Raw genomic sequence first — 244,044 nt, 5'->3', positions numbered from 1 at the left:
ATATCAAGCAGCATAACGGATTGTTTGTTTGCAGCTAAAATAACTGGTAGCGGATGACACCGGAAGCCAATAAATGGCTCCACATGTTCCATTAAAATTAAGGTGCATACAGTAATGTAACACAATCAATGTTATGGTGGATGAGGTCGATAATGTACAAACATTTTTTTTTTTTTAATTAAAATGTTATAAACTAAAAGGATTGTATATTATGTATTTGTTATTTATTATATTAGAGTATTTAGAATTACCCAAATAAAAAATCAATTGTACTTTGTTGGGTCTGCAGTAATGCCTAATACAAAATCTGGCTTCTTAAATGAAACCTGTAGAGAACCACTGATTTAGAGCACTGTTAGAGCAGTCGACTTCTGTCAGATCTTTCATATTCTATTCAGTGAACAACAGACTGAAATCATGCATGTCCATGCTCTATCACTTCAGACCAGGTGGCTTTGTGGAACTGCAGACTAATTAGAATTATGTAAATAAAATAATCCACTGAGTCAAATTCTGAGCCACTTGTTAATCACTATTATTCTTTATGTGTTTTCCCTCAGGAAAATGGCATGTAGCAAAATGGAAACATTTAGATCTGAATGTAATGATTATAATATTTTGTAGAACTAGGTATAATGAGACCATTGTATTTGTAGTTTTAGATTGTTTTAATATCATATTTGTATGCAGATGCATTAATGTAGAACATTTATCATGCCAATAGAGCACACTAAAACTAAAATTGTGAAAAAATAGACACATTGCGCCAAGACCCAAAGTCTGTATTTTCAAGCTTAAAAATACTGACCACTATGCCGCAGCTTTTTGTTACTGCTAATGAGACTGGAATCTCTCCCGCTGTTTAATGGGGCTAGAAAAATACTGTATTGTGCACGTTCCTAGGCCTAACCCTGGCCACATACTAAATTACAGCTTGGGCTGGTGTGCACATATGAACTTGGCAAGATGATAAACTAGCACAGGCATTTAACTCACCAGCTGGAAATGAGAAGAGCATGTAAAATATGTAAATACCACTTATTTCTAACATATCGCTTCTACATTATTCCAAACCATCAGCCATGTTGGGTATACGGTCATGAAATTTTCATATGAAACAGTCGAAATGCAAAGCATGTAGCTCATCTATTCCAGTTTCTGTGCTCTGCAGGCATCGGCAACAGCAGGAGGAGAAACTGCGGGCTGTGGTGATGCTCCTTTCATCTCCTCTGGCTGTGGATCAAGCAGTGTGTGCTGCATCCACCCGCACTCACTCCTCCTCTTCCCCCTTCCTCCCTTTATCCTCCACCCAACTCCTGTCAGGAGAAGGCACTGATGCAGCATCCCAGTGGATTTCATTCACCATCAACACATACCCGGTTTTTAACCCTCTTTAGTTTTGTTTTGTTGGGATTCTAAAAGAAAATCAGATACATTTAAACAGTATTTAAACACACACACACACACACACACACACACACACACACACGTTGATGCACGTGGGGAGTGACGTAAATAAAAGGTGTCAGAATACACAGTGCATCACAGTTTGTTGTGTTTGGGGCTGCATAGACGCAGACCAGTCAGAGTGCCCCTGCTAACCCTTGTCCACCACCGAAAGCGGCCACAGTGGGCATGTGAGCATCAGAACTGGATTACGGAGCAATGGAAGAAGGTGGCCTGGTCTGATGAATCACGTTTTCTTTTGCATCACATAGATCGACGTGTGTGTGTGCGTCACTTACCTGGGGAACACATGCCACAGAAGGCAAACCGGCAGAGGCAGTTTGATGCTCTGGGCAATGTTCTGCTGGGAAACCTTGGGTCGTGCCATCCATGTGGATGTTACTTTGACCAGTACCACCTACCATGGAAACGGTATTCCCTGGTGGTTGTGGCGTCTTTCAGCAGGATAATGCGCCCTGCCACAAAGCAAAAATGATTCAGGAATGGTTTGAGGAGCATGACAATGAGTTTGAAGTGTTGACTCAATCTCAGTCCAGTTGTGCATCTGTGGTTATATCTGAGGTTATGCCTGATCGCTATATATGTTTTCTTTAGATCACTTTCATTTCTTAATAGATTAAGTAATTTATTATATTGATTATTAATTTATAATATTAATTTATATATGCTTTCAATTTTTTTTAGTCATTGCATTTTTGCATTGCATTTTTCTGAAAGGTGACTGACCATATAAATATGATGATAAACATATAGATGTTTAATCAGTAAAGTAAAGATTATTATTTATTTATTTATTTATTATCAATTATTATATTCATTGTAATTTACATGATGTTTTCAATTTTTAAATGTTCCAAATAACATTGACCCTCTATTGCACTTTTTCAGAAAGTTGCAGGAAAGACAAATACAAAACTGACTGGACTAATATTATCGTCGTTGACACTTGTGTTAATAGGTGAACAGGCAAATGTAATACAAAAATGAATATGATTCCACATCTGGCCAAGCAGCAAATATTCTCAAAACCACATTAGAACAGGAACCATCTCAGCTGATCTCATTCATTATCTCTGTGAGGCACTTCAGCCAATTTACTGAAACTCAATGAAGGCTTGTTACTCTCTATTGGTAACTGGGGGAAATCTTATATTTAGACACATACTTGTCAAGATTAAAGAGGACAGCTTTTAATTTGACTGAACTGAAGGCCTTTTTAGCAATTAAGAGGTTTTTAATTCAGGGCAATTAACCTCAGACTGGGGCATATAATAAATCAATGATACCAAAGGGACAAGAGACAATTGTGAACACATAAAAACAATTTTACAGTTGTGGATTTCTTAAATGACATTTTATTGTGGAATTATTCTTAAATTGTTGTATAAATCTTAATGTAATATTACTTTAAATATCAATGTGGTGACAGCACCCTCCTCAAATTAATGTATACTGTATGTTCTTATAAACATAAGACAAGAGCTGCTCATCACCAGCAAACATTTGGTTCTTTCTTTAAAAAGCATGTCACAAACATGCATCTTTTTTACTCTCTCATTATAATTATTATTATTTTTTTTAATGACACACTACTTGATATTAAATAATACTGCACATAGATTAATTCAATGGAAGACTGCAGTTTAGGACATAACTGTAAAAAGTGTTATTTTGAGAGAACCATACTAAGGAACCAAAGCATCTTCAGTTGCCCAAAATGAATGTCATTTTACAACTGCCTTAAACAACTCCTAACCACAGGTCAGACCACATTATTATGCATCTTAGCTTTAAATTGCATAAAAATATAGTGTTTCACAAGTCCATTACACATAGAAAATCACAGAATGCACAAAACCATTCATTCCCTCACACTTGGAGTCCACCTCAAATTCTCAATATAGGCTCTCTCTTACCACACTGTTCAGATGACATATTTGCCATTACTTATTGGAGGTTCCAGTACTTTTCTGAGGTTGACATGCATATATCGTAATGCCCCCGCACAAACCACACATTTCGCACTGCATTTTGCAGGTTTTGCAATGACATGTAAATTCTGATGCAAGTTCAAGAGATTTAGGCTACATCTTGAATTTGTTAATTCTTGCAGTTTATAGCTCACATGCTTTACATTGAGATATATCAAGCTGATTCTTGACTTTAACTAATTTTATGGTTAAAAACTGCATGGTTACTCTTTATCTGAGGTCTCAAAGACATGGTGTCTTGTGAGTTTCAATTATTCAATTCTTTCTTTCTTTCTTTCTTTCTTTCTTTCTTTCTTTCTTTCTTTCTTTCTTATTATTCAATTATTCAATTCTTTCTTTCTTTCTTTCTTTCTTTCTTTCTTTCTTTCTTTCTTTCTTTCTTTCTTTCTTTCTTTCTTTTCTATTTTTTTAATTCTATATTAAAATAAATAAATAAATAGGTATTGAACCCTGTTTCAAATTTGACTGTGGTGCGTGTAAACCTAAGAATTAGAATATTCTATTCTATTCAAGGCTTAGTAATGTCAACATTGGTGTTTTACCTGTTTATTGTGCTATTTTGTGTACTTCCAGCTACTTTCGTTTTTAAATGATGATTTGGTTTTGTAGGTAAGTTTAGATGTCACAAACATGTCACAAACAATTTATTTGAATATATTTCAAATAAATTATTCAGTTGACATATTTTACTTAGAAATTTTAAAAAAAGTTTCTATAAATGTAAAAAAAACAACAAACAAAAAAACATAGTAAATGGTCCAAATATTACTAACCCTTAATACTCTTGACTCAGAAGATATTTAAAAAAAATATAATATTAAAAAAATAAAAAAAATGTATTCTTGCCATCAGATTGACCCACAAATACAAATGTTAATACTTTTCTACAATCTTCTTTTTATGATTACATAAAAATCACCTTTCAAAGTGCAGGCTTTGTGGTAAAACAGGGTTAAACGCCTCAATAAGATCATTTTAACTAGGTGCACGACACGATTTTAAAGGCAAAATTGGACGTTTTGAATGCTGCAAATACTTCAGAAGAACAAAACAGGGGCCCCTGGGACCCCAGTCTCAACATTACAGGATTAACTCCAAATCCAGCTGCTCTGCAGAATCCATGACGGTGTTTGGATGGCGCGCCTCCTGCTTTTCACTCCTATTGTGATGCTCCGGCTCACACACTCGCTCGCTCGCACACTCACTTTACTCAGCGCCAACAGCCAAAGAAACTAATGCTGCCCGCTTTAACAGCTTTTGAGTTTTTAAAACTATGCCTTGATGCAACTTCGTAACCCTGCTGGAGTTCGGAAAGTGGGAGAAGTGAAAAGGGAAAGTTGGGAAGTAATCAGTGAAGTTTTTTGCTTTCCCCGTGCAGGAGCGCATCGAGCCGTAATGGCGAGTCGTGCGCGGACAGGATCTCGATTCTCTCTCGCGGCGTGGAGCACACACTCCCGATCATACTGGAATAACCTGGAGCTTTCAAAGTGGAGCCTAGTCGCCCTGTGTGTGTTTGTTTGTGGTGGATTTTGTGGTGCGGATAGTGAGTTTTCGATCCTGGAAGAGGCTCAAGTTTTGGCAGTGCAGATGAAGAAGCTGTCTACTCAGGAGCTGGGTGTTCTCACCATGCAGGTAATAACATTTTAAAACTTCAGCTTGTGTCTTTTAATGCACGTTTGCAAATGAATAGCCAGTCTGTAATCTCGGTTTGGTCTAAATCTTGAATAAGTTGTAATATAAAGTGCTCGTTAGAGTTTGCACTTTCTACTATTGTGCATTTCAACACCTTTATGCTTATTTGCATGGTTTGAATTGTTTGTACAATGTAAATGCAGTTCATTTTCAGAGTTTTTCGAACATTTAAAATCATGTTGACAGTTCTCACAATTGCAGTTTATTGATTGACTGTTTTCAGTCTTGTGTGCACTCATCATTTATGATATAAATGCAAAAACAGCATTTAAAAGCATTGTTTACTTTCTCCGTGTACATTTTTCCTCATCAGAAACATCTGCAGTAAGCCCATTTATCCAGTCAATATATGGACATATCTGCATTTTATTAACCGACAATGTGTACATTTATTTCACTGACCTTTATTAATGCGGGGTGTTGTTGTGTGCTTTGGGTAATTTTCATTGGGCAAATATGTTGTATATAAAAATATCTAAACGTGTTATTTTTGTAAAGATAGCTCAATATGCACAACAATGATTTGGCGCCACCAAAATCAGGCAAATTACGTGTACACCACAGTGTGAGAAATTCATGGCAATTTCACACTAATTATGTTTTATGTTCTAACCCTCTACCGTAAAGTTTCAAGCTCGACATAAGGATATTAAAAAGCATAAACATATTAATTTAGCTTTTAGACTATGAATTACGAAAACAATTAAAAAGTGTGTTTTCGCAACAAATGGCAAATTTGTTGTGGCGCTGTGATGTTTTGGTGTAAACGCGCGCGCACAGAGGTGGGCAGTAGGGGGCCAGATCCAAATGGCCTTTCATCTGTGGCATACCATACTGCTGTCATAGCTCCTCCTTTTTTCTTTGTCACACTCAGATGTTAATTCTCTCTCTCTCTCTCTCTCTCTCTCTCTCTCTCTCTCTCTCTCTCTCTCTCTCTCTCTCTCTCTCTCTCTCTCTCTCTCTCTCTCTCTCTCTCTCTCTCTCTCTCTCTCTCTCTCTCTCTCTCTCTCACACACTCACACACTCACACACACACACACACACACACACACACACACACACACACACTTTTTCCCTCTTACTCTCTGCTCCCTTTGGGCTTATAGTTGGTTGTAAATCAAATGAATGAATTACTCATGCAGGCACATTTACAAATTGGCAGCCTCCACCGAATATCTGTTGTTGAGATCAATTTTTCTTCTCTTGCATTGAGCCGTGCATTAAGTTAGTCATTTCCCACAAACTAGCCTATCTGCTTCCAGTTTAAATATTGCAGTGCCCGTAAAAACATATCTGGCCATGTGTATTCTGTCACACCTGCATCGTAGCTTCGATTCAAGTCCCACCCCAGTTTTTGATGATGTATTTTTGTTTATGAATGAGATTCATTTTGTTTGACAAATCAAAATGTCACTATTTAATATGATATGCTATATGATTTTTGTCAGTGTTTATCTTTCATGCTTCACAAGTAATGACCAGTTACATTAAAAAAATGTTTAGGTTGTTGTTTAATATTTTTTATGCCTTAACAAACAGTCTTATTTAAGCTGTCAGTTCCTAATTTAAGATGGGTTGCTCACATAAATACTCAATACCACCTGTTAAGTGTACTGAGTGCTGTAAAAAACATTTCAGCTTGTGTATATTTGCTTTTTTATTCGTCTGAGCTCGCTGTTTGTCCATCAGACTGGTGGCTTTGGTTTAAGTTGAGGCTATTTGAACTGAGGCCTCCTAATTGAGTAATGATGGTACTTCTGAATCAGTGTGTGTAAAAAGTAATAGAGATGGGTTAGAGGATTGATTATCCAGACTTGGCTGGCGCTTGTTATATCCTTTTTTCAGTGTCCTGTCCTCCCAAATCAATGAACATCGTCAGTATAACTAATAGCTGACTGTCGTTCGTGATAAGATTGTAGTGAAAATTGTGCTGTGGTCATAGGAATATCCAAAACCTTTTAGGTATTGGATTGGCTTATACTGCATTCCTGGCATCTTCATATCACAGTGACGTTTGTAGATCTAGATTTCTCCTCTACAGACTGATCTAGAAAGGAACCAGTCTTTGTGCTAGATTCATCAATGGAAATTAGTCCTGGCTTGAAAGATATTTCATAGTCTCTGGGTGGGATGATCTCTGATGAAATAGCCCATTGAGACAGAGTCATTGCAAATAGCCCATCCAGTTAACGACAGTCCATCCATCAGCTCACGGCCACTGGGGCCCCTTCAAAGAGGTCCAATATGATGGGCCACCCCCTCCTCGCTGCCTAACTGGTCACACATCTACAAGTTCTTTAGCTAATTCAGTTACAGTAGATGAGTGTGTAACAGTAGGTTGTTGGTGAGGCCAAGGCTTTTCTGCCATGCTCAATTAGCTCTGGAGTATTTGTTGTGTTGACTGTCCACTACGCTGTGACTGTGACCTTTGGAACTGTTCCCTGCTTAACTGCACATGCTCGTCTGGGGGGAACAGCCACTGGTCTTGGTCAGGAGAACCATGACCTGCCATTAGCTTCTGAGGATTGTGTAGACTTCGTTTTCTTTGAAATTGGTTGAAGATTATCGACGACTCAACGTTGGTCTTATAGTAGTACTTTGGCAGTACCATGGTGCACAGTGGATTATCAGAAGGTATTACTCAGGTAATACCTCATGAAACTAACTTTCATATGGTTTTTGCATGGTACTTTAAATAATACAATGGAATTATTGTATTATACTTCTGTTTTTGGTATCTCTTCTAAAACAACAAAAACATGCTAACCCTATGCTTTAATTGGGATCAGACTTTTTCTGACAAATAAAATGTTCTTTATCAAAAAGGTTCACTGTGTAATATTTAAGTAGATATGTTGACAAAAATTCAATATAATATACATAACTGTTTTCAGTGGTGTATAAAGACCTTACGTAATGAGCCATTTCTACCTGCATACACCGTGGGTCCCCCACAATGAAATCGCCATTTTGTGCCGCCATGTTTTTACAGTAGCCCTAAATGGATAAACTTTTCTACAGAGCTTTAACTACTCTCTGCTGTCTCAGACGACATCTTTGTCCTATGTTGGCCACCGTAGCTTCTCTATGTGCTTTGAAAGGGAGGGGTGGGCGGTTGTAATTAACATTTACACAGTGCACCTTTAAAGCTGCAGTCTGAAACTTTTTGCACTTAAAGGGTTAGTTCACCCAAAAATGAAAATGATTTCATTAAAGGTAGGATAGGTAGGAATTGGTTAAAAAACTTTTTTTTTCCAAACTTGTTTAAACTTTCTTTTAGGGCTGGACAATAATTCAATATCAATATATATCGCGATATAATTTTTTTCAATAACGGTGATATGATTTTTAAACACATTTCCGATATTTCGATATGACTGACGTTCAGGGCGCATGCCATCAGAAAGAGCAGAACACGATTGGCTTCTTGCGTGATGACGTACACCACGGACACGCAGCCAGCCAGTGCTCAGCAGTAGTAGGCTGATAGATCCAACGCGGCACGTTTTAGCTACAAAGAGTTTCCCTGACCGCAACACAAATGTGACTGAACGAGCTTCCACAAGTATAGGAGAAATAAATAGTTGATAAGAGAAGAAAGACTAACTTTCTTTAGTGGCGTGGAAGTGGTTCGTCTATCTAAAGCACTATTCGCACGGGATTAGTATTATCTAGGGACCTCTGTGATTGAGAAATGACTCCTCCACATCTGAGTTTTGCGTGGCGCATTCGCACGGGATAAGCAAAGCCTGTGATTTTACTCGAATTTACTGACTTCTCCCGGATATGATGTCGTCTTCGTTATAGATAGCTGTATGAAATCATAAACAGGCATCGATATCGTTTTGATTATTTTACAGTAGCCTAATAAATAAATATAATTTCGTTCAGTTAGCGAACAGACGCCATGAACTGAGCTCAGACCAGCGGCAGGAATCAGATTTCATTTATCACGAGTAGGAAGCTGACAATATACGGCGGAAGATTCAGTTTCAAAACTAAATGTAAAAGCGCCTATTTAAACAAGATTGTCATTGTACTATACTGTTCTGTTATGTTTTTCATTCAGAACAGTATTGATGTTAATATTAAACACACCATTCAATCAGATTACTCTCAAATTGATACTCATTCTAAAGTGAAAGTATAATCCGTGTGGGCGCGGCTGCACGGGAATTAACGGTGCGCATTATGAATGCAGACTTTGTTCTTCGTGAAAGATAAAGATAGAAATGCTCACAGGGAGAAAAAAAGCTTGCAAAAAGTATATACAATCCGCCTAATCCTGGCCAAATCACAGAGATGTCGATTCGCACGGGACTAATGTTATCACAGGACCTCGGTGTTCGGCGAAATATGGTAGGTAGGCTAATTTGCGGGGGAATTTTTACTTTACAAATTACAGACATGGCCGATTCGCACGGGATTAAGATCACAGACATTCTCTGCAATTATTACAAATCACCAGAGGTCCCCAGATAATACGAATCCCGTGCAAATGGGGCTGATATTAAACTTGTGCCGGAGAGGTGCCGACTAGGGGTGTAACAATACATCGACATAGATGCATCAATCTAATGTCTAATAATACGATGCCAAGCGTTAAAAATAATCCATGTACATATTTGGGTAAGAGGCAAGTGGCACATTTGTTTTAATACTTTCCACATTTGCACACAATGTCATGTATTAACACCAATGCGTTCATTCTCATTTAAATTACCTTTCAAAGCTTGTGAAAGACGGTCAGACATGGCTTCACGAAAATGTATCATTTTCTCCTGTTTAAAGCCTTGCAAAAAGCAGCGTGCACTCATCTCAAACAGGGCACAAATAGGCCACTGAATTGAGTCTTATTTTATTTATTTTTTTGTGCATCAGTAGATAAAGGTATAGTTTTGCATAAAAGGAGAATATAGCGCTATGAATCGTTCTTCAGTGAAATTTAAAACTTAAAAGAAAATGCTCAATAAACTGCGTCTGCGAAGTGAGAGTCTTGTTTATTTGATGGTGATTTCTTGTTCGTATAAAGGCTAAATACAAATAAAAGGTGAACATTAATTTATTTGTACCGTTTTTATTTCTAAAATTTTATATAGTTTTATAGGAGGAGGTTTCATAGACTTGGCAAATTAATTTGTCAGAAGTTTGTAGGTACAGAAATCCTTTGTGGCAGTTCTTGGTAGTTTTTCTAAAGCTTTTATATAGTTCATATCGATATCGAAATTATATCGTATCGACCAAAATTAAGAAATATATCGTGATATAAATTTTGGCCATATCGTCCAGCCCTACTTTCTTTATATATCAATACGTAATTAAAATGTAAGTACTCTGAAAAAGAAAGTATAAAAATTAAGTGTCTGTAGACCTCTCATGACTGTTTTAAAGACAGCTCATTATTTTCATTCACTCCACCTTCTGGGCTCTTTCCAAAGCCACGCCCCCAAAATACATGAACGCGCTACACCGACCGCTCAGCTGGAAGGCGCTTTGTTTACCCGAGACGAGCAGTGTGCATGTAGTGACATCATGTCAGAATCACATGTAATAAAACATCTAACTTTATCAGTATGAATATAAACAAATAATATGTCTTTTAGTACTCACTATCAAGCTAGAATGGTAAAGTTTAAAATATATTTTTGTTTGATTTGGTAACGAGCTAGTTATATTTACAAGGCAAAGAAAACGGGTAGCATCTGTTTTTTTCAATAACATCAGTTATATTGTAATGAAGATGAATTTTGTGTAAGATTCATAACATATACAGTGTTTTGCATGTAAGAGTTTCCATGATGAAAGCTTTGTTGATTAGTAGTAGCTAAAGCTAACTTAGCTCTTAAAAAAAGTTCCTGGATGCGTTGTACTAGCTTTTACACATGCATTTTGTTATCTAAAGTTGAATTTTGCCAAATTCAACACAACAGCAAGCAACTTGAGCTAAGCATATTGAGTATTTATCATCTCTACTAATGGCTAAGTGTATAACATTGTAACTTTATGCTAAGTAATGTTATGTCTATATTAGGCAGCTTCATGTGCTCTTGATATATGCTTCATGAAAACATAAACCAAAAAAATGTATAATCAAAATGAAAGATAGCAGAAATAAAGCCAGCAATGAGTCGTTTTTCAGGTCCCTCAGTTCTCACCATCGTTGAAAAGCCACGCAGATATTTACTCGCGTTTGATTTCTTTGTTTATCCAAAGACTTTTTGTGCATTGCCTTTACTCATATTGTCTTCCTTTTTTTGCATTGTTTGCCTTCGCTGACTGTAAAACCCTGCAATGTGAGTTTTAAATGCTCTTTCTCTGCCATTATTTTGCCTAGGTTTCTTGCCTCCTGAACTGCTCAAATCAAACGAGTGCGCGCATGTGGGGAGATCCTGTAGCGAAAGCGGTGGTCGCCATGGTAGCGAGAGAGTGACAGTCGCCCAAGCCAATCATTTGTTTCGCCCCGAACGAAAATAATGAGCGGTGTTTATTGCAGATTAAAAAGTCTAGAGTCACTCGGTTTTTATACTCTCCTTTTCAGAGTACTTACATTTTAATTATGTATTGACATATAAAGAAAGTTTAAACAAATTTGGACAAAAGTGTTTTAGATCAGTCTGTCCTACCCTACCTTTAATTACTCACCCTAATATGCATGGATCTTGCGGAAGAACACATGCAGCCGGATCTACTTCTCTCTGTTTATGTCTATGGCGAGTCACGCAGGGACTGTGCTCCTCCGCACCACTACTAAACACTTATTATAAGTGCACCATAATGATTCGGGGTAAGACAAAAACACGGTTTGGAAAATGAATGAATGTTGTACATTCTCATTATCTAATTATCTTTAACACCAAAAGTGTTATGAATAGCAGCTTTAATTACATATTATGAAAAAATACTGCCAGTGAAATTTGTTGAATTTAAAAGTTTGTGGTCGCTAATAATTTATAATGTTTTTGAAATAAGTCTCTTATGCTCACCAATGCTGTGTGTTGTTTGTTTTTTTTCAGAAGGACAGTAAAACATTAATTTAGTGAAATTATTTCCATGTAAGATAATTGTTTTAAAAATTTTAATATATGATATTGAAATACATTTTATTCATGTGATGGCAAAGCTGAAATTTCAGCTTATGCTGAATTGTGCTCAAAAACATTTTTATATTATCAATGTTGAAAATGTGCAGCTTAATATTTTTGTGGAAACTATTTCAAATGTTAATCTGTGGTAACATTATTATGATCTTTACTGTCACTTTCTGAATGCAATGCATTCTTGGTGAATAGAAGTGAACCCCAAACCTTTCAATGTGTATATAAATAACAGGAATAAAGGGTAAAAAATCTTCAAAAATATAATTTTAAACACTTGACCATATTCTTAGAAATGTACTTTTTGTATGTAGATTGAATGATTTTTAAAAAACCTTTTTACAATTTTGAAGATAAGTTAAACAATGTGGCGTAAAGTAAAAATAAATGTTTTTCTTGTTAATACATGCAAATGTACACATCAATTATTAATCATAAAATATTCATAAATGTCCTTCATTAGGCTTTTGGGTAGTCACATCTAGGCATGTGCCGATATCAATTTTTCATGTTGCGATTAATTGATGAAGTTTTATCACGATATACGATATTATCACGATATTGAAATAAGTTGCAAAAAAAAAAGTGTTGCCATAGCATAACAGCTTTAAGAACTATTTTTGTAAGAACAAACATAACTGAATGTTTAAATACAATAATGCACCAAAATATATACAGCTCTGGAAAAAATTAAGAGACCCCTCATTGAGAAATCAATGTTATGTGGTCTCTTGATATTTTTCAGAGCTGTAGAAGTACAATTTTCAAACAGATTAAATTGCAAAAAAATTGGGCTATAAAGAGCAACAAGTAGGCTTACAAATTACAATAAGGTCTCATTATTTAATGCATTCACTAAGATTGAGCAAAAGCTACATTTGGTACAGAAAGTATAATGTTTTTGGTAATGTTGGTTAAGAAATACTGATCATTGTTAGTTTTATCTTAGGTCCATTAACAAAGTTATTTTGATTTTAATGTTATTAAACAGTAACTAAGAAATTAACATAGAATGATTCATTCTTTATAAGTATTTTTCATTGTCAGTTTGGTAATAATGAATTAACATGTTAACTAATGAAGTTGTATGTCTCAAAGTTTTACTGAACAATAACAGAACGTTCTAATTATTAGGGCATGTTGTAGTCCAGATTAAAACATAAAAATGTTTAAGTTTGAAAATAAATAGCCTATTAAGTATTTGGTGCTTGATGAACAACATTGAGATTACAAAAACTAATGGATGTTTTAAAAACTACACGCGTTTTTTGTTTGTTTGCGGGGTTCCCGGGGTAACAGCCGCATTCTGCAGTTCATCAGCGCCCTCTGCTGTCACTGAGCGGCACTTCAGCAGCGCGTCTCCTTCACCGGTTCAGTCATGTGCAAACGCACGTTGGGCTTGTTTATATCTGAGCGCATGTCCCTTTGACGCAGAATACAGCGGTGTTGAGCATTTATACGGTTGATTGGCAAAGTATTCTTGAATGCATTATAAAAAAAATTATAAATTGTTAATAAATTATTATTTACGATATTTTAAAGTGCCCACGATAACAATATCGTGCATATTCATTATCGTGATAAATCGCATTATCGAAAATCGGCACATGTCTAGTCACATCACATGACATTTTACAATCTTCATTATGATAGGACAGTTTTAGAGTAATAGTGTGTTGCTTGTGTGTTTAGGTCTTTGAGTTCCCTGTTCACTCTCAGGCACAGAAATTCATAGTCTAATGTCACTTTCTCCAGACTCCTAAAGTGTTTCGCGTTTTTGTAGCACTAGCAGTCATTGCGTTAAAAGTGATTCCTGCTTTCCTCCTCCAGCTGTTTGATTCCAATTAGTGACGACGGCAGCAGAAGAGCCGCTCTCTCGGTTTCTCTGTACACATGTTGCCCTGTTTTTTCCCCATATCTTTTCTGCTTTATGTTTCACTCCATTGTCCCTGTCCTTTTGTCCCCTCACCGATTTTCAGTATCCCGTTGAAACCACTCCCAGACTCAAGTTAACAATTTAAAGGGAGCGTTCCTTGCCGTCCATCGCAGCAAAACATTTGTATGCTTTTAATTGGGCTTTCGGTGAGGAGAAAAAAGGCCACCCCTGCAGTCCTTTCGTCGGGTATCACCATGGTAAAGCAAACCTCGGCGAAGCCATTGTGGCGTAGTTTTCATTCACTCGAAACTTCACTGAGAGGGCTTCTCATTGCACGGCTAGGATGCGCCTGTTGTTGAACGACCTAGTTAGAAAGTCTGCTGTGTGGAAGCTTTTGAGAGGAGGTCTTTCATTCACAATCTCCCAGAGGCAAATCCCCCACCCTTTCTCTTGGAGAAGAGCCTGCCTTCTGTAGGGCCTTTATTTACCAGGAGCTGTAATTAACCGGCCTTATTTAATCAGTTTGGGCTCTTTCTCTCACACACACGTAGGGAAGAATAGAAGCTTCATGGGAACTGGCCTTTGTGCAGCGCTCAAAAGGTTCTTTCAGTAAGTTCCTACAGGGTCGACCTGGGATGGGACATCGGGCCTTATCACAGAGTCTTCAATAGGGAGGTCTTCACACACCCTACCCTATCCCATGGGGGATGGGGATGGGAGACCAGGGGCCCCACTGCGCTCTCAGAAGTGTGTCTGTGTTGGTGTTTGTTGGACGACTATGCAGGGTGGCTTGGTGCTTGTTCTCTCTTCAACCTTTATGTTTTTTGGGACTGTGATCTCCTTCCCCCTCTCCTCTGATACGGCCTCACATTCACTGAGAGAGACGAGAAGGGCCCTTACCGCATTCGCACCAGACGTTTTTTCTTTTTAAACTGACGGCCCCTATCCCCAGGCTCTAGACCATCCCGATAACCTTGTTGTTGTTGTTTGTCTTTTGAATAAACAGAGAAACTTATAGCATTGAAGAGTTGGTTATCATTTAAGGATCTACATTGATATTTAACATTAGATTTTAAACTGTTCAAATAATTTGTGTTGTATTTGTTTGTGCTATGCTTGTAGTTTGCGTTAGTTCTTATTTTATTATTTAAAATAATGTTTGTTAGTCAGGCTAGAAGTTTTTTTATAGAATTGGAATCAAGAATTTCGACATTTAAAATTTTGGTAATAGCATATTCATCATTAGCATACAAAGTTGCATGGGTCAACAACAAAAACAAGACTTTTTTGTGTGTGGCAGGGTCAGTAAAAAATAAATCAGCAAATATCATTCGCATTTATTCAATTAACATATTCTTGCATTTCTTGAGCTAAAAAGCATCCGATTTTGGATTGACGGGAGGGTGAATGTTTCTTTGGGTTTAAGGAATATTTTTATTGCATATTTTAATTGTATTTTGTGTATCTATTTCTTTGTGTTATTCATATTCAGTGTGTTCGAGTACAAATTATAAGTCGGTAAATTCTTTCAGTCCTGAGCAAAAAAAACACATTCAAAACACATTTTGATTCGATTTGTAAAAAAGTTGTTGTAACTCAGTTTTAGTTTTCGTCAGCTTTTATCTTCACTTTTAAAGGCTGTTGATGTAATCTTGGAGTAGTTTTCCCTGGTCCTTATTGATTTTTAAGAGAATGTGCATTATGAATGGATTGCTTTTTTTTCTTTAGGGTTTCCAGAGACTCATGTATTATGTTTATAAGGAGTTATTTTGATAGGCAGTGTCTGAAGCAGGAATGTTTCAGTGTGGGAGGAGTAGGTGGGGGTCTGAACAGCCCTGAAATGACAGGGTGAGGAGGACAATGTCTATGCAGCCAAACCCATTCACTGTGAGTGAGTGAGTAAATGAACTCTACTTCATTAATCCTGAAAACTGATTCCATTCAAACCTGCTATTACCATCCAGCTCTATCTTTTTTTCCCTTTTTTTTCTAAGCTGTTCGGAATATTAAAGTGCTCACCTAACAGACATTGTGGAAATCGATTATTTTACTTCATATGCTTCTGAGAAGTGGCCCTATGCCAGACCTTGTTTTATTAGTTCTAGGAAGCGCCTTTAATATATAAACCGAAATGTTCTGTCTTTTGAGAAATTTTGGCAAAACTAGTTTTTTTTCCATCACAGAGGAAGGAGCTCAGATAAAAGAAGGATGCGTTTAGAGATTAAGGGAGGGAGGATGAGAGAGCACCCACTGTGTTTGATCAGGGGTCACTCCCTGATTTAGAGATTAAAGAGGGTCCATAAATACAGAGGTCAGTAGTTTGCATCCCATCCAGACCCCTTCATCTGATAACCTTTGAGATAAGAGGGTAGGTGTGAATTCCTCTTTGTGTCACTTGGGGCACATTTCCTTTTTATTCATGAGAGGCATAATATGGTTAGACCTGTGTCTCTATTAACGTTTTATGCTTGACCTTTTTTTTCACTTGCGGTTTTGCTTAATATTTAAGTCCTAAATAACAGCACGTTAAGACACATGTCAGCATGCAGAAATTAGTAATACATTAGTAATAAAAGGTACAGCAATATCAGTACCATTATAATAGTTATTTATTTATTTTATAAACATGTTTTATTTTTATTTAATTTTCATGAAAAACGTTTGAGCTTTCTTCTTTCTGAGAATTTGTTTACATTCAGATTAACTTTGCCTTCATCTCATCCTCTTTTACAGTTAATTTGAATAAAGTTTAACCCTTAAGCGCATACCTCGGGTCTTTAGGGACCCGGGAAATCATTCACTACCTTCCTTCTCAATCATTTTTTAAATGTTAGACAATAAGCTTCTTAGTTTTCCATGGTCAGTTCATTATAGACAGTATAACAAGCACAATAGTCCCTGTTTTCTTATCGATCTTTTTTGTGGAAGTTGTTTGCTAAGGACGTGAGGTATGTAAGAGTATATTTTTTCTGCACAACAATAAATTAATCTTTGATGCCTGAATAAGTGCAATTCACCTTTATTCCACAACATGGCAATGTCTGATACACGATGAAGTGACTCAGTTACCGCAGGCAGAAAACAAAAGAATAGGAAGTTTCATCAGCAAAACTTGAAATTTCTCTGTGATTTACTAAAGAGCAAATACTGAACACAATCAAATATTAGTGTCACTTGATTGGTCATGTGGTGAAGAAGCTGTCAGCAATCAAAATATTGATTTTGAAGATGTTGAAAATGTTTGATGTTGTGAATATAAGCCAGACATTCAATATGGGAAATCTGTCATCTGATGATGACATTGATGATGGTATAAAACATCTGCTCAAACTGAACTCTTGCTTTATTTTATTCTTCTGTAATTGTTACTAATATCAGGAGAGTTTTATATTATCACAACAGGTAGAGATCATAGACTGTAAAAAAAAGTTTTCATGTTGTCATGAAAGGCAAAATTAGCTGTGTAGATCAGAACCACAATTTGTACCAGGCTTTAAACATGTTTTTTTTTTTGCTGTAAAGTTGGCTCAATGAGATTCTGCTCCCGTCTGGAGCCTGCCCCTAGTAGCCAGTCGATGAATTGCAGTTAAAGTTGCTTCCGTATTGGCTTTAACAGAAACTTGGGGAGGTTGCCGCTTGGTAGAGATGCATCTGTGTTCGATATAGATCCGAGTCGCTAAAGACCCAAATAAGGTAGTAATGATTGTTCATGCATTTAACAGTATTATTTAATCAGTAATCTTTAGCAGACTGAAAGAAGGCTTCATGAATATCCATCTAAACTGAATTCATGTCCATGTTTCATATTTTGATTCCTTAAAGGTCCCGTTCTTCGCGTGTTTTTGAAGCTTTGATTATGTTTACAGTGTGCAATATAACATGAGTTCATGTTTCGCGTGTAAAAAAACAGTATTTTTCACACAATTTACTTATCTGAACACCGCTGTTTCCTCTGTCCTAAAAACAGCCTGATGATTTCCTTGTTCTATGAAGTCCCTCCTTCAGAAACACGTAACGAGTTCTGATTGGGCCAGCGCTTCCCGTGTTGTGATTGGACAGCAGCTTAGCGCGCTTTGCCCGGAAAGGTCCCGTCTCTTACCATAACAGGGAGATGCAAGCGCTGAATGCGCGCTCTTCTCCACGTGGGAGACCAACAAGACCACGCCCCCTATTTTGCGTGTTCTTGTGGGCGGAGGGTTAGTCAACAAACGGTTCTAGTGACGTCATTCCTGCAAGGAAGTGCAGGGGTGTAGTCCAAACTGTGTAGGCCGTTCACTGTAGGCTTTGAAAGGGAACTTCTGTTAAATAAAATATCTTGCTTGGCATTGAACTTTGAGCTTAATAATTATACAGGTATTTATGCTCTAACAGCAACATTACACACTAACTAAAGTTTGAAAGATGGAATCGCGAATAACGGGACCTTTAATTAACTAGTAGCATTTAAGATTTTTTTATTTTTCTTATTTTAATATTTCATTTTAATTTTATTTTCAGTATTTACCATTTTTTGGCCAAACGATACATCAAAATAACGATCACTGTATTTGTATCAACTAGAATTTTCATTTATCCGAACGTTCCTCGCTCTCTGGTAAGTTGCGATAAGCTCTAATAAGTGCTGTATTAAACGTCCAGCCATCAAAAAAAGTTAAAAATTATCAAGATAAATTAGCAGACCTTACTGACTAGTCACCGATTGACTAGTTGGTTGTCTTTTTTGGTACTTTTAATGTTAGTGTACAGGTAGTTCTAACCTCATTTATTCCATTTTTAAAGATTGGCACCCTATCTCCAAGTCTCACCACCCAAGATGAAGAAGGAAATGACCTAAGATAGTGTCTGAACTTTGAATCTCTCTCTCGGAGTGTGTACTTTGAAAGATAAAAAGAACCTTGACTCTGAGGCAGTGAGGCCACTAATTGGCCGACATAAAGGAGCGTTCCTGCTTTGAATGTGCGATAGGAAAAGGAGGAAAGCTGCTAGAGCAACAAGCAGCAGCTGTGTTTTGCTATGACTGTCTCGAGCTGGGCTGCTGCTTGCCAAGGACAGTTATTTTATCTACTCAGACTGACTGGTAAGGCAACACCTGCGTTAGCACAGCAGATGAACTTGGGTGTTAGGCACGAGAGTACATTTCCCCTCCATGATATGTAAACATGAAAAAGGAATCAAAAATCATTTTTATTGGCCACGACACCCAAGTTGCTGCTTAACGTTTGTGTGCGTGGACTTTATTAAACTGTTTGTGGACTATTTACGAGCACTTCTAAAGTAATTCTTCTGTTTATTGATTCATGTTCCCTTGAGACTCCATAGAGATGTTGCAGTGTGGTCTCAGATAAACTGCCCTTGTTTAGTGATTGCTTTAGCAGTTGGATTTTACTAGGTGTCTGTGCCTGAGAGAGAAAGAAGAGAGAAAGCTTGTGGGAGAGAAAGAGAATATGTTTGTGCTTGATGTATGCATGTGCACTTCTCAAATCGTGCCCAGCAGCGGCCCGCTTGGCACTCGTGATGGTGTGTGTGTGTGTGTGTGTGTGTGTGAACTGGTCCAGTGCCAGCGTCTCTTTTACAGGAGTCTTGGGGACAGCGCTTTAGGCCTCTGGTGTCTGCTGAAAGGAAGACTGTGTGTAATGAACAGTTTGCAGCAGAGCACTGTGGGAATGCAGGTGTCTGGATGGAGGCACTTTTAGTAATGTCCATTGGGCTCTGCATGCACGCTCACTCTGCTGAAAGGCTTTATGTGGAGTTATTTACAGTTTCTGGTTTTTTTTCTTTTTGCAGTAATGTGGTACTGTAGTATTGCAAGTGGTTTTCCTGATATCTATACACACACTACCATTTAAAGGACTGCGGTCAGTTATTTATTTAGACTATTAACTTAGACTTTCATTATAAATGCTGTTCTTTTAAACGTTCAGTTGAGTTCTTAAAAATGTCTCATTTATAACACAAATATTAAGCAGCTGTTAAGCAAGTTAAGGTTTGACAACATTAATATTGAAATGTTACTTAAAAACCAAATCAGCATATTATAATTTGTTTCTGAAGGATCATGTGGCATTGAAGACTGGAGTGATGATTCAGAAAATTCAGGAATAAATTACATTTTACTTAAAACTGAAACAGTTATTTTTGACACTAATATTATTTAGCAACTGATATTTCTACGTTTCCCAACTACACGTGCGATGTGACAAGTAAACAACGCGAGATCACGTGCGTCAGACTGGAGTTCTCGCGCGAGACTTGGAATTGTCATTAAAAGTGATAAACTGCACAAAGTTTGCTTCAAATTGTGTGCGCGCTGATTTTTGGAGAAAAAGAAAAAAAGATTATGGTGGAAGAAATTGTTGGAGAGACAGAGGGAGCCAGGATTGTGTTCTGCAAAGACAGTTTGAGGAAAATAAACAATTTTGTAATGTGCTGCTGCTGTGACTGGATGTGCAAATGTTTGGCCTTTGTTTCTGTTTGATAGAATTGTAAATATATCTATTAAAATACTGATATTCTGCTCTATAGCTCCTCCCTGAACGTCCTGCTGCCCTGTATCTCGCTCTCTCATTGGCTGTCGGTCATCGCCGATGTAATTTTCAGTCAGAATGCAGTTCACACAGCAGGAGTTTCAATCGCCGACAGATCCAGATCTTTAGCATGCCAAATATCTCACCGGCGTTGGCAATTCTGTCTGATCGCATCTTTGATTATTCACACTGAGTGATTGTCACTCGCGTGCACGAGCACCTATTTGATTCACAAAACCTGTCGGCGACTCAAAATCGGGGCAAAAATCGTGCAGGGTGAACTAGGCTTTAGGTTAATCATTGGATTATGGCAGCAAATTCAATATACACTTTTCATAAAGCCAAGGAAAATGGATACATTTCTATATTTGGGTGTTAATCTGATTTTTTAACCTCTTCATATCATGAATTCAGTGAACATCTGCAAACAGCATAATTATTTGACATCTCGTTGGGCCAGTTGTTCAAAAAGTTTTCAAAAACAATGAATTTGGAAACCCTGTTTTGCTACCCAGGATCAGGTAACCCATCTTATTTTTGTGCTGTTTTTTTAAAGCAAAATTGGATTGAATAACCCTGATCCAGATACACACTCACATTGCCAAATCTAGATTACTAGTGCTCTATGGAGGCCCTAAAGGGACATGGTAATGGAAAAAAAATTCCTATCACAGAAAAGTTTTGCTTAGCATTCAGCCAAGAAACGTTGGGGTTGCTTTTATTATTTTGCATGTAGTTTACAAATAGTAGTAAAAAAACACTTAAAATGAAATATAATTTAGTTTGATAAACTATGAGGGGATTATTTTATGGCTATTTTTTATGTTTTTACAGTAGGCTAAAGTCTTAATAGGTAGTCTTCTTACTTTAACAGAAATCAAGTGTGTGTGTGTGTGTGTGTGCTACAAATGTTCTATTTTTGTTACCAACTTTTTTAAACTTCATTAAATTTAGCTGAAACCAACCCTTTTGCTGGGATCTGGGATTTGCAGAAATCTGATCAGATTACCTTTAAACATTTGGCCCCTTGATTACTTTTGCTGCAAGACTGCTTTTGTATTGTTTCGTTTTTGTCCGTCAACTTCAACCTGAGATTGTCTCTGTGGTTAAAATCTGTTAATATCAGTGTTATGTCTTGATTTACTTCCTTCAATGAGTGAGTTTACTACACCGCAAATCGGAATCAGACCATCATCTGTGTTTGAGTGAGGATTTGCCAAATGTTTCATCTGATTTTCATCTCTGTTTGGGTTCCTCAAGGAGGATTAGGTGAGTTTGTTTGTTTGTAATGTCTTCTCTTCATAAACCATTATGGACGGTGGTGCCAAAACCAGGTGTCCTATTCCTGTGTTTTGCTGGAATTTGGAAAAGGCGGCAAGGTTGGCATTTTTATTTTTTTATTTGAATTAGCCCTGGCAGCTTTCTCGGTGGAAATGTCATCATTTAGAAAGCAGTTGCAAAGGAATGCAAGCAATGATTTGACAGCAAATATATCTTTAGTTGCCTGGGGTGTTTACTGTCTTCGCTGTAAGACTTTGTGGATCATGTTTTTCTTTAGTGTGAATTTAAGTTGTGCACAAATGCATATTTGCGCGAAGAAAATTTGTTTATTTGTTGGGCTTTGATCATCCAAACTTTAGCCTTGCGATGGTGTCTCAGTGTATAATCTGACAGAAACCGCATCGATGACATTTCCAGAATGCTGGTTCAAATGCATTTCTGTCTCATTCTCAATGCTCGTCGTTGGCAGAGAATGCAAAGTGAGTGTGTTATTTTTCCATACCCATTTCCCATGAACGTATGCATTCCAAACCTGACTCAAACTAAGGTATTATACAAATGATTGACAGCTAATGAGGTACAGTGTTTCTTACAAGTTGTTTTTCTAGTTATGTTTGTGGCCCAATTTTTTGTCACTGCCACGTTAAGCTTAAAATGTTTCCATAGTCAATGTGCAAATATTCACCCACATCCAAAGGGTTGAGAGTTTTAAAACATAGAATTCAAATTTTAGTGAAATTGCCTGCCTTAACAGGCAACCTAATTGCACACATCATACTTCAAGTGAACTTAATTTAATTCTGAAGTAGAAAAAAGCTGTAATCTTAGAATAATATTATTGTTTTTAACAACATTTAAATCTATTTTTAAAAGCACACAACCAGAAAGGTTTCAGCACTTCTTTTAGCACAGTTCATGATTGACAGGTGAGTAGGCAGTCCTTCACTGTTGTCTAGGACACATCAGGGTGGATTAGTGTTTGCATTGCATAGTACAGTATGGTCACATTTTTGGCTACCTGAGAATGTTGTTTTAAGTAATTGTATCACAAACCCCATTCAATTAAGTTTCATTTATGACTAAATAATATACGCTCACCTAAAGGATTATTAGGAACACCTGTTCAATTTCAAATTAATGCAATTATCTAATCAACCAATCACATGGCAGTTGCTTCAATGAATTTAGGGTTGTGGTCCTGGTCAAGACAATCTCCTGAACTCCAAACTGAATGTTAGAATGAGAAAGAAAGGTGATTTAAGCAATTTTGAGCGTTGCATGGTTGTTGGTGCCAGACGGGCCGGACTGAGTATTTCTATATCTGCTCAGTTACTGGGATTTTCACACACAACCATTTCTAGGGTTTACAAAGAATGGTGTAAAAAGTGAAAAACATCCAGTATGCGGCAGTCCTGTGGTTGAAAATGCCTTGTTCATGCTAGAGGTCAGAGGAGAATGGGCCGACTGATTCAAGCTGATAGAAGAGCAACTTTGACTGAAATAACCACTCGTTACAACCGAGGTATGCAGCAAAGCATTTGTGAAGCCACACCTCCTTTAGGTGAGTGTAAATGTAGATTCCAAGAATAAACAGTGTGCAGGGCTCAAATTTTGGCACAATCTCTCATCGGGACAGTTCACAGAATTGTCACTTGCAAGTCGTGTTGGATCGTCACCAAAGGTTATCATTTGCACAGCTTTTTTTAAGTCTTACCATTTTAAACATTTAAGCGATTTTAAACTATTCAGTACTCGGACGTAGGGGTGTCCATGGTTAACCGATTGACCGATTAACCGTTAAAAATTGCGTAACCGAGTGAAACATTTTGCTCGGTTAAGTGGCGTCAATGACGTGCCTTGAATTTAGTTGTAATATATGTTTGCACCCCTAGAGACCGCCAGAGCGCTCCCAGACATTTGTAATATCCACAAGAAGAAGTCATGACCAGCTTTCTAAGCAGGCAAAGAAAGCGTGGGAGCACTTTAAAAATGAGAGTGACGGGGCAAAATGCAAGTATTGCAATGCAGTGCTTACCGCATTTTTCAGGCTATAAGTTGCTCCGGAGTATGAGTCGCATCAGTCAAAATATGCGTCATGAAGAGGAAAATAACATACGTCGCACTGGACTATAAGTCGCATTAGGTCAGAAGCAGAGTGCGAGCCGCGCGCGCTGTGCATAACGGACCAGAAGAAAGAAAGTTTGAAGTGAGAAACTTGTGAATGACTAGAGAAAAGCAGACGTTACTTTAACTGTAATGAAGTAAACAAAAAAGCTAATCGCGGACTAAAAGCAAGATGGCCAGAGCTGAAGGGACGAGTCCACAGATGCTTGAACTCTCTTCCGGGAGAGGCTCAGCTGCGCGAGTCAAACGCTAGTCTGTGTGAATCATTCTCGGCTGCATATTTTACTAACGTTACATGCTCTAATCGTGCAGGCGCCCTCGCGGCCACTCGCATTGCTCGTGAACTGGAGCGCATCTCATCCTAATTTAACGAAACTCAGCGTACGCCTCGCAGACATGAAATAGATCCTAAGAAACTTGAAATGTCTTTTAACAATTTAAAACGAAAAGAAATAGGCTACTCTCTGATTATGTAATCCATGATGTGCATTTCTCTATATAGGCGCGTTCACTACGGAGATGGTGGTCGTCAAATTAATAAGCTAAAAATAATAACCCTGACGCACACTATGGTTAACCGAGTATTAACCGCTAAGGCCCTCGGTTAACGGTTAATGAAAAACTTAAAAACGTGCAGCCCTACTCGGACGCTCTCTGAGAGATGGTTTTCTCTGCATGCATATTTAGGGTAAAGCCACATCACTAAGTAAAAAAATATTTAGAAAAAAAGTTACCTGGTTGCCTTAAAATTTTGAGTTCATTGAAATTGAAATGTTGAGTTAAATCAATGAACATTTTTTGAGATTCAACAACCTTTATTAAAATATTATTAAAAGATTTTGTAAGCATATTGGGTAATTGTGTGTGTTTTATTTCTGATGACGCAGTGAAACATGCCAAATAGTGCTATTTTCATGATTTATCAAATTTTTTATGTGGTTCAGATACAAAAATATTTTGAGTTTCTATTTATTAAACAAATTTCCTTCATTGTATCAACTCAAATTTTTAATTTCAATAAACTCAAAATTTTAAGGCGACCAGGTTACTTACTTTTTTAAGTTAAACCAACAAAAAACAACCAAACATTTTTACAGTGTAGACATATGTTGAGGTCAAGGTTTGTAGCATAGTACCTTGTGAGATTGTACTAGACTTATATAGGCAGGCCTGTGAGTATCACAGTGAGTCTCTCTCTCTCTCTCTCTCTCTCTCTCTCTCTCTCTCTCTCTCTCTCTCTCTCTCTCTCTCTCTCTCTCTCTCTCTCTCTCTCAAGATTCAAGATTCAAGATTCAAATAGCTTTATTGGCATGGTGAAGGAAATCTTTACATTGCCAAAGCATTCATAACACTATACGAAATAAATAATAATACAAATAAAATAAAATTACATGAAAATAAACGTAGCAATAAAAATGTCCAATCTTCTAATATTTACAAAGTGGTTAGCTCTGTCCTGCTGGAGGCTCTTTTGTCGTGACAGGACTTCACGTATCTGGCAGCCAGGTTTGGGTTCGCTGGGCTTTCTCCGAGCAGGAGTGGGAGTTTGTCCATATTTGATAATTGAAGGAAGTCGTTCTGATGGGTTGTGAAAATGGGATAGAATGTGTCTCTAATGTTTTTATAATTGGGGCAGAATGTCAGGAAATGTAGCTCTGTTTCCAGCTGCTTCTCTGTGCAGTGAGGACACAGTCGCTCTTCCTTCGGCAGCCAGGTCTGTCTGTGTCTGCCTGTCTCTATGCTCAGACTGTGTTCACTGAGTCTGTACATGCTCAGGACTTTCCTCAGCTTAGGGTCGCTCACTTTACTCAGGTATCCTGCCAATTCATATTTTCTGTTTAGGGCCAAATAGCATTCCAATTTACTCTGTTTCTCTGTTGCAACTGTCCAATGTTTGAGGTATTTTTCTTTTTGTGTTTTAATGATTTGGTTTGGTCTGGCTATGTTTTTATTGTCAGTTTGTGACGTCAGCTCTAAGACCAGTCGGCCGAGGGCGTTGTTCTCTGGCTTCAGCTCTCGGTAGGTCAGGGCTTTGTGATGGAGGGTCTGTTCATCGCTACTTTTTAAGTGGGCATGGAATTTAATGGCTCTTTTTTGAATGGTTATTACCAGGGGGTATAGTCCTAATTCTGCTCTACAGGCATTATTTGGGGTTTTGCGCTGAACTCGTAGCAAGATTTTGCACAGCTCGGTCTGCAGAGTCTCTATTGGGTGTTTGTCCCATGTTGAGAACTCTTGGTCTGAGAGCGGACCCCAGACTTCACTCCCGTACAGCGCGATGGGCTCTATTACGGTCTTCATTATTTTTAGCCAGATTCTGATTGGGATGTCAAATTGTATATTTCTCCTAATAGCATAAAAAGCTCTCCGTGCCTTTTCTCTCAAGTCCTTAACAGCTTTTTTAAAATTCCCTGTGTTGCTAATATTTATGCCGAGGTAAGTGTAATCCTGTGTGTGTTCGAGGGGCATGTGGTTTAATTTGAAACTATGATGTTGGTCTTGGCGGTTGGGTCTCTTTTGGAAAATCATTATTTTAGTCTTTTTGGGGTTAACTGATAGAGCCCATGACTGACAGAAGTTGTTTAGGAGGTCTAGATGCTGCTGTAGACCCTCTTTAGTGGGAGACAGCAGCACCAGATCATCAGCAAACAGAAGGCATTTGACTTCAGTGTCCAGTAGAGTAAGGCCAGGTGCCGCAGACTGATCCAGGGCCTGTGCTAGTCCATTTATGTAGATATTGAACAGCGCAGGACTTAAGCTGCAGCCCTGTCTCACTCCACGACTCTGAGGGAGGAATTCTGTGTGTTTGTTTCCAATTTTAACTGCAAATTTGTTGTTGGTGTACATTGATTTGATGATGTCATAGGTTTTTCCTCCGATGCCGCACTGGATTAACTGAAGAAAAAGACCTTCATGCCAAATGGAGTCAAAAGCTTTTTTGAAATCAACAAAACATGAGAAAATTTTACCTTTGTTCTGGTTGATTTGCTTGTCAATTAAGGTATGGAGGGTGTATATATGGTCTGATGTGCGATATTTTGGTTGGAAGCCAATTTGACATTTGCTCAGAACATTTTTGTCTCTGAGAAAATGGCCTAGTCTGCCGTTTAGGATGTTGCAGAAAAGTTTGCCTAGGTTGCTGTTTACACATATACCACGGTAGTTATTAGGGTCAAATCTGTCTCCGTTTTTATGGATTGGGGTTATAAGACCTTTGTTCCAAATGTTGGGGAATATACCTAAACTCAGGATGATGTTAAAGAGCTTGAGAATGGCTAATTTGAATTTGTGGTCAGTGTATCTAATCATTTCATTTAGGATGCCATCGACACCACAGGCTTTTTGCGGTTTCAGGTTTTGTATTTGGTCTAATAGTTCAGCTAGTGTTATTGGAGAGTCTAAGGGGTTCTGGTAGTCTTTGATGGTTGATTCTAAAACCTTTAGTTTGTCACTCAGGGCATTTTGTTCCTGATTTTTGTTTATGTTACTAAAAAGGTTAGAGAAGTGGTTTATCCAAACATCTCCATTCTGAATGGCTAGTTCTTGATGGTAAGATTTGTTTAGTGTATTCCAATGTTTCCAGAAGTGGTTAGATTCTAAGGATTCTTCCATTTCCCTGAGTTGAATTTTTGTGTTCTGTTCTTTTTTCTTTCTTAAAGTATTTCTATATTGTTTAAGTTTTTCGTGATAAAGATGACGGATGTTCTCATTGTCAGCATCTCTGTGTTTCTGGTTGGATAGGATTCTTAATTCTTTCCTAAGTTTTTTGCAGTCATTGTCAAACCACCTCTCAGTGGCATGTGGTCTTTTTGCTTTTCTTTGTGTGGTTTTTAAGTCTCTCTCTCTCTCTCTCTCTCTCTCTCTCTCTCTCTCTCTCTCTCTCTCTCTCTTCTCTCTCTTTCTCTCTCTCTCACTCACTCACTCACTCACTCTCTCACTCTCTCTCACTGATGCTGTCTGTAACCAAGCCCCTGTGTCCATCTGAGCGTGTTCACCACGCACCACGAGTTCACATCCGGCAGACAGCCAACAGAGCCTTTGTCCTCTGGACTGAAGCGAGCAGCAGGATCCTGCTCTGTCTTACTGATCCGAGAATAACCAGAGATAAGCAGTGATCCCAGACTGGAATGATTCTCCCTGATCATTGGAATGTGCTTCCTCTTGTAGGCCTTGTGTTGGGTTTTAATTTTGAAGTTTTATTAAATCAGAATTAAAGATTTGTGGAGTTCTAGTCCGTGTGTGTTAGCTTTGAGGTCATCTGTATGCTGGTGTAAATATGCACATTTAAGTTTTCCTTTGGGCTGTTTTTTCCACCTTAGTGATGAAGAACAGAGCTGTATGTAATGCACCTTTAGAGGTCCCCACTGTTTGGACTGTTCTTGAGAACTGGGAAGTTTACAACACAGAGCACCTGTGTACAGTAATTCTAGGTAGTGTTGGTCAGTGTTCCAGCGAAAGATGGTGCATTCTTAAGTGACAGCCCCCCCCCCCCCCCCCCCCCCCCCCCCCCACAAATGTCCTCCTATGAGCCACTGACGCCCTGTCTGCTGGCCCTGTCACCACCATATGACAAGCGACTCTGGTTCATCAGGATAGAGAACAAATGTTTATTGTCAAACAGTATATGCCAGGAACAACAGATCACAGCAGGATTACGGAAATAGCAGGAAGATCAAAATACTCTTGTGCTAACAAGTGCCTTAAACTGAGCACCTGAGTAAGATTTGGTTCTACAAACCAAGCAAACGTTGAATAACAACTATTGAATATCAAATATAAAAACATAATTTTGTTTCCCAACAGTCTGCTTAAAATCTGTGTTACTCTTGGACATTGCATAGTAGACAATCTAATTTGGCCATGTGATTTTTCAGGAGTTCTTTCCAATTTTGTGTGAACATGAATACGGTCACTAAACATACTGGTGAATTTGTTGACTGTTTTGATTATTGTTTACCATATTTAATGTGGTCTATATGTCTTTTGATCAATGGTTATATGTTGTTAAAAGCCTAAATGTATCACTTCAGAAGATTTGGATTTAACGTCTCAATTCATATGGAATTAATTTACATTCTCTTTATGTACTCTTTGAAGCTTTAAAGTTTTGGTGGAATGAAATTTCAGTGGAGGGACAGAAAGGTTTCATTCAAAATATCATAATTTGTGTTTCAAAGGAAAACAGGGTTTGAATGACATAAACTAACTTTTTAATAATTTTGCTACTGATGTTAAAAAGTGGAGACAACCCTAAGCCCCCTAACAAGTCTAATTTATTACTAATGTTTTGTTTCTTAACAAACTTCTCTTCTTGCACATCAATAGTCTTTCCACTGAAACTAAGGTTATTCAGGTGTTTAAAAAAAAGCAAATCAGATAATGAATTAAACAGGCTTTTCGAAGTATCTTAACAGAAATGTCCTGAAAGAGAGAGCCTGTAGACGTGACCTCACATTTTAATATAATGCAAAAACAGAGAGTGAGAGGACCACCCTTGATCTGCTGTACATGTTCTCGTTCAGTGTGGCTCTCCAGAGTGATGTGGTTGAATTAATGCAATCAAAGCAATGAGAATTACGTTTTCTGCATAAAAAAGCAGATCGCTGGGTTATAAGGAGAGGTCTGTTTGCTTAAGCTTGACGGTGCTAAAATGTTGGCTTTCACAAGCCTGCAGACACAGTTTGATTGCCTTGTTCCCGTAAACTTAATCTGACTCTCTGGGATGTTTGATCTGAATTTCTTATTTTATGTGGAAATAGACATTTGTCCTTCAGCCTAGGCAGAAATCCTGTCTTCTACCATGCTGTTTGTTTAGTCAGTGTTTGCTCTCCAGTCCTCGAGGTTTTCTCACCTCACTTGCTTCATATTTAGCCGTTCCCTGTTCAAAAGCTTCAGATGAAGAACATTACAAGGATGTTATTATGACTACAGGTGCCAGATCTGTTGGTGTGTGTCTGACTGTGTTGGCAGTGTTAAAGGAGAATGGGCACAGAGGGCAGCTAAGCCCGACGTTGCCCAGACCATCTGTGTTCGTTGTGGGTTGAGATGGTTGGAAAGTTGGAAAGTTACACCACCGTGAGTGCCAGGGTAGCCAGCGCATGGTCCAGGACTTGCAACATAAGCCGCATGTAGCATGATAATTGAAAACACAGCACAAAATTCCGTGTTGTTGCAATTTGATCGCACCTGTGTGTGATTTAAATGCCAGAGATGGAGAATTTAATGTGTTGTAGGTCTGCATACATTTATGGGCTAATAGTTCTGAAAGATTTCATATGGGAGTTTTTTGTTTGTTTGGTTCAGGTTTGCTACCAAAAAACTCTTAACTAATCATTTATTACTTTGATGTATTACTTTGATCTACCAATAAAGCAGTTTTATAAGTTATCAAATGGTATTTCTGTTTAACAAGGCCCAGGTTTGAAGTCCTGATGTTGGACTTTCATCTTCTGTGGATTGGAAACGTTGCATTGCACAAGCCAAAAGTTTGGGCAAACCATTTAATTATTTCAGACGGAAAAACTGTTGTTGAATATTCAATAATTCATTTGTTTTTTGGTTTGTGAATGATGAACAGTCTGTGATGCTTAATAATCCTAAATACTATGTATGGTTTGTAGACAGTTTAAAACAATAGCTTTTTAAACAATATCACAGTGTTACTTTACGTGGTGGCCATTTTGGTTATACCCTTTTGCACCAATGTTGTGTTATTTTATTTATTTAAACTTAAAAGATTTAGTTGACCCAAAAATGAAATTTCTGTCATTTAATTACCTCATGCCATTCCAAACCCGCTTTCGATCATCTTCGGAAGAAGGTATTTTTGAATGAAATCTGAGAGTGTTCTTTCCTTCCATTGACAGTTATGCAACTACCACTTTCAAGCCCCAGAAAGCTAGTAAAGATATCATTAAAGTAATCCAGTGGTTTAACCTCGGTGTTAAAAATCGATGCGAGTGCTTTGTTTGCAAAAAATTTAAGTATTTTATCACTTTATTTTCAAATATAGGCTGTCAATCGAGGGACAAAAAAAGCTCTCTGATTTCATTAAAAATATCTTCATGTGTTCCGAAGCTGAACAAACGTTTTACGGGTTTGGAACGACATGAGGGAGAGTATTTATTGACAGAATTATAATTTTTTTTGGGTGAGCTAACCCTTTAATGGAAATGGAATGGAAACTCCATCTGATGGGAATCTGGATGATCTGGTCCTATGCCGACCCTGACAGTGTAGCAGGAAATGAAGCGGTGTCTCCATCGTCCCTCATAGATGGATGAGCTCCGGGAATGTCAGACAGGGATGTGGACTCGAAGACCTCTTTTTTTCCCCCTCAATCTTTTCTCCCTCTTCCTCCCCCTTTTATGTTTTTTTCAGGGAGTTGTGAATTATGCTAAGCTTTTGAAGTTCAGACTTCACCACTCACTTACAAACAGACATCGCTCATCTCCTAAAATGTAACACCCCACGAGAGGAAAGATTACAGACTTGGAGTCTCTCTCATGTTTACCTCCACAGCTTTTAGAAGCAGAAGTGCCTGCTGCTGACCAATTTTAACTCTTTTATAAATGATTCTTAATGTCTTTCTCTTCTCTCTGTAGGTTGCCATGGTGCTAATAAGATTATCAACTACATTTGAAACCTCAAAGTGATAAAGAGACTTGATAATGTGCAAGCACTTTCTTATTTATTTTCTCCTTGTAGCAAAGGGGATGGAATATGTCTGCTGAATGCTGCTCCGCACTAAAGACTTTTGATGTTGGTTTCAGTTTTTCACTTACACCAATTAAGGTCTCAGTTAGTTTGGAGCCTACACTTTTAAAACCTTATTTTCATAAAACAATACTAAACAATAAGCATTTTTTATGCTGTTGTTTAAATGTATACTTTCCCTGACAATATTTTCACTGACCCCACCACAATTGTATAGGTTTTTGATATGCAATAACAGCTGGAATTTATAATAGCGGGCTAAAAATTCATAAACACTTTGATGGAAAACAGTGATATACAGTGATTTATCAATAACATTTTTACTGATGCTTCTACAACTAATCATGTCACTTGCAATTTCGAGCCAACATTTATTTTCATCATAATTTACAACAGCAAATGTTTAGATTTGAAAGTCATTTATGCTATCAACAAATGTAAGACATGGTGACAACACAGCAATTTTTCTTTCTTTTCGATAGTTTATGACTTAAACATTTTATACTAAGTTTACCTTTTTTTTGCTGTGCATATTGGATCTTGTAAGCCTGCAGCAATGGCTGTATGCAGAAATTCAAGGTAATAAAACACTCAGGCTCTCAACTGTTGTCATTGTTATTTGGGCCCCCTTCACATGTGGAAACCATTATATCCTGTCTGCTGGACTGAGAAGAAAAAAAACAGGGCTGCCGCGAGTTAGAGATCTGCGAGAGAATCCGCTCCGTGACCCGGTCTCTCAACGGGCCCCTCAGTGTTTGCACAAAGAGGTTTTGTTATTGTAGGACCCCAGGCTCTGTCGGCCCCTCCACTGACACTCAGTCTCTCTCTCGGTGGAGGGCCGGCCTGAAACACAAGTTCAACCCAAAGCAGATCAAGAACACACAGGCGTAAGGGTGTGTTATCTCTGTAGGTGATTTATCTACACATTGTAAGTTGAGTGAGGCTCGATGTATATCCCCACGTTCTGACTGTATATTGATGCTGGATGTGTTAAGAGATAACGTTTTATTAATACCACACTTTTTTTCCCCTCAAGACATCATCCCAGACGGTCATCAGACTTAGCTGAACTACACATGGTCCAAGACCTTGAAAATGTATGAATGCAATGTTTTGTCTGTGCTAGTAATGCGTAACTGTGGAAACCGAAGTCATTTTTGCTCCAGGTTTACAGTGTCATTACTTCAGTTCTGATGGTCAGATAAGTTTTGGTATTAAAGAACCATTAAAACAACTTATGCTCCATTAACCCGAAAACTATGTGAGATTATAAATGTAGTCCACCCTTATATGCTCGCATGTGGAACTCATTTTACACTCATCCACCCAACCCCCTCACAAACACACGCACACACACACACTTCAGTATATTCACTGCTAATGTGAAACATGTCAGCCACACTTCAGTATCTGTTAAAACCCTTTTTTTCAAAACAAGATTACGGGCTGAAGAAATGTATGCAGCAACATCCTAGATAATACACTTGACACATTGTGCCTTTTACGGGTTAGTTCATCCAAAAATGAAAATTCTGTCATTAATTACTTACCGTCATTTTGCTCGAGACCCGTAAGACCTTTGTTTCTTCTTCGGAACACAAATTAAGATATTTTTGTTGAAATCCAATGGCTCATAGAGGCCTCATTTGGCAGCAATTACATTTTCTCTCTTAAGGCCAGAATAGTTTTTGTGCGCAAAAACAAAAACAAAAAATCAAAATAATGACTCTATTCAGCATTATTCTTGTCTTCCGTCTGTGCCTCTGACATGAACTCACGAAGCACCACGACGCATGCGCGAGAATATGACGTAGAGCTGGCGTGAAACAAGGAACTTTGTTTACAAGCAGAGGAAGATGTGCCGTATCTAAACTGTTGAATTCTACATTGATTGCTCAAAATGGTGCTAAAGTGTGCATTTCCTGGATGCCCGAACGCCAACGTTGTCATATTCTCGCGCATATATCGTGGTGCTTTGTGAGTTCACATCAGAGGCCCAAACGGAAGACAATAACTCATTGAATAACTCATTTTTTTCTTTTTCTTTTGCACACAAAATCTATTCTCGTCGCTTCATAAAATTATTGTAAGAGCCACTGTAGTGAGATGGACTTTGTAATGACGTCTTTAGCGCCTTTTATGGGTCTTGTGAGAGGAAATGACATTGGTGTCAATAAAGGTCTTTCTGAGCCATCGGATTTCAACAAAAATATCTTCATTTGTGTTCTGAAGATGAACAAAAGTCATGAACATGAGGGTAAGTAATTAATGACAGAATGTTCATTTTTGGGGAAGCTAAACCTTTATTTTTAGGCAGCTGCTATTTTCACTTGGTGTAAATAAAATGTTGTTGCTATTACCATAGATGCTATTTACACCAAGGGCCCTATTTTAACGATCTGAAACGCAAGTGTCAAAGTGCAAAGCGCAAGTAACTTTGTGGGCGGGTCTCGGCGCTGTTGCTATTTTCCTGGCGGGATAAATGTCTCTTGCGCCCAGCGGGTTGGTCTGAAGTAGCTTCATTATTCATAGGTGTGGTTTGGGCGTAACGTGAATAATCCAATCAGAGCGTCATCCAACATTCCCTTTTAAAGCCGGTGCGCAAGTTCCATTATGGATTGCTATTATTATGGCGTATTTACCAGGCGCACGCCAGGAGCGGTTCACAGCCGAGGAGACTGATGTTCTTGTAAGAGCAGTGAAAGACAGAGAAGTTGTGTTGTATGGGGATAGGAGAAACCCACCCAAAATAGCGTCGGTTATACAGATGTCGGTTAAACAGTTTTTTCAGTCGATTTTTTTTTTCCTGGTTCTTGACGGACAAACCAATTTGTCAGATGTCCTTATATACATATATGTCTTGCCACTATTGGGCAAACAGGTCTGATCCTTAATCTAAGCCTGAATAATTTGTAAGCTAGATTTATACCTATTTTTTCACATCTTCGTGGCACACCACAATGATTTCCGTCATCTCATGTGTTAATATTTTTTTGTGTAAAAATTTATGATTTGCAAAAATAACTGTTGCATCTGTGTAGATTACATGAGCAAAGTGTATGCTCGTTGTGCACGCTATACATTATGGCCAAGCATGCGCCCTTAAAATAGCATAATGAACAATGCGCAACGCGCCACTGACTTTAGACTAGGTTTTTTCTGGTCAGTGGCGCAATTGTTTAATGGAACAGCAAAATAGCACCAGGGATTGTTTGTGCCGGAACACGCCTCCTTTTTTGCGCTGAACCGCCCAGGGAGCGCAAGTTCATTCTCTAGTTTAGCGACGTGCTTCTGTGTAGGGAAAAGCGTGCTTTGGGCGGGTGCAAAATAGGAATGACATGCACGTGTACAATGTCAACTTGCGCTGGGTGCAAGATAGGGCCCCAAGTGTTAATAGCAACTAGATTCTATTTACACTCAGTGAAAATAACATTTTCTTAGCAATAGATGATATTTACACTAAGTGGAAGTGCTAGTTTCTATTTACTAAGTGAAAAATAGTGATATATTCTGTTTACACCATATACAAGTTGCAATTCTTTGCCATATAAATAATAATTACATGTAATTTATAATTTATTTTGACAGATTTGCACCTCAGTATTGTTGTACATTAACAGGATGCAATAATCAGTATGAATTATTATTTTTATTTAAATTATTAAATGGATGCAGCCTTAAAGGAACTTTAAAAGTCCTCCCTACCCCTAACTCTACCCAATAAATGCTTTTATTATAATTAAACATTTTGTTAGGCACTTTATTTCCGCATTTAGAGCATTTTCTTAATTTGTATTGACAATAAATGCCTTTCCGATGTGATTTGTGGTGAGAAGAGAGAGAAGAGCAAGCTCTGCAAATGTATTCAAAGCCGCATTGATCGCGACAAAACAGTAATCTATTCGCAACGCGTGCGGTTTACTGATTGCGCCACTGATGTTCAACTATTTAAAAAAAAAAAATATATATATATATATATAATATTATATATATATATAATATTATATATATCTTGTTTGGCACAGCCAGCCATTATTAGGCGTAGGCGGAGCTCATGCGGATAGCACTTGCCAACAAGGCACGCTATTTGCACTTAGTGTGAATAGACACTCCGTTCATTTTACTGATAATGCTCAAACCTAGATGTTTCTAAATGAAATGGGCTAACCGTGGTGTTTACAGTATCAGGTCCAACAAACCACTTGTTCGTTAGGGATGATTAAAGTGCCCTTGAATGAAAAATGTAATTAACCTGGCCATAGTGAAATAATAAGAGTTCAGTACATGGACATCACATACTGTGAGTCTCAAACACTATTGCCTCCTCCTTCTTATATAAAACTCATGCATGAAAAACACCACGGAAAAACTTGTGATTCTCAACATAACACCAACCGTGATACAATCGTTGGGGATCATTTAAATGTACGCCCCCAACATTTGCATCCGCCCAAACATGTTCATTGTCATGCGGAATCTGACAGAGCCGAATCATCAGGACTGCAGGTAAACAACCACACCAGCGTCACACCAGGATAGCGAAAACGGCAGCTCTCATGGATAGGGATGGGTACCGAAAACCGGTATTAAACGGGCCCCGGGGTTGAATTTTTAAAGACCGTTGTATCGATAAGCTCGGACGTTATCGGTTCTGCTCTCGGTACTTTTGAAAATACACGTAGAGAGAGAGAGGTAGAGAGAGGTAGAGAGAGAGGTAGAGAGAGAGGTAGAGAGAGAGGTAGAGAGAGAGGTAGAGAGAGAGAGAGAGAGAGAGAGAGAGAGAGAGAGAGAGAGAGAGAGAGAGAGAGAGAGAGAGAGAGAGAGAGAGAGTGAGAGAGAGATATGTAGTACAATTGAAAACACCAATAAACAAGTAGGCTGAGTTATAGCAATCTCCATTTGAGATGCTCTGCTTAAAGTGTCATTCAATCAGTCTGTGTTCTGCCAGGACGGTCAGGACTCACGAGCTGCTTCGCTGAACAGCTGAACTGCAGTGAGCTTTGAGCTGCTGAAATAAGCCAATCAGAGCAGAGCTCAACATTAATATTCATAAGTCTTCCAAATAAGGCAAAAACAGAGCATTACATCCTAGGGTTGTAAATGGACCTGTAAAACTGTATCTGGACAATCTGTGCCCTTGAATAAGCCACATACTCTCTATGTAGATATCAGAGAACAATTTGACATATTGTTTCAACCCATTCTAGGGCACCTTTAATGTCAGAAATGCTATAAGCTGTGGTTCAATGGTGTGTTTCCGTGTATTTACTTACCATGCACAATATGCACAATATCTGCATATTATGCACAATATTTAAGATTTTTGGATTAAAGTATCCAATAAGCATAAACAATGTTATATTTTGTTGACCTGTGTACTTACATTATCACAAACGTTTCCAACAGTGTTTAAATCCAGAGAAATCGGCTATTTTAACCAGTGTTATGTCCTTGCGTCTCCTGTCAATGACGTCATATCTATGCTAACCTTGATTTCCGTAGAAACCTTGGAAACACCAAAGAGGCTAATGTAGTATTTAAGTAGACAGACAAGAAACTATTTGGATATACATAATAGAAAACTAACCATTGTTATATAGTGCAATGCAGTTAGTCTTATTGTTTTGAATCACTGGTTTTCTTGATTCACCGAGAGTAATGTTTTACCATGCCTTAGAGACAACACTATTTTGTCAAGTGGCTAACATAGCATAATCTGAGAGGGTTTTCTTCATCATACAATACATTTTAAAATTAATTGCATGTCATTTAGCAACAGTCATTTAGTCATCTTTTTTTATTAATACGATATTCTAATGTCAATCTAGATTACTGCAAAATGCAACAAGTCTCTTATACAAGCCACCAAGTGATCGCACAGAGTAACGTATGATTATTATGTAAGTATGATTGTTTTAACCATGAATTAACTTACAGCAGAGTTCCGTGCTTGTTTTTACAAATTTTGTTAATCATATTTCACAAGGTAGTCAATCTCCAGTTCTGACCGCATTGTTTGGAAAATGCAAACAACACTTTTGTGTATTGAGGAATCATTCACCCACAGCACGTGTCTGAAAGACAACAATGCAAAGCATAACAGGTAGAGGTGAACAAACCTGAATCTTGACATTTGAATTCTCCTCTGTAATGTGATCTCGCGCATAATCCGGCACAGTTATTGGAGTGTGTTCTCATGAATGTGAGAAAAGCTCAGAAACTGATGACTGATGACCCGAAACAGCCAATCCTCACTCCAAATGAACGCATATAGTACCTCACATTTTGTGACGTTGGTTCAACTTTGCTTTTTAAACCAGAAGAACAAAATGGCTCAAAATAACGAAAAAAAATTCTTCTTACCCCTATTAATAAACATAATGAGTGCTGTTGTTTCCATTTATGTGCAACCTCTGTTAACATCTCAAAGAATGTGTTTTAGGGATTCATGACACTTCAATGTCATATTCAGATTGCTTTAGGTTCATGTCAGCATGTATACTAAGCAGCATATTCTGGCACAGATGCAGAATGCTGCCTTGTCTCTGGCTCGTCCTTAAAAACTGGGAGTGAGTGAGAGGTAGATGGAGAAAAATCACATCAGAGGGCAGGGTAGGATGCCTCACTCTAGAGCAGAAGCCTTTGTAGTGCAATGAGCACATTGCTTCTGAGAGTTTGAGTGGGGGGAGTGGGGTACCTGCGGCAGGAAATCGCTATAGCATCCCAGACTGGCTTCTGTTGTCTGGCCTTTCATCTTCTCTGTTTGTACCCAGTTCCCCCTGTCGCTGCCGCAGCAACTAGGTGTTGTCAGCTGCAGTGAGAAAATATGGGATTTCAAATCAGATTGTCAGTTACTCTCATAAAACACATTTATTTGAAAGAAATGTTCAGTACATGCAGCAAAAGTAGAAATTGTCAAGATGAATAATTGAAAATAAAATGACAAGTGAGATAAATGAAGTTAATAATGAATTTATTGGGATGTTTGGGCATACAAAAATGTTAAATCTTTTTCTGACATATTGCAGTATAAAACATTGGAATTGGGTTGGTGGTGTACCTGTTAAAAGTGCTTGACTTTTATATTTGTCATATGAGGCGACTGCATGAAAACTGCATGTTTTGCTGTTGGAATGTTAATGAAATTTTAATCATGTCTACCTGATTTTTTTGTGCTTCAAAAGATGACATTTGTTATTGATATAGCAGCAATAGTGATGGGGTATGGGGTGGGGGGGGGGTGTATTGTGAACTATTTGGCGGCGTCCCAGGGCATGTTCCCTCATGAGATTTATTTATTAATTTATTAGTTTGCTTGTTTGTTTTTGCTACATGTTCTTTTGTGGTTTCATTCACACATGTATTAATAATAGCTGCAAAAAAGTAATAGCCTAGTTAACAAACTTGTTTACATAGGATATGATTGATGTATTTTATAAGCACCTAAAAACTTACCAGTTTCACAGAATTTTCTAAATTAAAATGGTATCAGATCAAACTAACTGTACTTTAAATTTCCCCATAGGATTTTAAAGCCGCAAATTCTCAATAGAATTCAAATGGATAGCACTTTTATAATCAGCATCGCGATATGAACTTTTATCACACTTTTGGAGCACGCTGGTGAACGTGCGCAGGGGATGTGGTGATTATTAATTGATACTGCAAAATTAAGTAAACCGGACTTCAGTCATATTGCACAGATAGTTGGTCTGTTCAGTTTGTAAAGGAACTTGGTGCTTATATAAGTTCTGAACACGCAGTGTAAAAAATTAATTAATAGCTTGATTCTATGACTATAAATATGGGGGGGGGGGTGTCACAACATATCACAACAGCAGATGCGGCTAAATAGAACTTACAGAATTTTCTTTAATCTCAGAACTAACCACTTCGTCTTATTTCACATCATTTAGGGTATCCTCTCCATCATGACTGAGGAACTATCTTAAAGAGATAATAATGCTAAATAAATGCAGATCATCTTGAAATAAAATGTGACACATTTTGCGCTGGAATTACATTTTTCATCAGATGGCATCGCTTGGATAGTGTTAGCCAATAGCCAAAATATTTGTTTAGGCATTGTTTTTGCAAATTCTCATTCATTGTGAACACCCACTTTTCATTTTCCATTGAGTTGAAGATGAAGTCCTGGCCTATATTTTTGTCATTCATTATCTTGTTTACGGACGTAAAATGGGCTGCAAATGGCAATTTACGTTGACTTCATAGTAAGCGAACATAAGCTAAACACATAGCTACTCTTCAGCCTACATCTTTACTGCATTTGTTTTTGTAGCGTTTAAGGAGGGTCAGTCCAATGATATAGACCTTGTAGGCCTAAAGGGAGGATTAGGGCACCTTTTCTGCTCATTGCGTTGTGTGAGCAAACCCTTTCACTCCCTTGTACGATCCCAAATTAATGAGGATTAGCTGGATAGGCTCTGGCCTTTGAAGATGACTGAATTGCTAATAGGTTTATCCCCCTCCATCGCACCATTTTAATGGAAATGCAGCCGAGCATCAACGCTGCGGCTCCAGTGCTATTCCGCTCCCACACCTTGTCAGCTGTTTCCCTAACTAATGTCTGGAAACTTTACGGAAGACACGCGTGCAGTTAAAATCCAATAAGCTCGTCTGTGCCCATTAGCTTTGTGCGACTACTATGAGGTATGCTGAGAATGATGAAGCAGTTTTCTGTTTGTGTATTGAAATATGGAAGTGGGTTTTGCATTCTTTAGGTGGAAGCAGTAATTCTTAAGTGGCCGCTATTAGGGCAGATGGAGATGGCAATCTTGATATAATAAACCACCCTGCGGAGGGCTTGGTTCTAGTCAATCTCTCGCCGTGCCTCTGTTGAAGGGAGTGCCGGGGCCTTGACAAGCCTGGATCAAAGACAGCATGAGGTTCAGTCATTCCAGACATCTATTCAACTGCAGTCAAGATTAACCCTGGGGTTGACAAGATTAATAACCGCCCTGGACACCAAATTCTGAGCCAAAGCAGCTGCACATAGGCCTCTTTGTCCCCACTCAGTTGAACGCCAGTATGTTATTGCTTACAATCCTATAGCTTGTCATTCATTTTAATGTCAACTTGTCTGTGAGGATTAGATGGTTTATAGTCCAAACTTGGAGAGGGCTTGAAGAGTCCTGTTGATTTGCAAAGTTCAAGCACTGTTTATTGCTGATGGCAGAGCCATCTTTTGGTCTTTCTGTTGTTGCAGGGCTACAGACCAAGACTAAAGTGGTCGCAGATGTGATGCAATGAACAATTCCAACAATAATCAAAATGGTAACGCTTTACAATAAGGTTTCATTTGTTAACATTAGTTAACTGCATTAGTTAATGTCAACTAACAATACAAATATATTTAAGGCATTTATTTAGTTAATGTTCATTTATATATGTACTCATACATTATTAAAACTAAATGTTGATTCTGTTAATATTATTTAATGGACATAAGCTAACAGGAACCAACAATGAACAGTTTTATTTACTAGCATTAAAGCCAAAATATGTAATGGTTCGCCGCTAGAGGTCGCTTATTCAAAACAAAGCTTGATGACACCTAGATTTTGTCAAGCTTTTAATTTATTGTGTCACCGCTTCCGCCTTTTCCTGTAATACGTACGCAGCACTGTTTTTATCATATTAAATGGATTATTTGAGTGTGTTGAAAGTTATGTTATAATACTTCTCTGTGCGTTCACTCCGCAGCTAACATGAGATGTTTGTAACACATTGCAGTAAGCTAGATCGATATTAGGCACAGGATCAGCATATAAAACATGTAAACATATAAAATGAGATTTAAACAATAAGACTAACTATGTTGAGCTATATAACATTGATTAGTTTTCTGTCAATGAATGTATCCAAACAGTTGCTCACCTGTCTAATAAAACAATTCATATATTAAAGCATCTTTGTTGTTTCATGGTTTCTACGGAAATGTCTGGGGTATGATGTCACTGATACCCCTGGTTAAAATGGCTTATTTCTCTGGTTTCAGTTAACAAAATAAAATTGTTATAGTGGTTTTGGATGTTTTAATATATCATACATATTTAACAAAAAATGTATAAATACTATGACAAATGTATTACTCATTCTTAGTTAATGTTTTTTTAATGCATAACTAATGGAACATTGTATAGTGTTAACATTTAAATTCAGCTCATCAGTGGTGACATTTGAGAAGTTTGCTTGCATCCATATCATAAATCTATCTGCCTAAACGAGTTGCCTGTCAATTGTGTAAAATCTGCTTTACCCTCGGTCGCCAGTTTTATTTGGTAGAAACGCTTTACTCTTAGCAGTGTGCAACAAGTGTCACAGCAGCCGCTGAGCGAACGCACAGAGTAACGTCATAACATAATTTTAAACACACTTAAATGTAACTAATATGATAAACAGAGCTGCGTTACCTCATACTCATGACCAGAAAAGCGGAAATGGTGCCGGCGACTGTGTCCTGTCATAATAAATGTCCCGCTGCTCGCAAGGTGTGTGTATTGTGTAACAATTGCTCCAGCGGCCTTGCTCAGCTCCTTCAATATTCTGTCCTGCTCTGCTTCATACTAAAGTAACGTTAATAATCGCATCCATGATTTCTGGCCTAGTCCTATCTTGATTATTTTCCACCGGCTGTGAGGTGAAGACCACATGTCCCAAGATTATGAGCTCAAACGTGATGTCATCAAACTACGCCTTTGTTTTGAATAGGCGTCCTCTAGCGGATGGTAAAGTTACATAGTGTAGCTTTAAAATTACTTGAAATTATTTTAAATACAATTAAAACAATCCAAGACAACAACAAAAATCTAAATAAGTCTTATTTTCGTAGTCTTATATCTTATTTTAATTCACCCCATTAAGAAATATCCAGGATTCCCAGAGTGTTGGAAAAAACTGAACATATGATGTATCCTAATTTTAAAAGTGATTGCTGCTGGACCTGAAAAAGTCTCGTAAATTAATCAAATCTCTATGGGCAATTTTTTTTGAATACATGTTTTTCTAGTTATGCCAAGCTCTAAATATTTTATTAGGTAGAACTTGGAAAAAAAATTTTTCAAATTCTTGATCCTCATCAAGAAAACCACAGACAACTAGAAAGGTCATGGGGCCTTCAATTGGGGGCCTTGGACACAAAAACTTTTGGAATGTTTAGAATTTGCTTGCGAGTTAGCGGTTTGAATCAAACTCACGTGTGAATAATTTAAGAGTCTTTATTGACTCCTTCATTAAACCGCAAATTTAATTTATTCAGGTATGTCGGATAGATTCTAAATTAACCGGGAGCTGTTGCTGTGATGCATCCTTCACTTTATGAGACTTATGTTAGTGTATTTTTTGACTGCTCTTGCATATGACAAGTGCGTAATTTAAGATACATTTTCATAACAGAGTTGTAATATAGGCATATTCATTTACAAAATATAGTAATTGTTTGGTGAATTGACTGCAAGGGATATTTGTTTAGGTAAATGATAACAATAATAATAGCCCTGTGTTTTAAAAAAAAAAATCAGTTTTCTTACCTCAAAGGCCTTCCTCTCAAGAGTTTCACGTTTGTTTTGAGGGTTCTCAAGTTACAAGCCGCGAAATTCCTCTTTAGCCTGGGCAAAGCTGTGAAAGCCATCGGGCGGTTCGAAAAACAAACCCACCACACCGGGGAAAGACCTCTGTTGGTGCCTGGTGTGCTATTTATGTTTGTGCCTGTGTTTATTTTACAAGAAGGGTCTGAAATGACAAGTTTCTTCTTTCACTTAGTTTTCCACAGCTTCTGTGTCTGGTGCTGTATTCACAAAGGTGGGGCTCATCCATACATCACCCACAGTTTGTTTTGCTTTTTATAAACATGCGCTCGTGATGAAATTCCAGGGCTTAGGTGAGTGGGGACATGTGCCGTTTCATCATCTTTAATGTGGGTGACCACCCTGACCTCACACTATTCCTCAGACACGGTACACAGCGACTAAGAGTTTCTTCTCTTATTAAGTGTTTAAAATCATCAGTCCTTCTTTAGGCAAGTGATTTTTGGTTTGAGTGGGAATCAATCACATTGTTTTGACACATTCCACAGAGATATTCCGTGTCAGGATTGCCATGGTAATGAGGCACGCAAAGAGCAAACATCGTCATTGTGAGGAACTTCTGAGCTCGTAGGCTATTTTTGATGGTTTACAATGGTAAGGTGTAGACACAGATTTAATCTTCCATGTCTCATTTAGCTGGGAATTGGGAAGATTACACAAAACATCTGTGGTCCTATTTATGTTTGCTGGGCTTTTGTGCAGTGTGTAATGTAATTTTTGGCTAAAGATGTTTATCTAATGATAAGCATCGATGGGCATCATCTTGGCAAAACAGTCGATGCAATGGTATAATCATTTTTTTGTGCGCAAAAACGGTACAAAAAAAGTACTAATTTAAATTTGAAACGCTTTGAGAAATTCACCCGAAACTTGTGAGTTCTGTAAATATATTCTCTTTTTCTAGGAATTCTGCCACCAAAGGAATGACCGCATATGTAATCTCAGTTTTAAAAAGCCATAATTAGTATAATTTATATACACTATTTAAATTAGTTTGTTTTGGCCAGCACCTCTATAACTGCATCCATCCAGTTCCCATACTGAATCAGTGAATTGTTTTCAATGATTCCCTTCAAATAAACTGATTCACTAGAACTAAACCTTTGAAGAGAATGTTTAAATTTAGCTCACTTTGCTGTAATGTTGTGTTTGCTGTACAATGTAAAGCAGTGTTTTGTTGTGCTGCTTTGCTGCATGTTGAGAAAAAGTACTGGCAAACCTTTTGCTAAATATTTTTTAAATGTGACTGAGCTATTAGCACATTTCTAAAAAATTACTGTAGCATTACTATTTTTAGTTGATTAGTTACTCCTGAATACTGAAATGCAGTTATTTGGATGAATGTAGTTCAGGACCACTTTCGTCAAAGATGATTGATTGACTACTAGCATATAGTTTGGATTGGAGTTATGGTTCTGTTCTGGGCAAGAACTCTAGAAGCCTATGTAACAGAGGCCAGCTAGTAGTAGTTGCTGTGCGAGTAAACCTCACTCCTCTGACCTCAAGAGATGCTCTAGTGACTGACGCTAGAGGTTGCAGCCTTTAGCCTCCTTGTTAGAGTGTCCGACTCTCATGCCGGCGGACCCGGGTTCGAGTCCCGGTCCGAGCAGTAGGGGTTACATTGGTGCCGTGACCCGAATGGGAGTGAGGTTTAGGGGGGTGAGTGTAACAGAGGCCAGCTAGTAGTAGTTGCTGTGCGAGTAAACCTCACTCCTCTGACCTCAAGAAATGCTCTAGTGTCTGACGCTAGAGGTTGCAGCCTTTAGCCTCCTTGTTAGAGTGTCCGACTCTCATGCCGGCGGACCCGGGTTCGAGTCCCGGTCCGAGCAGTAGGGGTTACATTGGTGCCGTGACCCGGATGGGAGTGAGGTTTAGGGGGGTGAGTGTAACAGAGGCCAGCTAGTAGTAGTTGCTGTGCGAGTAAACCTCACTCCTCTGACCTCAAGAGATGCTCTAGTGACTGACGCTAGAGGTTGCAGCCTTTAGCCTCCTTGTTAGAGTGTCCGACTCTCATGCCGACGGACCCGGGTTCAAGTCCCGGTCCGAGCAGTAGGGGTTACACCTAGCATGGATAAGAGCTGGAAAAGCAGCAATAAACCCACTACGGATAAACAGAACAGAACCAACATAATGTATTTGCAGATATCTTTAATGCCTATATTAAAGGAGGGGTAAGTGCTTTCTGGTAACCGTTGTAGTTATTTCAAAGCACCAAAACAAACACCCCCTACCCCCAAAAGGGTCCCCACACATACGCAACCCAGGTAACGACTGGTAGAATCTGTGTGTTACCTGATATAGGTTGAATATTCAATGAAAAAGTCACCCCTTCCATCACAAAAACACAAACCGTTCTCATTAACAACTCGATAGTACACAAGAATGACAGTCCATCTAACGAACATATTACAATTATGACAAGATTAGAGTTATAGCGATCACAAAAACACAAACCGTTCTCATGACAACTCAATAGTTAAAAAGCACGACAGTCCAGCTAACAACATATAATGACTGGATTAGGGTTATATAGATCATAAAAAGAGGAAACAAACATATATTAGGAGAATAGTATCTCACTTGTTAGACACGTTTTGTGAGCTGACGTTTTAAACTGACAATGATGAGATTTAGATGCTCCATACGGTGTGGAAATGAATGGGTCTTAATCATCGCTGAAGTGAGCCACAATAAGGTCGCTAATGGACAAAAAAGCGAACATGACACATGAGGATAATAAAGCATATATTAGTTCTCGGCTAATGTGCGTCATGTTTGTCGTGTGTTTTGAAATTTTGCTGGACGATAAATTAGCCAAGAAATCATTGTGATAAACGATAATATTGTCATTCTGAGACCATTTTCATCTGAAATAATGATAATGGAATAATAATGCAGGTACACCTTTTCAAATATCAATAAACGTTTATTTCTTAAGACTATTTAAAATAAATATTCACAATAAATGAACAAAACAACCAAAAACAATAAAAGCAATGGACTTTCAGTCTGTTAACAAAAAATGTACTTGAATAAAAACCAAAACAATAAATAAAATGGATGAAAGCTGTTTTAGGTGTATATTATGGGTGGCTCGGTTCATAAAACCCACGGTTTGGTTCGTATCACGGTTTTGGGTCACAGTTTTCGGTTCTGAAAACGGTTCTCGTTATTGTTGTTTTTTCTTTTAATCGTTAACACTCCTGAAATGTACTTCAGTATATGATATATAGTTTAATTATCCACAATTTAGGATACTTTATTAAAACAATTGTTATATCATGTAATCATGCACACGTCTCATCACGCCTCAGTCTTCGTGTCGAGTATAAACAGCTCCCCAAACGGTCGAGGCACGTGCTCCGTCAGCGAGAGAGACGAGGAAAACAAACAAGCATTGAAATGGAAATTATCGTGGCCTGAAAAATTATCGAGCTCATATTGTTTTTATTGTGCGATTAATTGATTTATTGACTATCACGACAGGCCTAGGAATTTAGTCTGTAACAGTTTCACGGAATCCCCGAAAATTCTGTGATGGGTCCACGGAAGTGATACCTATAGTGTGGATAGCATAGCATAGCATAGTACAGTACAGTACAGTGTGACAGGAGCGTGTGCATTCACTGAGCGGCGGATTTGATTGTCATTTCATCGATTAAAACTTAGCTGGGGATGGAGGAGGGTAAATGAGCTCTGGAGAAACGCGATAGCAGCTGATAGGACTGAGGAGCTATACCGAACTGACGCTATATGCTTGATTGCCATTTTCTCCCTTGTGTTTCAGTCTAGGTGCTCCTGACTTTTATTGGTCACCTTTCAGCAACTGTTCTCTTTTTTCCCCATATAGAGAATCTTCAACTCCTTTGTGTACACGGAGAAAACTTCAAATGGGGAAACAGAGGTGCAGCAGGTGAGTTACACAACTTCCCTTGATTGTGTGTGTGTGTGTGTGTGTGTGTGTGTGTGTGTGTGTGTGTGTTTGTGTGTGGTCTAGAGGGGCAAAGGACACCCATTAAAATTCTACAGTTGCTGTGTGGTTGTCTTTGAAGCCATTTTTGTGCTTTCGGCTGCTGCAGCACTAATTCCAACCTCTATTGACTGCACCGTGTCCCTCCCTAACAAGCTCTGGAGAAATAAGATGGCTCATCCTTTAGCTCTTCCTAACATCAATGCATTTGGCCCATGATCAAAACACTCCGATTAGAAACCGTTTTAAAAATCTGCGGCAAAAGGAAAAGAACTTGTACAATTACAAATTTGTCTGTCTGTAAATAAATATTGATAATTTAACAGAACAAGACTTAAAAAATGTGCATTTGCATTACACGCATTGCGTAATGTCTGTTTTTACACTGGAATTGTTTAACGCTTGGATTGTCATATTTTGTTAGAGTAAACACTGTAAAATGGTTACATAAAGGAAAGATATAAAAAAAATGATGTTTCCAACTTGTGCAACAATCATTCTCAAAATTAAAGGGTTAGTTTATACAAAAATGAAAATTCTGTCATTAATTTCTTACCCTGATGCCATTCGACACCCGCAATACCTACATTCATCTTCAGAATACAAATGAAGATATTTTTGTTGAAATCCGATGGCTCATAAAGGCTTCTATTGATAACTATGTCATTTCCTCTCTCAAGACCCAAAAGGCACTAAAGACGTCATTACAAAGCCCATCTCACTACAGTAGTTCTACAATAATTTTATGAAGCGACAAGAATAGTTATTGTGTGCAAAAATAAATAAATAACGACTTATATAGTGATGGGCCGATTTCAAAACAAAGCTTTTTAAACCGTTATGAATCAGCGTATCGATTCAGATTCGGATCACGTGTCAAAGCGACCAAACTGCTGATATCACGTGACTTTGGCGATCCGAACCGCTGATTCCATACACTGTTTCATAATGAAAATCGAAGCTTTGTTTCGAAAAGCTTTTGTTCTGAATTTTGAAATGAATTAAAAATTAATTAATCACTCTGAATTAATACTCTTTTGCTTATAAGTTTACACACCCCTGCGCAGAACCTGTAATGTTCATTTGTATATTTTTTGTTATTAATGGAGCTATATTTCACAACACAAAACACATTAATATAATTTGCATGATTTATCCTGTTCAAAAGTGTACATATCCTTGGTTTCTTAATATTGCGTATGTTGCCTCCTAGACCATCAAAAACTTGTTAATTGTCTTTCCAGCTTGTGCAATATATACCTAATATATTTTATGGAGGTTCTCAAACTAAATACCATTATTATCTCTTTTAATTCTTTCTTTCTTTTTTAAATTTAAATTAGTTTAAAATGTATTATTTGGTGAGGTGTATTGACATTTATGAGGATGTGTGCAGCACAGATATCATAAACAAAAGTAAGAATAATTTAGGGCACTAACTTTTCAATCTGAAATTATGGGAATGCATTTCTTTCCTCAGTCAGTTTTAAGACACCAGGCCTGTCATGTGCTCGTGTGATTTATTCTTGCCATGGTTCTCTCCCTCATGTATACTCCAGCTTCTGTTTTTGCTGTAAGGCATAAAGAGCTTTCAATGTTAATACACTGTTCTGACCAGCCTCAAAACATATCAGCATGAGTGGCAGCAACTGCGCGCGTACCCTCCAAATGTGTTTCTCAGCGACACACACACGCCCTGAGCAAGAACGGACAGGTTGTTACTCTTCACTTAGGTTTCCGTGCCAAGAGAATCCCTTTTGTGTGAATTATTCCTGTACTCTCTCTCTCTCTCTCTCTCTCTCTCTCTCTCTCTCTCTCTCTCTCTCTCTCTCTCTCGCTCTCTCTCTCGCTCTCTCTCTCTCTCACACACACACACACACACACACACACACACACACACACACACACACACACACACACACACACACACACACTCACCTGCAGCTATTTACCGGCTGCTGGTGAGAGATTAAGCCGATCGCTGGCAGGTTTTTCTAGTGACACCTCGACAGCTAATTGCCAAACAGGGTTTTTGGGGGTAGACGCTGATAAACCGTTCTGCCTGCTGAGGTAATCGAGACCTGAAAGTGTTTGATTATGAAGTGACTCAGGTTTTGTCATGCTATAATACTGTTTTGTTGTTCCTCATTAACTGGCACAGGTTGTACTCGCATTAAGGAGATGCAGACAAAGAATTAAAATGATTTCTCGTGTTGCCGACTAAGTAGTTTCAGTAGTGTTATTTTTAAGAGGTACATGCGAAACACCTTTTCTACTGATGAAATTCTGTCAAGTCACCCTGGTCTCAATAGTAATACATGGCTATTAATACGTACAATTTTACAGGTACAAAACAATAGTTTGGATAGATGCTGAAACAATACAATATGGCCATATTCACAACATTTAAATGTAAACTGTATTAAGTATTTACAGCTAAAAAAGGTAAATATTTACAATATCATAAAGATATTTGTATTATTGCCCTTTTCGATTTTAGATCCCTTAACCCTTAAACGCGTACCTCAGGTTTTTAGTGACACAGGATGTCATTTACTACCTTCTTCCTCATTCATTTAAAAAAATGTTTTTTTAAATTTATACATCAACCTTCTTAGTATTACTTAATAGATTAGTTATAAACAATATAAGAATAAATGATAAAAAAGTACCTGTTTTTCCATATTTTTTTTGTAAAAATCGTAGTGTGCAACCTGGTTTCACAGAATTCCTTTAAATTTCCCCCTAAATCTGTGGCAGTTTTCACGGAAGCCACGGGTATTTATTGCGAAAACTGACCAAAAACTGTATACAAGTATTAACTCGTGTTGCGTTCCAAGTCTTTTGAAGCCATGCAATATCTTTATGTAAAGAACAGAGTTGATCTTAATGTTTTAATCGATGAAATGACGATCAAATCCGCCGCTCAGTGAATGCACACACTCCTGTCACACTGTACTGTATTGTACTATGCTATGCTATGCTAAGCTATACTCTATACTATACTATACTATACTATACTATACTATACTATACTATACTATACTATACTATACTATACTATACTATACTATACTATACTATACTATACACACTATAGGTATCACTTCTTGGACCCATCACAGAATTTTCGGGGATTCTGTTACAGATTTTGAGTTAAGGGGCCGTGTTAATTTCACAGATTTCTGTGAGACCAGGAGGATAGTGTATGTAACAGTGTAAGCATATTTTTTTTCTGTACAACAATAATTGATACTTTGATGACTAAATAAGTGCACTTCACCTTTATTGCACATTTTCAAGGTGGTGTTGTCTGATACACAAAGATGAAGTGACTCATAGTGAAAACAGGCAGGAAACAAAAGAATAGGAAGTGTCATGAGCAAAACTTGAAATGGCTCAGTGATTTACTACAGAGCAAATACTAAACACAATCAAATACTAGTGTCACTTGATGGTTGATCTGGTAGAAAAGCTGTCAGCAGTAAAAATATTGATTTTGAAGATGTTAAAAATACAAATAGGTTCGAAAACATGAATATGAGCCAGATGTTGAATGTACTGGAAAAGGAGCTCCGACGAGGAGCGTGGTGATATAAACCATCTGAACCCTTCCAAGTTTCATAAAGTGACAAAATATGTTTTTATATTATTGTTCACTAATCGTTAGAGTTTTATATTATCCCGACATAGAGATTCATCTGCGTAAGATATATATCCGGGTCACTAAAGACCCGAATATGTACCAATGATTGGTGAAACATTCATGCATTTAAGGGTTAAACCTAAACATAACCATTTAATAGATCATATAAAAAGAATATTAAACTTAATGTACAGAAATATGTAGTACAATTGATAATTTAAACAACAATATAGCATTAAAAATATATTTTAGCCACTATATCTCACTCATACTTCTAAACCCAAAACCATTACTTACAAAAAAAAGTAAAGAAAAACATAACAGACAGACAAGTGTAATCGCAAATATTTTTTTATTTTATTTGTATAAGTTGATGTGATGATGATGTGTTGCAGTTGCAGTCATCTCTGGCTGTATAAAATAGTTTTGTATGAGATACAGTGCTACTCGAGTAATATTCTAATGAGAGGTTACGTATAGTTGCAAAGTTATTGTTACTAGAATGTCTAAAGTGGACCATTATGTAACCCACGCAAACTAAATTTCCTAGTTTTATATACGTATTTTGTGTTATGGTGATGCAGCCTAAATACAGTCTATTCTTGGCTCTAAAAGCTGCATTGCATTAAACTGACCTAATTTCAGTTTCTGTTTAATAGAGAATTAGCATTTTCAGGCCTTGTGAATTTCTAATGAGTTGATTTGAATAAAATGAAGTCTGGATTGTTCGGTTTGGTTCTGGAATATTAATAAAGTGATATCAAAAATTTCAACTGTTGTGTGGTTACAATGTTTATCCACTTCAAGTATTGTGAAACCATGTCTCTAAAAGGGATTTTAACCACAGACCTTATTTTTCCCATACATTTGAAAACCTTCTTAAGACCCATTAAAAAAATTGCCAAGGAAACCCAAAGCGAATTAGCCTTGCGTGTTAACCAACAAATTCATGTCATGTTTGAACAGCTCCGATTGACACTAATTTGTGAAAAAATGACACTGTCAAGTCCTGGTTGCTTATGTTTCTTTAATACTGCTTTGCTCTATTTATTTATTTTAGTTGCTAGTTCTAGTTTTATTATGCATTGTAAAGGTTATAAAATAACACCTTTAGATCTGTAACTGCAAATCTCATTATTCTGGGTTCCTCTAAAAAATGTGACTTTCATCAGTTGCTCGTTTGGCAATGCTGTCAACATCTGCCAATTCTTTTGTACACACACACACACACACACACACGGTAATGAAGGCCTGGCACTGCCGTTCTTGCAAGTTGAAAAGGCACCCCAGTGGAAAACGGCACCAATTAGGATCATGTCCATGTCTTGTAGAGAAACAAAGACAAAGCAAGCCTGTCTTCTCTTAATGTCACCATTTTAATGAGATCGGACTCAGACCTCGTCAAATCTCCCAGACTAATTTTCACACAGCTTGTCATGAAAAATATTTATGAATGATACAAGCTTAACTGTAGCTTGTATGTTTCATTTTTTTCATTTTAAAAACAAAATGTAGCTGATCTTTTACTAAAATTCAGTGTCTCTGGGAAAGTGAGCGCAATAACATATAAACGTACATTTTCTTCTAGCTCTTTAAACACTTGAAAGCTTTATTAAATTCTCCAAAATTAGATGCACTGCTGTTCTGGATAATAGTGTTATTTTCCAACCTGTCTAAAATAGGGACGTTTCACTTGAATCATGAACTTGAAAGAACAACATTCAAGTTTAGCAGTAATGGCTGAAACAGGCATCTGATTGGATGTTCACGGCCAATATGTCATGGTACATTACTCCAATCCAGGTCTTGGAGAAGGAGGTTTCTCTTTTTTTGCCTTAAAATTCCTACGAAAATTGTTGTTAATGCAAGAATTGTGTTTTTTTGTGTGTGCATGTTTTGGTTTACTAAAACATCTGGTGAGAAGAAAGCAGTTCATGCGTCTGTAATTTATGTCTTGTGTGGGGAAACTCTTAGCTGAGCTGTTGCTCTAGTTAATACCTTTCTCCAGGGAACTCTAGTATGCATTGGGTAAACCAGAATTCACAGAAACATGGTTAATCAGCCGTAACTCTTTCACACAAGTGCAGTATAGACCCTAAGCTAAAACAACATCCTAGTTTTCTGAAACTCATTCTGGTTTATGAACTTAGCTTACCCCCTTCTAGCACCAAACCATTTTCCCAATGCTTGTGGCACTGCAGCAGCTGACAGTGCATGTCTAATGGTGATCGATTACTAGTCTCCAAGGTTAGTTCAAGCTCTCTTTGATGTAGAGTGCAGGCCTAGATTTGGAAAGTGAATTAATCTCAGCTTATTCCACAGGACTAATGGAAAGACTTCTCGAACGATAAGTGTGTGTATATCAAAGTGATATTTGAGCATTTATACAAAATTACATTTTTATAGTCAAGCGGTTAACTAAATGAAAATTCTCACCTTTCAGTCTAGACTTCTCATTTTTTATTTAATTTTGTTTTGTTTTGTTTCTTTATATATATATATATATATATATATATATATATATATAATTTTATTATATTATTTGTATTTATTTTATTTATTTGTTTATTTTATATTTTATTTATTATTAAATTTTTTGTTTAGTTAGTTTATATTTATTTATTTATTTAGTATATTTTTATATTTATTTATTTTCAAATTGTATTCTATTTAATTTATTTAATTTTATTATTTAATTTTTATTATTACATTTTGTATTTAGTTTAATTATTTATTTATTAAATAAATATATATTTATTTTTTATTTTTTTATTTTCTTCATAATTTTATTTTATCTTGCTTTATTTTTCAAAGATCTCGGTTTAATTATGTAAATCAAATGTTTATGCCTGTTTTCTTTTTCCACCAAGAAATGAGAACAGCATATTATGACATTTTTCGAAAACAAAAATCTGTGGGTGGCAAAAATTTGGTCAAATCCCTAAATAGAAATATCAGTGGAACAATTACTGTATTACTGTAACCTACTGATCAGGGAGACAGTATAACAGTTTGACATGCATATTTATGTAGGTATTATGTCTGTTTGTATTGTTTTCAGCTTGCGAAAAAGATCCGTGAGAAGTTTAACCGGTACCTGGATGTGGTGAACAGGAACAAGCAGGTGGTTGAAGCCTCTTACACGGCCCACCTCACGTCCCCTCTCACAGCCATCCAGGACTGCTGCACCATCCCTCCCTCCATGATGGAGTGAGTACCTGTTTATTATACCTTTAATTTTGCTCTAACATTTTTCTCCACAGCATTTACAAAGACATTTTAAACTATTTGTGCACCGCTCAGTGCATTAAGCATGTTGAATCTGTGTGAATGTGATGCGTCATTGTAGTTTATTTGCCTCACTGAATGTACAATCTGTACGTGTAATGGGTGCGACTAAGCTCATATCAGTGTGAGCATGCAGTGTAAATGCCACAAATATTGTTTAAATCATTGAAAGGCAATGATGAGTTAGCCAAGTTGTCAGACTGTGCTTTAGAATATCTCAGAAAATCTCTTTCCCAGTGCAGTTTGCAGAGTTGTTGCTGTTTCTTTTGTCTGCTTTGTGTCTTGACTGTCTCTCCCTTCTGTCTGTCTGACTGACTCTGTCTCACAGTCTCACAGTCACATGTTTAGCTCTGCTCTTCTAAATTTTCATCTTCTCTGCAAACCTTTATCTGTGTTTGACGGATTCTTCTCGGTCATCCATTGACCTTCTCCGCTATGTCCCTTTCATTCAGTAGTTTCATATTTTTTCCTGTCTGCTTTTCCTCACATGCCATCTGACATTTTAAAGGTTCTGCTGTTATTATGAATAAATATTTCTTTGTTTCTTTTCCCCCCTCATTCTCTCAGAATGCATGTGAATGTGTCGAGTATTCCTCCGCCCTGTCAGAGAGAGGAAGAAAGGCCATGTTTCCACATGCTTTGGTAGAAATTAAATCAAATAATAGATTAGATTAGAAAAGAGCTCCCACATTCATGGAAAATGTGCATACATTTAAAACAAAAACAAAAATACCTGTTAAAGTAGTGGAAATGAAAGGGGTCAGGACCTGTGTTGTTTTATTGTTTTATGACGTTTCCTGGGTTGCACGTATAATGTTAGAATGCTTTTTAGATCAAAAACTGTCATAATTTATAATTAAAAGGCATATTTTCTACCCTGATTTTAACCATCTGGTTTGAAAGCTCTGTTTTAAACGTCTTTCCATTTATATAGTATTACTCTCTCTTTTAGTGCGCTTTTATTATTATACTATATTATTATACTCATGGTTAACTAATCGTGAAAAGTGTTGCATTACATTTAGATCTATGGCATTTATATTTAGTTCTATGGTATTATACAGTATTTAGATCTATGGGATTATATTAAGATCGTAGCACGAAAGGTTGCAGAGATGAACATTGTAGGCGATCACACACGACATGTTGAGCGCATGAAAGCAGGATCTCATCATTGCAACTCAGTTTCTGTACACTAATGAATGCTTTCCTCTTCACTAACAGTGCAAACGTGATATAGTTAAGAGATTTATTGAATAAAACGGGAGTCACTGATAAACGCGTCACTGATAAACTCTTGCTGTTTTATTGACAGAGATTGCAAAGGGAGCTTTCTTTGATCGCTTTCTTTATAGAATTTAATCACTGTTAAATAACTATTATTATATTAATTATTTTCATCCTACTAAGAGAAACAACGCGTTTAGTTGACGTTTAGTCACTGGTTTGATTTACTGACACACAGACAAAAAACATTTCAGATCAGGCATTTGAATGAACACAGTTACTTACATGTTGCAGTACTGTGGGCCCCAGGCACTGCACAATATTTTGTAATCCTCAATGCCATGTTTATTGCTCGGTAGCGCGATCCGTTTAGCTCCACGAGTCGGTGGGTGGCGCTACAGAAGCAGACATGCATGTTTATCTGTTGAGGCGGCATTTCAGCATACAATGACGTAAATGGTCGAAATATTCTGAGAGCGAGCGTTTTCTGGGCCTGGTGTCAATAAAATCTTTTCTTTGGCTAACAAGGAAATTTTCGGCTCCGAAACTAACAGGATATTCTTATATTATGATGAGATTTGACCTATATATCAAAGGCTCAAGGAAAAGCAGATTTCTCAATTCGTCACCCCTTTAATAACATAAAAACTTTGATTTTATTGAGCAAGAATGCAATGTTTTCAGCATTGGTAATAAGAAATGTTTCATGTGCATCAAATCAGCATATTAGAATGATTTATGAAGGGTCATGTGATACTAAAGACTGGAGTAAAATTTAAATGACCTAAAAGGGTTGCCTAATGGTTGAAAAGTCGGACTTGATCAAGGCACCTAACCCTCCAATCTCTCCCCTGGCACCGGAGCAAAATGGCTGCCCTCTGCTCCGGATTGTGTGTCCACGGTTTGCACCGTGTATGTGCACTAGCTTGGATGGGTTAAATGCAGAGGACAAATTCTGAGTATTGGTTACCATACTTGGCCTTCACGTCATTTCACTTTCAAAATTCAGCTTTGCATCACAGTAATAATTACATTTTAAAATGTATTAAAATGGAAAACTGCTATGTAAGTTAAAATGTGCAGTTATCAAAAGGCTGTTCTGGAAAATGTCTGCCCCCAAAGCACAGAAACATCTTTTACGATGTGTTGTAGGGAGTCAAATTATATAGATGAGCAATGTTTTTTCATTCAAGACTACAAATAGAAGTTTACTTCATGTTTTCCACCATGTCATCCAGTGTCCAGTATCAAAGTCAAAGGAGTAAATATCACCTGAGGCTTCTTTTTAAAAAAAAAACATAAAAGAGTTGGCTAGGAGCTGTTTTATCCTGCAAGTCAACACTTGGATGTATTTATGAATGACACATCATTAGGCTTACACCTTCACACACCTTCCCAATCAGCTTTTCTATCTTTATCTAAACCGCCTCTTCAAGTTTTCTTAACAATGGAATGTATTATACATCGCCTTGATATTATCATGTTACATCCTGTCTGTGGGTTTTTGAAAACCCTTTGGTGAACAATGTGATGTACATTTTTAAAAACAGAGGAAGTGAATGGTACCTTTCACAGATATGTTTAAAATGGTCTGCACTTACATGATACGAAGAATCCAGACATATCAGTGATCTTTTTTTCTTTTTTTTGCATAAGGGTGGCCTACCCTCATGGTGGCCACCGCATTGAGATCACGTGTCCTATCAAAGGCACTTCAGTTCACTCTATGGCCATCTTAGTAATGCTATTTCAATGCAGATAACAGACATAATAGTATAGTTTCTATGTAGTTGCTTGGGGAAAGACTGACATTTCCAAAAATCTTTTAAGATTTTATTTCTGTAATATATTTTTAAAGGTGCCCTAGACTGAAAAATTTAATTAACCTAGTGAAATAATAAGAGTTCAGTATGGAAATCACATACTGTGAGTCTCAAACACCATTGCCTCCTACTTCTTATGTAAATCTCGTGAATCAAAAACACCACGCTTCTCAACATAAGGCCATCCGTGATGCAAGCTTTGGGGATCATTTATATGCACGTCCCCAACATTTGCATCTGTCCAAACATGTTCATTGTCAGACGGAAATCCAGCCAAATCATCAGGACTGCAGTTAAACAAGACACTTGAAGATAGCAAAAACGGCAACTCTCCTGACACATATGTCATGTTTAGGCTGTGTAGGAGACGTGAGGACTTTTCATATGTCAACTGTCATGGTTGAGGTTTATTATAATTGGATACCACAACAATTTATTTCAAAATCGTTTGTTTGTTCGGCCCATTTCAAGCAAGCTTCGCTCAGCGTCCTAAACTGAAGAAAGTGGCAACTGTATTCATGCAAGCAGTATGTAGGGATTTATCCACTTATTGACTGTTTTAACGATTTCTGATTAAATTGAAAGTTTCTTAGAGAGACCGCATTGTCTAGATAATGCAAGATGCTAGTACAGTAACAATAGGAAACTCCAAGTACCATACAAAACTAAATAGTGTGTCTAATGAGACAGGTTAATATTATTTTGTATTACAAAATACAACCGTAGATACGTTGCTTACAGATCGTTCACTCGATCCTTTTAGCAAATGTCAACTTTTCCACCATATAAGTTAAAACGACAGTCATTTGACAAGGCTATTCATTTTGTAAAAATGTAAGTTATATATTTATATTTTTGAGAACTGAAGTAGGCCTACAATGTTTTTGCATGCTTGTATTAAGAGTACATCACAGTCACTGCGTAGCCTACATTGTGACTAACGTTATGTAAACATGCAATATCGTTGATGAAAAAAGACTAGTCTAAAATGTAGAATGAATGACACTTTAAGCAGAACATCTCAAATGGAGATTGCTGAAATGCAGCCTACTTGTTTATTGGTGTTTTCAGATCATCTGCGTGCGAGAGAGAGCTCGCGTGCAACTGGTTGCCAGATTGGACATGTTTAGGTAAAACACCGGATAGTATACGAATTCTTTTCACAGAAAAGCTGTTGGGGAATTTAAATGACTGAAATCTCTCTCACGCGTGGATGATCTGAAAACACAAACAAACAAGTAGGCTGCATTTTAGCAATCTCCATTTGAGATGCTCTGCTTAAAGTGTCATTCAGTCGGTCTGTGTTCTGTCAGGACGGTCAGGACTCACAAGCCGCTTTGCTGAACAGCTGAACTGCAGTGAGCTGTGAGCGGCTGTAATAAGCCAATCAGAGCAGAGCTCAACATTAATATTCATGACTCTTCCAAATAAGGCAAAAAAAGAGCATTACATCCTAGGGACAATTAATAGGGTTGTAAATGGACCTGCAAAACTGTATCTGGACATTTTTTTTCCCCTTAAATAAGCCACATACCACATATAAGAGAACAATTTAACATATTGTTTCAACCCATTCTAGGGTACCTTTAAAAGCAATCTGAGAAAGATGGTTTCATAAATTTGCTGCTTTTCAAATGAGAACTCTGCTTTACAAATCGCAGTACAAATGAGAATTTTTAGCAAGCATTTTAGGCCAAGGTCACTATGGTATTGGACAATGAAATGTAAGCAAAATACTAAATTGAAGGTGACATCGCACATTTGCCCTCATAAAAGGTCACAAACAAAATGCATATGCTATAATATTGTAAAAATAGCTTGAATAGATTGAAAATTTCATTTTCAGACGAGGTTTATAGAGATTTAAAGCTTCCATATGACATCTGCTCTGGCATTGTGTCCTCTATCAGACTCCAGTTCAGCTGCCCCAGTCACGACTGAAAGATCAAATATTTCACACCATATCGATGTCACATCCCCATCGTATATCCCAGCGGTCTCTGTTCTCCCATGAGCGCTGACCTCTGGCACATGAGAATGCTTTAATCAACACTAACCCCCACTGCCTCCTGCTACACTTAACAAGCGATGAAATCGTCTAGAAATAGCTCCTTACTCAGGACGCATGTGATAGCACTCTCTCTCTCTCTCTCTCTCTCTCTCTCTCTCTCTCTCTCTCTCGCTCTCTCTCTCTCTCTCTCTCTCTCTCTCTCTCTCTCTCTCTCTCTCTCTCTCTCTCTCGCTCTCTCGCTCTCTCGCTCTCTCGCTCTCTCTCTCGCTCTCTTTCTCTCTCTCTCTTTCTCTCTCTCTCTTTCTCTCTCTCTCGCTCTCTTTCTCTCTCTCTCTCTCTCTCTCTCTCTCTTTCTTCTCTCTCTCTCTCTCTCTCTCTCTCTCTCTCTCTCTCTCTCTCTCTCTCTCTCTCTCTCTCTCTCTCTCTCTCTCTTATTCTCTCTCTCTCGCTCTCACTCTCGCGCTTGCTCTCTCGCACTGCTTAGGGGGATTTAAGTATGGGTGGAGTTTTAAGCTATATTTTTGTATTTTGCCCAAAGGATGGACTTCAGAATTAATGATGTTGAAGTGTCTGTTTGCATGTGGAGTCTACACTCATTTGACTAACATCGTTATCACTAAAGGCTCTACCTTTTTTTTATACATGTACCATGGTCATACCATGGTATTTTTTGAAGTATTTTGGCAAACCATCTAAATATCATGGCACACGTATCATGCATTAATCACACATATCATGCAACATTAGGTCGTCTCCAGAGCTGAATGCATTATTACTGTCAATTGATTAGTCATGATTAATTGCATCCAAAATAAAACTTTGTGATTTACATAATATATGTGTGTATTTGTTACCTCTCTTTGAATGCACTTACACATGTAAATATTTAAGAAATATTTGCATGTACAGTGCCTTGCAAAAGTATTCGGCCCCCTTAAACTTTGCGACCTTTTGCCACATTTCAGGCTACAAACATAAAGATATATAAAACTGTAATTTGTTGTGAGGAATCAACAACAAGTGGGACACAATCATGAAGTGGAACGAAATTTATTGGATATTTCAAACGTTTTTAACAAATCAAAAACTGAAAAATCGGGCGTGTAAAATTATTTTGCCCCCTTAAGTTAATACTTTGTTGCGCCACCTTTTGCCACGATTACAGCTGTAAGTCGCTTGGGGTATGTCTATCAGTTTTGCACATTGAGAGACTGAAATTTTTGCCCATTCCTCCTTGCAGAACAGCTCGAGCTCAGTGAGGTTGGATGGAGAGCGTTTGTGAACAGCAGTTTTCAGTTCTTTCCACAGATTCTCGATTGGACTCAGGTCTGGACTTTGACTTGGCCATTCTAACTCCTGGATATGTTTATTTTTGACCATGTTTGATAGTGGGGATGGTGTGTTCAGGTTGATGAGCTGTGTTGCTTTTTACGCCAAACATAGCGTTTTGCATTGTTGCCAAAAGTTCAATTTTGGTTTCATCTGACTATCAGTACCTTCTTCAACATGTTTGGTGTGTCTCCCAGGTGGCTTGTGGCAAACTTTAAACAACACTTTTCATGGATATCTTTAAGAAATGGCTTTCTTCTTGCCACTCTTCCAGAAAGGCCAGATTTGTGCAGTATACGACTGATTGTTTTCCTATGGACAGAGTCTCCCACCTCAGCTGTAGATCTCTGCAGTTCATCCAGAGTGATCATGGGCCTCTTGGCTGCATCTCTGATCAGTCTTCTCCTTGTATGAGCTGAAAGTTTAGAGGGACGGCCAGTTCTTGGTAGATTTGCAGTGGTCTGATACTCCTTCCATTTCAATATTATAGCTTGCACAGTGCTCCTTGGGATGTTTAAAGCTTGGGAAATCTTTTTGTATCCAAATCCGGCTTTAAACTTCTCCACAACAGTATCTCGGACTTGCCTGGTGTGTTCCTTGTTCTTCATGATGCTCTCTGTTCTTTAAACGGACCTCTGAGACTATCACAGTGCAGGTGCATTTATACAGAGACTTGATTACACACAGGTGGATTCTATTTATCATCATTAGTCATTTAGGTCAACATTGGATCATTCAGAGATCCTCACTGAACTTCTGGAGAAAGTTTGCTGCACTGAAAGTAAAGGGGCTAAATTAACAAAAATAAACAATAATTTTGCATGCCAAATTTTTCAGTTTTTGATTTGTTAAAAAAGTTTGAAATATCCAATAAATTTCGTTCCACTTCATAATTGTGTCCCACTTGTTGTTAATTCTTCACAAAAAATTACAGTTTTATATCTTTGTTTGAAGCCTGAAATGTGGCGAAAGGTCGCAAAGTTCAAATGGGCCGAATACTTTCGCAAGGCACTGTATATACTGTATATATATTTATATAATTTATATTGTATATAAATATTTTATATATAAATGTAACAGATTTTAATAAAATATATACATGCATGTGTGTATTTATTATATACATAATAATTATACACAGTACATACACATAGATATTATGTAAACAAACTAATTTTGGATGTGATTAATCGATATGACCACTAATATATATGAAAAATTGTGTGTGTAAAAATTTCTGATGTGTACCGTTTCTAAAATGTAAACATGTTTTATTAGGACACAATCCTGGTATTTGTCAAACAGTAAGGCAATTCATTAAAAAAAAAATCTATGTGGTGGGGGTAAAAAAATTCAGAAATTTTTGTCCTATTGCGGGAATTAAATCAGACTACCACGTGCATAAATTGCATTACACTCCTTTTTAAATTTTTACCACTTGGATTTTTACTTTTCCCAATGCTTACATTTCTTTTAAAAGGGATTCTACCCCCAGAAACAAACTCTCATTGATCTCCTTTCCTCCCTTTTTCACTCTTTTTCTCATTCCCTGTTCACTGTTAATCCGGTCTGTTTCTCCCAATCCTTTTGGAGCCAGGCCGTTTGGACAGGCTCTGAGCCTGAGCTAATAAAGACAGCTTTACTGTGAAGGAGAGAGAGAGAGCGAGAGAACGAGAGAGCGAGAGAACAAGAGAGCGAGAGAACGAGAGAGACGAGAGAACGAGAGAACAAGAGAGCGAGAGAACGAGAGAGCGAGAGAACGAGAGAACGAGAGAACGAGAGAACGAGAGAACGAGAGAGAGAGAGAGAGAGAGAGAGAGAGAGAGAGAGAGAGAGAGAGGAGAGAGAGAGAGAGAGAGAGAGAGAGAGAGAGAGAGAGAGAGAGAGAGAGAGAGAGAGAGAGAGAGAGAGAGAGAGAGAGAGAGAGATGCAGAGAGGGAGGGATGCAGAGAGGGAGCAAGAACAGGGGCTTAAGTCACCATAAAGGGGTCTTAAATGCTGCTCTGCCGGACTGCATGCTTTCCTGAGTCAATGCAGGGTGAAATAGGGAACCTCTTTACCCATAATCCCCCTTGAGCCTCCCTCTTAACTCACGGAGACCGCTGCGCTAATGAAGCCCTGCTCTGATAGACGCAGTGAGAGTCTGAGTGTGTGTGTGTGTGACAGACAGACCTGATACCGCAGTGGTACGTGCATCTTATCTCCGCCACGTGGCGAGACATCACCTATCAGCCAGCACTCTCTTAGCAGTGGAATAGAATCACACGGGCTTGTTCTTGTCACCGTCAAACATGAAGTGCCACTCTATGAGGAGTTCATCTTGGTACATAAGGACAGCTCTCCACTTCATCTGTATTTATAGAAGATAGATATTAATGACTATGCATTGACACTGATTAAACATTAATGAAGAATTACTGTTCAAATGCCAGATCATACATTGAATTGTCCTCTTTCTGAGATGTTTATCCATTTTATTATTAGCACAAAATATTATTTTGGGTGTTTAAGGATAAAGGGTTTGTTTCTTTTGAAAGATCGACTAGGTTGGTTAATTGACCGATATTTTCCCATTTAATTTCACACCATATCGATTTTCTATTTTCTTTTACAATAAGTGGGTGTCTACATGTTAAAAAACCATCATGTGTTTAAAATGCCATATTGTTTTAATATCCTTATTTTGTATGATTTCATTCAGTCTGATTTGATCTAGATGATTTCAAATAATTGTGTTGTATATTTGTTGTAAATTTTGGCTGGTAATGCACATCATGAAGTTATTTTTTTTTATAATAATAAAAAATGTTTTTTATTAAAATTATTTAATTACTATTAATTACAATTACGTTTTTTTAATTAATTAAAATTAATTACAAATTATCATTTATTTAAATAGTCTATTTTTTTAATGGTTAAGATCAGTGGCAATTAGCTTTAATTTTAGGATATGTACAATGTGATTATAATATAGAAATTGAAATATGCAATTAGAAGTGTGCTGCAGATGTGTTTTAAACTAGTGGTTATTTAGGTCAGATGCTGTTTTTCCCACCATGCAAAGCTGAACACAACCCGCGGGCTTGTTTTTCCATTTATTCCTATTTTTTCCTGTTCAGTCTTTCTGAATGTTTTTGCAAAGACCCCAATTTGCATGTTGAACTGCATTCAAAGATATAGAAGGAATAAGTCTTAAGCTTTCTTTCCCCCCTTCCGTCTTTTGCCCACTTGCTCTCCCGTCTTTTTTTTTTTCTGATGTAAAATTCAAAGCAGCTTGCAAATTTATTTTTTATCTAGCGCATTTGCTTTGCCACCACGTGTAAAGTGTGTTGAAGGAGAATTCTAATGACTAAGGCCTAATGGGAATTAAATGTCTGAAGTTCAAAGCGCTCTGCACATCACAGCAGCTGTCAATCAAACCGGCTCCTCTCCAGCTCTGTAAGACGGACGATAATAGGGGGAGAAAAATGAACTTGACGGTGAGAAAGACACTAGTTTAGTAATGGCTGATGGACAAGAACACGCGTAGTTCATGTGGCAAAGGACGAACAGGGTGCATTTAGATGAGAGCAGTGCATTGTGGGTATTGTGTAAAGATGTTGCAGTAACTGCCTTAAGAACACAGCCGGTTGGCAGATGATAAAAAAATGATGGCTAGAGCTGTTAGAGAGATAGTGAGTGTGTGTGTGGCAGTGTGTATATAGAGGGAAGATGAAAGAGTGGCAGTGCAAGATCTCTGGAGACATTGCTTAGATCAGTGCTCGATTAGTGCAGGCAGAGACCTGAAACGGCATAAGGGGATGGCTACAAAATGTCATTCTTTTGCGGCACATTCTGAGTAGATAAGTCATGGTTGTTGATTACAAATTTAGTTGGGTTCCCTGAACACTTACTTACATCCAACGAACCATGTAACTGTGCATAGTTAGCATGTGGGGCAGTAAATATCAGCCAACTAGACAAACAGAAGGAAATGGAATGCCTCCCATATCTTTTGTTGTTGACGTCACAAGGCATTCGTCCAATCTCGTGTTTTATGATTCCTTACATCGAAAATGACTCCATAAGTTACAAGTCACCAATTCCAATAAAACTTGAAAGTCTTAAAGTCTAATAGTCTTTAAGAAAGTCTTAATAGTACTTTACTAATACTTAATATAGGCTCAACAATGCACTATCCTTTAACACCTGAGACGTGCCAGTGAAAATATGAAACAATTGAACTATTTTCTAAAAACAAAAAGTAAAACTGAACACCTCAATATTGCAATAAATCAAGGTCGACACAACAGCCTCTCGTCTACAAACACTTAAGTCTCAGTTAAGCACAAGTGCACAAAAAGGCCGTAAGTAAACCAATATCCTTCAAAAAGGTCTCGTCAATATAGCGCATAAATAAAGTAATGTTAAGTAAAGTTAAATAGTTAAAGCCCCCTTATACTGGTTTTGGCCTCATCATGTCCTCATCTCATAGAATCAAACACTTGCGATTCATCAACTACCTGCTAATGCACTTGCATTTATGTAAAGTAGCCTTGTTGACATGTGTAAGGGAGAAATTAAGGCAAAACGCACAAGATACAGTACCTTTAATGCCCTTAGATGGCGATATCGCTTCTTTAGAACATAAATAAACTTCTGCAGAAAAAGTTAGGTGTAATGCAAAATGTAATGTGTAATTAAAAACTATTTGATAATCAGTACAACTACAAAGTAGCCAAAAAGATACTTTGTGCAGTAACTACTTGCTGTACACTAAAAAGTAGTACTGTACTGTAAAAGTACAGTAACTAATTACATTAAAATACTTTACAACACTGGTCCAATCAAACTCGGTTTTCTTTTTCTTTAGTGTAAACAAAACTGCCAAAATGGAGAGGCAGAATCCTTATTCTCGAGCCATAAACGAAAATATATGCAAGATAAAAAAAATCAGTCTGCATTAAATACGTGTTTATTTGCAGTGAGGATAAACCAATCACAGTGTGTCTTGTGCTTTGCATTAATGGCTTAATAATAATTAATACATTTCAGTCTTTGTCAAGAACCACCCATTCCAACAGGAATGGGTCTTCTGTCTGACATACAATTTGACTACAGTTTAGTCTTACCTACGCAAAACACTACAGATAAACAGATTTTATCTTTAAACTTTACCTTGAAAACGAGTTTTCATCCTTAAATGGAATATTAAAACATGCATTGTTTGTTTTTTTATATTTATATTTATTTATTTTTTTCTGCTTTTATTTTAATCTTTAGTAGTACACTACTGTTTAGAAGTTGTTTATGCTCACCAATGCATTTATTTAATAACAAATACAGTAAAACAGTAATACTTTGAAATATTCCATTTAAAATAAACGTTTTTATATTTTAATATATTTAAAAATGTATTTTTATTCCTGTAATGGTAAAGCTGCCATTTAGCATCATTACTCCAGCAGTGTCCCATGAACTTTCAGAAATCATTCTAATATGCTTATTTTCTGCTCATATTAATTTATATATTCATTATTATAATTTTATGCATCAATTTAATGCATCCTTGCTGAATAAAAGTATTAATATCTCTTTTTTAATTATTATTATTACTGACCTCAGATGTATAAACTATAGTTTTTTTTTTTTTTTTGCGTTTTCTATTGTGATATTTATACTTAAATTTATACTGCATAAATTTGTCTCTTCATGCCTGTCTCAAAGTGTTGAATGTTGTGAATAAAATCAAAAGGATTCTCCCATTTGCTCTCTTCCTCACCCTTCTCTCTCCTCAGAATGCATCACTCCATCTTTCTCTTTCATCTTCAGCAGAAGGGCTGTGCAGCTGGTAGAAATAGATATTGATGCAGTCTTCCTCAGGGGGTTTTACCGCAAAACTGTAAAAGCTGTTATTATAGCACGAGAAGCACTTCAGCTTCATTTTTCTTCATGACTGAGGCATTGAACAAACAGCAGTCAACGATCAAGCGCTGGACTCTTTTCTTCAATGTCACTTTCTAATTATCAGCGGTTAAAATGATCTGTATTGATGTTTTGTCTTCTTCTAATTTCAGATTCGATGGTAATTTTAACGCCAATGTTTCGAAGACCATAAGCTGTGATCGCCTCTCCCCTACTGTCAATAGCCGAGCTTTCAACCCAGGACGAGACCTCAACTCTGGTGTGTAACACACATACACACACACAGTGTCTAAGCTTCAAAAACCCAAAGCCAATTTTCACTTATCCAGCTGCTGCCATGGCAACCATTTGCAAAGAACAATATTGCTTTTCTGACGTCAAATCTTGAAAGATTTTTTAGCCTTTTGAGTGCGACAAAAATGAATGAGGCTGTTTAATACGTGACCTTGTTCGTTTTTGTGTGGAAATACTTTCTCTCATCTCCCTGTTTTTACCCGTCCCCGATTTTTTTCTTTTTCTTCTGACCACAGCTTTGTATCTTCTGTGCTCTTTTCCCTTTATATCTGCTCTACCTCACCAATCAGGAAAGTGCATGTTTTTATCACTTTATACACTGAGCCCAGGGTCAACACTTCCTCTTCATAACAGATACAGCAGTGTTTTGTTTTTGCAGCAGGGAAGCACCCCCCCCCCCCCCCCCAAGCCTCCTATGGTTGATTTTAAATACAACAGAATGTGTATGACAACACTGTCATAAAGATAGTTAATAATTAAATCAGTTAATTCAGAAAATCACTGTAATGAATTCATCCTGTAGTGTGATTCCAACCAAATCTATATAACCAGAAATATAACTGTGTGTTCGCCTGGCAGTTGCTGTGACACTTGCTGCACACTGCTAAGAGTAAAGCATTTCCGCCAAATAAAAACGGAAACCAAGGGTGATTTGACACAACTGACAAGCAGCTCACCTCAGACGTCCCGGCTCCTTGGTTAAAACAGCAATTTTCTCACAATGTACAAATAGTTGGAAACATTTTGGATATTGAAAGAACTCAACTGAACAAAATATATAACACTGGCTTGGTGGTTTTGGATATTTTACTGCAAAAATCCTACATAGTGCACCTTTAATAGCCATGTCTAATATATAGCATTTGCTGTGTGGTTGATGCTCAGTATCGGTAGCTGAGCAGAAATACATAATCCTTTTTTTGCTTGGTCGCCTCAAAGTTGTGTTGGATTTTCTCCTGAGTATAAAGGTTCAGAGGTCCGTCCATCCCTGTTGTTCATGTTAGTTTCTGAAATAAATAAATTTGGTATTATCAGTGTGTGTACACGTTTTATTTCTAAAATGTCAGGTGCTGGTGTTTATGATAAGGTTCCTCCGGTGTGAAAACCCCTATCGATTCATCAAGAAGTCTGATTCCAAACGTGAATCAGATTATTTCACTGGTCCCACTATTATAAAAAGATCTAAAATGCCACATAAGGACTCCGATGAATTAGTGAATTGTTGTTTTTTATTATCCAAATTAACTGATTCATAAAATATGAGAGAGAGTGCATTGTAGAGCACAATAACACCACAGATCATTCTCAGGTTTAGCACAAAACAGTTGCATTTTTTTATTTTCTTCTTTCAGCCACCTTAGTTCAGACTGTACCTCTTTCTTGCCTCATACACTCACTATTATACTCCAGAACAGATTATTCCAATTCATCTTCATAGTGATGCTTGTTTTGGTAAGGCAGTCATCGGGAGTTCATGTTACACCTCTCCCTCCATTTGTCATTGAAAACTGACCCCGCTAACCATGCAGGCAGTCATCAGTCATATTTGATCCCTGTTAGTCTAAACATTGAGAGAGAGAGAGAGAGAGAGAGAGAGAGAGAGAGAGAGAGAGAGAGAGAGGAGAGAGAGAGAGAGAGAGAGAGAGAGAGAGAGGAGAGAGAGAGAGAGAGAGAGAGAGAGAGAGAGAGAGAGAGAGAGAGAGAGAGAGAGAGAGAGAGAGAGAGAGAGAGAGATTTTGTTTTTAGGGTTGATTCCTGTTTCCAACTTTCCCCCATTCTGTTTCTTTTGTTTCACCTTTTACTCCTCTTCACTTCTGTAAAGTTTTTTGTTTTTTTCATTTGCAAAGCTAATCAGCTTAGCCTACTAGCATAGCACTAGCTGGTGAAGGAAAGCACTTTTGCTTTGCCTAGAATGAGATATCGATGATAATGCTACTTTTTTGGTCAGGCGTTGAGGCTAAGATTTAATGGGGAACTGGATCTTGCAGCATACAATGAGTTGGGACACTATCCCTCCCTATGCTGCATACTAAATGCTCATAGACTGCTTGAGACAACCAGGTTTATCAAAGTTGCTGAGGAGATACTCTAAAGCCCATATTTTTGATCATTAGTAAAAAAACAAATGCAAATGCAAAGATTTTTGGATTTAAAAATAAACCAGGAAAGTGACAGCACTGTAGAGGGAGAAGAAATATAACAGTCGGTGGAGATTTAAAGAGGAATGAAAGGATAGAGGAAATGAAGGGGTGTCACGTCATGACTCTGCTTCTCAGCTACTCTAAACACTGGATGGGATTAAGTACTCTGGGGCGGCACATGTGTATGATTTTTAAAGCTGTCAACATGCTGCAAAGTTCCTGTTTATACATTGGGTGCAGATTGATGGCAAATTTAGGGTTGGGATGCCTGTTCGTGCTTAGCATCCATTTTTCTTACTCTGCCGGTTTCTACAGCAATTTGATTAACTATGTTTATTTTGATCTGAATTGGGAAAGGCTGCTCTGTGGGATCTAATGCTAGCATTTACTCTAAAAATATATATTATATTATATTATATTATATTATATTATATTATATTATATTATATTATATTATATTATATTATATTATATTATATTACTGAAATCACTTAAAGATGTTTCTGCATGTTTAAGTGGAATAGATCTTTTTCTTTTGACCTGAGTAAGCCCTCTTAGCGCACATTCATCCTCTTTATATGACTCAAAATCCTTCTTTTTTTTTTTACTTTTACTTTGGGTGTAAAAGATCCAATTAATCTTGCTTAAGCACATTCCTAAACGTATCATACATATAAAGAGACCCTTATCTTGAATGCTTCCACGGCTTCTCTTTCAGTTGTATTCCTTCTTTTCCTGTCTTTTCTTGTTCTTTTCCCCACTTTCCTTCACATCCCGGCTCCTGTTAAGTAAATAAACGTTTGAATTGATGGCTGCAGAGTGGTGATCGCTGTGCTTCACGAATGTTTGGAAAGGATCAGCGTGTCTGGGCTCCGGCCGTCACACAGCTGGGGCCTGTTCAACTGACAAGAACTCTACAGCTGCCTCCTTAAAGTGCACACACCATTCAGCTAGATCCATGTTGCATGGCATATTAAATTAGTTATGGATGATTGTCTTTAGCAGTTTGTGATTTTTAGCTACTAATATTTGATAGAATGCTTGGAATACATCTGCTTTATGATACATGACTTGACAAGTAGTGATTGAGATTGAATTTAATGAAAAATATGCAAGGGAAACATTTATTAGTTTATATGACTTGATTTGATTTGATTTCAGTTTATTTTAGAAGAGGCCACAGACTGAAAAAAAGTGATCTGAAACTTTTCAAACTGTTCTTGTTTTCTCATTGACTGTAGTGCTGGCAGACAACCTCAAGTCCAATCCAGGGATCAAGTGGCAGTACTTCAGCTCAGAGGAGGGCATTTTCACTGTGTTTCCTGCTCACAAGTTTCACTGCAAGGGCACATACGAGCACAGGAGCAGGTACAAAGAGCTCTCTCTCTCTCTTGCTCTCTCACACACTCTCTCACACACTCTCTCTCTCTCACACACACGCAGGAGGACAGACAGACAGACAGAGTCCTTTAATTTTCCACTCTAAATACTGATATACTGATAAATACAGAACCCTTGATAATATACAATGGATATGGGATAATTGACAATGAAAATTATTTTTTGACTTTCCTGTTTAAATAAAATTAAAACACACTTTCATGCACTTCATCCAACTATTTTTCAGCACAGCCTATTTAAAAGAACCTATTTAGGTGGATCAAATGATCAAATATGTTTGTGTAAATCTGCTTTCTGTGTTAATAAGATGCCATCTAATAGTCTACTTAAGAAATGCAGCCAAGAACAACTAAGAACTGAGAGAACCAGTCAAATGTTTTTGGTCTTTATATAAATTGGTATTATATTATTAATTTTTAAAATAAGGATTTGTCTCTCTCCCTAACTCGCACTGTCACGGGCACCTCTGAATTTGCCGTCTTGTGTGGCAGGGAGTAAATTACATTCTAGGGAGGCCTTTTACATCTGTTTAACTTGGTTACAATAGGTCCCAAGCCCCTGACTGGAATGCAGGGTCACCCCTAATAAACCCCAGTGGAATCTGCCACCCAGTGTTGTGGGCACTGTGTGCCTGTGCTGAAAGATGGGCTCATTTCTGTTGCCGTTCCCACAGCTTCTCTCCTGCTGGCGATAGCACAAGAAACTCGAGTACTCGCACTTATAGGATGTATACGAGATTTAGGCATTATAGCTTTCGTTGTAAATGCAGTGCTTGAATTCTGACGGTTAGTGCTGGAGTTGAAAAGGGTTTCCAAAAACAACACAATAGAGTGCAGGATCTCTTGCACAAACACTGTAGTGAAGAGAGTGGGAATCACGCCAGGACTGAGCTTGGCTTCTTGCCGTCAGAGTCCAGGAAAAGTCATTTTGCACTGTTCTTGCGTCCCACAAATAAGGTAACTGTAAATCTTTGTCTCTGTGTGTTGGCAGGCCTGTGTATGTTTCGGCAGTAAGGCCACAGTCAAAGCATATTGTAGTGATCATAGACCATGGTGCCTCTGTCACCGAGACCCAACTCCAGATCGCCCGTGACGCGGCGCTAATCATCCTCAACTCCATCGACGAACATGATAAAGTAAGGAAGTGACATCATTGTCATCATCATACACCCTCCACTGATTTACATTTGTTCTTTTATCACTCAACTTCCATTTTTTCCTCAGATCTCAGTGTTGACAATAGCAGATACTGTTCGTTCCTGCTCTCTGGATCAGTGCTACAAGAGCTTCCTCTCACCTGCTACCAGCGAGACAAAGAGGAAGATGAGCACCTTCATCAACAACATTAAAGCTTCTGACAGCCCTACCCAGCATGCACTGGGTTTCCAGAAAGCCTTTCAGTTGTTGAGGAACACAAGCAACGTCACCAGACAGTTAACCAGTAAGCTTTTGTACAGTATTTTTAATGCATTTTTTAGTGTTATTATATATTATATTTAATTTTATATATAAAATATTGATTGCAAATTAATTTAAAGGGACAGTTCACCCAAAAATGAAAATTGGATGTTTATCTGCTAACCTCCAGGGCATCCAAGATGTAGGTGTGTTTGTTTCTTTAGTAGAACACAAATTAAGATTTTTAACTCCAACCGTTCCTCGTATAATGCATGTCAATAGCGTGGTTTCTATGAGTGCCACTATGAGAGTAAAAAACACATATACATACGAATCCATATTAAAACCTGCGGCATCGTGGCGACACATTGATGTCTTAAGACACCAAACGATCGGCTTCTGCTAGAAACCCAACCGTATTTTTTAAAAATTTTTTTACCTCATATCAGACTAATCTCTTCCAGTATCCCAATGCCATTACTTCCACTGGAGAAGGTAAAAAAAACAGTGCAATCATAGATATGTGTAAATAGATAGATGCCTCATTTGATCGATCCGTGCAGGCACTAATGAGGATTATATATATCCAATATCCGTGTGTGTGTGTGTGTGTGTTCGCGCCAGGTTTTGACCTCCTCTGGCAGAAGTAAATAATAGTTGGGAATATTAGATGAGATTCATCTGCTATGAAGTAAAAAAAAAACATAAAAACTGTTGGGTTTCTTCGCAGAAACCCATAATTTTGAGTCTTAAGGCATCAATGTGTCGCCACGAGCCGCAGGGTTTATTATGGATTCATATGTATATGTGTTTTTTACTCTTTTAGTGGCACTCAAAAACACCCTATTGACATGCATTATTCAAGCAACGGTTTGAGTTAAAAATCTTCATTTGTGTTCTACTGAAGAAACAAACACGCCTACATCTTTGATGCCCTGGGGGTAAGCAGATAAACATCACATTTTCATTTTTGGGTGAACTATCCCTTTAATAAGTAGAAGGAAACTGGGCTGGTTGTCACACAAATAAGTTGTGAGAAGTAAATGCAGAATTTTCAATCCACAGTTAAATTATTGTTTAATTCAGTTCAAAATGTTAAAGACATTTTATATGCCGTGTTTTGAAAAATCGGATTTGTAAATTCCTATTTGATTATACTTAAATGAACACAATAAAATCACATTAGCCTACAATCTGAAAAGAGTCGTAATATAAACAAACCCCAAGCCAAAAATGATAAAATATTTAGTGATCTTTTAATGGTCTCACCCATTTTAATTACAAATAAATTTAGCAAAAATTGCACAAATACTGTAGATAAAGTGACTTAGCATGGAAAAGCCTTCCCCAACTTGCTGAAAGCTTTTTACAGGAAGAAGACTCAATGTTGTTCCACTCAATGTTAATGGCTTCAAACTGTTCATGAGTAGTGTAAAATATATCCCAGTTAATTTGAGTTCACTATAAGGTTCAAATCTGAACCAAAATATGAGCTGATGGACTTGTTTTTAAGTCACGTCTTGAGCTTACCACACAATGACACCTCTCTATCTCCATGTTTCACTTTGGTAGCGATGCATTTATTATTATTATTCTCAACAGATTTTCGAAGACACCTCTCTAATGCATAACCTTTCATCTTATGTTTCATTATGATTCATATGCCAAAATTATTATGCCAAAAACTTAATTCTGTCTTTGATGTTTTTCTGAGACGGCAATTGCTTTTTAAGTTGTGCGTTTGCTTAAAATGTCCTAAATTGTGCCAATTTCCTGACCACTAATTTCTGGTTAAGAGAATTAAAAGATAATTTTGCCATTTTGGGCTTGGCTTGGCCCGTTATGATGTGCCTATGAAGTACTGCCCTGAGAAATATTTACTATAGTAAAAAACCTGAGCCCGGATCTCTTTATTTAGGTGGGGTCTGAAATTCAGCTTTGAAGTCAGTTATTATATTCATTATGATTAACTGATTATTGATCATCTTTCCCCTTCACAGACACTGACATGGTAATAATCTACCTGTCGTCGGGCATCACTTCCCGAGACTCATCTGAGCATGAAAAGAGAGCAACCTTGAGTGTGGTAAAAGATGAGAACCGTCACCTCAACAACTCCGTCATGATCCTCACCTATGCTCTCATGAACGGTGAGATCTCGCAAAGGAGTGCAGCTTTTTTATTGGCTCTTTGTTTCGTAGCCAGCGAGGGCTCATAGCGAACACCTGTGAGCATGTTTGCGCATTTTCAAAACATGTTCAGCTGCACCCCCTTCATCTTTCTTTAGCTCTTTGTGTGTGTGTGTGTCTACCGTAAGAAACCTCTCTCCATTTAAATTGCTCTCCTCAGCTGTTCCTCTCCCCGCATGTATTAGCCTGCCATTAGCATACATTACTTTGGCATCATGAAAATTAAAATAGAGGTCATCGAAAAGAAGAAAGAGAAATGGGACAATACATCAAAGGGCCACTCAGTGACATGAAAGAGTGAGAAAAGCTTTTTTCATGCATTAGATGACTCAGACATATGATTCAGATTGATTAGCTTGGCAGTACAGAAGAGGGTTACGCTACTTTGACTAGGTATTTGCGAGGCTCTGAAGGACACACGCTAGGAATAACTCAAATTTCCTTGTTTATTTGAAGTCTGGTTCATTTATGACAAGTTGTATTATATTCGCATATTTAAACCTGTCACAGTGTCAGATTAATAGACTGAAGTGTTGAAGTTCATGTCCAGTCGAATAACAGAATTGAATGTCACTCCAAAAGTAAAAGACTGACGAGCAAAGACTTCCATTTCTTCTGTTAGGGGTCCAAAACCACCATTCCGTGATTTTTTATTTTTATTTTTAGCTCTGTGGTTAAGTAATCCATGTGGGATATGAATGGCTTTCTATTACTGCACTCTAAATGGGCTGGAAAAGCTAAATCTATACAATAAAACCTCAATATCTGTGATATCTGTACAAATTTGGATAACAGGCAGATTGAGGTTGATATTAGCTTGGTTCCAAAGCCCAGTGAGTGCACAAGACATACATATTGAGTGAAAATGTCCATTTTAATTAGACGTTTTGTATCACCGTCCTCAGAAGGAGTAACAGGACTCAAGGAGCTGGCCTTCTTACGAGACCTGGCCGAACAGAACTCTGTGAAGTACGGTGTTCCTGATCGTTCCGCCCTGCCCGTTGTGAAGGGCAGTATGATGGTTCTGAATCAGCTCAGTAACCTGGAGACCACAGTGGGCCGTTTCTACATCAACCTGCCCAATCGAATGATCGACGTGGCCTCCTTCAGCTTGCCTTATGCGGACCAGATGGGAGACGGTAAGTTAAGATCTTTAACTTGGCTTAGAGCTCAAGTCTGGCACACTAACATTCCCTCTGACAAACCAAATGAACTCAGAAGACCTCAGCAGAAATGGCTCTGCAACAGAAAGTTTCTATGGTAATATATACTGTAAACTTAAACTATAAGTAAAGCCAAAAAACACATAAAGAATCTGCTCTAATGGCGCTGCTAGACAGAAATGCATTCTGATGGAATTATAGCTTGACTGGAAATGATGCACAATATAAATTTGCTGTTTAATTGCTAAATTAAATCTGATTCCTAATTTTTTTATTTTGATTAAACTTTATTAGGCTATCATTTGATTTCACTTGTAAAAAGTTATATTTTTATCAAAAATAGTCTGGTAAAAAAAAAGTTTTTAAATGTTAAAAGGGGTAAAAAAAGTGTGTGTGTGTGTGTGCTATTCATTCATATATATGTGTGCGTGTGTGTGTGTGTGTGTGTGTGTGTGTGTGTGTGTGTGTGTGTGTGTGTGTGTGTGTGTGTGTGTGTGTGTGTGTGTGTGTGTGTGTGTGTGTGTGTGTGTGTGTGTGTGTGTGTGTGTGTGTGTGTGTGTGTGTGTGTGTGACAAAGGGCATTACGTTAAAACAGTGGCTTGTTCATCAGAGTTAATGCTCTTTATGAATTACTGGTTACATAGTTTGACTAATTAGCATGGGGAAAGATTTAAAGGAATTTCTTCTGTTTTTGCGTTTGTAGGTTTCATAATGACCGTCAGCCGGCCATGCTACTTTGGAAACTTGTTGTTGGGTGTAGTTGGAGTGGACGTGAATCTGGCATACATACTGGAGGACGTCACCTACTACCAGGACTCCCTAGCCTCATATACATTCCTCATAGACAATAAAGGTAGGGAGATGCATGTGCTGATGATTGTTTTTAGTGGAGACCCATGTGGTTCCATGATCCAAAATGAGCCAATTCTCATTCTCACTTCCTCCTGAATTGGGAGATCTGACCTTCAATGACTCAAACACTGGACTAAGGGCCATTAACCTTTTATAGTCCATTAGGGGAATCAGCTGTTTTGCATTGGGAGGCTCAGAGCCAGCATGGATGACATCACAACAGTTTTTGGGAGTAGGAACAGCAAAACTCTATGGATTTGAACTTTTTAGTGAGAATAGACTTACAAGGGAGGAATTCTGTAGTACTAGCAGGAGCACTGTGGGGTTTTGTAGATCACTTCTCACCAAAAATTAAATTAAGGATTGTTGGCTTTCATTTGCTCTCCATCCAGCTCCAACAAACAACATATTTTAGTTTTTCCATGACTTCACCCAACAGGATTTTTCTGAATTTAAAAAGCTGTTAACCTCCACTTAATACATATTAAAACAATTAGATAAGCCCACCAGAAATGGCTACTTAGCACTAAAAGGGTGTGTTGTATTACATATGTAATAAAGTCATGGTGATTATCTGTTCCTGAGAGTATATAGTTTGTCCTAATGACTGTGATAATGAAGTGGCACCTGCTGTCTCCAGCTGTTCAGCAAAGAGATGTGTTAGCACTGCCTCTCAGTGCTTTTTAAAATGTAAGCTGCATGCAATTTAAAGGGTATATGTAACCTAGTAGTAGAAAATCTTGACTGATAACTAAAAAGGTTGCAGATTCAAGCCTTACAATGTTAGCACATTGTTCTGAAAACCTGCCACAATTAAATAACTACAGTATATTGGACCAGGCAGCTTGCAAGTTAAAGTTATTCATTTCAAATGCAAATTGGATGTTTACAAAGATGTCTTAAAGGGTTAGTTTACCCAAAAATGAAACATCTGTTATCATTTACTCCCCTCATGTCGTTCCAAACCCGTACTTTGAAACGCAAATTAAGATATTTTAATGAGAGATTTCTGTCCCTCCATTGGCAGTCCATGCAACTTACACTTTGACGCTTCAGAAAGTTCATAAAGAGATTATAAACCGATAGCGTTTTATATACACGTTTGAGCTTCCACAAGAACCAAGGTTTGTTCTTATGCGTTAAGCAGTTATGGTTGAGCTTCTGTTTATATTTGCTGATCAGTGTTTATATCTGCATAAAAGCCTAAATTCAATCTGTTGATCGTATAAAGTGTCTCTCCATAAAATTTGGACTAAAATCTCTCTTTTTTTCTCTATGAATTTTTTAAAGCTTCAAAGTGGTAGTTCCGTGGACTCAATGGAGGGACAGAAATCTCTCACATTTCATTTAAAATATCTTCATCTGTGTTTTGAAGATGAATGAAAATTGTACATGTTTGGTGCAATATGAGGGTCAGTTTTTTTCCATTTTTGGGTGAGCTAACACTTTAAGTGCCCAACAGCAAAAAACAAATACAAAAATGTATTTAGTTTTACTAATTTAATTGTCTAAATTCTAGGGGTGACCCCGAATAGTCGAAGATTCGATGCATCGATATGCGGAGCCTGATTCGACCACCGATCTCACGGTCGAATCTTCGCGGGTGTTATGAAACGAGGATCATACCATTATGGCAATATGGGGGAGCTCAATATTTTAAAAACGTGTCGGGCGCTGAGCTGCAGCGCGCCTTTAAAATTAGAACACGTTCAATGAGTGTCCACACACCGGCGGCAGCATTCAGCGCCTGTCCGCGGCCACTCGGGAAGTTGTTTAAAATCCTGCTGCACCACAGAGCGCTTTCGTGCAGCTCATCTGTCAGTCAATTCAAAATTGAGCTAGCGTGTATATAATGTGCGCGTCAGGTGGCGGTGTGAGATCCTGAGCCGCGGGGCTGAGCTTCGCGTACGTCCTTCACTTCCTTTAGGCACAATCGGCTTCAGAACGTGCATGTAAACGCACTCAAAGTGTTCTTTTCCTCTCTAGGCAGGTATTTTTTTTAGGTTTATTTATCAAAATGTTCTTTTATATATTTGTGTGATGTTCTGTATTTCGATCGCGGCTTTAACATGTTATGAGAACGGTTTATTAATGTTTATCCACCACATTAACTTTTAGGCTATTTAAACCTAAATAAGAAAGCCATTGTCAGTTCGTCTGTCAGTTGGCAGGCAGTTTTGGTCGCTTTATCAAAAGTTGTTGCGTGCAGTGTGTAAAGGAAAATAAAAATAGTTTTACCCTCCTGCTGACAGTGTCGTGCCCCTCCCAACCCATTCACACACACAGATGATTCGACTATCAGTCGACCATAGAGAGATTCGACAATTCTGATTCGATTGTCTAAATCCTTAGTCGAGGACAGCCCTACTAAATTCTAAGGGCCATGCTATTTTTTTCACAATTTTTTTTACATTTTTTAAATAAAATGAAATGCATGTTACTCATTTCTGAATATCTTCCAGGCTACACTCTCATGCATCCGTCACTTACCCGTCCATACCTGATGACTGAAGCTCCTCTCCATACAGACATCATCCACTATGAGAACATCCCAGGGTTTGCTGCTGTGCGTCAAAACATCCTCAGGTGAGGGTTCAAGGGATTTCTAAATCCAAAAATACCTGGGTACCTGTTGTTGCTACAGTTTGCTGTGTTACTCACGTGATTGATAATCTCATGTTGTGTGCTTCCTGTTAGTCTGCCCCTGGGGAGCCAGGTCATTGCTGTGCCTGTCAACTCTTCTCTGTCTTGGCACATGAACCGCCTACGTGATCCCAGTCGAGATGCCTACAATGTCAGCTACGCCTGGAAATTGGTACGCCATCCCTTCATGGTGGCACAAATGTTGGCTTAGAGCAGCCTCCTGAGGCTATACTACTATCTGTGTCAGTGTTATTTTGTATTTATTATTTTATGAATTTAGATTTTGTAGCTGTTTATTAGAGAAAATCTTGGTCACACTTTAGATTAGGGTCTAATTTTCACTATTAACAATGACTTTTGCCTCGGTAAACTCCTAATTACTGTTTATTAATAGTAAGGTAGTTGTTTAGTTTAGGTATTGGGTAGGATTAAGGGATGTAGAATATGGTCGTGCAGAATGAGGCATTAATATGTGCTATATAAGTACTAATAAACAGCCAATATCCTAGTAATATGCATGCTAATAAGAGTGAGAATTTGACTTTTTATTATATATGCTTCTCTCATTTCTCTTATGTTGATCTGTAATTTGCAGGTTCAGGACACTTCGTTTATTTTGTGCATAGTTTATGTTCAGCCGGAGATCCCGGTAAAGCAACTGAAAAATCTGAACACCGCACCCAGCAGCAAACTCCTGTACCACCGCCTTGATCTGCTGGGACAACCCAGCTCCTGCCTCCACTTTAAACAGCTTGCTACAGTCGGTAAGCTCAGACTTTACCTATTGTGCAAAAAATACTTGTGTAGGGTGTTCTCATAGTTTAGTTATTTGGACTTTTCTCAGTAAGTACAGGCATTTCTTTTTCTTAAGTAACTATTATTATTACTAAGAGATGATTAATAATGGGGTTGGTTGGGGGCTAATATAATTAAACTGCAGAACGGATTCATCGCTCTTTTTTTCCTCAGAGAGTCCTACGGTGATGTTGTCTGCTGGTAGTTTCTCCTCTCCATATGAGCACTTGAGTCAGCCGGAGACCAAGCGCATGGTGGAGCACTACACCGCTTACCTAAGTGACAACACCCGGCTCATAGCCAACCCGGGCCTTAAGGTACACACACTTACTGCCCATCTCAGCAATACATGTTTCGTAGCCAACCAGGGAAATGACTCAATCTTTCACAGTCAGTGGTCACATGGTTAGTGTTTCCTCTCCTCTTTAAGTTTGCTTTTTCATTAGGGAAATGTAGTGTGCCACCATGATTCTCAGATAAGTAGAATTATTTAAATCCCCACCTTTGGTCTTCCAGTCTTCGGTGAGGAATGAGGTGATGGCCACCAGTCACGTGACAGATGAATGGATGAGTCTTATGGAGATGAGCAGCCTCAACTGCTACATTGTGAGGCGTTACATAGCAACGCCCAATGGGGTGCTGCGGATTTACCCCGGTTCGCTCATGGACAAAGCCTTCGATCCCACCAGGAGGCGATGGTAAGATTTGAGCCTCAGGACGGAGGTCTTCAAACTCCTAGTGGGACATTGGTGAACAGATCCCACAGTCTAAAGACTATTGACTAAAGTTTAGCAAACTGTCAGATTCCCAAGGAGGTATTTTGAGTTGCATATGCAGCTGTACACGCACCTCAAATGAGGGTGTTTTTTTTAATACAGAGATTGTATGAATAAAAATCATACACATGTACATTTTAAAATGTGGTTTAACCATTGATCCTTTTGTCTTTTAGGTACCTACATGCTGTAGCCAATCCTGGTCTCATCACTTTTACTGGACCCTACTTGGATGTTGGTGGGGCGGGCTATGTGGTCACCATTAGCCACACCATCCATGCCTCAAGGTCAGTTTAAAGGTTTCATGTTTATATCTAATGGTTCTCAACTATATGGGGGTGGGGAAACTGGTGTTGGAGACACAGGGTCTTTCAGTCAAAAAGTTTGAGAGCCACTGGTTTATGTATTAAAGAATTCATTTGTTGAATGGACATCCATTTATTTTTGCTAATTTCATACATTAGCTTTTTTTATTCCTTTATAGATAATATAAATGGAGATTTAATTGAATAGTTCAACTTGGTCATATTTTATTATATATATATATATATATATATATATATATATATATATATATATATATATATATATATATATATATATATATATATATATATATATATATATATATATATATATATTACAACTATAATATAAAACTTTGTCATAATATTTCAATTTTGTCTTCTTTTACTCATTCTTAAGGTGTTTGCTTTTCCCTACAATGAAATGGCTGATGCTTTACACTCAGTTTTGCCACAATTACTTTGAAAAAGTAATCTGATTACTGATGACTCCTTTAAAAAGTAACTTAGTTACTTTACAGATTACTTGATTTTAAAAGCAACTAAGTAAGATTACAAGTGGCGTTATTAGTAACATTCAGCATTTGCCGACAACACCACTGCCGCTCAACATAGAAATGACAACTGTTTTTACCAACACACTTTATTGGAAGTGCACTTTTAACAGTAACATCAACAATGTATCTCCTGAGACACAAGAAGAAAGTATTTTATTTTTTACTAAGGAAAATGACTAAAATAGTAACTCACAGTGACTTAATTAATAACTTAAATCTGACTACTGGTTTGGAAATAGTAACGCGTTAGGGTGCTTTCACATCTCTAGTTCGTTTCATTTGGTCCGAACCAAGGGCAAACAATTATACATTGTTGCATTTTTCAGATTTTTTGGTTCCTTTTCACACCACACTGATTGCTTTGGTCCGAACCAGTTGAAACGAACCAAAACACAGGCACGTGACAACATCCACATCACTCATTGGCCATGGCGTATTTCCTAAACTGCTTTTCGATTGGTCAGAATTTACGTGTGGGAAAATTCCAACAGGAGAGGCAAAGCCAGCAAACTATAACCCTATGGCAAGACGACTGCGCGGGCCAGTTTTGTCCCTCGCCATAATCTACTACACTGTGTGTATTTACCACAGTATGCAAATACCTTTCTATAATGAATTGCGGATGCGACATGAAAACACCGCTCTAATGCACTGCAGACGGCGAGCGCGCATCGCTCGTCACTTCAAGAGGAGGCGTGCATTAATTATTAACTCTTGACATGCTTCCATCTTCCGAAAATATTGCCAACGATCTATCAGGTAATAATATCATGCACACAATGTCAGCGCAGCCGACTACGGCAGCTGGTTCAGTCCAAAAATGATCAGTACTTTTGCAGTTGGTTCTGTTCGAGGTCGGATCACGTTCTCACCACAAACAAACCGCTCCAGAGTTCGTTTGTAATCGTACCGTGACCAGCTCTTCAAGGAGGTCTCGGTACGCTTGTTTGGTCCTCTTTTGGTGCGCACCCGAGTGCGATTGCTGCTTTCAGACCTGACCAAACGAACCGCACCAAAGAGGGAAACGAACTCTAGTACGATTCAACCGAACTAAATGAGGCAGGTGTGAAAGCACCCTTAGATTACTCGTTACTGGAAAAAAGTAGTCCAATTAGAGTAATGCATCACTGGCATCACTGTTTAGACTGTTGAGCTTTAAAAATGGCTAAAAAAGCACCATACTATCATAAAAGTAATCTGCATGACTTGTGTGCTTTGTATCAAATTTTCAAAAAACAGATTTTTGACAATTATCAAAAAGTCATACAAGTCTTTTTTCCAATTTATTCCACATCAAATCTCATTTTATGCACATTCTGACCTGCAAAACATTTTACATCTAACCTAGTATAGTCATTAATATGCTGAGAATGTGAACTGTCCTTTTAATGTAAAATCAGATTTTTTTTTTTAGTTTGCTGTCTAGTTAAAGAACTCATAACACATATAGTACGTCATAGTACCTGTTGCTAATGAAAAACAACTGCCTTATCACGGCTTTGTGCTTGGTACAGTGTGTGTATAGTCGTATGTTTAGAGATAGGATGAAGCTGTTTGAAACTGGCAGTGTTCCAGAATGTCTGGTGTAGATAAAGTATGTTTTCCCTCCCAAGTTTTCCAATCAGTTCTCTCTTAAGAGGAGGAAATGTGACTATGGAGTGTGTGATCTGATCTAAAGCTCCATTGCGGTGACCCGTGATACTGTAGATCTCTTCATCCTTCATATTGTTCAACATGCTTATCTGCCTCCTTTCCCAGTTCCCAAATGGCCTCTGGTTACACTGTAGCGGTTATGGGCATTGACTTCACTCTGCGCTACTTCTACAAAGTTCTGTTGGATCTTCTGCCCATCTGCAACCAAGACAAGGGCAACAAAATCCGGTAAGACCTCCCCCCCCATCTCATTTCTGTTGGGTTCTTCTCAAACTCTCTAGTGCCTGCCAAGACCCCAGTGTGCCGGCTGTGGTGTCCAGCGTAGTGCCTGAAGCTATCGATGCCCCACAGAGGCTCTTTAAAGTTCTTTCAGATGAAACTAATCAGATTTGCTTCTGTTGGAAAAGAGGCATTCACTTAGTCTTCTCTGCATGATTCTAAGCTCACTCTTTTAGGATAGAAGGAGATGGTATGAGAAAGATCTGAGCTAGGGATCAAGAAACGATGAGGGAGGGGTGAACAAAGAGAGAGGGGAGCGATAAGAATGGAAAAGTAGAAAGACTGTAACAATGATACTTGATGTGCTGTCAGGTTGTTGTTATTGTGGTTATAGTGGTTGCTTATTATATTCAGAGAATCAGACTAGCTTAAGTTACTGAAGAAATTAGCAAAAAAGTTAAAACAAACAATTTTGCATTTATTTTTTAAATAACTCTTATATATTTATGGAAGCATCCGACCAGGATTAATAGCTGGGGGGAAATGTCTGACCAAATAAACAGCATTAATTCATTAAAATATAAATTAAAATAAATTAGACATTTTCCAGTTTGTTCCATTTGATTTTTTATTTATTGCCCCCATCTAATCTTAAATTCAGTTTCTGATTAATCTACACCTAATTTCAGTCAAAGGGGGGAGGGGGGGATTATATATCTCGACTATAGCTCATATACACTCACCTAAATGATTATTAGGAACACCTGTTCAATTCCTCATTAATGCAATTATCTAATCAACCAATCACATGGCAGTTGCTTCAATGCATTTAGGGGTGTGGTCCTGGTCAAGACAATCTCCTGATCTCCAAACTGAATGTTAGAATGGGAAAGAAAGGTGATTTAAGCAAGGGTCACAAACCTTGAATCATTTCAAATTGGTTTCTTGAACATGAAAATGCGTTGAACACTGTACTAAAATGGCCCCCACAGTCACCAGATCTCAACCCAATAGAGCTTCTTTGGGATGTGGATGTGCATCCCACAAATCTCCATCAACTGCAAGATGCTATCCTATCAATATGGGCCAACATTTCTAAAGAATGCTTTCAGCACCTTGTTGAATCAATGCCGTGTAGAATTAAAGCAGTTCTGAAGGCGAAAGGGGGTCGACCACAGTATTAGTATGGTGTTCCTAATAATCCTTTAGGTGAGTGTATAGCTATAATTGATTTCATGATTATGTATATTCATATTCAAATGGGAATCTGATTTATGTAGTCACTAAGTCCCTAGTGTGAACATTGTCCATGTTTAAATAAGACATGACAAATGGCTGGTTCAACCATAGATAAATCCATAGATATATCAAAGATAGATAGATAGATATGGACCGATCAAGAATCAGAATGAGCTTCATTGGCAACTGTGCTTGCAAACACAAGAACATTTTCTTGGTACTGAAGCTTCCAGTGCACGTATAAATACAACAAGAAATAAAGTAATACAAATTCTAAGAATAAAATATGAAAATAGTATAAAAGTATAAGGTCAGTTAGGTTTAGTCAAAATTAACATTTACAGTTAATGAACATATTTAAGGATTTTGAATAGAATGAATAAATATAAATATCACCTGAGTTTAGAAGATATTGCACTAAACAGTGGGAGTATTGCACTTACAGACATACACCTTGGGGGGTTATTTAACTGTTCAAAAGGGAAGATGGATAACTTGATGGATGGAATAAATACAATGGTAAATATTTAGAGTGTTACCCACACCACTAATTCTACCCAATGGGTTGACAATACGTATCATAAAAAGTCTGTAAAAAGTCATTTTGGCGTATAAATCGCACAATAAATACAATTTGTGTTATAGATATGCATTTCATGAGAACGTGTCGCGTTATATGAGCACATTCAGCATTAAGAGCTGGACAGACCGCCAGAACTGTGATTCATGGACGTAAGGGCAGAGAAAGTTTAAATATCTTTTCTAGTCTAGATTTCCATCTTGTAATGACGCTGTTTTGGGTATTTTTTTAATATATAAATGATTTGTAATAAAGCAGACATTTCAAGTTTTTAATTAATTTGAATTATAGCCCTGCTTGTTTTTAATTATATCCTTGTTTGTTTTTAATGTTTTTATGAAACATCTGTATTGACTGCATGGTCATTTCACCGTACTATTTACTGCCTTGCGAGTCGCAAATTAAAGCTGAAAAACACTGGGATAGATGGATAGATACCGGTATGTATGTGCTTTTAATGCAAGTGTAAGGGATTTTTGCACACGTTTTTAATTTGCCATGATATAAAAATAAAAATCCCATAAAAGCACACCTCCTCAAGCTGTACAATTTGTAGTATCATTCATGTCCGTAGCACGTTTTTTAACCCTGAGAATTAGCAATAGTAATGCGTTCCTTTGCAAACATGACAAATAAACCCTACTGATGCAATATATAAATGCCATGGACGACATTTTTTCAGGACTGACTTAAAGACACAAAGGGAGATAAGCTGATTAGGGCTGCATTCCAGACACATCCTGTTATGTGAGGTGCCAGTGCCCCCATTTCCCCCCTCTCTCTTCTCTTCTTTTCTGTCTCTTTTACTCTTCCTTCTCATTCCTCTCTTCCCTCCCTCTTTCATTCTTCTTAACTCTATTTCTACCAGTTGGTCTCTCTCTTTGTCCCCCTTCACGCTCTCGCTGTCTCTTTATCTGTCTGTGCTGTGGAGGCCTCAGTGTTCTTTGAGTTTTCAGTGCTATGGTCATTAAACAGGATTAGTGAAGTGGAATGCCTCAGTGTGCCACACAATAACGTTCTGATCTGCAGATGGTACCCTCTGAACATACAGGAAGCCATCTACTGTTTCCTTCCACCTTTCCCCTCTGAATGTCATTTTAGATATTTGTAGAGGCGGCGATTGCTTGATCCTGTTTGTCTTGGTCTTTATATGCGTGTAGGTGTTTTATCATGGAGGACAGAGGCTATCTGGTGGCCCATCCGACCCTGATTGATCCAAAGGGCCACGCTCCAGCAGAACAGCAACATATTACTCATAAGGTAGGGAACTGTGTATCTGAGGCCAAGTGTTACCTCTCTTGAGCAAGAAAATAGGTTTTTCGTGGGTTTTTATTTTTTTGCCCTAAGGAAAATGGGACTGTTTTTCATCTTTAGCCATATTATATTCAAGGACTGGTAATAAAAAAACAAGCCTATTGAGTTCATCAGCTTATTTTCTCCTGTTTTGCTTGACTTTAGGAGCCTCTAGTGGCCAATGACATTCTTAACCACCCCAACTTTGTGAAGAAGAACCTCTGTAACAGTTTCAGTGATCGTACTGTGCAGCGTTTCTACAAGTTCAACACCAGCATTGTGGTGAGTGGAGTCACATAATATTGTCATAATAATGTCATATAAAGCTGCTATGAATTCTGTTTTGAAGGACTATCCTGCCGTTTTTTACAATAACATTAGTCAGTTTTTTATATTAATGATGTTTGGATGCCACCTAGTGGAGGTTATTTTAATATCAGCTGTAGCAGATGTGCTTTATAGTATAACAAAGTTGTGGCTTTCTAAATTCTATTCAGAAACTGTATGCATAGAGTGAAAGACTTTGGAAATCAAATAATTCTTTGATGCCTTTCTGTGTGTTTGTGATTTTTAAGGGTGATCTGACAAACCTTGTGCATGGCAGTCATTGCTCAAAGTACCGGCTCACCCGTATCCCAGGGACCAATGCGTTTGCTGGCATTGTGAATGAGACCTGTGATTCGCTGGCCTTCTGTGCTTGCAGTACTGTAGATCGGCTCTGTCTTAACTGCCACAGGTAAGGTTTATCTTCTGCAGAACTCGTATTAATTTATGTAAATATTAAGGCATAGCTTTTGTTTATTTTTTGTATTAAAAAAAAAAATGTATATGTTTTTGAAAGAAGTCTCTTATGCTCACCAAGGCAGCACTTATTTAATCAAAACATACAGTAAAACAGCAATATTGTGAAATAATATTACAATTTAAAATAACAGTTTTCTTTATTTCAATATATTTTAAAATATAATTTATTTCTGTAACAGAAACACTAAATTTTCAGCATCATTACACCGTCTTCAGTGTCACATGATCCTTCAAAAATCATTTTAATATGCTGAATTGCTGCTCAGGAAACATTTCTTATTATCAATGTAAAAAAAAAAAAGCTGCTTAATGTTTTTGTGGATTTTTTTAATATATTCTTTGCTGAATAGAAAGTTCAAAATAACTATTTAATTGAAATTCTATATACTTACTTATACTTATACTTCATACTTTATTGTCCCATTACTGGGAAATTTGTCTTAGACATCGTGACACGGCCAGTGTACAATAGGACAATACATACATTCATACTTGCATACATAAAAGCCTAAATTTAAATATAAAAAATACAGCATTATATATCAGACATAAGATTCTCTATTTAAGATTTTGACCGCAGTTGGCACAAAATAATTTTTGTAACGGTTTGACTTACACTTCAAAACCCTAAATCGTCTCCCTGATGGTAACAAATTAAAATACATATGCAAAATATGTGTGTCGTCAACAATTTTTTTAGCTTGTTTAAATTGATGCCTCGTACAGCTCTTGTATAATTTGGTTGTCCTTCAACCCTATAATTTTTTAAGCAGTGTGTACTAGTCGTGCTAATTTTGTTTTTAATTGAACAGTCAGGTTTCCATACCAAGAGGTGATTCCATACCTAATTAAACTCTCAAATACAGATTGATAAAACAAAACCAAGATCTTCTGATTTACTCAACACTTTTAACCTTCGCAGAAAGTATAACCTTTGCTGTAATCTAGAGCATAGACTGTTAATGTGAGGAGTCCAGCATAAGTTGTCTACATAATTTATTATGCTGGTCTCCTGCATAATAAAATGGAAACCTCTTGCAACATTTATAAAATAAAACAAGTCTAATCAATGTAATGCATCATGCTGAACAGAAGTATTTGTTTCTTTAACTTTAACTTAACTTACTGAACCCAACTATTTGAATGGCATTTATTTTGTGTGCGTTTCATAATGAAAATACAAGATGTTTGGGTAACACTTTATAATAAGGTTTCATTAGTTAATGAACTTACTAACTAACATGAACTAACAATGAATGAACAAAACATTTGTTACAGTATTTATTCATATTTGTTAATAATGGTTAATAGAAATACAGTTGTTAATTGTTCATGTTAGTTCATAGTGCTTTAACTTATATTAACAATAATGTATTAGTCAAACTGAACATTAATTTAGATGAATAAATGCTGTAGAAGTCTTGTTCAATCTTAATTAATGTTAACAAGAGCAGTTAACTAGTAAAACCTTATTGTGAAGTGTTACTGAAGTTTATAAGAGAAATGTTATAGCCAAGTAAATGAAATACAAAAATATCTCATTACACTTAATGTCTATACTTTAATTTTTCCATTCTCATATTTAAGGACCCAATGAAAAGGTTTGCGTTTTCCAGCCTGTGTTAGTGTATTTCCTAGAAACTGGAAGTTTGGATCGGACACATCAAAGGGTTAATACTTTTTGCCAATAGGCTTTAGTTACAGTCAAGTGTGCCACACAAGTCCTAAAAAGTGAAGCCAAAGCATTTCGATTATTCGGTATTTCTATAGTGGAAGGACGTGGAAACATGCTGTCCATCTTTTTTTACAATCTATGGTTAAAGTCATGCGCCATCAACATTTGATTGCACAATTTTTTTAAATATTTTATTTTTCAGGAAGACTGTAAATTTAAAATGCGTTTAACTGCTAAAAATAATTTTATTAACTTTTAGGAGTACACTAGCATAGAATTTAATTGGACTAAAACCCACACAACTAAATTCTTTGTCCCTTTATATAAATCATAGTGTAGTTAAAAGGTTCAGGTTAAAAGACCTTTAAACAGACATTCTTCTCAGTATATTCCAATCTTCCTCAGAATGGAGCAGAATGAATGTGAGTGCCCCTGTGAATGCCCTCTAGAGGTGAACGAATGTACTGGCAACCTCACCAACGCTGAGAACAGGTAAACCACTGCTGCATTATTTATATAAAGACATGTAAAAGTAGACATTGAGCCTTTTTAAACCGTGTTACATGTTGTACACAATGTGTTTGGATGCGAAGGTTGCCACTTAAGTGCTTGGAGAATTGATTGCAACGATATATGATCCAAAGATTAATCACTGGCCCACATGTCCAGATTCTCATCAGCATGCACTGGAATGAATCACACTTAGACACAGACAGACACACACACACACACACACACACACACACACACACACACACACACACACACACACACACACACAGTCACTTCATCAAGTTCTTGTTTGTCACGATGAATAGATATCCAGCCACCTGTGTCCTCAATTAGCTGTTCAGCTCAGAATTGCACAATAGATATTTAGACACGTTTATGTTTGTTGTATTTTTCCCAGTTGAGAGATCTCAAGGCATTTACCTTTCTGGCACACTGCACCATCTGTTCATTTAGTAAAAAATGGTACACTTGATACTAATAAATCCATACTTTACTACAAAGAGCTGTCTGGTAAAGGAAGTCTGGGTATTATTCATTGTGTAACAATAATAATTGTTCATTATTTGTTGTCTGTTGAATGTCATTTATCTACAAAACAACATTGTTGCCAGACTGTTAGTAATTACAAATAGCTTTGACTTTAATGAGTTCCATGTTGTATTTAGAGCCTAACTGGCTTGCCTTACTTGCGTGTGTGTGTGTGCGCAGAAACCCGAGCTGCGATGTGCACCAGGAGCCTTTGTCTTTGACCGTAATTGAGCCCAGCCTACAGGACACTCTGCCTCAATGTATCAACACCAGATGCAGCCAGCGTTTCACCAGCAGGTACGGCCATATACTGTATCAGTTGGGATCAGTCTGACCTTAACAGAAACACAGCGACTCTGAGAGTAATGATGATTCTCCTTTCACTTAGCAGAGCTAATCTTACATCATTTATTCACAACCTTTGCTGACCAGAACAAAAAGCATGCGCGTTTCTCAAGCTATTATTAGAGATTGACAAATCAAAGACTCAAATATCTCATGAGTTATGTGTTTGACCATTTTAAAGATTTGCTTGCTTTCGTTCATTGTACACTCAAAGAACCAGAACTGTGTTTTGTGTGGCTAGATGTTAAATATACATACAGTGCCTTGTGAAAGTATTCGGCCCCTTTGAACTTTGCAACCTTTTGCCACATTTCAGGCTTCAAACATAAAGATATAAAACTGTAATTTTTTGTGAAGAATCAACAACAAGTGGGACACAATCATGAAGTAGAACGAAATTCATTGGATATTTCAAACGTTTTTAACAAATCAAAAACTAAAAAATTGGGCGTGCAAAATTATTCGGCCCCCTTAAGTTAATACTTTGTTGCGCCACCTTTTGCTGCGATTACAGCTGTAAGTCGCTTGGGGTATGTCTATCAGTTTTGCACATCGAGAGACTGACATTTTTGCCCATTCCAGCTCGAACTCAGTGAGTTCTTCCAGCTAGAGAGCGTTTGTGAACAGCAGTTTTCAGTTCTTTCCACAGATTCTCGATTGGATTCAGGTCTGGACTTTGACTTGGCCATTCTAACTCCTGGAAATGTTTATTTTTGAACCATTCCATTGTAGATTTTGCCTTATGTTTTGGATCATTGTCTTGTTGGAAGACAAATCTCCGTCCCAGTCTCAGGTCTTTTGCAGACTCTATCAGGTTTTCTTCCAGAATGGCTCCATCCATGTTCCCATCAATTTTAACCATCTTCCCTGTCCCTGCTGAAGAAAAGCAGGCCCAAACCATGATGCTGCCACCACCATGTTTGATAGTGGGGATGGTGTGTTTCTGGGTGATGAGCTGTGCATTGTGCGTTTTGCATTGTTGCCAAAAATTCAGTTTTGGTTTCATCTGACCAGAGCATCTTCTTCCACGTTTGGTGTGTCTCCCAGGTGGCTTGTGGCAAACTTTAAACAACACTTTTCATGGATATCTTTAAGAAATGGCTTTCTTCTTGCCACTCTTCCAGAAAGGCCAGATTTGTGCAGTATACGACTGATTGTTGTCCTATGGACAGAGTCTCCCACCTCAGCTGTAGATCTCTGCAGTTCCTCCAGAGTGATCATGGGCCTCTTGGCTGCATCTCTGATCAGTCTTCTCCTTGTATGAGCTGAAAGTTTAGAGAGACGGCCAGTTCTTGGTAGATTTGCAGTGGTCTGATACTCCTTCCATTTCAATATTATCGCTTGCACAGTGCTCCTTGAGATGTTTAAAGCTTGGGAAGCCTTTTTGTATCCAAATCCAGCTTTAAACTTCTCCACAACAGTATCTCAGACCTGCCTGGTGTGTTCCTTGTTCTTCATGATGCTCTCTGCGCTTTAAACGGACCACTGAGACTCACAGTGCAGGTGCATTTATACAGAGACTTGATTACACACAGGTGGATTCTATTTATCATCATTAGTCATTTAGGTCAACATTGGATCATTCAGAGATCCTCAGTGAACTTCTGGAGATAGTTTGCTGCACTGAAAGTAAAGGGGCCGGATAATTTTGCACGCCCAATTTTTCAGTTTTTGATTTGTTAAAAAAATTTGAAATATCCAATAAATTTCATTCCACTTCATCATTGTGTCCCACTTGTTGTTGATTCCTCACAAAAAATTACAGTTTAATATCTTTGTTTGAAGCCTGAAATGTGGCAAAAGGTCGCAAAGTTCAAGGGGGCCGCATACTTTTGCAAGGCACTGTATGTAAAACTTTAGGTAATAAGAAAATATAATTAAATATAATCTACTTTATTAAATGCTTATATGCATTTATATTTCAATGATTTCTGAAGGATTGTGTGACACTCAAGTCTGGAGTAATGGCTGCTGAAAATTCAGCGTTGCCAATCCAGGAATAGATAACATTTTAAAATATATTCCCATAGAGAGCTGTTCATTTTAATGGTACTATTATTTTACAATATTACTGTTTTTTATTAGCTATATATATATATATATATATATATATATATATATATATATATATATATATATATATATATATATATAACACTATATATTATATATTAATGTTCTGGGTTCCAGTGATTGTTTTGGTGTTCTGGACTGTGAGTGGTGTATGGTGGACAGCGACGGAAAGACCCACCTGGATAAGCCTTACTGTGCCCTGCAGAAGGAATGTTTTGGAGGGATAGTGGGTGCCAAGAGTCCATATGTGGATGGACTGGGCATTTTAGGTAAGCTAATAATCTCACATATTGGAGTTTATTAATATACAGTATAGTAATATAGTTATTTATTAATATATTTTTTATAATAGCTTATGCAGGTAAATAGCCAAGGGATTGGTCAACTAGTTACTTGGTTTTCTTTTTCTTTAAAGTTTTACTGTTTTAGAAAGATATGCACAGAAGTTTGAAGTTACACTGACTTAATGAGTCACACATTGCGCCTTGAGGATCTTTTCTAGCGTGTATGCTGTATTTCATTATCTCATTTCATTATATAATTATTTTTTGTATTACTTGACTCTGTGCAGACGAGGAGTTGGCTTCACTGAACATGATCAAGAGTGCGCCCGTGGGGCCAGTAGCAGGAGGGATTATGGGATGCATCATGGTGCTGGTGTTGGCTGTGTATGCCTACAGGCACCAGATCCATCGTCGCAGCCATCAACACATGTCCCCACTGGCTGCACAGGGTGAGTCTGGACACTTTGAGTCTTAAAATTGAAAAATACTTACCAAGGGCTGTTGGGAAATAACGTTTCACTCTATTGTCGTTATTATTTTACTTTAATAGTTTGGACTGTAAAATCCAACGAGTTAAGGTAAACCATTTTGGAAACTGATTGGCTTTAAACCATGCAAGTTTAAAAACTAATATTTATGAGTACTGTCAACTTGTTTCATTTGAGTCCACATAATGTTAAACTTAATTAAAGGGGTACTTAAGCGCTGGGAAGATGAATCTGTATTTAAACTGGGTCATCAATGTAGTAGAAATGTGAAATTATTTTTAAATTTGGTGCCTTCTAGACTGAGAAAAGACAGAAAATATATTTTTGTCTCGTGGGGATGTAAGACTACAATTCCCAGAATGCTTTGCTGCCCTGTGAGGCCATTCCCAAAGCCACCGCTACTGGATTACTGTGACTGAGTTGGAGAAGAACTACAATTAAAAACTGAATGTGTCTGTTCAATATAATGAGTGAGTCACCGCGCGAGTATCACAGCACTGAGCACTAACTGCAGGAGTGAGATAAATGAGCTGATGAGCTCTCGTGATGAGAGCTGAGGTAATCCCGACTACACTCACGGCATACATTCACAACGCGCGTTCAGTCTGGCACGTTTCATTCATGCCTTTGCAAGCTTAACTTTCATAGAAATTAATTTGAGAAGTTAAAAGACTTACATTGCTCACCATAGCTCCGTTTAAATGAGTGCCTGTAGCTGTGAGCTGAGCTCTGAGTGTAATCTCCCATCCCCCATGCGCGGGTTCAAAACATGCGGAAATTGCTCCCTCTGCTGGCTGTAGTCTTTAGCCTTTGGCCAAACATTCCTCCTATGATGCACATATCGTCAATTTGCATCATAGGAGGAATTTTTCCAGAAATAAAATGCATAAATCTCTTGTCTCAAGGGGATATGAGGGGGGAAAGCACAAACATTTGAATATACTCTAGGGTTTCTACTGATACAAAGCCATATGCTAATCGTTGAAGTAACCCTTTAAGTTTCATTAAACCATAAAATCAGAATCTATAAATTCTCTAAACTTTCAGTTAACTGATAATTAGCATTAGCACAAGCACACTTGCATGCTGTGCTGAAGAGTGCACACCCATTGCTTTTAAAGTAAAGCAACATATACGCTCCACTCGAATTCGAATACTTCCCTACTATATATAGTATGCAAAAAACAGTACACCAACAGAGTAGTATGTCTGAATACATAGTATTCGAAAAACATTAGGCGAAAAGAACCTGGATGACCTCCTACTACCTCTGAGTTTCTGAAGTGTGCAATGTATGTACACTTTACTATCCCATGAGTGCACGGGAGAGGATTTATGAATGACACTGATGGGTCAAGTGACAGTTACAATATGGTGGATGTTTACATCCAAATTTAATTCATACTACCTTTATTCTTACTATAGAGAACATACTTTTTTAACGATCGCAAAATAAGTTCAAATTCAAATTCACCTACCTACTAGAAAGTATTTGGCCAATCCTTGACCTAACAGAATACCTTTTAAATCACAACATAACATTAAACTGTGAAAGATCACCCCCTATATTAATCTTGAGTAAAAACATAAATTTAATTTAATTTTCAACAGTATTATTGATCTGACTGTACTGACACTATTGAATGATGGCTGAACTGAGCTGGAAAAATGGCATGTTTTGCAGAACTGCTTTTAGAGATGAAATGAACTACATTACAACGTAACTGAATCAACACTGAACAGCTGAAAAATACATAATTTTCCTTTTATTACTGTTGAATCTGCTTTGAAACAACCTGTATGCACTTTATAAATAAAGGTGACTTGACATTTACTCCCCTTTAACAGTCGGAAGCAAAACATGCTGGGAACTATGAAATATGCTGTTACTAATTCCATTTGATTTGTGCTTAAAGGGTACATAACACCAGTCTATGTTAATCTTGAGTACCTAGAGTTGTATTGCATCCTTAATTTTTTCAAAGAGTCTTTAGTTTTATCAGATGTTTAAAGATAGTTACGCTGTAACGATTCTTTCCAAAAACAGCCAAGCTTGTAGCAGCGTGCAGTGGGTGGAGCTTAAGATTCACGAGCACAATGCTCGTGAATTCACAATGCATTCGTGTTGTTTATATTATATGCGCTGACGGGCCGGTTGCCCACAAAACAGACATTTGATTCAGTTTCACTCAACGCCTGCGGTTTCAACTCATGACCGGGAACAAACAAATACACTTGCAGAACTCTGTTGCTGCTCTGGAAAACAAAATGCATCCACTGTTTCCTTAACGCTGGGTTATTTGTGAAGCTGATCAAGGATATCTTTCCCTCACAACTTCTGTTGTATTAAAAGGGAGAATATTTCTGTTTGTTTCTCTCTAACATTCCTATCCAGGGTAACACTATTGTGCCTGTTAAGATTTTTACAAGCGTTAATACGGGAGCTCTCGTACTATATATATATATATATATATATATATATATATATATATATATATATATATATATATATATATATATATATATATATATATATATAAATATATAGGGACTGTGTGCATATGCTTTGGTTTAAAACTTGTATGACCCCCTAGAAAAGAGAAATTGGCTTCAACAAGCAGTGCCATTTCATCATGCAAATGTAAGAAATCCATTTGGCAAATTAGGCTTAGGTTTAATAGCGTGGAGTACCAGAGTACCAGTTTGTTCTGCAAATACTCCCCCTGAAATTAAAAAAAAAGGTCCATTTGGCTTTTTTGGCAAAAAAAAAAAAAAAAAAAAAAAAATATATATATATATATATATATATATATATATATATATTTCCCTCACAACCAAAAGCACTCTCCTTTAGTGACATTGTTGATTTTGTGGTCTAAGAAAAAGCATTGCCAACATCTTCTGTAACCTGAGCAAAAGTTCTGCCCTTTATGAAGTCATACAGCGCCATACTCAGAAAAAGCTTTCTGAAACTTATTGCTGAAACTAAGCTATTATAAACTTATTGAATCCTGAAGGAGTGTATTTGGCACAGAAATACTCTGGTTTTTTTATTTTTATTGATGAGCATGAGAATCTCTTTAACAGTGTAAATAAGTCAGAATGCATGAAATAGTATTAGACCTCGCCTTTAATATAATCAGGTATTAAGTTCACTTAACTTCATTCTATTAAATACAAGAACTTAAAGTAATATTTTAGTAAAATTAACTTGTTTCATTTGGGACATTTAGGCCAAGATTATTAAATCAAAGTCAACATGACACAGCACTTACAACCATACTTCCATTGTGACACATTCTGAGTGAAACAGGATATCCAGGGATTAAAAGTGTAGGCTGGGACTATAAATCGAGAATAGATTAGAAGGTGACAAGTGATCTCTTGACAAAGACTCTGGTGATGGTGTCATCCTGAAAAGAAAAGTCGTTTTTAGAGGCAGAGCAAGTAAAACTCACTTTAATGAGGGACAATTTATTGAGTGCACTTTTAAAAGTGTGCTACTCCCGTGCTAATGAGATAATAAAGCATAGCTGACCGCTAAAAGGACCTTAGAAGGATATAAAAGTAATTTAAAGAGTTTAATTTCCCTGTTCCCTTGGAGTTGCTCCCTAATGCTCCCAATTCAGCCTCTATGTGCATAAGTTTTTGTCTGATACAAAACAAACCGGTTTGAATCAGTTTGAGAAGTGCTGCTTTTTTTCTGCAGTTACGTGAACTGTCTGATAAAGTTCACTTTATTGTAATTGAATAGACTGTAATGTTATAATGTTTTGTCGAATCTGATGGGCATTCGTGGGCAAATTCATGAGAGAGACTGTGGACCACAAAGATATATTACATCAAATGTGTTCAAGGTTGCTTCATCTTTCTAATGTTTTCCTCATCTCTCTCTCTCTCTCTCTCTCTCTCTCTCTCTCTCTCTCTCTCTCTCTCTCTCTCTCTCTCTCTCTCTCTCTCTCTCTCTCTCTCTCTCTCTCCTCTCTCTCTCTCTCCTCTCTCTCTCTCCTCTCTCTCTCTCTCTCTCTCTCTCTCTCTCTCTCTCTCTCTCTCTCTTTCTCTCTTTCTCTTTCATCAGAGATGTCTGTGCGGATGTCCAACCTGGACAACGAGCGAGATGACCGAGATGAAGACAGTCACGAAGACAGAGGAATAAGTAAGATACCCGCCTGCCTATCTGGCACAGCTTCACACAAATGAGCACAGAAAATATATTCATGCCCATTTTTGCATTAGTATTTTCAAATCTGCAGTATTATACTTTGTACCATTAATGCTGTTTTTTTTAACTGAATCAATGCATCAGACACCAAATGAATAATAATCCTTGAATTCTTTGTGCGTGGTGTGCCGTTTTAGTCTCCTACAGTAAAAAGTGAGCATTCATGCTCACAATGGTTTTTGTTTGATAATTGCCTCAAACAGCCATGTGGGTTAGTCTGATGTCGTATTTGCTCTAATCTTTAGTGACAATATGGTAATGTGTTCCTGATCGACTTTCTTGTTCTGTTCTCTAATCAGAATGTTTTTTTCAATACCATCTGATTTACATCAGAGTTGTTTTAATTAGGCTTTGTGGTAAAACATTATGCTGTACTGTAGTGTTGTTGTACTCAAGACCGGCCTTGGTCTCGAGATCAGTCCTAAGACCATTTTTTTGAGGGTCTTGCCTCGGTCTCGACTGCATTTGTACTCGGTCTTGTCTTGGTCTCAGACTAAGAGGACTGGATTTTATCTCAAGATTGTTCAAGACCACAACTGCTAAAATTGCCGGTGCATTGCCGATGCATTTGTTAAAATCATTACAGTGATTTGATGTAAAATCACTTAAAATACAAACAATAACTTCTTTTTTAATGTGATTTATTTTGTTCCTGTGCTGCAGGGCTCAAAATCAATGCAGAATTGTCTATTTTGTCCAAAATTAATATAAAGGCCTAGCCTAGAAATCTAGATGCACAGCAAATTTAATCTGCCCGCAAGTGTCGTCTAGGAACTCTCAATACCCTTCTGAGCTGTAAACGCCTAACTCTTGCCGGACCAATCACATCGTGTATAGAGTCGGTGGGCGGGGCCATAATGACGACGGCCGAGTTGCGTTTGCGTGCTTATGCAGTTGAAATTGTAGCAATTCAGATAAAACTTCTGTGTAACCTCTGCAACACAAAGATTAATTGTATTTTTAGTGATATGATTGGTAACAGCTCTATAGTGTCGTCTTATTCTACTTGTATTTATTGACTAAATATAAGACCTTTCTCAGACATTAGATACAGATCTTAGATGAACTTGAGGATTGCTGGTCTGGTCTTGGTCTTATCTTGCTCTCTCAACCCCACAAAGTCTTGGTTTGGTCTTGGTCCTGATTTTCAGTGGAAAGAATTGGAAATGAGGAAAAATGTTCACACTTTTGACATGCAAGACATATTGAAGTCTATAGGGCAATCATTGTATGTGCATAAATGTCAGTGCATTTATTTTATTGGATTTTTGTTTTACAAAATGAGGTGGAGGTCAAAATAATTGTCTGTTATAATCAACATTACAGCATAAATGGTGTAGATAGACTGAGCTGAATTTATGCGAATTAAACCTAAAATATTCCCTTAAATTGAAGGGAAAACCTCAATTTGTTTGGCAACAGTTTTCTGAACTCTGACTCAGTGTTTGTGCATATGCAAAATTAGTTAATTAAAACCCAAAACTGCAAAACTGTTCCATTTGTTGAAAATGCATCTTGAACAAACAATCAACAGCTATTTATGGTATTTAATGACCTTGAGTTGGTCATTTATTATAAATATACTGTTGTTCATTGTTAAATTATGTTTGTTGATTTATACATTCATATTATTTTTATACAACTTGAAATGTAACATCAATAAATGTAAAGCACGATCATTCGAATATACTACTGGGTTTCTACTGATATAAAGCTTAATGGTACTTGCTAAAGTAACCAGCCTTTAACGATAATAAAAAACGAATAATTTGTTAGTGTTACCCAAAATATTTATAATGACATAAAATCTATAAAACATGCATGAACTAGGCAGTTTGACTGCTACTTTAACACACTGTACTGTTTATGTAATGGAATTAACATACAGAGCACATCATACCCACACAGTGCTGCATTGTTCATCCTCAGTATAACCTTTTATATGAGAAATATCTACAAGTGTGTTATTGCCTTTTAAATTTCCTGCACTTTTTCTGGTCAGCCTCAGATACAAGTGTTTTATTGTTATATGATCGTTTGGCTCTGTTTCTCTCTCTCTCTCTTTACAGTCAGTAACACTCGTTTTATTGCTGCTGTTATTGAGAGGCACACACACAGTCCAGAACGACGGCGGAGATACTGGGGCCGGTCAGGGACAGAAAGTGACCACGGTAAGCGCGTGCGTGTGTCTGTGAACTCTTCCCGAAAACTCTAAAGGAAAAAAAAAGATATTAATAGGTTTGAAAAGATCCTTTTGAAATAAGGGTCAAAGAAAAATTCAAAGGCATCACCATCAAATTTCTCACCTGAAAATACATTGCGAGTGTTATTATTGAAAAGCAAAGCCTACCCGAGGAGCTCGGTGCATGCTTGTGTTCAGCATCTATTTCATTGGCGGCTCCAGGCTTGGGTTACACGGAGTCTACAGTGCATGCTAAATCTGCCACCCCTCAGGGATGAGGCTTTCTGGAGATCATTGTGTAACCAGCAAGAGGAGAAAGGGCAGCCCTATTCCACAAGGAGAAGTGCAATGAGAGAACCGGAGGAAGAAAGACAGCAAAGTAGGTAGATTGAGAGATGTGAGAACAGTTAGAGGTGGCAAAGACCAAGTACAGAAGTTTCTTCCCTGTATTTTTATTTGGCTGGGTTAAAGGTCGCCTCCCACCGCCTGCTCAGTCATCCAGCTTAAGGGGTCGTTTTAAAGCAATATCGATTTGGCTTTTGAGTGTGTGTATGCGGGAACACAGCGCCAAAGCTTTTTCCTGTGCGCTCTGACTCATTACTGCTCCACCAACACAGAGTTTTTGCCAGGAGCAACGTAGATATATGAGTTCTCGCTGTAGAGCGAGGTTTAAAGAATTCATCTAAACAGAGATGCGCTTACTGCCAGGAAGATGCTTTTTAGTACTTGTTTGAATGCTTGGCTTTTTGATATGTTTAGGGATAGATCTGTTTTATTCTCAATCTCACTGCAGAGTTTTCAAAGCTGATTCCAGATGCACTATGAGGTGGCTCATGCAAACATTGATCAAAGTCAGGATCACAAGAGGCTTTTGACCTTTCTTTTCACCTCCGATCCCGTTTCAAATGTCAATGTGGCTGGTAGTTTGGCCACTTGACAGCAGGACAAGCCTTTTTTTGTGCTCTTTGTACTGTAGTTGAATTTAATTCAGAATGTGCTGTGACATTATTACACAGTTTCCTACACAAGGTTTTGTAGCTATTGCGAGATTCTTTCCCACCATAGTTAGCTGCCGGAAAATGTCTAATCTGTTATTTGCTTCAGCTATTTCATGTTCATCTTTGTGTCCTTTGCATTGTTGTCTGAACATGAACTGTAGCAGTTTGACAGTCAGAGGAAAATGGATTTGGGTAGTTGACAAATAACATTGAGCTTCTTTTTTCAACATCAAGATTTTAAGTCAAAATGAATGGATAAAGGAAAGTGTATGTTTCAGGTGATATACAGCGTCACCATTTTTTCATTAATTAATTTTATTGCTTATTTTTTTGGCAGTTGATGACACATTACATTTTGAAAGTAGAAAGAGTTTATATAGTCTCTCAAGTCTGTATATTTAAAACTGCTTGTATAATAATAGGTTTAGTAGGAAGTAGGCATCAGGATATTGTTCCTCAATGCAAAACTGGTAATAACATCAACACCACTTTGCACTATTGTCATTCCTCAAAAGCACAACTTCATAAATACTATAATAATTACTGCATCAATACATTTATAACAACATATAATTGTTTTATGTTTTTATAATTATAATCTGCATCCCTGATCCAGTACATTTATTGTTCATAGTGTTTACGTGTGGTTACTGTTTTATTCAGTAGTTGCCAAAAGTAATTTCCGGAGGAGATTTTTGTCTTTAATGATCCTACAAGTTTGATTAAACCATCAAAATATGAGGAACATTTTTGTTTTGAATATTTTATAATTGGCAGAAAATGGTAAACAATAGCTACAGGTTTTATTTTACTATGCAAAAACAATGTATAGTACCATGTATGTTTAGCCTCACCGGCACGTCATGCTCAAAAAACCCGTCTCAGGCGCAATAATTCCGATCTTTCATGTATTCATACTCTTGTGTAATCGACGCACCATCCTAAATAAACCCGTCTCTTCCGGGATACCCTGAAATTTTGAATATTCCGATCTAATATGATTTCTGACCTGTAAGGTTGCCAGTATAATAATCATACACGGTGTGTTAATAGGCCAGAGGAGAACTGGCACTCTGACTGAGTCTGGTTTCTCCCAAGGTTTATTTTTCTCCATCATGCCCCGATGGAGTTTTGCTTCCTTGCCACCGTCGCCTTTGGCCTGGCTTGCTCAGTTGGGGACACTAAAATTATGATCAAAGTTATTCAACTAGTTATACAGATAAAATTTATGAAATAGGTTTTATTTAATTCTATAAACTATAATACTGATATGCCAACATTGTCGCTATATGATATATTAAAATCACTGTTTTCTCCAGAAAGAAACAGCCAAATCTAATTTTGTTGCAATATTATCCTGTTTGACACTGTGAAGCTGCTTTGACACAATCATGATTGTAAAAGCGCTATATAAATAAAGTTGATTGATTGATTGATTGATTGATTGATTATAGAAAAAAAAAAGTTTTTTGCACGTGTTCATAATTTCTTTGCATGATAGCAAAAAATGGTCAGAACAATTTGCCAAATATTTTATTACGTTATCACAAATGGAACAGTTTACTCCAAGCTCAACTACAGAAAATTTTGTATAAAGTCTTTTGTAATCTTTTAGCATTTGAATAAAGAGTGCAAATGTCAAATTCCTAGGTCCAAATTCAATTTCCTAGGTCAGGCATCACTTTTGGCCACTACTATACTGACATTCAAAAGTTTGGGGTCAGTAAGATTAAAAAACAAAACAAGAATGCTTTATTTATCAGAGATGCATTAAATTGATGAAGTGACAATAAAGACTGACGTTGTTACAAAAAACTGTGTAACTCTTTCAAATATAATAAGAAATGTTTCATATAACGCTGAAGGGGGGAGTAATGATATCTGACAATTCAGCTTTGCTTTCACAGGAATACATTTTAAAACCGAAACAGTTATTTTAAAGGAACTCTATGTAAGAAATGTATTTTAATTAATCATAAAATGGCCCTGATTAAGAAATCATGTTAATTTCAAATACTTCCATCACTGACAACAGGAGTCTGGCCAGGATATTGTCATTTCAAAGTTGTTGTTGTAGCCCTCAACTGATGTTGATGTTGACATGTTGTTGATGTTGACATGTTGTCATCCGGGTTGCCAGCTCTGCTCTGGTTACCACAGCTGCAGTTACAAACGTTCCTGCTGGATCCTGCAGCCTATCTGGCAACCTCGAGTCAGGGTGGAGGGGGAGAGGGGATACACCGCTCTACAGTCATTTGAAAGTGATTGCAGTACCAGTTTTGGCCACAATCTTGCATACACTTCCTTTAAGTTCTAATAATATTTCACAATATTACTGTTTTTTGCACCAAATTCGGAATTTCTTTCATTCTTAGGGGAAAAATAAGATTGTTAAGTTGAATAAGTAAATAAGTTGTTGTTTTTTTCCGTTGAAGAGTTTGAGATTAGAATAGATTATGATTCATTAAGATGATTAGTTTAATGAGGGACTAAAGTGCTCATGATTTCTATCTGCAGTTCCTCCAAAATTCTCAGTTTTAAATTTCCCTTCTAACTGCTGTTTTAGAGACACAAAACGCTGTTAAATATACTTGTACAACATTTTAGATTCAAAGTTATTCTATACTGTAGCATCCGAAAATATTGATTGTGTGTCCATGTCTAATTATATGTAGGTTATAGTACCATGAGCCCCCAGGAAGACAGCGAGAACCCGCCAGGCAACAACGATCCTCTCTCGGCGGGCGTTGATGTGGGCAATCACGACGAGGACCTCGACCTGGACACGCCTCCGCAGACAGCTGCTCTTCTCAGCCATAAGTTCCATCCCTACCGACACCCCCACATGCACCACCCCCTGCACTTGCACACGCACCATCTCCAGGCGGCGGTCACCGTGCACAGCGTGGATGCCGAGTGCTGATCCCGCCCTCCCTTGACCACAAACAATCCGCCAACCCTGCCTTTTATGCCACTGATATCTTCATCCACCACCCCCAGCATGAGCCAGCCCTCCAGTCAGGCCCTGCATCCTTCAAAAACAAGGGAGAACCTGAACTCTCAGCTCTCCCTGGGCATCCACTGATGGTGGTCAGAGGTGTTTTCTGCTTAGTGACCATGGGGGTGAACATTTGACCTCTGTAGAGGTCATTAGGGAGTGGATTTGGCAGGTGCATACGGTACAAAGCTCCTTTGTTTTTGTTTTTTCTTTCTTTTTTTTCGAGAAACAATGAAGATGAAAGGATTATTTTTCTACTATTTATTTAACAGGAGTGGAGATGGAGATAAATGAATGGAGAAAAAAAGAGAAATTGACTGACTCAAATTGTCAGCTTTCTTCTTGGCCTGTGGAGCCCTGGTTTTGTCCTTCACTAGAATGCGTAGCAGCCTTGAAGGATTCGATTCTTGGCACATTTGAGTCACACACATGCCATGCGAATTTCTTGTGGGGAGAGTAAACAAAGCATTTCAAGGAACAATAGACATGAATGCCTGTGCTGCACATCAAGGAGACGTGAAAAAGTGCTGTATTCTGAGCTGTCACTCTCTGTTTTTTTGTTGTTTTTTTTGACGGTGTGAGATGGTGAATTTCAAGACACTGTGCAATGTGACCAAGGTGTTCTGGGCCACAAACCCAGTGCAGGATATTTTAAAAGATGACTGGGAGAGAGACTATGCTCAGTCCTGCCACTGTGTGTAAAAGCTCTCGTCGTATTTCTGTCTGCCTGATTATTTTACATTCGGTGTATGAGAGAGGGAGAGAGAGAGAATGAGTGTGCATGTGTTGGTGCTTGTGTACGTAATTGTGTGTGAATGCGATGGATGTGTGATGCCACAGATGGATCGTCTCCATTAATGTTGTCGTTTTTTAAGTCATTAGCCAGTATTGATGGAATGCCATGATATTTTTCAGATCCTTCTAAACCCATGTGCACTTTTACTCAACTGCCTGTCTACTGGTATGTAGACATTGTGCTCCTATGCTTTTAGAGGGATTGTGTCTATTGTTTTCAGAATGAAATGATATACCGTGTATATACATCTAAAATTTAACAAAGTAGCTATAAATGTGTCATACACTACAAATCTTTAATCCTCGTCAGAAGTCTTTTATTGTGTTAATGTTTATTGAGTTGGGTTTATAGGAGCTGTAGATTTTTTTTCTGCGTATGCTCTTAAATTACATTGAGATTTGGGTGGGGGAAACGGCTCATGAACAGTTTATGATTTTAATTTATCTGTGGCAAGAAATCATGGCCGTAATCATTAGTCAAGTGATCTTAAATGATCAAGCAACTTTTCACACATTATGATCGAGAAGTCTGGAACATTAGTTCTGTCCAGCCATGTCCCCTTGAAATTTCAAACTCAATCTGTTACAGTGACAGTTTTAAGCAAATATACCTCAGAGACTAAATCATATCTATGAATCATATTGTATGTGTTTAAAGTTCAGTCAGCATGCAGCTATCATTTCTATTTGACGATTTAAAGATGAAATTCAGAAATACTGCAGGGTACATTTGATAAACTGCGACCAGTCTGGTCATTATACGGTATCTTGTGTGATTCCAACATGTGGTCATAATGCAGAATTTGGCATTTGTGTTTGTGCCGTTAGGCATTTAGTGTCAGATGAGAAGATCCTATATTTGCCTTATTAAAATGTTTTACAGAACAAGCATTTTCAATACTTAGATTCCAGTCAGCTCATAATTCAACCACCCCAGGAGGATTGTGGGCTAGTTGTCACACTTTTTACTCCAGTGTGTAGGGTGGGGTTACTGAATAAATCAATTTCTGTGTAGGCACATGCCTCACAGTCTTGGCTACAAAAAAAACCTTTCAAATGTTATTGCCAATAAAAAAATATTCAGTTGATTAAACACATTGATCTATACAAATTATATAGGGTAAGGGGAATTCTGCCTATTAAGAAATCAGACTTTTGAGCTAGTCCCAATTCAACATACACTACTGTCAACGGTTTTGGGATGCCTGCCTTTATATGCACATGAACTCTAATGACATCCCATTCGTAATCTGTTGGGTTTAGTATGAAGTTGGTCCACCCTTTGCAGTTATAACAGATTCAACTCTTCTGGGAAGGTTTTTCTTTGTGCACTGGTGCGCAGTCATGTTGGAACAGGAAGGGGCCATCCCCAAACTGTTCCCACAAAGTTGAAAGCATGAAATTGTCCAAAATGTCTTGATCTGCTGAAGGATTGTGTTCCTTTCACTGGAACCTAAGGGGCCAAGCCCAACCCCTGAAAAACAACCCCACACCATAATCCCCCTCCACCAAACTTTACACTGACTCAGACTCGCCAAACCCAGACTCGTCCATCGGATTGCCAGACAGATAAGCGTCGTTCCTAATTGCTTCCACTTTGTTATAATACCACTAACAGTTGACCGTAGAATATTTAGTAGTGAGGAAATTTTGCGAATGGACTTATTTCACAGGTGGTAACCTATCATGGTACCACGCTTAAATTCACTCAGCTCCTGAGAACGACCCATTCCTTCACAAATGTTTGTAAAAGCAGGCTGAATGCCTTGATTTTTATACACCTATAGCAATGGAAGTTATTGGAACACCTGAATTCAATGATTTGGAGGGGTGTCCCAATACTTTTGGCAATATAGTGTACATTTGTGTATCTGGACTTTTGACCTCAAGTTACAGAGAAGTATCTGAAGTGTCAATACTTCAGCTAGTTTGAAAACTAAAACTAGTGCCCTGTGTCCTCTAAATATTATTGTTCTTAATTATTTTCTAAAATACCACTGCATGTGTATACAGTGAATTATCTGTGTAAATGAAGCAAAATAGTGGGATTTACAGGGCAGGATTAAAATATGAGTCTGCTCCATTGTGACATCATCAGCTTATTTCTGACCTACATTTACAGTTTGCACATAACGGGCAAATAAGGTCATGTGAAGTGCAGGGCATTCCTCAAGTGCTGCTGCTGCCTGGGATTTGCATACAAGGTCATAAAAGTGTTACAGCACCGTTGATTCTTGGTGGATAATTTTAACCCAAACGTGAGTTGCTAGCACAGTGAGGTTGGTATAAAAGTGGAGCACTTCTGTTAAATTGGGGCCATAGGGGACAGCATCATTTTTGAAACCTGTTAGTTTCAAAGCACTTTCAAAGAAAACGATGCATTTATATTTTGAATCCTGCATGTAAAAAAAATGCAAAAGTCATCACGTCCTTCCTTGTTGAATATTTTGCTGCATTCATGCCATGTAGTTATGTTCTAATCAGAGCTGTTTGCATCCTGACTCTGAATTGTTTCCAACAAATGAATCTGCAGCAGTCCGGTAGTACAGCAGTCACGTGTACAAGTCGGAGCTCTCCAAAAATGTGTACATTTGTAATTGAGAGTTCTATCAAGGATGCAAACATTTTTTATAAGCTGTAATCTCATAATTATGAAAATTACGACCAGTGATGGGTGTAATGCATTACTAAATATGTAATTACTTTTCCCTTTAATAAGGGATTACTTTTAATTTTTCTGTAATTTAATTACAGTAACTTCAGATTTTTTTATTGTATTAAATATTATAGACCACAGAACAATTCAACAATAGTGGACACAAAATGTAACGTCTAAAGATAATGTTTGTTTTTAATGTAACCTTCACCCTTTAAATAGGTCAGTTCAAGGATAATTTACACAATTTTAAATTTTTATTGAAATTAGTAGTTTCATGTCTATCCTTATTGTTCAACTGCTCAAGGTTGATATGGATTAAGAAAGAAATTGCGAGTATTTAGTACAGTAATCTAATTGCACTGTTGATGTAATTAGTAGCCAGTAATTATTTACTTTTTTAGAGTAACTTACCCAACACTGATTATGAAATGGCATGTGAACGTTTAAATACCTTAGAAGTGTTTCAATATGCCAGTTTCAAATACATTTTTTATTAACAAGACTGTTTATTGTCATTTGATATGTTCATTTTATTTATTTGAAAAACAAATAAACAAAAAGTATTTAGAACCTCTGTAATTTGCATTTAACAATTGTATTTAGGCCTACAATAATAGATGAAAGGATTTTTTACATGTTAAATAGCCTATATGTTATTTATTAAAACCAACTCAAACCCCAAATCAGTTAAAGGAGTAGTTCACTTTTAAAATGATAAGTATTTTACAGTCTGTGAAATTATCCCATGATTTAGCCTACTCACCCAAGACATGTAGGCCTATAGCCTACGATTTTTTCTTTCTGATGAACATAGAAATATCCTGCTTCTGGAGGTTAATAAAGTTCTTAAGCGAATCAATGGGTTTTTGTAAGAAAAATATCCATATTTAAAACTAGTTATTAAGTAAAATATATAGCTTCCACCGGACCGCATTCCGTATCCAATTTATGCAGAAAGTGTAACACCTCTCGCAGGTTCAAAACGCTTGCTATGTCTGACGTCATAGCCTACGTCACGCCAGTTATGCTTTTTGCGTTAGTTGAAGCAATCTTACATTATAAAGTTTTAAATGTGTATGGCAAAGAATCCGACTCAAAAGAATTCGTTCGTGATTTGGACATCGCTAGTCGACGCTTTAGAGAAAACCGGTATTTGCTCAAGTTTTCAGCAGCTTCTCAAATGTTCTCTGTCACGTGTGTGAGATGTGCAAACTGTTCAGTTTAATTACTTATTGTTCTCTTGCTTTATTGTGTTTACCTCACCAAAAAATAAAAAATAATTTAATCAGTTGTGACAGTAGGGCATAAATGAATAAATCGACCATGGATTCGCGATGCTTGAGACCACACACACACACACACGACTCGGATACCGCCGCCCACGCACACTGCGCACTCAAAACACAGCTCGCGGAGAGGAATTGAAGCCCATCACCCTTTTACATAAACACACGCGCGTCCCAGATGCGCGATCTGCCCGCTCCAACACTCGCTCGAGCGCCCACGCACTACTTTTCTGAGCCATTGAAATATTCTGGTCTTCTCTCTCACTCCCACTCAGAGGCGCGCTGAATCACTGCTTCAGTTCATGCTCAGGTAATTCAGATGAACACATAAATGTGAGGGTCTTTGAAACTTCCCATCCCAAACCTAGTGAAAAGGATGCGATCAGCATGCAATGATGGATTCATAATCCGCGCAATGCAATTTATTGAACTGACGATTGTATTTTTTTCAGCATTATGGGTATCCGTGTGCTTTAAACTTCCAAAATTGTGCAGGTCATTTCATGCTAAATGTAAAAAAAAAAGATGATTATTAGGTCCTCCTGTCGAAAAACAAAACAACAACAAAAACATCCAGACTTAGGCTAGAGAAATAGCCTATGCTATCCTCATTCTTAAAGAGTCGAAATTAAATTGGTCTGTAAGTGTTGTTGATGTGGGATGTGTAGCTGCCGAAACTGAAAGCGTTCATTCAGGGACATTATAAGGACTCCTGTGATGGAGTTTGCCAGGAGATGGCATTTAGCACACCCACGAGATATGGCATAAGTCATTCATTCCACACCAGACCCAGTGTACAACGAGTCAAAAGATTTGTCAGGCATGCATGATTTTCTGCAGGCATGCCTTCAGATGTTTCGCCATACATAATCTCTCCATGCGAACAAAATAAATGGTTTTTGAGCTATAAATGTCATCTTCCATCCTTCCAATGAGATGTTAAACTTAGGTCCTGACTCTCTGTGGTCATTAAATATCCCAGGGTGTCCTTCGGAAAATGAGTATAGGGTGTAACCCCGGCATCCTGGCCAAATTTGCCCAGTGGCTTCTGTCCATCATGGCCTCCTAATCATCCCTTTATTCGGACTGGCAAGTCCATGGGCTGACTCACTGATGATCAGTGCTCTGACCAAAGGTGGACAAAGGACACACTTTTATTACTTGAGTAAAAAAAGTAACTGTACTATTGGTCAAATATTACTCTGTTACAATTAAAAGTTGTAAAAACTTATTTTTACATAAGTAAAAGTACAGACGTGTTTGTTTTCAAAAGTACTTAAGTATTACAAGTACATTTATTTTTTATGTCAACGCATTATTTTATTATTGTTGTATTAATGCTCACTATGCCATCATGGTTTAAGCCAGTCAGTGATGCTCCATCCGACAAACTAGCATATGACTAACTTAAACTCATTTAAATACTTGTATAAAAGTTACAAAGCCCTTTACAAAGCTGCTGTCACTTTAAGGCCGAATGCACAGATCCAATACACTGATACACATCTGATATTCTTCCAACTGTTTACATTCACTTAAGACATAATCAACTTTGTTCATGTCAATACTCGTCAAAATGAGCATTTTGACATCCTTCTTCTTCCATTTCGCTATAAACTATAAATCAATGTTCAAAAAATGTTGGAAATCAATAAACTTCACGTGATCCTACAAGAGTGATTCCTAAAATGCTTTCTGCAAAAAGCAAAACACCTTAACGAAAAAAGAAAAAAAAATCATCCACTGACTTTCAAAGCGGCTACAGAAACGACTTTTGAATTTGTGGACCTTGATCAAATGTAGTGGATAAAAAATTACGATATTTGTCTTTCAAATGTAGTGAAGTTATTTAAAAAAATAATACTCAAGTAAAGTACTCAAAAAGTGTACTTAAGTACAGTAATCAAGTAAATGTACTTAGTTAATGTCCACCTCTGGCCCTGAACTAGGAAGCTGATTGAGACGCACATAAGTCTATGAAATGTAACAAATTATTATTATTATTCTCTTTTCCATACAGTTTATTTTTAATCTTTCATGCAACAGTTAAATAAACAATTAGTTAATACGGAATAACTTACATTTTTAGACGCATTAAAAATGCTTGCTTCAATAAAAAATAGTTCCAAATGAAAATGTTGTATTCTCTTAGCAACACACAGCTGTAGGGTTTCGTTCCTGAATTAATCTGTTATTTTTTAATTAACCGGATGAGTGAATGATTCAGTAATAAGTCACTGTGTCACCATGTACTGGTGTAACGATGTAACAGCCGAAGGGATCGCTGAATAATCGCCACTATTGGACAGAATATTGGGAACATGAAAACAGTGAAGTGGTACAAACACAAGTGAAAAGTTGAACGGCATTTTGACACGGCAATGAATTGTTCTGCCAAAACAAGCTGTTGTACCAATTTATGTCACTGCCAGCTCGTTCTCTGCCGTTACACAAAGAGGATCACACACGCAAAGCAATGATTTGCTTACAAGATTATTTATTAAATAAACAATAATGATCCGGTACAGAAATATAACACAATATCTAGGGGTTTAAAAAATAAAGGGAAAAATAATAATCCTAAAGGTGAGGAATGTGGATAAAGGAGAGATGAATTACAAACAAAGCGGAGCAAAAATGACTCCTCTGGAGGTGATCCCCCCAGATGAATTAGAATAAAGGCGTGGTCACACATTGTTTGGCAAAATACCATTGTTCGAATATGATATTCTCCTGATCCATCCACACGATCAGGAGTGTTGAGTGAAAGCTGCTTGATTTGAATGACTTCTGTGTGAGCTTAGCTTGAAGGTGTGCACGTTGGAATTCACTAACAAAAAAGTTAGTTGTCTATTGGCAATTGTGTAGCGATGTATGAAGCACAGCTCTCACAGAAGTAACTGTCAAACCAAACAGGTGTCTGTTGGTCAACGCAACATTTTTGTGACTTGAACCGTATCAAAATCCGACTGGAAATCTTCAGCACTCACACAAAATTGCCAATTGCTTGGATTACATCTGAAATAACTGGATTTCGGCCATAGAAATGTACAGAACAATGGTAAATGTAACAGTACACAGACTATAGACTGTGACCATGCTTTAAAGGAACTGTATGTAAGAAATGTATTTCAATTAATCATGCAATGGCCCTGATATGTCACTAGACATTAAGAAATCATGTTAATTTCAAATACTTCACTGAAAACAGTAGTCAGGCCAGGATATTGTCATTTAAAAGTTGTTGTTGCAGCCCTCAACTGATGTTGATGTTTTGGCCTGAAGCCCCACCCTTCTACCAATCACAAAGTCAGTAGTGATTCGGCATCTGGGGGGAGGGGGATACACCGCTCTGTAGTCATTGGAAAGTGATTGCAGTACGAGTCTTACATGCACTTCCTTTAAAGGTATGGTAGGCAATTTTGGACATTTTGGAGAGGCTAGCAATAGCAAGCTTTGAAAGCATGAAAACACGCCCTGCCTTCAGAGTGCTCTCCAAAGCCACGCCTCCTTCAAAACACATGAACAAGCACAGCAGGATCTGCAAAAGGCCATGAGACTGCATTGTTACCTCATGTCTCACTGAGGGGGGGCACCACGATCATTTTCTCTCAGCACCCCCTAAACTCTCTGATCAAAAATATACGTGAGCGTAACACCCGCGGGCATCATAAAGTAATGATGCGTAGGGCATCAAGACAGCCAGTGGGCGGTACTGCTCATTCATTGCACATAACATTACAATAATAATAAACAACCAGTGAGGGCTCTGCATAAGCTCACGAGGCAGTATTTTTTCAAAGTTCAAGAACTTTCAGGGCTTGCACTTGTGCGCTGAGCATGCTGATTGGTTGAGTTCATGCAGCATTTTATTTCAACTACTATTTTTAAAAGTCGGTCGCAGTGCGTGCAGTAAGAGTTGTTTGCTATTCGAATCAACAGTGTTAAAAATGCAACCAGTGGGCTGATGACAAGGTTCAAGCTTTATTAGCTACATTTATTGGCAAAGGACGAAATCCAGTGGAAACTGGAAAGTTGATGCACGCAGTCCAACGTCACCAGACTGCTATGGAAAAGCAGACAGCAGCGGGTCTGGGGGAAAAAAGTTACTGGGACAATTTGTTCCGGGTAATTCGGAGCGCCCTTTTGCAACCTAAAATGACATTTAGACACCCTATGGTCTCATGGACTTAATGGACAAGTCCACAAGACTAAAAGTGCATATAAAGTGTGCCATTTGGGTCAGGGCCTAACAAGAAAAAAGTGCAGGATGGGAATTAATTTTTTCCCCCTCAGGAATTGATCGGATCATTGAAATAAATGTGTTTTCATTTGATTGACAGGTTGTTCTACGACGAAAAACACGTCATCAGAGAAGACCTTTTAAATGATAAAAGCAAGGACAAATAATTTATAATGGTGCATTCAAAAAAAAAAAAAAAAAAGAATATTCAATTACGATTATTAGGACTTTAAATGCGCTTATTGTTTTTTTTTTTTTTTTTTTTTTTGCCTAAATACATAAGTATTGCTGATATGTTTTTAATAAATATGTTTTGTTATAACAACAGTATTATCACGGACTGTTACTGTTTTTTTTATAGTGTTACTGTTTATTAGGACTTCTTTATTATTATTATTATTATTATTATTATTATTATTATTATTATTATTATTATTATTATATACTGCCCTGGTACCCATGGAAAAAAGAGACTGATAGTCAGAATGTTTAGTTTTCCATCGGTGGAGGTCGCCAGCCGTACTGTGTCGAAGCTTATCCACGCTTACTTTGTAGAGTGCCGTCGATGGGTTTGACTCAAAGCACAGACGCCCACCTATTCGCTCTCTCCAACTCACTTTCCACCGAGCGCTTCAAAATGGCGGCAGCTTCATCCATCCAGCCGCCGAGCGTGCATGCGATAAAGCGGGAAAACTCACCTCACCCGGAGTCCGACAGCCCCGCGAGCCGACAGGAAGAGGACGCAGCATCCGAGGGGATCACCATCCTTAGAGATCTACCGGAACTTGATCCCGAGGAGATCGAGAAACGGCTGGAGAAAACTCGCAGAGAGCTGAGCAACAGGAGGAAGATCCTTATTAAGAACCTGCCACAGGATACAACTAACCAGGTAAGTTAGAGAGATTTACATACATCAGCCTGACAGGTAAAAGTTTCACTGCTCACTAGTTCACCGGGGGGGAAAAGAAACACACGCCCAAGGGCTTTTCTTTATAGCATGAAGTGTGTTTGTTTGATTGTCAAGATTCATAAACCGCTTTTATTATTTCATGCGTTAAATATAACGTATATAAAAGACCGTTTAGCACAGCACGCATGAACGCTATGATGTAACTTATGTTTCAGCCAAAACAAATAAAATGACAAACACAAGTTCCTAGAAAGTTGAATTAAAACAGGTGTTAGTTTGAAATACGGATAGTGGGCATCAAATTAACGGCTGAGTAAACGCAAACAGTTCAGTAAGTGACCTTGAAAGATGAATGAATAGATAAGTGCTGAAACTTTTACGTTCATCATACTGTGGTAACTTAACGCGTTAACGTTAGCCTATAACTGTTTGCGCGCGACCCTAAACGTTGTCTGCCTTACAGTAAAACAAAAACCCTAAACAATTTATAATGTGAGTCACCACTGAAGTGAACCGAAAACAAATAAGTGGAAAATATGCAGTAAAATAACAGCCCGACGGCACCTTTGGATGTCCGCTCCGTCTGAAAAGCCGAGTTCTGCTGAAAACGACCTGCTCACCGTCTCTCTGTTTTGAATCAATCAACATAACCACAGATACGTCTAAAATGCCCCCTTATCAACTCCAAACTATATATTTCGTGTGACTGTTAATATACTGAACTTCTCTCGGAAATAAATTAACACTCCCTAGAAAAACGCAACGAGTTTCATTTGAATAGAGACTGTTTTCATTTTGTGTGTGTTTTGTCAAATTATTTGTTCTTCCTTATTAAAACGGTTATGATATTTGAATATGACTTATGTACTGAAGGAAGCATGCAGCGTTGTTATTTGCCTGGTTGCGGTTGTCTTGAGGCATGTTTGCTCATGGAGACAGACAGACTGACTGAGATCTGGCTGAGGGCGTTCAGGCAGGGAGAACAGCACAGCGGTGAGCTGAACTCTGAGTGGGAGATTTTCATATTCAGGGAGCTGAGGTAGCTGCTGCCGATGGCATTTCCTACAGAGTTTTCCTCACATTATTAATGTCAGTAAACATGTCGGATACCTGGGTCCTTGAGGGAGGTGTAATGTTTCCCCAGCTTCAGGAGGAGATGAATGCAGTTAATATCCAATTGTTAGTATCTGCTGAACAGACGCCACCGCACTGTACTTTTGCACTTAACATGGCACAAAACTTGCACTTACATGTTAGGTTGTCATGAATATCTCAGATCTCATTGAGCATAAACGCAGATCTTTTTTTTTTTTTTTTTTATATGAGTATTTGTTTTGACATACTAATGTATATTATTTCAGTAGGACATACTGCATGTTGTATTACAAGCGTCTATAACCTTAGACAGCATGAGTAACAGTTTGGAGAAGTGTCAGGTGCACCACCGCTGTGATCAGGTCACAGAGCAGCGGCTTATCACTAAGAACACATGTCAGGCAAAGCAGCTCTCTCTCTCTCTTTCTGTCTGTGTCCCTCATTCACACATACACAATCACTCCGCTCCTTGTACTGAATAATTTAAGAGCAGGCCGGTCACAGTTTGGGGCAGGAGAAATGTCTGAAATGATGTTGATTGGCTCTTAGTCAGGTGACATCTGATGCGCTTCATATTTGGGGGGGTTTGTTGTTGGTTTGGGTGTCAGTAGCAGATGTTCAGCACTGGAGGATTAAGGTGCATGTTCTCTGCTCAACACAGAAGTTAACAAAAAATTTAATTAACATTATGTATGTAGTAATATGTATAATTTTTTTTTTTAAATTCACATTTACATATGGAGTGAGACACACACACACACACACACACACACACATTTATATATATATATATATATATATATATATATATATATATATATATATATATATATATATATATATATATATATATATATATAATTTATACACTTTATATATTTTATAATTTTCACACACATATACACACCGATCAGGCATAACATTATGACAGGTGAAGTGAATAACACTGATTATCTCTTCATTACGGCACCTGTGAGTGGGTGGGATATTTTTTGCAGCAAGAACATTTTGTCCTCAAAGTTGATGTGTTAGAAGCAAGAAAAATGTATTGATTTGTTTTGTTTTTATTCATACCTGACATGATGTCATTATAAGGTATGAGAGGTCTTAAAATCCAGTTTGGGCTGAATCTGAGCCAAATTTTGTGTTTATCTCAAAACAAAAGTTATGACATTTGGAACCATGGTAGCCTTTTCATCAAAAGTCTAAGAAGAAGTCTAAAGTGTTTTACTGAATAGGAACTACTTGCATGGTAAATGCCACATTCCTTTTTCTATTTATTTTTTTCCCCCAACTGTGTTATAACATTAGAACAAAAAATCTATTTTCCTTGAAAATCTAAAGGTTTTCTACCACATAAGACAATGCAGTTGACAATACCTTGTTTGTAGCAATTTTAAGCCAGTACTTTTAAGTATTCCACATGAAATCATTAAAAATGCCTTCAGTGTGTAGGGGGTTAATGGTGACCGTCAACAGAGAGCTTACATATCACTTATTTAAAGATTGAATGATCAGGATTGGTATCGGCTGATCGTGATGACAAAAATGGGAAATTGGTATCAGCTGCAAAAATCCTCATCTGAGCATCTCTACTGTTTACCTTGTGTTGTTAGCTAGAATAAATTCATTGTTTCCCTTCCCCTTCCCTCTTAGGATTAGTCTCTGTCTGACTCTAAATCCTCTCTGTTCTTTCCTGACCTCTCATCACCTTGGCTGTTGACTCTGGTCCCCACAAAGTAAAGCAAGTTATACGTCTAAGAGTTTTCACGTCTCAGTCTCACCCCACTACCTGGCTTTCTTGTGTGCAGGCTGACCAAAACTCAGACTCGTCTAAAATATAGTGAAAGCTGTTAAACTAAAAATGCAATGAAAGTGAAACAATGGAAATCTCAGATAATCCAGTTTGACAGTTGTTCTGCTATACATTTTGAGCAGTTTATTTAATAACATTAAATATAATTTGCATATTAATTAAGGTTAATCATAGTAGATAAAATAACTAAGAGATGTACAGTACCATTTTGAGTATGTCGAATAAATGTTAAATGAAATTATAACTAATATAATCAATAGCACTAAATACAAATGTAAACTATGTTTTTTATAATTCAGGAGGTATTGCGCACTATCCTGTTAGTTTTCCATCCGTGGCATTTGACATTGCCAGGAACCAGGCTAGTATAAAACCTTGTCCTACCTAGCAACCGTAACTAAGGGGGTGGAGCATAGTGAAAGATTATCTCATTGAGTGACGATGACAGATTCACATTTTGTTCTGCACATTGCAGATTAAACATTTAAAACTAGCATATTGAAAAGTGTGTTGTGATATATAGTAGTTAGCAGCTTTCATCAATGTCACAGGCCTGCAACACATTCAAATAACATTACACATCTCATCGTGGCCATGCCTTCTCATTCTCAGCAGTAAAAAATGATTAAGAAGTGAGCATATTTATACTCTCACTGTGATAAATTGCTCTCTTTTAGTTTTAACTTCCCTCTTTTAGTTTTAAATCCTCTTGTTAATGCAGACTGTCTGTAAAGCATTTGATTAAGTCACATGCAGCATGACCTGTGCTTCATCGGAGAACATGTGCAGAGACATTAATCAAGAGCAGTAACCCCCATCCGTTCTGTTAGCTCTCAACCGTCCCAGATGTTTAGTTGAATCATTGTGGGCCGATGCTGTTCCTGACATTGTGATCCATATCTAATGGTATCTGGATGCTCACTCAGACTTTCTGCCCATTTATGGGCCATTACAATGCATGTGTAATGCACTTCGTTAAGAGAGAGCCATAACTGAGGCAGACTTCATTGTGTGGAAAGTGTCTTGTTGTCTCTGAGTAGGAGAGGGAGGGAGTACACTGCTCTTTGAAATGGCAAAGAAAGTGAATTAGACACAATGTACTTCCATTTACCAAAAGATTGTACAGAATTTAAAGCTGAAAAAATAGTTTATGTACCGTATATAGCAGATTAGAATGCATGTCTGTTCTGTCTGTTTAATTTCATTTGGTTTTCAGACATAGGAGATGAATGTATTATGAGGATTCAAGTAAGTTAAAATGCTCATGGTATTCTAATTCTCATTTTTCAATCATTCAATCGTTTACTCACAATCATGTTACTCTCTTTCTTTTGTGGAACACAAAAAAAGAAGTTTTGAAGAATATCCAAGCTGTCAATAGCCCCTTTCACACAAACAGTCTTTACTGGTAAGAGATCATGTGTGAACAGAACCTTTTCAAAAATACTGGCGAATTGGTTCCAGCACTTTGCCAGTAAGGGAAGTTGTTGCATTACCAGTAAATAACCAGTCATTTGTGAATGCGGAATAAAGGTTAGCGGTATGATCACTTATGAGAAGTCTGCTTTGGGTCAGTCATAAATTTCTTATGGAGATGTGATGTGAATATTCAGCACTGTTTACAAAAGTCTTTTTAATAGTTTTTCTTCGTAAATAGACTATGCCACGTCTCGCAGCTTTTTTAACATGTCGCACTCGAGACCCTGCCTTCTTTTCCATTCATCAGTGTTGCATTTCTTCAGTGGAATACTATCATGAGGGTCTCGTATTTTTAAGAGCAAAAACGTGTTCTGTAAACATCCACTTCTGCCTTTCACTCAAACATAATTTTTTTTGGTCAAATTTAACTGATAGGGAAACTAAAGCGCTTCTCATGCGGGTGGAGGAAGACAACAGCGCAACATTTAAAGATCACTTCTGATGACTGGCATCACAGAATTCACTGATATTGTGGCTGATGTGTGAATGGTCTCTTACCAGTAAATAGACTGCCATTGCTTGTGTGAACTTCAAAAAGTCCAAAAGTCTTTCTGTTAATTTACCAGGATTGCTGTGTGAAAGGGGCTGTTGTCTCTCTCTACCAGTGTTTCCCAACCGTTTTTCAGTCATGGCACACTTTTAAAATTTTGTGGAACCCCCTCGCATACGTTATGCTAGGGGGGGTAACGTTACAGATTGCGCACAGTTCGGTTTGTATCGCGGTTTTAGGTTCACTGCAAAACTCCGAACACATCTTACCTTTTTAAGAATGACTTCAGGGCCGTTCTTTGTTCTTTTCTCAGAGAAAAGCTTTACTCCAAGTCTCCCAGAGTCGTGGTCAAAGTTGATTCGAAAGACTGCCATTCGCCAGTTGCGTTTGTGTTTACTAGAAGCACGCAAACGCAACTCGGTCGTCATTATGGACCCTATACACGATGTGATTGGCCCAGCAAGAATTTTGGTGTTTACAGCTCAGAAGGGTTTTGAGAGTTACTAGACGACTCTCGCGGGCAGATTAGATTTGCTGCCGCTAGGGTGCGTCTAGATTTCTAGGCTAGGCTACTGCCCCTTTAAGACCTAATGCACGTATGTGTCGTCATTCTCCACTGTATAAAGTTCACTTAAGGCATATGTCTGCTTGGATACTCATCAAGATGGACATGTTGACATACTTATTGTGTGAGGCGGAAACAACTGGTCATATTCGAACATACGGCAGCACTCGCATGTATTGAACAACGTTTACAAAGAGAAACCGTTTGCCCACGTTTTTCTTCTATTATCACTGTTGGAATGTAGCCTATCACTGAAGAGCCAGCTCATGTATCCATTGACAGAAACTTACATAAAGCATTATTTTCAAGTTACATTTTTAGTCAGGTGCGTCATGAGATGTCAGATGAAACGCGGTTTAAATGCGTGCTGGCACCTTTTATACAACACCCCTGGCGGCATCCCAGTTGGGAAACACTGGTCTATACAGTGAAATGTAGGCTTAGTTCACCCCCCAAAAAGCATTCTGTCATCATACCCACATCATTCCAAACCCACAAGGCATTTGTTTATCTTCGAATGACAATATTTTTAATGAAACCTGAGAGTTCTGAGGGTATTCCTGTGGCCTGTTGGCTGTTGCACAGAGCTGGTTTCAGTTGTTGCCCAGGTAAGTTCAAGATTAGTTTGAGCAAACTCTGTTTTTTCGGGATCAAGAAGGTTGATTGTTTTTTATCAGTGTTTATCACCATGGTAACTGACACTACACAGCTAAGCTGCTATGGAGCAGGTTTTATTCTGGGTTTGAGATCGCAAACCCAAACTGGACCAATCAGCTACAAGTTAAGATGCAATAAAGCCACACTCCCTGTATGTCTCATTCCAAATGAAAGAAGTTTATAATGAAAACTTTTGGAATAAAATTGTGCATCTTTTGGTGCTAATTATTTATTATATTTATATTATATGAATTATAATCACTTTGAATTCATATATGTTTATATAAATATTGTTTAAATTGACAAGTAGCCAAATATTAATATAAATATAATAAATGCATTCATAATTCTTTTAAACAACGTGTATTCATTTGAGCTCCGATTGACGTCAGAGTTCGATTCGTTTGGATAATGTGAACGCGGTCTACCGAACTCAGGTGCGCACCCACGAACCGCACCTAAGTCTGCTTAAAAAGGTGGTCTTGGGGTTCGTTTCAAAAATATAAAAAATAAAAATGATGCGGGCAACGTTATGTATTGCGCTGCCTTCACGCTCGCTGTCGTTACTAAGCAACCGGGTAAACAGCTGCTGCTTTGATGACGCAAACGAACCCCAGTTTGGAACCAAATAATATAATATGAACACAGTCCAGCGGGGGGCAGGGGCGAGCAATCGAACTCTGGTTCGGTCAAGGCAATCGAACCAAATGTGAAAGCATCCAGAGTTCATTTCATTTGGATGATGTGAATGTGGTCTTCATAGTGGCGAGAGAGAACAGTCCCTGTTCTAGAACAGTCCAAATCTTGGTATGCATATTTAGGAGAGAGGACAGAGAGATAGAGAGAGGGAGCTTAATACACACAAAATTCAACTTGATACTTAACTTTTTTTTTTTTTATATATGTTGCACAAGATAAATGATACTGCCTTACAGAAGAATAAGACTATCTGGACCAATAATCTAGTGAGATCAGCAATCACATAGAAGAAGAGGTTGTGTGCCTTTAGAAGAATTTTCACTAGAAAGCAAATTATTGGACTGTTCCAGATACTTGGAGCAGAAATCAAAGGAAGAAAGGAGCAAATTTGGAAATAGTAGAGTTACAAAATTATGGAAGAATAAATATAATTTATATACAGTTCATATACTTTTTTTTTACAAGCATCTTATTTAAAGTGTTTTGTTTCTGCTGAAATATCACCAAACTAATGCTGGCAGAAGCACCTAAAAATTATTAAAAATTATGTTTAGTCTTTTGGCGATATTCAATAAAATGTGCAATATTTTTGTATTTGCTCTGGGTTTAAAAGGACAATCACTGATCAGAGTTTTGAAAAGATCCATCTTGGAAATGGAGAGTTCTTTCTTAAAGGGTTAGCTCTTGATTTACTCATCCTCAAGTCCTCCTAAGTGTATATGACATTTTTCTTTCAGACAAATAAAATCAAAATGCTTACGCTACCAGTTACGCTCGTCAGACGTCGCGTAAGCATTTTGTACTGCAGAGGCACTTTCAACACTTTTTACATTAGTTAAATACGGAAGGCAATTGACTGGATCTTTACTGTATAAAGTTTTAAATATGGATATTTTGCTTACACAAACGCATCGATTCGCTTCAGAAGGCTCTTATTAACCTCCCGGAGCCGTATGGAGCTGTTTTATGTTGGAGAGATGCATTTTTATGGACTTCAAAAACAGAACAACAATCACTGCTATTATAAATCTGGGATTAGCCTGGACTTTTTTAAATATAATTTTATTAGTCTGAAAGAAGAATGTCATATCTAGGATGACTTGTGGGTGAGAAAATCATGGGCTAATTTTTAATTTTTGGGTGAACTAACCCTATTATATTCACACAAGTTGCAAGACTTTTTAGTAAGTGTAAGGGCTAAAAACCTACATTAAAATGAACATGAAATTCACAGTTTTAGCTCCTCAGTAAATTCATTGTGCATGTTCGATAGACAGGCAGCATTGCATGAAAGCGCATTTTGCTGTGAACAGTAACTCTGTGCAGCACACTTTAACTGCCCCACACTGTTTCAGTATGTCTTACCCCCTGCCGAATCCAGAAGTCTCTTTGTCATAATTCAAGTGTGTCCTTATGGATGTAAGGATGTTCCTTATGACCAGCTAGAGTGGGCACCTCTGGTTTATCTCTCTTAACACATGTTCGAGATGTGACAGCAGGGCCTTCTGTGTGCATAAAAGGGAAGAGGAAGAGATTTATGAGACAACGTTTGTGTGTGTTTATCTGATGGATAACAGCAGACACTCTGTTTCTTTGTTTGGCTACCGTTGGGAACCCTATTTTCATGGCCACACCTTAATTGTATCGATTTTCATAAGGATAAAATAACATTAGTTTGTATGGTGCCCTGTGTATCCAGATGATCACTCACTAGATTTATTATTACTGAATCTCTTGAGTTTTTAAATGATATTTCTCTGATGACATTTTTTCCTATGCGTTTCACCAGAAAAACGTTTATGACCTTTATTTGATTTTAGAAAATGAAGAAACCCTTCTGAAAGAGACATTTTATGTTTCAGATTCTCTTAAAATTATGGCTGGAGGCCAAGTGCTCACATAATGTGCCAACAATCTTTCCTCATGAATACACAAATACAATTCTCAGCCCTATACAATATACAGTATATGCATGCAAGTGAAATGATTGCCCTATAAAGTTAACACTAGGGCTGTGTATTGCCAAGACTCTGGCGATACAATACGTATCACGATACAGGGGTTACGATACGATATATTGCAATATATTGCGATATTGTAAGAGAGGCAATATATTGCGATATTTCTTTTTTGTGTGTTTTTGTTTTTTATAATTTAAAAGAATAAAGAACACAACCATAAGCCTAAAACACGAGACAAAGTATTTTATTTAATTAATACAGCCTATAATTTATATCACTAATCATATGCAATGTGCAATCTAAGTTAAGGGAAATGTAAAGTGACTGCAGGATTCTTTATGTGTATATATTTTAAAGGTTCACAGTATAGCAGTGGCTATTTAACAATAGAAAGTGCAGTCCATTTCATGACTGAATGACTGTTTGTGTTATATTTAACACAGCAGCCCCGATCACACAGAACGCGTTTTTGCAGCGAGAGGCGCCTTTGTTGGCAGAGAGCGTTATGCGTGCTGCTTATGCGCCCTGGGCGCCTCGCGTTTTTGAAGGAGCGCTGCGAGCGCATGAAGTTGAAAAAAAGTCAACTGAGCAGAAAAGCGTGCAGCATCATCACGCTGATGTTCTGTTGTCCAAACGAATGAATGGAGAGGCGGGCCTTCCGTTGTGTTGACCGTTACATTGATTTGACTGACAGTACAAGTGATTCGGGGGTTGCCTAGAAACATTAAAGCGCACTGCTCATTTTTGAATGGAAAAACGCCGACCAAAAAAGGGAGTGCAGTGCGCCTCGCGTTTTCGAACCTGAAAAACGCGTTCTGTGTGATCGGGGCCTAAAGCTGTTTTCTATAAAGCAGTCTATTGTATAAAGTGCTATTTCAAGAACTGAACTGCAGAGCTGGTGCATCCATATCCACGTCGCTATTATCTTTCGTTCTCCTGCCACCGCTGTCAGTTTTGGTGTGTGTTTATTTTGTTACTGAGAGGAAAACGTGCAGGACATTCTATCGAAATGCTTCTCAGCAGCGCGGGGTGACGTCAGGATATTAAGCGAGCTCTGTTTCAATGTGTTTCCCGAGTATTAGATTATAACTTGGCCTATTTTGCAAACAAAATGTTTCTTGTCGATTTCCTTAGTGGCTTCTTTTTAGCTGAAGCCAACATGAGTCCACAACATAGACAGTAAAAGAAATGGACCGAGCGATCCCATTGACGTCAACGGCGAAACAATGAAGTCAACCTAGGGGCACTCACTTCCTGATGGCTGAGCGAACTGCGCAGGCTCAGACTGAGCTTGACGACGTAGATGTGACGTGAGCCTCCTGTCTGACAGCTGTGAGTCTTCTAGTAGTTGTGGAAAGTGAAAGCTGAATCACGTTGTTTAAATATTTTCTCCCGTTGCTTTTGGCTCACTATGGGCTTCTCCCCATTCTTTCCCCTTGACTTTATCAGACTTTATGTCTCCACGTACCCCGACTGTCTCGTAGACAGTAAAAGATTGCCTGCGAGCGTCTCCTCAGGTCTATACGGTAATTTCTCAACTGTGCGACAGGGTCGCGTTGGTTATGACGCAATCGTTAGCCTATTTTTACAAAAACAGCTTCTGCGGGGCGATAGTGTAAGATACAAGGTAATGGAGCCTTTTATAAATTGTCGTGTTTCTTTAGAAATAAACAATGGACAAATGGAGTCTTTAAACGTCTCAGATGTAAAGTTATTTACTGTCGAAGTGACTCAAAAATTAATGGGAGTCAATGGGATGCTAACAGCAGGTGATGGCTTGGTTAGCAATGGCCGCCCCTAGGGGTGGAACGCTTTCCGAGCGCTAGATTACCCCCTTGGTCCACACTTCAGCTCTGTATACTGCAGGAGCGGAATAATGCTATCGTCTTGAGAGCTGGGTTTGCTAATGTAAACACTAGTGATGCACGCACTTTTACCTTGTGCTTCTCCGGCTCCGCGTCAGTTATACGTTCTGAGATAACGCTGCCATCTAGCGGTTGGGTGTTATACAGTCTGTGCTTTAAACTGAACACAAAGCCACAAATCTTGGATGTAAATAAATAAATATATAAATATCGATACAGCGTTTTTGAGAATCCATACAGTATCGCCAAACATAATATCGCGTTATTCACGTGTATCGATATTTTCTTACACCCCTAGTTAACACCTTGTTAAACCTGTTATGCATCTCTTCAAATTCCTAGTATGAGGCTTTATGTTTATATATAATTATTTAGGCATATTTTTTTGTTTAAATTTCGGTTCCAAGAGACCGACTTTTTTTTTTTTTTAGAAAGTTTGCTCACTACAGACTATAGTTCAATATTGTAGTTGATTAATATACTATGTAATCAGGGCTTGACATTAACTTTTTTGCTCACCAGCCACCGTGGCTAGTGGTTTTCCAAAGTTACTAGCCACTCAGCATTTTCACCGGCCACAATTTGCAGTTTGGAAATTACATTTTATATGATTAAAGTTGACTTTGGCATGCCTAAATTACTTGATTTTGAGTCATTTTACTTTATTTTGAAGATTTAAAACCCTTTCAAACTTTCACATGCAGAGTGAGATAGCCTACTCTACGTTAAATTAAGCTTCACTACACTGAAGCTACCCCCCTATAGGAAATGTAGCAAGCTAAGCTACAGCAACTTGGCAAAAGTAGTTTACTACATCTAAGCTAGTTTTTATTTATTTAATTTTGCATTGAACCAACTTCATTCCAATCAACGCTATCTCTGTGATCAATAAAATTCAAGCAGATAGACATGGATACTTTTTCAGTTAGGCTATTCAAAAATTGTCGAAATCGATTTGACAAAAAAAAAAACATGTGATCCATAATATTAACAAAACCAGGTGTTGAGAGTGTGTGTATGCTCATCTGTAGCCTATGTGTATGATATGTGTTTGCATTTATGCTCAGCTTAGACTTGGGTCTCAAGACCCAAGTCTTAGACTTAAGACTGAAAGTAAGCTACAGTAGCAAAAGAATTAAGACTTGCTCCAAACAGTACCAACATGGCAAAAAACAAAACGTGCCTATATTTGTGTGTGTGTGTGTGTGTGTGTGTGTGTGTGTGTGTGTGTGTGTGTGTGTGTGTGTGTTTGTGTGTTCTCCATGGAAAAGTTTCATTCGTTCATATCAAGAGGTGGCCAGGCTGAACCCCGATGATTTTAATAAGAGGTGTTTATTCAAGAGACACAATAGATTATTTTAAAACTTGAAGACGATTTCTCGTTTGTCACCGCGCGGATGACTCGCGTGCAACAGCAAACTGAGCACTCTGAAACAAACGTCAACTACTAGATAGTGCGCGTATCCAGTGCACGCAACGAACCCGTCTTTCCCCGCTCACTGCCAAAGGAGTCCTTTGAAAGGCTCGCGCGCATCTGTGCGCGTCTGCGCGAGGCAGAAAGGAACGTAGAAAGTGAAGTATATCCGCGACTTGGCAGTTGGTTTCCAATTTGAGCTTGATCTTCAGAAATGTAGCGATGCTACTGCCCAACACTGACAAGGAGAACTGATTGCGCGTGACAGAGCTTGCACGACAATTTTAATTTTGTGATATGACAGTCTTCGTATTTCATTTGGCTGTAGGCTGAAATTATATTCAACCCGCTAAAGTGGCTAGTGGGAGTGGCTGCCTTACCCGCCACAGCTGAAATCTACCCGCATTTGGCTGGTTGGCGGGTGTTAATGTCAAGCCCTGTATGTAATGTATTTTGGTGACATAATATTGTTTTTTTTATATGCATTTATAGTGTATAAATATAGAGTAGAATAACGGTAGTCTTATCCCTGCCACAATTAATTTATTTACGCTATTGTTGTAGTATATAGCTTATTCACATCTTTCGTTCTTGCTCCATTTACTCACCAGTAAATGACAGGGGAATGAGGCTTAGTAAATTAAATTTGAGGAATTAACTGTATAATATAATTTCTATAATGAAAAACAAACACAGTTTAATTTTCTCACTCTTTATTTATACATAATCTACACAAAGTGCAGTATATAATTAATTTGCTCACCTTGATCTCTCTTTTTCATCTCTCCCCACCCCAGGAGGTCCATGAAATTCTGCGAGAGTACGAGCTCAAATACTGTTTTGTGGACCGGAACAAAGGAACAGGTAATTGTTCAGTCATCCTACTGCTCTCATATTTCTAATGGTCCTCTTCCATCTCAGCCATCAGAATCTAGACCTCTCAACAACAAAAAAACAGACACACATTTTCCTACTTAGCACACCTGATATGTTAATTTTCTGTAGTGGTGGATGAGCACTTACAGAGAATTGTTATCTTGATGGAAGGTCTCAGCTCTCTAATTGCAAAAAGGTTGCCTGTTCCTTTGAAATAAAGTGAAGCTTTGAGGTTATTTGAGTTTTGTACATTCTGTCACATTGCTGATTTGTCCAATTCTATTTCTGTTCCATATTAAATATTGACTCAAATGAGCAGGTGCATTTTAGATTTCATGTTTAATTTTAACCTCATGGGAATTGCCCTATAATTGCCCTAATATAATTTCAGACTTCTATGACATATTGCAATGTGTGTTATTCCAAAATGGATTAACTTTATTCATTTTTTTTCTTAGTTCTAAAAAACATTGCTCCATAATGAAAGCGTGAAATAAGTTTGTTTGAAATCTTCGCAAATTTATTAAAAATAAAAAACAACCACATCAGGCATAGCCTAGGCCTATTTGAAGGCAAAATATAAAAACCCACAACACACTGCTTGAACAATCTTTTGGCTATCCCTGTCTTTCTCCCTTTTGCCATTGTGATCTGAAATACATTTAATTGAATTAATCATTAGATGTCACTTCATTGGTTTTACACACACACACACACACACACACACACACACACACACACACACACACACACACACACACACACACACACACACACACACACACACACACACACAGCAAAAATGTAGGCTAAATCGTGTGTGCGATTTATAAATTGAGGAAACAAGTGAATCATGTGGACGATTTAGCAGTTCGAGAGAAGGAAGTAGTAAATTGTGCACATGATTTATAAATTGATGGAATTAATTAGTAAATCGTGCACACAATTTACCTTTTTTTTTCTTTTACGTCGTGTGCGGGGCTATGTAAAGTTCTTTGTCCAAACTCTGTCATTGAAATTCAGGTAGTCTTTACACAAGGTGCTTCCTGATTGCTCCACCCTCATATATGACTGGACATTTGAGAGGTCATGTGATTATGATCACATAATACCACAGTTTTGGCTTAATCCATAATTGGCTTTAGTTAAGCGAACTTATAGGAACTAACCACAAGGGTGGTTCCCAGAGAAATAAAAGTTCCCCTAAAAACCTTTTCCTGGTTGCATTCACACCCCCTGTATGCCTGTCTCACAGTATCCGTCCTCATCGGTTTACAATCTGTAGTCCTGTCTATTAGATAGAACTATTATACAAAGAATGTAGACAGTATATGAAAACGTATTAGTGTTTGCCATGTGATTAATGCTCCATATCTCTAGCTAAGCAGAAATACATAATCATGTTTCTCTTGTTTCCCTTAAAGTTACGTTGGATTTTCTCTTTAGTGTAAAGGTTGAGAGGTCATCTATTGCTCTTTTCCATGTTCGTAGAGTTAGTTTCTGGAGTAAATATATAGTATATAATCTATGTGTGTTTTTTTAAAGTGCATGCGTTCGGCCAGCGTAATTGCATCACTGGTATTTCCTATTGTGCTGTGTTAGACCGTAAGCTGAAGTAGGAGCTGATTTAGTTCCCTGAAAAGGAGTTCCTAAACTAAAATTGTTGAAATCGTATTTCCTGTGGTGCAAACACACCAAAATCCGAGTACTTCCACAAATAGTTCTAGGAACTATGAAAAGGTTCCTCTGGTGCAAAAAGCCCCTATAGTTTCACTGGCATTCATGTATTTATTGTGGACCTACAAACACTACCCATATCATGCAGTGTCCCACTTAAAGGTCAATTCACCCAGTATAAATAGTACAATTTAATATTTTAACTTCAGTCTATTAATAATGATCTAATAGATCATAAAAGCTGCTATTTTAGACTGGATTTAAGGATTTTTTTGAAAACTCAGGGTGACTTCCAAAACAAACCAAGCTTGTCATTTTCACCTATAAAGAAAAAATAATTTCAAGTCTAACATATGGTAATACATTCTGAATATAAATAAGTTAGGCAAAAGTGTATTTCATTATTTTAGTTTAAGAAATTGGAAGAAACGGCTTAAAAAGAGGAAAGGCTTGTTCACTTGGAACTGATACTGATCGTTCATAGGTTTTAGACTTAGTCATACCAGGAAATGAATGAAAAAATATTAAAAATATTAGCTAACAATGTAACGTTGCAGTTGCTTTTTGACTGTAAAGTAAATTGTTGTAGCATTTGTCCAACCATTTTATATTACGGATCCATTTTAATTGAGTTTACTTTAGCACATTCACTAGTCCATGATCATTGGACTAGTGACTAGTGATCATTGATCATTGAAAATGTTAGCATACGGCAAAGACAAATACATTTTCAGACTACCTAAAGGGTTAAGTATATGTTTAGTCCTGTCCATGGAGTGCAAAAAATGTACCTTTACTTTGGGCATAGATTGAATTGAGATCTGTTGCTCTTCATTGCCCAGGCTAGATGAAGGAGAAGCTCATTTTAGCAGTCAGCAACTGTCCTATAATTTATGATATGTCTCTGTGTACGATATGTCTCTGTGTACATACGGTGGTACTCGCAGTAGTGACTCCAAGCCTGAATGATTTCATGAGCCCAGATAGAATGGCATTTCCCCCTTTTGCTGCAGATTAATACCCGCGATGGCAAAGAACACTCACTGTTTCTCGTTCATCTTTAATATTAGGCATTTTATGTACTGATTCTATTTTATGATCTGATTCTATTCTCCTTTTCATTACAAAATGTTTGTTTGTAGCGGCAAAAAAAAAACCAAACTGATTTGTTGTCTACATGGAGGAACATCCATGAATGTCAATCACAAATGTTATTAGGAAACCAGTAGCAGGAACGCCCACTAATGACCTCAGTGCCGGCAATTGGCGACATGCAACAACAAAGTCGCTGGTTGTGTGAATGCACCTTAACAACAAAGTGTTACTACTACAAGCAACTTGCTTTGAAGTGTTGTTTAAACATCAGCTCTAGTTTCTTGTTTTTTTTATTTTCAAAATTTGGAAGGATAAGTTGAAAATGTTAGCATAATTTGGCTTATCTTTATGTCAGTGTGAAAAACTATCAATGATCAACGCTCTAAATGCTTCAGTTTAATGGGGTTCATAACAGGTGAGATCTATTTTGAGTTGGATAAAGTGATGTAGCCAAGAAAGTTTTCTCTGATGGTCATCCTTCCTTTGAAATTCAAAATGAGTTATTGGTTGATAAGAACATGTTTAAGCCCATGACCCTACAATCTGATTGGTCAATAGGAATGTTTTAATTTTTTCTTATTTTAATGAACAATATATATGTTCTTTTAAATATAGTAATCAAAACATACTGCAATTAAACTTTTTTTTCCATATAATATTTACTAAAATATAAGTAAATAATTGGTAACACTACAATAAAGTCCCATTATTTAACACTGTTAATACATTTACTATACATTAACTAAAAAAGCAATACAGTATTTATTAACATTTTTTAACATTAGTTGATAAAATAAAACTATTGCTAGTTCCTATTAGCTCAGGTCCATTAAATAATATTAACAGGTACAACTTTTGATTTTAATAATGTATTAATAAATGTTGAAATTAACATTAACAGATTAATTAATTATTTAGAAGAATTTTTACTTGTTTGTTAACTACTTAACTAACTTAACTTTATTTGTCAACGAATCAATATGGATCAAATAATTTTAACTGTTCTTAGAGCTGTCCCATTTCCAACTCTTATTTGCAATATATATATGTATGTATGGTATGTATGGTATGTATGTATGTATGTATGTATGTGTATATATATATATATATATATATATATATATATATATATATATATATATATATATATATATATATGTATATATATATATATAATATTTTGATGATTATAACTGACAATCCCAAATTCAGTATCTCAGAAAATTGGAAAATTATGAAAAGGTTCAATATTGAAGAAACCTGGTGCCACACTCTAATCAGCTAATTAAATCAAAACACCTGCAAAGCCTTTAGGTTGGTTTCTCAGTCTATTTCTATAGGCTACGCAGTTGTCCAAAAGATGACCACTGACACATTGCACAAGGAGGGCTAGACACAAAAGGTCAATGCAAAAGAGGCTGGCTGTTGACAGAGCGCTATGTCCAACCACATTAATAGAGTTGAAGGGAGGGAAAAAATATGGTAGAAAAAAAAGTGTTCAAGCAACAGGCATAACTGCACCCTGTAGAAGATTGTGAAACAAAACCCATTCAAAAATGTGAGGGAGATTCACAAAGAATGGACTGCAGCTGGAGTCAGTGCTTCAAGAACCACTACACACAGACGTATGCAAGAGATGGGTTTCAGCTGTCGCATTCCTTGCGTCAAGCCACTCTTGAACAACAGACAGCGTCAGAATCGTGTCGCCTGGGCTAAAGGCAAAAGGGACTGGACTGCTGCGGAGTGGTCCAAACTTATGTTCTCTGATGAGAGTACATTTTGCATTTTCTTTGGAAATCAGGGTCCCAGAGTCTGGAGGAAGAGAGGAGAGGCACACAATCTATGTTGCTTGAGGTCCAGTGTAAAGTTTCCACAGGGGTGCCATGTTATCTGCTGGTGTTGGTCCACTGTGTTTTCTGAGGTCCAAGGTTAATGCAGCCATATACCAGGAAGTTTTAGAGCACTTCATGCTGCTGACCAACTTTATGGAGATGCAGATTTCATTTTCCAATTGGACTTGGCACCTCCACAGAGTGCCAAAGAAACCAGTACCTGGTTTAAAACTACACTGTGTAACTTTTTTAGTTTATTCTTAACTAAAAACACTTAGTTCTTTCAAAAATATATGTGCTCATTAATGTATATTTCTTTCTTTCAAGTAATAAAGTATTCTCGTAAGTTTATAATATGCCATTGAAAATACATACGGGTGAGGGGTTCGAATGCCGGTCGCCATGTTGCCCCTCCATCTTGAAAGTACATTAGCCAAAGAGGGACATACCCGTAAATTCAAGCTTCGCCTTTTGTGTTTTAACACTCGATGGCACCGTGTCGAATGTGAAGAGGGGGATTGCCATGTTAATCTTGGACTAAATCGGCCACTGTAGGAGTTAAAACGAAATCAGAATTGAGAGGAACAGAAACTATTATTCACTGGATTGTCAAATACCTTTTCACCGCTAGATGGGGGAAAATATCACACAGTGTAGCTTTAAGGACCGTGGTATCCCTGTTCTTCATTGGCCAGCAAACTCGCCTGACCTTAAACCCCATAGAAAATCTATGGGGTATTGTGAAGAAGAAGATACGATATGCCAGACCCAGCCATTCAGAAGAGCTGAAGGCCATTATCAGAGCAACCTGGGCTCTCATAAAACCTGAGCAGTGCCACAGGCTGATCGCCAAGATTTCTAAAAATCCTTTCTTTGTATTGGTCTTAAGTAATATTCTAATTTTCAGAGATACTGATTTGGGGATTTTCCTTAGTTGTCAGTTATAATCATCAAAATTAAAAGAAACAAAAATTTGAAATATATCAGTCTGTGTGTAATGAATGAATATAATATACAAGTTTCAAGACTGATATATTTATACATACATACATACATATATACATACATATACATATATACACACACACACACACTTCAGCCGTAGGCAAGCCACGCGTGCCCATTGTTGGTATGAACCTCCGCTGCATGATTACTGTAATTACAGCTGCATATTTTACTCATGGGTATTTTGCACAGTCCAGTGCTAAACCTAAGGCTGATTATCAACCTGCACCTTCATGTAATACCGGGATTCTGGCCTGCTAAATGTCGTCAGTGCCTAAAACCCCTGGCAGCATGGCAAACATTCCCACATGCTCTAATTAGCAGTATCTAGGGATAAAGGTGAAACACCGCGATGATCTCATCCTCCAGCCGTTCAGGGCTTGTCACCTCCTGCCAGCACCCCAGCAGAGGCTCTGATGTCAAGGATCAGAGTCCAGCATGCCTGTAGGAGGTGGAATGCTACTTTTGCTCTTCAATACTGGCCTGAAACCAGTTGAACCATTTAAAAAAGTGTGATTCATGGTATATGACCTGCTCTTTCGATTTGAGTTGAGTTTATGTTGAAGAGCTATGGAGAGTAAAAAAAAGAGAAGGAAATGCCAAGAGAGGGAATGAGGAAAGGCAAGGAAATATTGATGGAGACTGTAGGTAGAGAAAGCAATCAGAAACGGAAGAAAGAATGACAGCTTATAAGATGTTGAAGATGGGGGGGATCCTACTGAAAATAATTTTTGTCTCATTTGGCTTACAGCCCAGAATTGAAATATGCTCTGATATTCCAATGCTGGAGGTTTACAGTAAAGGAATTACACACCTCCCCCTTCTTGCTCATGTTATAGTTGCATCGTACTGCGTTATGAATGTTCCTAGGCTAAATTATCTGAACATATGCTTTTAAGGCCTGCCAGGGAAGAGCAGCCTTCCAAAACAAAAATAGTGACAATAGTGGCAAGCTCTCATTTCAAACGCGCGTTCTTAGAAACACAAGTCTGTATTTGTTACTGATCTCAGAGATGTCATGTCCAACATGGCTAAATCTTTGTTAGGTCTTTTCAATCTACGAAGTAACACAGTGAGGTAACTGTAAAGTGTGTCTTGGGAAGAACATGGAAAATTTTTATCTCTAAAGGGTTAGTTCACCCAAAAAAGAAAATTCTGTTATTTACTCACCCTCGTGTCATTCCAAACCCACAGAATTTTGTAAATCTTTGAAATTCAAAGGAAGGTCTTTTAATGAAATCTAAGAGATTTCTGTCCCTTAAGAAGTGACAATCCATGTAATTTACCACTTTATTGCCTCAAAAAGTTCATAAAGAAATCATAAAACTAATCCATACGAGTGATTAAGTCCACATTTTTTAAAGTCAAACAATTGCTTTATATGAGGAACAGAGTTCACTTAAGTTTTGTTTTAGTTTTATTGAATTAAAATAACAATGATATGGAGGTCATCATATGCTCTGACTCCATGTTATTAACCTACCAAAAAAAAGACATATTACATCACCCTGACAAGCTCAGTTTAATAAAAATCAGCTCAGATTTGCTTTTCACACTCAGTACTTATATTCCTGAAACCTCAGAGAGGTTAAAAGTCACTTGTGTGCACATGAATCTCCCTCATGCCTTTAAATGCCAAACAATGCTGGTGGACAGCTTTCTCCTTTAGCAGCTGCAGGCGCTCCAGCTTTATAAATGTTTGGATTGTCTGGAAAGGGAGGCAGCTCTTCTTCAGTGTGGTATTTTCAGTCTGTGGAATGCTGATTATATAAATTAGGAACTTTTTCCTCTGGAGATAAATGATGGTACACATCTTACAAAGATCTGCAGGTGTGTTGTGTTTAGATTTTTTTCAAGGGATGTAAATAACATCAGGGATGTCGTTAGGCCTATTTTTGGGGGACTGAAGCTACCCCAAAATGTTCCTAAGCCCCGCTAAATAATGATAAGAACAACAACTCGATTTATCAATAACCGTATTCATGTTTAGACGCAACAATCATATATATCCAGCTACCATAAATAGCCGAAAAGAAGTTGGACAGAAGTAGGCAAAGAGTTGTTGTGCTATCAAGTTGATGCACAGTCTCCTTGCATTGGTTTTAACTGTGGCAGCTTTCAGAGTGTTAAGACCGGAGCGCTGCTGCAAGTGACGGCCATTTCACACAAACTCTGTTTGCAGTGCGTATGCTGTGCGTATTTTTTTCGTACCCATGTTAACGGATTACAGCTGTCACAATTCATGTGGACGCGGGCCGGCGAACCGTTCCTGGAGCATTGCGAACAGAGTAGTGCGGTGATCGTTTCCGCAGCCGAGTCTATTTTTTGCTGTGCTGGATGCGCTGAATTAAAGTGACAGCAAAATGTTTGCATTAAAATAAAACATTTAAAATAGCGAACATTTAGTAATTTTACCATAGATGCATATTATTTTAATATTATTTATAATTCTACTCTGTTTCAAAGTCATCATGAGGCTTTTTGCCTCAGGTAGCCTAACGCCCGTTTCAAACATACTCCGTTTGCAGTGTGTATGCTGGGCCTATTTTTTTCCTTGCCCGTGTTAATGGATTACAGCTTTCACACAGCACACGGATGTTGTCCGTCAGTCCGTTCCAGCAGTCCGGTGCGTCTGCAGCAGTTTCAAAGTCAACACATGGCTTTTTTCTCAAGTAAAGCAACGAAATGACACCTTACCTGGCATTTAGGTTAAAAAAAAAGTGCTTTAATGGATAGCTCTTGTCCTTTCTTTGAGGCGGAAAACAAAGTTCTTTATGACCTGCAGGATTTCTTTTAAAAGGGTTTAAAAAACGAAAGAAAAGACGAGAGTCGACTGATTTTGAATAGCCTGTTGTAAGTTTCTAATTTAAAATGTTTGTGATTTTAGGCTATAACCTATGTTTAAATGTTTGCCACTTGTGTGAGCTAAATCTAAAGTACTAGGCTTTATAAATATGAATGAATGAGTTGAATAAAATGCTGTTTAAATGTAGTATGTTAACCTGACTTCTATGAAAGTGTAAACATAGAGAATGGCAATTCTGATGAGCCATGTCCAGTAACAACTTTTGGATTTTAAATAAAAAATAATGAATAAATTCAAGCTTTTAAGTTGCATATGTCAGCCGACTAACTGCCATGCAGAAGAATAGATAACTGATAGCTCTCTCCGGGTATATTAGACATCTTTGGGCGGCTTAAACAAACAGAGCAATGTTTTGATAGCATCACAGAGCCAGTGTGTTTACACTCTTTGGCTAATTCAACATACGAATTACCCAAGTTCTTGGGTTAAATTATATGACTTATACAGTAGAGCTGCATGATTCTGGAAAATATTGAGAATCTGTTTCAAACAGAGATCACAATTCTCCCACAACTTTTTTTTAAAATAAAAAAACAAACAAAAACGTCTGAATGAATAATCAATACTTTTTTATTATTACTGGATAAATCATAATTTTTGAATGAACATTTTTATTTATTTTTTACAATCACAGTCAATATATGCGTTATTTGAAGCGGAAGCCATTTGACAATGTTATTTTTCTCTATTTTGTTAATTCCTTTGGCCTCTGTATTTATGTCCGAACTATAACATTCTTTATGATTTAATATGAATATTTTGTAATACATAATAAATGATGCTCTGTGGTTGATAAGACCACATAAAGCTTTATGAAGCTGTTTCATACATGATTACAGTGCCCGGAGAGGGGACATGTTCAGGTTTGCTGTGGCAATGATACAATCATGAGTGAATAAGGTGTGCCATAGGAGGATTCATTCTCCTGGTGCCTCTAAGGAACCTGATCAGGTTGTGCTTCTCTAAAGATTCAACATCCTCTGAATCATGATGTGATGCTATGGAGGTGACATACACTTTTAGGGTGAAAAGGGGACACCCTCCAAAGCTGTCCTGCAGGAAGGAAAGCACTGACCCGACCGCATATCTGTGGGTCTTCCTTTCAGGAAGCACATCAGTTTGAAACAGACTCCACTTTAAAGCATAGGCCTGTCTCGTAGAGGGTGCTCTAGCCTGAGTGATAGCTCATTCAAGTCTTCCATGTCCTATCCAGGGGCCAGACATGGAAGTTCTAGAGGTCTAGGCGCGGGTGCCAGATTGTGCATCATTCCTCCCAAAGAAGGTCCCTCCTCAGGGGGATTTGCCAGGGAGGGTCTGCCGCAAAAAGCAAGACCTCTGAAAACCAAGTTAGGGTGGGCCAATATGGTACAACCAACAGGACCTGTTCTTCATCGTCCCTGACTTTTCACATTATCAATTTGGGCTGGGTTTCGATTCAAATTTCTTGAATCGATTATCATTATCCGATCCGATCTTTGAGATTTAGATAAGTGTTTTTAAAGAAAGCATTTTTTCCAGCTGTTACCTGAATATTACAGGACTGTAGTTATGCAACATATTGATACTATTATTATAGACATTCAACTGCAAATTAATGGAGTATGATGGTTGTAAAGAACAATCCCCCTTCCAGAGTGCTCTGGTCAGCAAACGCGCACGCGCATGCTGCTGTCATAACAAGGCAGTCATTACAACTTCCTTGGCAGTAAGCACGCACTGCAGTGAGAACGGCTGTGACGTAAGCCACGTTCTTGACATATCCAGCAGCCCGAGTTCACTCTTCTACCTTACTCTAGTATTTTCTGTCCGCCGCGGTAACGAGAGAAGAGGAAGAGTGAGGAAAATTCTGTCTGTCTGCGGCGCTTCTTCAGCACAGCGGCGGCGGTATAGTGACGAGAGCTTCGGCTTGAGTTTGTTTACCTATTCTAGTATTCTCTGTCCGCGGCGGTTCTGGAGTTTTCAAAGCTGCCATGTTCGTTGTTTTAATGTCCTTCCACCTCACGCGCATGCGTGAATTTAATGACGTGGCAAATTAAAATTCACGGGAAAATGTAGGTCTATTATTAAATCGATCCTTTGAGTTACGGATCGATCTATAGAAATTAATATGAAAATCGATTCAGAATTGGTGAATCGATTTTTTTCAACACAGCCCTATTATCAATGCAATCAGGCTCTCAAATGCATTTTTGTGCAGTCCCATGTGTCAGTGCTTCCGTGATGAAGGGGGCCACCTTGTAAGATGGGGGTGAAGAGAGAGTGCACTTTGTCGACTTCCCTCATCTCAGCAAAGTTCAGCCAGAGAATGGCATTCCTATACCATGTCAACGTTGACAATGCCTGTGCCGTAACATTGGTCCCTTTGAGAGCGAAGTAAGTCGCCGAGTGCAGTTCCTGCATCAATCACAGCTCAGAACTATCCTAGTGCAGACAACTATTCTTGGCCTATATGGACCTGCATGATGGCCACGGCATGCAGGTCGGAGGTGGCCTGTCCAGCGGCACTGTAAGCCTTTTGTATCAGAGACGAAGTGAACTTTACATTCCCTAGACAGGAGCCTAGAACAATTCCGCCAGGTGATGCTTTTGTGGGCATAAATGGAATGCACAGCAATTGCACACTGTACCTGGGGAACCTAGTGGCAAAAAAATCAATTGGTTCACTCCTAGTAGAATCAGTATTTTAAAGTTTCTGTTCATGTGTTCCTTCGGTAACATTACAGTTCTGAAAACAGTTTGATTAGAAAAAATACAGGTTTTCTACACAGAGCTAGCCGTTTTCAGCTGCCTAAAAATGCTTGGGTGGACACAGCTTTAAATTATATTGCAAATGATTTTGCCTATAGACAGTTCAAATAAAGTCTGTTATTAGGGGCTTTCGCAGTACAGTAGGAACTACCAGTGATGTAAGTGTACGCTGATTGGCTGAACGAACGTAAAACACCAGCGCTTGCCATTAAAAAAAAAAAAGCTGTGTACACACAGAGATTATAGTCTATATATTTGCGCCAGAATCTAGCTACAAACATGGAAAACAGTGATAGATGGACCTCTCAACCTTTACACTCAGGAGAAAATCCAACACAACTTTTAGGTGACCAAGAGAAACATGAATATGTATTTCTGTTAGGCTAGCACCATTAGGGATCATCAACCACACAGCAAACGCTAAATCTTTTTAATATACTGTCTACTTTGTTTGTAATAGTTCTACCTAATAAGGTATTAGACAGGACCTTTAAAATGAAGATGGAGAATGGGATCAATTATTCCAACTTCATTTGAATGCTGTCACAGGCACAAGCCTATCTATAGATTACTACATTTGGATATGAAAGCAGGTTGTCATTTATTGATGGAAAAGCTGACTTTTCAGCAGCGTAGTCTTCAGTGTCTTACTGATTAAACATTCCTTGCTTAACTTCTGAACGGTAGTGTATAAGAATGTTCCTGCAAGTGCAATTCTTTACAAGTTCTCATTTTTTGTGTTTTAGTTTTCTGTGTTTTAGGAAACTGCAGAGGTTTATTGTTTAGTTTTTTGTATTTCTGTACTGAGAGCTGCTTTCTTTATATTGCACTCAAGAGTGATGTGTAAGGACTGACTTGGAGCAGTTGGAGAAAAGTGCAGAGAAAAAAATAATACAAGAAAACATACACAGGAGTGCATTTAAATGAATTGTCAGTGTCTGGGAAAACTATTAGGGATCACACCTTCCTCTTTCTCTCCCTCACATTTATATGACTGCATAGCTTTTCCAGTAATATAATGCATGTGAAGTCTGATTTGTGTTCTACTTCTAATGGAGGTGGTAAGAGTGGTTTGTGGAGACGTTTTTCCCTGTAATTACAAAACAACAGAAAGTGTGTGTGGAGGTGTACACTCTGGTAAAGGGATTTGCTCCGGGCTGTTGCTTCATCTCTTTAGGTAATGAGGAATATTTATCTTCCATCTCTTATGCAAAGTTTACTCAAGATTCGCATCAGTGAGCGCAACAAATTGGCTCTGCGGTTTGAAAGCAGTTGTTAATGGCTGCGCATTACGAAACAAAGCCTGTTAATTTAACACTTAGAACCCACCGTCAGCCACACTGGATTTTCCCATCCTCTATAGTTATAGAACTAAAAAAGCTCACTTGTTTCAATAGGGGCATCCATTACGTGGTGGAATTCTGGAGGAATCCGGACGGGCAGCAGAATGACAATGGATGCGGTGGGCATGGGAAAAAGTTAAACAATGGGACTTTTGTTTAACTGCACTGTCCTATAATGATGACACATATGGATCAAAAGAGCTTATGCTGATTCGGCTCAACACACACCAGCTCAAAAGGCCTAGTTAACATTGATGCCAAACTACATAAAGAATTGCTATGTTTTGGAATTTGCATGTAACGTATAATTTCAAACAATGTTAACAGTTGGTTTTCTCCAGGTATTATCAACCTCCTCTGCACAAAATACATAGCAATGTTTTGATAGTGCTAAAGAGCCACAGTGTTTATATTTTTCAGGGAAATAACCTAAGAAAGGCTTACTTATAGTTGTCTCTGCGCATTAAGCTTGGGTAGGAAAAACATCTACAAACATCTAAAAAAATTACACGCATTTCCTTTGACATCAGTCATTTGGATGAAATGTTTTTGGAGATCTGCATACTGGTAATCAAGCACAGGCGTTTCTCTCTTGCCATGATGTATTCATTAAAGAAATCATCCTGATTTTAAAAAAGGGCTACTTTTTATATTTTATTTTAATACCACATTACTTTAGGTTTCAGATATATTTATGTGTACAATCAGGCTTTATTCCACAGTATTTTGCATAAGAAGAGGTGGCATGATATGATTAATTCTTTAAATTTTTGTTGAAAGTTTGAGAAGAAAGTGTTTACAACTTTTTTTTCTTTTTTTTATTATTATTTATTAACAGCATCTATAGTTAAATTGTAATCCTATCTGTGCTGAGGTCCTCAGATCTGTCAGTTGAAACTTTTCTTTCGGACTAATGCAGTTGAAATGTCTGTAGTGTAGAGTGCTTTTAAGCTGCCTGAGTGACCACGACGTTGGGAGCCGTCTGATAAAAGCCACTCTTTGCATACATTTTTATCCTCATTCAATCTCATAATATATGAGGGCTCACATACAACCCTGCTGATTTTGCCCAATTATTTTTGATAGGCCATCAATGTTCTGGCCTTTCATGGCCTACTTCACTAGGTGTGATTGAAAGAGGATCATATAGGTCCTTTTGTGAAGTTTTGTGTGTCCTAGCATATTTTTAAAAGTAGCAATTAGGGACGGATATGTCAAGGTGTCTAATTAAATGATTAGTCCCTTTTGCTTTTTGTTATAGCATTGACTTCGTTTACAAGGTGAAGAAAAGCTGGTCACGACTGATATGACAATGGCAGAGAAGCTTAATAGCATATAATATTATATTATACAGAACAACAGCTTGAGCCTGTATTAAGCTTTCTGCCAGTTTGAAGCTAGCCAAACTCTCACCCTGCAAACTTCTTAAAAGGCAAGATGGGTAGCAGGGGCGGGAATCTTTAGGCACCTCACGATCCGATCTATATTTCGATTCTAGGAGTCATGATCCGATTCCAAAATGATTCTTGATCTGCTTTTTTTCTTATTAAAGGGATACTTCACCGCTTTTTCATATTAAACTATGTTATTCCCTTAACTAAAACGAGTTGATACGTACCTCTCTCATCTCAGTGCGTGCACTTAATCTCTCTGACGCACGGTGACATTCTGATTCATTCACTATGGTACCAAACAGAGATCAAGTTAGAAGCGACCAAACACCTCCACGTTTCCCTATTTAAATACAGTTACACGAATAGTTGAACGATCAAGTATGATGACACAAAATAAAACGTGTCGCATTTCTAAGCGGATTAAAAAGGAGAACTATAATGTATGGCGGAATAGCACTTCTGAGAGTACTTTGACTCAGCACAGTAAAAAGTCAAGCCTTTGGACGCCTGAAACATCCAAATTTTTCTGTCCACTTAGAGGGTGCCTATTCAAAACAAAGGCGTTGTTTGATGATGCCAAGTTTGAACTCAGAATCTTGGGACATGTGGTCTTTACCTCACAGAAAGTGGAAAATAGGACTTTGGCAGAAATCATGTTCATGCATGAGGTTATTAACGTTACTGTAGTATGAAGCAGAGTAGGACAGAGTGTTGTGTTGTGTTATTCAACTTGCACAAAAAGCATATAATGGTTGAATAAACTTTTTTTGACTTCAAATTTTTGCCTGCTATTATAATGCTTGGAAGAGCCAGGACATATTTTAATATAACACCTATTGCATTCATCTAAAAGAAGAATATCATATACACACCTAGGATGGGATGTGTAAATCATGGTAATTACATTTTTTTAGTGAACTCTTCCTTTAAGACGTAACTGAATGCGTTTACATTATTTTTGCGTCATAAACACATTTTGAGATCCAAGTACATTTAACAACTTCACAAACACTCTTCACAAAGCGCATTGTGAGCATTTGAAATTGAAACCAGCTTTCTGTCAGTGAGTTTCATATTTGTAATATATAAGCCCACTGGCCATTGCATTCTAAACGACATAAATTATGCCTCCGAAGAACATTTGTAAGGAAAATACTGGCAGCGCGTGCATGCGTGTGTATGAGGGATCAGAATATGGGTTTTTCTAAAGCACACACAACGCTATTGTGCATCTGCCGTTAAACACTAAGCTCGGAATCTATATCAAATTTTTCTTTCTTTAACTATTCAGGATTGATTCTGAATTGCAACGCATTGATTTTTTTCTTTCTTCTCCCAGCCATAATGGGTATAACTTTATACTCCTTTGAACAGTTGTTTTTTTACTGTGTCAATCCTGGATGTAGTAACCTGTTTATAATACAGTGTCTCTCACTGTACAATACATATCCTTCAAATATGGATGTTTATGCAGACAATAGCATAAAACTGCTCAGCCATCAGTTCAGCATCTCAGCGTTCTTCTCATGCCTGTGACAGCACTTCACTGATCGCTCTCAACAGTGGCTTATCACACAGAGAGACAGCCCAGATAACAGCTGAATTCAAGTCCCAAAGGGAGGAGAAGTACACCATTAGAAACCCACATGCTGTCATTTCACGCCTCAATTCTTGTTATGTTCGCTGTTGTTTGCGGTGCCCAGTTTCTAAATGACTGATTTACAGCCCTGAAATTAATTGCCGTGTGAGCGTTTGGATTCACTCCCAACGGACAGTTCATCAGCATGTACAGTGACAAATCATAGGCGTTAAAATCACTGCTATCTGACACGCGTGATCTATGAGGGAAATACACCGGAAATGGCTGCCCACTCTCTTGTTTCGTGTCATGCTGTAGTTGTCCTTTAAGAATCACAAATTGGGAGATGAGCATTATGTTTTGCCCAGCTGACACTGGAATATACATTCATGGTTAAGAATTTGGGTGGATCTCATGAAAACATGTTAAAGGGTCATATAATGCCATTTTTGTACAAGTTAATATGATTATTTAGTGTCTAAATGAAAACTTTGTAATATAATAAAAAATTTGTATTGTAAGAATACACTCATTTTACCTGGTCAAAAACAGCTCTGTTTTCACCAAGCTTTTTCAGTAGATACGACTTTAATGCTAATGAGCTTTGCTCACCCCGCCCCTCAGTTCTGTGGGGCGTTTTCACACAACACACGTGGAGTTGTTGCCTAGACAACAGTAGAGGGGAAAAATCACGGTGGGAGTCTCTGAGGACACATCTGTGCAACCGTAACAGTTTGAACTGGAGTTGGACCCGGGACAGGATGACAGCTCCAACAAAATTCGACAATTATGGCTCGAACAGGACGTTTCCGAATGGTTGGTTAGTGTAATGTCACTTTGATCATCTATGTACTGGCCGGGTAACGTTAGCGTAGTGAGACACGAATGCTGTGTTTACTTGTATATGTTAGTTTATTGACAGATTGATGTTACAGCTAATGCCAATTAAACCTTTTTTTTCTGTCAATGTCGGTTTGTCAGTGATGTGTAACGTTATCTATGCATTGTGATAACTGTTACAACACAATTTATTTTTTGACAGTAACAGACACCGTTATAAACCATCTACATAATTAAGCTTAGTGTAGCCTTACCACGTCCACGTTAACTTTAAAACCAGCGTACACAGTTTGTAATAACACAATAATCATAACGCATTGTTCATTATAAACGTGGAATTATTAATTATATTGAGAACGTCATCCATAGAAAGCATGCCGTAATTTAACTTAACTGATACCTGTAAACTTTAGCCGCATTCATCGTGAAGCGTCCAAGCTTTTCAGACTACACTCACTTCTTCTGGAGGGGCAGCAGGAACACAAATAGCTGGTGGTACAGATCCTTTATTCAGGAGCAGTTTCTTAGCAAAACCTGCTTTATAATGACCCTCGTTTATAAAGCAGTCTGGTGAGAAATGCTTTGCGGTTTGTGCAAACATAAAAGCATTGATGAAAACTAAACTCAGCCACTGCGTCTTCAGTGGTTCAGATTTAGGAACATCAGAATGACTGCTGTGTTCATTATTACACCAAAGAACAGAACACCACAATCGCTTAGACGACATTCTGCTCCAGTGTATCAACAATGGGGGACTATGTTGATGACAGAGCTCGCTCAGGGTGGGTCTGAGGTGAAACGCTGCTGTCAATCAGCAATTATGGGAGGGGCGTCCGACCGTGACGTCACACGTTCGAACGGCATGAATTGAGACAGGAGAAAACATAAGATAAAAAAAAAAAATGGATGGATATTTATCATTATAGTATGGTTGTGTACAGGTACTTTTAACACACATTTCCATACAATCAGCTTGTGCATGTACTAGGGCTGCACGTTTTCAAGTTTTTCATTAACCGTTAACCGAGGCCCTTAGCGGTTAATACTCGGTTAACCATAGTGTGTGTCAGGGTTATTATTTTTAGTTTATTAATTTGACGACCGCCATCTCCGTAGTGAACGCGCCTATAGAGAGAAATGCACATCATGGATTACATAATCAGAGAGTAGCCTATTTCTTTTCGTTTTAAATTGTTAAAAGACATTTCAAGCTTTCTTAAGATATATTTCATGTCTGTGAGGCCTACGCTGAGTTTCGTTAAATTAGGATGAGATGCCCGCTCCAGTTCATGAGCAATGCAAGTGGCCACGAGGGCGCCTGCATGATTAGTGCATGTAGTAAAATATGCAGCCGAGAATGATTCACACAGCGTTTGACTCGAGCGGCTGAGCCTCTCCCGGCAGATAGTTCAAGCATCTGTGGACTCGTACCTTCAGCTCTGGCCATCTTGCTTTCAGTCCGCGATTAGCTTTTTTTATTTTCTTCATTACAGTTAAAGTAACGTCTGCTTTTCGCTAGTCCCTCACAAGTTTCTCACTTCAAACTTTCTTTCTTCTGATCCGTTATGCACAGCGCGCGCAGCTCCCGCTCTGCTTCTGCCCTAATGCGACAGTCCAGTGTGACTTATGTTATTTTCCTCTTCATGACGCATTTTTTGACTGATGCGACTTATACTCCGGAGCGACTTATAGCCTGAAAAATGCGGTAAGCATGGCATTGCAATACTTTTTTTTGCCCCGTCATTCTCAATTTTAAAGTGCTCCCACGCTCTACTTTTCTTTGCCTGCTTCATGTTAGAAACTAAGCTGGTCATGACTTCTTCTTGTGGATATCACAAATGTCTGGGAGCGCTCTGGTGGTCTCTATTGGTGCAAAAATATATTACAACTAAATTCAAAGCACGTCATTGACGCCACTTAACCGAGCAAAATGTTTCACTCGGTTACGCAATTTTTAACGGTTAATCGGTTAATCGGTTAACCATGGACACCCCTAGCATGTACCATTATATGACCCCCTTTAAAGAATGCTTAAAGAAATTTAAACCTTTTAACAACTATTGATGTTTTAGGCCTATTTTGCATTATTTTCAATGCTGTGAAGTGCATTTAATTAAGTCACCTCAAAAAAATCATTATCATAATGTGTACAAACATTGTACTTTTTCAAAAAATTGACATTCTCAATTATTCTGAATTTGTTTGTATTACAGTAAAAACTTGCAGTGACGTGGTTTTTATAGTCAAGTATAAAGGCAGTACGGCAAATACTATGACATAAATACTTTAATTTAAAATATGTATTTTTAGCATTAGTGTTGTTTTTTGCAAAAGGAATTGTTTTTGTTTTTTATTTAAGCTAAAAGGATTTCGGTTTTCTTTCATTTAAAAAAAAGAAAGAAAGTGAAATATGTCTTGATCCTCAAAAGTTTAGTAAGATTTAGACCCCTTTATTTAGGTTATGCATGTATTTAGGTGACAGCTGTACATGATTCAAACAGCATGAGCACTGCATCAGAACAATTTCCCAGCATGCATCTCAATCTCACAGATGATGAAGATCGAGAGAGGGGGCCGCAAATGGATCCAATAGTGGCGTGGGGGTCTCGTTGTCCACTTGAAGCTTTAGAGGGGCTTTTTACGGGAGAGTGTGGGAGTTACTGCTCGGCCCGACAACCACTTCAGCCAGATGACTGATGCTGGGAAAGCAGAAGGAGATCATCATTAATTGATGCAGTGGCAAATGTAGGCGGCTTTGGAGAAGGAGCACACACACTCTCACACTCAAACATGAACACACAGGAGGACAAAGGCCAAAGTCGTGGCTGCTGAAGAGCAGAACATTTAAATATTGAGGCTGGGAAATGCTAGCATTTAACACTCCATTATCGGGGATCTTTTTCCCGTGTGGTTGGGATTGAAAATAGCACTGTCGTTTACTTTATATTTCTGTAAGTTTTGCTAGGGTTTTTCAGATCTGTTTTGGATCTGTTGTGTGTATGTGTGTGGACTGGAGATTTTATTTAGGGCACTATGATAATGGTGGCGGATCTTTCAACATTTGCAATTCTTGAAAAACTCCAAAAACAGACCTATACATATAATTATTTGGAGTTTCCAGTTAAAATGAACACCAGAGGCATTTAACGCGAACAACTTTTATTCCTTAAATTCTTAAATTATGATTAAGGGGCAGATAATCAATTAGTTTGACTTATTTTCATGCGGTTCCTTGCACATGCTATATTGTGACCTCAAAACTCTTTTATAGTGCTTGATTTATAAATGAATACATTTTGATGTATACATTTGAATACATTTGAATACATTCACATAACCAGCTCCATATCTGTGTCTTTTCTGACAGTGAATGTTCTCGGCAGTTCTCTTGGAAAGTGTTGAGAAATATGAAATATGCAAGAAGCAACAGTTTCAAGTAGCCTATTGATTGTTTGATAACTTGTGTAACATTGAGATGTTTATTTAAATATTTTTTAATACATTTTATACATCCTGAGTACTGGACTAAGGGTGTACTTGTAGAGGTTTTAGAACTCATTTATTATAACTCATTTATTAAAATGAACTTGAAAGTGTCAAAGTCACATTAGAGTCAATCATTTATAAATCGGCCTATGGTGGGTGCTCTCAAGCGGCAGCCTCCTGCGGTCTCTCTTCAAGCCAACACCGAAACGACTTAAACTGCAATTCATTGACTGGCCACAAGAGACAGACTCCACAGCCTGGTACAAAAAGTGTATATAGCTAATTTTGAAATTAAAATTAAATAGAAAGAACACATTAAATGTTTTCAAACAATCGACCGCAACATCCAGTGACGCAAACTACTATTTTTATGACTATTTTTCTCAAATATGGTCATTTTGAATTTAAAATATGCATTTATGTGATCCATGGAACTCCTAACTGAGTGTGAAAAGACAACATCTTACGTTTTCAACATATAGGCATAAAAGTAGCCTACATACAGTACTGGTCAAAAGTTTGGAAACATTAAGATTTTAAAATGTTTTCAGTGTAACGGGATCCTTCAGATATCATTCTAATATGCTGATTCTGTGCTTAGTTATTATTCTAATGATCAGTTATTAAAAATGGTTCTTATTTTTACGTGAAAAAACATTTTTGCCTGCTTATTTTTGGGGAAACCCTGATACATTTTTGTCTGGATTCTTAATGAATAGAAAGGTAAAAACAAAAAAATGAAATATAAATATAATAATAATCTTTTGTAATAATTATTTTGATCAATTTGATGTGTCCTTGCTGAATAAAAGTATTATTATTATTTACCTCAAAACATTGAATGGTAGTGTTAGTGTATTATGGTTTCCAAAAAAACAACAAAACAGTTCTGAACATTGATAATAATAATGAATGTTTCTTGAGCAGCAAAGCAGCATATTAGAATAATTTCTAAAGGATCATGTGACACTGAAAACTCTGCTTTACTATTATGTATATATATATATATATTTTATTATATTATATATATATATATATATTTCTCTGGTCATTCATTCAGGATTATTTAGGGAATAAGAATAAGATAAAATCTATGTAATGCTAATTAGTTTTATTATTATTTTATGAGATTCCCTGAGGTCCACTTATAATGTTGATATATATTTTTATATACACATATATATACACATGTATATATATATATATATATATATATATTATATATATATATATATATATATATATATATATATATATATATATATATATATATATATATAATATATATATATATAATATATATATATATATACACACACACACAATTGTAATAATATTTCATAATACAGTTGTTGTTGTTTTTTCTGTATTTTGTTTAAAGGGATACACACAAAAGTCATGTTTTTGCATAAACATGCAACATCTTTAATCAGGGCAGAGCAGTGAGATGGATATTTTCATTTCCAATTGAGAAACTCAATCTACATGCTAAGAGAGTAACAACTCCAAGCACAATAAACTGTTTTTAGAAGGCTCTACAGTGTCACTATTTACTACAATCGATCCATTGTTTAAACAAAAAAAACAAATCTAAAGCCTGTTTTTACACAATATATAAGATGAGTGTGTCTGTTTGTTCTTTTGCATGTTCATCAGAATACATAACCCAGATCTACAGCATGCCAGCTGTCAGCTTTGTTGGGTGTTTTTAGTGGTAATTTGACATGCTGAGATATAGCGGGTGGACGCCAAAATCTCCTCTCTCTCTCTCTCTCTCTCTCTCTCTCTCTCTCTCTCTCTCTCTCTCTCTCTCTCTCTCTCTCTCTCTCTCTCTCTCTCTCTCTCTCTCTCTCTCTCTCTCTCTCTCTCTCTCTCTCTCTCTCTCTCTCTCTTCTCTCTCTCCTCTCTCTCTCTCTCTCTCTCTCTCTCTCTCTCTCTCTATGCTGTACCGTTAAATTTCATGCTAGGTCATTTGACCTCAAGAATTGACATAGTTGCATTTGGGAACTACAGGTATGCACATGTGTTGGTGTAGCTCTGACCTGCCAGCTGACAGGCCATAAAGCAGTAGTTGGATCACAAAGTGTCTGTCTGCGTGGTTGTGATGGCGTGCATGTGCGTCTGCCTGACTGCTTGATAATTGACATGCTGTAAAGCAGCAGGGAAAGGCTCGTTTGCTCTCTGCTGCTGAAGGCAGATAGTGGGGGGAGGACACTCTGTCAATGCACAGCCCGTAGGACCCAAACTTGGCCTGGCGCTGATAGCCTTGGTCTGCTAAGATATTGCAGCCATCTGGTAACGACACCCAGTCTGAACAGAGCCTAACAAGCCATAACGAGCACAGTACCAGGGCTGAGCTGCATCGTCTGCTCTTTGCCACAGACCTAGTTATCGAGAACCACAGTGATTTCATGTGTCTGTCACAGTGACTGAATCCTCATTCACATTGCAGCAATGGTTAATAGGCATATTGGGGATAGTGCACATCACAGACGTTTCTGGATTTCACTCATAGGGAGCTCAGCTTGCTCAACAGACAATGTTTGGTTGCACTTTATTTTTGATTTGTAGAATGAAGATTTGAATGTACAGCATTTTTGGATGAGAAATGTACCAAACTTTTTTATGACTGGTAAGAGTTTTTAGCATCATGATTTTACATCATGATTTAGTTTTGGTGGCTTACTGTGAAGAATATACCACATTACTGTTCAAAACATTTGGACAAAATGATATTTAAAAAAATATATATTTTTAATAATTTTTGAAAGAAATTTATTATGCTCACCAAGGCTGATTTTTAAAATGTAATTTATTCTGTGATGGTAAAGCTGAATTTTCAGCATGTATTACTCCAGTCTTCAGTGTCACGTGATCCTTTAAAAATCATTCTAACATGCTGATTTCTTATTATTATCAATGTCGAAAACAGTTGGGTGCTGAATATTTTTGTGAAAACTGAAGAAAAAAAAATCAGGATTTGGTGATGAATAGAAAGTTCAAAAGAACATTTATTATTAATAAATGTTGATTTGAAATACAATGTTTTTAACAAGGTAAAGGTACTGTTTCTTTTGATCAAGTTAATGGATCCTTGCTGAATAGAAGTTATTATTATTTTTTTCCAAAAAAAAAAGAAAAATAAATCATCCTGAACCAAAACTTTTGAACACTGCTGCCATATTTAATTTTGGTCATAGAAAAGCATCAGGTTTTGGTGTGAACTCCACTGACGTACAACGGTCAGACAGTTTATATGTTTTGAATTATTTGAATCATCCTTGTTACTTAAAGCAGCGATAGTCAGTTTATCAATCTTGCACTTATCCTGATTTATTTCTTCTTCTTAGCAGACCCTATTTAAAAAAAACTATATGCAATCTGAGTGTTAATTTTAGACCTTGATTGCAAAAATTAACAAAAAATTAACAAACATGTGTATACCTCGATCTCCATTTTTGCATTTGTGCCAATGTTTTACCCTTCCTCCTGCCAAAAATGGCACACTAAGGTTTTTTGACCTCTGAATTTGTGTCCACTAGATGCTTACATGTATGCAGTAAAGCAGTCAGTGGTATGATATTTTTTTATGACAGTAGTTCTATGTTCGCATTGCCTAAGAAGTGCATTTAGATCATGTAGCAGAAATATGCAAATTGATATTTAGCCAGTTAGTTGGAAGGATGCTTTTTGAGGGTCATTAGCCTGGACAGAAGCAACTGCATCAATTATCTAAACCAGTGTGCTAACAGATACAAGCCCATGCTTGTTTTAAATACTTTGATCTTTCACACCATGGCTAAATGAATCTCAATGAGCTCTCACGGTGTTAGTAGAGTTCGTGTCATACACTACAGAAGCTGAGTGTTACTCCTCCCCAGCATATTATCATCTCAGAGCTAACGAAAAGTCTAATGAGTGTAATAAGAACGGGGAAACGGAGCACAGACAATGCTCATGGGACGAGGAGGCTCCACGCTGTGATTTTAACTTTATAATTGCTGTAATTGTTGTGCCTTTGTCTCATGATGTTTGCAGAAACCAATGATAAACGCTTCGATCTGGACTCATACTGACCACAACGGACCTAAAGAAGCCTCAAAAGATCTGCAATAGACAGTAATGCCATCTTCTATTGACACATCATGCTAGTCGTTTTCATGTCAGTCCCTATGTAGCGCTTACTAATGACTGCACTGTACATTAATGAGTAATTTTAGACGTCTCATGGCAGAAGAATTATAGGCTTTATGCTGCTACAATAAAGCCCCCCATCACGCAAACCCCCTAACTCGACTTAGCCAAGAAAAAAAAACCTAATAACTGTCACCGACTGAGACAAAGGCTATAATCAGGTTCCTGTGTTTTAAAAAAATGGCCATCTTAGTGCTGTCACCATTAAAGTGGCTGTGATTTCTAAGATTATTGTGTTAGCTGTTCTTTGTTCACATCGTAGTTTTTCTTTGTCGGATAAGAAAATGCTTAGCTATGCTTCATTTACTCTAGTTAAAAGAAAGGGAGAAATCAGGGGGGTGGAGAGAAGGATAAAAAAATGAAGAAAGTCTAAATGAGATTAACTTCAGTAGATCAAGGGCTTGTGTGACACTATTTACAGTAGTTATTTACTATTTATAATAAAAGATAACTCGTTTTTAAAGGATTGTCACTGTATATTATAAAGGGCACTACAAGTTCAGCAGCAGTTAAAGGGCTGATTCATTTCTGAAGGGGTGGAAAGTATTTAAATAGTTCTTGCTAAACAATTTACTGGACAAATGATGCCATAATCTGGGCTTTGTGCTCAAATTTGGGATTCACATGTATAATTGCATGTAATGTACATAAAACGTTCAGAAATAGATTTTATGTGGAGCATTTTTTGCTAAAAAAAGAAAAGAAATCCTGTGCAAGAGTAATAGACAGATTTTAACAATTTGCCCTCTTATTGAAAATAATGTAAATTATTTTATCTTTGATAATTAAATGGACAGACTTCTTATGAAGTTAATTACATTATTTAATTGAATTTAATGGTGATTAAAGAATTGTTCTATGACAGGCTCACCGTACTGGCACGTTTTAAGGAATTAATCAGGTTAATAAACTGAGAGACATCTGCCAAGTGCCAACCTAATAGAAAATCTGTAAAATTGAAGTTTTAGCTTTTAATATGTTATTCTCAATGGAATATAAATCTTTAGTCATTCATATAAAGTCAAGATGAAATGGATGTAGCAGCATTTTTTTTCTTCCAGGTTATGACGTACATCTGAGTGTAACGGACAATCGAGAAAAACAGAAAGTAGGATGTGCACTTGGTCCTATCTGTCTGGAGTTGATTGGATTTTGAGATGTGGGTGTGGCCCTCTAAAATGAATTTAGATGAACACAAGCTTGCAATGCAGGGGTTTAAGTCCTGTATGCGTCATAAAAATGAGCAAACAAAGCAAACACACAATAATTATCCACATACTTAGGGTTACTGTTCATTTCATGCCGACTAAAAGTGTCATGCATAGAAGGAACATGGTCTATAAACATGCATTGTGAATTATATGTATTACAAATCAATAAAAATGTAAATAAATGTGACTGTATCAGCACCTGAATTTGACTTTCTGCTGAGGTCCTGCTGTGTGTGCGCTCTCATTTGCAGTCTGCTCTTCGTTTCAGTGATATAACAAAAAAATGAAATGCATCTACTAACATAAACTTCAATTTTATTTTGTTTGATGTTATATTATGATGTTTTTCTCTGGCCTGTATGTTAAGTTTTAAGTTTGATGAGTTTTTCCGTTTGTGTTTGTTACTACTCAGTGTGATCCACAATTTTTTATTTTTCCTAGTGTCACACATGGGGTGTAATACTCCTGTACTTGTTTTTGCACTCAATATCCATTTGATTGCCCTTTGAGTGTTTCATTAATGTTGTTTTTTTTGTGTCTGTGTGTGTATGTGTGTTTGTCTCACTAGCCTTCGTAACCCTTCTAAATGGTGACCAGGCACAGGATGCCATCCGGACTCTGCACCAGACATCAATCCGAGGCCGTGACATCACCGTCCAGCTTCAGCCCACGGACTCCCTCCTGTGTGTCACCAACCTGCCCTACACAGTCACTGCTGGCCAGTTTCAGGAGCTGGTGCGTTCCTATGGCAACATTGAGCGCTGTTTCCTGGTGTACAGTGACCTTACGGGGCACTCCAAAGGCTACGGCTTTGTGGAGTACATGAAGAAGGACTCGGCCTCCAGGGCACGGTCAGAACTCTTGGGCAAACCGCTGGGTGACCGTGCACTCATGGTGCAATGGGCTGACGTCAACCAGCTGACCTCTGCTGACCACCTCCACTCCAAGTGCCTATGCGTGGATCGCCTGCCGCTAGACTTTGAAGACTCGGAGGAGCTGGCTCACATATTTTCAGAGAGCTACAAACCCGTCTTCTGCCAGGTGAGTTGTGGAGAAAAGTAGCAGGGGGCGTTTGTATTCAGGCATTTCACTTGCCCCGACATGACTGGAAAATAATTAGTTTATAGAACAAATTATTTTGCCTTTGGAGAAGTTAGGGAGATATTTATTGGAGAAATCAAACAGAAATTATTTCTTTAGGGCTTCTGTAGTCTATTGGGATGTGTTTATTGTTGCTATTGTCTTTTAAAGGTATAGTTCACCCTAAACTTTTTGAATTTTGTCATAATTTATTTACCTCTAGGACTTTCTTCTGGTATACATAAAAAGGAGAAGTTTGATATATTTGTCTGGTGCTCATTTCAATACAATCAAAATTAAGGAGGATGTGAGCTATCAATCTCCAGAAAATGACATAAAAGCACTCATAAATGTTTGTGAGTCAGATTCATTTAGATTTATTGAAAAGTACCAGCTCATAAGTGTTATTCCTTCGAAAATCTGACTACATTGATTGTCCTGTTTTATTTATTCACAAAATTGGTTCATAATATTAATTATTTTGAGAACAAGAAACTGTTCGGACCAATTAAATTGTCAGGGTGGGCTTTAGATGATGACGGACAGCTGAAAAACAGTAACGTAATCATCCAAGTCATCAAATGTGCTTGGATTGAATTTGTTCAAATCCTAAACTGAGAACTTGTTTGTATATGCATTTACCTTCACTATTTCTCTCTGAAATGATGATCATGTTGTTAAGTAACCTTAAATTGTGTATCCTTTAAGGTGTGTATCCTTAAATTCTTTTTTTTTTTACAACACCGGCAAAGAGTTTATTCCAGCGTGCATGCAGACAGGGTTGCCAAGTTTTTACAACAAAACCCGCCAACTAATAGCCCAAAACATGCCCAATAGCTATTCGGGGCGGTTCTCCAGAAAAAATGCAGTTTGAGGGGTAAAATGCGTGTTATTTTGGCACAGTTGCCTGCTAAAATTAGCATTCCTGGGTCTATATATCACATAATTGAGGTCGCTTCAACCCGCTAACATGGAAAAAAAACAGCGGAAAAAACGCAGACTTGGCAACATAGTACAGCTAAGTTCTGTTGACATTTGACAACTAACGTTATGCGTTGCCCCATTGCTCTGATTGGTTGTAGTTCTATCCAATTGATGTCTTTCCTGGTTTGGTTGAAACACGCCCCATAATCACAGCCCAATGGAGCAGTATAAGATAGAGGTGTGCGATACCGCTAGATTTGGTATCGATCCGATACCAATTAAATACAGGGCCAGTATCGCCGATATCGATACCAATACCGATACTTTTTAATAATTAAGGTGGATGCGTCTTCAACCTTAATAAATGAATTTTCATGACTTTTAATATGTTTTTGTGATTTGCATTTTGGCTTATTAATCAGTACTACAAAAGCTTTTGTTCAGAAACAACTTTTGGTTACTTCTGTTTTATTTAAATAAACAAAGTTACAAAATGATTACTCTTTTCAAGTAGCATGTTAACAAAAAATAATCTCTTTAGTGCACTTCTTTTCAGGAATTTTTTCTTAAATAAACAAAGTCACAAAGTTTTAATTCACAATAAATATAAAACATGTAAAACAAATTCTCCTTGTCATACGATATAATGCTGAAAATTTAAATGCTTGGCTGAGCGGCGCACGCGCCTGACTGCTGGTGGTAGCGCTAGTGGTGAGTCACGTGACGGTACAAAACAGGAGAGGGGGAGGAGAGCAGTGTCGAGCACGAGCAGCACTCTCTTGAGAGCTTCCTCTGCTGTGTGACAGCAGAAGCATTTTGACAAACACGGCCAGGTTGCAAAACGAGAGAAACTGAAACTTAAGTATCGATATTTTCACATTGGTATCGATCAATACCGATACCAACGTTGGTATCGGTATTATCGATATTAGTATCGATCTGCCCACCTCTAGTATAAGACTCATATTCTGACTAGAATTGAGTTTGACCACATCAGACTAAAGAGTCATGTGTTTGAGAACCCAACTACACTGTGCAGTGTTTTTCAAAATAATTTAAAGAAATTGTTTATTGTAGTAATTTGTTTGGTAATCAGACTACACAGATTGCACTGATTCAGCGGTAACACATTATTTTCACGGTCCACTTTTAGACATTCTAATGAATAAGTAACTCTGCAAGTACATTTTAACTCATTCTACTAACCCTAACCCTACCAGTGTAATAATAATCAAAGGAGATTCAGTTGACATGCAATGTGAGTTAGTTGACATGTAGGTGCAACGTTACTTAAAGTCAACAGAATGTCTAATGGGGACCACCGAAACGGCTCAAGAGTCATTTGTTCAGGGATCCAGCTACATTGATTGTGCTAGGCTTATCTAATTTACTTAAAGAAATAGCTCATAAGAGTCATTTGTTTGGTAATTAGACTAAACTGTTTGCACTGCATGTTTTTAATTAGCTAAAAAAAAGAACTGCTGCATAAGAGTAATTTATTCAGAATTCACACCATTCACACATTCACACCACCTTGATTGTGCTGTATGCTTTTGATTTGCTAAAAGAAACCAGCTGATAAGAGTCATTCATTTGGGAATCCAGCGACACTGAGCTGGGTTTTTCTGATTCACTTAAAGAAATTGCTCATAAGAGGTGTTTGTCTGGTAATCAGACTAAACTGATTGCTTTTTGTTTTTATTCACTAAAACGACTAAAAAGAACCATCTCATAAACCATTTTTCTGTTCCTAACCTAGTCATTAGAGAAGTATTAATGATCTGGCTTTAAAGGTTAAGTTCTGTTGCCAGACTTGGTGACGAGGACTTGTGTGGAAACCCTGCCTAGCTTTCTCTCGCCACTGTGTTAATAAGAGAGAGCTTTTCACCATGCAAACCTTCTCTAGAAATCAATACCTCCCAGGAAAACTGCCTTTAAGTGCTGATGCAGGATACAGTTTCCTCAACCTCCATCCTAATCAAAACCATTAAAGCTAAAGGGCAACACTGACTTTAGATCTACAGTTAGGTGAACACCAGCCAACACCGAAATCAATACCCTACACCCTCTCAATCCCATGAAGCTTTGCAGCAGCATTAAACCCACACCATTTGCTGGAGTGTTGGAGATGCATCAAGCTCTCAGGACTTTGACCTCAAATTGCATCACAGTGCTCTCAGGCCTCTTTAATACTCAAGCTTTGCTTCAAGAATCAATAATGGAGCTCTCTGAATATTGCCACCCCCACTACTGTACAGAAATTAGATAACTCAATGAACTGCGCAAGTGATTCAGCTCATCTGTGTGCAGGAGATGCCGGAAAACAAGATGCAAAATGTGCCTTATGCTGACAGAAAATGTCTCATCAATATTTAGGACGGTTTTAATGATCTAAAAGCTTCTTTCATAACTGCTTAGGGATTGGAAAGAGTGACTCTAATTTTCTCCTAATTCTTCAACAGCTGTTATATGGAGTTATTTCAGGGTTTATTCAGTCCTCCTGTTGTAACATTTTCAGGTGGCGGATCACTTCCAAAGATACATACCACCTAACACTCCAAACTTTCAAATATGTAGTGTATAATTACCGATTCGAGGCATTGTCACAAATTACTTTTTGTCCAAAAAATCCTTAAATGTTATGATTAATCGCATCCAAAAGTTTGTGTTACATAGTATGTGTGTACTGTGTTTAAGAAAATTGTATATATATATATATATATATATATATATATATATATATATATATATATATATACATATACATATACATTCACGTGTGTGTATTTAAAAATGATACACAGTACACACAGCTATATTATGTGTAAACAAACTTTTATTTTAGATGCGATTAATCGTGATCAAACCTGTTTGATATTTACAACTTGTGATCGAGCCTCTGACTGGATACTAAGATCCAACATGGCAGCTATATATAGACAAAGAAAAAAGACTTGAAATTATTAATCGGCAGGTGTGTGGTCTCGTGCTCTGGCCGTATTGTGTAGTGCCTGCATTCGGAGGATTATAATATTAAACGTTAGTTGAAACCGTCCTTAAAGGAATAGTTCAGCCAAAATGAAAATTTGATGTTTGTCTGCTTACCACCAGTCTAATTAGAATTAGACCCCATTGACATGCATTATACGAGCAACGGTTTGAGTTAAAAATCTTCATTTGTGTTCTACTGAAGAAACAAACACACCTACATCTTGGATGCCCTGGGGGTAAGCAGATAAACATAACATTTTCATTTTTGGGTGAACTATCCCTTTAAGTCTGTAGTCTTCCAAGGTTTTAAAATGGGTTAAAATTTGAAAATTGTCTAGTGTGTCCCAGGCCTAAGTCATTTACAGTAAATACTGTGCACATTTATACCTGGATGTGTCGATTGATCACAAAACACACAAGAACCATTTGCATGCATCTCCTTTGTGTTTTTTGAAGGAAAGTTAAACTGACACAAGGTTGAATAAAATATGACTTTTACTGGCTTGAAGTCAGAATAGCTTGATCATAGTTCACATCTCATTTGAAGTGATGACCAGGTCATGTTTCACTCAGATTGCTGCAGAAGCCATTATCATGTGATAGAAATGAAAACACTTTTGAGTTTAGTTGGCAGGAAATGTCAGCTCAATTATGTGTTTGAAAATGCATCTTTTTTTCCTTTCTGGCATCTCACCTCCCACTTTGTCACTCATTCATCTCACAGTCCTCCTCCCTTCTGTCAACTCTTCCTTTTTCCTTTCTTTTTGAGAAAGATTATTAGATGACTCAGCGCGTTCGTGACGGGCATACTCTGACCCTGGCACATATGAGGGACTCGCATACATACTAATACAGACAGCTGGACACACACACAGACACAGACAGACAGTGCACCTAGATATATTTAGGTGGAAAGATCAGACCAGTGGTTTCAGAAAAGATTTTGTTGCCTCTTTCTGTTTTTCTTCATCTATTCGTCCCTCTCTCTTTGTCTGTTTTCAGTTTGTCTCTGTATTTATCTCTGTGTTTTCCTTTGGACTGATATGAAGGTCAACTCATCTGCTGACCCGTGAACGGACACCCTCAGTAGATTTTGAAGGCTGTCATAACACACACGAACAAACATGTCACTTTTTAAGACAACCTTCTGCTTGAAAATGAAATATGAAGACAGAGTAAAATGCTTTTGAAAATAAGTAACCATTAATGTTTTATGTCTAAAAATATTCATATTGATCCCATACAGATTAAGTGATCTGATTTTTAATGCTGCTGCATTATTAATGACCACATGTAGGTCATTTGAAAAATGTATACAGCATATCCAGTTGGCCATTCAGATGCTTTTAAAGACAGACACCCCTCATCTTTTGCTCTCCATTCTTTTTTTGCACTGCTTTTATTTTTCCATTATATCACTATGTATCAGTGTATGCTTCTAGATTTGTGTGCTTATTCACACGTTGTGGTGAAGTTCCTGTATTTAAAACTGAAGTGTTCAGCATGAATGTTCAGTCCAGCACCAGAAAATCTGGCCCGATTTCAAAATACGGTTTGTCTGTTTAGACACTGTTTTTTAAGTATTATAAACAGTATTATAATATTGGTTATGTTGACTTAGCTTTTATTTTTATATTTTCAGTTTTTATTTTCAGTTTATTTTTAGTAATTTTAGTTTTTAGTTTTTGTATGTCTTATGTTTTTGGTTATTGGTTGGCCAGCTTTATTCACAGTGTGATGGAAAAGAGATTAGAACACCTCTTGATAAAATGATTCTGTTGCACTGACGCCATGCAAATGAATCATTCTAAAAACTGCATTAACAGCTGTTCACTCGTTTCATTATAGTTAAAGGTGCACTATGTAGTATTTTTGCAGTAAAATAACCAAAAACCACCAGGTGAGTGTTATTTTGTTCAGTTGAGTTCTTAAAATATCCCAAATGTTTGCAACTTTTTGTAAATTGTGAGAAAATTGCTATTTTAACCAAGGAGCGTCATATTGGTGTTACCCTCGGTTTCCGGTTTTATTCTGCAGAAACGCTTTAGCAGTGTGCAACGAGTGTCACAGCAGTCGCTGAGCGAATGCACAGAGTTACGTCATAACATAATTTTAAACACACATTTAAATGTATGTAATATGATAAACAGAACTGCGTTACCTCATACTCATGAACGGAAAACGGAAAAGGCACCGTCGACTGTGTCCCACCATAATAAAAGCCCCACTGCTCGCAAGGCGCTAACTGCAGTTAGAAAACGTGAGCGGCACTGCTAAAACTACTATATCCAGATGTTATCTGTCATATTTGAACAGTTTTTAGTCTCTGAGATCTTTCTGTCGAATGTGTTTCCTATGAAGTTGGTAGCGCCTGATATAAAGTTTGAGTTGAATTACATTGGTTGCCCTGTTTTGATTTGAAACACTATTTAAAGCTTCTTTCTTGTGTAAATTCTGTATATGCTAGCATCATTTATGTATATACATTTATGTATTACCTAGAGGCAACCTCTACGCCGTGCAAAGGTTCTTCGCCTCTACGCCGTGCATTAAAATCCTTTAATGCATGGCTAGCCGTGGATTATCCCTTACTTGGATCATTGTCTTGTTGGAAGACAAATCTCCGTCCCAGCCTCAGGTGTTTTGCAGACTCCATCAGGTTTTCTTCCAGAATGGCTCCATCCATGTTCCCATCAATTTTAACCATCTTCCCTGTCCCTGCTGAAGAAAAGCAGGCCCAAACCATGATGCTGCCACCACCATGTTTGACAGTGGGGATGGTGTGTTCAGGGTGATGAGCTGTGTTGCTTTTACGCCAAACATAACGTTTTGCATTGTTGCCAAAAAGTTCAATTTTGGTTTCATCTGATCAGAGCACCTTCTTCCACATGTTTGGTGTGTCTCCCAGGTGGCTTGTGGCAAACTTTAAACAACACTTTTTTTCTTCTTGCCACTCTTCCATAACGGCCAGATTTGTGCAGTATACGACTGATTGTTTTCCTATGGACAGAGTCTCCCACCTCAGCTGTAGATCTCTGCAGTTCCTCCAGAGTGATCATGGGCCTCTTGGCTGCATCTCTGATCAGTCTTCTCCTTGTATGAGCTGAAAATTTAGAGGGACGGCCAGTTCTTGTTAGATTTGCAGTGGTCTGATACTCCTTCCATTTCAATATTATAGCTTGCACAGTGCTCCTTGAGATGTTTAAAGCTTGGGAAATCTTTTTGTATACAAATCCGGCTTTAAACTTCTCCACAACAGTATCTCGGACCTGCCTGGTGTGTTCCTTGTTCTTCATGATGCTCTCTGTGCTTTAAACGGACCTCTGAGACTCACAGTGCAGGTGCATTTATACAGAGACTTGATTACACACAGGTGGATTCTATTTATCATCATTAGTCATTTAGGTCAACATTGGATCATTCAGAGATCCTCACTGAATTTCTGGAGAGAGTTTGCTGCACTGAAAGTAAAGGGGCCGAATAATTTTGCACGCACAATTTTTCAGTTTATGATTTATTCAAAAAGTTTGAAATATCCAATAAATTTCGTTCAACTTCATGATTGTATCCCACTTGTTGTTAATTCTTCAAAAAAATACGTTTTTATATCTTTATGTTTGAAGCCTGAAATGTGGCAAAGGATCGCAAAGTTCAAGGGGGCCAAATACTTTTGCAAGGCACTGTATATATATATATATTCTTCAAAAAAAAAAAAAATTTCTTGTTACTTTTGCAAAAAGATCTCATGCCATGTTATAGAAAGCTGAAGTTTGTACCTTGGTTGGTGCCTTGACATTATTCTTTTATTCATACTGTTCAGTGCTCCCTCTTTCCCAGAATCCCACTGGGGTCTCTATATCACTCTCAAAGGTCAACCATTTATAACAGGAAATAGACCATGTCCAAGCCAGAGGGAACACGCCATTCAGACGTCCAGGCACAATATTTGCCTTTGATGGAGTGATTTATGGTTTGGTATACTGTTTGTGTGTTTAAATGGAGCTGGTTGCTGTATTGATTTTCCTGGCCTGAGGTCAGTAATGACTGGTTGGTTGAACATCTCAGAGGGTGTGACTGCACCCGTACATACAGACGGTGGAACCCTCTTGCCTGACCACCTTCTCCTTCCTGTCTAGGAATGTGTTTGTACATACAAGGCCAATCAAAGGAAACTCATGGATCATTATTGTATTAGATTTGTGTCAAGTGCCCTTTAGGATACACACTTGTGACAGAATCAGTTTGGGCCAAGAGGGAGGGCAGTTTAACATTTGTGCATCTCAGCAGGTTTATTAAAATTATGTAATGCTCTAATTTGTCTCTCAGAAGCTTGCCGTTATATACAAAAACACTCATCTTCTTCCCGTATGATTTTGCTACTCTGTCTTTGTGGTGTCTTTGCTTGGGATAAGAGCACTGGATGGTGAAAGAATCTTTTTTGTTGTTTTATTCCATGCCTCTAAATATCTGCTTTTCATATTCCATATCTCTTTTCACTGGGTTTCAACAGCTCATCTGGGCCTGTGTGTGTGTGTGTGTGTGTGTGTGTGTGTGTGTGTGTGTGTGTGTAAGCAGGAACACGCAACAGAGAAAGCCTGTAAAAGAGAAAAATTACAAATAAGATCTTTTTAATATGAGATTTTTTCCAAAACTGTTTATCCTAGACAAAAATGCGATTAAGTGGAGTGCAAATGGAGACTTTTTCTTATGTTCCTGCATCTCAGATTTGTCAAAATTTCACATGTACACTGTCATTAAAAAGTTAGACTTTTATTAAAAAAATTACTTTTATTCATCAAAGATACTATTTTGAACAAAAGAGACAATTTTTTTATTTCATTTTTTTAAAAACTTTTTTGTAGCAGATTTGAACTTATCTGTTATTTATTTCTTTATCAAGTACCATCCAATATCTAACTTATCAATTCATCCAAGAATCCTAAAAAAAACCAAATCAGCACGAATGTTTTCAAAATTTGATAAAATACGATTTTTATTTTCCTGAACACCAGATCAGCAAATAAGACTTTTTTTAAATATATCTGAAGGCTCATGTGACACTGAAAACTGGAGTAATGGATGCTAAAAATGTAGCTTTGCCTTTACAGGAATAAATTACACAATTCCAAATAGAAAACAGTTATTTTAAATTATGATAAAAATTAAACAATATTTCAGTTTGTACTATATTTCTCATCAAATAAATGCAGTCTTGGTAAGCATTAGAGACTTCTTTCAAAAATTCAAAATATTCCCGACTCAACTTTTGAACGTTGGAATAGCCCATCTGAAGTTCTCTGTCAAAAACTAATCTCAGATTTTTCAAGATACCAATGTAGCAAATTAAAAATCAAAGATTTCAGTATGAACTCCAATGCTGCTCTATCAGTTATTAGTAGATATTATGGATGGTTTTGCTTGTCAATGTAAGCACAGGACTCTTATTTTAATGGTAGACATTTTTTTAATTTGCCTAAAACATATGGAGCTAAAGTTAGTCCTGTTTTGTCTCCAGCGGTTGTCATGACAATGATGTAGTTTAGGGCGGCACAAGTTCACGTTCAAAAACACAAACTCTCACACACACACACACCTTCAGTGAAATGGACTCACATATTGTTTCAGTGTCGCCTTTGATACTAGGGGCTGATACTAGGTGGATCCAAGCGGCAACCTCCCGCGATCTCTCTTGAAGCCAATACGGAAGTAATGTAAACTGCAGTTCCTCAACTGGCCACTAGGGACAGGCTCCAGAAGGGAGCAGAATCTCATTGAGCGCCATGTTAAAATTCTCAACTTTAAAGCAGAAAAAACATGTTTGCAGCCTGGTACAAATTGTGGTTTTGGCTTATAAGGCTAATGTTGATCTTCATGACAACTCTGAGGGGGGTGAATTTTTTTATAACTCATTCGTTTACGTTATATAAAGCCTTAAGGTTCTGCATAATTAAGGGCGTGGTTACAAGTGGATAGCCATTTATCCGCCGTCTATAGTTATTGCGTCACCTCAGCTCCGCGCACATCCCGCCTTTTTGCCCATTTTCTGTTATCCGGGAGTGACACGCGATGACTCGCTCACAAGATGGCAACGCCCAGCTCGCCCCTACTTTAAGCTTCAGAACGGCTTATCAGAATCCTATGGGTGACGTCACGGACACTACGTCCATATTTTTTTACAGTCTATGGGTGGATCAGACCCGGCGTATTTTAAATCTGCTTTTATGTGGCATTGCATCTTTAGATCAGCCTTAAAGGGGTCATATAATGCCATTTTTGTACAAGTTAATATGGTTCTTTAGTGTCTAAATTAAAACTTTGTAATATACTTTTATTAAAAATTCTCATTAGTATTGTAAGAATACACTCATTTTACCTGGTCAAAAACAGCTCTGTTTTCACCAAGCCATTTCAGTGCATAAGGCTTTAATGCTAATGAGATTGGCTCACCCCGCCCCTCTGTCCTGTGGGTAGAGCTATTAGCCTTGACAACAGTAGAGGCAAAGCGGCGGGAGTCTCTGAGGGCACATCTGTGCAAACGTATATCAATTTGAACACGAGTCGGACCCGGGACAAGATGACAGCTCCAACAAAATTCGACAATTAAAGGGATAGTTCACTTTGAAATTAAATTTTGATATGTTTTAGCTTACCTCATGGGCATTTCCCCAGTAGTTTCAATTTTGATCATTTTAGGTCAAACCGTTCTTGTCTGTGCCTCACATAATGCAGGTCTATGGTCACCACCTCAAAGAGGATACACAGAGAAGTCCAAATTAAACAATCCCCCATCGTAAGTACACACTGATGGCCTAAGACACGGAGCAAGCGGTTTGTGTGAGAAAACGAAGTGTTTATATCGTTTTTTACCTCTTGTACCTCTCATAATAACTAAAACTAAAGACTTTTCAGAGATATGAAGGATGCAATACTACTCTATAGATACTCAAGATTGACATGAGATTGACTAAAACTGAGTGTTTCACCCCCGCTTTAAAGGGTTAGTTCACCCAAAAATGAAAATTATTTAATGTATTACTTGCCTTCTTGTTGTTCTTTCTTGTCACCTTCTTGTACACCCGTAAGACCTTCGTTCATCTTCGGAACACAAATGAAGATATTTTTGTTGAAAGCTGATGGCTGAGAATGGCTTAAGATAGGCCTCCATTGGCATTCAGTGCATTCCCACTCACAGGACCCATAAAGGCACTAAACACATCGATACAAAGTCCATCTCACTACAGTGGCTGTACAATAATTTGATGAAGCGACGAGAATTAGTTTTTGTGCGCAACAAAAATCTAAATAATGACTTTATCCGCCAAGTTATTGTCTTCTGTGTAGGTCTCGGACGTGAACTCACGCGATAGTGGCACTCCTCTTCGCTTCCGGGTCATGTCTCTGAACGGCGGATCTGTGTCATATTCTCGCGCATGCGTCGAGTTCACGTAAATAACTTGGTGGATAAAGTTATTTAGATTTTTGTGTGCACAATAACTATTTTCGACACATTGTAAAATTATTGTAGAGCCACTGTAGTGAGATGGACTTTGTATCGATGTTTTTAGTGAGTTTTATGGGTCCTGTGAGTGGGAATGTACTGAATGCCAGTGGAGGCCTTTCTGAAGCCTTTCTCAGCCATCAGCTTTCAACAAAAATATCTTAATTTGTGTTCCGAAGATGAACGAAGGTCTTACGGGTGTCCAACGACATGAGGGTGAGTAATTTATTAAATAATTTTCATTTTGGGGTGAACTAACCCTTTAAATGTTTACATTGTGAACACGGACTTTCGAAAGCGGAACTGGCCATAATAAAGTTTTAGCTCCTGTACAAGATCAGCATACTCCTCTTCAGACTCTCTGTTATTTTAAGACTGGGTGCACCCCAAAACCTTCTTTTTGATCTTTTAAATAAAATGAAAAGCTCATCTTCACTGAACGATGAAGTGTCCGTGTTTTCTCAGCTGGCTAACGCCGCAGATGTTTTGGAATGTTGGAGATCTGAAACGTTGCAAATTCATGTCGCGGCTGATGTGAATGGTTTTGATGCCAAATATTAGCTTTTCTATTACGCGTCTGGTGTGAAAGGGCCGTAAAGAAGTTTAAGATGAAATATCTATTGATATTTAAATGAAACGTTACTGCTGTCAATAAAACTGCTGAGCTATAGAAAGGCTGTAAAATGTTTTTCTGGGAACCGTTTCTGGGAATGGTGTGTTCACCATATTGCTCAAACAGACACACACACAAATGTTTGAGACTCTTCCAAATGACGAATGCTTTTCCTTCTCTATATTTAGACTTTTACATACACTGTCCTGACTGCATTATAACTGGCACAGATAAGCCTGGGTTCCTCCGAGACATACCGCACCACTTATTACTGCCAAGGACGTATGCCGTGACAGTGTGAAAGAAATATCCAGGCCACACTAGTACGCATAACAGATTCATGGTTTCCTACATTCTCACTACCATGTACTATGCATGTGTATATATATATATATATATATATATATATATATATATATATGTGTGTGTGCATGTCTGTATATACATGTATATGGTACACATTGAATCTGACTGTAATTCCCTTTTTGCTTCTATCATCCTTTATGCCACTCCTTTTTTTCTGTCCTTTAATCAGCCCATCTTCATCTCACTTTTCTCAACATCCTGTCTTTTCTTCTGGGCTCTATATTTTCCATCTTCTGTCACTGGCATGTTTTCCGTTCATTCATTCACTCACCCTCCGGAGCTCTCTTTATTCTCTCTCCCTCATTCTCCATTTCCTCCATCTATGTTCCCTCAGGGGTCTCATTTCCATCCGAGTAACTGCCAATAGCTGATCAGTTTCTTCCACCCCCCTCGATTCAACCTTCATCCTTTCTTTCCTCATCCTTCTATCTGTCTCTCTCTCTCTCTCTCTCTCTCTCTCTCTCTCTCTCTCTCTTTCTGTAGGAAAGCTGTACATCAGTGTTTACTGCTCCGCCTTTCAGAATCAGGAGTGGTGAACTTGGGTGAATAGTTTGTGATAAGAAAGAGACTAAGCGGCACAAAATATATCATATATTGACATTGAACAGTGTTCTATTGATTTGCCATTGCTAACTGCGCAAATAAAAGAAATTTAAAGCACAAAACTGGAACAAATCATTTGGATCAGTGTGATTCTTTGTAATGAATCACTCAAAGTTTATGAATCAGTCTGAATCAAGCACATTGTTCTGAATCATTATTGATTAATAAAGAGACTAGGTGGCACAAAATGTATAATAATTTTTTTTAAAAAAAATCTAGTTAACACAGTGTTCAATTGCTCTCATAATAAAGCAAGCAGAGACACAATGTAAGTAAGTTTTCACACTCAATGATAAAAACGTGAACAAATCCCTTGACTTGTGAGATTATTTGTAATGAATCAGTCAAAGTTGGTGAATCAGTCTGAATGAATCACAGGAGTCAGTGTTCTGAATAATGAACTGATCTGACTGAGAAAGTGACTGGGTGGCGCAAATATATTATATCACGACCATTATCTGGAGCAGTGGTGGCTCTTCTGGGGAGGCAAGGGAGGCACAGCCTACCTAAAATTTTTAAATGAAAATGTCACTGAGTGCATATTTATTGTTTGTAATTTCAACTCTGTAACTACCGCACTCTTACTGTATGTGCCGAATCTGCAAAACGAAAGTCTGAGGGGATCGAGAAGGGGAGGGGGAAGCAAACCCATAGCCAGAGAACCGTGCCTCTGTTGGCAGGGCTCCATAAAATGTTATCCATTAAATTGCATTCAATTTGTTCATGAATTAGATCTCTCGTTCAAACTCAAAAGTATCTCGGTCAGTAAAGGGCGTATTTGTTCAATGAATTCAACAAATCACATGCTCCGTCACATCTCATACTTGAAACGCTATTGGCTCGAGATTTCTTTGAGTATTTATTAGTAATATAGTGGATATTAGCATGTTGATTTACATGTGCACCCCGTGCCACTGTGCTCCTAGTGAACATGTTAGCCTGGAGCCCTGGTTGGTAAAAAAGAATAAAACATTAGCTGGTCACCATTGATTATTTTACTTTCAGCTAATAGGAATATTGAGAAAAGAAACATGGGAGAGGCCATTGCTCCCTTGCTATATCAACCAATCATTGAATCAAGAGATGCCAATTACATGATGTTAGTTTAAACTGCTAGATATATTGAATATTTGATCGCAACAGACAGTTACAAATAAAAAATGAAGAACCCATGAAAATGCTGAGCTAAGTTATAGGCTACAGCAATCAGCTTCACTAAATGGACAAATGTGCTCTTTTAACACTTTTAAAGGAACACACGACTTTTTGAGACTTTAGCTTATTCACCGTATCCGTATCCGTATCCCAGAGTTAGTTAAGTCCATCATACCATCTGATGCACCCATGGTATGTATGGTATAAAAAATGCTATGTATTATCTATCTCTGGGGGATACGGTGAATAAGCCAGTCCCAAAAAGTTGGCGTTTTCCTTTAAGTGATAGACTAGGTGAGTGAAATTTTATATATATATATATATATACGGTATATATATATACTGTATATATATTGTCTTGCTGTATATGTATCGTTTTCTGTAAATGTTCAGTCTAAAAGTTACCAAAAGGCCATTTTCAAAATCTTTGGGAGGGGATGTGAAGGCTAACATTTTGTTTGCCTCCTCTATTTTAAAACCCACCAGCCGCCGCTGATCCAGAGTATTTACAAGTCATGGAAGACACTTAGATTTAAGCTGTATGTGATGAAGGAGCAGTAGAGGAGGCAGTTCTTTCCACTGATCAGTCCCTGGCAGTTGGTGAAGATGTTTTGATGAGGTGTCGCTGTACTCCCTTGAGGCCAATTCAACGAAATGACGCACACAGATGAAAGGCAACACCTCACAACACATCTGGAGAGTGTGTTTGTGTGTGTTTACTCAAGCTCACCTTGTGAATGTTCTTGATTCCCTGTGTGGTTCCTCATAAGGGTTGTGAGATTCAAAAACACTGCCTGGTAATTGTGTTGGGAATTAGAGAGGCTTTGGCATATTGCAAGTAAGCTTATATGCATGTCCAAGTCTTTATGCTGAATCATTTTATCGTTCGGTTTAATGTCCGTCTTCGCTTCAGTGGTCCCAAATATTTATATACCTAATGCTATGGCATTCATGCATTTAAGCATGGCTTAAGTGACCATGTACTGTTTGGGGTGTTGCATGTTATTCTATTTCATATTTAGCATATCATAGTATTTTTTTAAAGGCAGCAGCAGCAAATATGACCAATGATGAAATTAAATGAAATACGAAATGTCATCTCTGATTTTGACATTAGCCTCAGGAAAGATGTCAGAACATCCAGTGATATGCTGCTTGATTTACACACTTTTTTTTTTTTTTTTTACAGTGTTTTTAACATATTAGTTGTAGTTAAATTGATCATATTTTCTCTAGGTAAACAAAGAAACAAAAGAAAAATGTGAGATATTCTAGTCCATTTCAAGGTTACTAACCAAATAAGCACATTTGAAATCCTTTGAACAAATATAATAATAGCATGCTAATAATATAATTTATAATGATAAACAAAACATTTTCACTTGTGATTGCAGATATTTGTACCCCACAGTATCGATAAACAGACATGTTCATATTTGCCACAAGGGAAAATACTCAATAATTAAAACTCAATTTCCGTTCTAATATCAAACTTGGGCTTATTGTGCCGTGAGCTTTTATTTCTCATGTCAGATGTCACAATCATTAACCACATCCTTTAGCTGCAGGCAGCTCACAAATCAACACCAGAAGTCACAAATCAGTGGGTTCCTTAAGGCTCTACACCACCCAGCAGAGCTGAGATCTCATAAATGCACATACATTTTGCATTCATTATTAAATGAAAATGAATGAAATGGTTCATTATTTTGGTTTCATAAAATAATAATGCATCGCAAGAACAGAGTGATGATTATACAGTTGGATTGTAATGTACCAAATTCACACGTCTTTGACACGATTTGTTGATCTCTAATCACTGTGTGTTGCAGCTGGCTCAGGATGAGGGAAGTCCAGTGCGGGGTTTCGCTGTTGTGGAGTATGAGACGGCGGAGCAGGCTGAAGCAATGCTGCTGGAGATGGACAGACAGCTAATCCAGGGTCAGGAGATACGCCTGTCTCTGTGTCCCCCAGGAACCTCTGGACGCAGCACTCTCGCCGCCCTCATCGCTGCTCAGGGAGTGGTGAGTAACGCGCAGGGGACAAGTGACATGGTCTTTACCGCCACATAGCAAGCAAAGAGAGCGTTTTCCCACATATTCATGCAGAAGGATTAACGCACACACGTGCATGTGTGAAACAGCAGTGGTGACAGTTTAATTACAGTATTCATACAAACCCTGCTGTTTCAGACATCTCCAGACCTCCGCTGCTTTTCCGAGGCCTGAAATAAACCGCACAGCTATTTTCAACATGCTGGACAGATCCGCATAAACCAGCAGCCTGTCTAAAACAACACTGTCCTGAAGATACTGTCAGTGGTGTTGAATGGTAACTGATGTTCTTCAACACAGTGGTTTTTCTTCAGGACTCAGATTATAGTTTGAGTGTTTGGTTTCTAAATGTTTCTTTAATTGTGTTGGTTTAATGCTCTTAGCAGCCAATAATTTACTACATAATACACAGTGTGGTAGACACAAACCAGGTTTATTCTTGCTGCAGGTGAATCTGTATTTAAATGCAGTCTGGTTCACATTTTCGAATAACCCTTGAGTAAGATAAAAGTAAACGTACAGTATTTAGCTTGCTGTTTATAATAAAGAGATCCAACTTGAGCTCTAAATTATATATATTGCTTTAATACTTTAATGTGTCTTTTCTGAATAAAAATATGAATTTAGCTCAAACTTTATATGCAACACAAGATATGGTAGTGTATAAATATACATACATATGTATAAATATATTATGTATTATAAAATGTATTATGGTTTTTTGTTGCATTTTATTATTTGTATTTAGAATCTTTTTTTTGTACTGTCTATGTGACTTAGCCCCACTGAATACAGCCCAGCCCAGCCCAGCCTACACACACACACACATTTGTTTTTGTAAAATGTGGGAACATTTCACAGGTGTAATGGTTTTTCTACTATACAAACTGTACATTCTACACTGCCCCTGACCCTGCCCCTAAACCTACCCAATCACAGGAAACATTCTGCATTTTTACTTTCTCAAAAAAACTCATCCTGATGATTAATAAACCTTTTGAAAAGTGGGGACATGGGTAACGTCTTCATATTTCACCCTCTCCTTGTAATACTGTCATTCCCATGTCATTATACACATTTGTGTCCTTATATTTCACAAAAACAAGCACACACACTCAAATTCACTTTGTCATGTCTCAACATTGGTTCTTATTGATATTTTGTTAGAACATAGATTTTTTTTTTCGTCTGATATTTCAAATGTAACTTTAATCGTGCCCAGATACAGTAAGTTGTTGGCAGCAGGTTACATCCGAACATTGATTGATTTCATTGTTCAACTTTTTGCTTCTGGTGGACAATAAAATATCTGACTACTATTATCTTTTCACATTTAAATGTAAGCATTTAGCAGGAGCTGTTATTCAAAGTGACCTTCAACAGAGGAGCATCAGCAATTTGTCACTCAGTACACAATGACACATATATTAGAAAACTATATTAGGATTTGCTAGAGAAGAGGAGAATTTTTTTTGTTTTGTTTTTTAAGATGAAAATATATTTAAAGACCCTATGAAATGATTTTATAAAACAATTTTAGAAAATGTCTAATATAATAATGATAATAGCTAATAGCCTTTTGAGCCAATAGTCAGATGCAGGTGGTATTATGAGAGGGGACATTTTCATTCTAGATCACGTTATTGTACAACATGTTGTATATGCCCATGTGCAAGTCGTAAATATTTTTGCCAGTGAATAATTTAAAAACAAATTCATACTTCTTGGCATTTTTGTCAAGTTTTAGGAGTATAAAAGCATATATATATATATATATATGTATATATATATATATATATATATATATGTACATATGTACCGAAAGCCACAAAACTATAATTTTGATTTCATGGGGTCTTTAATACAATGCTTCGTCTCTTCTCCTTTCTCTCTCTCCTCCACTCTCCTTTACTCCTCTATTTTCCTCCGAAAAATATCAAGCCAAATAGAGCAAATGCAAGCTGACATTTCTCAGGAAGTCCACCCCTCCGAGCCACAGGCATCTCTGTACTCTGTCTGTATCTGAGACACGCCCACCCACTCATACACAGACTGTGAGGGCACAAGTGTTCCCTTCTGTCTGACAGGACATTGCTTTTGTGTGTGAGTGTCGTCATATAATTTTAGCACTTGCTTGGGGACTAGCAGGTGTCTGCACTTTTCTTCCTCTCTGGTTAGTGCTCTGGGAGCTCATACGCAAAACCGTCAAAAGATACGTGCCTACTGGTTATATATCAGTCATGTTCAATGACTCTGCTGTGCCTCAGTTATTGTCATATGAGCATAAATTTTGAAATGGAGTTTGTTCAGGATGCTTATCATAGTGACAGAACTAAATGTAAAAAACAAACAAAAAAAGCCCTAACCTCAATAGACCCTTTTCACATTTCCAGGTTACTCAGAAGCAGAAGTCGTCATAGTTGGATAAACTTCTATAGTGTTGAATGCGAAAATACATTAAATGTATTTTTGTGTTCCCATTTGCTCAAATAGAAAAAGAAAAACTCCACAATGTTTTTTTTTTTCCACTTTCCAAAAGAGGATTGATAATGTAGTCGGAAGAGAGAAATATGTCAACTTTACCGCCACTCCCATAAACTCTGTATTAGAAACACCCTCACAGCATTATTAGCAAGTTTTTTTGTAATTTTGTGCAGAGGTAATTTAATACAAAGTACAGTTTTATAAATGTATATGCATTTAAAATTAAAGTTATGTGTTGTTATATATTGCTTTTTAACATTTTTTTAAAAGCTACAACAAGTTACATCAAAGTCAGATTTTTGCATTTTGAAACAATTTAACATAGCTTTAAATAATGTAATTTAAAATTATCCTTACTTTATGGAATTATAAATTATAATTTTTTTAATTTATAATTAAAATCTAAAACTAATATAATGCAGTAAAAAATATACACTTTGGTACTTACTGATATTGATACCTGTATTTTCATTGTATTTGTTATTATTTTGTAGAGAAACCAAAAAAATATGATTCATATTTCTTGGCTTAATAATCATTTTCATGTATAATTATGTTTAAAAAAATGTATTGTATGAGCTGTGATTTTCAATGTCCGTTTTATCATTCTGTCCTATTTCATCTTTCATTTAAAAATGCGCAAGAGCTTTTGCAGTGCAGTGGTACAGTAATCACTTGACATTTTACTGTGATGTTGTAGGGCACCACTTATTATACAGAAATAATGTAACATTTAATGTTTTTGCCAGTTTCGGTAATGCCAGTTTTGGCATCTTCATTTATATTACTTCATATTATACCTCTACAATGTGCGGAATTAGCAAAGAATTTGTGCTTCAGCAGACACTATATGTTCCTTATTTCATAATATTAGCTTTATGTATCTGTACTGTCAGTAATTTGAGAACTCATATTTTAGAAAACTTTAGATTACAATAATCCATCAGATGTTGTTTCAGCATTTGTGGATTCAATGAATTTTCTAATGGTATAGAAAATAAACCATTAGAGCTGTAGTTTATAGCTCTTTGGAAACACACATCAGGAACAGAGCTCTAATCCATCTCAAGCTCTAAGCAGGGGGCATTATGGGACATGGCCCTGCTTTTGTCATCCTAGGCCAACTGTCTCTTCGCTCTCTCTTCCCAAATACTCCACCCGTCTGCTGCTTCACCCAGGGCCATCACCACCACTACGTTCCTCTGATTCTTAAATGATTACGTAGATGTACTTTCATTCCTAAATATGTTATATCCTTGGCATCACCCATTCCAGTATGAATGCACCAGTGTGTGTGTGTGTGTGTATGCGCACAAGTTTGTGTGGGTGGGGGAGTAGTAGTCAGCAGATGGAGTTGGAGTGTTGTTGCGATGGATCCACACCTCAGGCAGACATTAGAGATCTAATCAGGAGTTCCGCATGTCTGCAAGCGTCTCCCCCATGCCAACAAATGCACACAGTCACACATGCTCACTCACTGCTGGGACATAAACATTCCAGATAAACATTTGACAAGACATGAAAAATCTTAACCCTATAAAGCCTACTGAATCGTATATGCACATTTCTAAAGCCTCTAAATTATGAACATGATTAAAAAAAACCTGTTGTACACAATCTACTACATGTCTTTTGTTGTCTGATCGATAATTTTGCTACTTTTTCGCAAGTATTAAGGGCCTTTTTAGCCTGGATGCCAGCCGAATTCAACCCCGCCCACAACATTTGAGCTTGGGCACTTCAGTCTGGACTTAATCCATAGAGGAGTAATTATACCCGAACAGAAACTGTTCGGACCAATCAAATTGTCAGGTTGGGCTTTAGACGATGATGGACAGATGATAAACAGTAACTTAATCTTTCACGTCATCAATTTTTTCTAATCCTAAACGGAGAACTTGTTGGAATATGCAATCACCTTCACTATTTCTCTCAGAAATGATGAACGTGTTGGTAAGTACTCTACTCTGTGTATCCTTCAATTCTATTTTTTACAACACCGGCAAAGATCGTTTACACTAGTGTTGCACGATATACCGGTACTAGAAAAGTATTGCGATACCCTGCTATTACAAACGGTACGATATGGACTTTTATCAGTACCGGTACTTTAAGGAGGTCAGTGCTAATATGAGCTGTATTTCTTAATGTGCTTAGATGTGTGACAGCAGGTGTCAGGACGTGTGTGCAGAGCTCTGCTTCAGCCGTTCAATAAACATTGGAAGTAGTAGAAGAGTTAAATAGCCTATATACGCGCAGCGCATGACAGAGAAAGCAACAGAAATATGCGCGCATGAGAAGAAAAAGCGTGGCGCGGGACATGCTCGAGCCGTACTCTGACCTGAAGCGCACGCACACGCCTTTCAGACAACAAACACGCGATCACCATTCAGTTCTTTCGCAGATTATTATTTGGGGTTGAATGGTCAAACATATGATTAAAAAAAATGCACGGTCTGGCGAGTATTCAGGTAAACGCATTCAGATATGTCTTTAGTGAGCGTATACAGCTAAGGTAATTAGATCAATGCAGGTCTTAAGCCAGACCTAATATTCTGTGATTAATGTTAAGCAAACAATGAAAAATAGAAAACCACCACATGCTTGGCTAAATAACAAATATATTTATTAAGAATCAGTGTATAGTTAAATTATAGAGTGAAGACTAAGCAGTTTTATATTTGATTATTTAATTTCTTTCTTGACTTGCTACTGTTAAATAGACGTAATGTAGCTAAAAAATAAAGGACTGTTTTTGTCATATTGTTTGTAATTTGCATTTTTTGCTTATTTTTAAAAACAGATAGAATTAAAAATCTATATTATAATTATAAGATTACATTAAAAAAATATATAAAATTACTCGTATCATAAAATAAGATTTTGGTCATCCCAACCTGTTGAGAAGGGGGAAAGGTTAGTGAATGATAACATGATTGATAATGTGATCTCTGTAAGGATGTTCACACTGGCATGCAGTTGTTATAGCAATAAGAGGAGGGAATGGTCAAAAACCAGGGCAGGAACATGCTGGCCAAGTGAATTTTTAGTCAAAAAATAAAACAATGAATAATAATAAGTTCTGTTGTCATATTATTCATATTACCTGTTTTTTGTTTGTTTTTTACCGTGGTATCGATTTAGTATTGGTATCGAGGTATTTTGATCTGGTATCGTATTTGGTATTTGGTATCGTGACAACACTAGTTTACACTCATCTTTTTCTTCTAATGTTACTTATTCCAGTGCACGTGCAGACAGGGTTGTCTGCACCTGTACGTTTTTACAACAAAACCCACCAACTCCTAGCCCAAAACATGCCCAATAGCGTTTCAGGGGTGTTCTCCAGGGGTGTTATTTTCGCAAGGTTGCCTGCTTAAATTCGCATTCCTGTTTCTGTATATCACATAATTAAGGTCGCTTCAACCCACGGACATGGAAAACAACCTGCAGGAAAACCACAGACTTGGCAACACAGTGCAGTTGAGTTCTGTTGACAACTGACAGCTAACGATATGCGTTGCCCCATTGCTCTGATTGGTTGTAGGTCTATCCAATTAAGCTCTTTCCTGGTTCAGTTGAATCGCCCAATGGAGCAGTATCAGACTCATATTCTGACTAAAATTAAGTGTGATGACGTCAGGCTAGGGCCTTATAGTACAATTCTAAAAATGTCCACCTAACGATCATGTACGAGCATGTATCTTTTTGCTGGATCCACTGTTTCCTTAACGCTGGGTTATTTAGGAAGCTCAAAAAGGTTATCTTTCCCTCACAACCAAAAGCACACTTATTTAGTGACATTGCTGCTTTCGTGGTCTAAAAACAAAATGACAGTGCTGCCAACAACTTCAGTAACCTGAACGAAGCTCGTTGATGGACGTGCTCTTGCTCTCGCTCTGGTTGATGTACATCCAACTGTTTTTTTGTGTTGTTGGCCATGTTCAGCATGAGTGATAGAACAGTGTAAATAAGTCATAATGCATGAAATAGAATTAGACTCCCCCTTCAATTATTTGTTACTGAAATGTGTTAAAGGTGTCATGAACTGGCTTTTTTTCTTTTTTATACTGTTTTTGGAGGTCAACTAATGACATTAGTGTGTTTTTTACATTCAAAAACTAATAAGAACTAATAACTAATAAGTAATAGGCGATTTTCTACACTGGTTTTGAGGCTGTCTTCTGAACGCTGGGTTTTACTGGGCGTGTCGCAATGGAGACTTGGAAGTAAACTCCCATGGCTAGGATTGGAGAAGATTTGCATATTTAATGAGCTTCAGCTCCGCTGTCATATTTATGGCCCTGTCAGTTCACACGAGGGATTCTCTCGGCCACATGGCTCATAAACCTCTATCAAGCAAACACAATGATTTATTTCTCATCCACCCGCGATTGATTGGAATATTATTTCTGTTTTACATGGCCTGCAGGATCGGTCAATATAAGCACGAAACGCGCGCACACACACACACCCATGCGCAATTCTCACAAAGAATTTCTGCTGACGGGCGTACATTTTGTTAGCCCATTTGGAAAACACACAGCCCAGGACTACTATTAGGCCTACATATAAAAAAGACGTTTTACTCACATAAGTTTGTTGCACCATTCCTGTCGGATCCAATATAGAAGGCACAACATTGTGTCTGCAAATTCAGCACTTGAGACTTGTTTACAAACGATTCCGCGGTGAAAGGAAGCAAACAGACGTATACGGTCTTCCCCACGTGAGCTGGAACTTCATTAAAAACAAATTAAGTATCACACATTCCTAATATTATGATCCGAAGGAAGCTTATGCAGCGGCTGTTTTCTTCCACAATATCTTGCTATCTTCTTCCACATGTTTATTGCTGCTGGCTAGCGAGCCGATCAGCTCTGTGAGTCGGTGGGCGGGGCTACTGGATTAGACATGCTGTAGAGGCGTGTTTAGTTGCGCGGTGATGTAAGGATGAAGCATACAATCGTTTTCTGGGCCTGGTGTCTATAAAAGCTTGTCTTTGACTAAAAAGGAAGTTTTCAGCTCTGAAACTTACAGGATAATCTTATATTTTATCATGACCTTTTATATATCAAAAGCTCAAGGAAAAGTTGATTTCTCAATTCATCACCTTTTTAACATGTCTCAAAATGTGATAAAATGTGTTAATAATAATAAATGCTTGGAAATGCTGTTTTATAAGGCTCTTCTTTATAATAAAATAATGAATTGTTGTTTTATCTTTGCCATGTGTGTGTGCTCCTGTAGATGTTGAGCAATAAGAAAGGTTTACTGCCTGAACCCAACCTGGCCCAGTTCCTCAACAGTATGACCAATCCTGCTGCTCTCCAGGTCCTTATGAGACCCTACCCCAACGCCAAACGAGGAGGTAACGCTCTCTCTTTAAGTGTCTCTTTACTCATTAGCCAAATAATTTATTCAATATTCATGAGTAATACATTTAAGTACTTTTTCAGACAGAACCAAAAATGTTTCCTGTGAGAATTGCTGTTTTTGAGATGAAATATCTCTCATGTCTCTGCATATGTGTGTGTGTAACACTGATCACCAGTGCTGTAGATTCTGAGCAGATTTTTCTCTTGATGAAAGCCTAATCATATATTAAAATGAACTTTTCATTGGGTGGGAGAATAAATGAGCTGAGGAAGAAGTGGAGGCCAGAGCTTAAAGAGAACACACAATTACAACACTAAATATAGCACATGATTAAATGTTAAACTTCTCTACCTATTCCGGAACAACTTGCTATTAGTACTGGAACTGAATTTTTGGAATGACGAAATCATGGGCCACCAGTATCGTCCACATACTGCTGTCCATCTCTTATTTTAAGAGCTTGTTCTGTTTATTTTCATGTTTTGTTTTGTTTTGTTTTATTTTTATTTAGTCTCTTATTTTTCCCACTCATTTGGTTTGTCTGATGGTTTCCCCTCAGGAAAATTTGGTCGACCTCACAATCTCCCCTTCCTGCGTCCACCGTTGACTGCAGCGTTGCTACAGTTAGGAAAAGCACAGCAGGTACATGCTTTCTCTTTGTATCACCCGCTAGACTGACTTAATGCTGAAGGGTGTTTCTTTAACTTTGGGCAATTATGTTGTGTATTTTTTATACATTATACATTTTTTAACATATTTCGTATGTAATATTAAAGATATTTCAACTTCTTGTTAAACTTTTTTTTCTTTTGTGGAAACTTATGTTGCATTCATCATTTATTTGTGCTACTTTGCACAAAGTTTTTATTCATCATTTTTTTGTGCCTTATATGAACAAAAATGATTTCAGTATTTATTTTTTGAAAATGTATCATATATTATTGTATAAATAATTGTTGTAAATTTTTTTTATGTAATAATTTACCAACATGGTGTTAATGGCATGCTTGAAATAAGGTAAATGTCACATGTGGAATATTTAAATTTTTTCAAAATTCTATTTAACTTGGACTATATACACTATATTGCCAAAAGTTTGGACACATCTGCCTTTACATGAACATGAACTTTAATGACACCCCGTTCTTAAACCGTAGGGTTTAATATGGAGTTGGCCCACCCTTTGCCACGGCCTAACAGCTTCAACTCTTCTGGGAAGACTTTACACAAGGTTTAGGAGTGTGTTATGGGAATTTTTCTCCATTCTTCTAGAAGTGCATTTGTGAGGTCAGGCACTGGGAGCTTGATTGTATACACCTGTGGCCATGGAAGTGATTGAAACAAATAAATTCAATGATTTGGAGGCGTGTACCAATACTTTTGGCAATATAGTGTGTTATGATGAATAGGCAGCTACTTCACTGATAAATAGAAAAGCAAAAAGAAGCATGTTTAGCAATAGCAGTCTCTCTTTTTTTTCATGCAGAGTGCCATTCTTGGAAACGGTCTTGTTCTGCAGAATCTTCTTCACATGCAGATGGCCCAACAACAGCTTTTACAGATCAAAGACAAGCAAATCACAAATGTGAGGGTCTGTGTGTGTGTGTTTTCACATGTTTCAACATACTCATAACAAGAAATACATCACCACAGTACAATTACCAGCAAAATAATGCATGTTATACAACAATAGTCGTCTTTTTTTGCAAGGATATTATTGTTCTGCATTAAATAGTTTTGTAAACAATGGGAAAACAGCAGTTTTTGTTCAGAGAAGCATTATTTATATTTATATATAGAAGTATTAGAACCATACATACAGCTGGCATTTTAATGCACATTTGAGGTTCTGGTTAAAGAATAATAATGCCATCTGTGCCGGAAAATTTGCATGAAAAAAATAGAGCAATAATTCATACAATAATAACACTGACATAAATCTCCTTTAATGCATTTGTGTGTTGTAGCCATAATCTTATCTGTATGTACTTCATCTTTCATTTGCCACATGACCCTATTATGGCCTAACTGCTTTCTTCGTCTCTCAATTCCTCTCAGGTTCAGGGTCTTTTAGGTGACCCCTCCCGGCTGCTCCTGCAGAAAGTTCTGGGTCTTCGAACTGCACCGATGCCTCTGGGAAAAGGGTTGCTGGGAGATTCTCCCACAGGTGAGAGCTTCTGGCTGGGCAGTCAACCTTGCAGACCACAGACCTGGTCCAGAGGTCTCATTCGCTACCTCATGGAAAGACATTTGCATTGCAAATCCTCAAACAGTTTCAAAGCCCCATTATAAGCAGTGCGAGGCAGCCGCTTTAATTAGTATTTCTTCTTTTGTGCTTTTATACAGGCGTGTGTCTCGTTTGTGTGTGTAAAGTCTGGTATAGGCATTCATCAAAGCATTAAAGACCTTTGAAGAGTATGCCTTTGTGCAGGGTCATTTCTATTTGAATATCAGTGCCATGCAGGTGTTACAGTGAAGTACAAATTGAAATACAAAGCTATTAAGGTTTTCCAGAGTATGGACTAAATGCATTGGGTGCTAAATCTTTTTTTTTTTTTTTACTACAGAAGTTTAACAAAGTTCTTTGGTTTGTAGAGTTGGGACAAGACTCCTCTCCGCTCACATCCCAGGGTGGAAACTCTGGGACTGGAATGGTGTCACATGTACCTGGACGTTCACATGTGAGTTCCATCACTGAACAGAATGGAGTCACTGCGACATGCCTGGCTCCAGAGAAACAGCCTGCGCCTCCAGGAACCACAGGGGGATCAGTAAGCTCCCAAACACAGCTTCACAACTTCCTCTCTGGGATTAACACACCAAGTCTGGGACCGTTGCTGGGGAGCACAACACACAATGCTCCAGCCAACCACCACAGTGCAAGTGTGCAGACTAGTACCGCCATTACGGTAAACCTGGTTGTTTTCTACTTCTCCAATTATTCACCTCAAGATAAACATGATGAAATCTGAGAATTTAAAGAAACAGATTTAAAAATGATATCATCATTTGCTTAAGTTTGTGTCGTTCCAAAACCATATGACTTTATCTCTTCTGAAGAAAAAACGCAAAGAAAAAACATTGATGAATGTTTATGCTGCTGTTTTCCATTAGATTCCATGAGGTCTATTAGGCTCAGACCGCCCTTTAAGCTATTAGAAATTGTATAATACGTTTACTGCATAATAAAGTTATATGTCTAACTCCAGCTGTTTGTTATCCCAGAATAAACCCTAATGGGATTTCCAGGATTAGGGCTGTAACGATTCCTTGATACAATTTGAGTTCTCAATTTATTTTAAAAAAGGTCCTGGATTGTAATTTAATTTGTAATGTAATTTGTAATTTTAAACCCAGTAAATGGACCCATTCAAACAGCCCAATTTCTGGGTTTGTCCATTAACTCAACTTGGGTTGTTTTTAACCCTAGGGGTAAAAATTGGGTTGTTGTAGTAACCAGCAAAATACCATAAGTGGCACGTTCCATTACTTTGTGAACTTCATTATTAGACCGTTTTCAGCACAATATATTAAAACCATTTAAAAATCATACTATAGCATAGTGCTATTGTGAATTCATAAAAGCTGCTATTCAATTAAATAAATACAAATTTGGGAAATTTGGAGGCCAAGTCATCACCTCAAACTTGTTGTTGTGCTCCTCAAACCATTCCTAAACCATTTTTGCTTTGTGGCAAGGCGCATGATCCTGCTGAAAGAGGCCACAACCACCGGGATTACCATTTCATTGAAAGGGTGTACATAGTCTGCAACAATACTTAGGTAGTCTGTACGTGTCAAAGTAACATCCACATGGATGGCAGGACCTAAAGTTTCCCAGCAGAACATTGCCCAAAGCATCAAACTGCCTCTGTCAGCTTGCCTTCTTCCCATAGTGCATCCTGGTGCCATGTGTAAGTGATTTATCAGACCAGGCCACCTTCTTCCATTACTCCATGGTCCAATTCTATAGCTCACGTGCTTGGTCCTTTCAGTGTTGGTCAGGGGTCAGCAGGGGCACCCTGACTGGTCTGCAGCTATGCAGCCCCATACGCAACACTCTATGATGCAGTGTATTTTGACACCTTTCTATCAGAACGGCAACTCCTCTGCTCCCTCTCGCGACGGCAGCCACCTCACCTCGACCCAGGAGCACGGCAGAGACCTCTCTGTCCCAGCCATAGACCGTAAAAAAATATGGACGACTCGACATCATCCGTTTCCGCTTGGCAGATTTGAAGCTTTTAGGCGGCCTGCACGGCGCGGACATCTTGGGACCGAGTCTGCGCAGTAGCGATTTCGGGACTGGAGTTGCGCAGTAGAGTGCAGGAAGTAGAGCAGGAAGTACAGCTGCGATATCAAAAGCCCGCCCCCACACTCGCAGATGCAGAACAATTAATTATGTTGGTGTGAAATCAACAGTTATGGAAATGTAGAAATTAAAGCTAAAGCGCCAATCTGCTCCCAAAAATTTCGAAAAAAGTCAGTTAGTGCCTCAGTGACAACTTCACTCAGAGAAGCCGTCAGTCTCAGCTGTCAATCATGACGTCACATCCCCCGGTTTTATAGCATCAAATAACTAACTCAAACTAAACTTATTTTAAAAACGAACACATGAAATGAAATCATCGTGATGATAACTGCCTTCAGTGACAGAAACTAACTTTGGGGAAAAAATATTTGAAGTGTAATTTTATTATTTAGTTTGCCTCGCGTCCATTAGAAAACACAGAGGGGCGGCTATACTGGGACCGGTCACTGGGGGGGCGATCGAGGCGCGAAAGCTTCAGTATCTGAGAGGGAGACTGCAGGCTTGGTCCCAGCGGGGCTTCCATAGCTCCAGCAATACCGCCTCAGGCAGCCACTCACAGTCTTCACTCTTCCGCGCTGCCCGACCTCCTCAGCTCTGCGATCCCCCTCAGCAGTGAGGGCTTTCCGACAGCATTTCCCTCCTTCCTCCTGGATTTCGGCACCAGTGTAACACAGTTCGATGTTATGGGAAGAAGGAGGCAGGAACCAGCGAACATTCAAAGACTTTAATAAGTACAATGACTACAAAATTAAAGTAAAAACGGCCTCCTCACGGAAGACTGCCGTAAACATGATGTAAAATCCAGGCCTGGTCCTATCTCAAACTTCACTGTCATTGCTCCTTTTATGCAGCCAAGCTCCTCCGTGAGAGATACGAGAATGGTGTGACTCGCAGGTGACGCTCAATTGCAATCACGCCACCAGCCTCGCGCCTTTCTCTCACGGCTTTCGCCCACCCTACTTGTCACAAAGGTTTAGTCACATGCTCTTTTTAATACTTATTTTCATTGGTTAAATATTTGCTAAATACAGAACAATTTCCACCTGACAGGGACAAAATATTTTGAATTTGCCTTCAATTTAGAGTTAATTATGTACAAATTTAAGTTTTTTTTTTAAATTATTTAACATTTTTTTAATGCAGGCTTGTCGAACATTATGTATATTGTTTGTTACAATATTGTTATTGTATATTGTTATCTTAGCTATCCAAATCCAGTGTTCTGTATTTTCCGTACGTGAGTATTTGTTGTAGCTGGCTATAAAAAAAAAAAAAAAAAAAACACAGTTGTGTACTGTGCTAATTAATTGAGATTTCTTACAGCTCTTACAGGTTGTTGGCTTTGTTTGTTTCGTTGCTTCTATTGCTCTACCCTTTTTTGTAAGTCGCTTTGGATAAAAGCGTCTGCTAAATGATTAAATGTAAATGTATATACTTTTACACTTTGAATGCTGAATACAAACACACACTCGCTTATACAGTACTCATGATTCCGTCTGAAGTACTTCTGTCGACTCCTAGAACTCCATTTCCATTGTTCAGTCTAGAGGTTTCTTTATTCAGACACAAGCACTCAGCCACCTAGTAGAGCTCAGTACAGACTCTGACAGAGTTCTGAGCCCTAATGACAGACCACTAGTGCTGCAGGCTCTGATTACTCACTGCATTGCTCTACACAGGCTAATGGAGAGCTCTGTCTTCTATGTGACTGGATTAGAGATGAATACCAGACTCTGTGCCAGTACTTTTCCAGTTCATTCCTTCTCAGATTGCTGTTTATATGTGAATTCTTTGAAAGAAAAAACAAAGAATCTTTAAAGGAATGTCTTTCTTTTTTCTATGGAGAAAGAAAAGGGAGATGTTTAGAAGAATGTCTGATCTGCTCTTTTCCATACCATAGAAGGGGGTAGTGACAAAGACTAAAGAATGTAAGCCATGAGTTGTATGGACTTTTATAATGCTTTTTCCTTATATGAAACAACTTCCAACCAACCATTTAGTTGGGGAACACAGCATATATGTATTAAGCTTGCTGTGGTAGTCTCAGCGTGTTCTGCTGTACACTGATAACATTACTTGTCCACTGAAGACAATGGCGAAGGGTTTAATTTGTGATCGCGAATTAGCCATGTTTATTTATTATAATACTATAAGACGCAATGCAGTAAGACCAGATGCGGTGTGGCAAAATCTCTGCAAGAGAGACAGTGCTGTATTGTAAATAGTCACAGCTTCTTGTACATTATTGCTTACATAATATATTATAATTTATAACCAATAATAGCCCAGTTTTCACGGGGAAAAAATCCCACTCTACATTAGAGTTTCACTTAAAAATACATTAGTGAATATATTGCAAAAGGTGTTTAATGTTATCTTTATAGTTGTATGCTCAAGTTTGGAGAGGCAGTGGACATTTCACTGTGTGGTCTATCTTACTCTGTGATGTACCGAACTGCAGCATATTGTGTTTTGGCTCCTCTCACCCTGTCTCTCGCTTTCTTTATCTCTTTCTGTAGAGTCAATCCAGTTGTCAGACGTCTCTGTTGGGAGACCCTCCTAAAGAAGTGAAGTTGCCTTCCAACCCGTATCTAAACCTGGCTAGTGTGCTTCCTGGAGTGGTACTACAAGGTATGCGCACACACTGAAGATGACTCACTTCCTGCAGACCTTGGACTGCATCTCTTCTCTGTCAGCTCTATATTTTCAACTGTAACATTTACAGTGTACGACGGTCTTGTCTCTCCCTGCTCAAGGCCACGGCCAGATGGGCTGCAGCCCACACCAGCAGAGAAAATACAGACTGTCTGTTTGAAAGATGTTTTAAATGGGTGTCCCTGGGCAGGCCATGATTTACATCAGTATTTTTGTGTCTCCTTTAGCACCCTGCAACAGTAAACCTCAGACTGTGCAGGCGCACACCGGGACATACAGTGCAGTCCTGCCGCCTGCCACCCACCCACCCAGTCAATACAGCGCAGAGACCACTCCTGCAGAATACACTCAACAATACACTCAGCAATACACACAGGTAACTAAAACACCTGCAATGCACGTGAAAATGCGCACACGGGAAAACACATGCATTAATTGATCAAAGGTGACAGTATAATGTCACAAAAGATTCTATTTCAAGCAAACCATTTCAGCATTGAAATATTTTTTGTTATTGATAAATATTTTTATTTATCTTTTTTATTAATAAATGTTTTTATTTAAAAAATATCAAGAATTATTTTTGTCATTGATAAATCAGCATATTAGAATGATTTCTGAAGGATCATGTGGCACTGAAGACCAGAAAAATGGCTACTATAATGGAGTGATATACAATACATAGCCAGCTAACAGAGAACATTCTCAGAAATGTATCTAACATTCTGGCAAGGTTCTCTCAAAGGTTTCCACAAAAATAAGCAGGCAAAAATGGTTTTCCACATAAAAATTAGAACCATTTTTGATAACTGATCACTTGAATAATAACTAAGCACAGAATGTGCACAGAAGGAAAACTTCACCATATAGGCATAAATAGGTTGAGTCTCTTCACACTCAGTTAGGAGTTCCATGAATCACATAAATGCATATTTTCAAATCAAAATGTCCATATTTAAGTAATATAGTCATAAAAATAGTTCTTCCAGTAACATTTCTATTCATTCAAAGTTACCTGGTCATTAATAACGTTCTCAAATTTTTAGCACCAAAACTTAAACGTAAAAATATATACAATAATTTTTTTTTGTAATTCATTCATGGAACACAAAATAACATATTTTTAAGAACGTCGTTAACCAAGCAGTTGATGGGACCCCATTGTGGAAGTCAGTTGGGTCCAACTGTGTGGTTACTCATATTCTCTAAAATATCTTCCTCTGTCTTCAGCAGAAGAATGAAATGTATAAAGGTTTGATAGCCTAGAAATCTAGACGCACCCTAGCAGCAGCAAATCTAATCTGCCGGGAGTGTCGTCTAGCAACTCTCAATACCCTTCTGAGCTGTAAAAACCAAACTCTGGTTGGGCCAATCACATCATGTATAGAGTCGGTGGGCGCGGCTTAACATAATGACGGCCGAGAAACTTGCGAACGGCAGTCTTTCTACTCTGGAAGACTTGGAGTTAAGCTTTTCTCTGAGAAAAGAACAAAGAACGGCGCTGAAGTCATTCTTAAAAAGGGAAGATGTGTTCAGAGTTTTGCCGACCGGATACGGCGAAAGTTTAATCTTTCAACTAGCTCCGCTTCACCTTTGTTGCTCTGGTTGGTTGTAGCGCTATCCAATTGTGTGCACGCCGTGCAGAGGGAGTTTGAAAGACAACCGTTTATCCCGCCCCTCGGATTGAGCCCTGTCTATGGTGAGTTTCCAGACCAAACATCTTGATGTGGGTCTGGCTTGTCAGGCTAGAGGTTTGGAACAACTTGGGTAAATGATGACAGAATATTCATTTTTAGGTGAACTATCCGTTCAATAATGACAGGGAATATGCTGAATACTGGATTATTGTTTCCCGTTTTAATTGGATATAAAAATAAAATACAAATACAAGCATTTTAGTCAACAGTCTCTATTGAAGTAAAAATGGTACATTGGTCAACGAGAGAATAAATCACCTGACATCACATCCGGAACATAGGAACTGGAATAGGCTACAGTGCCATAGTAAAATACACAGCAATTGATTGTGATTAAATTACAACAGTATTTTTTTATATTGATACAAATAAATCATCAGCTTAAAGCTACACTGTGTAACTTTTTTAGTTTATTCTTAGCTAAAGACGTTTAGTTTTTTCAAAAATATATGTGCTCATTAATGTATATTTACTTCTTTCAAGTAATAAAGTATTCTCGTAAGTTTATAATATGCCATTGAAAATACATACGGGTGAGGGGTTCGAATGCCGGTTGCCATGTTGCCCCTCCATCTTGAAAGTACATTAGCCAAAGAGGGACATACCCGTAAATTCAAGCTTCGCCTTTCTCGTTTTAACATTCGATGGCACCGTGTTGAATGTGAAGAGGGGGATTGCCATGTTAATCTTGGACTAAATCGGCCACTGTAGGAGTTAAAACGAAATCACAATTGAGAGGAACAGAAACTATTATTCACTGTATTGTCATATACCTTTACACCGCTAGATGGGGGAAAATATCACACAGTGTAGCTTTAAGTCGGTTAAAAATTAAAAAATAGAAATTTAAAATACATTCATCAATAAAACATTAAATGCATATCAACTTTAGCATAAAATAGCATTTTCATAGTTTTACTTGTCATGGAAAGTGTACCAACATACACATATTTGAAAGTAGCTATTTTTTTATCAGTATTTGAGAGAGATCGACAAACCTTTTCACCTTGCCACGAGGATCAGTTGGGTTCTTCTGGATGCTACATTATCATGCTTACTGTTATTACCTTGTCAATTCATGATAAAAGACCCATGTTTGCAGTTGAGCCTCCCTGACATTTGGGAATATACAAATTGCCGGACAAAAGTTTTTCAATAATCTTAACAGCTTTAAAACTGCTGACATTTATAAAATGTGTTTATATGAAAATTTTTAAACATACAATTATGCCATAGTATTTAATTTTGAATTTCTTATTAAAACACTGTTCATTTGTGCCACCTGATGTTTTGGGGGTTTAAGATACCAAAATATAAAATAATATTTATTATATAAATATTATTTTATAATATATTTATAAATATATTATTTTATAAATAATATGTACTAAAAAATAATTTATAGAATAAAGTGACAAATGTCATGAATTTATTAAATTATTTTAAAAGTAAATAATGCAATTGAACACACTAATATGCATTTGACCCATTGGCAAAATGTTAGAATATATTTTTGTTAGCTGGATAACAGTTACATATAAACAGCAGCATCACTGGCACATTGCAGTAACGTTTTATTTTTGTTTTTTTTGAAGGTGTTAGGATTGTGATCTTGGGCTCTTGTGTATCAGATTGAAGTATTTGACCGTTGTGTAATACAGACATTGACAGTCAGAGAAAGGAAGAAATCCCAGTGTTCACTGCAACGATCAATCAGTCTCACTCTTAGCCCACTCTCTCAAGTATCTCTCCACTCCCCCCCCCCCCCATTATATCCCCCACAATTTCTCTCTCTAACACAGGTTTCCACTGAGCCCCAGATTTGACAGCAAATGCCAGTGAGAGCGAGAGGGATGCGACAGAAAACAATTCTGCCATATGCTCAGCTGTACAATAGAGATAGATGGGTCTATACGGAATAAAGACAATTAATGTTCAAAACAGAACAAAAAGAGTTCCATCAGAATGGAGCTGTGGTGCACCACCATATCCTAGCCAGAGTTAGCAAATGATAAAAGTTATTTTCATTTAAAAAAAACATTGTCCCAACTGAGCTTTTTGTTTATCGTTTGGTTTATATTTCTGCTTCTTTGCTCACTGTAGCCCTCAGAGTAAAATCTCATTGGCCCTAAGTCCCATTTCACATTAAACATCAAATACCCTCTGATATCTATGACTGGTCTGACAGATCGCTACTCAGATCATCCCTAGTTTAAACCAAGGAGTTCTGTTATAAACTGTCAGCAACTGGCTTAGCTGGCCAAGAACCCCCTGAATTATGTGCTAATGGACACAGTTCTATGCATAATTTTGACATCAATACCATGGGGAAAAACTGCCATATACAGGTCCTTCTCAAAAAATTTGCATTTTGTGATAAAGTTCATTATTTTCCATAATGTAATGATAAAAATTTAACTTTCATATATTTTAGATTAATTTCACACCAACTGAAATATTTCAGGTCTTTTATTGTTTTAATACTGATGATTTTGGCATCCAGCTCATGAAAACCCAAAATTTTTATCTAAAAAAATTAGCATATTTCATTCGACCAATAAAAGAAAAGTGTTTTTAATACAAAAAAAGTCAACCTTCAAATAATTACGTTCAGTTATGCACTCAATACTTGGTCGGGAATCTTTTTGCAGAAATGACTGCTTCAATGCGGCGTGGCATGGAGGCGATCAGCCTGTGGCACTGCTGAGGTGTTATGGAGGCCCAGGATGCTTCGATAGCGGCCTTAAGCTCATCCAGAGTGTTGGGGCTTACGTCTCTCAACTTTCTCTTCACAATATCCCACAGATTCTCTATGGGGTTCAGGTCAGGAGAGTTGGCAGGCCAATTGAGCACAATAATACCATGGTCAGTAAACCATTTACCAGTGGTTTTGGCACTGTGAGTAGATGACAGGTTGTGCTGAAAAACAAAATCTTCATCTCCTTAAAGCTTTTCAGCAGATGGAAGCATGAAGTGCTCCAAAATCTCCTGATAGCTAGCTGCATTGACCCTGCCCTTGATAAAACACAGTGGACCAACACCAGCAGCTGACATGGCACCCCAGACCATCACTGACTGTGGGTACTTGACACTGGACTTCAGGCATTTTAGCATTTCCTTCTCTCCAGTCTTCCTCCAGACTCTGGCACCTTGATTTCCGAATGACATGCAAAATTTGCTTTCATCCGAAAAAAGTACTTTGGACCACTGAGCAACAGTCCAGTGCTGCTTCTCTGTAGCCCAAAAGTGGCTTGACCTGGGGAATGCGGCACCTGTAGCCCATTTCCTACACACGCCTGTGCACGATGGCTCTGGATGTTTCTACTCCAGACTCAGTCCACTGCTTCCGCAGGTCCCCCAAGGTCTGGAATCGGTCCTTCTCTACAATCTTCCTAAGGGTCCAGTCACCTCTTCTCGTTGTGCAGCGTTTTTTGCCACACTTTTTCCTTCCCACAGACTTCCCACTGAGGTGCCTTGATACAGCACTCTGGGAACAGCCTATTCGTTCAGAAAATTTTTTCTGTGTCTTACTCTCTCGCTTGAGGGTGTCAATGATGGCCTTCTGGACCGGGTCGGGTCGGCAGTCTTACCCATGATTGCAGTTTTGACCAGGCTGGGAGTTTTTAAAAGCCTCAGGAATCTTTTGCAGGTGTTTAGAGTTAATTAGTTGATTCAGATGATTAGGTTAATAGCTCATTTAGAGATCCTTTTCATGATATGCTAATTTTTTGAGATTTTTGGGGTTTTATGAGCTGTATGCCAAAATCATCAGTATTTAAACAATAAAAGACCTGAAATATTTCAGTTGGTGTGGAATGAATCTAAAATATATGAAAGTTTAATGTTTATCATTACATTACATGCACAATATGCAATTTTTTTGATAAGGATCTGTATAGTTGCATGAAAAAGTATGCGAACCACTTGCAGAATCTGTGAAAATGTGAATAATTTTAACTAAATAAAAGATAAAAGCTCATACAAAAAGAGTATGTCTTTTTTACATATAGTCCTCAAGACAAAAAAATAGCTCAGAGTTTACCCCGTGACGCTTAGTACATTGTGTTTCCTTCAGGAGCATCAGTGATTGTTTTAACATTTTTCAATAGTTGTGTTTGAGTCTGTCCTCAGAGTAAAAAGATGGATCTCAAAGTCATCCAGTCACTGCTGGAGAGTGGAGAGGGTTCAAATATGCAAAAGATGCTGGAAACCTAGAAGAATGTGCAGGAAGATTTTTTGAAGAACATTGGCCAGTTTAACTGTTCAGGACAAACAAGGAACTCATGAATAACCATCACAAGAAAAGAAAAACATCCATGGATCATAAAGTGCACGACATACAGTATTAAGAATCAATATTTGAACAGGGTCATTTAAATAAATGCAGCTATGTGGACTATATGCAAACATCTTTTATGAAAAATATCTTATTCAGGACAGCACTAAAAAAAAAAACATGCATTTTGTATGGTCCCTCTTATTTAGTTAAAATTATTCATACTTTCACTTATTTTGCAAGTGCTTCACATACTTTTTCTTGCAACTGTAGATATTTTATCTTGTAATTTTGCAGCAGGTACATAAGGCTGATGTCACTTTAGGACCATTCCCTTTCTTTCTCCCAAAAAAATCATGCCAATCTACACTGCTCTGTCAAAAAGTCATAAACACAAATTAAATGAAAAACAAATCAGAAGTAAGGATTTCAGCAGATGCAGAGGAGAGGAAAATGTGCTCCAGGAGAGGATGAGAGGGTAGGAGAAAGAGTTGCAGTCCTCCCACAGTCTCTCAGATTCCTTCCAGTGTCTTTAGGGTGATCCCCTACTCGTTCTCTGGCAGAGAGTTTAGGGGAAGAAAATTTAGTAGGATTAAATGGCTTAAATGTGGGTCTCCCTCTCATTACTGCCGGCGTTCCTATGACAATACGGGAAGGAGTGGGTGAGAGTTGGAGGGAGAGAAGGGGGAGCGGGAGATGCAGAGGGGAAAGACAGGAGGGAAGAGGAAGATTGGCTGCGAGTTGTCTGTCCCATCTGGTCGCACACTCCCACACACTCCACCAGCTTTAGTGAAATGAGACAGTGAGCTTCACGCTGTAGGTGTCCAGAGAGAAAGAGAGCAGGGAATGGTGAAAGGAGTGATGGGAATGAGATGAGAAGGAAGAGATGTATTAAGGGAACGGTAGAAGAGAACGCTAGCGAAACGGATTAGGCCACAAGGTTAGACAGATGAAGAGAAGAGAGGAAGACGAAAAGAGAAAGCAGCTCAGGAGATGTAACCTTGCAGGCATCTGAACGCAAAGAGAGGCAATGTAGTCAGACATTGTAGCCAGACTTTTGACTATCGGCACTGTCCAGTCCACTTTTATGCTTATTCTGGCCTTTAAATAGGAATAAGTTGTCTGACCTACATGTAAAGAAGGGGTAGCCAACCCTGCTCCTGGAGGGATACATTCCTGCAGACTTCAGTTTCAACACTTCTCCTACACAACTGCCTCTTATTTTCAAGCAATCCTGAACAACTTGACCTGTTTTAGGTGTTTAATTAGAGTTGGAGCTCCGCAGGATTGTAGCCCTCAAGGAACAAGGCTGGCTGGCTACCCCTGATGTAAGGGAACTACCTATAGAGGCCATGGATCAATCTAAAATCAGTTACATACTAACTACAATCTTGGTGCTTAAGGATATCTAGTTTAGTTTCTAGTGTCTCCAGCAAAACTCAATGTTTTTGGAAGATGCAATGCCATGATAGCCTGGCTATGCCCTCCTATGTACTTCCGCTCTATTTATATTTTCCTTCAGTACTACGTCTAGGACTGCTGTGTAGTCTTAGGTTTTCTCCGAACAAATTTTTACCGGCCCAATCAGCGAACAGAGGGAGTGTCTGAGAACGATGACGTTGATGTCGAGCGCTAGTTTGAGATGTAGTTCAGTAATGGCAGCGGAGAAAGATGCAAACTAAAGCATTCATTGCATTGTGGCACCGCTGCCGAATATCCAGAAGTGAAAACCGGAGCAATAACAGTCTTTGCTGGGGTTTGTTGGTGGCCATGATGTTGTGGCCCTCCAACAGGGTAAATTTGGGAAAAATTTGATTTTCCAGATCGCTTCGTTAGTGATGAAGGAGTTGGCTGAAGCTATTCGGACGGTAATTGTTTTTTCGTGGGGTCGGAAGGTATTGCCATCATTTAAGTTACAGGGGCTAATCAGTTATTTTATTGCCGTCCGTCTCTCACCACCCGCGTAAAAATCCCCGGCCGAGTTACCTACTGCTTTTGACAAACGCAAGGTCGTGTTGATGTAATAGCTGTCGGAATCCACATCTCTGAGTTTTCAACAATATATCACTTCAAAATTCACTGTTTGTAATCCTTTTTTACCACTGCAGAGCACTGTACTGGTTGCTTTGCGGTTATTAGGATGCATTTAAAGACTTACATTTCCTTAAAATGCTGGCAAGTATTTAGAAGAGCAATATATTTCATCACCGCTCAAACAAATGAAAATAAAAACACTTAAACATTTGAATTGGTCCGTGTAATGAAGTTCGTGGATGGAAGGAAGGAGGCGGGAACCGGCGAACGTTCCACAACATTTATTAATTCAAAAGAAATAAACAAAACGAAAGTAAAACCACGGACAGCCCCTCACGGACGACTGCCCGCAAACACACACAAAATAAAACGTGGGCAGCCCCTCACGGACGACTGCCCACAAACACACAAACAAAACATAACATAAAATCCAGGCCTGGTCTTCTCTCGTCTTGCTCCTCCTTATATGCTCCCGTCACATGGCCGCGAGACGAGACCGGTGTGCCACACAGCTGGCACTCGTGAACATTAATCACCAGCCCGCTCTCGCGGTCCCTCGCCCCGCTGCCTGTCACACCACAGTCCCTTATTTATAGCAGCATTTATTATCATACCAAGCATATGAAATTTTATTTACAGCATACAATGATGTTACGGACCACGTGAGCGCCACGTTCCCGATCACAAAACTCTCCTCTCCACCGTGGCGTGAATAAATCACAATCCGAATGCACATGTGCACTTTTATTTTGTCGGATTTCCATGAGTGAAACAGGCGAAGGGGGCATGACGTACGTCACGACCAAACATTAGCGATTGGTTATGGCAGATCCAGAGTGGCTCAGGGCAGATCCAATAGTTTTAAACCTCAACAGGGTGCCCGCCTTCGCGGAAATAAACCCTTGTCAATGGAGAGTGGCCAGACTCTATGTACAAATGAAATGTACGAGAGTCTGGTAAAACCAGGCTAATGCCATGAACCATAAATCCCCAAATCTTCTTTCTCAGAAACACTGGTTCCTGAAATCGAGACGAGCATTGTTTTAGGGATGGAAAGAAAGGAACTTTGTTTTCTGTGGTGGAAACATGCAGAATGGTTCCAGATTGGGCACAAGGGCACCACTGGAGCCACCCTGTGCCTTGTAAGAACACATTTTTTGCCTAATGGACTACTGAAAAATCCTATAAAGCTATTGCCATTTTATCGAATAGTCAGTGAATAGACTTGATATGCCATCTGAGGCTGTGAGAGACATGTCAGTAATAACCAAACCGAAATCAAAGAACTAATGTCGACAAAGGTGACTGTGGTGTCGCTTCTCTTCATCTGCACCTGAGCCAAAAAGTTGAAATAATTATTTTCTGGAAAGTTTGTTTTGGCAAGCTGTTTCCTGAAATGAACTTTATTAGCCTGATTTTGCAAGCTTTGGCGCCTCTCTCAGATCGGGCTGGGCAACAAACTTGAGGCCCTCTTCTCTTATATATCAAAAACCTCCATCATTTCTCTTTAAAAATTCTCATTTTAGACTCTATTTCATGACCGGTGTTTTGTTTTGCACTATCCTCTGGGCTTCTGCATTCGTCAATACGCATGCGTCAAGGGTTACTCTTTCGCCGCAAATCGATGTGTACCGCAATCCGCCGGAACTTAGTTAGTTTTGTCTATGAAGTTTTAAATATGGATATTTTTCTTACACAATCACACCACTTTGCTTCAGAAGGCCTCTATTAATCCCCCGGAGTCATATGGAGCAGTTACATGATGGATGGATGCACTTTTGGGGACTTCATAAATGAGACAACAAATCAGTGCCATTATAAAGCTTGGAAGAGCCATGAGCTTTTTTTAAAAATATATAACTGATTTTATTTGTCTGAAAAAAGAATGTCATATACACCTAGGATGACATGAGGGTGAGCAAATCATGAGCTAATTTTCATTTTTGGGTGAACTAACCCTTTAAGACAATCAAGATGGTTTGATTGTCATATAGTTCCCTGTTTTAGCATTGTCTGACAGTATTTTATTCGGTTCCGTTGGTTCTGTGTGATAGGAGGCCATGCAGCAGTGGTACCAACACTACCAATCGCAGACCTACGGAAACACAAGCCAAGAGACGGCTGCCGTTACTGAATGCACAAAAGAGCAACCTCAGGTAAGCACACGCATACCCAAGGACAATACTATAGTAAAGTGCCCATTTTACATAGTATTTTTTTACACAATCCTGAAATCATCTACATTGTCTCTACATTGAAAGTGCCATACTGAAATACATAATGTCTTAATGAAAATGTAAAACTTGTGTTGGTAAACCCCCTTGGTTATAATAAAAACACTTACTTGGAAAATATACAATATTTTGTGTTTGTTTGTCACAGGTGGTGGTCACCTCCTCATATGGAGACTACAGTTCCTACATGCATGCTGTCAGTCAGTACTATTCTCAGACGCAGATGAGCCAGACAGCTGCTCAAGTCTACCAGCACCGAGATGTCAGCAAGGTACGCTACACCACACAGACACACTGAAACACATCATGCTTAATCATGCTCACTTTACAGTGTACATTAACCATCTCTGTTCATCTCAAAAACTCGACAGAGTGAAAGGGGATTAGACTGTGCAGAAATACAAATGTACACTGCAGCAGAAATGCTAAACGGTTAACATCACACACTCTCCGGAGGTAGAATTACTCTAGCCATCTTTCTTCTGACAGATGTCAGGAAAGTCAAAAGCCTGGACTTCCACTGCGTCTAAGTGTCTCGAGGCTGACACGGCCTCTCTTTATGATGGATCACTCTTTGACTTACTGCAAATCATTAATACTGTCACAGACTAAAATAGATCAGAAATAAGACTTTTTTTATTTCTCTGTAGGCATATACTCTATGTAAGCTGTATGCATTCAGCAACGCAAAAGATCTGTACGGATTGTGTTTCCTACCCTATTATAGCATGAAATCAAAAAGTGTCGAATAAAAACAAAAGATTACAACACCTGATTACAGAACCTGATTAAAAAAATAGCAATACAGTAAAACTGTAACTATACAATTTATATAATATTATTACAGTTTATATTGTGATCTTTAAAACATAATTCATTCCTGTAGCCATTACTTTAGACTTCAGTGTCACATGATCCTCCATAAATCATTTTAATATGCTGATTTGGTTCTCAAGAAACATTTCTTATTACAGTTGTGCCGCTTAATTTTTGTGTAAAAAATAATACATTTTTCAGCATTCTTAATGAATACCGTGTTCAAGTTAATGTGTCCTTGCTGAATAAAATTAGTATATAGTAATATAAGTATTAATTATCTTTTGAATAAGGATAGTATACAAGTCTATATACATTTATCAATCGCAGCATTCTGTGGTCATATTTTATTAAAATTCTGTTATCTTTACAGTAAAGTGAGTTGAAAAAAACAATACACAATTGTCAGAATATACTGTATTAAACATGCTTTTGTCTGGTTAAAGTTAGCTCATATCTCTCTCTCTCTCTCTCTCTCTCTCTCTCTCTCTCTCTCTCTCTCTCTCTCTCTCTCTCTCTCTCTCTCTCTCTCTCTCTCTCTCTCTCTCTCTCTCTCTCTCTCTCTCTCTCTCTCTCTCTCTCTCTCTCCCGTGTGTGTGTGTGGTGGTATTTGTGTGGGGTGTTTAATCTTATGTAAATGTGGTGGCAGGTGGTGTTACAGGTCAGACACACATTCCTTACTTAGTCTCATGACACTCTTAGGACATGAGATCCTGCTGAAAACACTCCATCACTCCTCAGCACAGCAGCTGAGCCTGTGTGTGTGTGTGTGCGTGTGCGTGTGCGTGTGTGTGTGTGTGTGTGTGTGTGTGTGTGTGTGTGTGTGTGTGTGTGTGTGTGTGTGTGTGTGTGTGTGTGTGTGTGTGTGTGTGTGTGTGTGTGTAAAAGTTAGAGAGCGAGAGCGAGAGCGAGAGAGAGAGAGAGAGAGAGAGAGAGAGAGAGAGAGAGACCTGTAATCTGAATAGTGTGTGTTGCATTTGGATAGATAGAGTAAAAGTGTATGTATAAATGTTTGATGATGTCTCCCTATAGGAGGTGGAGGTGGTGAAGACCCCCTTGAGTGCACCTCTGCACGCCTCTCTGAATGGCAGTGCTCAGACCCTGCTGCCCACCTACAGTGCCCTTCCAATCATGCCAGGCTTCATCACACCGACACACACGGCCAGCCCTGCCGCGCACACACCCGCTGTACCCACAGCCAATGACTGGAACAACTACTATTATGTAAGTGTGTGTGAGATAAAAAAGATTTTGTTTTTATCGTAAAAACCACGTAGCATGAGACCTGAGAATCTTAAATATTAGGACTTAATCAGACACCTGAAAGATTACATATTGTTACATATAAGGTTAATGTCCATTATCAATAGTATAGCGATGAAGCACATCTTACTCATCTGAGGTCACTTCCAATCTAGGCTACCATAGTGAAGTAAAAAAGTATAATGTATAATATTGGAAAAAAAAGTATAATATTGATTAGTATAAAAGTAATTATGACTTTATATTTCCCAATTGTGAATTTATATCTCAAATTGTGCAGTTTCACAATGTGAATTTATCCTGAATCACTATAGTACACCTGTAAGAAGTGTTTATATTCAGACTATTTTAGGCTGGGCAGGACGCCAAACTGCTCTAGCTACAATGATCCTCCGTAAGACGCAGTTTTGTATATCAACTGCTAGAGATGGAGGGATGGATGGAATAACAGACAGACAGAATGGTAGATAGATAGACATACAGAAAGACAGCCAGCCAGAATGGTTTTTAATATGGAGTTGTCCCACCCTTTGCCGCTATAACAGCTTCAACTCTTCTGGGAAGACTTTTCCACAAGGTTTAGTGCATTTATGGGAATTTTTGACAATTCTTCTAGAAACATATTTGTGAGGTCAGGCACTGATTTTAGAAGAGAAGGCCTGGCTCGCATTCTCCGCTCTAATTTATCCCAAAGGTGTTCTATCTGGTTGAGGTTAGGTCTCTATGCAGGCCCAAGTTCCTCAACACCAAACTCGCTCATCCATATCTTTGTGGAACAGAGGTCATGTTGGAACAGGCAGGGGCCATCCTCAAACTGTTCCCATAAAGTTAGGAGCATAACATTATCCAAAATGCCTTGGTATGCTGAAGCATTAAGAGTTCCTTTCACTAGAACTAAGGGATCAAGCACAACACCTGAATAACAACCCCACACCATAATCCCCCCTCCACCAAACTTTGCACTTGGCACAATGCAGTTAGACAAGTATCGTTCTCCTGGCAAACGCCAAACCCAAACTTGTTTATTGGATTGCCAGACAGAGAAGTGGAATTCGTCCCTCCAGAGAACACTTCTCCACTGCTGAGTCCAGTGGCAGCGTTCTTTACACTACTGCATCCGATGCTTTGCACTGCACTTGGTGAATTAAGGCTTAGATGCAGCTTCTCAGGCATGGAAACCCATTCCATGAAGCTCTCTACATACTGTTCCTGAGCTAATCTGAAGGCCACAAAATGTTTAGAGGTCTTTAGCTATTGACTGCAGAAAGTTGGTGGCTTCTGCGCACTGCGCCTCAGCATGTGCTGACCCCTCTCTGTGTGATCTACCACTTTGTGGCTGAGTTGCTGTTGTTCCCAATTGCTTCCACTTTGTTATAATACCACTAACAGTTGACTGTGGATTATTTAGAATGTGAGAACATTTCACAAATAGACTTATTGCACAGGTGGAAACCTATCACGGTACTACGCTTGAATTCACTGAGCTCCTGAGAGCGACAAATTCTTTCACAAATGTTTGTAGAAATAGTCAGCATGCCTAGATGTTTTTTTTTTTATACACATGTTGACCATGGAAGTGATTGGAACACCTGAATTCAATGATTGTGTCCTTTGTAGAGGTGTCCAAATATTTTTGGCAATATAGTGTAGTAGAGATATGGTTGGATGGTTGGATGGATGGATGGATGGATGGATGGATGGATGGATGGATGGATAGATAGATAGATAGATAGATAGATAGATAGATAGATAGATAGATAGATAGATAGATAGATAGATAGATAGATAGATAGATAGATAGAACATATGTTGTGTGTGTGTGTGTGTGTGTGTGTGCACGCATGTTTCTGCTCTGCTTGTTGATGAAGATGAAAACCAGTAGGAGTCTGGCAGTAACTTTGTTCTTCAGTTGGAAGTAGAAGACTGACACATCGAGAGATAAACACCTCTAACTTCACTGATTCAACAATAGGCGCTTTATCATAGTGCAAGAGTCAGAGAAAATTCCTCAGACGCGTGTGGGCTGAGGAAGACGCCGTCAGTCATTTACTGTATAGAACACAAAAACCCCGTCAGTCATTTACTGAACATCTCTCAAGCTTACAGTGAATTATGAGTCATGTACATCATCATCCTCAAACAGGTGAAATCATTCTAATCACTATAATCACTTGTGCTATAATGAACCCCTCTCTCTCCTAGAGTCAGGCTAGAGGGCAAAAGCGAGAATACCCAACACTGCCTACACAGGAAGTGACATCAGAGGGGCCATATGTAGGCCAACACTCGCAGGGTCTCGGAGGCCAGTACGCAGACTACTTCAAGAAGAAGAGGATCTAACTCGCACTCACTCTCACTCCTCACTGTATGTTGTCGTTGTCGTGTCCAGGCCTTAACTTTTAGTCTGTAACTGATATTTATGAAAAGATTGTACATTTTATTGTGCAGAAGGGGGTTTAGTCCCCTTCTTGAACCTTATGTGGATCTGGGTACTGTTCTTGTTTCTGTCTGACGCCAGGCAGGGTAGTTAGTATTTTCTGTTCTGCTTTTTTTACCTCTCTCGCAGGCGGGGCGTACCATTCCACTCCAGAGGGGGGAGGTGTCCTTGTTTTACTGTACTAACGGTTAAGGGCTGATAAAGATAGAGCTACACTCAGAGAATTTTTTTTTTCTTGACAGGGTAGGGCATAGCCAATGTATATTGTATATTCTGCAAAATTAGTGTATTTTTTACAGTGTACAGATATGAAAATATTAATAATAATATGTCTTGCTTAATGCATCATTGTTTATCTTGACTATCAATCCGCTTTCCTTTTCCATCTCTGACGATTAATCTTGAACGTGTCTCTGTACATACTGCTGTATCTGTAGGAACGATCAGCCATTCTGAATACTGCAGGAGCCTTAAAACACGGCGCTCGGAGAAGAGACGGCTAAGGCAATAACCTCCACCTTCTCTACCACATACTTTAAGGTGACCTTCCTACAACCCTCAGCTACAATGCTGCCAGTGGTTTGGTTTTAATAACATTAAGAGTAATAAATATGTTGGAAGGATGTCAAGGGTTGGAGTGCCATGTATATGATAGACACCTGGCAAAACACCCACATGGTAATAATATAGCATAATGCCTTTATATGGATATTAGTCGTCTGTTATTCTGTGGTTTAATCTCTTTTCATCTTTAATGGAAAGAGTCTATTATGTTGGTGATTTCTATGCTGCAAAAATCCTGTTTTCAATCTGTCTTTTTAAAATATAAAGCGCAAGTTAAATCGTGTTTAAATGGCAAATTAAGTGAGATATTAGGATAATGCATCTTGAAGATGTGTTTTCTTCTAAATTTAGACACTTAAAACAAGTGCCACAAATCTCCCAATGGAACAAGTCTTAAAGGAACAGTTCACCAAAAATGAAAATTGCCATTCTATCCTCATGTTGTTCAAAACATGCATGATTTTATTTCTTCTTTTTTTTTTAAGGTTTAGGTATAGATTTATCTCATAATAACACTGATCCATACAATGGGAAGTGTTTTGGACCCCATTAAGTTTCATTGTATAGACAAAAACATTCTTCATAATTACATAATTAGGACACGAGGGTAAGTTTTGAACTATCCCTTTTACTTTGCACTGTGCTTGTTTAGGTCTTATTAGCGGTAGACCAGACCGAATCCCATTAAGAATTGGATTTTTTCGCAGCATACCGTGTTGATTCCTGGTCAAGCGCAGTCTGCCAGCAGATCGTTTCTAAAGGAGCTGTCACGCAGACGTTCGCCTGGCATGTTCCTCCGTTTATGATTAAGGCTGTGTGCCTTCTTTTTTCTACACTTTTGAAGTGATTGTCACTTCGTTTGTTCTTTCGCTGAAAGCCATTCTCTCACCTCCACAACAGACTGACAATACATCTGAGGAGGAGCCTCTGTTATTGCGTCCTATTTATGTTGCTTTATTGTGTTTTGACGAGTATAAAGACAATCCCAAATTTACATCCGTACCTGAGGCTCTGCGTCCCAGTTTCAGCACAAAACCACCATTTATAAACACAGAGGCCTTTTTTTATTTATTTAGTTCTGAGGGAACTCTGAGCGCTTTTAGTTTACATGTGTCTAGTCCTGTGCGCTCAAGTTCAGTTTGACTTAAGCCGTTTGTTTCTAGAGAATCAGAAATAAGATTTGTTGCGAAATGACATGCTACAGGGATTATAAAGCACATGTATTTCTGGTCAGCTTCCCATGCGTCTTCTCTCTCTTCAACTGTACCACCGCTCCAAATCGAGCTGATTCTTTTTCCTGTTGTTTTCATATAAAACGACACAATGAAATAATCTCCCACGAGGTGTTCCTGTTTCTATTGAAAGCTGAAGGATGGAAAATTGTGCCTATTTGCTTTTACGAACCTGGTATTTCGTATGGTCCTATCGATGTTCCCCTTGTATTTATTTCAAGACTGTATTCTGCACATCTGTCCGCTCATTGCGAGGTCCCTTTTACCCCTCTGAATGTCATGAACGTGTACGTGTGCACTTGTATCTCGAAGCTTTGCAATACTGAAGTGTCTCTTAATGATGTAGACGGTACAGTCGCCTGTTCAAAACATGCAGGGTTATCAACACTAGTGTGCTTTGTACTCATATTGCAGCCTGTTTTTAGTTTACAAGGTTGTAGGATTTTTTTTTCCACCTTGAATTAAGATTTTGCAATATTTTATAATCCAAACTCTATTGATATTGCTTTACTGTGAATAAGCTATTTTTAGAAGCATGCGTATACTCCTGCAATACAAGAAAAAACTGTTTTCTCTTTTTTCGATAGATGTTTCAGAGCTCAACGCTTTTGAGTATTTAACTACAAAAAAAAATGTATTTATTTATGTGTATTTATGTAACCCGTTTGATTCAAATTTTGTTGTCTTTCTTTTTTGAAGGAAAATAGGATTGGGTTTAATTTTGAGCAGATGAAATTGTTTTGCAATCAACATTAAAGGATGGAAAAATGATGTCTGTTGTTATTTCATCATTTTTCTTTTTTGACTATTCTCAACTCCATCGTGGCCACCGTGGAGGCGTAGATATGAACGTACATTTCACAATTCCTTCAGTAAAACCACATGACGCTTCCACCTGGGAGATGAATCGTTTTCCCTTTTCAGGAACCATGTGTGAGGATTAACTGCAATCTTATAATCAGATGGGAATTAGTGTGTCTGAATATTCATACTTTCTTTAGCTATATGAATGATGACTTCAAGCGTTTTAAGACAAAAAAAACTAATTTCACAGTTCACATCCTGCTCCTCCTCAGCATCAGCGTCCATCTTATAGACATTAACAAAATATCCCCTGTAGAAACAAGTTGCAATTTTTTTTATCACTTTTTAATTCCATTTTAATAAAAAAACAACAGATAAAATACTATGGTATATTTTTTTTTGACATGGTTAATTCAGTTTCTGAAAGTAAAGTTAGCTGAGCCCAGAATATAATTTGCACAACATAAAATGTGAATCTTTCTTAGTATATTTTATAAACTCTACTGTCCCCTAGTGCCTATTTTAGGCATTTCATTAAACCCGTGACAAATATCCTTCCACATGCTGTTCTCAGAATCATCATTTTCAGTTTTCCGTGGCAAATGTGAAGCTCAGAGAGGAAGTACAGGTATCAGAAGGTGGCGGCGCGGTGCATCCTGACCGGCGCACGCCGTTTCAAAAGTTCTCTGGTAATCCACAACGTTCGTTTGGAATTTTCCAAGTCGGACAGCTGTCCGTTCCAAGTCAGACAAACCTACAGTCATTGAGCGCTTTGCATACTTTGCACGACAATCGTCTCACGAGTAGGGGCACAATCCACTTGACATTCAAAGCCCCAAACTGTGGACCACACATGTAAATCTACATTCTGACACGTTCCTCATCTTCCAAATAACAGTCTTCTTTTATCGCAGTCTCTGTCGTTACATATGCCTCACGATGGGCAGATTCCATACAGCACATGCTGTAATGCACCTTGGGAAATAATGAGTTATTCATACATGCATCATGGTGGTTGCTCTGACACTGAGGCACAATATGAAGTAAAGGAGCTGAGTGCGTCACTCAAATCAGATTGCTGATTTTGCCTCGTTTTTGCACATCTGGTGCACTCAAATCCGATCTGCACTGAAACTTGAAGAGAAAAACGAGCGATTCGAACTGGCAGTTACACGATTGCATATTCAGAGAGAGGCTGGGCAGTGCTCTTCTGCCCACTTCAGTGGTTCTAGCAGTTTCTTTGTAGCCATTTCAAATAGCCTGCAGTTAATCTATGAGGTCGTAATGTGAGGGATACAATAAGAAGGATAGTATATTTGAAAGAGTGCTACACTGCAGTTATACTTTTTTTTGTCTCTATGGGAGTGTCTCTTGCAAAAGAGGCAGAGTTTGTATCCCGTCTTATTTCCACAGTTACTGATTTTCAAGCATCTGCTGAAAGTCGGCAATCAGGCCTTTGAAGTCGATCCTTTTTTCAGGTGTCGCCTCCCAGCATTTCCTCATCAGATTGTACAACTGTCAAAACAAAAAGATCACAATCAGACACGCAACCTGGAGCGCAGCTCATACCTGCCGTTTAAGCGTCTAACCTTCGCCATCATGAAAGAAAAGTGACCCTGTGATGCATAAAGCACGAACCAAAGGATGGCTGCAAGGGGACTGCTTGAGAAACGGTGATGTCAGAAATGGTTATACCAAATAAAGTGAAGTAAATGTAAACTTTAACTATGTAAATGAAATCAAATTTAAAGGATACATTTTAACCCTTAAGCGCATACCTCGGATCTTTAGTGATCCGCGGTATGCGCTTAAGGGTAGCACGTCAGTAGCTACCCTCCACCTCAATCATTTTTTTTAAGTTAGACATCAACCTTCTTAGTATTCCTCAATCAATTCATTATAAACAATATAACAAGAAAAAGTAATAATATGAGCCAGATGCTGAGTGTACTGTACGAGGACAGTGATGATGGTATAAAGCTTCTGCTCAAACTGAACTCTTAAGCTCAAAGAAAGTAACAAAATATGCTTTATTTTATTCTTCTGTAATTGTTACTAATATCAGAAGAGTTTAATATTATCACAAAAGGTAAAGTTCCAGCCGTGTTAGATATAGATCACTATGTAAATATGTAATTGCCCAATGACTGGTGAAACATTCATGCATTTAAGGGTTAAGGTAAACAATAACAAATGTAGTTCAATTTAAAATGCATACTTCATTTACACATAAATACAAATATAAATATTTAAATTATAATTATTTTTTTAAATAATTTTAAAATCAAAACAGTAACTCATTTGGGTGGTAACTGACTTCCATAGAATTCTATATCATTACTTAAAATCTGAGAGGTTACTTTAAGTCATCATCATCATCATATTATTATTATTATTATAGTAAGATCTGTAACATTCACTACCGTTCAAAGGATTGGGGTCTGTATTTTTTGAGAGAGAGAGAGAGAGAGAGAGAGAGAGAGAGAGAGAGAGAGAGAGAGAGAGAGAGAGAGAGAGAGAGATTTCTCATGCTCACCAAGGCAAACTTTGATAAATGTGAAATTTTCTTTTTCTAAATGGAATTTATTCCTGTGATAGCAACGCTGAATTTTTCTTCAATGTTATATGATCCTTCAGAAATCTTTAGTAATAATATAAATGCCTTTACTGTCACTTTTGAGGAATTTAATGTATACTTGCTGAATAAAAGCACTATTAATTCAACATTAATATTCAACAGTACATCAACAGTAGTGTAATATACAGCATTTTTGTTTCAGTAAAGCTATGAATTACCTTCTCTGAGCAGCTGTCTGGTTTTGGAAGTCTCTTTCCCTCCTCCAGGACTTTGACCAATCGTGTAACAGTCATCTGGCCATGTGTTGGACCAATCATCTTTAGGAACACCTGTGGGGGTGGAGCAAAGTGGGGTCAGTGGCCTGATTTACAATTAAGCTCTGAGGTATTAAACATCCACCCATATGTCTCCTCTAGCAAACTACCTTTAACCCTTTAATGTGACCAGTGTGTGATGAAGCATTACATTATGTACAATGTGAAAATCGGACAAATCCCTCAATACACACATTTCCTCCAAAAGCAGCACACAGGAAAAAAAAGAGGATTGGTGTGCAGACGTCTACCACAGCCTTTGGGTAAGACATCTGCCAAAGTGGGCACAGACTGGCACCATCTGCCATGTTCTCAGAGACAGAGAGAACGACCAGACACACCAGCACCTCCTAAACAAGAGCTTTCAGCCTACAGAAATGAACATGGGCTTTCTAAGAAGTGTGCTAGAAGCACTCGGTTCTGCTTCGCAACAAATCTGTGTTACCCTCCTGCTGTGTAAAATCAAACAGTGCATTAGAAATGCAATCAAAAGTAAAACACTTACATAAGGAAATGTTTACATAATACATTTGCATAAAAATAAATACATAAGTCAATGTGTGGAAGTGCATCTGTGATATTTTGTGGCATTATGGATATTTGTGGTATTATTTTAATCCTCTTGTGCTTTTATGTCCCTCTCATATTCCTTTAAATCATAGGCGTTTCCTCACCAGGGAGGCAGTGCCACCTCAAAACATTGGATGAGAAAATAACCCATATTACAATAATAAAGCAATGCAAATATTGCAAATTGTGACATTTAAAAAGTGTCTAAATCAGTTGTTTTTTACTCTGTAACACTGTCCAACAGCGACACCCGCAGGTGAAGTTACAGTGTCTCTCATGCCTCCCCGAGCCCATTGACTTTGAACAGAGCCTCTAGAGCCCTGTTTCCGCCGAAATTACCCGGAACAATTTGTCCCAGGAACTCTTTTTCTCCCCCAGACCTGCTGCCGTCTGCGTTTCCATCGCAGTCTAAAGTACTGTGAAGATTAGTCCGGTGACGTAGGACTGCACACGACTTTCCAGAGCCCACTGGATTTCGTCCTCCGCAAATAAACTTAATAAAGCCTGAACCTCATCGTCTGTCCATCGGTCTTATTAGTGTTTGTATTTTAGAATTTTTGTTGGAATTTTTGTTGATTTGAATATGAAACTCCTCTTACTGCATGCACCTTTAGGTTGAAAAAAAATCCTGCGTGAGCTCAACCAATCAGCATGCTCAGCACACAAGTCCCACCCCCAAAATTTCCTGAACTTTGAAAAAGTACTTCCTCGCAAGCAGGGCCGTTTTGAGGGGGAAATCTTTAACTTTATTTAGACCCTGGTTCCTGCGGTCGAAACACCCCCCCCAAAGTCCTAGGGAAAGTTCCCGCGGTGGAAATGCGGTATGAAGCGTGCCCTGGGTTTAGTGAGGGGTGACTGAGAATAAATGGGGGAAAGTCTAATGCCTCTATGACTGGTTTACACGCAAATCCCGCCTCTTGTTTTTGTGCGCGTCCCGAGTTCAAAAATCAATCTGGATGAACAAAAGGATGGTGTTAATGGGAGGACTAAATTAAAAGCAAGTCAAGTAACCAGCTCAGCCAATTAGATATCACCACTTTGTCATGTCAAACTCAAACTTAAAATGTCCTGAGAACATGACTGCGGGGTTTTTTTTTAGTGAGAAATCAACTTGGGGAAACATCTTTGTGTCTGTGACAGTGTTTCCCGAGCATGATCACTGATGATCCGACAATAAGATGACTATTAAAAAGAACAGCTGAATGTTAGTTCACAAATAAAATGTTGTTTCAATTAATACGGCCTTTGGTTGTTCTTTTGGAATAAATGTAAAAAGGCTTAACACTAACTTAGTGAGATTTATACTTGGTTTTAATAAATAGAACATTATTGTGAATGTAAAAATACAAAATAGAAGTATATATTTTTTTAATGTAAGGTAATATTTAATAAGGAAAATTACAATATTAACCAGGACATTTTATTTTAGGGCTGCAACCAACAATTATTTTTATAATTATTTTTATAATAAGTTGGCCAATTATTATTATTATTTCGATTAATTGATTAGTTGGATAAAAAACAGTTCTTCATTTTATTGACAAAATACAGTATTCCACGTCCTGCCCAATGCTGTCCTTCAATCAAAAGTGTCAGCTGAGTGCTATGAAAACACACATATGGAATATATCTACCCTTACAAAAATTAACCATGTTTTTACAACAAATAAAACGCACACCAAAAATGTAATACATAAATAACATGGTTATTGTAGTTATTCCATGGTAACCAAAAATGAACCATGGCTTTGCTTCAAATCCACAGTTTAACTATGGTGTGTTTATACAAATGGTAATCAATATGCCAAAAAACATGATTTTACTATAATAAAACCATGGTCAATATTGCGCATGTCTGTGCTATACATTTTGCGCAAATTGGATGTGCGCCGACATTCTCTTTCGCATGTGCAACGTCTCGGTTGCTTGCGCTCCAAAACCCACTCTGACTGCTCAACAGCTCGCTTGCTCAACACAAGTCTACAGTGACATAATTCCAGCCGATAATTCAATCAGAGATGAGACTGCTAAATTCTGATTGGCTGGCTTAACAAACTATCACAAGACTCCCTCCATTACCTACAGTGGACAAGGATATATACATGGTGGAAATATACATAGAATGTCAAATTTAACACTGTTATAAAGTCTTTGACATTAATTTTTCAAGTTCAAATGTTTACCATTCGACGACCACACATAAGTATCTTATTTTCATTAAATTAATATAAAAGGAAGAAGTATAAAAAAGTATGCATGTGTATGTTTGTCATATATGTATATACTCAGAATGACAAATATACATTGGATGGTTTAGCATTGACTATGCATTGCCACAAGACTTATACTGTACAATACTGTAAAATATAGACTGAATTACTAATTTCACATACCATTTAGGTTGGATAGTATGCACATTGAAATGCAGGCTTGTTCTTCCTCTCTGCAAAGAATACCTAGTTATGTGGGTAACAATTACATATATGCAAATATAACAGGAAGTGAAAATCTTGGGTGTGTAACCCACAAAGAAAGTAGTGTCTGGGGTCAAGCCAAAGATCTTCACTTAATGTTATATTTGTATGTATGTAATTGTTACCCACATATACTGTTTTTTGTTTTTGTTGTTTTTTGCAGTGAGGGGGAACAAGCCTGCATTCCAATGTGCACAATATGCATCCTAAATAGCATGTAAAATGAGCAATTCAGTCTGTCTTTTTAGCACAATAGGTTTTGTTTTTGTTTTTTGTTGGGGTTTTTTACAGATCAAGAATGTTCATGAATGTATTTTTGTTTAAATAAAGTATATTTATTATTATTTTACTGTTTTTACATTGCATTTCTGCGTTTATTTGATGGCTTTTATTTTAAAATATTCTGAGGCAATTTTTGTTTTGTGCTTACACACTTAACTGATTAAAAAGGGAAAAGTCTGTCCATTTTTATTTCTGAAAATGAGTAACATTAGACACCCTAAATAACTTCAACATAACTTGAAGACCAGTAAGAAGAACTACCAATTAATTGAGGGGTAGGAAACACAGGGACATGCTATTATGTAACAATACTATTTGATATTAATTTAGTAAAAATAAGATACTTATGTGTGGTCGTCGAATGGTAGACTATAAGGTTAGGCTATTATAGGCAAGTCCCAAACTATTTTTTTGTTAATACAGTAGAGTGAATAGGTTAATATAAAAGTCATTTAAAAATATACAAAATAACAAACTGAAAATGAAGTGGCATTTAGGGATTATGGACAGTTACCATCTTGAATTTTAACATGAACTGTTAATAAAACATATCTTGTTCAGAAACTGCTCCTGATGAATACAATGAACATACCAGCATGTATATCCTTTCCAGCTAACACATGAAGTACAAGTTACGCAATTTATTGGTACATTCTGGTTTAATTTCATGACTTACTAATTACTAACTAACAACATAACTACGATGTTGCATGCTCAATTTTTGCGCTTCATTTATAATAATGTGATATACAGCGTGCACCATGGCATTTTTGCGTGCAATTGAAGGGCGCTCTCAGGTGACAAGATGGGAAAGTTCTCTTTTCTCAGGCGAGTGACTTTTCTTCCATATTAAAGGGATAGTTCACCCAAAAATGAAAATGTGATGTTTATCTGCTTACCCCCAGGGCATCCAAGATGTTTGTTTCTTCAATAGAACACAAATGAAGATTTTTAACTCGTTTTTGGGTGAACTATCCCTTTAAGCTACAAAAATAACGTTAGAATAATGCACTCAGGCACTCTTTACTTAAACTGTGTCTGACAGAAGTCAACGGCTTTCACGCACATCTTTCAAAATAAAATTCTTGCATCAGAAAAAACATAGAATTACATTTGTTGTTTCTTTGACTCTCAAAACGGTCTTGCGACCCATCAGTTGAGACTAAGTCAGTTGAACACTGGCTTAGGCTTTTTGAGACAGGACTAAGACAACAACTCACCGTCATAGGGCTGCATGAGGGATCACAGTATGTGAGGAGCTCATACATGGTTACTCCAAAAGACCAGACGTCAGATGCCCTGTAGAACTTGCAGTGAATCAGGCACTCTGGAGCATACCTGGGAAAAGGAAAGAAAAAATCATTACAAAGTGGATTTTCCAGGGGAATTTATAATTATACGCAATTCCATCATGAAATGACATATAATTAAATCATTACCAATGCACATGGTTCATATTAGATTTAATGTATAATGTATTCGTACGCCTATCATGAGTGAAGCTTACCAGAACACTGGACTGTCAAGATCGTCTTTCACAGTGTAGTAACCCTCATTATCTTTAATGCTTTTGGTCAGGCCAAAGTCTCCGATCTTTACCGTGCTTTCATTCTCCACCAGAACATTTCGGGCTGCCAGGTCTCTGTGGATGTAGTTGCGAGAGCCCAGGTAGTCCATGCCCTGGAGTTAGAGGTCAGAAAACAGCAGGGTTGAGCATAATGTTACAATGCAGGTCTGTGTTACAAACAGAAAGCCAGAACATGAGAACACAACAAAAAAAAATCACTGTAAGAACCTGTTGTTATTAATATAATGGCCACAAGGACAACAAACAACCAGAGCAAGAATATTTGTGTGGAAAGCACAACGTATAACATATGTTTATGTATATATTGCAGGGTATCTATATCACCATATGCATGAGAAAATATGAGGCAAGAATTTTTTCAGAATTTTAAGAACTTTGTCAGCGACAAATAAGCACATGATTAATCAGAATGATTTCTAAAGAATCATGTGACACTGAAGACTGGCGAAATGATGATGAAATGATGATGATGATTGTAATAATAATAATAATTTTATATATTTTAAATGCAATATAATTTAAACCCTTTTGAACATTAGTGTGATGTATTGAATCATGGCATATGCCTCTACTATTTTCATTATACTGATACATATGTATTTCTATATAATAATAATAATAATAATAATAGATTTTATTTATAATGCACTTTTCATTCCGAAGAATCTCAAAGTGCAACAAGGGGGGGGGGGGGGGGGGGGGGGGGGAATAACAACAAAAAATGAATAACAAGTAAAAATATAGAATACTACAAACAATCAACCAACACAGAAAACAGAACAGAAACAGAGCTGATGGTGGAAGTCTCTGTTAGCTCCGCAGCACACTGTGGTCCACTCCATGTTTCAGATTTCTCCCAGCGGCAGTGTCCCGATGACATCGCCGAGGCAGGACAGCTGAAGACCAGATGATGGGTCTTCATGACGATTCAAACGATGGGGATCGCCGCAGCACCATGCAGGAGGCAGAACATTTTTTCGGGCACTTCTGTGGACACACCGGGGTCGGCGCAGAAGTCCAAGCCGCTTCACGGCCGCAATGCAGGACGGAACAGCGGCGCAGCCGAGAAGCGGAACATCCCAACATCATGCCGGACGCCGATTACGATGGCCCAGATGACGCTAGCCCGGTGCAAACTTCAGCCACCATGCAGCTTAAGCCCAAGGGAGACCACCAGTGAGCAGTCGCGACGAGAAACATCAAATGTCCACCAAACCAGAACCAACCAACCGCATCAATTCAAACGTAAACATTAGAAGCGGTGGAAAACGGCGAAACGAGGAACAACGTCCTCTCAGTGGCTGCCAGCAATCAGCAACAGCCCCAATTGTAGCTCTGACTGTTAGACTAGTCACAAACATAAGAAAATAAAATAAAATCTAAATCTAATAGTACATTAACATGATCATTTGTGGGTGGAGAAGCGGCGAACAGACGACGCCAGCGTCCTCTCCCCCACCACATATATCACACTTTCACTCCCTATATTGCTGCATTAATAAAAAAAAATATTTTAGCAAATGTATTTTGCATTAAAGTAAGTGAATTATTTATTGTCCGCTAAGTTACAGGCTATTACGTGACTGAACAGAACACTTTTTTCTATTTGCTCTTATGTGATTATACATTTTGGTTGTGAATCTTTCTGCTTTTTTAGTTTGTTTCCTTTTTATTATAGGTTGGAAAGTTACCATAAATAGTCAAGGACAACTAGTGAAGCATTGCAATCCATTCACATACGGTGTTACCTGGCAGATCTGTACAGCATAGCTGAGAAGCGTTTTAAGGTCTATGTGAGCTTTGTTTCTGGGGAGGTATTCCTTCAGACTGCCTGCTGGTAAAAACTCCATGATGAGCTTGATAGATCTCCCACCTTAAAACAAAAACAGAAAAGTGTCGCTCAAGCAACTCATTTGGCACCAAAGCCATTAGAGAGTTATATTTTTATATATGTTAAGAATTGTGGTTTACCCTCTTCATTGCAAATGCCTTTATATTTGACAATGTTCTCGTGGTAAAGTTCTCTCAGGATGTGAATCTCGCACCACAGGTTACTGCTCTGCTCTTCTCGGTTCTCTGGCTTTAGAGACTTCACGGCCACCAGCTCTCCGGTCCGATCTCCCCGTGGGTCATATCTGCACAACTCCACCTTCCCAAAATGACCCTGAAAGCACACCAATGTACATCAGTCTAACCAAAAGATGGTTAGTTAAATAAGTAGGTTGTTTATACATTTAAAGACACACAGACACACACATGGAGAGTAAATACCTCTCCAAGGTCTCTGATCTTCTTGAGGAACCTCTTCTCAAACACTGTAGGGTCCACCTCTAGCATGGGAACAGGCTGAATGGATGGGTCTAGAGAGAAAACATTCAAATGGAATAATGGAAACCTTCATTATTAACCTTCATTTGAAATATATTCAAAAATATTTTCACACTCTTAGAATTAAACAGCCTATTTTTGCAACTCTGCCTTTAAAATATATTAGGGGTGCCCCTGACTACGGATTTAAACATTCTAATCAGAATTGTCGAATCTTTCTACAGTCAACTTATAGTCGAATCATCTATGTGTGTGAATGGGCTGGGAGGGACACTAGGAGGGTAAAACTAGTCAGCAGGAGGGTAAAAACTAAACAATTTTTATTTTCCTTTACACACTCCACACAGCAACAACTTTTAATAAAGCGACCAAAACAGCCTGCCAACTGACAGATGAACTGACAATTGCTTTCTTATTTAGGTTTAAATAAAAGTTGATGTGGTGGATAAGCATTCGTAAAACGTTTTCTCATAACATTTTAAAGCCGCAATCAAAATACAGAACATCACACAAATATATGATAGAATATTTTGATAAATAAACCTAAAAAAAATACCTGCCTAGAGAGGAAAATAACTTGTTTGAGTGAGTTTACATGCACGTTCTTAAGCCGATTGTGCCCAAAGGGGGTCGCACACCAGCGTACACTCATTGAAAACAACCTTTTAGAGTTCAAGACGTGGCACAGCGCCCTTAAGGGGTCGCACTCCTGACGTGAAGCTTACTGCCCTTAAGGAGTCGCACACCAGACGTGAAGCTTAGCGCCCTTAAAGGGTTATTTCAGCGATTAGCATATGGCTTTGTATCAGTAGAAATCCCCCTGAGACAAGAGATTTATGCATTTTATTTCTGGAAAAATTCCTCCCGTGACGCAAATTGACAATATTTGCATCATCTTTGGAATGTTTGGCCAAAGGCTAAAGACTACCGCCAGCAGAGGAAGCCATTTCCTCATGTTTTCAACCCGCGCATGAGGGATGGAGATCGCACTCACAGCACTTAGCTCAGCTGCAGGCATTAATTTAAACGGATGCTGAGCAATGCAAGTGTTTTAACTTCTCAAATTAATTTATATGAAAGTTAAGCTTCCAAAGGCATGAACTGAAAACGTGCCAGACTGGAGACACACGGTGAATGTATGCCGCGAGTGCCGTCGCGATTACCTCAGCTCTCATCACGAGAGCTCATCAGCTCATTTATGACGTTAAATGTAATCGTTAGTGCTGTGAGACTCCATCATTATATTGAACAGACACGTTTAGTTTTTAATTGTACTGTCTGTTCTCTAACTCTGTCACAGTTTTCCAGTAGTGGTGGCTTTGGGCCTTGCAGGGCAGAGAAGCATTTTGGTAGTTGTAGTCTATCATCCCCATGAGACAAAAATACATTTTCTGTCTTTTCTCAGTCTAGAAGGCACCAAATTCAAAAATAATTTCACTTTTTTACTACATTGATGACCCAGTTTAAATACAGATTCATCTTTCCAGCGCTGAAGTACCACTTTAAAGGGGTTTGACTGTGAGATCGGTGGTCGAATCAGGCTCCGCATATCGATGCATCGAATCTTCGACTATTCGAGTTCACCCCTAAAATATATATTAGACTAAACTAGGTTACTAAAGTTAGGGGTCTAAGATTTTTATATGCTTACCAAAAAAAAAAAAAAAAACAGCAAAACTGTAATACTTTTAAATATAAAATTTGAATATAACAGTTTTCTATTTTAATATATTTTAAAATTTAATTTGTTCTTGTGATGGCAAAGCTAAATTTTCAGCATCATTACTCCAGTCTTCAATGTCACATGACCCTTCAGAAATCATTTTAATATGCTGATTTGGTGCTTAAGAAACATTTGTTATTATTATTAAGGGTGGGACAGTGGTTCTGCTTAAGAGTTTTGTGGAAACCATGATATTTTTCAAGGATTTTTTGATGAATAGGAAGTTCGAAAGAGCAGCATTTATTTAAAATATAAAAATTTTGGAACAGTATAAATGTGTCCTTGCTGAATAAAAGTACTAATCTCTAATTGTATAAATATATAAATATAATATAATATTATATATATATATATATATATATATATATATATATATATATATATATATATATATATATATATATATATATATATAAAAAGATATTTCTCACCTCAGTCTTTTGAATGATAGTGTAGGTGAAAGAAACCTTAGCAAGCATTTAAAATGGACTTTGGGGAGAAACCATATACATGGCACTTTAAGCACAGATGAATGTAGATCTTTGTAACAACCACAAGAGGTCAATATTGAGAACACTACATTTATAAACGCAAAGGGGACCCAGACATGGAAAAATATTTAGGTTTAAATGTACCAACTGTAAACATATTGAATAACTAAATGTATTGTTTGTCATTTGTAAATCTTAACTCCTTACTCTGTTTCTCCACCATGACAATGTCCCTGACAATGGCCCTGAAGAACGGTCTCTGTCGAGGGTCGTAGGTCATACAGTGGGTCATGAGTTTGGCCAGCTCCTCGCAGTCAGGGGTTGCCAACTGACACTGCGCTGCGTAGAACCTTTCCTTCTGCTCATAGAGATGACAACACAAGTACACATTTATCAGCACATTATCTGAAAGGAAATTGCTAAGTCATACGCATGCCTCCGTGTATGTATGCCGTTACCTCCGTGAGTTTCTTGTCTTTGAGAGGTATCTCTCCATTGTAACAGATCTCCCACAGAGTTGTCCCAAAGCCCCACTTATCCGCTGCTACGCTCAGATTAGATGTGTCCTGTACACACTCAGGAGCAATCCAAGGAATCCTGTCCACACACTCTGTAGACAAACACAAAGCATTTTGTAATACAGCATGTTAGACTAGATTGTTTCAAGTAACTTAAATTGTACATTCAAACACCTAAGCCAAGTTGTACTGGGTTAATAATCCTCATTTTAGGGGTTTTCCACCTCTACTTCCTCATTCAAACATCAAAAGGAATTTCACCGAACACATGATCCCTTGTCAACACTTTCTTGTATGCACATGTCAATCCCTCTCTGTGCCCCTTTCATTCCCCTGTGCGCACGCACCACCACCCCCCAAAAAAACACACAACCAGTCTTTCCTGTCCCTGGTACATAAGCAAACAAAAAGCTTTTCTGGTCTCTGAAGTGCTTTAAGGAGCTGAGCTGGATCTCGGCCAACAAAATTCCTGTCAGTTATCTTTTCCAAGCAGTCCATTTTATACAGTGCAGATACAGACACTGTTTTTAGAGCTCAGATAGACACCACTGCATTTATCCTAGATGCACACACAATAATGCTTTACGCTTCACCCATTTAACTCTTTCTATTTACCATGCATTCTATTTTCTATGCATGTTAATGCATACAAGTCTGAAATACTCGAGTGAAAGCAGTTTTAAATTAATATTTATTTTATTTGAGATATTTATTTATATAAAATTCTATTTTGATTTTTAAATAAAGTAATGTTTTAATTATAACTATATACATTTAAAGTTCTCATTAAAATGTATTTTAAATTCTTAATATTTTACAAATATTTATTTAATCTATATTCATTTTAATAAAAAATACAACATACAATTAATCTTTTAAAACATTACAATAAAACTATATAAAATATTCCACATTCAATTATATAAAATAACTGATAGAAATTCTAACATCTTAGATAAAGCATTAATAAGGTGGTATTGATGCCTATATGAAGGCTGATAACACATTAAAAAGCTGAACATAATGCCTGTATACATTTTAATTTAAAATAAATGTAAGTAACATAATTTAAAATGTGTTAAAGTCAATATTAAATCAAAATTGGGAATTCTTATTCTTTTATGGAATATTGAAATATTTTTTAATTTTTAAATGAATGCGTCTTAATCAAAATAACGTCCCTCCCTCTTGCGCCGAAATCTCTTCTCTTGAAACACATCTCTGAATATGTGTTTTTCAGCGCAAGGGCGGGACAACCTGTCACTCACACTCCAATTAACTCCCGATGAGCAAAATAAAGTCCTGCCATACAGGGCTCGATTTTATCGCAACTTCCATTTCATGCTGACTTTAACATGGTGTTTAACTTTATGGATTAAACACATTTTTTGGGACTTTAGCTTATTCACCATATCCCCCAGAGTTAGATGAGTCCATACATACCATTTTCATCTCTGTGTGTGCATTAAAAGTGTCCTAGAATGAGTTGGAAAAAATATTTAAATTGCTCTCTGATATCTACATATAGGGTATGTGGCATATTTAAGGGCAAAAATTGTGCAGATACAAGTTTCCTCGGGCATTTACAACCCTAGAAATTATCCCTAGAATTAAATGGTCTGTTTTTGCCTTATTTGGAAGGGTCATGAATAATGATGTTAAGCTCTACTCTGATAGGCTCATTTCAGTAGCTCACAGAAGTCACGCAGTTATTCAGCAAACACAGTCACAAACAGCACAATCGACTCGTGAATCGCGACAGAACACAGACCGACTGATTTACACTTTAAGCAGAAAAAAAAGCTTTGATTGGGGGATTTCAAATACTGAAATCTGGCAGCCGCGAGCATGAACACTTGAACGCTCACACACAGAGTGCTCTAGGATTTCATCAAAATTATCTTAATTTGTGTTCAGAAGATAAACGAAGGTCTTACGGGTTTAGAATGACATGAGGGTAAGTAATTAATGACAGAATTTTCATTTTTGGGTGAGCTAACCCTTTAATAAGGTGGTCCTAATGAATCTCTCACCTTCTCTGCTAAGGACAGTAATAGGTATGCCAGGGTCACTCAGCTTGATGAAGGGACCTCCCTCTCCATCCAGACCATCTCGAGCCACCAGAATGTTCTTACTGCACACATATCCATGAACCAGCTTCTTATCCTCCTACAGGACACACACAGAAGTCAAACAGTAACATTATTTACTGATAACACTTCATAATAACTTTTAATAACGTAAACATTATGTTGCTTAACAGGATTTGATGTATTTACACATTTAAATGAATAAACTTTCAAATATTTATTTAAAAAATGCAAGACTTTTTTATAAATATACATGTTATATTTAACGATCTAGCTAGCATTATAAAAATGTTTTTAATGTTAACAAAACATCAGAGGTAACATCAGTGAGACTAGGTGGCAGATTAACCATACCAATTAGTACTACAGATATATAATAGCAACCATTTATTGGTTATCATTAATAATTAAAACATATTAATCAACATAATGGTATATACCAGGATTTCAATGCAAAGCAGAAGCATCTCTACACTTTATTATTACACACGACTTTATTTCAAGATTGGAAAGGCAATGTTTTGTGCATTTGTTTTTCAGTTGATTTCTTTACCAGATAGCTGAGGGAGCTAGCCAACTGTTTGGCAACCTGGAACTTCCATGCGGTGCTGAGAGTCGTGGTTTGTCTGCGCATGAACAGATCCAGAGGACCATACTGAACAAACTCCTCCACCATGATATCTAGAGAGCGAGAGAGCGAGAGAGCGAGCGAGAGAGCGAGCGAGAGAGCGAGAGAGAGAGAGAGAGAGAGAGAGAGAGAGAGAGAGAGAGAGAGAGAGAGAGAGAGATGGTATTTTATGCAAACAAGCACCGTTATCAACCTCTCTTCCTCTCTGACACACAAACATGATTCCAGCTCAAAAATGCAAATTCTTCTAGGCAAACACGCAGACACACCCATTGCGTGCGCATGGCTGTTGATCCTCAGAGTTTTTAGGTTATTGTTCAGTGGAGCAGGAAGTGTAGTTTGCAATTAAATACCTAACCTGCAGGCTTTGTTCAACAGCTTCCATCATACAAAAAAAAGCATTTATGAAACATTTACATGCCATGGAAGCATAAAGCAAAACTTGTATCCTGTTAGTTGTATTTTAATATTTACTCATTTAACAATTATTATTTTAAATATAACACTGCCAGTGTGTCAGATCTACACGCTCGGACAGAGAAAGACAGAGTCTATATGTTGGCTTTGTAAATAAATCACTTTTGACCAGTGACTACAATTGTTGGTAGTCAAACAGCAGGACAAAATTTCCTATTTTACTAAAAATACCTATTTCTAAAAATACACCAGAATAAGAGACAATCAAATGTTATTGTTCTCTAATTGTATTAAGTGTTTAATAGATGTGTGCCCTCTGTCTGAAAATGGATTGCTTATCAAAAAACATCCATATGTCATCGATATCACTAGACGAAGCAATCATCAGATACAACTGGAATCATTTGGCAGGATAAAGGCCAAGTTCACTACATACTAGAGATAAGTGGGAGTAGGGTACTTACTCTCTTGGTGACGAACACACACTCCGTAGAGCAGGGCAATGTGTTTGTGAGAGACTTGACGCATCATGCTAGCAGTCTCAAAGAAAGCCTGAGAAGAGGCAGAAAAAGATACTTTGAACATTCAAAAAGTAACCACACTGATGACAAGATAAAATTAAATTCAAACCCCCCTTATGGTTTATTACAGCTGAAAATGACCACAATTAGTTTACATTTATTCAGTAGGCATGTGTTTTTATCCAAAGCAACTTCCAAATGAGGGAAGAGAGTCAGGAGACGGTAATGTTATGCCAGCTAAAACCAATAATCTTGTTTGCTAAACTCAATTTAGACATGAGTAGGCCATGTGTGTCTTACCAGAGAGATATCTCTGTGTCCTGAGCCCAGCACTTTTAACACCACTTTCACCTCCTGTGAGTATCCTCCCATATCATCATCCTCCTCACTCTTCAGCTTCAGAACACCAGCATAGATATTTGTCCTTGTGCCTCGACCCAAATGCTCACCCTGAATGAGAGCAAAGTCACATGTAAGTATGTAGTCAATTAATAAACTTTTATTCAAAGCATCCCTTTTTTTCCAATTTCAGGAATAGAACCACTTTAGAAAGCTAAAATAAATGTAATGCTTATAGTTTAGTAAACAAACTGGCTAATATGTCTGTACAATGTCTTCTCTTCCTGTCTCTTCTTCTCCCTGTCACAATATCATATACTATTGTTTGGGGCCGGTAAGAATTTTAAATGTTTTTGATGCTTACGCTCACCAAGGCTGCATTTATTTGAGCACAAATAGAGTAAAAACAGTAATATTATAATACATTTTAAAATGCAATTTATTCCTGTGATGGTAAATCGGAATATTCAGCATCATTACTCGTCTTTATTGTCCGATTATTTTTCAGAGAGAAAAACAATTGTTCTGATTTGGTGCCCAAGAAATGTTTCTTATTATTATCACTGGTGAAAACAGTTGTGATGCTTAGTATTTTATGTAAACAGTGAGATTTTTTTCAGGATTCTTTGATGAAGTTCAAGAATAGTGTTTATTTGAAATAGAATATGTTGTAACATTAAACATATCTGATCAATATAATGCATTTCCACTGAAGTAGTAATTCCTTCCAAAAAAAATAAAAAAATAAAATCTACTACCCCACAAGTCTATACACTTCAATAAAAGTATCATTAAAAATCTAAATAGTTTTATGGTCAATGGATTTTCACTCACTGTAGAGCACTTATTTATGAATGAGTATGGTAGAATTTTCTATATATACACTGTACATACAGAAATATCTGTATTTCATTTTATTTCTTAAATGCTTGTTATGCTAAAGAGTTAACATTATGTTTGGTTCAAAAACCATGAAAACATTACCTGTACAATCTCTTCCTTAAGGATGCGGTGGAAACTCAGCTGGCTGACTTGATGTTGTCTCTGCTGGGCAGGCTCTCGGTTTTTGGTCATCACTAATAGGTTGGAAATTTCTGAAGGACAGAAGAGCATGATTTGCGATTGTTGGCCAACAAATAAATAGTTAAGATATTTTAGTTTACAGCTTTATCTTTTGGTGTGACTGCCCATGGTTGTTTAATTTAATTTAATTTGATTATATATATATATATACATATACACACACACACACACACACACACACACACATACATACACACAAACACACAGGTCCTTCTCAAAAAATTAGATAAAAGTTCATTATTTTCCATGATGTAATGATAAAAATTTAACATTCATATATTTTAGATTCATTGCACACCAACTGAAATATTTCAGGTCTTTTATTTTTTTAATACTGATGATTTTGGCATACAGCTCATGAAAACCCAAAATTCCTATCTCAAAAAGTTTGCATATCATGAAAAGGTTCTCTAAACGAGCTATTAACCTAATCATCTGAATCAACTAATTAACTCTAAACACCTGCAAAAGATTCCTGAGGCTTTTAAAAACTCCCAGCCTGGTTCATTACTCAAAACTGCAATCATGGGCAAGACTGCCGACCCGACCCGGTCCAGAAGGCCATCATTGACACCCTCAAGCGAGAGGGTAAGACACAGAAAGAAATTTCTGAACGAATAGGCTGTTCCCAGAGTGCTGTATCAAGGCACCTCAGTGGGAAGTCTGTGGGAAGGAAAAAGTGTGGCAAAAAACGCTGCACAACGAGAAGAGGTGACCGGACCCTGAGGAAGATTGTGGAGAAGGACCGATTCCAGACCTTGGGGGACCTGCGGAAGCAGTGGACTGAGTCTGGAGTAGAAACATCCAGAGCCACCGTGCACATTGTGTGCAGGAAATGGGCTACAGGTGCCGCATTCCCCAGGTCAAGCCACTTTTGGACTACAGAGAAGCAGCACTGAACTGTTGCTCAGTGTTCCAAAGTACTTTTTTTGGATGAAAGCAAATTTTGCATGTCATTCGGAAATCAAGGTGCCAGAGTCTGGAGGAAGACTGGGGAGAAGGAAATGCCAAAATGCCTGAAGTCCAGTGTCAAGTACCCACAGTCAGTGATGGTCTGGGGTGCCATGTCAGCTGCTGGTGTTGGTCCACTGTGTTTTATCAAGGGCAGGGTCAATGCAGCTAGCTATCAGGAGATTTTGGAGCACTTAATGCTTCCATCTGCTGAAAAGCTTTATGGAGATGAAGATTTAGTTTTTCAGCACGACCTGGCACCTGCTCACAGTGCAAAACCACTGGTAAATGGTTTACTGACCATGGTATTACTGTGCTCAATTGGCCTGCCAACTCTCCTGACCTGAACCCCATAGAGAATCTGTGGGATATTGTGAAGAGAAAGTTGAGAGACGTAAGCCCCAACACTCTGGATGAGCTTAAGGCCGCTATCGAAGCATCCTGGGCCTCCATAACACCTCAGCAGTGCCACAGGCTGATCGCCTCCATGCCACACCGCATTGAAGCAGTCATTTCTGCAAAAGGATTCCCGACCAAGTATTGAGTGCATAACTGAACATAATTATTTGAAGGTTGACTTTTTTTTTGTATTAAAAAGACTTTTCTTTTATTGGTCGGATGAAATATGCTATTTTTGGGAGATTTTGGGTTTTGAGCTGTATGCCAGAATCATCAGTATTAAAACAATAAAAGACCTGAAATATTTCAGTTGGTGTGCAAAGAATCTAAAATAAATGAAAGTTTAATTTTTATCATTACATTATGGAAACTAATGAACTTTTATCACATATGCAAATTTTTTGAGAAGGACCTGTATATGTGTGTGTGTATATATATATATATATATACATACATACATACATACATACATACATACATACATACATACATACATACATACATACATACATACATACATACATACATACATACATACATACATACATACATACATACATACATACATACATACATACATACATACATACATACATACATACATACATACATACATACATACATACATACATACATACATACATACATACATACATACATACATACATACATACATACATACATACATACATACATACATACATACATACATACATACATACATACATACATACATACATACATACATACATACATACATACATACATACATACATACATACATACATACATACATACATACATACATACATACATACATACATACATACATACATACATACATACATACATACATACATACATACATACATACATACATACATACATACATACATACATACATACATACATACATACATACATACATATATATATATATATATATAACATCACCTAAACAGAGAGCAGGGAAGGGGAAGTTGTGCAGTGACATTACGCACTATTCAACAAAAATAATGGCACTTGCTACACCAAAACAATGAGCATGAGTTGGTCGACGTGCAGGTATAACATGTTGTGTTTGTGTTTACAGTATGCATGTGTATGTGTGTGCTGTCGGCTGGTCTTTTGTCTACTCCCTGACATAATCTGGATACAGACCTACAGCTATGTTTTTATGAGTGCAAATAGGGTAGCGACATCAAGAGAGTGAACAACGGAAACCCACATTTACTACACTTCCTGCCTGTCACTGATGCCTCAGCATGTACTCAGAGAAGCAGATGTAAACAAGACCAGACACTGTCTAATGTGCAATACCTAGGTGTTTTTCGCAACCAAAACATTGCTAACAGTTTTGGTTTTGCATTAGTATAGTTATTGCATTACTGCTAATACTGATGGAGAACTAATTAAGCAAGAAGAATATTAAGTACATCAGAATTTATATGCACTAATATGATACATCCTTATAAACTGTTTTTTTTCCCCCCTCAAAAATATTTTAAATTAAAATACATTTCAAATACATTTTCTTTTTTCACTAAATCAATTAAAACACTAATATAAGTTAATTCATTTGCAACTGGTAGATGTGGCGAAAAGTAAAATTTGGACCCTGGTTTCTCTGTGGAATACAGACTTCTTTAAATCTCTCTCAGGAACATTTAACTCAGTCAGGTTAGAGACTTATTCACATAAGCAATCATATTCCTGCATGACCTCTGGCAACTGCACAACTGGCAGCTAATAGCTGTGCAGTCTCGTATATCAGGTGTATATCAGACATCTGATCCTTTATCCAGCTAACCTTCAGTTGGATCTCTAACCTGACTGAGTTAAATGTTCCTGAGAGAGATTTAAAGAAGTCTGTATTCCACAGAGAAACCAGGGTCCAAATTTTACATGCTGATTTTTGACTTCTCTAAAGAGTACTGTGACATTAACAAAGCATTAGAAAAAATAATTCCTCTTTCAGTTTAAACCAGTCAAAAAACATAATGCTTGTGCAGGATGTACATGCTTCTGAGATTTAGACATAAAAAAATAAGACTAAGATACAAATTCTAAAAAAGAAAGCAATTCCATAAAGTATGCCATTTGGAAATTGTGGCAGATGGAATTTTCACCAGTCTGTATTGTGCAGTTCAAAACGCATTCCAAATAGTAAAACTTTTATTGCGTTTGAGCAGACATGTGATTGAGAGGGTTTTTACACATGTTATACATCAACTCACAGGACTGATCATTTGCTCTGTGAACTTACAAATCCTCTCAGTTAGGTCTAAATTCATAGAAACTGAATAAACACAAATAATTGTGTACTCATGTTATGAAAATTTTTTAACACCTAACTTATTGGTTTACTTGTGTGTTTGCCCCTACATCACATATGCTAAGTTGGCACATCATTACTTGCTACCATGTATTTGAAGAAGATAAAGCGAGAAATAGAGAAATTGTAAAACTAATTAATTTCCTATTATATAATGTACCATTCTAGCAAACAGCAAATATACCATGCTAGTTAAAGCAAATACAATAAGATATGGTTCTATAATTAAAGAGATTTCTCTCATTACTTATGTCATTTCAAAACATTCTTCCTTCCATGAAACATTTTGAAGAATGCTCAAACTCCAAAAAAGCACCATAAAAGAAACCCTTAAGATTTGTATATCATACTGACACACTACAGTTAAAATTTAAGCTTTATTCATTTTCCTACTCCGGGTTTGAAACATGAAACACGTGTTTTACACTCAATGAAACTGTGCAGCTCTTACCTATAATTACCAGTTAACAAAAAAGACAAATCAATTACTTCATTATGGCATGCCATTTCCTGTTATAGGACAAAATTAAGTATTTAAAGCTTATGACCATCTAGAAGACTGACTCCTGATCAAACTGATTTACAATATTGGCACTTATTTACTCTTATGCTTTACATTTTATTTTCCTAATATTTTACCTGTATATTTATTGAAAACTAATCAGACTTGTCATCCTGAAAATTAATATGTTAATACAAAATTGAGGTTATTGGTATTAACTAGCATTTCAACAGATGCTAAAGGTAACAATAATTGGTGACAGAAAAAGGCTAGTAAACATGTCAACAGCAGATTTCAACAGCAGACTTCACACCCCAAACCCACATTTTTCACATCCTAATAACTTCTCAAGAACACTGGAAAATCCTGACAATTTAGATAGGAGCTTTTAGTATACTGGACAAAGCAAAGACTTCTGATTTCAGTTTCAGTTCATGACAGGATCATTCACAGAAAGAATTCTAGGGGCTTTTACTAGTGGAAATCCCATATTATCCAGATAGGATGTGTATTAAATCTCCTTCAAATCCAAGTAAAACACAGGGCATACTTTTCAGTTTAGCTTCACCTACAGAACATTTGACTACAGAAAATATTATATCAGGAATCTTTACATAATTTCCCTCTCAAAACTAAAATTATAAAATGGACAGACTGGTGGATGGAGAGACAAAGCCTTTAATTGGGATTGATGGATGAATGGACGGACAGATACAGTCGAATCGATGCTTGAAAAGTGTTAAATTTGGATAGATGAACAGATAAGATTTGAATGATTACTTAGAATAGATTGATGGATAGATGTATGATTAGGATACTAGGACATACGGATGGATTATCTGTGTTGATTAATGATAATGCATAGAAGGTCTTCTATCATATGACCAACTGAGCTGAACGAGTGTTGGTACCTCTGGGTTGTGGTGGGCAGCAGCGGCGCAGCTGGAAGCGCAAGTTCTCTGTGCGCAGGCTTTGGCCCTGCAGGTGCTCCAGAAGCTCCTTTAGAGTGGGCCGGAATGTCTCAGTCCCAAACAGTCTGTAGCCCTGAGGGCTTGTTTCAATTTGGAAGTTCTTATACTGGGGAATAGGCCTGGACTCACACAGGTCCATCTGAAAGAGAGAGATGAGAAATACATGAGAGACAGAGAAGGGATAAAGACAAGACAAATCATGCATGAGAACAATAGTGAAGGAAACAAATGTTTCCAGGATTTGGTAAGCAAATGTTAGGTGGCCGTAAACTGATCCTGTGTAAGATAAGAAAAAAAAAATCTTGGTTGGCAGGAAGGTGTTGGGTTTCTGAATGACTAGCTATATAACACTCTAATGTGACTAGCTAGCTATATTACACAGCTATATTAGTGACTAGCTATATTATACAGGAAACCTAGCACAACACCATGTGCACATTCACTTCCATTATCTGTTATGATATTCAGTCCTGCATACATGTATTTAACAAGCGCGCACACACGATCTGTTGATCAATTCAGGTACATTCAACTCAAATCTATTTGAATTACAAATTGAACAAGGGAGTCAACACAGAAAAGCAATGCACGGAAACTGTGCATTAGTCTCTGATCCAGTATGTGTAACAGCCCTAATGTGGTTTGTGGTTCTGCTAAAGCTTGTTTTACAGCTCTCTCATTGAAAAATAACCGCCAAAGAAAATTATCTGAAAATAGATGCATTGTCATGGTCTTATCTGGTCCAAATTGTCCTTAAAGGTTAAAAACACTAAAGCAACATACAGAACTTTCTGCCACAACAGTGTGATACATTTTGAATTGATTCCCTTTCACGTATTGCATTATATAAACAAACTATTTGTCATGGTCTGGGAAGGTGTACAACAAGAGCCCTGCAGAGAATACCTAAAGAGAATCTGGGCAATTCTAGACCTGTCCTATACAGGCAAAACGACAAAGGTTAACAGTTCCTATAGCTCACAAAAAAGGTTCTCAACAGTACAGATCAAACTAGATTTCTGTTTGCATGTGTTTGTACCTCAATGCAGACAACAGTCATGATGATGTAGTTATAATCTGTGCAGCTCCAGCGCAGGACATAGGTTCCCTCTTCATTTCCCTCCAGACGGAGTTTATGAATGGCATACTCTGTGCTGTTTTAAAAGTTTGGGGTTGGTGGGATATTTTAATGTTTTTAAAAGGTCTCTTATGCTCAACATATCAAAAATACAGTTGTTTATTTATGGTTAATATTGAATTAATTTAAATAATTTGTAGCTTTTTTTAACTTAGTTTTGTGCAGTGTTAAAAATAATGACAAGAATTATGTTATTTCAATGGCATCAAAAATGTTGATATAATACCAGATAGGCCCATGACAGCCATTTTCTAAGTTCTGGACAACTGATGAGGGTGCGACTTCAGTGCACAGGTAATGATGGGCATCTACGGTCAGTCTGAAGTAACCGTCCACCAGTGCAGCAAAGGACAGGGCTGCATAACGATAAAACAGATCTAACTCCTGCGAAGGAAAGAAGAGAACTACATTTTTAGGATAGGAGCTATATCTGTTCCTAGTTTTATTCACATGAATTTTGAAGCCAATCCTGTTCATTTATGGATCATACGAATATGAATCATCAGCTCTTCATGAGGAGTACTGAAGCATTATACCATTTCCTGACCAGGTGCAGAGTTCTTGTCCTAATTTGCCACAATCACAGGATATGTTGATGAACTTATTAAACATTGCCATGTAGAATTAATAGAATTGCACTGTCCAAAATCAGAATCCAGATAACATTTCATTACATATCAAATATGTTCTTATTGGTTTTGACTCTATAATATTCAGCATGAGTAGATAGAACTGATTGTGCTGAAAATTAATTGCACCTGGTTAGGACATAGTATTGCAGACATTTGTCTTATCAAAATTTCATTAAAATTAGAAAATTACCATGGTTTTATTGTCTTGTCTGTAAATGGTTACACAGGATTCCTTAATGACAATGTGAGTGATTTCGTAAAAGTCTGAGAAAATTGTCCATCCGGTTTCTTTCTTTTTGTCATTCTTCTGCTTGATGTCGGCCTTGTTCTTTTTAGATTTGGGTTTGTCTTTCACAATCAGAAGATTCTATTAAAAAAGGATTCATGACACACAAAAAAAACACATTGGTAACAACCCTTGAAACAATTTATGACATAAAATCTTGTAAACTATTACAAATCTGTAAACTCACATAATCTGAAGCCATAAACTCACCGGTATAGACTTTCTCCTCCAGGAGATCCCAGTGGTTCCGGATACTTGCACCTCATAGCCCAGTCCGTCATCCCCTAAGGGAAGTGTGTGGGCCGGAGAGCCATCACTCTCGCCTGATACTTTTAGGGTCTTGGGCTCAATAATCTCTCGACCCAAGCCCTGGGTCAGCGTTTCCAGAGTGGACAGATACTTGACCTTCAGGTCATAGAGGGTTATGTTGCTGTCCTGGATGGTCTTGCTATTGAACTCATTGAGAAAATTCTTGAAGACATTGTTGATGCGCATGCGCGTGAGGAAGTTTCGCTGTCTAATAGTGCGGTTTAGACTGTCCGGAATGAAGCGCTTGTAGCTACAGATAGAGAGAAGGATAAAACCTGGATAAAATCATTTGCTTTAAAGATTTGGCCACATTTACTCTTGTTCAGTGTAATTTTGTGAAAAAAATCCAGTCATTACAAAAAGCTTTATACATGTCTATTCTACTGAAAATATACCTGTTTTTGCATGGAAAATTGATGCTAACATGCATCAAGTATCAAGCGTGACAATTAGAATCAAGTACTCCAGAGAGCTGTGTAATAAAAGACTAATATCTGGAAGTGCGTTTTTAATATTACCGCTGTAGATCATTTTGCAGATGTAAGATAAGATTGTGTGATTCACCTGGTCTCAGCTCCAGCTCCTGATAAGGGCAGATCATTGCCCTTGGCATGATGGGTAATAGCCAAAACTGCCATTCCCAAACATTCGTTCTCGATCTCATGAAGCTCTGCCTCATTATGGGGAACGCGCACAGGAGCTAGTCCCCTCAGGAAGTCATACTGGCCCTAAAACACACCAAACCAGTAAGAGCACAGTGTATGCCAAGCGTGAAATGTTAATATGATTGCACACGCAATCTAATAGACACTAGTGTTCACACTGCCACAGAGCTCCAAAAAAAGACTCCAAAAAAAGATACATATCAATTCAAAGAGAACAAACAAAATGATAAAAACAGATACCACATAAGAGAGTATTTGAATAGCCATCAAGCCACAATGCCCCGTAGCACAGAACAGGCAATATTCATTATGTTTACCTTGTTATAGTGACATGGACAACCATGCTTGTAAAACCTCAGATGTTTCTTGAACTCACCTGTGCAAATAGGTAGTCAAGAGATGCAGCATCTAATAGAGGAGTCCCCTCAGGCCCCTTCTGGGAGTTCAAAACAGCTTTCTGTTTACTGAGTGAGTGTCTCCAAACTGGAGACTCTGTCTCATTGGTGCCATGCCAGTTTGTGAAATAAAACCTGTGTAAACAAGTAAAGTGAGTTGTCAAAGAACTGACAAGTGTTTCTTGAACTATGGGTACTTTCATGTCACAAGGTTTGATTTTTAATAAAACTAACGCATTAAAACTTTTTCTTTATTGGGCAATAGTTGTTTAAGAAATATCCTTGTATATCTATCAAAAGAAAAATTAAGTAAAACAAGTAGACAAATATGTACAGGTATATGTGGTTTATGAGGCACAACTGTGTATAATGATGTGTATATTATGGCCTAAACATGGTTTATGTGTCCTTTTAAACCAAAATGCTTAAAAACACACCAAATAGTTGTTGTTTTTTTCTAATTCAAATAATGCAGAACGTTTTCTGTGATGGGTAGGTTTAGGGGTAGGGTTAGTGTAGGGGGATGGAATATACGATTTGTACAGTATTAGAACCATTATGCCTATGGAGAGTCCCCATAAACCACAAATTCAAGAATGTGTGCGCGTGTGTATGTGTTTGTACGTGTTGTCATAAAATCATGATGACAGGAGCTGATAACATACAAAAACATGCCAAACAAACATCATGACAAAGGCTTACATTATGTAAATATACTAACATATGCTACACGCAACACCAAATCTTGTGTCAACAATCAACAGAAAAACTTCATAAACCCATTGCCACGCGAGCGAGAGTTCATTGTAAACAGGAAACAGCATTAGTGTGAAAAAAGTGCTCTGTGCCACAGAGGAAGAGAGGGTGCGCAAAGGTTGACCATAACCTGTTTGTGCGCACAACAGGTAAGCTACGCACGGGGAGACAGCGATTCTGTACCAACCACTCGCTTGCAATATAGTAATTGGTTCTTATCTTAGTTTCACAAGTAAAAAGGGGAAGCTCAGGGGATCCTATGTTTTGCTTAGCAAGGGTGCACATTTTATTGAACAAAATGTCTTTCGAAATAGGAAAGGACTAAAACACTGTCAGATGTGGAAACACAAGCAGTTTTTGTTTTGTCCTAAATAAAGATTGTAACAGATTTGATACAGGTGTGCCACAGGGCTCTGTAAAGAGACCACTGCATTTCTAGCATTTGCATGAAAATAAACAGCTGATACTGACACATCACTGCCATAAAATGATACATTGCCAAATCAAGAAATATCCAGGATATTTCCCCTCTTCAAAATCACAATAAAAAACAAATTCTATTTTATTATTATTATTTTATTATGGACAATACAATTTATTATGTATTAATGTCTGTAGTCCTAAAGCTCGCGAGAGAATTGGAATTTTTGAGCCATGGTTTCTCCCTGGAATCTCTAATGGGGTTTTTGAACAGCAGTCTTTATTTATTTTTTTATAAAGCATTAACTTGTTGTCTCTCACCTCATACGGTAGTGAAGTTTGATGCTGGTCTCCTCTGTGATTTTGAACACATGATTGGGAGCATACCAGAGATCCTGGCTCTCTTCATACAGTGCAAACAGGTTGTGGCACAAAGGCGAGATGTCTGGGGGACAAAACATTTTCAAAATTAGAGGCTGATTCCAATGGTTAACTTCTCTCACAAGATGAGGATGATGATCAAACAAACAAACAAACAAAACTAAACAAAACTAAATACACCACTAGTTAGTCAACAGCGAATAACCTCCTGAGATAATGCCTAAAAGGAAATAGTGGCTAAATGATGAGAAAAAATGATGAGAAAAGTCCTAACAAAGCTTTTTACTGGAACATAACACTAAAGTATGTCAAAGATTGTACATCTCCTGTGAAAAAGAAAAGAAAAAAAACATTTGATATTAGTTAAAAACTTTTTAAAAAACAAGTCACAAGTTCACAAAGCTTAAGGAATTGTAAAATACACATTTTAGTATAATTGATTTGAATTCAATTTTATATTTAAAATTTTCATTATAGTAATTTTGTTGCATTTTGTCACTTTTATTTATTGTTTATTTTAAGTCTACACAATTTGTATTTTTTCATTTACCGGTATTTCAATATTTGAGTTTGATTTAATAAATAAATCAAGTTAAACTAAATCAGAAATGTTGTCTTTTGCAGCTAGCTGAAATTAAAGTTAAAGTAGAACAAAAAGAAAATGAATTGTGCTTTGAAATAAGTTATTTTACAAATGCTTTTTTTACAATTTACATTTACATAATTTACATTTATGAATTTGGCAGCCACTTTTATCCAATGCAACTTGCAGTGAATTCAAATGCATAAATTTGTTTCCTGGGAGTTTTTAGGTTATTTAAAAAAAAGTGATAGGTCACAGAATACCTAACCTTTGAAGTAAAACCAGTGGATAACTACTGGGTGTGAAAATAAACTGTGAAACAAACACCATTGCAGTTCCTCTCCAGCAGCTGCCTTCTTGTCTAATATAAACTTCCCTTTCCTCTCTCACTGTCCAAGCCAACTTCTGTCCTTGGCCGCAACTTTGAGGAAATTCTGGACGTGACATTTAAACCCAGCAGCCATTTTGTGGCTTAATACTGATCAAGAGCCAAAAAGAGAGATATGGTGTTCTATTAGGAGATGGAAAGGGATGGACAGGGAAAGTCAGTTGCAGTGCTTCTCATCCTAAGGTCAATGTCTCGTCACCCATGTTACATGATGATACCAACAGTAAAAACCCTTCAAGTTCCTCTTTTGTATTCTGTGAAATGCTGACGATACAAAAAACCCATTCCTCAAAGTCTCACAATCAAAATATGAAACCGAATGCACGAAGAATGCCCTTTTTAAACACGCATTGACTTTTATCTGTAAAAACTTTTTTTGGTTGTCCATTTCCCTTTCTACAGCACACTTGATACGGATGGAAAAGGAACAAAAGTACACAACAAAAAGTGCATTGTAACTATGAAAAATTGCTGTCTAAACAGTTGATGAAATTATACATGACTGCTAAGAAAACAGACCATCGTGATCACACTCCATGTCCTAAGAGATCCATTAGATGGTGCTCTAAATAGGCGGCCATCTAAACACTTACGGCATTTCTTGCCAGCCTCCACGCACAGGTCCTCCGCCGTGTGGCAGTCTTTGAAGTATTCGAGCTGGTGCAGTTCAGGCAGGTAGAAGTGGATCTCCAGTCCTTTCATGACAGTAGGAACGGTCATCTCTGCCTTCCTCTGTTTTTTCATCTTCCCACATAGTTGCCTGCCCAGCTCCATGAGTCTTACTTTTAGCATCCAGACACTTCGAAATAAACAGAGGTAAAAGAGAGATTTAGTGATGAACTGTGGGTCCCTGCTTGGATGAGAAATCATTTAACTTTTATGAAATAACATAAATGTGACATTATGTTACATTAGGTTACATTTATAACAAATGTCATACTTGAATGAACCATACAATTTCATTTGTATTCATTTGTATTGTATTGTTCAATTTTGTAGAAGCACATGCATGAGCTTGCATTACGGGTTAAGCTTGACATTGTGGAAAATAGAATAATAGAATCAAAATAATAGAAGAAAAAAAAACAGCCCTTTTACCCGTTAGGGAGGTGACAGTGAGAATTTTTTTCCCTCACAGTCACATTACAGTGCTTGTGCATTGAGCGGACGTGAACGAATGACAGTGCGGCCGTGCGCATTTTACTTTCGGTTTGCCAATTCGGGGGCAGGTTGCTTGAACTTATGAACTTTGTTCATTAGCCTTATTATTCTTAATGAAAAACACAACAACAAAACAGTACAATGAAAAAACTCCCTTAAATTCCGCTTTTACATTTAGCTTTGAAACCAAATCTTCCACGATCATTTTGTCATTCAGCTCCTCGCGCTCTCCTCACTCTCTGCTGCTGGTCTGTGCTGCGACTCTCTTTTGGCTCACGCTGCACGTTTAGGATTTTATTGTAGGTAATAGGGCTGTCATGTATTCAAATATATTTGAATATCTATGCGCAACACTAATCTATCAACTTGATCTGGATTAAGTGTGGCTCTTTTATTGACGGATAGCCAGTTTTACATGTGCACTTTTTTGTGTCATTCCGATTAAAATAATTCCAATTGAAAGATTCGCCTTTGGCTTGGCTTGCTCAGTTGGGGACACTAAAAATATGATTAAAGTTATTCAACTTATTATACAAATAAAATATATGAATTAGGTCTTATTTAATTCTATAAACTATAATACTGATCTGCCAACATTGTCGCTATATGATAAATTAAAATAAGCTGATAACATCACTGTTTTCTCCAGTACGACTGTACAGCCAAATCTAATTTTGTCGCAATATTATCCTGTTTGACACTGTGAAGCTGCTTTGACACAATCGTGATTGTAAAAGCGCTATATAAATAAAGTTGATTGATTGATTGATTCAGTGGGCTGTTTACATGAGACGTTATCTAAACCGATCTGGGTTTTACATGTGCTGACTTTCAGTCTGAATCATTTTGTGGCATGCACACACTTTGTCTTCCGCATCAGAAATGTCGACGCTGTCCTCTCCAGCAGCTGGAATGTGTTAACGGTTGCCATAGCAACTCTTAACACATGGAGTTATAGGGTTTTATAAAAGCTATTTATTTATTGGGAAGTGTTATAGGCGCAGTTGAAGTAAAAAGTGCCTGGGTCAAACACTTTCAAGATAAGAGGGTGTAGCCAGGTTATGTCTGTGTCATTATTCCAACAATCGGCCTCATTCATAAAACACGAGCAGAACGAATTTGTGTGTAAATCCTTCGTAAAGCCGCTCTGACATACATTTTCGGATTCACGAAAATGTTCGTATTTTCAAAATGTTAGTTGGTACGAAAGAAATTTACACCTGCTCCCTAACACAAGTAAATGGTGCGTAAAACATTTAAACGTTTGTGTTTTAATTTAGGCAAACTGATGACATTGGATTTTAATGCACTATGTAGGGCAGACCTACCATAATAATATTTCAAGAGTTGATTTGCCCCGTCTTTTTAGTTTAGTTTTGTTTGTACTGTTTAACTTTGGGTAACAGGCAGCACTCATCACTGTCATTTTTTACGAGCCCGTCCAATCACAGTGGAGGGGCAGGACAAAAACTACACCGACCAATCATCCCACTTGTAGACCAAACGAACAACAATAATAGAGAAGTTAATACTGTTTTTTACAGCATTTCTAAATTCAGTAATATTCTTAAAAATGAGATCCTAATAACACATAACTACCATGGATATTCTGTATCATAGCAACCAAAGTATCTCTGGAAAAACGCTGCCCTTGCAAAGCGCTCTCAAGTGCCACCAGCTGGCCGTTTTCAAAAGAGCACCAGGTGTTTAGCTGGCTAAAACATGCTTTGGTGGACACACAATAATTTAATATTTATTGCTGGTCATTTGGCCAATTAGTCTCTTCCACATTTATGCAAAATCCTGGAGCCAAATCTGAGAAAGAAGTCCAGAAGAGTCCACAGCATTCCTGGTCATGTCATTTGCATTTGTAACTCAAATGCAAAAAATAGGGTGGGGATTATGCTAATTATGAATGAGCGTGCACGCACATCCTATTTACGCATGTTATTATTACTATGTTATTATTTACGCATAGACATGCCTGGCAAACTACCTTATCTTTCATGTTTACTTTACCATCTACAGTGTAGAATAGAGTAGGGACCGGGCTGCATTTTTCTGTCCGAGCCCGGCCCGCGTCCGACAGAGCAGTAACCGAACCCGACCCGAGCCCGACAGGCATTAAAATATTTATGTCCGAGCCCGACCCGAGCCCGACAGTTAAAATCTTTTTTTTTTTCTCATATACTAATGACACGTACGTTTGTCTGTGTGGAAAGCTCGCTTTTATTAAGCAACTGTAGGAAGGCATTCTGAAATATTTACAGACGAGCGCATCAGCACGCGCATGGGGCATCAAACTTTACACAGAGCCCAATCAAATAGCCAACTGAAATTAAATGAACAAAGGTCTGCTAAAAATGGCCCAAGCTAACAGAACAAAACATTAACGTAACACAACGGAAATGCTTATTGAAATGAAAGTCATCTTACCAATTTTCTCAAACTGTATGGTTCCTAAACTGCAACATGGGATCTATTTACATAATCTATCCATCAAAGTTTAGGCTAATCGAGGTTAAGAAAAAGGATTGCATCAACTGTGGATGGCTTCAAGGCTGTCCTGCTGCCAGCAGCGCTGAAGTTGCGCTCACTGGAATGACAAGGATGCCACGGGCAATATGCAAGCACGTGTAAGGGGGTAATCTAGCACTCGGAAAGCGTTCCACCCATAGGGGCGGGGTGCAAGGGGGTAAACGCACGTGCAAGGGGGTAATCTAGCACTCGGAAAGCGTTCCACCCATAGGGGCGGCCATTGCTAACCAAGCCATCACCTGCTGTTAGCATCCCAATGACTCCCATTCATTTTTGAGTCACTTCGACAGTAAATAACTTTACATCTGAGGCGTTTAAAGACTCCATTTGTCCATTGTTTATTTATAAAAAAAACACGACAATGCATAAAGGGCTCCATTATCTTGTATCTTACACTATCGCCCCGTAGAAGCTGGTTTTGTAAAAATAGACTAACGATTGCGTCATAACCTATGCGACTCTGTCACACAGTTGACAAATTACTGTATAGACAGGAGGAGACGCTCAGAAACTATCTTTTACTGTCTATGAGGCAGTCGGGGGGACGGGGAAATGAAGTCTGATAAAGTCAAGGGGGAAGAATGGGGAGACGCCCATAGTGAGCCAAAAGCAACAGGAGAAAATATTTAAACAACGAAATTCAGATTTCACTTTCCACAACAACTAGAAGACCTACAACTGTCAGATAGATTGCTTACGTCACATCTACATCGTCAAGCTCAGTCTGAGCCTGCGCAGTTCGCTCAGCCATCAGGAAGTGAGTGCCTCTGATTGGCCTCATTTCAGCCGTTGGAGTCAATGGGATAGCTCTGTCCATTTCATTTACTGTCTATGCCAGGGGTCTCCAACCTTTTTTCATTTAAGAGCTACTTTTTAAAAATGAAAGCCGCCGAGAGCTACTCATGTTCTACAATACTTAAAACTCTTAAATAATGCATCATAATTCTCATACTAACAACAATCCAAACTGTTTTACACATAAACATTTTACGGTAGCCCACTAAGTACCAATTTTGGTACTACAGCAAAATGTTTTATTTATTTATTTATTTATTTTTATTTAACTATTTTTTTAAAATCAATTAAATGCAATATGTTTATTATATACGATAATAATTATTCATCAATATAAGTAAATCATATATAAACATTTAAAGGCTGTATGCTGTTTTAATCATTGTTTATACATAAAATATCAAGTGAAAAATAAGGAACCATCTAGGCATAATTATTATCATTAGAGGAGACGTATTATTATTACATAGAGATGTAGTTAAATCTACAGTATAGGCTGCAACAGTAGCCTAATATATTCTGTCAATTTCTCCATGTTAAACTTCAAGTTAAATTAAACGTATATTTTGACGGGTTGCCGTGAAGACCTTTGAGTGTCTGTGTTCATGTGACAGCTTTCTTAAACGAAACGTTTAATTCTCATGAAGTGGCAGTTTATGCGTTCGTGTGTCCTCATAGTGGCACACGGCAGAGACACGCGAGTGTGTGTGTGTGGGCGCGCGCTGCCGCGCCCTCGCATCTGCGCCCGTTATTCACACAGAGACGCAGAATTTGCAGGAGTAATATTTTAATAGTAATTTGCAGTTTAATATTCACAGACACTAGTATATAGCCGGCTACAGTTTGGAGCCCTGCGCTTGGAATAACATGAAAGATGCGTGTACCGAATATATTCGGGAGTCTGTAGGCTACTACCGGCAACAGAAATGCTGGTATCGTCTTTTTTTTCTTTCTTTTTTTTTATGTCACTACTAACATGGTACTAAAGTAGCCTACCTGTACTTCTGACAACTCTACATTTGCATGTTTACATTTGTTCAAAAATAAAAAAAAGTCAGTCTTAATTAGCTCACTCTTATTAGATGCCAGGTAGGCCTACGTCTTGGCGAGCTACCTCCAATCAGGCCACAAGCTACTGGTAGCTCGCGAGCGACGTGCTGGAGACCCCTGGTCTATGCGCACGTGTTGCGCGTTGTTGTCACGGCGACATAAACAAATTTCCGCATGCAGGAAGATGGATGTTAGGGTAATATTTTACATTCATTTTAATCACAAAAACAAACCATTGAATCAAGTTAAACAGGCCCATTGACTACTTGCATAATAAGCAGTTTTAAGTTTAAAAGGTTCAATGCCTTATCGCGCTAACGTGACCGAGCCCGACCCGGACCCGAACCCGAACGTCATTTCTAAATATCTGTCCGAACCCAGCCCGACCCGTCGGGTACCGTCGGAACCCGTCGGGCTCGGGTATCCATCCTCTAGTGTAGAAATGTTTCTAGACACTACTTTTAAGATGGGTTGTGGCCAATTGTCTGCTCAGGTTTGCCTGTTCTGAGAGTTATCTTCCATTTTCAAAACAGACTGGCTATTATTTGCTTGATTTGGTCATGGACCTACGCTACAATATGTTTAGACCACCCTCTATTAATTGAGATGGCAAACAATAAAATAAAAAACAAACGTTCTAATCACAGACTGGAAAAAATGCACTACATGGCGCTTTAAAAAACGGATAGTTCGATTATAGATATTTTACGTCATGTTCAAATGCATATTCAAATATCGAACAAAAACTGACAGCCCTAGTAGGTAGTGTTGTCACGATACCAGACTAATATACCTTGATACCGATACTAAATCGATACCAAAGGAAAAAAAAAAAGAGGAAAAAAACAGTAAAAGTAATTGAACAATATGATCACAGACCTTATTATTCATTGTTTTATTTTTTGACTAAAAATTCACTTGGCCAGGATGTTCCTGCCCTGTTTTTTAACCATTCCCTTCTCTTATTGCTATAACAACTACATGCCAGTGTGAACATCCTTACAGAGATCATCATTATCAATCATGTTATCATTCACTAACCTTTCCCTTCTGAACAGGTTGGAATGACAAAAATCTTATATCATGATATGAGTAATTTTATTATTTTTAAATGTAATTTTATAATTATAATATAGATTTTTAATTGTATTTTTGTTTTTAAAAATAAGCAAAAAATTCAAATTACAAACAATATGACAAATACAGTGCTTTATTTTTCAGCTACATTACGTCTATTTAACAGTAGCAAGTCAAGAAAGAAATTAAATAATCAAATATAAAACTGCTTAGTCTTCACTCTATAATTTAACTATACACTGATTCTTAATAAATATATTTTATTTATTTAGTCAAGCATGTGGTGGTTTTCCATTTTTCATTGTTGTTTGATTAACATTAATCATACCAAATATTAGGTCTGTCTTAAGACCTGCACGGATCTCATTACCTCAACTAAGACATATATCCGACTGTGTTTATCTCAATACTCGCCAGACCGTGCATTTTTACATATTTTTGACCATTCAAAACCCAACCCGCTGCGCGTATATATTTGACTCTTCTACTTCCAATGTTTAGTGAACGGTGGAAGCAGAGCTCTGCACACACATCACCTGCTGTAACACATCGACGCAAATTAAGAAATACAGCTCATATTAGCGCTGACCTCCTTAAAGTACCGGTACTGATAAAAGTCCATATCGTACCGTTTGTAATAGCAGGGTATCGCAATACTTTTATAGTACCGGTATATCGTGCAACACTACTAGAAGGTAATCTGTTCTCTAACTGAACAAAATGATTTTAATAAACAACGGTGGGTGGTGCTGCAAGTCCGGTAACACCGACTGTCGCAGCAAGCCTAATATTATTATCAATCAAAATGAATCTACTGTGGAGCTTATTACTACCGGTAATATGTAATAAACTTGTGTTTTGTTTCACTAGTGCAGTGTCCGTTCTCAGAGCATATAAGCCCTGCCCGCTTGAGTCGTGTAATTCCTGCCTTTATTAGAGAAAATTATATTTTCAGCCCCCTACTTCCGACGATTTAAATATTTCGGTATTGATTACTATCGAAGCTCAAAAAAAAAATGGCATTCAAGCCGGCCCATACACTTTTGATCAATTTAATGTCCTTGCTGAATTAAATTATTTATTAATAACCGAAGATGACATCGGAAAGTCTGTTAGAATATATTTACACTACAAGGACAAATGCACAAATACAATGCTACATCCACATGCATTTAACCATTCATTCACAGAGGATGAGCGTGAATATGAATGTTAATATCTAAAAGCAGTCAGCCAGTCCTCTGTACTAATGATATTTTTGAAAGGCAGCATAATTAATATTATAACGGACAAAGCTGGACTGGAGGGGGTTTTGAACACAAATCCATGGGACTTTACTAAAATGCAGTGAAGTGGATAAACAGCTGACAGCAGATAAAGGCAATGGTAGCAAACAACAATGGATGATGATGGACGTCGGACACACAGATGAGTAACAGCAGCAGTATATCAACAGAGAGGTAGACATATAAAGGGAAAGGGAAAACTGCATTTTGCTTTTCTTGAGCTCTTTATGACCAAACAACAACATATGACTTTCATTAAACATTATATACATTTTATCATTAATGTCCTTCAGTGAATTCACTGTTATATAAAGTGTTTATTTTTGTCTGACCGCAGCCCTAATGGAGTCTAGCCTACATTATAATGACATTTTTACATATTGAATAACATGTAATGTGCCTTTATAACATTTGCCACAACTTTGAATATGTTTTGAATATACTGTCTGTCCACCATGAGCTGGAGACTCTAGCCTATTACTTTAAGCATGCAGTATTACTCTTAATCAACGAAAGTACAACATACTTAATGTCCTCACTACAGGCGCCCTCACATGAAGCAATTTAAATCAACCACTCATCCTACGGCGAACATGAGGGAGGGTAAGATGAACGTTGTTCGCATCCGAATCAGATGGTTTTGACTCAGTGGATCTCCTTTCAGACCTGCAGGTCAAGACATGTTGAGATGCCAAGATCCCTGCAGGCATGTGAAAGGACTTTCCTGAGATAAATGAATGCAAAAACAAACTGTCCTGAAACAGAAATCTAATTGCAACCAGTTAATGACCACATTTGTCTTTAAAGTGGCATTAGCAAATTCAAGAAGCAGAACAAACTGAGACTATTGCTTTGGCTTTATGAAATTTTAGTATAATTAGATCACAAATCCACTCAACATTCAACACCTCACAGCCTGGGTAGAAGATAGGACATGCATTGTGTCCCATTACTTATTACACATTGGAAGAATAAATCACTTTTTTTGTTAGAACTAAATAGTATGCATGTGTATGTGATATTTGACATTGTCATAGTATTGGCTTAATGTGTGCAATTTGATTTTTAAAACAAAAATAATTCTAACAAATTTTTTTTTAATATAGGGATTTTTTTATATATGGGAAATTTAAATTGATCAACAATCATTTGGTCCTAAATCAGGAAGCCGTTACTGATGGTTTAATATCTTAGGCTAAATTAACAACTCTGTATAGATTCTGGACTTCTTTTTTAACATCTCTGTTTAATTTAGTTTATTTAATGTTTATTGGACAATCATAAAACCTCACAAATCAGAGTTTAAAACTATTTTTCAATACATCCCAAATTTTGGTATTAGGGTTATAAAAATCAGAATAGAAATAGAAAATAAAAGAGGTTATATATTTAGTTTAAATTGATAATGTTATAATGGTCAAGCATCTCCAGAAATATTCCTACGGCTGTTTCTCAAGGTTTTTCAGTTTAATAAACATCCATCAATCAATATCTGTGATTGAAGCGCTCCTCTTTGCAGTCATGTCCTTATGCAGAAGCTTGTTTCAGCTGATATCGACTTGCATAACAGAGCCACCACTGACACCCTCAACCAGTCTGTAAAATGGCCAAACATTGCAAGCAATTCAAATGTTTAGTGACTAGCTTTCCATTTAGTTCCTTTCCTTTATAATGTTTTAACTTGCATTTTATAAGAAGTTCTCCTTTTCAGATTCCCGTGTCAGATTCCTTTCTCATATCCAAGACACAGTACCCAAGTAATCTAGGGAAGTTTTAGAAAGGATAATGTTTAAGTTTGACACTGTTCTGCAAGCTGTTAAAATGATTCTCTATTTGCTTCACAGGTATATGATTCACAATACCATTCTTCTGTTTACTTGACACGGCCTCACTTCCTGAGGTGTTGACGTGCCGCTCGCTGATAAAGTCATGGTTAACGCTGTTCCTCCACACTTTAGACCCTGCGACTGCTCTGCTGCTAGACCGCTTAGGTGCAGGAACCTACTGTTTTATCCTGTTTGCAGCCTCTTAATACCAATGAAAACCTTTTTCAAATGAACCTAAAATAGAGGTAAGTTTAGTTTTCATGGACAGCTTCCTTTGTCAAGATTCTTCTAAAGATTATTGTATCTGTATCATAAGGACTAAATATATTTTATTTAGCCTTTAATTATGTTATTCAACATGATCCTGTAATAATCTGTAATATCATATTAATTACGCAATCACATCTACACTACTTTAAGGTTATTGATGAACCTTTTGAGCAGAAACTTGAGCATTCCAAAGAAAATTCCGAAATGGTATCCAATAAATGGGTAAAATTAAAGAACACATATAATTAAAATATTTGTAACTGATATCATTCTTACAAACTGTTACCGTAACAGCAAGAACATTATTTGATTATTAACTTATGATAATACGCCAAGGTCTATATTTCTTGACAAAATACATTCCTCTTCACACAAGAGTTTTACATTTAGAAGCAATATCTGTTTCTGTTATGTTATGTTTTGACACGTACAGAAGCATATGACTGAACAGTCATTTTCTTTACCGAAAACTGCCTCTGACAACTTATATACCATGACATATATCAAAATATTGTCATTGTTCTCGTCATGAAGGCATCATTAGTCCACATTAACATGAACAGTCAGTAAATCATGCAGTACAGCATGTTCTATTATAAAGGGAAACTCCACTCGCAATGTTCAGAGATGGCCACATAAAGATCTCAACATTTCACACTGCCCTCAGTTTATGACTAAACCCACCTCACAATCTGTTTCTTTTCTTTTGGCAGTAGAGGCCAGTTATACCCTAAAAAGCCTCTTCTCACGGCTTTTTGACAAACACCAGGATGAGAGCTTCAGATAGACCAGAGTGGTCAATACTTAACATGAATGTCTTACTGTTGGCAGTTTTTATCAGTTTGTTCGTATGGAATTGACTTGAGTCTTAAGGTATGGGAAATAAATTATGAAACTGTAATTAGGGCTGTGAGGTTAATTAAAATCATAATAAAAAATCCTGATGTGAGCATGCACGATTTTTGCACCGCAGAAAGCATGATTTTTTTCCGCCAGCCCCCTCAGAGTGCAATCTGAATGCAGTGGCCTAAATCTAGCACAAGAACAGAGTGGGTTTACCGTTACGACATGGAAGAAAGCACAGAAGCTGGGAAGGTGAATTCAGGGCAGGATAAGGCCTTGGCCAACAACAAAAAAAAGTTGAGTTGAGTTGGTACTACATTTGAATTACTTAACTTTGCGGCCGCTACAAAGGAACACTCTATATAGTATGAATATGTGTAATATGGATTAAATTCAGATGTAATACATTGCCATGTTGTCGCTGCCAACGTGACGTACCAGCATCAGTTTAGTCGCTTCACTGCCATTTATTCAAACCCTGTCCCGTGTCCTCATGGGATAGTAAAGTGTCCATCGAATGCGCACTTCAGAATCTCTGCAAAATGAGTAGTAGATCACATGGGGACTTTTTGCATACTGTTTTTTTTAATACTATGTATTCGGACATAGTACGCTTTTGGTGCACTGTTTTTCGCACAATATATGTATTCGATAAGTACAAGTATTCGATTCTGGACGCAGCAATGATGTATCACAGAGCCAGGTCATTTGCAAGACCTGTCAAACTATCATTACTGCAAAACTATTCACATAGAACACGTTTTTGCGGTTAAAAACATGACGCTGACATTTTTTTCACCTTGAGCACCGTGTAGAATGGAGTGTCATGCGCACGAGATGCTGCAAAAGACGTGGGATCAACGGATAAAGGCGTCCGTCTAGCTCGAATTTACAAACGCAAAGACAAATTGCAAACCAGGTGAACAAAAACAATAATGCAGGCATTTGCGATTTGCACAACAAACGAAATGGTTCAAAGGGGAATAAAGAAATAACCAACACCACCATGTATAATTTATGCAATGATATGGTGCCCACAAATATTGACAAACAGACAAGTATGTGGAAGGAAATTTTGTTTCAAAATTGGGATTAAAATCGAAAGCACAATACTGATAAAAAAACAACAACCATGGTAGTACTTTTTTTTTGTTCATATAGCACAGTGATGACTGCAATTTATATTTTTAAGTGGCTAGTACTGCGATTTAAATGGCACTTCTCACCAATTCATGCTCTATGGGAATTGAATGTCTCAGTTTTTACCATTTTTAGCCAATTATAAAAATGTACTAAATCAAAAAACCCAGGAAATAAAATACTGTAAATTTCTGTGTGTGTGTGTGTGTGTGTGTGTGTGTGTGTGGCGGGTTACTTTTATTTAAAAGGGATTCCCCACTAAAACCTCTATAGGAACTGAATATCTCCCCCCAAGAGTCACTTTTGTCCATGCTGTATCAGATTACTAGCATGAAATTGTCTGGATGACATAATCAAAAAGAACTGCAGTAGTATAGCATGTTGTGGTCCTTTTACCTGGAAATATTTAGTTGATGTATTTTTTGAAACAAACAAAGGGAAAATGTAATGTTTTCTTAGAAATCATAAAAAATGTAAAGACAACCACAATTCAACAGCATTATCTGATGGATTTCCAGAAAATTTGATTTTAAGAGTAGGGACACAATGTGATCTGATTGAACTGGTGTAATAGACTTTATAGAGTACAGATAGACAGATGACTGTTTGAAGAACTATATATATATGTAATTTTTACCAATATTAGCACAATGTAATTAGTTATCCAATTGAACATGTTATCAATATTACCATGATATTATCATATTAAATTCAATATTTATAATGTGCATTATGTGATCATAATACTAGTATATGGTTTATGTATTTATTATTGTTTTATATATATATATATATATATATATATATATATATATATATATATATAGCATAAAAGCTCAGTGTGATTGGAAATTTATACATAAAAAATAATCAGCCTCGGTCGATCTCTACAAGTATATCTATATACTTCAACCCCACACACTTCTGTTCAGCAAACATACAGTTTGTGATAACTGCGTACAAGTGTAGATTTATATCGACAAAACTGCAGTCACAGCTCACAGGAGCAACAAGTTTAACCATGTAACGTTAACTACTGTACAGTCAGAACATGACAAAACCAGCAACAATGTCAATGCTGACCAATTTAGCAACAATAGTACAAACAAAAACTAAACTAAGGATTTATCTAACAATTTTAAAATCGCTTAGGTCTGGTTAGGACCTAGTGCTTTAAAAAAGTAATATTAACTATATCATTTTGCAGCCGTTCACCACCAAGCAGTCTCTAAAAACATTACTTATCGGCCACAAAGAGATTCAATTCCATATATCTACAAATACAATAATTTCAATAATTGCAGATTCCGTTCTATAGACTCAAATGAGTCGCTCCTAGAACACTTTGATTCGACATATTCACCAGCACACAAAATAATAACAGAGGCTCTCACAAACTTGTTTACTAAAATCGCACATGAAAAGAAAACATACAAATATAAACAAACGCACAGAGATCAGACACACAGTCAGGATGTGAAGAGTTACGGCCCTCGTCCTTACCTCGTCAGGCAAAGCTACTTCCGTTTAATTTCGATCATTACAGACGTTTGAACACTTCCTCTCGGTATTTTGTTGATGTAAAGCACTCGTTGTTTAATTCCAAAATGTTCTCCGATTAATATAAGGTTTATCCCACGAGATTATTTTTCAAAACAAACTTCACTTTACAGTGAACAAACCGTGGTTAAGTCTTCATGATCAACTAACCTTTCCTGTCAAGCGTCGACCACATTCCCGAAAATAGGGTAACGACGAGCTCTGTCACACGTTGCCTATTGGCTCATCCTGCTGTCAGTCAAACACTGAACCAATGATTTTACCTCCTAGGCGGAGTTTAAACTAGTGGATTTTTGTTATGGCTGCAGAGCGGTTTATAGGCAGCCGACCATTTAGCCCAGTGATACATGTGATTAAACTCAGTTATATTGTTAATCCTTGTATTGAGGTGATGTAAAATCATTTAAACCGTAAATTAACACAAAACATCAAATGTATACATAGCCGATAGTGTTAACCAACTGATTCAAATGTTTAAAAAATTGTTACAGTTCTAATGAAAAAAAGACAATGAAATACTGCAGCATTCGGATGTTACATTGACATTTAGAGCGACATATTTGATACATACAGGCGATTAAAAGTAGCCTAATGATTAGACACTGCAGCCGTCTAGCCTATAACATAGGCCTATTTCATAAATATTAATAGGCTATATCTATAAATGTTGACTGCAGAAATACAAATGGACTATTATTAATAAACTATTACAT

At 37.7% G+C, this 244,044-nt stretch overlaps 3 protein-coding genes across 4 annotated transcripts; 2 read left to right on the top strand and 1 right to left on the bottom strand.

The window, feature by feature from the left end:
* Nucleotides 1-4,628: 4,628 nt before the first annotated feature.
* cachd1 (cache domain containing 1) lies at nucleotides 4,629-104,274 on the top strand. Its single transcript, XM_067459809.1, has 27 exons — nucleotides 4,629-5,090; nucleotides 47,225-47,287; nucleotides 54,052-54,200; nucleotides 66,725-66,831; nucleotides 70,249-70,375; nucleotides 71,399-71,543; nucleotides 71,632-71,848; nucleotides 73,806-73,955; nucleotides 74,900-75,133; nucleotides 75,861-76,010; nucleotides 78,472-78,595; nucleotides 78,707-78,824; nucleotides 79,248-79,416; nucleotides 79,622-79,764; nucleotides 79,964-80,145; nucleotides 80,400-80,510; nucleotides 82,844-82,966; nucleotides 85,937-86,036; nucleotides 86,235-86,351; nucleotides 86,645-86,805; nucleotides 88,954-89,040; nucleotides 89,770-89,886; nucleotides 92,125-92,276; nucleotides 92,579-92,740; nucleotides 96,858-96,935; nucleotides 99,071-99,172; nucleotides 102,857-104,274. The coding sequence occupies exons 1-27, from the start codon at nucleotides 4,740-4,742 to the stop codon at nucleotides 103,102-103,104; spliced, it is 3,987 nt and encodes a 1,328-aa protein (XP_067315910.1). The 5' UTR covers nucleotides 4,629-4,739; the 3' UTR covers nucleotides 103,105-104,274.
* An 8,394-nt stretch (nucleotides 104,275-112,668) lies between these two features.
* On the top strand, nucleotides 112,669-200,697 carry raver2 (ribonucleoprotein, PTB-binding 2). Of its 2 annotated transcripts, XM_067459808.1 has the most exons (16): nucleotides 112,669-113,051; nucleotides 125,911-125,977; nucleotides 151,828-152,300; nucleotides 168,322-168,513; nucleotides 176,278-176,398; nucleotides 176,966-177,048; nucleotides 177,893-177,991; nucleotides 178,465-178,573; nucleotides 179,002-179,315; nucleotides 183,238-183,349; nucleotides 183,601-183,749; nucleotides 193,435-193,536; nucleotides 193,763-193,885; nucleotides 195,463-195,654; nucleotides 197,896-198,058; nucleotides 198,568-200,697. In XM_067459808.1, exons 1-15 carry the CDS (start codon nucleotides 112,728-112,730, stop codon nucleotides 198,031-198,033), a joined length of 2,598 nt encoding a protein of 865 aa, XP_067315909.1. In that variant the 5' UTR covers nucleotides 112,669-112,727; the 3' UTR covers nucleotides 198,034-198,058; nucleotides 198,568-200,697. The 2 variants fall into 2 exon arrangements, with proteins under 2 accessions (XP_067315909.1, XP_067315908.1); XM_067459807.1 differs by having other exon boundaries at nucleotides 197,896-200,697.
* Nucleotides 200,698-201,053: 356 nt separating this feature from the next.
* jak1 (Janus kinase 1) lies at nucleotides 201,054-243,517 on the bottom strand. The gene is made up of 24 exons (XM_067459806.1): nucleotides 243,275-243,517; nucleotides 230,379-230,584; nucleotides 228,755-228,878; nucleotides 227,239-227,392; nucleotides 226,762-226,925; nucleotides 226,099-226,447; nucleotides 225,793-225,969; nucleotides 225,197-225,354; nucleotides 224,872-224,986; nucleotides 223,773-223,971; nucleotides 218,576-218,685; nucleotides 217,553-217,702; nucleotides 217,196-217,283; nucleotides 216,240-216,367; nucleotides 215,630-215,765; nucleotides 213,537-213,688; nucleotides 213,286-213,436; nucleotides 210,808-210,896; nucleotides 210,508-210,700; nucleotides 210,285-210,409; nucleotides 208,456-208,628; nucleotides 208,169-208,286; nucleotides 203,527-203,637; nucleotides 201,054-202,245 (listed from the first exon to the last, which is right to left on the bottom strand). The coding sequence occupies exons 2-24, from the start codon at nucleotides 230,575-230,577 to the stop codon at nucleotides 202,144-202,146; spliced, it is 3,465 nt and encodes a 1,154-aa protein (XP_067315907.1). The 5' UTR covers nucleotides 230,578-230,584; nucleotides 243,275-243,517; the 3' UTR covers nucleotides 201,054-202,143.
* Nucleotides 243,518-244,044: the final 527 nt, after the last annotated feature.

Source organism: Pseudorasbora parva, chromosome 12 (genome assembly GCF_024679245.1).
Source record: "Pseudorasbora parva isolate DD20220531a chromosome 12, ASM2467924v1, whole genome shotgun sequence".
NCBI classification, from domain to species: domain Eukaryota; kingdom Metazoa; phylum Chordata; class Actinopteri; order Cypriniformes; family Gobionidae; genus Pseudorasbora; species Pseudorasbora parva.
Note: the sequence above shows the minus strand (reverse complement) of the source record. Positions and strands in the feature narration are given on the sequence as shown.

Excerpts from the sequence above, each read along its gene's own strand:
- jak1 (XM_067459806.1), bottom strand. The coding sequence starts at position 230,577 with ATGCTAAAAGTAAGACTCATGGAGCTGGGCAGGCAACTATGTGGGAAG. Across the intron at positions 226,926-227,238 it reads TTGACTACCTATTTGCACAG|GGCCAGTATGACTTCCTGAG; the intron begins GTGAGTTCAAGA and ends GGTGTGTTTTAG. Across the intron at positions 213,689-215,629 it reads TACTGTCCTTAGCAGAGAAG|AGTGTGTGGACAGGATTCCT; the intron begins GTGAGAGATTCA and ends GTTTGTCTACAG.
- raver2 (XM_067459808.1), top strand. The coding sequence starts at position 112,728 with ATGGGTTTGACTCAAAGCACAGACGCCCACCTATTCGCTCTCTCCAAC. Across the intron at positions 176,399-176,965 it reads CCCCAACGCCAAACGAGGAG|GAAAATTTGGTCGACCTCAC; the intron begins GTAACGCTCTCT and ends GTTTCCCCTCAG. Across the intron at positions 193,537-193,762 it reads GCACAAAAGAGCAACCTCAG|GTGGTGGTCACCTCCTCATA; the intron begins GTAAGCACACGC and ends TGTTTGTCACAG.
- cachd1 (XM_067459809.1), top strand. The coding sequence starts at position 4,740 with ATGCAACTTCGTAACCCTGCTGGAGTTCGGAAAGTGGGAGAAGTGAAA. Across the intron at positions 71,544-71,631 it reads CCATCGACGAACATGATAAA|ATCTCAGTGTTGACAATAGC; the intron begins GTAAGGAAGTGA and ends TTTTTTCCTCAG. Across the intron at positions 80,146-80,399 it reads GATCCCACCAGGAGGCGATG|GTACCTACATGCTGTAGCCA; the intron begins GTAAGATTTGAG and ends TTTGTCTTTTAG.